The sequence below is a fragment of the Ovis canadensis genome, chromosome 3 (genome assembly GCF_042477335.2).
Source record: "Ovis canadensis isolate MfBH-ARS-UI-01 breed Bighorn chromosome 3, ARS-UI_OviCan_v2, whole genome shotgun sequence".
Classification (NCBI taxonomy): domain Eukaryota; kingdom Metazoa; phylum Chordata; class Mammalia; order Artiodactyla; family Bovidae; genus Ovis; species Ovis canadensis.
Window position 1 is genome coordinate 205,473,859 of NC_091247.1, and position 243,793 is coordinate 205,717,651.

General features: G+C 38.5%; 1 protein-coding gene across 7 annotated transcripts; it reads left to right on the forward strand.

Moving 5' to 3' along the window:
- Positions 1-30,938: 30,938 nt before the first annotated feature.
- On the forward strand, positions 30,939-242,889 carry EPS8 (EGFR pathway substrate 8, signaling adaptor). 7 transcript variants are annotated; one of them, XM_069585622.1, is made up of 23 exons: positions 115,205-115,278; positions 118,155-118,208; positions 126,868-126,928; positions 163,592-163,671; positions 167,314-167,387; positions 180,822-180,889; positions 181,926-182,087; positions 183,850-183,999; positions 186,888-186,970; positions 187,525-187,661; positions 193,289-193,362; positions 194,706-194,832; positions 196,553-196,641; positions 197,010-197,084; positions 205,496-205,644; positions 208,915-209,098; positions 214,163-214,296; positions 217,860-217,959; positions 219,491-219,634; positions 229,672-229,894; positions 237,890-238,070; positions 239,233-239,362; positions 241,634-242,889. In XM_069585622.1, the coding sequence occupies exons 4-23, from the start codon at positions 163,613-163,615 to the stop codon at positions 241,748-241,750; spliced, it is 2,460 nt and encodes an 819-aa protein (XP_069441723.1). In that variant the 5' UTR covers positions 115,205-115,278; positions 118,155-118,208; positions 126,868-126,928; positions 163,592-163,612; the 3' UTR covers positions 241,751-242,889. The 7 variants fall into 7 exon arrangements, with proteins under 7 accessions (XP_069441718.1, XP_069441724.1, XP_069441719.1 ...); XM_069585623.1 differs by lacking the exons at positions 115,205-115,278; positions 118,155-118,208; positions 126,868-126,928 and adding exons at positions 40,069-40,128; positions 44,033-44,106; XM_069585619.1 differs by lacking the exon at positions 118,155-118,208 and having other exon boundaries at positions 115,199-115,278.
- The last annotated feature ends 904 nt before the right edge of the window (positions 242,890-243,793 follow it).

Genomic DNA, 243,793 nt, shown 5'->3' on the forward strand with positions numbered 1-243,793 from the left:
ATAACCCAATAGGAAAATAAGCAATGAATAGGGAAAAAAATATTACAGAAACAATACCCAAAGGACACTAGACACAAAGATGCTCAATCACACCTGAATTCAAGAAAATAGAATTAAAATACAATGAGATATTGAAAGGAAGCAAGAAGAATTCCAATCCCAAAGCTGCTAGAATGAAACCTGCATCACAGAAAGTTAATCAAAAGGAAAATGTAGACTGTTATGTCCCAGATGAAGTGACAAGATAAAACCCCAGAAAAACAACTAAATGAAGTGGAGATGACCTTCCAGAAAAAGAATTCAGAATAATGATAGAGAAGATGATTCAGGATCTTGGAAAAAGAATGGAGAAGATGCAAGAAATGTTCACCGAAAATGTAGAAGACCTGAAGAACAAACAGACGGAGATGAACAATATGCCTGAAGGAATCACTAGTGGAATAACGGAGGCAGAAGAATGGATAAGTGATATGGAAAACAGAAGGGTGGAAGTCTGGAAAACAATATAGACAAAAGAATGAAAAATGACACAAAACTAAACTGAAGACAGCCTAAAAGTCCTCTGGGACAACATTAAACACACCAGCATTTGCTTTATAAGGGCTCAGATGGAGAAGGACCTGAGGAAATATCTGAAGGGATAATAGCTAAAAATGCAATGAGACATTATTTCACCACCATTACACTGAAGTGATTTGAAGTGATTGATAATACCAAGAGACGGCCATGGTGGGAGAAAACCGTATCCTTAAACACTTCAGCAAGGATGTAAATTGATACAAATGTTGGAAATTAGCTTACACGTTATTTAAACTGATCATAACCTCTTACCCATAAATTTTCATCTTTAAGTATATGTACCTCTAGATAAACTATGGTAAATGCATCCATAGAAACATGTTCAAGGACTTTTTCAAGGTTTTTTTTGTGTTTTTTTTTTTTTTTTTGTAGCAGTAAATGTTTGAAAACAGCTTGAATTTTCATCATTAGAACAATGGGTAAATTAATTGTGCTATTTTAACACAGTGGAGTACTATATAGAATTTGAGTGGATGATGTAGGTCTGTACATTTACTGGTCACATTTAAAAATTTTAAATACCATACTAAGTGAAAAAAGAAAACTTTCAAAGCTACTTTTTATTATACTGTTTATGTAAAATGTCAAAAACATTCCAAGTGGATTCATATTTTGTTAATGTATATACACATAAGTAGTAAAAGTATCAAAATCTGCATAGGAATGATGCTCACCAACTTTATGATAATTTCTGGGTAAGGTGGGGAAAGTGAAGACCAAGAATTTCAATTTATTTAATAGCCTTTTGCTTTTAAAAAAATTTGGTGGAAAAATAACAAAACAACATATTTAAAAACCTTGGAGATATCTTAATGGTCTCTACTACATATTCTTTATGCAGTGTGTAGTTTCTTTTATTCTGTGTATTTTCTAACATAATTTGCTGAAATGAAGTTCACATACCATATATATTCACCAATTTAAATTATGCAATTTAATGATTTTTAGTATATTCACAAAGTTGTGCAACTATTACCATAATCAATTTTTAGAATATTTCCATTACTCCCAAAAGAAACCATGAACCCGTTCACAGTTACTCCCCATTTCCTCCAAATCCTCTACAGCCCGAGGCAAGGACTAATCTTTTCTGTCTCTATAGATTTGCCTATTTTGGTCATTTCATATCAGTACATCTTTTCATGGTCAAATAATATTCCATAGTTTGGATATATCATGTTTTGTTTATCCAAACATCAGTTGATGGAAATTTGGGTTATTTCCACTTTTGGCCCATTATGAATAATGTTGCTATGAACATTTGTGTATAAGTTCTTTTGTGGACATATGTTCACATCACCTAGAAGTGGAAAAACTAGGTCATATGTGTGTGTAGTGTTTTGAGGACCTGTCAAAGTGTTTTCCAAAGCAGCTGTGTCATTTTACATTCCCATGAGGGATGTGTCAGTATTCTAATTTCTTCACATCCTCACCAACACTTGTTAGTTTTTAGGTTTTTTTTTACAGCTATGCTATTGAGTGTGATGGTTTTAATTTGCATTTTCTTGATGACTAATGATGTTAGCATGTTCTCATGTGTTCATTGTCTCTATGCCTTTTTGAGTGCATGAAGTACTTTACAACCAAAAAAGAAATTTGAAACAACCCTTGCAGATGAAATCTTGCTATGGAGGCTGATGGCATATAGAGTCAGTTCCCATTGGTTTGGGTAAATGTTGGGAAAAAAAAATAGCTTAAATATTTTTTCAGATATGTATCTGGGGCAAAATTGCCCAGAAGAAGAAGCAAGAACAATATTCAATCAGTGGGAGAGGGAAAGCTGTGAGTAGGGGAGTTAATGTAATTACAAGAAAAGTACAGAACCTTGATTTCACAATTAGAAAGAAGGGGTGTGTAAGGGTGTCAGTATCACTATGAGTCATAATCCATATTCATTTTTATGCAATGAAATACTAGCAAAATAGAACTTGAGTGCAGCTGAGCAGAGAAGCTCTCCCTTGATCATTTAAAATAGCAAGGTCATACACTCTGGGATAGAAACTGCGAGCAAAACAGTCTGTTCCATAAATATATATTAATTTTAAAAGTAAGTAAACTCAGCTTGATGCTCTGTGGTGACCTAAAGGGGTGAAATGGGAGTGAGGGTGTGAGAAAGGCTCAAGAGGGAGGGAATATATGCATACATACGGCTGATTCACACTGTTGTACAGCAGAAACTAACATGACATTGTAAAGCAATTATGTTCCAATAAAAAGAGTATTGATCTCTATTACAAATGTTGTAATTCAAATTCATTTAAAAGTTTAATGAAATTTGATTATTGTGTCAAAAGTCAGATCAATATATTCTACTACTCCATGAATAGGATAACAGTGCCAGGAAAAAATGACATGGTAGTGAAAGATCTATTCACAAAGAGCTATGGAGTCTTAGTGGGTATAAATTGGGAGAATTAATTAATCTTTGTGTCCTGATGTACTTTCATTCATTTTAAATACTGTACCTTGTTTAAAGGAAAAGTGTGTCTTTTTTTTTTTTCAGTGATAAAAGAGAATAGAAAAACGGTTCAGTGTTAGTATATTATTCAGTATACTGTTCAGTATAATATTCAGTTATAGTATCTTGTCCTTATTTAGACAGAAAATAAAGAAAAACAAATTTATATACTGACTGTGACATTTTCAAAGAAAGTAAATTCATTTTACCTTGAACTATTGTCAAAATTGGGTTTCTCAAGGTGTGTGCGTGTGGCTGAGCAGTAAAGAATTTGCCTGCCATTGTTGGAGACGAGGTTCAAGCCCTGGTCTGGGAAGATCCCCTGAAGAAGGAAATGGCAACTCATTTCAGTATTCTTGTCTGGAAAATCCCATGCGCAGAGGAGTCTGGCAGGCTACAGTCTATTGAACACAACTTAGCAACTAAACAACAACAATCTTGCTTAAAGGAAAAGGGTATCTCTTTTTTCAGTGAAAAAGGAGAATATAAAAACTGTTCATAAAAATCTACTTAGTGAACACATTAAAAAAAAAAGAAATGCTTCCTTCAGCAGCTATCTTGAAAGCAGTAAATAATATAGCTATATGTTATACATTTGGCCATATCCTAAGTATCATCAATTTAATTAATATAGTAAATACATGAAAATATCAGTAATAACTTCAATGAATATAACTAAGGAAGAAAAAAAATACTGTCAATTTTAAGTCCTTTTCTGCCCTCCTTATTAATTTCAATTTCTACTGGATTTATTTGCAAATTAAAGGAAGTGCCAGCTTTCAGTCTACAGGACTTTCACACAAGAAAGGGTACATGCAAATCTCCTAGTGACTATGGATGAATAAGAGGATTACCGGCCATTCACTCCCTCAACAAATATCACCGTGTCCTGCCCTAGGCCAGGCACCTCCGAAGCACGTGGTATAAAAAGGAAGTAGATAGGTAAACATATCATAACAATGCAGTGTGATAAAGTCTAAAGCTCGAGTCTCCACAGAATTTTAAGGGAGAGTAGAGCATACTAAGCTCAATTCTAGTCCTGAAAGTTTTCTTAGAAAAGATGACTCTTGAATTGGACCCAAAGGAATCAATTTCAGAGACAGAATGAGGGAAGAGTTTGGTGATTGAATTACACACAGAAACAGTATCATGTGTCCAAATGCAAAAGAGAGAATAGCACATTTGGACAAGTGCTCATAACTCAGTATGTTTGAATTTAAGGGCCTGTGTGTGGTAGCAGAAGGCTGGTAGGAGAGGAATTAGCAATCGGGCAGCCATAAAAAGTCTCGAAATTGGGTCATTTGTAGAGATGTATATGGACTTAGAGACTGTCATGTTGAGTGACGTAAGTCAGAAACAGAAAAATACATATCATGTATTAACACATATGTGTGGAATCTGGAAAAATGGTATAGATGGATTTGCAAAGTAGAAATAGAGATAGACATAGAGATCAAACATATGGACACCAAGGGGGAAAAGGTGGGATGACCTGGGAGACTGAGATTGACTTATATACACTAGTGATACCATGTATAACATAGATAACTAGTGAGAACATATAACTTCTGCACAAATTCCAATTTTTGATCCCCTTCTCTGAGGCAAACACTTTGACTATGTGCCAGCAGCAGGTCATCAATTTCCACCAAAACCATTTCGTATCTCTTTTACTGGGGGCAAAGAATCGGACATGACTGAGCGACTGAACTGAACTGCACTGAACTAAAGATCAACTGCTTTCTAGCCCAAGACATGGAAAACCTCTCTTCTCACATCTCCAGCTGTCACTGGCTGTCTGATTCTCAATTATGGTTGGGGGATTTACTTAGTGAATAGATGATTGACATGGCCAATATATATTCCCTTCAGGGAATACACCATTCCCAACTGCTGCTCTCATGACCGCAAGAGCACGATCACAAAATTTAGTCTCATCCAAGTACTATAATTAAAATGGAGTTTGATTCTTTCCAAAAATATTTATTTATTTGGCAGTATCTGGTCTTCGTGGCACTGTGTGGGGTCTTTGCTGCCTCATGCGGGATCTTTTCATTGCAGTGCATGAAATCTCTAGCTGTGGTGCATGGGCTCAGTAGCTGTGGCACACAGGCTTAGTTCTGAGGTATGTGGGATCTTAATTCCCCAACCGGGGACTGAACCTGTGTCCCCTGCACTAGAAGGTGGGTTCTTAACCACTGGACCACCAGGGAAGTCCTGGAGATTCTATGTGATTCTGACGTGATTCCTAGCTTCTCCTCACTAAGGGACAAGAGAAACATTGTCAAACATGATTAAAGCATTATTTCTGTTTTAGTGCAATAGGTAAGAGCTTGGGTTTCCAAGTCAGACTTTAAGACCTGGCTCTGTCACTTACTAGACTATGTGACTTTGGTAATTTAATTAACTTCCCTAAGATACAGGTTTTTCATCGGTAAATGGAATAAACAATAATACCTACACTGAGGATTGTTCTGAGACTAGAATGAGATAAAATAGAGTTCCAGCACAGTGCCTGGCGTGTAATAATCAATAAACAGTAGCGATTATTAGTATTATTACAGTTACTTATAATTTTGTTTCTTCCTTTTCTTATGATTATTTTGTGTGTTTCACATTATTCCACATTATGACTTTCATAATATAAAAACTTCCAAACAACAGCAAATATATTTCATTATGTTGTGCCTCCTCAATTGTTTGGAATGTTTATTATTTCCATTTGTTTTTTTCTAATCATGTTTTCTGAAAAATTTCTGGCTTTAATTATTACATAGAAAAGCATCTGATACCACTTATTTAAACCTGACGGACTGAATTTTTTTTTTTTATTGTGACTGGATTTCAAAGTGTTACTTTGTCTGAGTATTTAATTTTAAGCCTTTTCTCTTTCAGAGTAAAATGTACTTCTGTCTCTTAATGCAATTTCAGCAATTAATAAGCATTCTATATTTAGTGTGGCTTATCTTCACATTTTTTCTTTCACTTATACTGCTGCTGCTGCTAAGTCACTTCAGTCATGTCCAACTCTGTGCGACCCCATAGACAGCAGCCACTTATACTACATAACTTAATTGGTAGATTTTGTAGAAGGTTCTGCAACTATATGCTGCTGGTAAGAAGTCAGGTTCCCTGTCTCAAAGAACTCATGCTTTTCTGCAGAAGATGAAAATGAAAAAATAATAGAAATACAATCCTGTAAGTGCAATAATAGAAGTTATGTTTGGTCAAGGCAAAATTGGTAGCATGATACATTTAACAATAAACCACCTGCAGCAGAGAAGGAGGGTTGAGAGAAAGCTTCAAAGAGAGGGTTTTGTTTACTCAAGGGCTTGGTAAACAGAGACAGTATAGCTATGAAGAGAAGGAAGGAATAATTTTATTCAAAAGGGTGTATGCGTGCCTGTGTGTGAAGGTATTTTATTATTTAGTTGCTCAGTCGTGTCTGACTCTGTGACTCCATGGACGGCAGCCCAGGGTTTGCTCATGTCCATGGAGTCGGTGATGTCATCCAACCATCTCATCCTCTGTTGCCCCCTTCTCCTCCTGCCCTCAATCTTTTCCAGCATCAATCTTTTTCGATGAGTCGGTTCTTTGCATCAGGTGGCCGAAGTAATGAAGGTATGGAGGCATGAAAAAATATGATGTCTCTTTCAGGAAATGATGAATTAGTTTGGGCAATCTGGAGGAGAAAGATAATTGAAAGAAAGGGCTTATTATGTTTGAAGAGAAAGACTGGACTCCACTCTAAACAATGAGGGAAGATGTTTTAAGTGTGGTAGTCATGTGCTGTTAGTCTTTTTTAAGGACAGTCATCTGGCAGCAGTTCACAGGATGGTTTGGAGTGAAACTGGAAAATTTGACCTGTAAGGAGAACTTTGCAATGATCAAGGAAAGAAATATAGGCCTGAAAGATGTTAGTGGTAATGGGGATGAAAAGGATCCGGCAAACATGAGCATGCTTCCTTTTGATTTATTTTTATTTGGAGGATAATTGCTTTATAATGTTGTGTTCCTTTCTGCTATACAACAAAGTGAATCAGCCATAGTATACAAATATCTTCTCCCTGTTGGACCTCCCTCCTACCCACCCCTCCAGGTACAATGAGCATATTTTAAGAAGAAATGAATAGAACCTGCTGAGCTAGTGAATATGAGCGAAGGGGACCAATTGTCAATGATTTGGAAGAAGGACAAGATCTTGTAGGATGTACAGGTAGAGATACTGGCTTATAGGTGTTCTCGTTGTTTAATCCTCAGTCTTGTCCAACTCTGTTGCAATCCCATGGACTGACGCCTATCAGGCTCCTCTGTACGAGGGATTTCCCAGGCAAGAATACTGGAGTGGGTTGCCATTTCCTTATCCAGGAGACCTTCCCAACACAGGGATTGAACCTGTGTCTCTATGTCTCCTGCATTTCAGGTGGATTCTTTACCACTGAGCCACTGGAGAAGCCCTCATAGGTGTGGAACGTAGTGCAGAACTTTGGGTTAGAAGCCAAAATATTAGGTGTTGTGATCAGGAAATGTAGAATTGTAACAGAAAAGTACCAGGAGCAACACTGCAGACAGGAGAGTTGCCAGGCAGCAAGAGGGGGTAGACTGTTCTTTTTTTCCCAAACATTTTATTTTGAAGTCAGACCTGCAGAAAAAGTTTCAGAAACAATACAAAGAATTCCTGTACACCCTTCACCCATATTCCCCTCTGTTCACATTTTAACTCTTTCACTGTATCATTCACTCTTTCTCACACGTATGTAAACAAACACACATATTAGTACTTTTCTTCTGAAACATTGGAGAGTACATTGCAGACATACAACTCTTCTTTCTCCTAATAATTCACGTGTATTTCCTAAAACCAAGACATTCTCTTCTATACCCACAGGACAGTGATTGAAATCAAGAAATTAAGATTAATAGAGCACAAATGGCAATCCACTCCAGTACTCTTGCCTGGAAAATCCCATGGGCAGAGGAGCCTGGTAGGCTGTAGTCCACGGGGTCGCTAAGAGTCAGACAGGACTGAACGACTTCACTTTCACTTTTCCTTTCATGCATTGGAGAAGGAAATGGCAACTCACTCCAGTGTTCTTGCCTGGAGAATCCCAGGTACAGGGGAGCCTGGTAGGCTGCTGTCTATGGGGTTGCACAGAGTTGGACACGACTGAAGTGACTTAGCAGCAGAAGCACTGTCTAATCTACTGAGGGCTTTCCCAGTGGCTCAGATCGTAAAGATCCACCTGCAATGCAAGAAGCCTGAGTTCAATCCCTGGGGGTTGGGAAGATCCCCTGGAGGAGGAAATGGCAACCTGTTCCAATATTCTTGCCTGGAGAATTCCATGGACAGAGGAGCCTGGTGGGTTACAGTCCATGAGGTTGCAGAGTCAGACATGAACAAACAACTATCTACAGACCATATTTAAATTTTGCCAACTAAAGAGGAGATAGACTTGTTTTAGACTGTGAAGAAGCTACTAGTTAGGTAAAATAAAACCAGTGAAAAATTGCATTATCATCACAGTTTTCCAGAAAAAAGCGGTCCTCTGATTAACAGTACTAGAAACTCTCAATAGCTTATCCTTGGAAGGAAAGATACTAGCCGTGCAAATACCTCCTTATTTTTTATCCTCTCACTTTATGGCTGTGACTGCTCATTCCTAACCTTGCACATTGTTGTTGAACAATAAGTGACAAACAATATTAATGATGCCTGTAAAACTAGAGAACAGAAAATTTTCTCACATATCAAAGAAATAAAGTGGCATCTTTCTCTATAGCAGTCAAATGATAAATAGAAGAAAGCTCATAAGATTTGTCCTTTACTGTATCATGAAACCTTTCAATTTCTGTAAAGTCCAAGCACATCATCCTCATAAAAAAAAAAAAAAGCTGATTGGAAACTACCTCGGTGTGCCTGATACTGACTTAGTACTATTCTCTTAGTATATAAAAATGACTTTTATTTGTTTACTGTCAGAAGTTACCTACCAAATTCCATTTAACTCCATATGGAAAAATCCCTGTTCTAGTTCATTTTCTTATAACTAAATATCAAAGTACAATTTTAAAGTATTTAACAGGTTATAGAATTAAAATATTTCTTTTTTAAAAGGAAAAATACCTTACCTAATTAAGAATTATTTGATTAGAACATGGAAGTATAAGCAAGGGACATTTCTTACTTAGTCATTATTATCAAATTAAATAATACACCAAAATTACTTCATGATCAGCACTGGTTCTGACCAGTTCTCTGAGTAAAAAAGCATGTTTTGGCAACTAAACTTGAGTCTTGATTCTGTAGCTAGTATTTTTAGTAATCTTGGAGAAACAGTTAATTAACATACCTAGACTTTGTTGTTGTTACCTAAAAATGTGATAAAGTATATATTGTAAGGGTAAAGTGATGCCACACACACACAAAAAAGTGAAAAAAATTAGAGTTCCGTAATTACAAATTGTTGTTAATTGCAACTTCAAATTTGCAAATATTTACAAGCAACTTTTAAAAAGAAAAAAAAATCAGGTTTTGACTCTAATGCTCAAAACCCAAACAAAATAATTATCTAAAATAATATGTAGCATTAGCATAATTTATAAAATATACAATTTAATTTTAAATATCAGAGGATGTTGATGTTTCCAGTTAAAGTTTTAATCTAGACTGTTTTTAATGCCAAAAATGATGGTAGCGTCTGTACTTTACTATATTTGTATGGTGGTTTTTATTTACAAAATTTGTAATTTTCAGGGTTTGGACATACTATATCATAAAGAATAGAGAATTTCCATGAGAATGAACTTTAAAAATAGAACCAAATCCTCTTTCCAGTCTGTGAAGTTTAAAGACAGTCATATTCTTTGACACTCTTCTTATCAAAATAATGATTATTAAAAATTTTTTCTTTTGTTTTTTATTGTGGTAAAAAACACATAAAGTTTATCATCTTAATCATTTTTAAGTGAACAGTTCAGTGTTCTTTGTGTTGGTCAGTTGCTTAGTTGTGTCAACTCTTTGTGATTCCATGGACTGTAGCCTGCCAGGCTCCTCTATCCATGAGATTTCCCAGGCAAGAATATTGGAGTGGGTAGTCATTCCCTTCTCCAGGGGAACTTCCTGACCCAGGGATTGAACCCAGGTCTCCAGTATTGCAGCAGATCCTCTACTGCCTGAGCCACCAGTTCAGTACTGTTAGGTATATTTGTATTGTTGTGTAACATCTTGAGAACTTTTCATCTTGCAAAACTGAAGTTTGATATCCACTGCATTAACAGTTTCTCCATTCCCCCTCCCCTCAAACTCTGTCAGCCACCATTCTGCTTTCTATTTCTAAAAGCTTGACTTCCCTGGTTGTCCAGCGTTAAGACTCTATGCTTCCAGTGTAGGAGGCAAGGATTCCATCTCCAGTCAGGGAACTAAGATCCCACATGATGCATGGCACAGCAAAAACAAACAAACAAAAGTTTGGCTACATTAGATGACACTAATGAGTCTAATCCTGCCGTATTTGTGAAAGAAGGAATTTATATCCACTTGCTTTCAATAAGGTTTGTGTGACTCGTACAACTCAGCAGAATTGACGCTAAGACAATTTCTGACCTAAGCCTGAAGATCCTGACAGTTTCAACTTTCTGTTGGAATATTAGTTCCTGGAACCCAACTGCTGCACTACGAGGAAGTCCACGCAGTCCTGCAGAGGCCCACATGGAGAACCTCGTGCATAGAGCACCCAAGGTACCCAGCCAAGAGCCCCAGTGGAGTGTGCAGTGGAGCCAGTGCAACTTGCCAGCTGAGTAAATGAGCCATGTTGGAAGTGGATTCTGCCCCAGTTAAGCTGCCCCCAGCTGATGCTATGGTGCACAAAACATGCCATTCCAATAAAGCCCCCGGCAAACTGCAGGAAAAAAAAAAGATTATTATTGCGACCTCCATCCCACGCCCTCATCCCACCCATCTCGGTCATCAGAGAGCACCGAGCTGAGCTCTCTGCTACCTTACAGAGCTTCCCACCAGCCAACTATTTTACACATTATATGTCAGCGCTGCTCTCTCAATTTGTCCCACTCTATTCTTCCCCTCTGTGTCCATAACCCATTCTCTACTCCTGCCCTGCCAATGGATTCATCTGTACCATTTTTTGAGATTCCGCATCTAGGCATTAATATATGATGTTTGTTTTTCCCTTCTGGTCTTACTCTGCTCTGTGTGGCAAACTCTAGGTTCATCCTCATCCCTACAAATGACCCAATTTCGTTCCATTCTATGGCTGAGTAATATTTCATGGCATATAAGTACCACAACTTCTTTATCCATTCATCTGTTAATGGACATCTAGCTTCCTTTCCTGTCCTGGCTATTGTAAATAGTGCTGCAATGAACACTGGGGTACCTGGGGGGGGGTATATGTGTCTTTTTGAATTGTGGTTTTCTCAGGGTATGTTTTAAGTTATTACATTTTGGGTGGTCTGTCATGCAGTAATAGATGACTAGAATATAGTCTTAGAAATATCATGCTTTAAGTGAAGAAAAATCCATAAATAAAAATATTCATATTGCAGTTTCAAAGACACATGATGTTCAAACAAATTCCTTATTTTTAATGTTAAAATAGTTCTCTCATACTACATGTAATAAGAGTAGAGTTACTACTTTAATATTTGGACTGAATAAAGTGGAAGGGTGGAACTCTGGTTAAATATAAAAGGTGGAAGAAATTAACACACTGGATTCAAGCAATGGCACTGGCATGTACAATGATTTCAAATATGCTCGCCATATTAATCTAATTCCTGCTGGAATTAGAATTAAATCTACTGGCCACATACTTTCTCTGACATAACAGTAATAACTTCACATGGACTAGTTTTCATTCTCAAGTTTGGAGTTGAAACTCCACTTAGGAGTTTCAAAATTTTAGGGCCACAGATTGGGAAAAATGACAAAGAAATTGAATATAATTTTACCTCAGTGAATCACCATTTCCATCTAAACAATACTTAGGGCTTTTGGGTACTAAAAAAAGATAAATATACCTTTGATGGACTGGACTGTAGCCATGGTTGACAAATCAAAAATTGTTATAATAATTCTATTAAAAGGAGTAATTTAAAAATTCTACTATCAATGAAAACATATTGCTTATTTAAATTGAGGTCTTGAGAGAAGGCGAGAAGGCAGTACATGTAGTTGTTACTTTATCGTGACAATGCTATTCCTCTTCATCATCAGTTGCTCTAGGGGAGGGTATGTGAGCCAAGTCTGGCCAAAAAGACATGGGGAAATTGAGCTGGGGACATTTAGAAGACATTTCCTTCCCTATAACAGAGGCGCTTAAGGAGAATACAGCCTTTCTCTCTACTTTTGAAGTTTCTGTCTGAGCATATGATGCTAAAGAAAGTCCGTTAACCACCTTGCAATCACAAAATTGGCAGAGGGTAAAGATGGAAAGAACCCGCGCTGTTTGTGATATTATTGAAACCCTTCCTCTGCTGTTGAATTGCCTACCTCCAGACTTCTTTTTGAGTGAAATATCTAAATGTCTCACTATTGTTTAAGCAAACGGCAGCTAAAAGCAATTCTAATCGATTCAATAGTGCCATAAACAGCCCACACAGTGTCTGAAAAATAATTTTTTTTGGCCAAGCCCTGAAGCATGTGAGATTCTTGTTCCCCCACTAGGGATCAAGCCTGCACCCCTGCATTGGAACATGGTCTTAACCACTAGACCACCAGGGAAGTCCTGAAAAATGGCTTTTGTTCAAAAACTTTGATTATTATTCCTGTAAGTAAAACATATGCTAAAATATAAAGATGAATACATCAAAATCACCATTGATTCCCGTTAGCTATTTATAACCCTTCCTCACTCTGAAATCTCAAAACATTTTGTCCTTTTATTATTTTTGACAACAAATTTGAATCTTTTTTCACATGATTTACATTGATTACTGGATTTCAATAACTCTTTTGTACCACCAATTACTTTATAGCTGGAAGATATTCAACAGCTATTTGTTGAATAAATTAATGATTATGTTGATGCATTTAAATTACATAAATATGCAAAAATGCAAACATCGTAATTTCTAAGCACTGTATTCTCAATATGTACGTGTGTAACTTAACAGGATGACAGCAAATATTAATAAATTTTCTGGTAGTTTTATTTCTGTTTACATTTTGGACCCTACCATTGGCTGTAATTCTACTTTTTACTTCAGGGTGAAAGTTACATCAGAAAATGTAAAGCCATTTGAGGGTCTCACCTACGATTCTTCTTAGGAAATAGAGTAGAGGTCAGGAAGATGCCCTGGAGAAGAAAATGGCAACCCACTCCAGTATTCTTGCCTCCTTCCATGGATGGAGGAGCCTGGTGGGCTGCAGTCCATAGAGATTCAGAGTCAAACATGACTGAGCACACACACACACACACACAGAGCCAAGTCCAGTGAAGTTTGATCAAAGGTGGATAACCAGGTTCCTCTAAGGTGCTCCCCAAACTTCTATTCAGCTCAATTTAAATTTACTGCTTTTTTGTTTACAGTGATTGCAGAAATATCTTGACTACAAAATCATAACAAAATAATTCTGGACCCTTCCAGCTTTTCTGTATTAAGCAAGAAGAATTAAATTTCTTAAAAAAAAATACTACTTATTTTTAATTGGAGGGTACTTGCTTTACAGTATCGTGTTGGTTTCTGCCACACATCAACGTGGATCAGCACTAGGTATACAATGTCTCCTTTCTCCTGAACCTCCCTCCCAATCCCACCCCTCCAGGTTGTCACAGAAAAGGGTTGGAGCTCCCTGCGTGGTACAGCAAATTTCCACTGGCTACCTGTTTTACATTGGGTAATGCATACGTTTCAATGCTACTCTGTCAATTCTATTTTTAAAGTCTTCTTCAGAACCAGCCACCAGAGAGGGAAATGGGTGGGGGGGAAAGAATTTGTATGGGTCTTGTTTATCTCTCATTTTATTCAAAGAGCCTTCTTTGGAGCTAAATAATTTGCAGCTTTCTACCTGTGTAAATTTGGGTAGATTACTCCCCTCCCGCTCTGAGTTTCTGCTTCCTTTAGTGCAGTGGGGATAATAATTCTTACTTGAGTTTCTGAGAAGGTTACATGGAATACATATGGTGTGTGTGTGTTTGTAAGATTACTTAGCATGGTTCCTGGGGCATAATACCCATTCACCTCCCCCATCTAGGGAACGTTAGATATATTTAACAAATGGTAATTGAATGCTTACCAGCTGCTCTTCTTTAGGCACTGGTAATGCAAAGTTCTCAAAGAGTCAGACAGGACTGAAGTAACTGAGCATGCAGGCACGCAATGCAAGGTTGAGCAAAATGAAGCCTACGTTCTAGGGAATGAGTGGAAAGAGGTGTGATCATTAGAAATGACTGACCAACTGTAGCAACTAAAAAATACTCAAAATATAGGTTCTTGCTGTTTAAAACCGTATGTTTAACATGTAATGAAGCATAGAAAAGGTTAGCAAGTATTTATAAGGGAAATACATACTGAATTTTAATATACAATAGATTTGTTCCATCTTGTTTGAAATTTTATTTGAAAACATTTTGCATTTCTGAATTGTAGTAGACATGAGTGTGATCTCCTAGAGGATTTCATAAAGGAGGAAGAAGAAAATTGAATAGAACACACAAATGGAAGGAAAAGTCTTCCCCGTGGCATTAGTGGTAAAGAATTCACCTGCCGTTTCAGGAGATGCAGGTTCGATCCCTGGGTCAAGAAGACCCCCTGGAGAAGGAAATGGCAGCCCACTCCAGTACTCTTGCCTGGGAAATCCCATGGACAGAGGAGCCTGGCGGGCTACAGCCCATTGGGCCTCAAAGAGTCAGACACGACTGAAATGACTTAGCAAGCACGCATTTACTGAAAGCTGGGGAATTGAAAAAGGAGCCTAAATAGTCTAATAGTAGCACTAGTTAGATTCAGAAGAGTGGGGAATAATTTTCTATTCACACTCTAATCCCTTCCAAGAAGTTATGTATATACATGTCTAAATGCATATCCTAAGAAGAAAAAAATCTATAAAAGACCATTAATCTGAGGCCATACCTAAAATATTTTAGTATTAAGGATTCATTAAGAGAAATATTTTCATTTTCATTTATGTCACAGACCTACATGTTTTCTTAGTAAATCAAGTTTTGAACCAGAGCAGATCCGAAAGGCTGCAGTTGTTTAGAGTTTTTAAAACATCTGGGAAGTTATTCTGGCAAATAGAGTCAAATCCATTAGTAAAACAGATGTTTTCCACTGTGGCTGGAAAAGACAACTTTCTTATACATATTGCATATGGTCCAAAATCCATTTCAGAAATAAAATTCCACCTCTTAAAGAGTCTTGGGACCACAGTGGTCTCTTAGACTCAGCCAATGAAAGCATGGCCAAGGCCATTTAAGGGTTTGAAAGTAGTTTTTTTGAGTAATCTTTTTATTTCATGTCTTATAAAATAGAGAAAAATGTTATGTAATTCTAAGTTGCTTCTCCAAGCCCTCAGTTTAAAAAGCTGGATTAAAACCAGCAATGTTTGGCATGACCCCTGGGAGCTAAGAGCAGGGAAGGACAGGAGGTCATGAGAGAAAATGGTGGCCTGAGAGTTGTTTTGGTCTTTCCTCCCAGAGAAAGTAAAAAGGAAGCTTCTTCCCACTGACCTTTAGGGAAGAGTATCAGAAGCTCTAGAAGATGGGTTTTGTCAAACAGCCAGAAATTATTGTGTCCCAGGAATACAGGAAATCCAAAATCTCATTTAGGGAAAATTTTTCCTTTTACAGATGCATCTTACATTATCATATACAGATGAATTCTCACTGTGAGGTGGCATAAATCACATGTTCTAGATATTTTTAGCCTTTGTAAAAATAGATATAAAAGTTGAATAGACAGCAAGCATTTGCATTGGCCTTTTGCCAATTAATTGTTTTGAGCTAAGAAGGTTCATATTCTTAGCCAATGCAACGTTTTCCTGGTTTAACAACTCAGATTCAGCTTTCTTTTAATCAAGAAAAAACAGAAATAAGGAAAAAATAGACTGAAGTTATTATCTATTTTTTAATTGTTTCAAATACCATGAGAATAATTCTTATCACAAATAAGAGAAGGAACCCTTGCTGATTAAGCAGATTAAATTCATTAAGAATCATCAGGATTGTCAGTACTTGAAAATTTTGCCTATAAAGAAAGAAAGAAGTACTTGAGTTACCACAGATCATTGCTGAGTATTCTAACATATTTTATAATTTCAAAGGCACAGCCTGTAAAGATAAAAGGTGCAAATCATTATTTGGCTTCAGAGATATGGAGATTTGTGCTCTTTTTAGAGAAAGGTTGCTGGCTGTCATGAACTGTTTTAGGTATCCTTATAATGAGGTACCATCATGGTATTGGCTAGAGTACTGATAAAGATTCTTTATTTGCACTCTGTTCATCTTTGCTTGGTGCATATGCCTGCCAAAATAGAGACTATCATGAACTATGGGATTTGGATTCACATGTGTCAGGAAAATGTGAACAGAGTCAATTATTGATACTAGGCAGACACATCTTATTTTCAACACGTTATTAACATCGTAACCTGTTTCGCTTATGATATCATTGCCATCTCTGTTTACTCTTCCTCCTGTCTGAAGCTCGCTCATCAGGAATTTCAGAGAGACTGCCTTTGAACCTGAAATACTTTAATTATCACCTTGCTCCAGGGAATTGAGAGCTAGGAAGATATCATGTTTTAAAGGGGAAAATAAAGATCTCTCTGGGAAGATTATTTGCATTTGTCTAAGAGATAACACTATTCATCCATTGTCTGGAGGGATGCCCAGAATCAAAATGAGCAAAGATTAGCTGAGTGGATGGCTTCATAATTCCTTTTGAGACATGTCTTCCAAGTAGAGCTTTACTTTGTTTGAAGTGCTGTGATTTTCCAAAATCGGGTATATACCAATTTGGGTAAGTGTGAAAACACATTCCAAAGCCAGAAAAGAAATGTGTCTTGTGTTTTCCATAGCCAATCTCTTTCCCCACCTTCACAGCCCTGCTAGTAGATCATTGAAAACTGATATCATGTGGCTCGGAAAAGGAGCAACTAGAGATAGAAAAAGGCTTCCCAGGTGGCACAAGTTGGTAAAGAATCAATTGGTCAACACAGGCGATACAGGAGACATGAGTTTGATCCTTGGGTTAGGAAGATTCCCTGGAGAAGGGAATGGCAACCCACTACAATATTCTTGCCTGGAAAAATCCCATGGACAGCAGAACCTGGCAGGCTACAGTCTTGGGCTGCAAAGAGTAGGACACGACTGAGCACTTGTTAGCAGCAGAGAGAGAAAAGCTGGGCAAAGGCATGAAAAAGACAGGGATGTGTGTCACTGAAAGGGCTCTGTGTGGTGAGAATAGAGGGAAAAGAAGAAACCAAGGGAAAAGGAGAGTCTAGGATAATTTCTGGGATTATGAATTCCAGAATGTGTATGTTTATAGTATGTGCACACTCCAGTTGCTTATAGAGGAGGAGGAAAGGAAAAGTTTAGCCTAAAGGAAAGAAAATTGAGGGAAAGGAAAGGTTTCAAGCAATTGTTAGTGGAGAAAGAATTGCAGGAAACAACACTAATGATTACATAGTTTAAGACATATTGTGAAAGAAACATTATGTCTTGTCTATAACTGCTTACACTGAAATTAACTTTTTCCTGTGAAAGGAGTAGGGTACAAAAGGAAAAGGCAATAAGGAAAAAGGATATGAACCCAGATGACCCTGACCCTTTCCTAACTTATGAAAAGAAAGCAAAAATATGTCATTAGGCTTTTTTGGGACCTAAAGACAAAGATAAACTTTAGGTTCCTCATAAAGACAAGAAATGTCACTAACTAGGATGGGAAAAGATGAAAAACTCGTGATTATAAGGAAACTCAAATAAAGAGGCTAGGGTTTCTATTTAACTACCTCTTTAAAAGTATGTTAAATCATTTTTCCAGCTAATGTTATCGAGTGAAATATTCCATCTGGCTCCACTGAGAAAGAATTTCGAAGTTGTGGAATAGTAGAATCAGAGTTGGAAGTAACCCGTGTGTCTTCTCATCCAACCCCCTCATTTTTCTTTTTAGCAATTCTGGGGTGTGATGTAAACAGACTGTAGCGAGTCCACACGCTCCAGACTCGCTCATTAGAAACACAAAACGGCTTCTGCCACTCTTGTGTTCCTTTCCAGCTACGATGGGTCCCTCTTCCTTCCTTGCAGTAGCGGTCTACATTTGCTCTCTCAGCTTCTTCTCCTTCCTTTCCCCTCCCCAGGCCACAGAGCTGCCCCTCCACTGAAATCCTCTTCCCTCAAGGGCCCTCACAAAACACACGCTTCCATTTGTGCCAAGTGGGCTTTGGAGTAAGATGGCTGGACTTGAGATCTTGCTTCTGTCGTTTAGCTCCTGTGTAAACTGGGGTAAGTTCACCTCTCTGTGCTTCATTTTCTCATCTATAAAGAGGCAGTCATCATCATCATCATCCCTAATTCACAAGGGTGTTGTGAGACTAGAATGAGACAAGCCACAGAAGCTGCTTAAAATGGTCTCTGTCATGCTATAAGCCCTTAATAAAGTAAATTTGAGCTCTTCATTCTCATTATCCTTCTTGCCACCTTCGTAGTCCTACTGTTAATCAGTTCCCTCCTTCCAAGCTTCTTTCCATCTCTTCCTTTTCCCCTTCTTTCCCGTCTTCCCTTTTCCACATGTATTTGCGTGTCTCTTTACCGTCTGCCAGAGCAGAGGCTGGGGCTACAGCAGTGAGCCAGACAGCACCTGCTTGTTCTCAGGGGCTTAAACTTCCAGTTTTCCTCTAACCACCCTATTATGTGCTTCTCTATTTTTGGTGGACATTCGTCTTCTTCCCTCCACCTCTTGCTCTCTTAAATTACCCTTAGATTTTGTTTCTTATTCTATTTTCCTGAAGATAAAGGCTTCCGTGCTATTCTAAACCTGTCTTCTGTCTTCAGTTTGCACTTAGGTCCACGGTTCCAGCTACATATTAGTGGTCTCCACCTATTACAGAGAGACTTTAATCCTAAGATTTACAACACAGGGTGGCTTATCTGTGCAGCTCACCTCCTTTCACCAATCCTGGTTTTACTGTGTGGCCAACGGCACCCCTACCCATCCAGACACTTCTGTCAGAATCCTCTGCCTTCATCTACTCCCCTTACGTTCAATCACATCACAGCTCTATTTGCTTCTCAGGTGTGGTCTCTCTTCTCTGCTCCCACTTTCTTCATTCCGGTCTTCCTTATTTTCCTCTTTGTAGAAGACCAGCCTTCTCAATTATCTCCACTTCCTGTCTTCTGTTCCACCCGTCTATGCTTATGTGTTCTTTAAGACCAAAACCTGGTCATTAATTCAATCATACGCTCATTCACTCGCTTACTTACTCTCTCACTTGCTTACTTAACAGTGAATGAAAACCCACCAATCATTTTATTTCCCTCTGAATTCCTTCCAAGGTGCTTTGGTTCCTTTGCATCATCCTTGTTCTTCTGTACATTCTGCTGTCCTCCCTGGGCCTTCCCACACACACACTACCTGTTCCCTTGAAAAACCAATACAGATTCTTCATAACTCAGCTCAAATTTCTCCTCATTCATTTATTCATTTAATTCTGTCCAGCACTGGAGATACAGCAATGAATACGAGTGATAAATCCCTACTCTCACAGAATTTACATGAGGGAAACAGACAATGAATAATTGAACAAGATGATCACAGATTGTGATAAGTGCTGAGAAAAAAGAAGACAAAGTAAAACCATAGGAAGAAGGAGAAAGAATTGAGTTTATGTGTGTTTAGGGGGTGCAATTTTTCTAAATTGAAATATAGTTATTTTGCAATGTTGTATTAGTTTCAGCTACACAGCAAAGTGATTCAGCTATATATATATATATGTATTTATATATACGTCATATGTGACATATATATATCATATATATATATGCCCAACCTATATAGCATATTAAAAAGCAGAGACATTACTTTGCCAACAAAGGTTCATCTAGTCAAAGCTATGATTTTTCCAGTACTCATGTATGGATGTGAGAGTTGTACCATAAAGAAAGCTGAGTGCCAAAGAATTGATGCTTTTGAACTGTGGTATTGGAGAAGACTCTTGAGAGTCCCTTGGACAGCAAGGAGATCAAACCAGTCAATCCTAAAGGAAATCAATCCTGAATATTCATTGGAAGGACTGATGCCAAAGCTGAAACTCCAATACTTTGGCCACCTGAGGCGAAGAACTGACTCATTTGGAAAGACCCTGATGCTGGGAAAGATTGAAGGCAGGAGGAGAAGGGGACGATAGAGAATGAGATGGTTGGATGGCATCACCGACTCAATGGATATGAGTTTGAGCAAGCTCTGGGAGTTGGTGATGGACAGGGAAGCCTGGCGTGCTGCAGTCAGTCCATGGGGTCTCAAAAAGTCAGACACAACTGATAAATATATCTATATTGTTCAATAATATATCTTGTTCAATAATATATATATATTATTTTTCAGATTCTTTTCCATTATAGGTTATTACAAGATCTTGAATATAGCTCCCTGTGCTACATAGTAAACCCTTGTTGATTACCTATTTTGTATATAGGAATGTATATCTATAATCCCAAACTGCTAATTAATCCCTCCCCTTGGTGGCACTAGTGGTAAAAAACCTGCCCACTAGTGCAGGAAACATAAGAAATGCGGATTGGATCCCTTGGTTGGGAAGATCCCCTGGAGGAGGGCATGGCAACCCACTTTAGTATTCCTGCTTGGAAAATCCCATGGACAGAGGAACCTGGCGGGCTACAGTCCATGGGGTCACAAAATGTCAGACATGCCTGAAGTGACTCAACACACAGTACTTTTGGGGGGTGGGGGGCATGTACAGCTTTAAATAGAGTGATTGGTCAGAGAAGTCTTTTCTGATGAGGTAACATTTGAGCTGAAACCTGAATACAATGAGAGAGCAAGCCATGTGGATATCTGGAAGACAAGCATTCCGTGGCCAGGAACAGCAAATGCTGGAGCTGTGGTGGAAGGAGGCCAGGGTGCTCGAGGAACATCTGGGAAGTTGAAAGGCGAGTCCCAGTGATGCCAGCCTGACTTTGCACAGCTGACTTGGCATTCATTTCTCTGGGCTCAGATAGTGCTAATACTGCAAGCCCTCAAGGGTGGGGACCATTTTGTACTGCTTTTTGTATCCCCATGGCCCATCCCTGTGTTTGGCAAGTGCTTGAACCTTTGCTGAATGGATGAATCAGAGGCCCATAGATGCTTTCTTAGGCTTGAGTCATCTGAATGGGTTTCTGGGTTCCTACAATTTTCAATACTTTCCTTTCATCAAGTCACTCTCAGCACCTGGTATTGATCTTTCACCTGCTTTGGCTACTTTCCTCCTGGAACCTTGAATCATGAACATTCCTGTATTGATTTCCAGTCATGCCCCTCCACTCCACCCCAGGTTTCTTCATGTTGCAATGATCAGTATGGTTCGTGTGGGCAAGGCCATGGAAGGGTTCCACATATTGGTGCTGTGGGACACTCACAGCTGGAGCATTGATGAATGCAGATAAATATACAGGGTGCAGTCAGAACACAGAAGGACTTACCAGTAAAGAAGGAAAATACAGGCAACAGACTGTGATGATTTAGAAATGTCACCCTGAGATCATAATTCAAGGTTTTACAAATACTTTAATATTTATTGTCATCACATTTTTTGTGGCGTCCCAGGTGGCTCACTGGTAAAGAATCTGCCTTTCAATGCAGGAGACGCAGGAACATAGGTTTGATCCCTGGGTTGGGAAGATCTCCTGGAGAAGGAAATGGCAACCCATTCCAGTATTCTTGCCTGGAAAATTCCATGGACAGAGGAGCCTGGTGGGCTACAGTGCATGAGGTCACAAAAAGTCGGTCATGATGAGCATGTAGGCAACTAATGTGATTATTTTTTGGGCAAGGGTAAATAAACTGTTTAAGAAATAAACTGTGACATCACCAACTTGATGGATATGAGTTTGAGTAAGCACCAGGAGTTGGTGATGGACAGGGAAGTCTGGCGTCCTGTGGTCTATGAGGTCGCAAAGAGTCAGACACGACTCAGCGACTGAACTGAACTGAACTGAACTGAAATAAACTGTAGCCCTTAGCTTATTTTCGTATTACCGAAAGGTCATATATGCATATTTTAGAATAGCATGATTCACCAGGTGTCAGTTTCTGAAACTAGGTGACATCTATAAAAGGAGACATAATATTTCCTTTTTGTAGAGCAGGAAGTTAGAGCTATGTTCCAAAGATAACAATCTCAAAAACTGTGAATACGGGTGAGAATCATTAGTAAAGAATAAAGTCTTCAAATTGTTGAAATAGATGTTGTCAAGAATGTGAGTAAAATTCGTATCTTATCAAAAAATAACTCTAGGGCTCCTTATTAAAATCTACGTACTCTAATTTCATGTTCAATTATAATAATTTATCATTTTTCAAGTCACAGGAGATTAAAAATAATAGCTTTGACAGAAAACAACAAAATTCTGTAAAGCAATTATCGTTCAATTAAAAAATAAAGAAATTTAGAAAAATAATAAATTATTAGGGCAGGAAGGTGGTAGAGGAAGTTACAGAAAAAACAAAAAAAGGACAGAAGACTGTCCAACTACACAAAGGAGGCAGAAAGACTTAAAGAAGCAAACATTGAGCACTCAAAATGATAGCCGTTAGAGTTTCAAATGCAAGGCCAGCAACACAGTTCCTCCTGTGGCACCTTATACAGGTGCATGATGGCTTTATCTGCAATGCCAAGTCAAAAGTGTTTTTAAAAGTTGTTTGCTTGCTTTTTTGTTTTTTCCAAATTTCATTTGGTGACAAAGCCTAACCTCACTTGTGCTTGTCTGACAGCACATCTAATCTGAAGGGCTATGAGGCTACTTAATGAGCTTCATTTTAAAGTGTGTGAATTTGTTTTGTTGCAGAAGTAATGTGTTAATTACAGACCCTGCTGGGGTGCTATGAATAGGTCTCTAGTATAAGCACCATGCTACCTTCACAAGATGCAAACATCCAGTTGCAAGGGTTTGTATAAAGAATTGTGTACTTGCGTGGAACAGTCATGAATGTGCACAATGATAACTGTGGTGAGTAAGATAAACACTCTGCTTAGGAAGATAAAGTGTGGCACATTCTTTGAAAGCTTTGCATTAAAAATAAAGTGTTCATTAGAGAGAAGGAAAGTGTATTTGCAAAGTCAACAAGCACCCAGAGATTTCTGTGTGTGTGTGTGTCCAAGTTCTTTAAGACGAAATTAGACTTTGAATCTGGGGGATATTTTTGCTGTTGTCTTGCCAAAACTTGGATTAAAGCATCGTTATCAGGGCTTTTGAAATGTGGTGTTGGAGGAGATTCTTGAGAGTCCCTTGGACAGCAAGGAGATCGAACCAATCAATCCTGAAGGAAATCAATCCTGAATATTCATTGGAAGGACTGATGCTGAAGCTGAAGCTCCAATACTTTGGCCACCTGATGCGAAGAGCTGACTCGTTTGAAAAGACCCTGATGCTGGGAAGGATTGAAGGCAGGAGAAGGGGATGACAGAGGACGAGATGGGTGGATGGCATCACTGACTCGATGGACATGAGTGAACAAGCTCTAGGAGTTGGTGATGGACAGGGAAGCCTGGAGTGCTGCAGTCAGTCCATGGGGTCGCAAAGAGTCAGACACAACTGATAAATATATATATATGTGTATATATATATATATAAAAATCTGTTCTTTTTCAGATTCTTTTCTGTTATAGGTTATTACAGGGAAGCTTGGCATGCTGCAGTCCATAGGGCCTCAAAGAGTCAGACACGATTGAGTGACTGAATAACAACAGCAATCAGGGAAATTATCTTTCAAGTTGCTGGAGTTTTCTTGAGTACCAGAGCTACTGGAGTGAGAAAGCTAATAAGAGGTGTGAATTTGCTTCTTAAAATCAAATGTGTAATAGGAGGTGTTTTTGTTGTTGTTTGTTTGTTTTATTCCACCTTCTCCTCTCTCCAGGATTCTGCTGTCAATGGAGAAAAAAATTTGGGTGCCAACTTAAGGAAGCAGAGTCTGTTTGCAATGCCAATGAGGGTACCCAAGGGGAATTGTTAAATAGCCTGAGGGTTATTCTAGCTCAGAAACCTAAAGATATTTTAGGCCTCAGCATCCGAAATTTTAAAAAACCTCGCTGAATTCTAGACAGAAACACACAAAATGCACAAAATATTACTATGTTAAATTTTCTCTGCCACAAAATAATACAGGTCCATTGTTAAAATTCAAATATTATAAAAATATATTAACTAAAATAGTAAAAAAAATCATAAATAAAATTAGCAAAAAATAATTAACTAAATAGTGAAAGAAACTCTTCGCTACACTATCACTTTTCTCTCCATAAAAAATACTGTACACCCGCGGCGGATTCATGTTGATGTATGGCAAAACCAATACAATATTGTAAAGTAATTCGCCTTCAATTAAAATCGATAAATTTAAATTAAAAAAATACTGTTAAAATATGGCTTGTATTTATTTAGCTGTTATTCTTTTTTTACATAAATTCATTCACACTACATAGTGTATTACAACTCACCTTTCCTTATAAATCACTATATATCTTGATGTTCATCCAAGTTAGTGCTTAATATAACCACTTCATTCTTTTTCACTGTGAATTCCATTTTATGGCTATTCTGTAATTTAAAATTAATGATTTTTTGAAGACTTACTTTTCCCCATGGCTATTTTATTTTTCTCCTTTGATTTTCATCTGCTTTTATGATTAGACACAAGTAGAAAAATAAAAAATTTAGATTTGATTAGAAAAAAAAGCTATGAATAGTGAGATAAAAAAATCATTCTCATGATCTTGGAGTAGGGATTAATTGAGAGAATGTGTACAAATAGCCCTCAGTGTCTGGCACATAGTAGATATTCAGTAAAACTTGCCTTGCTTCCCTTTAAAAAAAATAGTGAGATAACTGTTTTCGAAAGGCAAATTTCCATTCTATGGAATGAGCAGTACAGTTATGTCAAAAAGGTAAAATGAACGGTGTTGTATCTGCATTTTAAAGAATATTCAGGTGTTAGTAGTAAAGGAATCAATAACAGTCAGATTTAGAAGAACTAAATTTCCCTTGATTGTACCGAGACATTAGAATTTCTGGAGGAAATAAACCTTGGTGTAAAAATAAACTTTCAGATTTAAAATTAGGGACAGACCATCTGTGGTTCTCCTGGAAAGGAGTGCTTTATCTACAGAGCTCAGTGGACTTTGAAAGGTCAGGGATAAAAAGCAATCTCACATTTCGATGACCTGTGCCCAGGTAAATGAGAGAACGGTAACTGGAGCACTTTCACCACAAATCTGAGTAACAATTGCCTTGTCCCTCTTCTCTCATTCTGGCTCATCTTTTCCAGCCTTCCGTAGCTGTAACCATTTCCCTGCATTAATGTCCTCCTCCCTGCTGTTTGCAATTCAACAACCTTTTCCTCCGCAGGAGCAAGAGTAGTAATTACGGTAAACACCACTGACACACAGTACATTAGTTAGTAGTAGCAGTGTTAGTCACTCAGTCATGTCCGACTCTTTGCAATCCCAAGGACAGTAGCTCACCAGGCTCTTCTGTCCATGGAATTCTCCAGGCAAGAATACTGGAGTAGGTTGCCGTTCCCTTTTCCAGGGGTTCTCCAGAGGATCTTTCCCAACCGGGGATGGAACCCAGATCTCCTGCATTGCAGGCAGATTCTTTACTGTCTGAACCACCAGGGAAGCCCCTACCCCCAGCACATTACTATCACAATTTGTCTATAAAAACCTCCTTTTTTTTCATTTCCCTTCCTAACTCCTTGGATATTACCACTATTCTGAATTTTAAGATAAACATTCCTTTATTTATACACTGGTTTTAGCAAAAATATATGTGTGACAGAGGATGAGATGGTTGGATGGTATCACCAACTCCACGGACACAAGTTTGAGCTAGCTCTGGGAGATGGTGAAGGACAGCAAAGACTGGCGTGCTTCAGTCCATGGGGTCACAAAGAGTCTGACATGACTGAGCGACTGGACAACAACAAATAATATGTCATTTAGTTATGCTTGTTCTTGAACTTTGTAAAAGGAACAACTTACTGTACATAATTTATGTGACCTTCACTTAACTTTATGTCTCTAAGAATCATTTATGCTGCGGAATGTGGTGGTGGTTGCCTCACGTTCACTGCTCGAGATATTTCATGTCCTGACTATACCAGAACTTATTTCTCTTTTTTTCAGTTCTAAGTATTTCAAAATTTTCATTCATGATTTTCTCTTTGATCCATGGTTATTTGGAAGTCTATTTTTAAATCCCACTTATTTAAGTGGATCTTTAAAAATTAAAATATACTGTTATTTAACTTTTAAGTGAAACCTTAAAAAAAATTAGTCTGCAATGTATTTCTAAATCTGTGAGCAGAGATTGCCTTGTGAGCAGAGATTACGAAGTTTAATTAGGAATCAACAAACCCAGTCAACACCTGTTTTTTTTTTTTTTTTTTTTTTTTTTTACAGCTGGTGAGCTAAGAATGGGTGGCATATTTTTATTTATTTATCTATTTATGGCCACTTGGCATGTGGGGGCCCTAGTTCCCCTAACCAGGAATCAAACTTATGCCCCATGCAGTGGAGATGTGGAGTCATTTTTTTTCCTTTTTAAAAAAATTAATTTATTTTAATTGGAAGATAATTACTTTACAATATTGTGATGGTTTTTGCCATATATCGACGTGAATCAGTCACAGGTACACATGTGTTCCCCCATCCTGAACCCGCCTCCTACCTCCCTCCCCCCGCCAATCCCTCTGGGTTGTCCCAGAGCACCAGCTTTCTTTAAGTGCCCTGCTTCATGCATCGAACTTGCACTGGTCATCTATTTTACATATGGTAATATACATATTTCAGTGCTATTTGCTGTGTTATCTCCTGTGTTGGCAGGTGGGTTCTTTACCATTAGCATCACCTGGGATCTAGCCCATTACAGAAGAAGTTTTTCAACTTCTGGTCTAAATAATCCAAATTCTTTGAAATGTGTTAAGGTACACTGGTAAATTTATGTAAGTATTTCTTCCAGGTTTGATGAGAATATGTATTCTCTTAGTGTTGTATGTTGACATTGTAATCTTTAAATGTTGTGTATCTATATATCTGTATATACATGGAATTATAAATAACTTATCAATATACAGTAAGATAATTTTGAAATAGCCCCAACATAATGTTGGATCTATCAGTTTCTCCTTACAGATTTCATTATTATGTGATGCCCTTTCTATCTCCAATAATGGTTTTTAATCTTAAAGTTCATTGTGTGTGATATTAATATAGATCCACCAGTCTTTTCATTATTATATACCTGATATATCTTATGTTTTCTATGTCCTTATGTTTTATAAATAGCATATACCAATGTTTTTGAAAAGTACTTTGACTCTTTTAGCTATAGAATTTAATCATTTATGTTGTGATTACTTACATATTTGAATATTTTTCCCTTCAGTTTTTACTTTCTATCTTTTATTTGACCCCCCTTTTCTACACTTCTTTCCAGTATTTTTTAAGTTCTTCTTTGCACAGGGTAGAAACATAGATACACTGTTATGTTTATTTGTTCATTTCTTATTTCCTTGCCCTTCCTCTGCTGGTTTGGAATTTCTACATTCTCTGTCTACTCTTTTTTGGTATACTGTAGAACATAATCATCAAAGGCATGTTTTCTGGAGCCAAGCTATCTGAGTTCAAATCTCAACTTTGTCACATAATAGATGACTTACGGCTCATGTTTTTGTGTATTTTTCCCCCTCCCGTATAAAATGGAGACTGTTAGAAGATTGTTGTAAGAATGTAAATGAGTGTGTGTGCATGTGTTGTTGCTTCAGTTGTGTCCAACTCTTTGCACCCCATGGACTGTAGCCTGCCAGGCTCACTGTCCATGGGATTTTCCAGGCAAGAATACTGAAATGGGTTTCCTTTCCCTTCTCCAGGGGATCTTCCTGACCCAGGGATCAAACCTGCGTCTCCTGTATCTCCTGCATTGCAGGTGGATTCTTTCCCATTGAGCAGCAGGGAAGCCCAAACATAAAATTATAGAAGTATAAACTATGTAAGGTGCAAGATACGGTTTAATTGTAGTCTATGTGAAATCAACTTGGATGTTTTACCTCTCTGTAATTACTTTGCCAACAAAGGTCCATCTAGTCAAGGCTATGGTTTTTCCAGTAGTCATGTATGGATGTGAGAGTTGGACTGTGAAGAAAGCTGAGTGCCGAACGATTGATGCTTTTGAACTGTGGTGTTGGAGAAGACTCTTGAGAGTCCCTTGGGCTGCAAGGAGATCCAACCAATCCATCCTAAAGGAGATCAGTCCTGAATGTTCATTGGAAGGACTGATGTTGAAGCTGAAACTCCAATACTTTGGCCACCTGATGCAAAGAGCTGACTCATTGGAAAAGATCCTGATGCTGGGAAAGATTGAAGGCTGGAGGAGAAGGGGGTGACAGAGGATGAGATGGTTGGATGGCATCATTGACTCAATGGACATGAGTTTGGGTAAACTCCGAGAGTTGTTGATGGATAGGAAGGCCTGGCGTGCTGCAGTCCATGGGGTTGCAAAGAGTTGGACACGACTGAGTGACTGAACTGAACTGAACTGATTGTCAGGGTATGCCTGGATCAAAGGGGCTGATCCCTGCAATACTTGCTTTTCAACCCACTATATTTGAATGTTGTGTTTTCTTCAGAGCACACAATTTAAGGAGAAAAGTGAAAACTCAAAGTACATTCAAGGCAGGGTGTGGAGTGTACTTATGAGGACTCACCATTCCATTTAAAGAACAGTGAGAGGTTCTAGAGATTTTGAAGAAGAAGAAAATATGAGAAGATCTGGTAGTTACTTAATAATTGGTTCAAATATTTCAAGCCTTACGATGTCAATAAGAAATGAGGTTAATTTTGTGTGGCTCTTAGGGGCAGAATAAGCACCAGTGCTTAAGTTAGGGAAAGTTGATTTGATGTTCACAAATCAAATGATACAGACTTTAGAGTTAAGCATTTTTAATTTGGATTTTAATTCTGGCATCAGCATTGGCTTTCCCAAAAGGAATGAAACTTCTGAGTTTCCTTTTCCTGCTAAATAGGTATAACAAGGCCCATCTCATTTTAAGGATTAGCAATAGCATGTAAAAATTGCATAGTGCCTGGTATAGTATTCAATAAAATTTATAATTATACATAATATAGATAAAAATAGAGGTCTCTAACAATGGAAAAGTTTAAGTGGTTGATGGTGTAGAGGGAATATTGGAGAGAGGATTTCTACTTAAGACAGTGGACCGGACTTAAGGTCTATTCCAACTTTTAGGATACTGGTTTTATTTCCCATCTTGGTGTGAAATCTTTCTTTCCCCTGACTACCCTTCTTCCTTATTGGACGAAACAAGCAGATTCAATCTATTTTAACCAAGTTTATTTTATAGTCTTTCCTTGCTTCCTGGAAGTCTTGACCTTAAAGAAGTAAAAAAGGAGCGGGCCATAGCTATGACAAACGCGGGGTTTCAAGAAATGAATGCAATGTCACACACCGAAGGACTTCTCATTCAGTGGTTCCAGAGGCAACTGGGCAGAGAAAAGGTTATGAAGGTTGGTTAGGATGACGGAAGATGAGATGGTTGGATGGCATCATCAACTCGATGGACATGAGTTTGAGCAAACTTGAGTAGCTGGTGATGGACAGGGAAGCCTGGCGTGCTGCAGTCCATGGGGTCGCAAACAGTTGCACATTACAGTTGCTGAACTGAACTGAGCAAGGTCGTGAGAGGTATTATGTGGAAGAAGCCTCCACTATTTCAAACCACATCAGGCCCTTGGCAGGAGTTACGAGAAAAAAAATAGCATCACAGGCAGGCGTGTGAAGCGGGTCTGGTCTTGCTGCTTTCAGCTAAGGATCGGCAGTTTGGAGACTCCCAAGGAGAAGGCAATGGCACCCCACTTCAGTACTCTTGCCTGGAAAATCCCATGGATGGAGGAGCCTGGTAGGCTGCAGTCCATGGGGTCGCTAAGAGTCGGACAGGACTGGGCGACTTCACTTTCACTTCTCACTTTCACGCATTGGAGAAGGAAACGGCAACCCACTCCAGTGTTTTTGCCTGGACAATCCCAGGGTCGGGGAAGCCTGGTGGGCTGCCGTCTATGGGGTCGCACAGAGTCGGACACAACTGAAGCGACTTAGCAGCAGCAGCAGCAGCAGGGATCGAAAGGAGGCCCCCTTGGGTGCTGCCAGTTGATGGCATGAGTTGGGGAGAAAAATAAAAAGAAGAGACAAAAGGAGAAAAATAGGTGGGAGGGTCCCGGGAGGAAGACAGAGGCTGGAGGGTCTTTGGGTGCGCCGGGTTTACTGTTCGCAGGTTAGTGGCCACGACGTGCGCACCAGGACCTGGGGCGCTCCCTCCGCCCGGAGCATCTACTCTTGCCCGGGGCAAACCTCTTGCTCTCCTCCCCTTCCAGCGCCTCCTGGCTGCTAGTCGGTCCTGCTAGGGCACTTCTGGAAACCCGTCGGCGGCTCGGAACTTCGGTCCGACTTTGATCGTGATCTTGATAGCTCCGCGAGGTGCCTGGCCCTCTCTCCTACCGCCCCTCTCCCGCCCACCCAGCCTCCGGGCGCGTTCGCCTCCCGCGCTGGGGTCTACCAGTTACTCGGCGCCTCGGCTGCCGCCAAGACCCGGAGAGCGGAGCCGGGCTCGGGGCCGCGCGGCGCGCGCTCGCGGGCTCGCTCCCGGCAGGGGAACTGGGCATGCGCGGCGCGCGGCCGATTCAGCGGGCGAGCTGGCGAGCGGGCGTGCAGCTCCAGACTTTCCCGGCAGCGGCGGCGGGCGAGGCGGTCTCGCCGAGCGCGAGGCCGGCGCTGAGCTCGCCCCGGGAGACCGCTTCTCCTCGGCCGGGCGCCGACGGTGGAGGACTGGGAGGGAGCGGTCCGGGTCGGGGGCTTTCTCCCGGCCGCCTCCCGCCTGGTGAGGGCTCGAGGCGCCTCCGGGGAAGCCACGGCCCCGAGGGCGGATCCGAGGTAAGAGCCCCTCAGAGAAGGGCGCCTACCGGGGTCCCGCGGCTCGGATTCTTCCGTCGATTTTCGAAACCCGCCTTTGTGTGCCGAGATGGAGCGGTGCCAGGCGCCGCGTCCGCCTTCGTTCACTCTTGACTGCTTTCAACTGGTGTCTGGAGCCAGGTGTGCTAGGGCGCTGCCTCCGGAGCGAGTCCGCGCGCGGGTCCCGGGCGCCCCGAGCCGGTGCCCGCCCTCCGCGCTCGGGGCTCCGGCAGGGTGGGCGGAGGAGACGCACACGATCCTTGTCATATTTCCCGGTAACCTGAGCTTCCGCAGGTACACCTGCGTTTCTCTGGTCCTCTGGGCGACTCCAGGACCGAATATTCTTCTCCCGGCTCGTCTGAGACTTGGGCTTTCATAGAGCTACCCTCCCCATCCCCACATTGGTGTGTGTGTGTGTGTGGTCTTTTCCAATTGACACTTTGCAACAAGATCCCACCATCGCATACCCCTCCAATTTCGAGAGAGCACGTTGTTTGTGCGTAGTTGTCACTCCTAATTCCTGGTGACTTTCCTTTCTTAGCGGCTTGACTCGGCTCACTTACCATCTTACTTTTGGGAAGACGGCCCTTCTGGGGTCTTTGTCAGTAAATGCCTTCGGAGTGGGTTTCCAAGACCCTGCCCGCTCCTCCTACGCTCTCACTTTCATCTCTCTTTTCAGGGACTCCCTGTATGCAGAATCTTGCCAGGGATCGTCCCCTCCCTTGCATTGTTTGTCAAATCCTTTCCCCATGGTACCCACAGCCTCGCTGGACTCTCTTTGGCGGTAGGATAATGTATTAGGTGTGAGGATTTGAACCCTTTAGGCGTCAAGAGCGGTAGAGCATTAGGAATTGGAATTCACCTTTATAAAATGTATTTCCATAAAATGTATTATTGCTTTTCTTTTGACGGTTTCAGTCCTTACCTCAGATAGTAAGAGGAATAGCTAATATCTGAAGAGTTCAGATAAAACTTGGTTTGAGACGCGTGTGACTGCTTGGGTTTTGGCTTTATCTTGGGGAGGGGGGGAAATAGAAGAATTGGGATTCCTAGAAGTCTTCTTTATGTACATTTAACAAAGTAGCTGTGTTGTGTATTGCTTCTAATGTATTTCCATTGAAAGGATACCATTCTTCTACAGGGAACTGGGTTGTGTGAAGTTTGAACCGGTAATTTAGATCATGTGGTCATTGAAAATTAAAGACTGTGTTGTCCTTTCTCACCTATTTTCTATTTGGAATTGGAGTTTTCTGGACATATTACTATAGTTCTTATGTAGCTGGTGTGGGAAATTTTTGGTCATGGGCTCACATTTTTACCTGGCAATTTGAAAAATAACCCACTTTGTAGACTTGCCATGTAAAGGGTAGGGTAGAATGTATCACAAATGTAATAACATTTTATAGACTGCCTTTAGTGCAGAATTCAGAAATTAAGACTTCTAAAAATTCCACAAGTCATTCTCTTCATAGAAGAAAAGGAAAGATAACTTGCTTTTAATTCCAGTGTTGTGAGATAAATCACAATATTTGATACATCCTCATTGTAATCTTTTTTCTTCCACATTTCAGTGTCACTGAATATCATTATATAGTAATTTTCATCCTTTTACTAATATTGGGGGAATATTTTAAGTTGTATTTAGCATGAAGTTTCTTCAAAATGGTTTATTCTTGTTTGTTCCCTGTTGGGAATCTAATTCCAAATTTTGAACACTTGGCTCATTTCTGATCAAATGTAAAGATTTTAATTTTATTTTTATCTCTAGATTTTCCTGCTTTCAATTTTTTGTCTATGCTAATACTTTTCAGATATCGGTTCTTTTTTTTTTTTTTTTAATGCTATGACATAGGCTTCCTGCCCTTTCCTTTCAGTGATTTTATGTGGTACATTTCAAATAGTAATCTGTTCCTTTTATTTCATTATTTACACCCGTGTTCACCCACTATTTTTTTTTTTAATTTACAATTTTTTTTTTTTTTTTGTCATGCAGCATGCAGAATCTTTGAATCTTCAGAATTCCTAAATCAGGAATTGAACTCATGCCTCTCCCTGCAGTGGGGCAGCAGAGTCTTTACCACTGGATCACCAGGGAAATCCTCACCCACTACTTTTTATTCTTCTTCTACAGACTGTTCTGTTTCTTCATTTATCTACTTTAATTCTGCAGCAGCTCACTTGAACCACGACGTGCATAAGGAAATACATTGAGAGTATCCAGAATAAAAGATGATGGTTTTTCTTAAGGTCTTGGTTTAGATGCTTGAAGTTTTGTCAGATGGATATTTTAGCACTGATTTGATTTATATAAAGTTTGTCAGCTTTTCGGAGTTGTATTAAGCATACAACTATGTTTGGGTCATCAGAAGGCAACACAAGTTAATGATAATTACAAACTTTCAGACATCTGCAATGGTATGTAAGAGGAAAAAGAATTTTAATTTTAGCTAAGTACTTCGCTTAGGGTACATCCCTGCAGGGAATTCCTGTGTGAAATTGTTTGCAGCTGTTAGTGATTGAAAATGTTTTCTTCAGAAAAATCCTGTAATGGAATAGTTGTAAACATTTGAGGTTTAGTGTATCCATGGAAGGTGTGAGGTTCTTCCATGCCTTACTACACCCTCTTCAGTGTTTTCTAGATACATTCTTAAATGGTATTTTTAAAAACATATTTTGTTTTTTAGATCAAATTTATAGAAAAAGTGTGAAGATGGTAAAGTGACATCTCATATACCTCCATATTGTTTCCTCTCATTACTATCCTACATTAGTATTTGTTGCATCAGTGAGACAGTCTTGGCACATTGTTGTGTAGTCATTAAGTCCTGTCCGCCTCTTTTGCAGCCCCATGGACTATAGTCCCGCCAAGCTCCTCTGTTCTTGGGATTTCCCAGGCAAGAATACTGGAGTGGGTAGCCATTTTCTTCTCCAGGGGATCTTCCTGCCAGAGGGATCAAACCTGCATCTCCTGTATTGCCAGGCGAATTCTTTACCACTGAGCTACCAGGGAAGCTCGTTGGTACATTATTATTAACTAAAGTTTATACTTTAGATTTCCTTAGTTATAGCTAACGTGCCTTTTCTTTTCCAGGACCTGTTATCTTGGGTGCCACATTACACTTAGTTGTCACATGTCTTTAGGCTTCTCTTGGCTGTGACAGTTTGTTAGACTTTCCTTGTTTTGGATGCTCTTTGCAGTTTTGAGGAGTACTGGTCAGGTATTTGGAGAATGCCCTCTATGGGAATTAGTCGAATATTCTCCTCATCAGATTGAGGTTTTGGGTTTTTGAGAGGAAGGTCACTAAGGTACAGTGCTACTTTTATCACATAATGTGAAGGGTGCTTACTACCTCAGTTGGTAAAGAATCTGCCTGCAATGTAGGAGACCCTGGTTCGATTCCTGGGTCGAGAAGTTACGCTGGAGAAGGGATAGGCTACCACTCCAGTATTCTTGGGCTTTCCTCGTGGCTCAGCTGGTTAAGAATTGGCCTGCAATGCGGGAGACCTGGGTTTGATCTCTGGTAAAGAATCACCCACAATGCGAGAGACCTGGGTTCGATCCCTGGGTTGGGAAGATCCCATGGAGAAGGGAAAGGCTACCCATTGCAGTATTCTGGCCTGGAGAATTCCGTGGACTGTATAGTCCATGGGGTCGCAGAGTCGGACACAACAGAGCGACTTTCACTTCGCTTTCACTATCAGACATGATTTATCACTGTTGATATTGATCTTGCTCACCTGGCTGCAGTAGAAGTAGTTTACTGCACTGAAAAGATTGCTCTTTTTTCTTTCTTTTAATGCTCTTTCTATTATGCTTCTCTTTCTTGCCTGTATTTATATACACTTTTTGAAATTTTTTGCGTGGGAGATTTGTCTCTTTCCTCCATTTGTTAAGGGCTTCCCTCATAGTTCAGTTGGTAAAGAATCTGCCTGCAATGCAGGAGACCCCGGTTTGATTCCTGAGTCAGGAAGATTCCCTAGAGAAGGGATAGGCTACCCACTCCAGTATTCTTGAGCTTCCTATATGGCTCAGCTGGTAAAGAATATCCCTGCAATGCGGGAGACCTGGGTTTGATCCCTGGGTTGGGAAGATCCCCTGGAGAAGGGAAAGTCTAACCACTCCAGTGTTCTGGCCTGGAGAAAACCATGGACCGTATGTATAGTCTATGGAGTCACAAAGAGTTGGACACTATTGAGCAACTTTCACTCACACACTCCATTTATTAATTTACTCAATCATTTGTTTATATTGGTCTGGACTCCTGGGTATTTTTGTACTTTGGGTTGGAATCCAATACTGCTTTATTTTGTTCCCCAAATTGTTTCAGTTTTGGACACTGAGCTCTGTCAGTTGGTTCCTGTCTTCCTTTGACATCTCTCTATTTTTTAACATTTAAATTTATTTATTTTAATTGGAGGCGAATTACTTTACAATATTGTATTGGTTTTGTCATACATCAACATGAATCCACCACGAGTGTACACGTGTTCCCCATCCTGAACCCCCCTCCCACCTTCCTCCCCGAATCATCCTTTTGGGTCATCCCAGTGCACCAGCCCCAAGCATTCTATATCCTGCATCGAACCTGTACTGACAATTCATCACACATGTATAGAACAGTCTTTTGGACTCTGTGGGAGAGGGAGAGGGTGGGATGATTTGGGAGAATGGCATTGAAACATGTATAATATCATATAAGAAATGACATCTCTCTATTAATGTAAGGTTTTTTAAAAAAATCTTTCCTTACTTTCTAACATGAAAAGATGCTCCAAGATTATCTTCTGTATTTCTGTTTCCTGCCCCAGCCCTAGGGTTAGCCAGAAAGAATCTGCTTCATCTTCTTGGGAAATGATGTTAGAAGCCAAGATCTGGGTTCTAGGTATTCTTTTTTTAAAAATTATTATTATTTTTAATTGGAGTATAATTGCTTTACAATGTTGTGTTCATTTCTGGTGTACAACAGTGTGGATCAGCTATATGTATACATATATGCCCCTCCCTCCCACCCCTCTAGGTCATCACAGACTGTAGATAATCTTGCTGCTACTGAGGTGTCATTACTTCTAGAACCTCTCATGGGACAGCAGGGAATGCATATGTGTGTATATACAAATGCCTGTATATGTACTTAGCTAAGCATGTTTCTCTATGTAACCATGTGTATCTGTGCATGTGCTCAGTCCAGTCCAACTCTTTGTAGGCCCATGGACTGGAGTCCATCAGGGTTCTCTGCCCATAGAACTCTCCAGGCAAGAATAGTGGACTAGAATGCCATCTCCTCCACATGCATATCTATTTTAAGCTAAATATGAGTTCACATCGTTGTCTCTTACTCTGCCTAATCCATTGCCACCTGTATCATTCTGGATTTCTTTCCTCTCTGATCTGTAAATTCACTCTAACAGGGAGAAGAAACCTGGCTTTCACCATCTGCCATCCATTCACTTAATTGTTCAAACCCATTATGTGTGTACAACAATATCAAAATTGTTAACCTGTGCTTTCTTTAGAAAGAGGAGGAAACAGCTTTATCAGCTAGAGTACAGTGCTTATGTGCTATTCCTTTTACAGATTCCACTCAGCCTTAGAGATGCCACTCCTTTCCCTCCCATCCTTTTAAGGGAGGTTGTTGCACACATGTATGATACAGGTAGATACTTCTGTCACACCCTAACTTCCATCTTGGGATCCCCACACCTTCTAAGTGTTTTTTAAAAAGTTTACATATATTGTTTTACTCTTTGTTTTGTGAAGTTCTGTGGGTTTTGACAAACGTGTAATTTCATTTATTTGTCTACAGAAGTATCATACTGAATAATTCCAACACTTAAACATCTTCTGTGTTTCACATATCACTCCCTTAACCCCTCCCCCTGGCAGCCACTGATTTTTTTTTTTTTTTTACTGTCTCTATAGTTTTACCCTTTCTGGATATCATATCACTAAAATCATACAGCCTTGTCCTATTGGCTTCTTTCACTTAGGAATGTGCATTGAAGGTTCATTCATGTCTTGTGGTTTGATAGTTCATTTCTTTTTATCGTGTAATAATATTGCATTGTATGGATGTATCCACAGTTTGTATCTATTCATCTGTTAAAGGGTATCTTGCTTGCTTCTGATTTTTGGCAGCTATGAATAAAGCTGCTATGATTATTCATGGGTAAATTTTTGTGTGGACCAAAGTTTTCAGATCAGTTGGATAAATACCTAGGAACACAATTGTTGGATCATATGGTAAGATTCTGGTTAGCTTTGTCACATATTACCAATCTGTTTTCCAGAGAAACTGTACATCTTGCATTTCTACCAGCAGTGAATGCAAGCTCCCATTGCTGCTCATCCGTCTTAACATTTGATACTATCAGTTTTTTGGATTTTATCCATACTAATAAGCACACAGTAATATCTCATTGCTTTAATTGGCCCTTTCCCTAATGGCATTTAACGTTAAGCATGTTTTCACATGCTATTTTCCATCTGTATATTTCTTTCATGAGATGTCTGTTAGGAACTTTTGCCCATTTAAAAATAGATCTCTGTTTTCTTTTTGGCTGTGCTCTGTCTACCTTGCTACGCAGAGGCTTTCTCTAGTTGTGACAACTGGGGGCTACTCTTTAGTTGCAGTGCTTGGGCTTCTCATTGGGGGCTTCTCTCGTTGTGGAGCATAGGCTTTATGGTGTGAGGGCTCAGTAGTTGTCACAGTGGGGCCTAATTGCCCCACGGTATGTGAGACTTTAGTTCCTGGACCAGGGATCAAACCTGTGTCCCTTGCATTGCAAGGCGGATTCTTAACCACTGGACCACCAGGGAAGACCCGTTTTCTATTGTTGATTTTAAGAATTCTTTATATATATATTTGGTACAAATGCTCTATCAGATACTTACTCTGCAAGTGTATTTTTCTAGAGTGGCTTGTCTTTTTGTTCTCTTAGCAGCGTCTTTACAGAGCAGATATTTTTAATTTTAATGAAGGCCAACTTATCAGTTTTATGCATAGGCTTTTGGTGTTGTATTTAAAAACTCATTGCCAAACTCAAGATCACCTAGATTTAATCCTGTTTTCCTACCCCTTAAAAGTTTTATAGTTTTGTATTTTGCTTTTAGATATATGACTCATATTGAGTTAATTTTTGTACAAAGGGTAAAGTCTGTGTCAGTTAATTTTGTACAAAGGGTAAAGTCTGTGTCAGATTCATTTTTTTTCCCTTGGATTTCAAGTACCAGTAGCTAGTAAATGTGATATTTTAAGTAAAGTAGATTATAAATTAGGTTTATGGTGGAAAGCAAAGTGTTTTGATTTGATTGTTTTTACATGTTTTGCAAAATCAGTTAAAAGAAACAGTTGAGAAATGACTTGGAAAACCAAAATGTAACACTGCATGGACTTTATATACCAAGACTGATTCCTGGACATCGTATATAATTCATTTTCTTCTTTCTCACCAACTCAGAGAATCTTCTTTGTGGAAATTAGAATTGTTAATTGAGTAACACGTGTCAGTTAGTTTAGATCTAATCATAGAAATAATTAATAAAGCTCTGTTTTTCACAGAAAAAGTCCCAAATAAGGGATTTGCAGGATGTATGCTGAGAAGGGACAGATGATATCCACACCATCTAGAAACCTGAGACTCTCTTGTCTTTTTTCAAGTGACTTTTTTTTTTCCCCAAGTACCTTTCATTTGGTCAACGCTTTTTGTTGTCGACATCAGGGCCAGCAGTATTGTTATATTACAGTTAGAACCAGAACCCTTCAAGAAGCATCTAGATTAGATCAGACATTATAAAACTAGCACCTTTGGTGTGGCAAGCATTACATACATTATTTCTTTTAACTCTCACAAGACCTCTTGAAGGCAGATCTCCTTATTTCTAGATTACAGGTAAGAAATAGGCTCAGAAAGAGAAAATGACTTGCCTGTGGTCTGCATGGGGAGAGAGAGACAGAGTTAGGATAGATATCTTGATCTTTCTGACTCTAAAACCCATGTTTTTAGCTTTCTTGTGTTATCTCTGGCTTCCCTGATAGCTCAGTTGGTAAAGAATCTGTCTGCAATGCGGGGGACCCCGGTTCGATTCATGGGTCTGGAAGATCCCCTGGAGAAGGGATAGGCTGCCCCCTCCAGTATTCTTGGACTTCCCTGGTGGCTCAGCTGGTAAAGAATCTCTAATAACTGATGTTACTGATGTTACAGCTCTAGTAAGCTGGTGTTATCTCTAGTAACTGAAAAAGTGCTAGGGTAGTATTAATGTGTCTTTGACTTTATTCTTTTCTTTAACATAGTACTTAAATGACTACTGATTTAACTGCGAATGCCTCAAAAGATTGTGTTTTTGAGATCTGTGGAGATTCTTTTTTTTTTTTCTTTTTTTTAATGTTGGTGGATCTACATCCCACTGACCCAGAGCTGTGAGGTATTGCAACATCTATAAAGAATGAGATTCCTTTAAAGAGGGGAAGTTGTGGGGGATAAGGAAAAGTAGAACATACGTTGTTGTCATTAGCTATTTGTTTATCCCTATGCCTTGCTGAATTAAGTTTCTTGAGGGCAAGAAAGTGTCTCATTGATATTTAAGCACATCACATGTGCTACCCACTCACAGAACATTTGCTAGATGAAATCAGCACACTATCATAACTTTTTACAGAAGTATCTTTAAAATGTTTAGCAGGGGACGAACTTTTCTTCACCAAGGACTTTGAAGGTAATTACGTTTCATTTGTTCATTCAATTCATCATTTATTGAGCATTTGTTGAGTATCTGTTCTGTGCCAGACACTGTACACACAGAGAAGAATAAGACAGGATCTCTCCTTCTGTCATCAGGGAACCCAGAGAATGGAGGCAACCAGACAACCATCTCAATACAGTGTGGAGCTAAATGGAGTATGTATTAAACAAACAAGCAACCGATGGACTTTGAAATCAGAGAGACCTTATCTGCCTTAGTTTTCTTATGTTAGAAGTGGAAACAATAGTAGTACCTGCTGATGCAGTTGTTGGGAGGAGGTTAAGTGAACAAGAGAAAAAAAATGTACACATTTATATTTATATCTCAGTACATAGAAGAAGGGAGAGGCTCACTGTTGTTGATGAAGTCAGAAAAGTCTTTACTGGGTATGTGACACTTGGCTTTATTATAGGATAAATTTTTAAGGTCAAGAATGAGAGGACTCCAGGGCATTCCAGGCAGAAAGATAAATACATGTGACATGTGCAGGGTTGGCATGACAGGAGCGATGCGGAATTCTGCACGTTCTCGCAGATGGAGCCCCCAGGATTATTAGAAAGAACTGAATAACCAGTTACTTTGCATTTTTATGAGTAACAATACAAAAGAGTAGTCATTACAGTGGAGTAGGAGAAACTCAAGGTACCAAACCTGCCAGAAGAATTGCATGAATGCCTTCTGCTAATCATGTGATTTCTGAATGCAGTCCTTTATGTAGCAGATAAATTCTTGTGTTCCTTTTCAGCCCTGTGACACTCAAGTGATTTTACTAAGAAAGAGCACTTGTGTGTTTGGGTGAAATCAGAAGTCCTGTCTCAAACCATTCTATTTTTTTTTAAAACTTTTTATTTTATATTGGAGTATAGCCGATTAACAATGTAATAGTTTCAGATCATTCTTTTCTTTTTTAATTGACGTATAGTTGATTTACAATATAAGTTTATAGTGTACAAAAGAGTGATTCAGTTATATATGTGTATATATATAGAGAGACACACACACACAGATGAATTAATATATATGTATATACACACATACATATTTTTCCATTATGCTTTATTAGCAAAGCGTTCTTATATTTAGTAGCATGAAAGTGTTAGTGCTCAGTCATGCCTGACTTTTTACCACCCCAGGGACGATAGCCTGCCAGGTTCCTCTGTCCATAGAATTCTCCAGGCAAGAATACTGAAGTGGGCTGCCATACCCTTCTCCAGGGAATCTTCCTAACCCAGGGGTCGAACCCAGGTCTCATGCATTGCAGGCAGATTCTTTATCATCAGGGAAGTCCTATATTTAGTAGCATAGCAACATAAGAATCTAATATCCTAATGAAGTGGGATCTAGTCCTATTTGAGCCTTCCAAAATTCTAAGAACCATGAACAGTTTTTCACCAGAACCTGAAACACAATACTTAGGAATGTGCTAAAAGTAATTTGTTCAGTGAATCAATTATGAATTGATAAAGAGGTAAGAGTTCTGTAGTTGAAAAATTGTGATTTTAATATAAGGAGAAAGAAAAGAACATGAAGCTCAATAGAAGGAAGAGAAGTTTATATTTAAATAGAGGGAAAAAGATATTTTTCAAATATCCTCTGTTAAAGGCTGCTGCTGCTAAGTTGCGTCAGTTGTGTCCGACTCTGTGTGACCCCGTAGATGGCAGCCCACCAGGCTCCCCCATCCCTGGGATTCTCCAGGCAAGAACACTGGAGTGGGTTGCCATTTCCTTCTCCAATGCATGGAAGTGAAAAGTGAAAGTGAAGTTGCTCAGTGTTGTCCGACTCTTAGCGACCCCATGGACTGCAGCCCACCAGGCTCCTCCATCCATGGGATTCTCCAGGCAAGAGTGCTGGAGTTGGGTACCATTGCCTTCTCCATGTTAAAGGCTAGTGATATGAATTTCATTTTATTTAGAAAGTTTTTTATTAGCACAATTAGAGTATTACTTCTCTACCACCATTAGAATATTATCCCTTTTCCTAGAAGTATATGCATATTATTGATATAGTAAATCAATAGTGACATATTGGCTTAATGCAACAATAGAATGTTTCCAGTGTCTTAAATATAACATTTGTTATCACTGAATACTCTGATTTTTATGCAAATTCTAATATTTGTAATGTTTTATAATCTTGTAACTGTTTCTAGTTTTTTTCATTAGAAAATAAATGTTTAAAAAATATAAGCAGCGGAACAAATTCATAAAGAAATATGTGGATGAAATACATTACTTTTGAGAAGACATTGAACATGATTTAATTTTCTACAATAATTTTAATGGTAATGTTAGGCATGAACATATAATAAGATGATTGTGAGTATATTGACTTTTAAATGTGAGAAAGATATAACTATGATGAAAGAGAGAGCAGATACATTTAACTTCATGTGGAAGAAGATGAGACATTATTATAGCTGTATAGACTTTTCCCCGCAAATAAGCATGTTAATCTTGTCTGTGTGTTTATGTATATATATGTAATTTCCAGTTTCTCTTTCCAGTATATTTGAAAACTATGTTTTATGAACAACTGTATATTGGGATTTAAAAATATTGCTGGAGAGGGTGTGGAGAAAAGGGAACCCTCCTACACTGTTGGTGGGAATGCAAACTAGTACAGCCACTATGGAGAACAGTGTGGAGATTCCTTAAAAAATTGCAAATAGAACTACCTTATGACCCAGCAATCCCACTTCTGGGCATACACACCGAGGAAACCAGAATTGAAAGAGACACATGTACCCCAATGTTCATTGCAGCACTGTTTATAATAGCCAGGACATGGAAACAACCTAGATGTCCATCAGCAGATGAATGGATAAGAAAGCTGTGGTACATATACACAATGGAGTATTACTCAGCCGTTAAAAAGAATTCATTTGAATCAGTTCTGATGAGATGGATGAAACTGGAGCCGATTATACAGAGTGAAGTAAGCCAGAAAGAAAAACACCAATACAGTATACTAACACATATATATGGAATTTAGGAAGATGGCAATGACGACCCTGTATGCAAGACAGGGAAAGAGACACAGATGTGTATAACGGACTTTTGGACTCAGAGGGAGAGGGAGAGGGTGGGATGATTTGGGAGAATGACATTCTAACATGTATACTATCATGTGAATTGAATCGCCAGTCTATGTCTGACGCAGGATGCAGCATGCTTGGGGCTGGTGCATGGGGATGACCCAGAAAGATGTTATGGGGAGGGAGGTGGGAGGGGGGTTCATGTTTGGGAATGCATGTAAGAATTAAAGATTTTAAAATTTAAAAAATAAAAAACTAAAAATTAAAAAAAAAAAAAATATTGCTCTTTAATTCAGAAATATTGATTTAGAACCCTATCTTTAGGGTTTCTTGATTTGTCTTTATTATTTTAGTATGTTTATCTGAATTATCAGAACTTCTGATGTAAAATCTTTTTAGTTTGTGGACTAAAAGCTAGGTTAGATATTTCTTATATCTCAAGGTCCTTTTAGACAAGAGAAAACATCGGTTTTTGTTGGTAGTTTTTTTATTTAGCTCTTTTGTGGGGCCTTGTTAGACTCTGAATAATTTAAAAGCAATGGAATTCTTTCTGTGATAAAAATCTAGTCATCAGGCCAAATCTTGTAGCATTATTCACATGATACTCATGGATGTAAAGGTGTAGAATTAATATGTATGCCTGAAGTGTGTATATTAAAGAGGGTGTTTTTAATTATTAAAATAGCCCTCTAAAGATTTTAACATGTGTGGATTCACAGATTTGCTTAAAGTCTTAGCTCTTCTGTTTTTAAGTGAATGATCTATGATAGCCAAGCCTGAAGAATAATGTATAAAGAATAATAACAAAAAATTTATAACTTCTTTAAATTTAGGAGTAATTATTTTTCTGCTTTTCTGCATTAGCGTATTTGCTATGCAGCATTATAAGATAAACTGAGTTTAAAGTACCATCTTTTTCTATTGTTTTACTTTTTCATATATTTCTTATCCAAATGACCAAAACAAAAATTTCAGCACCATTTATTACAGTGTCCATGCACTTGGTTGTATTTTATGTTTTTCAGTTTAATCTGAAGACTTGCCATAGTCTCACGAAGGAAACAGTTGTATAAAAATCCTGAAGCAGATAAATGACCATGTGAGTGTCCCCTCAATACCCTTCTCTATCCTGCTTCGCTCTTTCCTGCCTTACTCTGTCTTCCAGCCCCAGGGCCTGACCACTTTTTTTCAGGGCCCAAATGGCGTTAGTTGAAAATGTATCTTTCATAACTTTGCTATCTTTCCAGTTACCATTCGGACTTTCTCACTGCTTGGTGAGATCTCAGCTGTGGCGAGTGAAATCTGAATAAAAGAGGCATTCATGGTGGTTATGACAGTGAAGGTTAAGTTTAGGCTGCCGGAGAGTTTGAAACAAAGGAGGGATTGAAGCCCTCATCACCTTCATCTTAGTTGGGTAGTAAGTAAATTATTTTGGAAGTAGTAAGGTCTCATTAGGAAGATAGTGAAATCTTGTCCAGACTAAGTACATTCACAGTGACTGACTTCAGCTGGAATTCATCTGGACACCCCTAAGTTTTTATACTAATTAGAAAAGATCCACCATGGTTTTGTTTGTATTTTAGAGTATATGCTAGTGACTTTTTAAAAAACATTTTGTTTTGTAGGAGCCCCTTAATACTACAGGGAATTTTAGAATTTGAATTCAAATAGTCGTCAAGTAAATTTGTATAATGTAGAAAAGGTTTTTTTTGGTATGGAAAAGTCCATGATGTTCTAAAGGATCTTCAAATAGGAGTAAAGTTTCCCTCATCTTGCCCTCAAAGCCGTGCCTCTCACACCTTCCCTGTAACTGTTGTTGTTTAGTCACTCAGTCGTGTCTGACTCTTTGGGAGCCCATGGACTATAGCCAGCCAGGCTCCTCTGTCCATGGGATTTCCTAGGCAAGCATACTGGAGTGGGTTGCCATTTTCATCTCCAGGGGATCTTCCTGACCCAGGGATTGAACCTGTGTCTCCTGCTTGGCAGGTGGATTCTTTACCTCTAAGCCACCAGGGAAGCCTACCTGTATCTGTTACCTAGAATCATTTCCATTTTCTGTCTCTGCCAGGCAGTTGGAATATTTGAAGTATGATTTTGTGAGTTGTCACAAAACAAATGTACTATGAAGTAGAAGGCCTAAGAATAAGGGATAATTTAACTCATTGACTGCCAATTAGATTTTCACGTTATGTTTATGGTTTTCAAAGGCATTTATATGATTTACCTAAAAGATTCCAAACTAATGGATTGAGTGATGAAATCATTGGGAGAACTAGTGGTGGTAGGCTCTGATATATGATAGAAATAGTTCAGCAGTAACAAAAGTAGAAACACACAGATTTCCCGAGAACCTGTAAGCTGTTTTTACTACTGTGCTGTTCATGAACTACATATGGGGCACTTTGATTAAATATACTGTAAAGAATAATGTATTATTTGTTAGAAATTTATTTGATAAATAAACATAAAATAAACGTGTCCCAAACTATACCTGTTCTTGCAAGATTTAATGGCTGGATCTTTCTGGCTAATGCTGATTTTATTAGACTATTGTGGACATTGATTGGATTTTAGAAATTAGATGTAACAAATGCTTGCTGTCCATAGAGGCAGATGGGTTTGATTCCGTGATCCTGAGAGAGCAGATATAAATTTGGGGGGAAGCTTTTAAGCTGATCTAAACCTGCTGAGTTTTTCTCTCTTCCAGAGGAGGACAGAGGTATGTAGAATTTTGCAAGGAGCTGATTAGAGAACTTGGCTTAATTTTAAAGACAAAAGATACTAATTAATTTTTTCAAAAGATACTAATTAAATTTTTCTGGAGGAACTTTTAAAGATTTTTATAATTTTATTCATTTTTGACTGCTGGATCTTCATTGCTGCAGGAGCGCTTTCTCTGGTTGCGGTGAGCAGGAGATACTCTCTAGGTGCAGTCCTTGGGATTCTCACTGTGGTGGCTTCTTTTGCTGGGCAGCACAGGCTTTAAGGAGCCAGGGCTTCAGTAGCTGATGCATGTGGGCTCAGTAGTTTCGGCTCCCAGACTCTAGAGCATAGGCTCAATAGTTCTGGTGCGTGGACTTAGTTGCCCTGCAGCATGTGGGATCTTCCTGGACCAGGGATTGAACCCATGTCTCTGGCATTGGCAGGCAGATTATTTACCGCTGAGCCACCAGGGAAGCTTCTGATGCTCTTTTAGAAACTTCTTGCTGTGATCACCTTAGCTTCCTATTTCCCCTTTAGTCTTACTAAGTTTCTGTTACTGCTGTCAGTCATACCAGTCACTGGGAAGGATAATGTGATGGTGGTGGTTTAGTCACTAAGTCATGTCTGACTCTTGTGACCTCATGGACTGTAGCCTACCAGCTCCTTTGTCAATGGGAAGGATGATACTGTGGTAACATTTCCTTTAAAAGGAAAATTACAGAAGAGGAATATGTATACAAATGCATAGTGAATATAACAAAATACATCCTGGAAATTCTTTCGTATGTAAGGGTGAGTTTTGTTAGTCGTTGTGGCGATAGATCTTGTTTGAGTCATTTCAGCTTTCTCCAGTGATCCGTTTGTGATATGCATATATGAGATAGTTATGTGAGATTAAGGATTTGGTTAAACCATTAGCAAGCACATTGGCTTAATTCAGCCCCATCTAATTCCTTGATCTAACAATTCTGGACATATACAGCTTTATTTAATAGAAGATAATCTTGTTTCATTTAGTGAAACTTACTTTTCAATAAAGAAATATTAAATAAATTTTATTACTGTATTACTGCTGCTAAGTCACTTCAGTCGTGTCCGACTCTGTGTGACCTCATAGACGGCAGCCCACCAGGCTCCCCTGCCCCTGGGATCCTCCAGGCAAAAACACTGGAGTGGGTTGCCATTTCCTTCTCCAGTGCATGAAAGTGAAAAGTGAAAGTGAAGTCACTCAGTCGTGTCCGACTCTTAGCGACCCCATGAAGTGCAGCCTACCAGACTCCTCCATCCATGGGATTTTCCAGGCAAGAGTGCTGGAGTGGGGTGCCATTGCCTTCTCCAGCCTGTATTACTAAGTAGCAATAATTACTGTAATTAACAAAACAGACAAGGTTGCTAACCTTAGAATACACAGTGTCAGAAATCTAGGTTAGAAGAAGCATAAAAAACAGAAGCACTAGATTCTATGTAAATAGTCAAAAATGTGGAAAGTAAAGAATAACCTTTCTGGCTTCTTCCTCCCTCCCTTCCTTCTTCGGTCTCCTTTTCTTTTTTTTTCTCATTTTCATTTCTAAGAGTGTGAAGATATTAACATTTTGTATTCTATTTTTCAACACATCCCACAATTTTATAAATATTGTGGATTTATAAAATAATAACATTTTCAAATTACATTTTATTTTACAGTCATCCTGCAGAACAACATTTGTTATTTGTGAACAGCTTTGGGAAAAATTATGGTATACCAGTACTCCCTTTGAAAGATTTTTTTCGACTAAGGTCAGCTTAAGATCAGAACAGACAAGTATGGTTTGTATTAGTTTTATAGACACTACTCAGTATTCTTTTCTTGGAAATGTCTAGGAATGAAGAAGCCATTATTCATAAAATGAAGTCATGCTGAAGACCTCAGACTGATCGTAAAGTGGTCATCTTTAGAGATGGCGAAATGTGTCTTACTGGGAATTTGAAATGTGGGTAACTTGAAGACCTTCATTTGAAGCAACACTGCCTCCGCCTCCTCTGGTGGAGCCCAGCACTTCCTAACACACTGCTCAGATTACACACCACTGACATGATCCCCACAATGTATTTGGCTCATGTGTTTCTCGTTAGCTATTGTGAATGAAAGATTCATAACTATCTATTTCAGAAAAACGTCTTTATTTGCATTACAGAGAGCTCGCTTGAAACAGGATCAAGAATTATTTTTAAATTGTAAGTCAGCATGTATGGTTTGGGTCATGATTGACCCTGGACTTTAAAAAAAATTCTGTGGACCAAGGAGGTTCTGAATAAAAGTTTCAATGACAGTGTTGACATAAATGGAAAAGAGTGCCTACATTTTCCCACATTCCTAGTGATTTGGAGCAAATATTTTTGTAGAAAGCCCTGCTATCCTTTCCCTTATCTTGCCTACCAGGTGATTTATGACAGGATCACAGAGGGGAGTAGGACATCACGCAAACTTGCCAGACAGATAATTAGAGTCCCCGTGGCAACCTTGTGACCTGATTTTCCAAGTCATCCTAACTGGAGAGTTAATAGCTGTATGCTGTCAGCTTGAAGAACTGTGGGCTTGTGTACAAGTTGAGGGGTTGGGGAAAGGAGAGGGGGTGGGTATAGAAATCCCATCTCTGCAGGTTTGCCAAATCCATATTATAGAAGCACTTCTGTTCTAAAAGAAAACTTAATTCATTATTTCCTTATTTTGGCTATTACTTCTTATATGTTAACAAATCACTACCAAACAAATTAGTACCAGAGGAACTTTTTTTAAAATTTTAATTGATGGCATACTAGGAGTTAGTTATTTTTAAAGTCTTTTTTTCATAAAGAAAAAGGTAAGATTTGAACATATTGGTTAGAGGGGGTGATATCATTTTCACCCTTTGCTTTTGTAGTAAATTAGTTTGTGCATATCTGATAGCACTTCCTGAACTATCCAAATAAGATGAGGCTTGTTTTTCTCTCACTGCTGCTGCTGCTGCTAAGTTGCTTCAGTCGTGTCCGACTCTGTGCGACCCCATCCCTGGGATTGTCCAGGCAAGAACACTGGAGTGGGTTGCCATTTCCTTCTCCAATGCATGAAAGTGAAAAGTGAAAGTGAAGTCGCTCAGTCGTGTCCAACTCTTAGCGACCCCATGAACCGCAGCCTACCAGACTCCTCCATCCATGGGATTTTCCAGGCAAGAGTACTGGAGTGGGGAGCCATTGCCTTCTCCCTTTTCTCTCACTAGGCAAATATTAATATTTATGAATACTGGAAGTTGATTATGTGATATTAAAAGTCATGTAAGATTTCCAGCCTTTGTTATGTTAATACATTCTACAAGTTGTTACTACAAAAATGAGAATTTTAGATACCAATGTGAATCAGTCCTTTTTGGTTATACACTGACTTTTTTTTTCTTTTTTGGCCACACCTTTTCTGGTTTGGCATGTGAGTTTAGATCCCCCACCAGGGATTGAACTCGTGACCCTTGAAGTAGAAGTGCTGAGTCTTACCCACTGGACCACCAGGAAAGTCCTACACTGACTTCTAATTGCTCTCCTGTCTCTATATGTTCCCACTTGATATGAATAGGAACTTTTTCCTACTGTATATACATAGTTCATGTCATATGCTATGTTGAAATATATGGAGATTATTTGCTGGAATAATAAAACTCATTCAAACTTGCATCAGCTAGACTTTTTAAAATCACAGTTTTTTTTTTTTTTTTTTCTGATGGGAACTTGTGCTTAAATACTTGCTTCTACCATATCATGTCTCTCTCCCACTCCTAACATTTTATTACTTTTCTCCAGCATGTCTTGAAGGGGCTGTAAACCCATTTCTAAAATAATATCATGCATCTCCCTTCAACAGGTAATTGGCCCCATGCCTGTCTTTCATCCCAAACTGCGTTGAGGTATCTCATTCATTTTCCTTCTTCCTCAGATGTGATTGAAGTTTTCTAACCTCGTGACTGCCTTCTAATTTTCAATGTGACTTAAGCCAAATTGTAGTCAGAGAGCCATTAATAATCAAAATCAATAGTATTAGAATGTAATTTTAATAATTTGGGCCTCTCTATCTTAGTAAATGTATTAGAGAGTCAGTTTAATCAGTTACTCTTCTGTCATATGCATGCGTCTGAGTCAGTGTTTGTATAGTAAGCTGTTGGAGTCATGGGTCTCTTGGAGCAGTATGATGCGCAGCTAGAAACTCTTCTCTTAATGATCTCTTGTGCTGCCTTTCCATCTGGTTCCCAGCCAAGATTCTTGACACGAAGCTTGTACCTGTTGCTTTCTCTGCCTCACTTTTCCTATACACTTGTCAGCCCACTTTAGTCTGCTGCCTAAGCTCATTCCCGTAGGTTATTTGTAATCTTCGTAAAGGCCAAACTTAAAGGAAAACATTTGGTTTTTCTCGTACTTGATTTTGCTGTGGCTATTAGAAAGAACATGGATTATATTTAGTTCAGTATTGAATTTTTAGCATCTAGATTTTCTAGTACTCTGTAGATTGTTAATTTTACTTACTTATTTTTGTCATTTATTTATTTGGCTGCGCCAGTCCTAGTTGCTGCACATGGAATCTGTAGTTGTAGCACCCAGGCTCTCTCTAGTGGCACATGGGCTTAGTTGCCCCACACTATGTGGGATTTTAGTTCCCCGACGAGAGATTGAACCTGTATGCTCTGCATTGCAATGTGGATTATTAACCACTGGACCACCAGGAAAGTCCCCGTAGATTGTCTGTTTGCTGAATGGATATATGTTTGCAATGATCACTGTCCCCTCCCCCCCCACCCACCCCACCCCGAAAAATGTTTTATTCCTTTGGCTCCCGTGGTGCTGTTCTTTCCTGGTTTCTTTTTTAATCTGTCTGTACTTAGATGTTAATTCAGAAGCTCTACTCCTTGGAGTTTAATAGGTATGTAAAAAATTGTTCCATGGTGGTAATCTTTTAAAGTAAGTTCTAGCATCATTTGTTGGTAGCAAGGAGAGCCAGCACTTTTTTGCAGGGAGTGGGTGGGGGATGGGAGAGTGGGGATGAGTGGGTTCTCAGTTCATGGTTTTGTCTATTATCTGAATACTCACAGGTTGAGAAGTTTCTGAATTTTCCAGGATTATTTTCTCAGCTTTCATCTAATTTCATGTTTCATTATCTTCCAAGGTGACTTCAGCCACTCACATTGTTTCACTTAGAACACTGACTCTCAATTCTTTATCTCTCGCAGATGCTGATCTCCTGAGCTCCAGGCCTTTAGTTCTGACTGTACCTGCATGTTGCACAGGCCCCTTGGCCTTCAAAGATGCCCAAATACATTGTTGTCTTTTTCCTAACCCAGCTCCCTTCTCTTCTCTTCCTGTTCCTCTGAATGGAGCCACTGTTACACAAATGGTAACTCTGTGAATCTTTCTGAACTCCTAATTCTTCCTTAACCCTTAACTTTGTCCAACCTTGAAGGGATCAGTTTGTTGATTCTTATTATAGAATGGGTGACAGCATCCCTTTTTCCCTATCTTGACTGTTAATCATATTTTTTATGTTGCTTAAAAGTCCTCATTGTTTCCCCATATGTTCATTACACAGTACAGTTCCCCCTCGTATGGCACGCAGCAGCTCCTGCTCTCCTCCCAGGCTTTTCCTCTTTGACTGCCAGTGCCCCACAAATGCTGTAACAATTGTCATTCCCTGAATACACTCAGCTTCACTCTTGCGTGACTTTGCACACTCCGTTTCCTCTGCCTGGATTTCCTCTCTGTTGTCCTCATCAGCTTATCTATATCATTTTAGATTTGGCTTAAAGATCACTTTCCCAGAAAAAAGTCCTTTCTTTGTGCCTAAGTGGTAGGCTGTGCTTACTTTAAAATAGTAATTATGCTGTGTTTTATGGTTTGTTTACTCTCTCTTCTCTCTAACCAGTCTGAGCAATTACAGGTGGAGGATGTGTTGGAATAATCTTTGTCTTTCTTGTGCCTTAGCACAATGCTGGATGCAGAGTATGTACTCAGTTTTTGTTTTAATATGTATTCGGTGAATGTATGCTTAACATGCCTTTTGGTGTTAGCTGGCTTCTCTTCTCCAGGTAAAGAGAGTATGATGGAAAAACTGAGCAGAATTCATTTATTCACTATTGGACCATTTCACCTGCTTCCTTTCACAGAGCATACTGGAGGTGAAATTTTGAGGCCGTCTGTTTACAGTATTATTCTGTTCCCCTATCTCCTGTCATTCTTCCATATGTTGCACCATAGATGCCTTAAGGTAGTCCTCCAGTTACCTAAGACATATCTCTGTGACTGTCTTCTTTACCCTTGAGAACTAGTGAAATATATTGTTCAAGTTATGTCTGGCTGGAGAGCCTATAATTTATAGATAAAATGCTGAGATTGGGGAATAAAAACATTTAAATTAAAAATTAAAATGGGGCAATTTAAATGTCAAATTTAAATAGAAACTTTTGCTTGCCACGCCCCTTCATAACCCTTCTTTCAATGAAAAGAAGAACTATAGTATTTGCCAGTGAGAGATCAGGACCCAACCAAAGTGCCTATCCAGCGGTGACTTATTTTGTATCATAATTATTTAAGAAAATAAATTATTTAAGAAAAAGTAGCTTATGAGTAATCAAAATAAGAATATTAAAATATTATATGTATATGAGAAATTTAGAGTGTGTGTATTTCAGCATTCTTATTTTACTGACAAAGAAAGTGAAACCAAAATGTGTCAAGTGATTTGCCCTAAGTCAGACAACTAGTTTATTGCAGAATTTCCTAATATCTAAGCATTCTAAGCCTTCATATAGCTGTACTCTCATGAGCCTGGTGCTCTATTGAATTTGTCAGGAAATTGAAAATTCATTTATTCAAAATATTTATCAGCTATCTTCAAAAAAAAAAACAAACCTAGATATAGTTCTAGGCACTGATGCAGATGCTAATAAGGTGGCTCTCCCTGGTTGCACCTAAATCGTGAAGTGAGGGAAGCATTAAAAATTATGAAAATGATATAAATGATATCTATCTACTCAAGTCACAGGTATAATACTTGGCCTATATTAAAAATCTCTTTATTAAAGTCTGAGAACAAACTTGCTTAGCTTTTTTTCCCAATCCCAGAGCAAACAGAAAGAAAGAAAAATGGATGATGAGGAGGTTCTAGAAAGGTTTATAAATAGTAATGTGAAGCTGATAAGCTGGGGAGAAAGAGAAAAAAATAAATTTATTTGTCACTCAGTCGTGTCTGACTCTTTGCGACCCCGTGGACTGTAGCCCACCAGGCTCCTCTGTCCATGGGATTCTCCAGGCAAGAATACTGGAGTGGGTTGCCATTGCCTTCTCCAGGGGATCTTCCCGACCCAGGGATCGAACCCAGGTCTCCCACATTGCAGGCAGACGCTTTAACCTCTGAGCCACCAGGGAAGCCCATATACTATATATACTATATGTTAATATATTATATCAGGCAGAAGAACCCAAACTCATTGCAGACTAGGAAATGACTATAGTCCTGAGCAGAGCATCAGTGGGCTGAGTGTCCTTTGGGCTGCAGAAGAGTGGTATCATCACATCGGGGAATGAGAGTTTTCTGTTGTTTTCTCCACTCAATCCTGAAGGAAATCAACCCTGAATATTCACTGGAAGAACTGTTGCTGAAGCTGAAGCTCCAATACTTTGGCCACCTGATGCAAAGAGCCAACTCATTGAAAAACACCACAATGCTGGAAAAGATTGAAGGCAAAAGAAGGGGGCAGCAGAGGATGAGGTGGTGGTCATGAATTTGAGCAAACTCTGGGAGGTGGTGAAAGACAGGGAAGCCTGGTGTGCTGCAGTTCTTGGGGAGGGTGGTCACAAAGAGTCAGACATGAGCTAGTGAGTGCACAAGAGCAACCATTGCTTTCTCCCCACAGAGAGTACCTGGTTTTGACAGTCACCCATGGACAGTAGTGCCCTTGTGGAAGACTGGTAATCCAGCAGAGAAGTTCAACATACTGTTGTGGGGCGAAAATGTCTGAGATCGCACGCACTGAAGAGGGCAACAGGAGCAGTTTTGGTTGACTTGCATCGCCCTTTCCCCAAGGTGGCACAGCTGCATGCCAGCAGAGACCTTCTTGACCAGTGCTTTCTTCCACAGAGGAAACTGAGAGTGTTTGAGCACCCAGTGCCTCATCCATTCGTAGCTCCATACTCTACCCTTTGGCCAGCTCCCTGTGTGCACCTCTGAAGCAAAGACATTTAACCTTTGCAGACATTGGTGACCACAAATGGAAAGCCAGCTGGACTTTGCAGGATTGGGAGAGACCACATGAACTTGAGCATTCAAGACTGCCCCAGGGAAAGCAAAATGGGAGGCTCTCATCATTTGACCTGGCTTTGCAGGATCCACAGAAGGTATACAGTCTTAAGAATTCACTCACAAAAAGGAACAATAAGTGTGGAACAGGTGAATCCATAGAAATGATTTGAAAAAGTCTCCAAATCCTAACAAGGCTCTGGAAGGTGTTTTTCTCCTAAAACCAGTCTGTAAAGACTGGAGTAGGTGACTGCTTCTTCAAATGCAAAGACAGCAATGCAAGACTCTAAGGAATATGAAAAATCAAGGAAAAATGATGCTGTATAGGAACACAATAATTTTGCAGTAACTAACACCCCTCCCTAAAAAAGAGAGACCTACAGTTGTTGCCAGTAAAAGAATTCAAAATAGTAATTTTAAGGAAGCTTAGGGACCTACAAGAAAACACAGGCAATTCAATGAAATAAAAAAAAATCAATGTATGAACAAAATAAAATGTTAAACAGAAAAACAGGAATTAAAAAAAGAAGAACCGAATAGAAATTCTGGAGCTGAAGAATATGATGAATGAAATGAAAAAATGCAATAGAGAGCATCAGTATCTGACTGGATCAAGCAGAAGAAAAAATCTGTGAAGCAGAAGGTAGATCATTTCAAATTATCCATTCAGAGGAATTCAAAGAAGAAAAAATGACAAACAATGAAGAAAGCCTATGTGAGCTATGAAATACTTTTAGGAGAAACAACAATATATTATTGAAGTCCCAGAGGGAGAAGGGAACAGAAAGCTTATTTAAAGAAATAATGGATGAGAATTTTCTAAACATGGGGAGAAAGTTGGGCATCTAAACTTATGAAGCTCATTATATCCCCCCAGATTTCAACCCCAAATGATTTACTACAAGACACATTATAATAATACAGTCTACAATGAAAGGCAAAGAGAATTTTAGGAGCAACATGAGAAAAACTTTCCTTAAACACAAGGAAAGCCCCATAAAGCTATCAGTGGATTTCTCAGCAGAAACCTTGAAGGCCAGGAGAGAGTGGAATGATATATTCAAAGTGATAAAAGAAAAAAAATACTGCCAACCAGGAGCATTTTATCTAGTAAAGTTGTCCTTCAGAAATGGAGATAAAGAGACTTTCCTGGTGGTCCAGTGGCTAAGACTTGGCGCTACCAATGCAGGGGGCCTGGGTTCGGTCCCTGGGCAGGGGAATAGATCCCACATGTTGCAGCTAAGATTTTGCATGCCTCAACTAAAGGTCTCATATACTGCAACTGAAACTCCTCCCAGCCAAATAAAAAAAGAAATGGAGAGAGAAAGACTTCCCCAGACAAAAGCTGAGGGAATGGGAGAGGGGTGAAAGGAGTTCTTTAAGCTGAAAATGAAAGGACCCCAATTATAATAGTAACAAAAAGACCCATGAAACTGTAAAATACAATGGTAAACATAACTATAGTCATATTCAGAATACATTAATACTGTGTTATAGTGGTGTGTTAAGCAGTTAACTCTTGTATAAAGTTTAAAGGACAAAAGTATGAGAACTGCAATAATTTGTTAATGGATACACAGTATAAAATAAGGTAAATTGTGACACCAAAAACATAAAATGTGTAACTACATTGGAAATGCTGTATAACTGAAATGAAGAGGGATCTATTATTTATGATACTGAGATGCTATTATTTGTTTATTTATATGTATGCATACATAGTTTTGAAGAATTTTAAGTTTGAAAAAGCGATTTTGTCCAGTGCCAAAGTTATGGTCTGGTTTATTGCAGAAACTCTATAAACATGTTGAGTGAATATTGAAGAAAAGTCCTATGCTTGAAATTACTTTTCCAAAACATTGTAAAAATGTTATGTTCATAGTTCGCAGCAAAGTATTTAATCCTCAATAGAGTTGAGTTATAGTGGCTGAAGTTTTGTCTTTTTATAATTGGAACAAGAGTCATAAAATCTATCTCAGAACCTGAGAAACATATCTTACCCTTCTTGCTAAAACCTTTTGAAAAAAATTCTCTCTGGTTTTTCTAATGTTCTTCAACAATCTGTTTTTTTCCCCTAGAGAGGGATTTTCATCTCTTTTTCCTTGCTGATTGAGGAGTAAAATAACTTCTTTCTTGCTGAAAGAAGATACTGTTTTCTGTATGATAAAGTGATTAGGTTGGTTTATATCATTTTAGCTCTCCTGATCTTAAATTATGTGTATGCTAAATATGTTTTGTGGTGTGAATTTTTTTTTTTTTGGTAGCATCCTGACTCCTTTCCAAAGTTTCTCTGTGCTGATCAAGTGATTGCTTTTTCAGATTCATCTAAAGTGATTTGGCTGAAATTTAACAGAATTAGAGACCGGTTGTAAAATGTTCTAAAATTAAAGTAAGAAGCTAAAAAACACAAGGGACAAAAGTTTGCTCAACTATGTTTCGTGGAATAGTTTTGTTCTTTCTTGTTGTTCATTTTCTAAGTCATCATTGACTCTTTGCAACCCCATGGACTGCAGCATGCCAGGATCCTGTCTTTCACTATCTCCTAGAGTTTACTCAGACTCATGTCCATTGAGTTGGTGATGCAGTCTAACCATCTTACCCTCTGTTGCCCCTTTCTCTTCTTGCCCTCAGTCTTTCCCAGCATCAGGGTGTTTTCTAGTGAGTCGTTTCTTCCCATCGGGTGGCCAAAGTGTTGAAGCTTCAGCTTCAGCATCAGTCCTTCCAATGAATATTCAGGATTAATTTCCTCTAGGATTGACTGGTTTGTTTAATCTTGCTGTCCAAGTGAGTCTCAAGAGTCTTCTCCAGCACCACAGTTCAAAAGCATCAGTTCTTCTGGTAACAGAGTGTTTGGGCTTGGACTTGCACTTCAGTTGATGTCCAGAAATCAAACTCCCTTATTTTGACAGAAAGTGGATCTGAAGCCACAGCTCTCCAGAGAGCAAAGCTTCTTTACCCAGACTGCTTGCACTGTGCTTATTCCAGCCGTCACTTGGCCTTTGGGTAGTTTACTTTTATGTTCAGTGCCTTGTTGCCTGGAATTAAAAAGGAAAAGTTATGATCAGATGGCCCTTAAGTTTTATTTTACATTTGTCAGTAAAAGGGCTTTTAAATGACAGGCATGTTTTCTCTAATTCAATTCCAAAAACTTAGAGGGAAAGAAAAAAGGACAAAATAGTGAAGGTACTTTGGGATCACTTCCTCGTAATATCTCATTTGAATGCATGATTAAGTTATACAAAATATGTTTCTTTCCCTCTTTCCTTTGTATTTTGAAATTAGCTGTCAATACTGTCACAAAGAATCCTTACAATGAGTTAGTTTCAGAGATAGTTCAAAGCCAGGGAGAATCTCTAGCCCATGAGAAGAGCACATCTTTGACCCCTTCTCTTTTGCCAGCCACGTCCAACTGGTTGCCAACTCCTGCGACTTTCACGTTAAAGTTAATCCTTGCCTTTGCCCTGTCTGCTTTAACATTCACAGTTTTAGGGTCACATAAATGTTTTCTTAAGCTATTGCCTCCTAAGTTGTATCTGCATCTGCTTCTATCCTACTTCAGTTTTCATTCTAATTGTTCCTTCCAGTTCAATTTTGTTAAGGCTGAGCTCAGATGATGTCAGTTGATGCCTAGTTGCTCAGTTGTGTCTGACTCTTTGTGACTCCGTGGACTGTAGCCTGCCAAGCCTTTCTGTCTATGGTGAGTCTCCAGGCAAGAATACTGGAGTGGGTAGCCTATCCCTTTTCCAGGGGATCTTTCCCACCCAGGAATTGAACTGTGGTCGCTTGCATTGCAGGTGGATTCTTTACCAGCTGAGCTACAGATGATGTCAGGCCAATCCTTAAAAAACGGCCAGCAGGAAAAGATTCAGTCTCGGCCCTCCGTAACCTGGTTACTTGCTTTCATTTTCACTTTAGCCCCACTTCTCTCCCTTCTTATAAATGCCTCTTTAGCCAAAATGAAGCACTTGGCACTTGCCCCTGAAGTCTTCCACCTCCCCAGGTTTTCCACTCTTAACGTCTCTCTTCTCTCTGTTTAATTGGAATGTCTTTTGACCTTATCTTCATATGCAAATCTGTTCTCTCTTTTGGCAAATATATTCTATGCCATCATGGAATGAAATTTACCTTCCCTGATAGCACCCCCTACTGCTCCCACAGTCCTCCGGTTTGTTTTTCAGGATCTCTTTGACACCCACTCACTTCTGTTGTGTGCTGTAAGGTAGATGTGTATGTCTCACCAGACACCAGGTATATACCCTCTACCTTCCGACTCTGGAGACTCCATATCTGATTTTTACTCCTGGCTGGGCCACAAGGCCTAGAGCAGTGATTTTGTGTGTGATAAAAGCTTTAATATATGTATTAGTTAAATGGTAAAATAAATCAATCTCTGTCCTGCATCTTCCACCATGAATTTTACATCAATAGGGCCTCAATTCCCACACCTGAAAAGAAAAATTTTAATAGCGGCCACTGTTTTTTACTGAGCCTGCATTGAAATACTCTGTGAAAGTTTAATCATGGGGACAATCAGAATGTACTCTGTCATTTAGGAAAAAACCTCTGGCAAACACACCTGTTTTTCAAGTTCTCAGTTTTTAAATGTGGGCTATGATTATTCTCATTAAACATCTCACAGATTTAATAAAGTGAGCCATTGTGTTAAAGTTTTATAAATTACTCCGTGAAGAAACTGAACTCTTGAAATAGAAGGCTAACAAAGGTGAGAGTATTTCGACTTGACACTTTCTGTTCTATCCATTCCTGTCACTACAGAACAGTTGTTAAGATTGGTGTAAAATGCCAGCCTGTGAGTAAGGCAGTGAGAGCTTTCTGGTACTTTTATTAATTAAACCCTCCTGAAAAGGGCCTCAGAAGCAGCTCTTCAGCCCATTGTTTTTAGAAAGCTCCATGATAATTGTGAATATTTTTAATATTATGAACAAAATCCCTTATTTTCTGTTTTTTTTTTTTTTTTTTGTAATTATTTCTCAGTTTTCTTTGAATTGGGTTCAAAGTGAATTGGGTTCAGTGTTGCTTATTAGAGTTTTGTTTAACACGTGATTTTCAATCCAGGTTTTTATAATGAAGTCCAACTAAGAAATGGAAATTACAAATAATTAAGATACTGGAACTATTTTGGGTATTATTCAGCTGCTGAAAGCAAAACAAGTATAAGCAGAAAAAAAATTTGAAAAATAAAGAAATATTACTCTGGTCAGAATGCTTAGGAAGTTTTTGTACTGTGTTCAATTTATTTATTTTGCTCTGTACTCAGTTTCTGGTGCATTAGACAAAGGACTGAAAATATAGTTACTATTTAGAGATGTTCATTGTTTGAGAAGAAATTCAGCTAAGTCTTGAACATTCTCATGACATATATGGAATAATTTTATAGAGACTGTTTTAAATTATAAATACATCTTCTGTGTTAATGTTTTGAGTGTTGATTTCCAGATATGATGCTTAAGATATTTCTGTGGACATGTTATATTCTAATTGTTTCACTGAATGATGTCTTACACCATACGTGTTTAAATGAAAGTTGATTGCTTGGTTTACTTAAAATCCAGAGGAATTCTCTTACGTATTTCCATGAAGGTATATTTTTCATTTATTTCTTCCCTATATGTATATACCAACTATGGCATCTATTTTAATGAGAGTGTCAATAAAATTTACAAAAGTAGAATTGCTATTTGTGTTATTAATGATGGAAAAATGACTTGTAACATGTTCCTGACTATGTCTATTATTGTGAATGCTTTTTAATAACCATCAGTTTATTTTGCTGACATTATTCTATAGAAAGAGAACTCATCTTTTTTTTAGTGGTTAGTTCATGCAGTCTTGATTAATGGAGCATAAAGTGAGATCTTTTGTGGTGACAGAGTTTAACTTGGGAGCATATGGGAAAAAATGAAGTATTTCTTCAAAAAATTTAAATATCTTAGAACTCTTTGCTACTCAATTGTGAACAATTATAGTTGTGTCTAATTTTTATTTTATATTTTAATTGCTCAGATGATTTTAATTTTTATCTATAAAGCCTTAAAAGTATAGTCTGATTAAAATAATTTGTGTCTAAGAAATGATTTTGATCCCTTTAGATTTTTCTTTTTCTATGGAATCATAAGGTGTGTAAACCTGGAACCCTCAGAGAGTGCCAGACCATCTCCTTTTGTCTTTTTGTCACTATTGTATCATATGTTTTGTGGTGTCACTGTTAATATGACCTCAAGAGGCAGCTGTCACTATTGTTCAATGATAGTCATTCACCTCTGCTGCTGCTGCTGCTAAGTCGCTTCAGTTGTGTCCGACTCTGTGCAACCCCATAGATGGCAGCCCACCAGGCTCCTCCATCCCTGGGATTCTCCAGGCAAGAACACTGGAGTGGGTTGCCATTTCAGAAAGAGTTTTTTCCTGTATGCTTATGTGCACATAGTTAAATCACGACTATGATGGAAGGAGATTATATTTGCTTAATACTGAAAATACTTTTTTCTCTAATAATTTTAAAAGTATCAAGAACTCAACCTTAGAGTGGTATTCTTCAATTAATTCTTGGTAAATAGAGCACATCCAAGTTTGTACAAGCTGCCGGGAAACTGTATTGCATCTTTACTTCTGTTCTTAAGATCCCATCTTCCCCGTTTGCCCAGGATTGTTGTTTGCTATTGTTTAGTCGCTAAGTCATGTCCGACTCTTTTGCGACCCTGTGGAGTGTAGCCCACCAGGCTCCTCTGTCCATGAGATTTTCCAGACAAGAACACTGGTATGGATTGCCATTTCTTTCTCTAGGGGTTCTTCCCCACCCAGGGATTGAACCTGTGTCTCCTGCATTGGCAGGTGTAATATTTACTCCTGAGCCACCTGGGAAGCCCCTTCCCAGGATTATTCAAAAGTTAATCGTATAATCCAGAATGGTCTTTTAAAAAAATGGACACCTCCAAGGCTCTTTCCAGCTCTAATATTTTACAAGTCTTTGATTTTAATTTAGCTCAGTTCTTGCTTCAAGAGAAGCATGGCATAATTCTAATTGTTAAGGTAATACTTTATTTATTTATATCATCTTAAATTGAGTGGAAATCTTTATTTGTATAATAACAATTTAAAAATATCCAGCTTTTTATTCTCTGGGGAAATACAATTCTGTAATACATTTTTTCCCCCTTTACACTTGCAATGCTTTTACTTTGTGAAATATAATTGGGAAAATAGATTTCCAGACAGCTTGAAACTGACAAATGAGTATTTTGACAGATATTCCTGGAAGAAGAGTTATAGCATCAACCACTTCAGTTTCCATATTATAACTGTGTTTAGCAGAGAACAAGACACAATTTGAAACAAATATTTAGTTTTGGGGGAGGTGGGTGAATCTAAAACTTTTAAAATGTATTTGAAAAATAGGATATTTATTTCAGTGTTAAAGAAGAAGAGAGAAACTAACAATGTTGGTATAAAGTACTTTTTTATGGCCTAAGACTGACCTGATACTGTGAACTTTTGCACCTTCCGTTTAAGAGGATATTCCTAAAAGAGGAACCACTTTTCTCTGCCATCTAATGGCTTTGTCCTATGTACTGTCTGTCTGTGGCTTTAGAAAAGAAAGCTTCACAATAAACCTTACAGCAGAAACAAATTTTTTGGTTTTTGTATAAAATACCACTGGCGAGCAGTATTCACTTGACCTCACTCAGACTGGCAGAACTAGTCTGTTTCCATAAAGTTGCGTTGTGGAAAAAGTAGACCTGAGCTCTTTTGATTCTATTTTTATCTCATTCCAGGTCCACTTTGTAAACGTTTCATTAGCCTGTATGTATTGTAAACTGTATTCTTTAGGTTTTCCTTGATCATATAAGCACACTGAATGGAATATAAGAAGCAACATGCAATCTCTTGTTCATCACGCAAAATGTTGGCTGCTGCCATTAGTTTTCTTCATCATCATCATCCACCCTTGCCACTGTTGGTTTATCATTCATATATGTATTTAAAAAACAGAGGCTGCTGTTTGACTGGTTTGTAGAATTTGTGAAAAGCATAAATCTGGGGCTTCCCAGGTGGCACAGTAGTTAAGAATACACCAGCAACACGGGAGACATAGGAGACGTGAGTTCAACACCTGGGTCAGCAGAATCCCCTGGAACAGGAAATAGCACCCCATTCCAGTACTCTTGCCTGCAATATTCCATGGACAGAGGAGCCTGGTGGGCTATAGTCCATGGGGCTATAAAGAGTCAGATACAACTGAGCACACACATAAATCTGAAAAGCTTAAAACGTGACCTGGTGTTTAAAATTATGAATAGTTAAAGAATGTAATTCCGTTTGGTAGTAATGATTGAATGTTTTTTCCTGGTTTAGCGAATCAAGCCTGATATATGTTTACATGACCCCAGGGAGCCTTATTTCATAAATTTAAGCCTGTATTGCAGTCAGTTTCATTTAACTTTTAACTAGGACATGGTCATCACAACATTCTGTTTTTAAAATTGAAGTGTAGTGGATTTACAATATTATATTGGTGTCAAGTGTATAGCATAGTTACTCAGTATTTTTACAGTTTATACTTCATTAAACATTACCCTAATATAATGGCTATTATTCCCTGGCATGTGCAATACATCCTAGTCTCTTACCTACTTTATACAAAGTGGTTTGTATCTCTTAGTCTTGTACCCCACACCCCCCCTCCTCTACCTCCCTCTCCTCACTGATTGTGGTTTGTTTTCTGAATCTGTGAGTCTGTTTCTGTTTTGATATATACATTTATCTGTATTATGTTTTGGATCATATATATAAGGGGGGTCATACAGTATTTGTTTTCTCTGACTGATTTCACTACGCATAATATTCTTTAGGTCCATTCACATTGTTGCCAGAATTTCATTCTTTTTAATGGCCAGGTAATATTACAGCGTGTATATATATGTGTGTGTGTGTGTGTGTGTGTGTGTATACACCGCATCATCTTTATCCATTTGTCTATTGATAGACACTTAGGTTGCTTCCAGTTTGTGGCTGTTGTTAATAGTGTTGCTATGAACATTAGGGTGTGTGAGTGAGTGAGTGAAGTCGCTCAGTCGTGTCCGACTCTTTGCGACCCATGGACTGTAGCCCACCAAGCTCCTCCATCCATGGGATTCTCCAGGCAAGAATGCTGGAGTGGGTTGCCATTTCCTTCTCCAAGGGATCTTACTGACCCAGGGATTGAACCCAGGTCTCCCACATTGCAGGCAGAGACTTTAACCTCTGCACCACCAGGGAAGTGTGTGTGGATCTTGTCAAATTAGTGTTTTTAATTTTCTTCAGCTTTCTAACCAGAAGTAGAATTGCTGTATCATATGTTACTTCTTGGGCTTTCCTGGTGGCTCAGATGGTAAAGAATCTGCCTGAAATGTGGGAGATCTGGATTTGATCCCTGGGTTGGGAAGCTCCCTGGGAGGAGGGCATGGCAACACTACAGTGATGTAGTATTCTTGCCTGGAGAATCCCCATGGACAGAAGAGCCTGGAGGGTCCATGGGGTCGCAAAGAGTTGGACATGACTTAGTGACTAAGCATAGCAGCATGTGTTAGTTCTGTTTTTAGGTTTTTTTGAGGAACTTCATATTGTTTTCCATAGTGAGTATACCAATTTACATTCCCACCAATAGAGTACAAGGGTTCCCTTTTATCCTCTTCCTTTCCAACAATTGTTATTTGTAGACTTTTTGATGATAGTCTTTTGATGATAGACTTTTTGATTCTGACAGGGGTGAGGTGATATTTCACTGTGGTTTTGATTTACATGTCTCTAATAATTAGCAATGATGAGCATCTTTTCATGTGCCTGTTAGCCATCTGTATGTCTTCTATGGAAAAATGTCTCTTTAGGTCTTCTGCCCGTTTTTTTTTTTTTTTTTTTTGAATTCAGATGATTTTTTTTTTAATTTTAGTTTTTTATTTTTTAAATTTTAAAATCTTTAATTCTTACATGCATTCCCAAACATGAACCCCCCTCCCACCTCCCTCCCCATAACAACTTTCTGGGTCATCCCCATGCACCAGCCCCAAGCATGCTGCATCCTGCGTCAGACATAGACTGGCGATTCAATTCACATGATAGTATACATGTTAGAATGTCATTCTCCCAAATCATCCCACCCTCTCCCTCTCCCTCTGAGTCCAAAAGTCCGTTATACACATCTGTGTCTCTTTCCCTGTCTTGCATACAGGGTCGTCATTGCCATCTTCCTAAATTCCATATATATGTGTTAGTATACTGTATTGGTGTTTTTCTTTCTGGCTTACTTCTCTCTGTATAATCGGCTCCAGTTTCATCCATCTCATCAGAACTGATTCAAATGAATTCTTTTTAACGGCTGAGTAATACTCCATTGTGTATATGTACCACAGCTTTCTTATCCATTCATCTGCTGATGGACATCTAGGTTGTTTCCATGTCCTGGCTATTATAAACAGTGCTGCGATGAACATTGGGGTATATGTGTCTCTTTCAATTCTGGTTTCCTCGGTGTGTATGCCCAGGAGTGGGATTGCTGGGTCATAAGGTAGTTCTATTTGCAATTTTTTAAGGAATCTCCACACCGTTCTCCATAGTGGCTGTACTAGTTTGCATTCCCACCAACAGTGTAGGAGGGTTCCCTTTTCTCCACACCCTCTCCAGCATTTATTGCTTGCAGATTTTTGGATCGCAGCCATTCTGACTGGTGTGAAGTGGTACCTCATTGTGGTTTTGATTTGCATTTCTCTAATAATGAGTCATGTTGAGCATCTTTTCATGTGTTTGTTAGCCATCCGTATGTCTTCTTTGGAGAAATGTCTATTTAGTTCTTTGGCCCATTTTTTGATTGGGTCGTTTATTTTTCTGGAATTGAGCTGCATAAGTTGCTTGTATATTTTTGAGATTAGTTGTTTGTCAGTTGATTCATTTGCTATTATTTTCTCCCATTCAGAATGTGTGGTTTTTTTTGTGTGTGTGTGTTAAGTTGTATGGGCTGTTTATATAGCTTGGATATTAACCCCTTGTGAGTCTTATCATTTGTAAATATTTTCTTCCATTCCATTGGTTGTTTTTTTGTTTAGTTAATAGTTTCTTTTGCTGTGCAAAAGCTTTTAGGTTTGATTAGATCCCCATTTGTTTATTTTTGCTTTTATTTCTTTTGCTTTAGGAGAGAGATCCAAAAGGGTATTGCTACAATTTATACCATAGAGTGTTCTGCCTATGTTCTTGTTGAGTATTCATTTCTCTATTAAACCTTTTCTTTGAGTGTAGATACATTATCTAAAATCAAAATACTCTTGCCTTATAGGAGACTCATAATTCCTTTAACTCCATATAAAAATTACTTGTTAGTAATACTAATTACCTCACTTCTTGCTTTTCTGAAGAACTTTCTTTCTCCAAGTTTTGTTGGCCTCTGTCATTTATTTATTCCTTTCCTACTCTCGATAATTTTTGTGTCTTGTACTTTTTTTTCTAATAATTAGAAAAACAAAACCAACTGTTCTTTTAAACTGAAAGCTGTTTGAAGGGTTTAGTTTTATAATCCTTTATTTTCTCTCTCTCTTTGGAAGGGGGGGAGCTTTGTTTTTTTTTCCTTTCTTTTTTTCTTTCTCTTTGTTCCCCAATAAGAGTTTTTTTTTTCCAAACTCTCGCTCTAACATCTGTCTGAGATGGTATAGAAATCAGCAGTGGGTGTGGAGACATAAGTACAAGTATGGAGTCACACCCATGTTCCTAATAAGTATTTATGCATGAGACTTCTACTTGTATTCTATAGTTTATTGTACTCTGATAACTTTAAAGTGATGCAGTACATTGCTAGGCATTAATCTTCAGGGAACAAGCTTATTTTGTTTCATCTAGGTATTCTTTCCAGTTTCTTTTGTTAAAGGAAGTCTGGTTGTTAGTTTTGATTTGTGAACTGAAAAAAGCTTTAAAATGTTAAAAACTGGATCTTCTTCTCTTTTTAAAACATTTTTGGCCGCAGCTTGCTGAGATCTTAGTTCCCTGACCAGGAATTGAGCCCAGACCCTCAACAGTAAAAGCATGGAGTCCTAACCACTGGACCACTAGGAATTTCTGGATCTGATGCTTTTTTTCTGATTTCTCCGGAATTCTAAATTGGTTGTGACCCCATAATGGAAAGAACTCCTAAGCTTAATTACAACCTGATCAATATTAAATGCAGCTTAACCTGTTTATAGAAAAAGATATTTCTGACTTTTAATATGAAATGATTTAATGGAAAGTGGTTAATGGTCTCCTCTTTTTAGAGAATGATGTTGTACATGGCATTGATGATGCTTTAGTTATAATGGTTGTAGATAGTACTTATCTTTGACTGAGTTATTTATAATATCATTCTTAGAAAGTATGAGACCTTATACCTTGAGATGAGCGATTAGATAAAGAAGAGGACGAGGTTTAGTCATATTATTCAAACTGAACTCTCTTCTGTAGAATCTAGCACCTTAGATTTGTATCATTCTTGGGTATTCATTGAAAAAAGATAAATTGTTGAAGTACAGTTTCTTCTGAAGTTCAGATGTTATTTTATCTAGCTGAAGTTTCACCAAGCCTAGAAAATGACTTGCAGTCATAGACTTACACAGAGAAAAGGTCTTCAAAAGTTTGTAGGTTTTACACCTCAGGTAAAGTCAGTCCTTGGTCCTGATAGCTACCGTCTGATATTTGGCCTCTTTCCTACTGATACTGGGATATTTTAAAGTTTGCTTTTGCCTTGAACTTTGTTGAGTTGAGCACATAATCTCTTAACCTCTCAGCTAGCTGCTTCTTAGTTTTCTTATGAAATATTTTTTACACTCTAGCTTTGTACAAGTACTGTGCGGAGTATTGTTATGAATTTAAAAAAATAAGTCATGGTTTGTTTTCGCAGCAAGAAATCTCCTTGGAAGATAAATAATTCTAATATATACTAGTAAAATATTGTGGGGGCATGAATAAGTGGAGGAGGCCTGGAATAGGTATGCCTTTCTGTGTGAAATGAGTCTGGAACTGGGGACTTTGAAGTCTAAACTGGACCACTGGCTTTATGATACAGAAGAACTGCACGAAAATTTGATTCCAGACTGAAATGGGATGGAGAAAAGAAGATGCTATGTAGTGTGTACATATATATATATATCCTGGTGAGCTTATCTTTCTTTCAGTTTTATCATCTAGTTGAGAGTTGCATCGTTCCCTTTATAGATACTGTTTGAGGTTAGCGATTTTTTACATTAAGGAACAGAGTCCCCTTGCTGTGAAGCCGGCAGAGTCCCTGTGTTGTGGGATGGTAGGTTGTTTGCGTGTCAGTTTTGCTCCTCTTTCAGAGACCATTGTTGGGGGACTAAGGCAGTGGTCAGGCTCTTTCAGCATCCTCCAGTGTCTCCAATCTGTGCAGTCTCCCCACTTAGTCTGGAACTCACCCAGATGTGTCATCCTGTAGGCTGTTAAATATAATCTCCCATCTTTCCCTGACTTGCCTTGTTTTTATCACCAACTTGGGAAGTTTACTGTCTGAACCCAGTTGGATATCACTGTTGGATGTCATTAACATACACACCCATTTCCCTATCTATCCAGGTTATGATTATGACCTGATTCTTGGAAAGAATCCTATCCCATTATTTTAAAATATAACATAAACCTATATAGCAGAAACAGCTAACCACAATTTTATAGTGAAAACACAATTGGAATTCTGTTTTTCCTCCTGAAATTTAAACAAGGCTGAGAATTTTTTTTTTTTAGTATACAAAAGTATAAGTTGTTGATGTTGGTATGTTCCTTAATTGGTAGCTGGTAATTCTATTGTATGAAACACTATAGAACTTCATTAGAATGTTTCTTTATTGCAAAACATTAGTTCTATATTAAATCAGATTGAGATTGTGAAAATATATTTAATTGCTACATTAAAAGCATGATATAACTTTATTTGGCGAGAAATAATTCTGCTTCCCAATTGAATGAACAGATGTTCCTTTTAAAACTTAATTAGTTAATCAAAATATGTTTATTGGGACACATTTCATAGATTATAGCACTCTTTTGGTTACTATGAAATCAGTGAAAATGTAGAGGATATAAAATACCAAGTTGTAAAATATGAAACCATAAGCTAATTTTAATGATATAGTTCATGTAAGAAGTATATAATAGGTGTTAAAGAAGGAGGAGAATTTAATTTCTCTACATCTTTTAAATAAAATTTTTAATACCTATGGGAAAGTTGGAGGAATAATACAATGAACATCCATTTATGCTTCATTTGAATTCACCAGTTGTGAGCATTTTACCACATTTGAATTCATTTTTTCTCCCTCTTCCTCCCTTCCCACCTATATGTTTCGTGTGTGTGTGTGTGGGGGGGGAGAAGGGGGGATGTGAATGTATATGTACATATATTTTATTTCTCTGTGTAGGTATATATACATATAATGCTTTTTTTCCTTCTATTTCACAGTGAGCTGCAGATGTCAAGATATTTCATTACTGATTAAGTATCTCCTAAGATCAAGAACATTCTCCTACATAATCACTAGGCTATTTTTATACTAAATTTTTAAACACTGATTCAATGTTATCATCAACGACATAGTCCAGTTAAAATGTTTTGTTTTTTTTTTTTTCATTTGTACTGCCTGTCCTTTTGTTTGTTTGTTTGCTTGTTTATTTGAGATTGGAACTTTGAAAGAATGACTTCATCCCTCTGTATGTTGTGAAAACAAAGTAAAACTTTTAAAACTTTCTCAGTGAAATCTCATTGCAAATCTGTGTTGTTGGGATTTCTGTGGTTTAAAAACACTTTTTGTAAACCCCGCTGGAAGGATCGATTTCTGCTATTTATTACTTTAATCATCTTAGTGTATATTTATGGGCCCACTTAGAATATTTCATCGTCTCTCTGGTGAAACAGTGTTGGTTAGACTATGTTGCTAATGTTAATCAAGTTCATGATATTTAATTCCTCTGTGGGCTGTACATTTTCACCTGTTACTTGCTCTCAGACTGAATATTTAGCAACATTTTCTTCCATGTAACTTTGGTTACAGGAAAAATTCCATGAGAGAGTGAATGAATCAATTAACAATTTAGAAAAGTAAACCGGAATACAACTCTGGCTGCTTCATAATCATATGAAAATATCAAAGTAATTCTGTCTAGCTGGGGAAAAAGCAATGAAAAAATAAATGAGTTTGGCAAAGTATAAAATTTTGAGAGGCCCGCGGTGATAGAAGGCCTGTGTGTTTAACTCTGGACGTGTGAGATAAATGTGAAGGAACATAGGACTGTTTAAGAGATGGAAAAAACTGCAGAGGGTAGAGTTGTTGGAGAGACAAGGAGGGAGTATTAGGATATTCCTGGACACTGGCAGACGGGAAAGGAGGGGAGAGGTATAAGTGTGGGCTTGTGTGGTTAGGAAAGAGACTAGTTTAAGGATTTGCTGAGTGGGAAACTCATAGACTGAGACCCAGTTGCTGCAGGTGGCTTCAAGATAGAGACTTAGGTGGGAGAAGGAGAGGGTGAGATGATTGGAGAGAATAGCACTGAAACCTGAACATTACCTTATGTAAAATAGATAACCAGTGTGCGTTCGATGCATGAAGCAGGGCCCCTAAAGCCAGTGCTCTGTGACAACCTAGAGGGATGGGCTGGGGAGGAGGGTTCAGGATGGAGGGGATGCATGTATATACCTATGGCTGATTCATGTTGATGTATGGCAGAAACCATCAAAATATTATAAAGTAATTATCTTCCAATTAAAAGAAATAAATTTAAAAAGTAATAAAAAAGAGGAGCTGGCTTTCCAAAATCTTCACACAGAATGTATTGGCTTGCAGGCAGGCCCTAAAAGGCTCTGAAAGTGCTCATGTGTGAGTAATGCCATCCACATGTACCTTTGATAGACAGCATTTGTCGAAGCTGTTCTGACATCTTTGCCTTCTAGGATCTAGCAGTCTTGACCTCAGGACAGTTTTCTGCCTGTGCCCGCATCAGACCCATGTGATATCTGGGTCGAGGGGATAGCAAAGGGAGGAACTCGGTTCCAAAGGCTTAGGCTTCCGAGGGGAAGCCAGACTCCCTCCCGTCACACCTGGGAGAGGTGAAGTAAAAAGTGACTGAGTGGCGGGTTGCCTGGCATTATCACATCACAGCATCCCATGACCAGCTGCTCAGCCAGCCTGCATCTCTGCCTCTATCACTTGGGGAAAAAAGTTAATATTGTTGCTTGTAGAGATTTCTTTTTCTTTGCGGGAAGTGGAATGGGAGATTTCTTTCCCATATTTCATTCACATTTTTTAGCTAAAAAAAATTTTTATAGACAGTTTGCTTGGAAAACTTGGGACTGGATGTTCAGGGAAAGGAGTCATCATCTTCAGTTATGGAAGAAGAGTTTGAGAATTATTTGGATGTCTTTACCGCTGCTAGCATACATTACTCTGTTTGCCCAGGACCTTGAGAGGAGTAGCTACTCACTTATTCCTCATTGATTACCAAGCCATGCCAACTGCTCTATTCCCAAACCAGCTACTAAATGAAACAGGACTGTGCTATTAACATGACTCATCCTCCCTGAGTGTTTTCCCCTGTATTTCAGATTTATAATTCTGTGATGTGCAGAGGTTCAGGATTTCCATTCCTGCTCTTCTCTTTCCGGCCAAGCTCATGATCCCTGCCAGCTCCATCCTTTCCTTCATCTGCCTGCAATTTTGGTTTGAGTTCTGGACACTCTGGGAGTTTATAGAACAGAGTCATTGAAACTCTCTTTTTCCAAATGGGACAAGTGTCTTAATTGAGGTCAGGCCAACACCTACTGTGACAGAATCTTCCCCTCATCCCCCCTGGCACAGGGAGAGAACTCACAGAGGAGAAGAATGGTGTGAAACTGTGTCTCCAAACAGCGTCCACTGGGATGAAGCTAATGCCCAGTTGGAGACACAACACAGTGACTCTCTTGCCAGGCTCTGTTGTTCTGCTTGGTCCCAAGCCAGATGGCAGCTTGGTGGGTGAACTGTTGGCTCTGGCCTTCCCCCGGACCCCCTCAGGTCTGGGATGAAATGCCCAGCTGTCCCTTCCCTTGCAGGAGTTACTTTGTGGAAACAGTAAGTATCCTCACTGTTACTTAACATTTACATCATTTTTTTTTTTTAAACTCTGTAATTGCTGTGCTACCAATGCCATTTTATTGGTAGCATGAAAGCTTTAAATTACCTGCTAAAATTCAAGAATGGAGTCCATTTAGTACCAGACTATTTAAGTATTAAAACAGTTCTGGCATGAGCATTATAGGGGAAGTGAGAGGATCTGAGTTAGATAAAATGAGTGTAGTTCATGTACTATATTTAGTTATTTTTGATCACTAGAAATACTTCTACTGAGATTTGCTTTAATTAGTTTTAGTACCTTTTACTTTTTAGCCATTTTCTGACATCTGTAAGACAGAAATGTGCATCCAAGGTCTTATTTAAGTTGAAATACATCCACTGCATCTGCTGGTACTTATGCTTTTGTGCCTGAATTGTATTATCGTATTAATTACTCCTTATCTCAATAATGGTAGTGTCATTTATAGCTGTTATGATAAGTTTTCAGTCCTCAAAGTTGGAGGTTTATGAAAAATTCAAGAAGGAATTCTGGAAAAGGAGAAAAGACCTTGGTCATTTCACAGAGCTTCATCTATATAGAGACAGTAAAGAATCTGCCTGCAAATGCAGGAGACACAGGATATGAGGGTTCAATCCCTGGGTTGGGGAGATGCCCTGAGAAGGAAATGGCAACCCACTGCAGTATTCTTTTTTTTTATTTTTATTTTTACTTTATTTTACTTTACAATACTGTATTGGTTTTGCCATACATTGACATGAATCTGCCACGGGTGTACATGAGTTCCCAATCCTGAACCCCCCTCCCACCTCCCCACTCCAGTATTCTTGCTTGGAGAATTTCATGGACAGAGGAGCCTGGCTACAGTCCGTGGGGTCACACGGAGTCAGATATAACTGAGCGACTTGCACTTGGCTTTCTATGACTAGGATGCATTATTAGTACCATTCTTACAACTGCATTTTATTTAATTTTTGCTTTTAAAAAATATTTTTGAAAAGAAACAAGAGCCCAACGACTTGATTGATAATATTTCTTTTCTTAAAGTCTTTAGTGAATTTTAGTTACAATATTGCTTGATTTATATTTTGTTTTTTTTTGGCTGTGAAGCATGTGAGGTCTTAGCTCTCCAACTAGGAATTGAACCCCTGCATTGGAAGGCAGAGTCTTAACTACTGAACCGCCATGGATATCCCTATTGATACTATTTCTGAAGCTCATCAGTGTTTCTTTGTTGTTGTTCAGTTACTTAGTCGTGTCCAACTCTTTGAGACCCGATGGACTGCAGCACACCAGGCTTCCGTGTCCTGTTTCTAGATGTTTCTAGATAAGGCCAGATTACTTTGGTAGACTGGGAAGAAAACAGTTTTTCTGCCAGCCCATGCTGGAGTCTCTTGTTCACCACTGGATTTGCAGCTCAGGGAAATATCCTGATTTCCTGAGGTTCCAGTTACAGCCTGAGTCACATTTCTTAAGACACCAATGCTATAAATAAATTACGATTATCCTACACATGCCCCTTCCACCATAATGTAACTGAAATGATGCAACTAATATTGTTGATGTCATTAGAAAAATAATGTTTTCCTGCCTTCCTCATAGGATTTTATGAAATGAAATGAGTTAGTAGATTAAAAAGTTTTTAAGACATTATAATGAATAACATAAATATATATGCCTCAATAACAAGGCATTATGATTATGGTTATTGATGTTATTACAGTTAATTTTCTGTTACTTTTATCATTCAGTTCAGTTCGGTTGCTCAGTCATGTCCAACTCTTTGCGACCCCATGAACCGCAGCATGCCAGGCCTCCCTGTCCATCACCGACTCCCAGAGTCCACCCAAACGCATGTCCATTGAGTTGGTGATGCCATCCAACCATCTCATCCTCCATTGACCCCTTCTTCCCCTGCCCTCAGTCTTTCCCAGCATCCGGGTCTTTTCAAATGAGTCAGCTCTTTGCATCAGGTGGCCAAAGTATTGGAGTTTCAGCTTCAACATCAGTCCTACCAGTGACCACCCAGGACTGATCTCCTTTAGGATGGACTGGTTGGATCTCCTTGCAGTCCAAGGGACTCTCAAGAGTCTTCTCCAACACCACAGTTCAAAAGCATCAATTCTTCGGCACTCAGCTTTCTTCACAGTCCAACTCTCACATCCATACATGACCACTGGAAAAACCATAGCCTTGACTAGATGGACCTTTGTTGACAAAGTAATGTCTCTGCTTTTTAATATGCTATCTAGGTTGGTCACAACTTCCCTTTCAAGGAGTAAGCGTCTTTTAATTTCATGGCTGCAATCACCATCTGCAGTGATTTTGGAGCCCAGAAATAAAGTCTGACACTGTTTCCATTGTTTCCCCATCTATTTGCCACGAAGTGCTCTTTTAGCATTACTGACATCAATATTATTTATATCTTTGCTGTTGGAGTATAATTTCTCAGGCCCATCTCTTTTACTTCCTAACAAACTTATCAGGAAAGGAAAGGTAATTTAAAATATATCATTGGGGATTTTTTTTCCTTTTCTTAAAAGAATCTGATATTCAGTATAATGATATTTCTGATTCCAGGGCCCTGAATTTCTTTTCCCCAAAAGCTTTTTTGAGATACAGTTGGAAAATAAAATGGTATATATTTGAAATGTACAGTGTGGTGGCTTGATACACTTAGGTGTTGTGAAATGATTGCCACAGTCAATTAATATATCTACCATCTCTCACAGTTATCTTTTTTTTTTTTTTTTGATGTGGTGAGGATACTTCTGATTTACTGTCTTAGCAAATTTCAAGTATACAGTACAATATTCTTAACTCTAATTACCGTGCTATTGGATCCCCGGAACCTATTCATCTTATAACTGAAAGTTTATACCGGTATCTTCCCCAATGGATCTGTGGTAAAGAAGCCACCTGCATTACAGGAGATGCAGGTTTGGTCCCTGGGCCAGGAAGATTCTCTGGAAGAGGAAATGGCAACCCACTCCAGTATTCTTGCCTGGAGAACCCCATGAACAGGAGCCTGGAGGACTACAGTCCATGGTGTCACAAAGAGTCAGACACAACTGAGTGACTTCACTTTCACTGTTCTCCATAGTGGCTGTACTAGTTTGCATTCCCACCAACAGTGTAGGAGGGTTCCCTTTTCTCCACACCCTCTCCAGCATTTATTGCTTGCAGATTTTTGGATTGCAGACATTCTGACTGGTGTGAAGTGGTGCCTCATTGTGGTTTTGATTTGCATTTCTCTAATAATGAGTCATGTTGAGCATCTTTTCATGTGTTTGTTAGCCATCTGTATGTCTTCTTTGGAGAAATGTCTATTTAGTTCTTTGGCCCATGTTTTGATTGGGTCGTTTATTTTTTTGGAATTGAGCTGCATAAGTTGCTTGTATATTTTTGAGATTAGTTGTTTGTCAGTTGCTTCATTTGCTATTATTTTCTCCCATTCAGAAGGCTGTCTTTTCACCTTGCTTATATTTTCCTTTGTTGTGCAGAAGCTTTTAATTTTAATTAGATCCCATTTGTTTATTTTTGCTTTTATTTCTAGAATTCTGGGAGGTGGATCATAGAGGATCCTGCTGTGATTTATGTCTGAGAGTGTTTTGCCTATGTTCTCCTCTAGGAGTTTTATAGTTTCTGATCTTACATTTAGATCTTTAATCCATTTTGAGTTTATTTTTGTGTGCGGTGTTAGAAACCAGTAAATATTTATTGAATGGGCATTTGGAGAACACACTGAATTGACTGGTTTGAATGAAAGAAACTTTAAAGTGAACTTTTAAAGACTGGGATCATCATAGCGTTGTTGACTGCCATAGTTTCATATATTGGATTAGCCAGGAAGTTCAGGTTTTTCATAATACCTAATGGAAAAACCCAAATTAACTTTTTGGCCAACCAACATTTTTGCTGAATGAATAAGTATTGGGGTTAGTGGAGTTGGAGGCTTCCCTGGTGGCTCAGATGGTTAAGAATCTGCCTGCTATGCAGGAGACCTGAGTTTGATCCCTGGGTTGGATAGATCCCCTGGAGAGGGGAATGGCTACCCACTCCAGTATTCTCGTCTGCAGAATTCCATGAACCTGGCCGGCTGTAGTCCATGAGGTCACAAAGAATCGGACGTGACTGAGCAACTAACAGTCAAGTTGAGTCTGGAATGCTGAAACTGAAAATGTAGAATCTCAAATGCTGAGACAAGGACTTGGTTTTTATTATGACAAGGAAAGAAGCAGAGTTCTGGATCTTATTGTTTACTTTTAATGTCTAAATGTGATCATTTTGTTCTCTGTGTATGCTTATTTGATCTGAGGCATTTGGGAAGAATATCCGTTTGATATCAAGGAAAAGAAGAGATATTTTTTATATAAAGTGCTCTTTCTTTGAGTTAAAGTCCAGTATCTGACTAATGGACATGTTTCTAAAACATGCTTTTGAAAGTTGCTTGAATGGATAGCCAACATGTTTTTACACCTCAATAGTAGAAGTATATTTCTATTCAATATTCTGTGAATAATTGCTACGGTTTGAAGTACTCAACAAAGTGGGGAAAGGCATCCACTGTTTTGGCTGTGTTGGGTCTGCGTTGTAGCATGTGGGCTTTTTATTGCAGTGTGCAGGCTTCTCTAGTGGTGCATGGGCTTAGCTGCCCTGTAGCACATGGGATCTTAGTTCCCCGATCAGGATCAAACCCATGCACCCTGCATGGATTGGAAGGGAGAGTTTTAACCACTGGACAACCAGGGAAGTCCCCCGCTCTTCCCCTTCTTGCTTGTTTTGGCACCCTATGGTGGTAAGTAGTTATTTATTGCTTGAAGTTCCTTGACTCTGGGTGACAGGCTGTCAGATTCACCTCTTCGTCTACCATTGTCTCTGGACTCTGACATGGACCATGTTAGGTCATAGATACTTTTAAACACTGCTACTCTGGGGAAGTAAAACCTATTCAGATGATAAACCAAATGATCTAATTGAAAGTGAAAGTTTTAGTTGCTTAGTTGTGTCCGACTCTTTGTGACCCCATGAACTGTAGCCTGCCAGGCTCCTCCATCCATGAAATTCTCCAAGCAAGTATACTGGAGTGGGTTGCCATTCCCTTCTCCAGGGGATCTTCCTGATCCAGGGATTGAACCCAGGTCTCTTGTATTGCCCTCTGAGCCACCGGGGAAGGAGAACTTATCTTGATAGTAACACTTAGAGGAGTTTCATCTTGAGTTTTGTCTTCATTGAGTACTTGGACTGCTGCTTGTCAAATCAAATTATCCCTGATTGAAATAAACAGTTTCATGTATAGGTAGAGATTTTGCCTCTGCATATGTGTGTGTGTCTGCCATGGGATAAAGTATAAAGCCAGGCTTATTAATCAAGGGCAGTTGCTTCTGCCAGTTATGAATAAAACTGGAGTTGGAATGAGGGCGGTGATGTGGCAAACACACACCGAGCACCAGAGTGGCAGGTGTGTCCTCTGCAGGGTGGGAGATCACTGTAGCGCTTGGCTCCCTGCTCTCACCTTACCTTTATCCAGGCATCCGGCACGTTTAGAAAGATAGCATCCAATTCTCTGGGCAGTCTTCCTCAGCAGGAGGAAATAGGAAAGTTATCATTAAAAGTCACTGGACATAGGAGACAAAAAGCAAAGGGCTTGGAGGCTTCTGCAGTGTCAGTTTCATATGGTTGGAGATTCATTATTCTTAGGTGAATTATTACAGTCAGTCTAGATTTTGTTTACACAGAAGAAACTAATTCTTTTTAGACTTACTGGTATATTGGAGCATCACTCAAATCTTGGAAACCAATCTTGGGAAACCTAGAGGATAAATAGGAAAGTAACCATTTATAATCTCAGCATACAGAGACAGTCGCATCTGATTTTAATGATGAACAATATATATATATATTTTTTCAACCGTGTTGGGTCTTAGTTCCAGCACACAGGATCTTTGTTGCACCATGCAGACTCTTCCACTATGGCCCGCAGGCTTAGTTGTCCAGTGGTATGTGGCATGTTAGTTGCCCGATCAGGGATCGAACCCTCACCCCCTGCATTGCAAAGCAGATTCTTAACCTCTGGACTATCAGGGAAATCCCTATAGTTTGTTCCAAGGAGGATAATTTGTCTTCCCACTATTACCACTGTCATGATTGTTGTCATCATCACCATCAAATATTTATGATTCATTTCCTTGCTGTAATCACAGCAAGTTCTGGGAAGAGTAGAGAAGATAAATAAATGGAAGATGTGGTTTCTTCTTTTAAAGAGATAATTTTCCTTTTTTTTTTTTTTTTTAGTTGCTAAGTCATGTCCGACTCTTTGCAACCTCATGGACTGTAGCCTGCCAGGCTCCTTTGTTTATGGGATTTTCCAGGCAAGAATAGTGGAGTGGATTGCCATTTACTTCTCCAGGGGATCTCCCCAACCCAGGAGGACTGAACATATTTTCTGGAAAAATAAAATTATGATATATGATTTATTCATTCAATAGATGATTATTGAACTCCCTAATGTGCCACACTGTACTCAGTATTTCAGAAATAGGTGTTCAATCAGATGTAGTTTGTGCCCTTGAATTTACAGACCAGGGGAAGTGATAGACACTCAGTAAGGATTTCAATAACTTATAATGTGTGAATTCTCAGTGAGGTGCCACACAAAGCTAGGGCTGTAGGAAGATATTGTGTTAACAGATACACTGAATAACATATTGGACAGAATGAAAGCATTCTTTAAAGTCCTTTCTTATGTTGTCCTTCAGTGAGAGCCTGAGGCATATGTAACCTTACATAGTCAAATAGTCAGTGTGTTCTGTCTGTACATTACATCCTGCTGTTCCCCCAAATCACACGGATGGAGCTGGAGAAACTGTGTTTAGTGGGCCTTAAATTCTCTCTAGTGTCATATGTCTTAATATTTGCTTTCATTAAAGGAGTTTAGCATCAACATTGACAAGTGCGTAAAGTGCTGATGTTTTGTGCTGTGGATTGCAGACAAGACTGTATGTTTTTTTTACTGCAAATTGCCAGGTGTCAAGGTTAGCATTTCAGTGTGAAATCTGGGAAGGCTGATCTTGATTTGTTTCTTGGCAATAGATGTTTCTGCCTCTGCAAGGAGGGAACTTGAATGAAGGAGAAAAAAGCTTAGGTCCATTATGCCTTGCATATTAATATTTTGTCTTCACCTGCCAAGAAACTTGTTGCAGAGTAGAATTTTATATCTAATTATTCCATTTAAACCAACATGTTATACTTTGTTTTCTTTATATCTGGTGAAAGAAATGAGAACTTGTTTGTTGTTGTTTTTTAGTCGCTAGGTCATGTCTGATTCTTTGCAACCCCATGGACTGTAGCCCACCAGGCTCCTCTGTCCATGGGATTTCCAAGGCAAGAATATTGGAGTGGGTTGCCATTTTCTTCTCCAGGGTACTTATTTGTACCTTATTTGAGTTGTTCAGTTCCCCAGTGAAAAACACCAAGAGAGCTGTGGAACTTCTCTCCCAGGAGATCTTTCAGGAAAGGTGTTCAGATACTTAACTGCCTGAAATTGTTTGTGTAGAGTTTTGTGTGTCCTACTTAGAAAAGCAAGATGTCTGAAAATTCAGACTTAGGAAATTGGTATCATTAAGGATAATTTTTCTCTTACTAATCCTACTCACTTTTGTTTTCTTACTAGGTGGTATATATTTGATAATAAAGACAACTGTGAGTATTCGATTTAAGAATATTGTTACATAATATCTTAATTTGTATCTGTGAAGCATTTTTCAAAAACACTTTTACATTGTATCATTGCAACCTCAGAGGTCTTATACAGTAGAGGAGGCTGGTGTTATGATTATTCTCATTTTCAGTTCAGTTCAGTCGCTCAGTCGTGTCCGACTCTTTGAAATCTGAGGATGAAAGGTGATAAGACTTGCCTATGGCTATGAGTTATTATTATGGGTTTGGCACAAGCCTTTTGCTAGTAAATTCTTTGCTCTTTTTAGTGTGTGTGTGTGTGTGTGTGTGTGTGTGTGCGCACGCGCGCGCGCATGCATGTTAGTCACCCAGTCATGTCTGACTCTTTGCAACCCCGTGGGCTGTAGCCCACCAGGCTGCTCTGTCTGTGAAATTCTCCAGGCAAGAATACTGGAGTAGGCAGCCATTCCCTTCTCCAGGGAATCTTCCTGACCCAACGACTGAACCCTGGTCTCCTACACTGCGGGCAGATTCTTTACCAACTGAGCCACCAGGGAAGCCCTTTAGTGTGTATATGAAGCACTAGTTCTGTTTCTATGTCAGAATCAGGGCAACACAGATCCTAGAGAACTGGATGATATCTCTGGGCCATTGGTTTCTTTTTTCTGGCAACTGAATGACCACTTGGGGATGTGAAAATATATTTGGAGCGCCTCCCAAATTATTATTTCATCAATTTCTTACCAGTGCAGCCTTGTAGATGGTAATTGGGAGTTCTCAGGTCACTTCACAAAAATAATTTCACTTGTCAAATGACTGAATTGGTATTACTGGAACTAACTTGCTTCTCATAAAATAACATGGTTTGATGTTAAAAATAGGTTGAGTTTCTAGGAAACGGTTAATGTACTGAGATTAAGAACTTTCATGTGACCACATTAGCTATATATAATATCCAGTTTGGTCCAGCAATGATAAATTAGACTGCACAGTTTGGAGAACCAAAACAAAATTAGTTCATTAACTACTGAGTCCTTATATTGGAGCCACAGCCTGTGTAGATTGAGTTTTAGAGTTAACAGGGCCAAATATGTACAGCAAATATAAAGTTCCTAGGAAGGTAAAAGAGGATTGCCATTGAGGGTTACTAGTTTCAGTACTATTTCATATGTTGAAATAATTTTATCTTATAGTTCTAGTTTAAGAAATTCATTTTTTTCCTGAATATTTACTGCATACAAAATCTGTGGTGACTGTGGAGAATTTGCTAATGTCAGAAAAGGACAAAGAGAAAAAAAAATCCCTGGTATGCCTTCTCTTTGAAAATGTCTTTAATGAGAGGAGAGGGTGACATCATTTCAGGAAAAGGAATTGTCTGTAGGGCACTGGAGGGACTGACAAAATTCAGGAGCATGAGAGAAGCTGGTGATCAGAGCGAATGCCTTGGATGACAACTGTCGATGAGGTTGATTAGCTAAGCTGTGGCATGGCGGACCATGAACTCCAGTATAAGAGGCTTGTTGTTCTCATGGTAAGGGACTGCATTACTTTTCCTTCCCAGGACTCATGTTTTCCAGGTAAGGAAACCTAGTTGAGTTACTCAGATGAGTTAGTGGAGGAATTGAGGCTGAAATCCAGGCTGCTTGATTATTAAACTAATTTTGTTTTTATTAAGTGACCTAATATGTTGCCACTGGACAGCAGAATAGAAGCAGTGCTTTTTCCTTTTAATTTTTTTTTTTTTTTGGCTGCACTGCATGGCATGTGGAACTTCCTGGACTGGGAATCGAACCTTTGCCCCCTGCAGTGGAAATGTGGCATCTTAACCATTGGACCACTGGGGAAGTCCACAGTGCTTTTTAAGAGTTAATTATTTTCTCAGTCTTATAAAAAGAATTAGATGAGGAAATTGTCTGTAGTAGGAAGACCAGTTAAGCTTATTTTGATCACGAGGTGATGTTGAGTGGAAGATTAGAGAGATGTTATGGGGAGGGAGGTGGGAGGGGGGTTCATGTTTGGGAACACACGTAAGAATTAAAGATATTAAAATTTAAAAAATAAAAAGCTAAAAAAAAATAAAGTAAATGAGGATATTTGAAGAGTAACCTTGTTTTGTGCAGAAGATCAGGTTCAGTGTTGAATAAATTAGGACATAAAGGAGAAATATTTTATTAGGTAGGCAAGATATGGGGCTGCGGGGGGAAGAGTAGGGGATGGAGATAGCAAGTTTGGGATGGACATGTGCACACTGCTGTATTTAAAATGGAGAAGGGAACAAGAACCTACCATAGAGCACAGGGAACTCTGCTCAGTGTTATGTGGCAGCCTGGATGGGAAGGGGGTTTGGGGAGAATGGATACATGTATATGTATGTCTGAGTCTCTTTGTTGTCCACCTGAAACTACTATTGATTAACACCATTGTTAATCATTTGTACTCCAATATAAAATAAAAAGTTAAAGAATATGGGGCTGATACTACTTTACAGATAATGAGGATTGACCTGTAGGACAGCTTGTATTATAGGGCTAATCTCTTCACACAGAACAGTTGAGGGCAATTTAATTCTAGAAAATCTCCCTAAGACTGTTGCATCAAGGAAAAAAAAAAATCTGTTAGATGAGCTGCTGAGTGAAAGAGCTGGTTCATTGACTGGTGTGGGTTGGCTCACCTTAAAAAGACCTTTGTGGGCCTGACTGTATGATGCTTCTTTTCTTCCAGTAAAATTATTAGTTGGATAGGTAGCCCCATGTAAAAACTACGTGTTACATTAAATGGTGAACTCTTCAGCCATTGCTAGAGTGGCTTTGCAATACTTTATGATATGATCACATGTTTTATCATGATTGTGATTCAGGTTAATAGCAGTTAACTAGTTTTATTTGGCAATGTATTTGCCCTAGTCATTGATCATTTGTTGTTTTTAAACTTCTGTGTATCTCCGAAACCAAATATGATAGCTGGTGGCATTTCTACTAAAAGGTAGTGACCTGGAGCTACTATCTATTAATAAATGGTTCATGAAAAATTTAAAGAGAGTGCCAATATCTTTGTTTACCTTCTCTTTGTGTATTTCCAAGGCTTTTCAACATATTTGTTAATTTTATATTTTACTAACCAATGTATTCATTAATTTTATTTTTTACTAACCAGTTTACTTAAATTCTTGGTTCTAGGTACTTTCCATAACCTATGTTCCAGCATTTATCACACTGTGTTGTCATTATCTGCCTAGGTTTGAATCCAAGCTTCACGCTTTGTTGTTGTTGACTCACTGAGTTGTGACTGATTCGCTCCCAACCCCATGGACTATTACCCAGCAGGCTCCTTTCTCCGTGGTATTTTCCAGCAAGAATATTGGAGCAGGTTTCCTATTTCTTGCTCCAGGGGATCTTCCCAACCCAGGAATTGAACCTGTGACTCCTACCGTGTCTCCTGCATTGCAGGGGTTCTTTTACCACTGAGCCAGCTTGGGCTTCCCTTGTGCTTAGTAGCTGCAAGATATTCAAATTCTCCATGTTTCCATATTCTCATATCTAAGATAGGACAGTATTTTCTTTACATCATGGGCTCACTGTGAGAATTAAATCATCAAATATGTCAAATACTTAAAGAGGTTGGCACATAACAAGCTCTTAGATATTAGTTCTTGCTACCATTACTGAACTGTTTCACTTTCTCTCCTGTTCATTCTTATATGCCCTGGACCTAGAACTGTCTGCTATCAAGAAAACCTTCAAGGATGAATTGAATAAGGAAGGGGGCTGGGAAGGTATTCCAGGGCACCTCATGGTGGGGATCAGGAAGAGGCCAGCTCTTTTTTCACAAGTGCTATCCTAGGTGGCTCTGTGGTAAAGAACCCACCTGCCAATGCAGGAGACGTGGGTTCGATCCCGGATCCAGGAAGATCCCTTAGAGAAGAAAATGACAACACACCCCAGTATTCTTGCCTGGAAATTGCCATGGACAGAAGAACCTGGCGGGCTACAGTCCATGGGGTTGTAAAGAGTTGGACATGACTTAGCGACTGAACAACAACATTTCCTGTTTTGCTCGGTTCCACTCTAGGTGAAGACGTCTTTGACTTCCTGTTACTGATCCCCTGTATGATGTTGTAAAGAAAACTGCTGGCTGATCTAGGTTGGGAGTGGCTAATAGCTTCCCAGTAGCTTTTATACTTGAAGAAATATGTGCTCACCAAACACCTCTCTCCTGGTGGCAGTATTTTTGTTGCCATCATGAAGAGAAGGATGGAGCAGGCTACGTAATTTGTAGGGCCCAGAGCAAAATGAAAAGAGGGGTGTCCTGCTTGGGTGGAAAAGTCAGTCCCTCTTTCTCATGGACTGCCATGCCAAACTACTGAGAGTGGGCAAGAGGATGCTGTGAGTCATACCTAATAGGCTGTGGTGCTACCAGCTAGGATGTGGATGGCCAATGTTTCTTCTCCCTGTCTCCCAGCAGTCCAGTTACTGGCTTTGGTAAGGAGATGTTAGGAGGTGGGATTCTTCATGAACCAAGGCTCTAAGCCAAGGAGCCCATTGGACTCCCATCATCCCATTGGACTTCATGTACCAAACACAGATTCAAAGGTACGATTATTAAGAATTTTAAGACAGTTACTGCAGAACAAGATCCTAGGCCTTTGTGTATGAGATCCTGTGCACCCGTTCTGGTTGCTTAACCATGAAGCCTGCCCTGGTGAAGAAAAATTTTTTCAGATATTCCTTTCTGAGTGGGATCCTCTAAGTGGGCAATTCACTTCTGCTTGGGAATCTGAGCATGAGGACAAGCTAGCCTTATTGTGCTTATTGTTGGCTGCTGTTACTGTTGAATGTTCCGGGTCTCTGTTGTTCAGTCACTAAGTCGTGTCTGACTCTTTGTGACCCCATGGACTGCAGCACACCAGGCTTCCTTGTCCTTCACTCTCTCCCAGAGTTTGCTCACACTCATGTCCATTGATTTGGTGATGCCATCCAACCATCTCATCCTCTGACACCCCTTTTCCTCCTTCCCTCAATCTTTCCGAGCACCAAGGTCTTTTCCGGTGAGTCAGCTCTTTGCATCAGGTGGCCAAAGTATTGGAGCTTCAGCTTCAGCATCAGTCCTTCCAATGAATATTCAGGGTTGATTTCCTTTAGGATTGATTGGTTTGATCTCCTTGCAGGCTCTCTGAAAGCACTATTTTTTTTTTTTTTAAAGAATATTACCTTTTTCGGATCGCAGCCATTCTGACTGGTGTGAAATGGTACCTCACTGTGGTCTTGATTTGCATTTCTCTGATAATGAGTGATGTTGAGCATCTTTTCATCTGTTTGTTAGCCATCCGTATGTCTTCTTTGGAGAAATGCCTATTTAGTTCTTTGGCCCATTTTTTGATTGGGTCGTTTATTTTTCTGGAGTTGAGCTGCATAAGTTGCTTGTATATTTTTGAGATTAGTTGTTAGTTGCTTAATTTGCTATTGTTTTCTCCCATTCAGAAGGCTGTCTTTTCACCTTACTTATAGTTTCCTTTGTTGTGCAGAAGCTGTTAATTTTAATTAGATCCCATTTGTTTATTTTTGCTTTTATTTCCAGAATTCTGGGAGGTGGATCATAGAGGATCCTGCTGTGATTTATGTCTGAGAGTGTTTTGCCTATGTTCTCCTCTAGGAGTTTTATAGTTTCTGGTCTTACGTTTAGATCTTTAATCCATTTTGAGTTTATTTTTGTGTATAGTGTTAGGAAGTGATCTAGTTTCATTCTTTTACATGTGGTTGACCAGTTTTCCCAGTACCACTTGTGATGGTGGGAATGCAAACTAGTACAGCCACTATGGAAAACAGTGTGGAGAGTCTTTAAAAAATTGCAAATAGAGCTGCCTTATGACCCAGCAATCCCACTGCTGGGCATACACACCAAGGAAACCAGAATTGAAAGAGACACATGTACCCCAATGTTCATCACAGCACTGTTTATAATAGCCAGGACATGGAAACAACCTAGATGTCCATCAGCAGATGAATGGATAAGAAAGCTGTGGTACATATACACAATGGAGTATTACTCAGCCATTAAAAAGAATACATTTGAATCAGTTCTAATGAGGTGGATGAAACTGGAGCCAATTATACAGAGTGAAGTAAGCCAGAAAGAAAAACACCAATATAGTATACTGACACATATATACGGAATTTAGAAAGATGCTAATGATGACCCTGTATGCGAGACAGCAAAAGAGACACAGATGTAAAAACGGACTTTTGGACTCTGAGGGAGAAGGAGAGGGTGGGATGATTTAGGAGAATGGCATTGAAACATGTATACTACCATGTAAGAAACGAAGTGCCAATCTATGTTCGATACAGGATACAGGATGCTTGGGGCTGGTGCATGCGGATGATCCAGAGAGATGATATGGGGTGGGAGGTGGGAGGGGGATTCAGGATTGCGAGCTTGTATAGACCCATGCTGGATTCATATCAATGTATGGCAATACCAATACAGTATTGTAAAGTAAAATAAAGTAAAAATAAAATAAAAAAAGAATATTACCTTTTTCCTATCATTGGTGGTCCACATAGATGTACTCAACTAATGGTCTTGGAAAGCATGATTCATTAACTGTTTTTCCTCATCATTTTGCTACAAGAGAGGTATTTCTTCTTTTGTTTCTATTGAAGATAATTGATTTATGATATTGTGTTAGGTTCTGGTGTACAGCAAAGTGATTCAATTGTGTGTATATAGATACATAATATTTTTCATATTTCTTTCATTATGACTAATCACAGGATATTCAGCATAGTTCCCTTTTCTATGTGGTACGACCTTGTTATTGAGCTATTTTATATATAGTAGTTTGTATCTGCTAATCTCAAACTCCTAATTTAACCAAATCCTTCTCCTTCCTTTTGGTAACCATAAGTTTGTTTTCTTTATCTGTGAGTGTTTGTTTTTGTAAGTTCATTTGTATCATATTTTAAGATTCCACATATAAGTAACATCATATGATATTTGTCTTTCTCTTTCTGACTTCCTTCACTTAGTATGATAATTCATGTTACTGCAAATGCCAATATTCCACTCTCTCAATGGCTGAGTAATATGTATATGAATCACACCTTCTTTATCCATTCATTTGCTGATGAATGCTTAGGTTGCTTCCATGTGTTGGCTGTTGTAAACAGTGCTGCTGTGAACATGGGGTGCATGTATCTTTCCAAATTAGAGCCTTCTCCAGATATATGCCGAGGAGTGGGATTGCTAGATCATATGGGCAACTCTGTTTTCAGTTTTTTTTTTTTTTTCCAAAGATCATCTACACTATTCTCCACAATGGCTGCACCAGTTTACATTCCTACCAACAGTGCAGAGGGTTCCTTTTCCTCCACACCCTCTCCAGCATATATTATTTGTAGACTGTTTGATGATAAGGATATTATTTCTATTTTACATCTCTGGAAATCGAGGCTCAGAATGGTTGATCAGTACCTTTGCCAAAGACATGCATAATTGGCAAAACTGAGATTTAAACTTGGGAAAGAGGGTCTTATTCATTAGTCTATGTAGCTTCTACTGGTTCCAATAAAAGTTTTAGTGTCAAATCTACAGGGCCTCTATGTTCTGTTGGCAGCTTTGGGCCCGAGGACCTTCTCTTTTATTGAATTAGTGCCTGTATTTGTAAGTGCTCTGTAACTTTTAAGCTCTATCCAAATTTCAGTCATTAGTAGATATCTCATCCTTTATGCAGTAAGATTCTTCATCTGTCAGTTTGATTTTTTTTCTCCCTAATCTTCTGTTCACAAGATTTCTCGACTGCTTAGATTTTTTTTCTTTGAGTATGTTTTCCATTCTCAACTCTTGTCTGCCCTCATCCGAGAGCTTCTGTTGGTTAGTATTCTCTGTATTGATGGATTCCCTGTGTGTCAGAGAACCTAAGAGGGAAAAATGAAGGACTCCCAAAGGAAGTTAACATCGCTTTTTAAAAGCTCATTAAAAAAACATCTAAAGTGATCTCAAGGGACTTTTAGAGCCTTTTTCAAAAGACTTTGTTTATTAGCAAGTTTCTGTTCAGAGGACTCAGTGTTGAGAATATGGGCTGTAATCAGGCTGAACTGGCTCAAGTTACGCCTCTGCTCTGTAACCTTGGGACTTTGAACACATTTTATAAGCTCTAAGCTTTGACATTTCTATCTGTAAAATGGGAGTAGTACTGATACTTAACTCCAAGGTTATTGTAAAGGTCAGGTGAACTGAAATGTGTGCTGTGTTTAAGTGTGGTACCTGGCATGTAGAGTGCTATGTTACCTGGTTGTATGGCTGGAAGGCGAGGCTTGGAAGAGTAACCCAGGAAGAGAGTCTGTGCTGAATTAGAGTAGATGTTACCTCCATGGACTAAGGGGGAAAGGTGAAACCACACTGAAAGTCTCCTAAATCCTAATCCCAGGTTTGGTAGACACAGCTCCATCAGAGAGTGTAACTGTGGGGAACTTAATGATTTGATCCAGAAGTCCTTGGAGTGAAGGTAAATGTACTCATAGGTGAATTCAAAAAATATTTATTAAGCACCTGCTACTGTCAGGCACTATGCAGGTGCTGGTGATACAAAAAGAAGATAAGTTTGCATCTGTTTTATTGGAATTCATATACCAACCAGGGAACAAATACGTGAACAAATGAGTGCTATAACATGATGTGCTTCAAAGTACATGCAGAATGCCCTAGGGGATCTGGCTAGTTGGGAGGCAGTCATTCTTTGTTGAAACTTTATTTTCAAGGGTAAGAATTTTCTTATAGTAGAAGCATTATCAGTAAGTCTAATGATTTATTTTGACATTTTTCATGTGAATTGATCCTTCAAATGCCAAATACATTTAAAATATAAACTTTACTTTGGCTATTTAACTGAAAACATCCTCTGTTTAAACTTTTTAACCATTTTATTTATTCAGAATCTTTACAGCTTAGATAAATAGAAGTTATAGGAAAATTTTTGTTGTCTGCTAATTACATGAAGACACTTATACATTTATACCCTTCACTGTATAAAAGGGTTTCTTAGTCCATCAGAATGGATGTATTTTCCAAGTGACTTTTTACACCCATGGGAAATATTGTTGGCATGTGGGGAGAAGTAGGTCTTTGTTAACTGGCAAAACAATCGTATCGACTTGTAGAATAATTACTAGATGTTGACAGAATATTAGCTACTGTGTATTAAACATTACAGGAATATATATATTTGTAGTATATATACAATATGTTGTATTACATATATTGTATATACAGTAATTCAAATCCACACATCACAGTATCGTATAAAAGACACTAATTTCCTTATTTTATAGATGAAGGAATTTGAACTTGCTTGAAATTATTTAAAACTACTAAGCGATAGACGCAAAATTAAATTTCAGACCCTTTGTTCTTTTTATGTTAAATGCAACTGTTTCTCACTTAGCAAAGATTCATAATATGAAATTTAAATTACAAATGCATTATCCAAACTTGAAGAATTTGAACCAAAATCCGTGCTACCATTCTCATTCATCGTGAGCTTTCTTAGTGTCAGTTGAAGTAAACGAAAAACTTTGGAAGTAAAAAAAAATCTAGTCTGGCAGTTTGCTTATATTTTTTAACCAGTTGTTACTTTTCCAGTTTCCAAGAAATTGCTGTTTCCAGTGTACTAGCAGAACTTAGTAAAGAGATGGGCCATAACTTACAAACAAAACAACATTTTCAGTAAGGAATTGAGGCAAATATCTTCTGGTTGACACATCAGTATTATTATCTAGTCAAAACAATTTTTTTAATAGGAACATGCAGTTAAATTTTAAATTGTTCTTTAAAGTACTTCTGTTATAATACTTGAGGTACCATTTTCTGATGCACTGAATTTCTCAGATTAAAAATCATTTGTACTGCGGAAAATTTCACATTTACAAAGTAGACAGAATGATGTAACAAACACTTTTATAACCATGATGTAGATTCAATAGTTATTAACTCGTGACTAATCTTGGTGCATCCATCTCCACATTTTCTTCCCTTGCTTGTAAAAACAAAGCATATTTCAGACATACTATTTCATTTGTGAATCTTTCAGTATGTTATTCTGGGCTTCCCAGGTGGCTCAGTGATAAAATATCCACCTACCAATGCAGGAGATGCAGGTTTGGTCCCTGGGTTGGGAAGATCCTTTGGAGGAGGAAATGACAACCCACTCCAGTATTCTTGCCTGGAAAATCCCATGGACAGAGGAGCCTGGCAAGCTACAGTCCATGAGGTTGCAAAGAGTAGAACACGACCTAGCAACTGAGCATACGTACATGCACAGATAGGTACACATTTTAAATGTACTTTACATCATTGTAAGTTACATAGATAAAGGTCATTTAATAACGTACTTTTAATATGGGTCTATTTAAAGTATCCTGGTTACTGTGTTTATTTGTAGGCTGTGAGCTGAATATACAAGTTTAACTACATATAAGAAATAATTAAATATGCCTATTCTACTTAATGGGCTTCCCTGGTGGCTCAGAGGTTAAAGCGTCTCCCTGCAATGTGGGAGACCTGGGTTCCAACCCTGGGTTGGGGAGATCCCCTGGAGAAGGAAATGGGAACCCACTCCAGTAGTCTTGCCTGGAGAATCCCATGGACGGAGGAGCCTGGTGGGCTATAGTCCATGGGGTCGTAAAGAGTCGGACACGACTGAGCAACTTCACTATTCTACTTAACAGTTTGTAAAATGCTAGAAACTATTACAAAGATGCAAAATAAAGTGTCTTTGAGGCATATGGGATTGGACATGGATTCAAGTCCTATTTTAAATTTAGAGTCTTAGTTTGTTCAGTGCTTCCCGGAGTGACTGCACAGATTAAATCAGATAGCATGTTAAATGTGCCTGTCACAATATGTGATTCTTCTTGGTCTCTTTCCTCTTTATCTTGTCCACCTATATAGTTTTCAATCTAAGATAAAAAGAGAACACAAAGTATAAGAGAACACAGTGTATTTACTAAGCAAAAGCAACTGTTATTTGCAAGCTGTGCTTCAAAATGAGTGGTATTTTACCTTACATGTATTCATTTACTTTTATGTGAAGGTCATGTCTAATATAGCTCTTAATGGGCTGAAGTGAGAAACATAAGAATTGGAGCATGTTTTCATTTTTGTGGTGAGTTCTTTTGAAGATAAATTAGGGCTTCCCTTGTGGCTCAGCTGGTAAAGAATACGCCTGCAGTGGGTTCGATCCCTGCATTGGGAAGATCCCCTGGAGAAGGGAAAGGCTACCCACTCCAGTATTCTAGCCTGGAGAATCCATGGACTGTATAGTCCATGGGGTTGCAAAGAGTCAGACACAAATGAGCGACTTTAACTCTCACTAGTATATTTAAAGCAGTCTTTTGTTTCTTAGGAAATTTTGTCATTTGCGTGTACTCAGAAACATACCACAATTATCCATGAAATGCTGTTAGTGTGGAGTGGTGGTGAGAGCCTCAGGCTGTATGAAGCTCTCCCACACCAGCTGGCTTTGCCGCAGCTTCCCTTGGTGTTGAATTCTTTGGGTCAGTTCGCCAGTTTTAAAATGGGAGTGATACAGCTATTGACTCTAGTACCATCCAGATTACATGTTGTGAGAATAAGTTGAGATCATGGATGTGAAGGTTTTTTAATTACAAAAATGTAAGGTAGAGGCCTTAGTATTATGAACTGTCACAATGAATTAAATGGGAATTAACAGTTTACTTGGAGAGAATCTTTTTAAGAATGAACTTTTTGAATATAGTTATAGCCTAACACCACTGAGCCAGTGGTACTTGTAGTGAGACAGGGCCAACTTATGTCTCATTTCTGAAGAAACTGGCAAGCACAAAAGGAGATGAGAAAACTAAGAGAATGTAGATGTGGTAGAGGAAAGAACACAAAATAAAACCGGTTAAATAGTCTTATGATCACAGGAGTTCTAGAACTATAAATTTCTTTACTTACTAGGAAATATTAGAAAGGATTGTTAATCTGTGAGTTGCTAAAAATGTATCTTTCATTAGAAACCTTTTGACATTACTTGCAGTATCCTTATGTTCAGAATTTTATATTCTTGCTGTGGAAAAAACTCTAGTTCTTAGTTTTCTCTCTTCTAGAATTTTAGCCATTCATCTATCTGCCTTGATGTTTGTGGTCTGAAACTTGGCAAAACTGTTTCTTCTAACTCTGGCAGTTTTTTTGTTTGGTTTTCTTTTTAACTTCCTATATTTCTCTTGTTCTTCAGCCCGCAAGCACACATCAGGGTCTGTCTTCTGTTTGGGCTGCCCAAAAGAGTTTTTCATATATCCTGTTTTTTAAACTTTTTATTTTGTATTTGAGTATAGCAGTTGACAATGTTGTTATAGTTCTAGGTGAACAGTGAAGGGATTCAGCCATTTATACATATATATATTATATATATATCTCTCTCCATTCTCTCCAAAACTCCCCTCCCATTCAGGCTGCCACATGACATTGAGCAGAGTTCCCTGAGCTATATAGTAGGTCCTTGTTGGTTATCTCTTTTAAATATAGCAGTGTGTACTTGTCCATCCCAAACTCCTCAACTATCCCTTCCACCCATCCTTCCCCACTGACAACCGTAAGTTTGTTCCCTAAGGCTGTTTTCACATATGCTCTGATTCTTGATCTCCCAAAATGTATACTAAGGTGTTTTTTTCTTAAGTGCCAGGACACTATTTAGTAAATGTGACTACTATATTTCTTTCCAGAAACTAGTTTTGAGAGTATTTTTCTATGTCTTAGAAGAGAAATACTATGAAATTACTGTCTTACTGTACTCTATTGTAGGTATTATCCCATTCTAGTATAGTGGTCGTTACTCTATAACTAGTTATTTTGGTCATCTTTTGTCTAATGTTGCAGCTGCTGACTATCTTAGTCTCAAGGAAAGTGTTAAATTTTCCTTGCACAATTTATTTATTATTCAGCTCCTTGCTAAGTGACTGAGTGGCTGCTGTGTTCAGGGCCTTTCACAATGATTAGTGACTTGTCTAATCTTCAGAGGTAGCACTACAGTTTCAATTCCTCTGTAGCCTCTTTAACCTCTAATTTATTGCTTAGCTGAGTCATCTGGCAACTACTTTTGTGTTCTCTTTATACAATGGCAAATCACATTCTTTTGTATCTTCAAAATAGATGTTGGTTTCTTACTTGTTAAACAATTGGTTTATTTAGTTTCACTTTTAAGTCATTTCTTTGCTCCCACAAAAGTAGTGGACCAGTCCAAAGAAACATCATTTTAGGAGGCTTTTACCAATTAAAAAAATTTTTTTAAATAGTGAGTGAGGGATGTAACAGAAAGGCCTAGGTTCATAGTCTTCACCATCTAATACTTGTAAAATTTTGGGCATGTATCTGCTTTGAGTCTCAACCTTCAGAGTTATACAGTGGGTGCAGTGTTACCTTTATAGAATTGTTGGATTAAATGAGATAACGTAGAGAGAGTGTCTAGAACAGCACAGAGCACAAATAGGTACTTAGTTAATTATTGTCATTGCTGATTTCTCCTCCACCTTGTGATCATATTCATAATTATAGAATGCAACCTTGATAAGTTCTCTTGTTTGAATAGATCACCTTGAGAATTGAGTATAGTTTGAAGTTCTTTGTTGGCACTATTCATCTTTGTTAGGATGAGAAAGTCTAGGCTTACAGATAGATCAACATATTTGACTTACAAAAATGGATTAATTGGTCACTAATGAGCTCTTTCTGGCAATAGTGTTAGAATTTTATGAAATGCATAGTTTAACTTCAGGCTTAACTACTCTTAGAAGTAGACAGTTATTTAAACTCTTTACCTTGGCAAAAACAACATTCAGAAAGGTAATAACAACTTAAAATCCACCTTTTCCGAATGTTTACACTGTATGGATATGATGAAAAATATTATAATCTGTGAATTTATTTAAAGTAAAAAAAATTTAAAAATCTGTGAAATCAAATTTTAAAGAACAGACTATATATAGTGACAAATCATCAGCTTTCTTTTGCCTACAAACAGGCACACTTTACTTTTTGTCTTTCAGTTCAGAATGTACAAGCTGTAGGGGTAAGATAACAGCGCACGGAGTGAACTTCTTGCTGTCAGTGTGGGGATAATTGAAACTTCTGACACGTCAGACTGAATGAAATCTTTTTTTGTGCAAGATTACTAGAAAAAAAGGTTTCTTTTCAGAAAATACTCTAGCTCTGACTCTTTAGCATGAAGTTCGCTTGAGGTGAAAAAGCCTGAGTGAGTGAAACAGTTATTTTAAAGTCTTATACGCTGAATTTAATTCTTCAGAATACTTTGAAGAGGCAGTAACTATTTCCAAGAGGACAAGGATTCTGTGTAGGGGGGTTTGATTCAATCAGTTAAAAAACTTGGGTAACAGTTGCCCAGAACATTTTGATTATTCCATCCAAAAAAGATTTATTTCCATATCATATAAAGACATGCCTATAGGATAATACTACAGGCTGTATTATTGACTCAACTTTTTTCATTTTTGACATGAGCACATGGAGTATTTTAAATGTCATATGGAAGCTTGTCATTTGTGAATCCATTTTAAAAGCATATTAATATCTAATAGATTGTTTGTGCTATTGGAGATTTTCTTATTTCCATGTAGATTAGGGAGTTCAACCAGCTCATCTCTATTATTTTATAGTTATATGTGAAGTGCAGTTATTTTCTGAGCAGGATGAAAGAAAAGAGGAGCTGGATTACAGCTTCAAAATAACACTGGCATAGATTTTTAGGGTTCCTGATTGTCAAGCTTGTAATTCTCCTTAGCAACACAGAAAGTGCACATGTACTGAAGGCTGACTTGTAGGAGGTCAGAGTATCAGTAAGGTCTCTGCCCTCAAAAAGTTAATAGTTTCATATACAAATTAGGATGATCTGTTTTAAAACCTCTTAATTTCTAAGCTCCCTACAGATATGAACAGTCTAGTTGTAGTGTATCTTACTGAATCCTTATTTTTCAGATTATCTTACTGAATCCTTATTTTTCAGATTATATTCAAGTACTACCTCAGTGCTTAGAATATGTATTGGTTAAATTAAACTGGCAGTATGATATCAAGTGCAAAAGAGAAAGACCCAGTGTTTCTTACCTGTGGACTAAGCAAGCAGAGGAGTGTAGACTTAAATACTGTAGAGAGTGGGAAAACCGAGGCCAGAATCCCCAACTGAGAATTCTGTATCCAGCAAAATTGTCCTTCAAAAATAAAGGAGAAATGAAGACTTCTTGACCTGCCTCTTGAGAAACTTGTATGCAGGTCAGGAAGCAACAGTTAGAAGTGGACATGGAACAACAGACGGGTTCCAAATAGGAAAAGGAGTACGTTAAGGCTGTATATTGTCACCCTGCTTATTTAAATTATATGCAGAGTACATCATGAGAAATGCTGGGCTGGAAGAAGCACAAGCTGGAATCAAGATTGCCGGGAGAAATATCAATAACCTCAGATATGCAGAGGACACCACCCTTACGGCAGAAAGTGAAGAGGAACTAAAAAGCCTCTTGAAAGAGGAGGCTTTCACTCTTGAAAGTGAAAGAGGAGAGTGAAAAAGTTGGCTTAAAGCTCAACATTCAGAAAACTAAGATCATGGCATCCAGTACCATCACTTCTTGGCAAATAGATGGGGAAACAGTGGAAACAGTGTCAGACTTTATTTTTCTGGGCTCCAAAATCACTGCAGATGGTGACTGCAGCCATGAAATTAAAAGATGCTTACTCCTTGGAAGGAAGGTTATGACCAACCTAGACAGCATATTGAAAAGCAGAGATGTTACTTTGCCAACAAAGGTCCATCTAGTCAAGGCTATGGTTTTTCCAATGGTCATGTATGGATGTGAGAGTTGGACTATATAGAAAGCTGAGTACCAAAGAATTAATGCCTTTGGACTGTGGTGTTGGAGAAGACTCTTGAGAGTCCCTTGGACTGCAAGGAGACCCAACCAGTCCATCCTAGAGGAGATCAGTCCTGGCTGTTCATTGGAAGGACTGATGTTGAAGCTGAAACTCCAATACTTTGGCCACCTGATTCAAAGAACTGACTCATTTGAGAAGACCCTGAAGCTGGGAAAGATTGAGGGCAGGAGGAGAAGGGGACGGCAGAGGATGAGCTGGTTAGGTGGCATCACCAACTCAATGGACATGGGGTTCAGTGGACTCCGGGAGTTGGTGATGGATAGGGAGGCCTGGTGTCCTGTGGTTCATGGGGTCACAGAGAGTCAGACACGACTGAGCGACTGAACTGAACTGAAGACTTCCTCAGACAGTACCAAAACTGCAAAACACGTGGGGATTTGTCACAAGTACTCTTACCTTGAGGGAAAAATTAAAAGAAATATGACTTCTGATAGTCCAGTCTGTGCCTTATCTTTTTATTTTCTTAGCTGTGTTTCGCACATTTTTATTGGTTTGAATATTTTGCTACTGAAGCTTGAGGTCAAAATATGTTATGCTTTGAATATTTCTGGAAGTAGTCTCTCTGAAAAGACCATATTCATTTAAACTTATTCAAAATCTTAGCTAGGTAGTGTTCTTTTGTATTGAAAGTAAGTCACAAAGCTTAAACTTTGGACTTATTTTCTTGCAAAAGAGATGTGCTGTCCTCAAGTAGATGTTAGGAGTAATGTGTGACCTTTCAAATTCAATTAATGATTTAGTACCTGGGAAAATGTTCCTGATTATTATTGTAACATCCTCTGAGGTTCTTTGTGGAAAGAAGCAGATTACCTTTCCATGCATTGTGAGTCAGTGTTACTAAAAGGGCCACTTCTGTAGTTTCTTTTAGCTTCATCTCTTGGACTGTTATTAACTTGGCACAGGATACTGTGTAAATTATATACATGCATACACTCCCAAATCACTTCCTGGTTTGAAAATGGAACCTATGAATTGGCTTCTGTGTCTGTTTTAAGAGTTATTACCATGGTGATGAATAGTCTGCTTAGTTTTATGGTTGGCATGATTCTTCCAGCTTGGGTCACCTGTGTTTTCTTACAACCAGTTGCCTGTACTTTGGGCAACAGTTAAATTTCCACCAATAAAAAGCAAGTAGTTAGAAGGCAAACCCAGTGATTTAGTAGAATTAGCTGCATCATTGCTTTTAATCTGTCGATTATTTCCTTTCAGTGCTAACTAGCAGGCGCTTACTCTTCACATTGCTTTTAAGCTTCCCTTCACAGTTGGTACTGGTGGGGAATGACTATCCTGTTCTGTAGTTGTAGATTTGTCATTTGTTGAAGAATTACAGGGGAGGGAGAAGGAAACTCACAAAAACATCTTGAGAAAGGAAACTAGACTTACCCATTCTTGATTTTAATGGGTCCATGTTTCAAGTACTTTTTGTAAGCTGTGGCAGTGAGGCAGCTATCTTAGTCTGAAACCTGTCCATATCTACGAACATTAAAATAAATATTAAGATTTTCAGTTACATTTAAAATGTAACGTAGGAAGGAGGAGGGATGATCATAAGTGATATGATGAATCTGGGGTTTTCAAATGGGTTGTTAATTTGGAAATACATACTATATGCCGAATGGTCAGACTGGATATGATGAGAGCTTGCTATAGCAATCCCAGCTGAATATATTCCTAGATGTTTAGAAATTAATTCAGCCAGGAAAACAAGCAGAACTCCAGATGCCACAGTCCTTGTGAGGAATTTAAACAGTAAAACTGTAGTTAACTTGTGTATTGCTCAGATTTAGCTAAACAACTTAATACAATTTCCTGAGTGGAATGATGATTTAAAAGAGCTAGTGAATTTCAAACACTGGGAAAATACCACTTACTGAATTACAGTCATTATAATCTATTTAATAATTTAAATCTAAGAGGTCATGTGCAACAAAGTTTCATTTAGTTCAGTTCTGGTTATACGTCTTCTCTAATTCATAACTCTCCGTAATCAAAATTGTTTTCCATTTCATTAGTTGAGATTTCCCTCTTGCTCTCTCTTCTACTTCTATGGATTAAGAGAATCCATAAAAATCATTTATGCTTCTAGGATGATTTCATTTATGCCTAGTGTGGTACATGCTTCACAATAGGCACTCAATAAATCTATTATTCATGCTTTCAGGAGGCCAAAGAGGCAGGAAAACTAATAACTAACATGTTAAATGAATGAATAATTAATAAGTAAAAAAGATAAAGCTACAGATTATCACTTTAAAACCTACCTCTTATTGTCTCTCACTATTTTGAGGAATGCCTGCTATATTGTAAATATCTCAAGCAACAAAGCATTCTGTATATAAGTATGTGTATGTATTTGTATTTATCTTCACTCTTTTCTGTCACTCCATAGATGTCTAGGTATTTGACAAAACCCGGCATTTCCCTTTTGACTATTTTTCATAAATCCACCTGGCATTTATCACTATAGAACTTAGTTGTTCTAGTTCTCTGGCATATATTTGAACTATACTGAACTGATGCTGCCTTCTCTGGCTGATTTATTTTTTTTAAAGATTTTCTTCTCTTAAATCTTAAACAACAGTCCCCCGAACAACCTCAGAGACTAAATTTTATACCCCACAGCTGAATATGAAATTCTCAGTCCCCTCCCCCAATCCCATCACTCTGTTCTCCTTGACATTATTATATGTCTTATTTTTTGCTGTTTTTCTTTCTGCTTGTATCCTTTGTTCCTTAGCTTGTCTTTCATAGGAAAGACACACTTAATCCTTCTTGCTTTATCAGGCTGTTTTGTTTCAGTTGTGAAATCGTCTTCAGTGTTAGCTCCCTGCAAAGTCTTTCTAACTTTACTATTAATAGGAAACAAGTGGCCGTTTGCTTCCTGCAATCTTTTGTCTACTCATTCAGTTTTTATGATTAACTCCTCCCTAGCTATCATATTAAAGTCTTCTGATCTTTTATTTGTACTTCAGTATGATTTTTATTAGGTTTATGCTGTGTTTAATGTTCATGCATATACCGGTGCTACTTATATGCGTTTAGTGTGTGTATCTATGTCTGTAATACAGAGTAACCTAAAGGGCAAATTCTTGACTTTATTTATGAACCAATCAGCATACTCACATGAGACAAATTTCAACAAATACTTAATTTCAACAGAAATATATACTGTTTAGTAAATATATATTAAATAGTTGTTTATTTACAGAGCTTATGAATTTTTAAAATTCACATTTTTTTCCATCATTCATATTTTTCTTCATCCATGTCTCTGTCCTTTGGTGATGAATCAGGGCTCTTATAATGAGATTTCTACAGGTCTGATGTTTAAGGTCAGTACTGAGTAGTGGATGAGTCACCATATGACTAAGAATAATTGGTGTAAATCTCATTGCATAATTTTTATAGGGTGACAAACAAGAGAATTAAGAAGAAAAAAAAGCGAAAGTGTTCTGTAAACTGTATACGCACTACATACTCAGAGTTGGAGAGTGATTTCAAGCAGTACAGAGTTGATTGTGTGAGATAAAGTGTGTGGTTGCTGTAATTACTGACAGTCCTCACAAATGAGTGGAAATTGGCTTAGAGGGCCAGCAGGTGAGTAGCAGATTTTTCTGCCTTATCCTAATTTATTGGTATGCTTATGTGGGCTAGTGGTACCCTGATGACATGCAGAACAGAGTTTGCCTTAAAGTAAACAAGGTGAATTAAAAAAAAAAAAAAGTTCCCTAACAAGATGCCTGGGAATGAGTAATCTTCTGTCGATACTGAATTTTGTTTCATTGTTAAATGAATCAAAATGATATAAAGTGAACTGAAGGCTTGTTATTTTTATAGAGCATATACAATTTTAATTTGGGGAGGAATCTTGAAGACTGGTAGCTTTTCAGAATAAAGCAGTATCCATTACTCTTAGGTCCTGAGATGCCTGTAAATAGGCTCCCTTACCAAATGGAGCAATGCCAAGAGAATGGGTATGGGAGTTATGCACATATATGTGTCTTTCTCAAAGATCCATGTAAGCATTAATTTAAAATCCCTGTAAGTGACCATGTAATATGTAATTGTAGTACCATAGCCACCCAATTTTAAAATAGAAGTATAGCTGATTTGAATTATTTTTTATATTTACAGATATTGAAAACCTTTGATAAAATTAATTCACATTCAGAAAAGCTACCTTATTCTTTCTGAATCTTAGTTTCCTCTAGAATGTCAAAGTCAGCTAAGGGAGACTTTAGGGTGGCATTTGAAACATACCTTATATGTTAAACTGTGTGTTAGTTGCTCAGTTGTGTCCGACTCTTTGTGAACCCATGGACTGTAATCTGCCAGGTTGCTCTGTCCATGGGATTCTCCAGGCAAGAATACTGGAATGGATTGCCATGCCCTTCTCCAGGGGCTCTTCCCAAACCAGAGGTCGAACCTGGGTCTCCTACATTGCAGGTGGATTCTTTACCATCTGAACCATGAGGGAAGCCAGGATAAACTGTAAAATGCACAGTTTATCCTGGCAGTCTGATATGAGGATTGGATTTTGACATCAAGCTCTGAAAGTTCATAAACTTTAGGGACTGACTGACTGACTGACTGACTAAGGTGTGATATTTTGATTTTATGTTAAGAAGCCATAAAAGTTTTCTGTTACATTAATGAATACATTAACACTCAAAGACATTAAGAAATAAGGAAAGAATGACAAGAGGCATCCTCACATAAATGCTGTTGTAGAACTGGACATGGAACAACAAACTGGTTCCAAATCAGGAAGGAGTACATCAAGGCTGTATGTTGTCACCCTGCTTATTTAAATTATATGCAGAGTACATCATGAGAAACACTGGGCTGGATGAAGTACGAGCTGGAATCAGGATTCCTGGGAGAAATATCAATAACCTCAGATATGAAAATAATACCACCCTTATGGCAGAAATTGAAGAAGAACTAAAGAGCCTCTCAATGAAAGTGAAAGAGGAGAGTGAAAAAGTTGACTTAAAACTCAGCATTCAGAAAACAATGATCACGGCATCCGGTCCCACCACTTCATGGCAAATAGATGGGGAAACAATAGAAACAGTGATAGACTTTACTCTGGGGGGCTCCAAAATCACGGTAGATGTTGACTGCATCCAGGAAATTAAAAGAAGCTTGCTCCTTGGAAGAAAATTTATGACCAACCTAGACAGCATATTAAAAAGCAGAGACATTACTTTGCCAACAAAGGTCCATCTAGTCAAAGCTATGGTTTTTCCAGTGATAATGTATAGATGTGAGAGTTGGACTATAAAAAAAACTGAGTGCCGAAGAATTGATGCTTTTGAACTATGGTGTTGGAGAACTCTTGAGAGTCCCTTGGACTGCAAGGAGATCCAACCAATCCATCCTAAAGGAAATCATCCCTGAATATTCATTGGAAGGACTGATGTTGAAGCTGAAACTCCAGTACTTTGGCCACGTGATGGGAAGAGCTGACTCATTTGAAAAGACACTGATGCTGGGAAAGATTGATGGTGGGAAGAGAAGGGGACGATAGAGGAGGGCTTGGTTGGATTGCATCACCGACTCAATGGACGTGAGCTTGGGTAAACTCTGGGAGTTGGTGGTGGACAAGGAGGCCTGATGTGCAGCAGTCCATGGGGTCTCAAAGAGTCAGACATGACTGAGTGACTGAACTGAACTTTAGTACCAGTATAATCAAGGTATTGGTTATTATAAAACTTATTGCTATTTTTACAGTAAAAATTAAGCTGTGCCTTTTGGGGATGCATGAAGTAGCATTAGGTTAATGTGTAAGTTTTTATCTTCTGAAGTAAAAATGACCTTAATTGGGAGTTTGTCAAAAACGCACTTCTTGTTTTGGGTTAAATAGAATTAGAGTAATCTAAACAAGACCGGGAGCTGACTGTGTCTCAGATCATGAACTCCTTATTGCCAAATACAGACTTAAATTGAAGAAAGAGGGAAAACCACTAGACCGTTCAGGTATGACCTAAATCATATGCCTTATGATTATACAGTGGGAGTGCAAATATATTCAAGGGATTAGATCTGAAGACAGAGTACCTGAAGAAATATGGATGGAGGTTCATGACATTGTACAGGAGGCAGTGATCAAGGCCATCCCCAAGAAAACGAAATGCAAAAAAGGCAAAATGATTGCCTGAGGAGGCTTTATAAATAGGTGAGAAAAGAAGAGTAGCTAAAGGCAAAGGAGAAAAGGAGAGATATACCTATTTGAATGCAGAGTTCCAGAGAATAGCAAGGAGAGATGAGAAAGCCTTCCTCGGTGATCAATGCAAAGAAAGAGAGGAAAACAATAGAATGGGAAGACTAGAGATCTCTTCAAGAAAATTCGAGAAAGTAGGGAACATTTCATGCAAAGGTAGACACAATAAAGGACAGAAATGGTATGGATCTAACAGAAGGTGGAAATGGAGAAGGAAATGGCAACCCACTCCAGTATTTTTCTTGGAGAATCCCATGGACAGAAGAGCCTGGTGGGCTGCAGTCTATGGGGTTGCAGAGAGTTGCACACGACTGAACAACTAAATCACCACCACCAATAGAAGCAGAAGATGTTAAGAAGAGGTGGCAAGAATACACAGGAGAAGTATACAAAAAAGATCTTCATGACCCAGGTAATCAGGATGGTGTGATCACTCACCTAAAGCCAGACATCCTGGAATGCAAAGTCAAGTGGGCCTTAGGAAGCATCACTACGAACAAATCTAGAGGAGGTGATGGAATTCCAGTAGAGCTATTTCAAATTCTAAAAGATGATGCTGTGAAAGTGCTGTACTCAGTATGTCAGCAAATTTGGAAAACTCAGCAGTGGCCACAGGACTGGAAAAGATCAATTTTCTTTCCAATCCCAAAGAAAGGCAATGGCAAAGAATGCTCAAACTACCACACAATTGCACTCATCTCACACGCTAGCAAAGTAATGCTCAAAATTCTCCAAGGCAGGCTTCGACAGTATGTGAACCGTGAACTTCCTGATGTTCAAGCTGGTTTTAGAAAAGACAGAGGAACCAGAGATCAAATTGCCAACATCTGCTGGATCATCAAAAGAGCAAGAGAGTTCCAGAAAAACATCTACTTCTGCTTTATTGACTATGCCAAAGCCTTTGACTGTGTGGACCACAACAAACTGTGGAAAATTCTTCAAGAGATGGGAATACCAGACCACCTGAATTGCCTCCTGAGAAGTCTGTCTGCAGGTCAGGAAGCAACAATTAGAACCAGACATGGAACATCAAATTGGTTCCAAATTGGGAAAGGAATACATCAAGGCTATGTATTGTCACCCTGCTTATTTAACTTATATGCAGAGTACATCATGAGAAACGCTGGGCTGGAAGAAGTACAAGGTGGAATCAAGATTGCCGGGAAAAATATCAATAACCTCAGATATGCAGATGACACCACCCTTATGGCAGAAATTGAAGAAGAACTAAGCCTCTTGATGAAAGTGAAAGAGGAGAGTGAAAAAGTTGGCTTAAAGCTCAACATTCAGAAACTAAGATCATGGCATCCAGTCCCATCATTTCATGGCAAAGAGATGGGGAAACAGTGTCAGACTTTATTTTTCTGGGCTCCAAAATCACTGCAGATGGTGACTGCAGCCATGAAATTAAAAGATGCTTACTCCTTGGAAGGAAAGTTATGACCAACCTAGACAGCGTATTGAAAAGCAGACATTACTTTGTCAACAAAGGTCCATCTAGTCAAGGCTATGGTTTTTCCTGTGGTCATGTATGGATGTGAGAGTTGGACTGTGAAGAAGGCTGAGCACCGAAGGATTGATGCTTTTGGATTGTGGGGTTGAAGAAGACTCTTGAGAGTCTGTTGGCCCGGAAGGAAATCCAACCAGTCAATCCTAAAGGAAATCAGTCCTGAATGTTCATTGGAAGGATTGATGCTGAAGATGAAACTCCAATACTCTGGCCACCTGATGCGAAGAACCGACTCATTGGAAAGGATCCTGATGCTGGGAAAGATAGAAGGCAGAAGGGTAGGGGACAGATGATTAGATGGTTGGATGGCATCACTGACTTGATGCACATGAGTTTGAGTAAGCTCCGGGAATTGGTGATGGACAGGGAGGCTTGGTGTGCTGCAGTCCATGGGGTCTCAAAGATCTGGACTGGACTGCGTGACTGAACTGAACTCACTGAGGTGCTTCCCTTATGGCTCAGTTGGTAAAGAATCTGCCTGCAGTGTAGGAGACCGGAGTTTGATCCCTGGGTCAGGAAGATCCCCTAGAGAAGGAAATGGCAACCCGCAGTAATCCTACCTGGGAAATCCCATGGACAAAGGAGCCTGATGGGCTATAGTCCACGGGGTCACAAGAGTCGGACACAACTTAGCAACTAAACCACCACAGAGTAATCTAGACACGTATAAAGAAAGGATTACCACATACATCCAATTTATAAAAAGATTAATGTTGTTTCCTATTTAGAGATAATGTCTGATACTATTATGGGCTTCCGTGATGGTTCAGAGGGTAAAGAATCAGGAGGAAACACAGCAGGAGACATAGAAGATACAGCTTCAATCCCTGGGCTGGGAAGATCACCTGGAGAAGAAAATGGCAATCTACTCTAGTATTCTTACCTGAAAAATTGACAGAGAGCCTGGTGGGCTACAGTCCAGAGGGTCTCAGAGCGTCTAATATGACTGAATGACTGAGCATGCAGGCACACAGGCACATCTGATACCATTATAAAAAGTACAAAAAGACCTAACCTACTTTTTTTAAAATAAGAGGTGTGGATATAAGGTCTACATTATATGTTCTAAGTTGGAGCTTGACGTTGAAAACATATATTTAAGCTGCATGTTTATTTTGGTCTAGAGGAAAAAATCTTATGCATGTTTATGCCTTATATATACACAATTTTAAAATACTCATGCTGACAACTGACAGATGAATCCTGTTGGTCTAAAAGAAAAAAAAAAGATGAAAAATCAGCAAGAAAATTTTGAGGAAGTTATATGGAAATTGTTTTAAAGAGAGATGAATATGACTGCTAAACTGAGATGTTTAAAAAATTTTTCCTCTGCCAAATTAAAATAAAATTTTAAAACAAATGATATGCAGTGTTTGGTGAGAGTGTGGGTGAATAGAAAAAAAAAAAAACAAAACCTTATAAACTCATGTGAAGAGTGATGTCTGGAGCATAGGGAAGAAGAATGTTTTCCTCAATTCTCTCAGGGCCCCTGGCCAGACCTGCAAATTCAGCTGACAAAGGCAGATTAACAGGAGAAAAGCACATACATTTATTTAGTATAAGTTGTTTGTGACATGAAGCCTTTGAAAGGAAATGGAGAAACAGACCTGAGTGTTTTTATGCTGGTTTTCATGAAGAGTGGATGGTTATGGAGGAATATGATAGGTTAAAGAGTAGGAGGTAAGTGTTGGGAACTGGGGGTAATTTAAGAAGGCCTGTGTGTTCAGATTGTTCTGTGTGCCTTTTGCTTCAGAGATAGAGATGTTTCTTTTCTTTAGATATAGGAAGGGCACCTCTCACATGACGATTTTAGGACCTGTTTCTGGGGAGAAAAACTTGGGGACAGTTGGGTGACTGTCTTGCTTCTGCTTTTTCCTCACACTTGTTGTTTAGTCACTAAGTCATGTCCGACTCTTTGCGACCCCATGGACTGCAGCACGCAAGGTTACTCTGTCCTCCACTATCTCCCCACTTAAAATATTCTGTGCTGAGGTGCTATATTTTGGGAGTAGTGTGTCCTGAACCCTGTCATCCATTCTGAAACTTTGCCAAGAACTTTCTTGGCCTATAAACTGAGTTAGTGTAGCTTGTCCAGTAACCCATTGAAATGGTCTCTAGGTGCTGGAGATTTCTCTGGAGACAAAAAATACAAAAAAACAGGTTAATGGTTGGAACGAACTATGAACTTAGTTTTTGAGTGCAGAGGGCAGTCAGTTGTCGAGAATATTTCTAGATGTTGGACTCAGAAAACCTTCAGATAGAGTGGGGGGGGGGTGGTGGTGCTAGCAGCAGTGTGGCAGATTTTCCTAGTTTGCAGTTTGTCTTTGTGATGTCATCAGGCCTTCTGGAGAACTTTCTGAGGGACTCTTACGGCAGCAGGAAGGAAGGTTGTCCATACATGAGTTATTGTGGTGATTTCCCTGAAGTTCACCTCAAGTTGTCCAGCTTCAGCTTGAAAGACTTTGGGAAAGAGGCAGTTTTAATTTTTAGTGATTCCAAGTCAGAAGAATGGGAAAAAAAAAATTGAACACATTAGTTCGGAGAGTTGTAGATAAATATTGAGGGAGCCTAGAAGAATTCAGGATCCAGTCCAGTTTACAGGTATTTGACCAAACCTCAAAGACAATGCACAGGACAAGAATTTAATACCCACAGGGGTGTGATGTAGTTTTGCACTGAAACATAATTTTTGTTTTTGGGGACACTCTCATTTCTGTCAAAGATATTTTAAGTAAGACTAATTTGTTTGCAAAATAAGTCTGGTCTCATTAAACTTGCCCTTGATAATTTATATCTTACCCGCAAGAATAGTTATCAACAATGTATGCTCTTTTTAAGTCTGCTTTGCTGGAGCCGCTTCTGATAAGAAGTCTCAGATTGCACTTGTAATAAGGCATCTCAGATTGTCCTCTTAAAATCTTCTGGGGTTAGGAAACCAAGCCAGTGACTCACCATCAGCTTTTGCCTGCAATACTTAGAGACAGGTGAATTCCTGTCTTCTGGAGGTTCCCCCCCACCCAATATCCCTAGGTTCCTGGGTCTTGTAAGAATAGACTTTGCTTGCTCACTTGTTAGGCAGAAACCGTATAAGCAAGGTATTTTTTTAAGTGCGCTTCATAAACATTGGCTCCCTAAATTCAGCCTTAGTTCCTTAAAGCTGCCTCATCCTACCGTGACTATGTGCACATCATTCTCAGATGTGACATTCCAGTGCAAGTTTCGCTAATATAGCCAGTGTTTACCATTCTCTCCTTTTAGGAGAACAGATGCTTATTGGACTTTATGTAGATAACTGTGTGGTTGTTCAGATAGAATATTCACTAAGAGTTTTCAGATTCTGGGGGGATCAGGTAGGGAGAAGAGATAAATGCTTTGATTCTATTTACAAAGGTATAATTTACCAGATTGCTATAAATTATAGGTAGCTTAAGAGAAAAGAGAAAAAAGATTTCTTTAAATCTGGAAAACATAACAGTAAAGAGCCAGAAATGCTTCAAAAAAAAGTTATAAAAAAATTATAGTCATCCACACTAGTTCATTCAGTCTCCTATTCTGCTTGATTTTTAGTTAGCAGTTCAATTTCCTCATTAGTTCTGGAAACTCTTATACAGCCCAGTGGCATGGTCTCTACACTTTCAAGTTAGGCCATTATGGAATGTTCTCACAGTAGCTGATTATAAAAGCTTTCAGGGAAGAAGCAGAGTAAAACAATAATTGTGAATGGTAAAAGACTTAAAAATAGTCATGGTTAAAGTTTTGATGAGAGTTCATTTGATAAGCATGCAGAAGTTTAAGATCGTACTCAGGCAAAGGTAATGAAAACTCAGAGAAGTGGTGATGTTTGTTAAACTGCCATTTATTCCTGACAGTTAATCAGGCTGTGCTCTTTACATGCATTTCATTCAGCCTCTATGAAAAAGAGTCTATTATTTTTACTTCATAAACAAGCATGAAGACTTAGTAATTTGGCCAAAGTCATACAGCTGTGAGTAACAGTACTGGTATCTGAACCTGTTTTGCGCATTAAGGTAAGTTTTTTATAACTTGATCCTGTTGCCTGTATTAATGATTTGTTTAAGGTGGTGTGTGTGTGCATGCTAAATCTCTTCGATCGTGTCTGACTCTCTGAGACCCCATGGACTGTAGCCCACCAGGCTTCGCTGTCCATAGGATTCTTGAGGCAAGGATACTGGAATGGGTTGCCCTTCACTTTCATTGTATTAGCACTTTTCTGTTGCCTGGGCAAACTTGAGTCCAGTGATAGTCAAAGAAGTTAAAACTGATACAGCCTCCAGCACTTGAATATCAGTGCATCACTGTGGCGTTCAAACACGTGTGGAAGTGTTTGCTGCAGTGGCTTTTCTTTACATGACTGCAGTTCTCTGTGCCACTGGCGAGGCTCATATGATTGAAGACCCCTCTGCCACTGCTATTTATTGGTAACATACAGGCTTCAAGGATCATTTGATGTGCAAATTTAATTACAAGTTGTATTTTCAAAGGATGATATAGGCTATGTCGTTCTCAGGATTGTTTACACAGCTTTTTCTAAACTGCTTGCTCTGAAAACAGGCATTTTATTCTGTTTATCGTAATTGCTGCCTGATTTAATTTTTCAAGGCTGCTTGCTTAGTATTAGCTTGTTCAAGTGTATATAGGATGATTCTTCATAATATTTCACAGGGTGCATTTCTCTCGAGTTTTTGGTAAGATGGTACCGAATCAGCTTTCACAGTTCATTTTCTGCATTTGCTGGCTTGCTCCTTCCTTTCTTCCTGGTGCCAGAGCATGTGATTATGCTTAGGAGAGATTGTGTGTATATCTGTGTGTGTGTGTGCACGCTCATTCGTATCTGACTCTTTCCCACCCCATGGATGGTAGCCTGTCAGGCTCTGTGTACATGGGATTTCTCAGGCAAAAATACTGGAGTGGGTTGCCATTTCATTCTCCAGGGGATCTTCCCAACCCAGGGATCAAACCTCCATCTCTTGTGTCTCCTGCATTGGCAGGTGAGTTCGTTACCACTGAGCCACCTTAAGTCATATTATCTAGCTAATGTGATAATTTCCTGAATGTAAAAATACTTTGGGAAGGGTTTGGTACTCTTATATTAACTGTCCTTTTCTTTCCAAATGGCACTTAAATATCCTGAAGCACCCATGATTTTAATAGGCTAATGTAGTCTGATCATTTTTTTAGAGTTTAACTTTTTGTGGAAAGCATAGGTTTGGGGGATGATGTTATAAGTTTGAAAATGCAGTTTTACAAGGAACTTCTTGGCAGTTCTTTTGATATGCATTCACCCATCCAGTTCTGTGAAATGCCAGCCGCATCTGAGTCAGGTGAAATGAGGAAGCTGTAAGTGAAATCTTTATAATGAGAAATATTGGTACTGTGTGCCAAAAACTTCTTTTTTCTCTGCCTCTCAGAAATTCTTTGTTCCTGTTGTGTTTTGGTGGAGTCTGTATATGCAAATAGGAATTTTTCAGCAGAAGTTGGAGGCTCTGTAAAAGTATTTCTTTATAATTCCTGAGGTGAATTTATAGCTGTCCTCATGGCAACTGACACTTTTTTTTTTCCTGATTTGTCAACCTGGGCTCCATCCCTGGGTCAGGAAGATCCCTTAGAGGAAGAAACAGCAACTCACTCCAGTATTCTTGCCTGGAGAATTCCATGGGCAGAGGAGCCTGGTGGGCTATGCAGTTCATGGGGTCACAAAGAGTTAGACACGACTAAGCAGCTAACACTTTGACACACTTTTCTCCTTGGTGATTTTATTTTTCTGGAAATTTACCATTTTCTGTTGAAAGAGTGAAACCGCCAATTGCTGGGTCTTCAGTTCACTCAGTCATGTCTGACTCTTTGCAACCCATCTTAGCCCAAATCTAATAAAGTAGATTTTCTGTTTTTAAGTTTGAATTAGGTAAATGTTCTAGAATAGACGTGAATGAGAGTTTACAAACGAGTCTCATTGATCTCCTTTTACGGGTGAGGAAATGGAGCAGAGGGAGGTTAGGTTACTCCCTGAGGTACAGAGCTATTCAGTGGCAGGGTGAGGGCATAAACAAAAGGGATCAGTTTCTTTGAGCTGAGGTCACCACACTTTCCAACTTCTCTTTGGTTGTAGGACATGAATAGAAATAAGTTTTTGCCATGTTTTTCAAAATTTTCTTGGCCTTTTAATTGAAATTGTCAAATAAAAGCATGACTCATTGGAACTCTACAGTGATTCCTAGGTTGAAAATGACATTGAAATCCGTAATCAGGTAAGTCTGTGTGATGTTTCCCAAGTATATACCTAAAACTTTGCCAATTTAAGGCAAAACTGCCATTTTGTTCACTTACATGCCATTATATTATTTTACAGTAATAATGAGTTCATTGTTCTCAAATCAGTATTTTCTAGCTTATAATAAAAGAGACTTAAGCTGTCTGTGGGCTTCCCTGGTAGCTTAGCTGGTGAAGAATCCACCTGCAATGTGGCAGACCTGGATTTGATCCCTGGGTTGGGAAGATTCCCTGGAGGAGGGCATGGCAACCCACTCCAGTATTCTTGCCTGGAGTATCCCCACGGACAGAGGAGCCTGGCGGGCTACAGTCCATGGGGTTGCAAAGAGTCAGACACGACTGAACGACTAAGCATAACACAGCACAAGCTGTCTATAAACCTGAAATTGAATTATGATCTCATTCTTCTAAATGACTTATGTGAAGAATGAATATTGTTAGTCCTGTGTATATTTATTCACAAGAAGTGCCCATTTATGTTTCTTCTGTTTTTATGATTCTACCTTTTATCCAGATTCTGTGTCTAAACAGTGACTCTAGACCCATACTGACTCATTTGATCTTTTATTATATGAACAAATTGGTTCTTCCTCTCTTTCACATGCCATGCATGTTTGCCCTTTTGTCTGCCTATAAACTGTTAATAATGTGACATGATTCTCCCCCAATATGTGTTATATTGCACTCTCATTCCTTTTCCAGATAAGTTGTTAAGGTATTTTGTTAGTCATTCTACCCGTATGTATTCAACTAGCTTAGTTTGTATATAATTGAGGTTTGACATTTAGAGTTTAGAAACCTCTTTTGGCTTCCTAGGTGGAGCTAGTGGTAAAGAAGCTGGCTGCCAGTGCAGGAGACAAGAGATGCAGGTTCAATTCCTGGGCTGGGAAGATACCCTGGAGGAGGAAATGGCAACCCATTCCAGTGTTCTTGCCTGGAGAATGCCATGGACAGAGGAGCCTGGCGGGCTACTGTCCATAGAAAGAGTCGGACATGACTGAGTGCAGAGACACAGAGAGTTTCTTTTGGATTTCCTCATATTTCTAGCACATTCATTTCTTACTCTCATTTAAAAAAAAGGGTTTTAAAGTTAGATGGAGAAGAAAGGTTGGCTTAAAGAAGACCCGGCAGATTGTGATTCTTGGGAGAGGAAGGAATGAAAGACAAACTGAAGAACTGAGAGTGAGACTCTGTTTAGGCTTGCAAGATGGGTGGATTGTGACAGTGTGGATTCATGCTGCTTGGTGGTCCTAGCAATTTGTGTAAATGCCTTCATGTCTTTTTGGATCTGGTGGGTTTAGTTTGAGAGGTTTTGCTACAGCTTATCTTGTCTGCTTCTGTATTTGTGGTTACAAAATGTGGAATGTACGGCAAGGTTACTAGTAGAGATGTGTGTGTGTGTGTGTGTGTGTGTGTGTGTGTACATGCAAAATTTCCAACTTCCTTCAGTAGTCATGGGAAAAATGTATAGTGGTCAAATCTGTCACGTTCCAAATATATCCTGTTTCTCATGACTGTTTCTGGTGTTCTGCTCTTTGTTCGAAAGGTAAGGGAATCAGCAGATACCCATGGACCTTGTGTAGATTTGTCCAGTGTCATTGGCATTCTGTGTGCATGTGAATAGTGTTTTAGTTTGTGCAGTTTTTTTTTTATTAGTATTCTGGATAATGATTAGTCATATACCAGCTTGTAGCAGGGTAAGACTGTGGGTTCAATCCCTGGGTCGGGAAGATCCCCTGGAGGAGGAAATGGCTCCCCACTCCAGTATTCTTGCCTGGAAAATTCCATGGGCACAGGAGCCGGGTGGGCTCTGCAGTTCATGGGGTCACAAAGAGTCGGACATGACTGATGACTGAGTACACATCACAACTAGGTTAAGATTAGCCTTTTATAAAACTATCATTAACATCTTTATCAATGATTCAGAACTAAAAGATATATCAGAATTCTGCTACTGGGGCATGGGGCAAATCTAAGCTAGGCTCATGGGTTTTTGACTCTCTCCCATTTCTAAGATAAGGCAGCTCACCAGAAGTAGCCATGAGAAATATGTATTTGAAATGTGATACATTTGTTTGCTGTACATTTTTCCATGACTATTAAAGGAAGCCAGAAATTGGACGCACTCACACACACACACCAGTCATATCACTACTGGCAACCTTGTCGTAGCAGAGTATTAAATGTACCTGTTAACTTGCTTTGGGAAAAGTGACTGTCTTAAAAGAATAAATGTTCCTATTTCAAAGCAGCTACAGTTTTGGCATTTTGCAGACTCCTGGGCCTAAGAGCTTTATCTTCAAAGTGACAGGGGCTAGAACTGGAATACCCTGTTAAGATTCCTTTTGACTCTCAAGTTCAGAGATATACTGATATGGTGGGTGGGAATTTTTGTGATTATATTGTTCATTTTCAAAAAGGCCTTCCCTTCTATTATCAAAGAAAGAGATTATATTGATACCTTTTGTCATTCTCCTGGCAAGTCTTTCTTACTCTTTTCACTTCCTTGATAGTATTACTCTCATGTCCTGTCTTTTTTATTCCTTTCTGATTTTCTTCTGTTGCAGTTTGAGTTCCCTAGGATGCAAACTCAGATGGAAATTAGTGCACCGGAAATTTCTCAGAAAGTGTCCTTGGGATCAATCAAGCCCTGGGGAGTGGAAGGAAAAAACCAACTCTGGGCGGGGGGTGGGAGTGGGGGTGGGGGGCGGGAAATTTGGCTGTCTTGTAGTCTTGGTGGAAGTCTGACCCCTGGAGGCTCTGAAGCTGGAATGGCGTTTTACCATTGTCTCCAGCCAGTCTTTGGATGTGGGCTGCCCTGAGAGGGGAGCATGAACTTACGTGAGGAGACTCTTCAGCTAAGGCCATTCTTAAGAGAGCTGATAGCCAAGGCCTGTACGCTGGCATTACTACAACATCTGGGGGAAAAAAATCCTTCAGTTGTGAAAGAGGATCAGCGTGGCACATCACAGTTTCCACTCTATCTTTTTTGCAAGGGTTGGAGGTTTCTAAATGGCTTGGGGGATGGGTTAGAATTTCCAGGAAATGAAGAGTTACAGAGCAGAGTGGTGAAGAAGTTGAAAAATAGTAGAGAAGAAAAGTTGGTGTCAATAGGTTCTGCTAGATAATTAAGTTCTGGTATCGATTAGCACTTTTCTTTTATTAAAATATAAATTTATTTATTTTAATTGGAGGTTAATTACTTTACACTATTGTATTGGTTTTGCCATACATCAACATGTATCCCCCACAGGTATACACGTGTTCCCCATCCTGAACCCCCCTTCCACCTCCCTCCCCGTATAAACAAGTTTTTAAAATTCTATTTATAGTGATGCTATTCCCTTTCTAAGTTACAGGATTCTGATGAAAACTATGGGTTCTCTATGCAGAGAAATGTGCATATCTATATGCATATAATGGGAAATAGATGGAAACAGTGGAAACAGTGTCAGACTCTATTTTTGGGGGCTCCAGAATCACTGCAGATGGTGATTGCAGCCGTGAAATTAAAAGACGCTTACTCCTTGGAAGGAAAATTATGACCAACCTAGATAGCATATTAAAAAGCAGAGATATTACTTTGCCAACAAAGGTCCGTCTAGTCAGGGCTATGGTTTTTCCATTGGTCATGTATGCATGTGAGAGTTGGACTGTGAAGAAAGCTGAGCACCGAAGAATTGATGCTTTTGAACTGTGGTGTTGGAGAAGACTCTTGAGAGTCCCTTGGACTGCAAGGAGATCCAACCAGTCCATTCTGAAGGAGATCAGCCCTGGGATTTCTTTGGAAGGAATGGTGCTAAAGCTGAGACTCCAGTACTTTGGCCACCTCATGCGAAGAGTTGACTCATTGGAAAAGACTCTGATGCTGGGAGGGATTGGGGGCAGGAGGAGAAGGGGATGACAGAGGATGAGATGGCTGGATGGCATCACTGACTCAATGGACATGAGTTTGGGTAAACTTTGGGAGTTGGTGATGGACAGGGAGGCCTGGCATACTGCGATTCAGTGGGTCTCAAAGAGTCAGACATGACTGAGCGACTGAACTGAACTGATATGCATATAAATTCAGTTTGATTGTTATAAAACCTGCTTGTTTTTTCACTTCCCTATTTATAGGCTCTTTTCTCCCCCCATCTCTTAATAATTCTGCTTTTCTGGCATCTTCTTGTTAAAACATTAGCTGATTGCTAAATTTTCCATTTGCTGTATTTGTTAGTACTCAAATACATCAAATCACAATAAATCATTTTCTCACTTTTGTAATTTCTAAATTATAAATTCCTTTTTAGTGAGGATTCTTTTTTGCTTTTGTTTTGTATTGGTTTAGTTTTTCTAGCTTGTGGGAATCCATTCGGCCTTGTTGATGTAGTGTTACTTTTGATGGAGTTTTATGTTTGTTTATTTCAGGTCCTCCAGGGATATCACAAGCCCAGGATCTATTTTTTTCTTCCATTTCTTGCTTTGGAGATTCTCACAGACTTCAGAACTGTGGTGACACAGGCTTGGGGTTTATTTGTCTTATTTTTAATTTAATTAATGTATGTTTTTGGCTGTGCTGGGCTTTTGTTGCTGCCTGGGGCTCTGCTCTAGTCGTGGTGAGCGAGGGCGACTCTCTAGTTGTGGTGTCCCAGCTTCACATTTTGGTGGCTTCTCTCATTGTGGAGCATGGGCTCTAGAGCCTGCAGGCTCAGTTGTTGTCACTCGTGGGCTCTAGAGCACAGGCTCAGTGTTAATGATGCACAGGCTATGTTCCTCCACAACGTGGGATCTTCCTGGATCAGGGATTAAACCCATGTCTCCTGCATTGGCAGGCAGATTCTTTACCCATGAGCTACCAGGGAACCCAGGCTTAAGATTTTAATTTCTGGCTGTGTTTCCCCTGACCTCTCACCCAGACCCTCAGAGACAAATGCCACTGAAAGTCTTACTAAGACAATGGGTGGATTTCTGCTGTCACCCTCATCATTCTATAATTGTGATCGCAGCCCTTTGTCAACAGCTCCAGTTTAATGGAAGGACCTCAGAACCAACTTTATGCCCAACTTGTGTGCCTCTTCTTCTCTCCCTATAGGAGCATTAGGGTTGCTATGGATGGTTGGGCAGTTTATATAATGTGCTGAAGAAAAGCAGGGCTGGAAATCTAGCTCAACTCTGCTCTCCTGAGAGAGAACTCTCTTCTTTTTTTAACTTTTTATTTTATATTGGAGTATAGAGGATTGACAATGTTGTGATACTTTCAGGTGGATAGCAAAGGGACCCAGCCATACACATACATGTTATCTATTCTCCTCCAAACTCCCCTCCCATCCAGGCTGCCACATAACATTGAACAGAATTCCCTGTGTTGTACAGTAGGTCCTTGTTGATTATCCATTTTAACTATGAAGCTGAAGCCAGAAGCTAGTGCACAGACATGAAATATTGTGCTCTTCCCATAGTTCATGCCTTCAATGTTATGTTGCAACAAAGACTTTGTGTGTGTTAGTCACTCAGTTGTGTCCAACTCTTTGTGACCCCATGGACTGTAGCCCGCCAGGCTTCTCTGCCCATGGAACTCTCCAGGCAAGGATACTGGAGTGGGTTACCATTTCCTTCTCCAGGGGGTTTTCCTGACCCAGGAATCGAACCCAGGTCTCCTTCATCATAGGCAGATTCTTTACGGTCTGAGTTACCAGGGACGCCCATTTTAACTATAAGCAGTGTATATGTGTCAATCCTGAACTCCCTAACTATCGCTTCCCCTCATCCTTCCCTGCTGGCAACCATAAGTTTGGAGAGAACTTTCTTCTGATCCCATTCTTTGAGGGGACATCTCTGTACCAATATCAGTTAGACATAAGCCTTAAAGATACTCCAGTGATTCTTCTGTTGGCCACAACTGACGATATTTGCTTTTGTGCTTACTAGCACTTTGGCTATCATTCCTGGCTTTGGTTTGGCCATCAGTCCTGGCTTTGGTTTGGCACTGGGGGATTTTTCTTTACTGCAAGTGGAGCTGTGTATTTCATTTTAAAAATCTGTTTCTCATTTTTTCTGTGTATCTATGGTGGAAAGTCTTCTTCATTAGGTCAGTTAACTGGATTGTGGCACCTATAATTCCCATTAAGTTACTTATTAACCTCTGTTCCTCAGAAATCACCTCTTTAGCTGGGAATAATAATAGCCCATCTGTACAGTGTTTGTTTAAATTTAGAGCACCTAGCAATCTCCCCATCAGTATTTGTACCATTTACAGCTTTACCACTGTAGGGAAGAGTTGGAAGCAAAGTAGTGACTGTGTTTACTCACTTAACAAGAAGAGGAAATCTTAGTTAACGCCCTGGAGAAACCAGAGAAACGTCGTCCAGAGTAGCACAATGCCGAAACTGAAGCTCCAAGCCCCACCCTTGCTGATGTTGATGTGCCGAAGGTCACTTGGCACCAGAGTGAACAGAGAGGAATGTCCTCTCAGTATTGCCTGGAGGATCGCTCAGAGCAGCTTTCCTGGCTTGTGTGGGTAAGTTTGAGTTTGTGAATGTTTTCTTTGCTAAGGAGGGCTCTCAAAGGTGTAATTATCATGGAGGATATTTGTAGACCTTGAAACATGTGGTAATACTTTTAGTCCCAATAAACCCTTTGACGTTGTAAATTCCGATTTGGAACTCCAGGGGAATTCTGGACTTGGTGAAGTTGGTACTCTAGGTGGTATAGGGTCCTGCCTCCAGGGTTCTTGCTTATAGAGGTGAGGATATGCAGAATTTTCTTCCCTTCTTAGGTCAGTGGTTAAGAGAGTAATCCTTCCTCCCTCCATCATTATAGCTAAGAAAAAAATCTGTTGACTATTAACAGTTGGGAAAGTGTGTGTGTGTGTGTGTCTGATTATCTCAAGTTTTCTTAAAATTACTTAAAAATTAATCTGATATGCAAAATACTGTTATTATCCTATAAATATTAATTGCTCTGGGTTGTTCTATGCCTTTAGTTGTGCTGTGAAAATGTGCTTATTACCAAGCTCAGTTTTCTTAAGTTTTTATTGGCTCTGAGCACAGACTTTGCACTGCCAAATTTCTGTGTAAACATTTTGCTTGGGACCAAGAAAGTAGTGAATATGTGTCTTTAAAGTTGTTGTTTTTTTTTAACTCATGAATGTTAATGGATCTTTTAAACGTTTAAATAGTCAATTAATGGAATTTTTCAAAGAAAAACTCTTCTCCAAAAATCCATAACTTTTCATAAAACTCTTTCATAACACTCCATAATTTTATACTTAGGGTGCTTTAAGTATGAGCTTAATGGCAGGTATATATAATTCTTAGTACATAGAGATCTATTTTTTGTAGCTCTTATCTATTTATTTGTTACATTTACTATTCAGGAGGAGCCTTTTTGTTCTCTTACTAATAATTAAGTGCAAGTATAAATTAAGATACTGTAGAGAATTGGAGGAGAGCTAGTAAAAGTGTATCACGTTGTAGTGCGTAGCAGAAGTAACTGATTACATCACTGTTAGGGTGCTGGGAAGTATCATGCCTTCTGGAGTTCAGGTGCCATGGTTATGACTGTATGGATCCTTTCGGAAATGGAGTCCTGGATAAGTTGATTTTCCCGAAGTATATCTGTTATTTATTTATTGAGACTCTCTACACCATAAGGAATATTAACAGTTCAAAGAAGTCTGAACTACTCAGACAGCCATTGCATGCAGCTTTTTGTCAGCATAAAAAGAAAATGAGATTCCTTGAGACATTTATGGCTTGCTTTACTTTTACCCCTGCTGCAAAGCTTTGGTCAGCTTTACAGGCCAGTTAAAACATACACAATTCCCAGGCACGCGTCAGTCTCCCTGTTAGTATAAATCTTATACATGCACTGGGGTAAAATATTTTGTGTTTTGACACACCTATTTTCACCTGAAGAAGGATACCCTTGTACCTACTGTACCTAGAGTATTTTCAAGGAGGTTTCTGTTTTCCACTAACTAAACTTGGACACAGTTTCTTCAGTTTAAGTAAACTGCATATGAGTGGGAATGACTTAGAAGAGGTTAAGATAAACGATTACTCATTTTCTATGTAAATAATTCTGAAATAAGTTGTATAGGGAGGTGTCCTTTTTCATTTATTCTTCAGTGAAATCGCATGTCATTAAGTCATCAAGGTAGGTATGATGTTTACTTAAGGGAACTGGTTTGGAGTTTTAAGGGACTCCAAGTCAGCTCATTATATTTTAGATTTTTAAATAATAGCTTAGTTGAGTTGCATAAAATTTTTGTGGAGCTGATATAATGAGGTAGATTACCATATGTTCTTTTGATCATTTGCCCTATAGGATAGTTCTGATTTGATTAAACCATTAAATATTCTTTAAAAATTATTTTTTATTTTAGAGTTGAAGTTTGTGTATGTTTTTAACTGTTTGACAGGTGAACATGTTAATTGGACTTTTCAGCTGTGAAAAACTATACTTCTTATTTTAGTTAAAATTTATGGGCTTTGAATACAAGTCTTCTGTATAGAATGTATTAACTAGGTTTGGGAGTTTGATTAGAAGAAGCTTGTGGTAGTTTTAATTCTCAATGTATTTTCTAAAAATTTAAAGCCCCTTGTAAAATTTTGTCTCTCTACTTGGTAATGTAAAATCTCAGTGGAAATGCATGTATGTTTCTTAATCTTGCTGTAGATCTCACATGAACGTCTGTTCAAGAATGCTTTTGCTCTTAGGAACATTGGTGTGCAGTTTTTTGAGTATTAAAAATACATTGTGTCAGATGTTTAGATGTAATTCAGGATCATATGATTTAACTCCCCTAATTATATGATCCTAACGAATGTCAGATCTAAATATCTGACAGTATTATTATTACTGTAGGTTGCTTTGTATTCTTTTGTTTCCTTCCTCGTTTCTAAAAAATACTTTTTCCTTATTTTGTAGGTAATTTTTCTTTTTTTCCCCACTTTTTCATACAATTTGGCAGACCAAATGACACAGTTAGTATCCATTAAGTAGAGCCGTGAATATCAATCTTGGACACAAAGCCGGGAATTGTAGCTGGGGGAAGCCCTCCTGCTGTGCTGGCCTGGCATCCAAAGACTCTGAATGAAGTCTCTTAACTTATTCAAAGCCCGGGATCTCTGAAAGCCCTTTGGGCTCCCCATTGCCCATTCATCACTGATGTTGGATTCCACTGGCTAAAAATTGTCCGTGGCATTTCCATTTCGCATTGTGTCAAATGCAAAGTCTGGTACATAACTTACCACTTGTCATATATCTTAATTTAAGGCCTCTACTTCTTGATCTTTATGCTTTACACCTCTATGTCCTGCTTTTTTCTTGACTCATGCCACATTAAGGAAGTCTCTCTTCTCATATCCAAAAATTTACTTCATCCTTCAGGTCTGCTAATCACCTCCATAAACTTTCTCCTGGTCCCCTCTTCCAACATTGAAGGTAATGTATTTTGTACTTCCTATTAAGGTGCTTCATGTTATGTTTGGTGTTACTGTTATTTTTACATGTGTTGTAATATTTTACACCTTCTACATAATATGGAAGCCCTTGACTTGAAATAATCTGCTGAGTTGAGTCTCTACCTCTTACTATGATGGGTTGGATGTGGCTTCATCTTTTTCTTTTTTTGAACTTTTTATTTTGTATTGGAGTATACAGTCCATGGGATTGCAGAGTCAGACACAACTGAGCAACCGAAGTGAACTGATAGCCAATTAACTATGTTGTTATAGCTTGAGGTGGACAGTGAAGGGACTCAGTCATACATATACATGTATCCATTCTCCCCCGACCTTCCCTCCCATCCAGGCTGCCACATAACATTGAGCAGAGTTCCCTGTGTGTCCGATAGAACTTGTTGGTTATCATTTTAAATATAGCAGTGTAGGATGTGGTTTCATCTTATAACTCCTATGCTTTCATGTGCTTAGTGGATTCTCACTGTAAATATTTGACAACTGAGTAAATGTCATGCCATGGCAGTAAGTCATTGACTAGCAGGCCTTTCTATCCTCTGTTGCAGTGGACACCTTTGGGGACAGGACTGTTTAGATACCTAAACACATATGGCATGGCTGTCTGAATCAGAGCTCTTCCTAGCTGGGAAAGCTGAGGAAACAAAAATGCAGTTAAATATTTTAGATTTTGTGTAGTAGCTCAATACTGACGAGGAAAGAATGACTTCTTGGTAAAGGCTTTGGGCTGGTAGGAAATTGAAGGGCAACACAGACTTCGAAAATAATGTTTATATTTCTGGGAATGTTTTTCAGGAGTTCATAGTTTGGAGATAAATACAGTCAGTTCAGCTACCATGGTTGTTTTGAAAATGAAATTTTATTCCTACAGCATTGATGTTAGGGAGCAATTTGAGTAGAATGTAGATTTCACACTTATTGTGCGTGATTTTACTTTATTTCCACCTAGTTGGTGAACACAGGGTATTTCACCTAGCTGAACTGAGAGCCACATAGAAATTGACAAAATACCCATGCACACACCTCTGCTGCCCCACAGCTCCTTGACTTCACTGCATTTTATGAGCCACGACCACCCGTGTCTTGATTCATAACCCTCCAATTTCAGATAAGCCTTCTTCCACCATTGCACAATGAACTCAAAAGCCACAGCCCTGGGACACCCAATTCCACAAGCAAACTTCAGGTCTTTTGCAAAGTAAGGTACCATGTTTATTATCATTTTTATTTATTTTTTAGCCATTTAACATTTGAAAACCTGTGCTAGGGTCTTTTCTTTTTTATATGTCACTAATGGCTATTTTCTCCCCCCAGTCCTGTGCTTTTCATGGTGTGATTTTGCATAGCATCATGATTTTTCAGGAACACATATGCCACATTATAACCAAACTGACTGTACTAATTGATACCATACAGAATGTGAACTGAGAGTTCTCTCTTTCCTTCCTTCATTTCTGTCCTCCCTCTCCCCTCTCTTTGAATGGTGAGAGACATTAAAAAAAATCCCTGTAAGAGGAGTGCAGCAGAGAAAAATGCCAGAGAACTTGTTTAACCAGTGTCATTAAAAAAGGCATAAATTTACCTGTGGAAATAAATAGATATGCTCAGAAGTATGTAGAGACTGGGAAGGGAACCTAAAAGATCAGGGAATCCCTGATTTACCCTTAGATAATAATTATGTTTAACTTTTTGTCTGCCTTTACTATATGCCCAGCACTACAATGAGTGCTGGGTATGGATTAAGCCATGCAACCCTCACAAAACCTTATAAGTAGATGTCTTTATTTTATAGATGAAGAAAGATAAGGTTTAGAGGGGTTAGTTAACTTGCCCAAGGTCATTAATTCATAAACATAAATGGCAGAGCCAGATCTTGAATCACATCTGACTTCTGAACCAGAGATCTCAGAGGTCTCTTAGAGTACTTTATAGGTTATAAACAAAAAACGTCAACTGTGTTATTTTCTCTGGCCTTAACTGCATCTGATTGGCATCACAGGCTGTCTTTTAACCCCTGTGACAGATAAAGAATCAGAGGTCCTCAGGCTAAGAAATTGCACAGATTCTCAGAGGCAGAGCAGTAACAACTCATTCTGACAAGGAATTCAGAGTTTTTTCCATTGGGATTTTGCGTGAAAAGGGACAAAAAATGGACAACTAGGAATCAGGTGAGCTGAAATAGGGAAGAGAGGAAGAAATTATTGTTTTGGAAGCTGGAGGGAGAAAGGTGGATTTATAAAAGTGTATCAGAATTGAAAGGAGAGGGCCTGAGGAGGATGGGCAGTGAGGGGACCCCTAACTCTGTGGTTGTTGTTGAGTCTCTAAGTCATGTCTGACTCTTTGCAACTCCATGGACTGTGGCCTGCCAGGCTCCTCTGTCCATAGGATTCTCTAGGCAAGAATTCTGGAGTGGGTAACCATTCCCTTCTCCAGGGACTCTTCCTTGATTTGGAGATTGAACCAATTGAATTCTAGATTGGGTTCTAGATTCAATCTCTAGATTTGGCAGGTAGATTCTTTACCACTGAGCCATCAGTGGTAAGCCTAATCACAGAAGCCCAGCTCTGTGATACAAGAAGCCTAATCAGATTCCCGTCAAGGAGCTCAAGCTAGCACCAACTTCATTTCAGGATTGTGGGAAGAGAAACCCGAGGTCATGAACGTAAATTGGTTATGCTGTAAATCTGGATTAGTAGTAGGCTCAGGGGGAAAAAAAAAAGGAAAGAGAGAAGTGACAATAGAGGAAAGCTTCAAAAGGCCTTATTTGTACTTCTTTTTAATCACATGAGATGTATCTCTTTTTCTTTAGGTAATCACTTGCCTGATAGCACTTTGCATGTAAATGTGTTAATTAGTGTTTATTAAACTGAAGAGTTGATAAATAGTAGAGAAATTTTTCAGTTAAGTATTAAAGAGCCTAATATTACACAGGTAATGAGATGAGGATTAATCAGCATCTATAAATTTAGAGCATGGGGCTAGCAAACTGTGTCCAGGGTTTTCTTTCTACTAGCCAAGAATGATTTTTACACTTTTTGTAGATTATTAAAAATAAACACAAAGAATTTGACAGACACCACATGTGACCCAGAAACCGCAAATAGTTACAACCTGGCTCTTTACAGTAAATTTTCAACCCTGCCCTGAGGTATAGACTCTAAAGCAGAAAAAGTTAGATTTGTCTTCTTTCAGGAAATCAGATTAGGTAACAGAACCTGGTATATTTCACAGACTTTTTTTTTTCCCTTCATGGAGGAAGGAATTGATATGTAGTATAATATTTTACTAGGGACTTTGAATGCTTTATATTTATTTCTCATACCCTTGAAAGATTTTACACTTACAAATGAGGACACCCAGGCTCATAGAGGCTAGGTAAACCTTAACGTTTATTAAGTTGTGGGATTCATATTTGTCTGGGTTTCTCCACATAAGAACATGGTAGAGAAAATTTGTTCATAAAAATTGAGTATCGTCTGTTCTATCTAGATATCAGATATGAACAATTTTAGTAAGTTTAGCTAATATCTAAAATATTGGAAAAAATGTAAATTGTGTACACAAAAAATAGAATTGGTTGCAGAATTGTGTAACTTTTCCCCCAAACTTTAAACTTTTTATTTTTTATCAGAATATAGCTGATTAACAATGTTGTCATAGTTCAAGGTGAACAGCAAAGAGACTCAGCTATACATATACATGTATCCATTCTCTCCCAAACTCCCCTCCCATGCAGGCTGGTGAGAATTGTGTAATTTTAATTATAAAAATTGCACCTGAAGGAAGATTTTTGGATAAAAAATTATAAACAAAATGTAAAGAACAGAGAATTCAAGCCTCATGTTAAAAACTTAGTAGTCACCTAAAAGAAAGATGAAGCTTAAAATATTCTCAATATAAAGTACAAAATAGAAAAGTATGTTCTGCTTCAATAGAGATTCTACCACATAGCAATTTATCTTTGAAAAACAGATTATCAAACAAATATTGGCCTGTGTGTCTAATGATAAAGTTTTATGAGGAAGACTTCAGGGTGTAATGAAAACATGCAGTAAAGGATCTAATACAGATTGGAGGGGTCGGAGGAAAAGTTCTCGAGAGGCTTATTTAAACTGAGACACAGGATTTAGGGGCTTCCTAGGTGGCTTCAATGGTAAAGAATCTGCCTGCCAATGCAGGAGACACAGGTTCGATCCCTGAGATAGGAAGATCCCCTGGAAGAGGCATGGTAACCCAATCCAGTATTCTTGCCTGGAGAATCCCATGGACAGAGGAGCCTGGCAGGCTACAGTCCATGGGGTCACAAAGAGTTGGATACAACTGAGTGACTGAGCCTGCACGCACAGGATTTAGGCAGTCAAAGACAAAGAGGATGGTTATTCCAGACATAGAGTTCTAGGCCTTGAAGGTGGAAGGAGCTTGGCATATTCAAGAGATGATCAAAGGAATCCACTGTCTCCTGTCGACTCAGAAGAGGAATTCTATCTGTTTGTTCATCATTGTATGTATCCAGCCTTGGACATACCTGCTAGCACAAAGGAAGCTCTTAGCAAGATTTACTGAAGGGACAAAGACTGAATAGATATTTTTCTGGGAAATTCATGGCGTGATTTTGAGTCCAGGGATTGCCTTGATGTAGCCTACTGCCCTCCACTCTGTAGCTCACCTAATTACATTCAAGTCCTTGGACTGTTGGTAATCCCAGGTTACTCTAGGCCACTGGCAGCCCAGCTTTTCCAAACCTTCTTAACTGCTGTTAAGTATCTGAATGGATCCTGACCTGGAGAAAGTCTGCATAGAAAAGGCAGGAAAAAGGAATGTAGACCACTTCAGCTGGATCAGTTCCTGAGCAGGAGAAGTGAATTGGCATTATGACAATGCCAGGACTAACTCTGAGATAAAACGAATATAGCTACTTTGCCAAAAATAACAAGCTGAGGGAGAGAGTGTTCTGTCCTAGAACACATGAGCACCGGTTCTCTGGGTGATCACCGGGTGACTAAGTAACACATGATAATCAGGCTTAAAGGTTTAATTAAGAGGTTAAATAGTGAAGCACTTCCTGTTTGTAGAACTTATTTCTTCAAAATCAAATTTGAACTTCTAAACTGAGGTAATATCACTTACAGGTTGAGTGCACTGAGGAATTTATAAAGTAGAAAGAGAAGAGGAGAGAATTGTATATTTCCCAAGGGGGTGAACTACAGTTGTAGTGGATTTGGAAGGACTTTTTTTTATAAGATATTTACTATAAAATAGAGGTGAACTAGGGGTTTACTGCAATTAAGGGAAGAAAAGGTCACTTAAGTGGGAAGGAGAATGGGACTTGAAGACAGAAGGAAAGAAAACATTTCAGTTATTCTGAAATGTTAATTTTGAGTTGAAAAGAGCCATAAGTGGTAAAAAGCAATACATATATAGCTGATTATACAAGAATTTAATAATAAACATGTCTGTGCTTTAAGCTTAAACTTTAGTGAACTTTAGTAGACGGGATTTAATGTTAAGTTTGAGGAATTTCATCAGTTCAGTTCAGTCGCTCAGTCGTGTCCGACTTTTGCGACCCCATGAATCGCAGCACGCCAGGCCTCCCTGTCCATCACCAACTCCCAGAGTTCACTCAGACTCACATCCATCAAGTCAGTGATGCCATCCAGCCATCTCATCCTCTGTCATTCCCTTCTCCTCCTGCCCTCAATCCCTCCCAGCATCAGAGTCTTTCCAATGAGTCAGCTCTTCACATGAGGTGGCCAAAGTCCTGGAGTTTCAGCTTTAGCATCATTCCTTCCAAAGAAATCCCAGGGCTGATCTCCTTCAGAATGGACTACTTGGATCTCCTTGCAGTCCAAGGGACTCTCAAGAGTCTTCTCCAACACCACAGTTCAAAAGCATCAATTCTTTGGCGCTCAGCTTTCTTCACAGTCCAGCTCTCACATCCATACATGACCACAGGAAAAACCAATAGCCTTGACTAGACGGACCTTTGTTGGCAAAGTAATGTCTCTGCTTTTCAATATGCTATGTAGGTTGGTCATAACTTTTCTTCCAAGGAATAAGCATCTTTTAATTTCATGGCTGCAGTCACCATCTGCGGTGATTTTGGAGCCCCCCAAAATAAGGTCAGCTACTGTTTCCCCATCTATTTCCCATGAAGTGATGGGACCAGATGCTGTGACCTTCGTTTTCTGAATGTTGAACTTTAAGCTGACTGTTTCACGCTCCACTTTCACTTTCATCAAGAGGCTTTTTATTTCCTCTTCACTTTCTGCCATAAGGGTGGTGTCCTCTGCATATCTGAGGTTATTGATATTTCTCCTGGTAATCTTGATTCCAGCTTGTGCTTCTTCCAGCCCAGCATTTCTCATGATGTACTCTGCATAGAAGTTAAGTAAGCAGGGTGACAATATACAGCCTAGATGTACTCCTTTTCATATTCAGAACCAGTCTGTTGTTCCATGTCCAGTTCTAACTGTTGCTTCGATGTCAAAAGTCTATTTCCTTACAAAAAGAGAAATACTGGCTGGCAGATGGGGGGTGCTTTCTCAGAGTTGTGAGTTCATTTTGGTCAGCAAGGAAAAAAAGACAACCCATGCCCTCTGAAGAATATAAACTTTTCAGATGTATCTTGGAATGACTTGTGGAAAACTTTTTTTTTTTTTTGGAAACAGATTCTTTCTTAAGTATTAAAATATTTGAGTTAGATATTGTCAGTGTCATCTGGCTTATTTCCAGGGATTAACTCCTTCAGTTAACAATTGATTTACCATAATACATCAAGTTAATGATAGCTTTGTTAAAATTACAGACTTGTTTCTTATCCTTTTAAATAGAGTCTTAATATTTATTAATGTAATTTTATAATTCCTTTTGATATTTGGTATGGAACTTAATAATGAACTGATTAATAATGAAAGCAAAGTCTAAATCTTATTGCTTTAAAAGTTTGACCTTTGAAGCCATCTTATTGAAAAAGTGTATATTATATGTATAATATGGGACTTTCTGGGTGATGCCAGTGCAGGAGATGCAAGAGATGTGGGTTTGATCCCTGGGTTGGGAAGATCCCCTGGAGTAGGAAATGGCAACTCACTGCAGTATTCTTGCCTGGAAAATTCCATGGACAGAGGAGCCTGGCCGGCTACAGTCCATGGGGCTACAAAGAGTCAGACATGACTGAGTGACTGAGCATGCTGATATATATATATATGTGTATATATATGTATATATATATGTATATATATATATGTATATATATGTATATACTATATATACATATATCTATATCTGTATATTTATATATTTACCCCCTTAAGAATACTGATGTATTTTATTTTGTTCAGTGGATGTTTGCCTCAAAGTTTGAATGCATATTAGATTATTTGAGCACTCACTTAAAAAGTAAAAAATGCAGAGGAATTTAAAAGCACTGTTTGAGCCATTTGATCATACATCAAATGACCCTTTTGTAAAGTAGCATATCTATTCCAAATGATTTTCTATGTTAAAATAATTATATATGTATATATATTATAATATATATACATTGTCTTAGTTTATCCCATGAATATACTGTGAGATTGGTATGTAGAGGGTGGGACATAGAATCCTACTTCATTTGAGTAATGAAAAAATTATGGCATTCAAGAGGGGCTTCCAGATATAGTTAGAGAGAAATTGAGAGTTGGTGAAACAGGATTAGTGCTCTTTTTTCTCCCCCAAACACAGTTTAGTTTATTGCTTTTGCAAATTAGGAATTATTTCTTGATCTTTATTAAAGTAGGATATATGATAATCTAATTTAGTTCAAATTAAAATATGTATGGATCAGAAGATCCCCTGGAGATGGAAATGGCAACCCACTCCAGTATTCTTGCCTGGAGAATCCCCGGGACAGAGGAGCCTGGCAGGCTACAGTCCATGGGGTTGCAGAGAGTTGAACATGATTTAACAACGAAAACAGCAACAACAAAATATGTATATATACCCATGTATATCAATAAATCTATATGAACACGTTCATACACACAAAGGATTGGAAGGATGGTTTTAATCTGTGTGTGTTTGCTACAGAAATCCTTGATGCCTCTGGTATGTCCTCATGACAGAGGCAGTTGTAGTAAGATACAGCATTTCAGGCAGCCACACCTGATAGGTTTGCAAACACTCAGAGGTTTATTCATCCCTCACTTACATTTTTTATTATCATGAAAAAAAAATATATATAACATACAGTGGCTTCCCGATAGCTCAGATAGTAAAGAATCTGCCTGCAGTGAAGGAGACCCAGGTTCGATTCCTGGGTTGGGAAGATTCCCTGGAGAAGGGAATGGCAACACACTCCAGTATTCTTGCCTGGAGAATCCCATGGATAGAGGAGCCTGGCAGGCTGCAGTCCATCGGGGTGCAAAGAGTTGGACATGATTGATTTGACTTAGCATGTAGTTACAAGGGTGCTTTCTTCACTTCACTATTTAAATCTTCTTTCATATAAATTCTTGGGCATTAAGTACATTCACATTGTTGTGCAACTGTCTCTAGCATCCATCTTTGCAACTTTTATATCTTCACAAATGGTTCCATACTCATTAGAGTTTAACTAGTCATCACCTTTTCGTCCCCACCAGCTCCTGGCAACCACCATTCTCCTTTCTGGGTTCATGACTTTGACGACTCTAGGTACCTCATGTGAGTAGAATCATACGGTATTTGATCTTTGGCTTATTTTACGTGGCCTAATGACTCAAGCCTCATCTGTGTTGTAGCATGCATCAGAATTTATTTGAAAGGCTGAATAATGTTCCACTGTATGTATAGACCACATCCTAATTATCTACTCATCTTTTGATGGATACCTGGCCTGCGTCCATCCTTTGGCTGTTGTGGATAATGCTGCTTTGAGTATGAGTTTACAAGTATCTAAGTTCCTGCTTTCAGTTCTGGGTCTACACCCAAAAGTGGAATTTCTGGAACATGTGGTATTTCTGAGTTTAATTTTTTTGGGGGAACTGCCCATCATTTTCCTCAATGGCCACACCATTAAAAGAATATCTTAAATTAAAAACAAAAACCAAAAAGTGATTCATGTTGATGTTTGGCAGAAACCAACACAATATTGTAAAGCAGTTATCCTTCAATTGAAAATAAATAAGTTTAATTGTTAAAGAAACCCAAAAAACAAAAAGCAATCTTTAGGTCTCTGGCTTTTTTCTTTTCAGCCATGCTGCATTGCTTGTAGGATCTCAGTTCCCTGACCAAAGTTTGAACCTGGGCCATGATAGTGAAAGCCTAGAATCCTAACCACTAGGCCACCAGAAACTCCTAGTCTCTGCATTTTTAAAGTGGGCTTTTCTTAAATAGGATGAATATAGCTCCCTTGGGTTTCTTATGTAACTAATAACTCTAGAAAATATGAGCTGTGTCCTTAAAGGTTGTTGGTAAGCACATTTTAAATTAATTAAACTATCTTTCTGCTTCTCCTTGGGGAGTTCAGAAGTTTGAAGACATTATGAGAATGACATAGGTGAGTCTTAATTAAAAAAAAAAAAGTATGTAGAGCAGAATATAGAGTCCCACAGGAATGAAAGAAACAGATAAAGTTATCTCGAAATTAGCTAACTTTGCTTCTTAATCTAATCTACCCTCCAGAATGCCCCCAGAGTTATCTCATTAAAATTAGTAATATGACTGTTACTCCCCTCACTGGTTTACTGTTTCCATCAAAACTGAGTCTAAATTTCTGTACATGGTCTACAAGGCCCCTCACAGTCTGGTGTCACACTTTTCTCTGCCACATCATCTTTTACATACCCTGTATCACAAATACATTGAATCATCTCACTATTCCCTGAAACTTGCCTTTTTCCATGTACTATGCTTTGCATATGCCTAAAATGTCATCTCCTACTGGTATTCATGCTGATAGACATGCTCCTTTTGTCTTTCACATCTGGTTCTACTGTCTCTTCCCAGATGCAAACTACTGCCAGCTATCCTAGGTTGATGGTTTCATAGTATATCGTTTATACCAAGACAGCAGCATTTACTAAGTTGTATTGTAATTATCTCTTTGCATATGTCCAAAGAGAAACCACAGTGTCTCTTTTATGCCCTGATGTGAAGCTCAACCCCTAGTGCTATGCTTAGTCACTTAGTCGTGTCTAACTCTTTGTGCTCCTTTGGACTGTGGCCCGCCAGGCTCCTCTGTCCAAGGGGATTCTCTGGGCAAGAATGCTGGAGTGGGTTGCCATGCCCTTCTCCAGGGGATCTTCCCAACCGAGGGATCAAATCCAGGTCTCCCACATTGCAGGCAGATTCGTTACCAGCTGAGCCACCAGGAAAGCCCATGAATACTAGAGTGGGTAACCTATCCCTTCTCTAGGAGATCTTTCTGACCCAGAAATCAGACTGGAGCCTCCTGCATTATAGGCAGATTCTTTACCAGCTGAGCTACCAGGGAAGCCCTAACTCCTGGTAGATGGAAACAGAAACACTGAGAGAATTTCTAGCATGATTTTGCTCACTGTATGGGATGTCTGCCTCTAATAAGTAATCATTCCATCTGTAAGCTGAAATTTTTTTCATAATTTTAGCAGTTATTAATAGCTAAATATATCTTACCATAGGCAAAAGTATCAAACAGGCAATTTTTTTTTAGCTTCTTAAATTTTTTTTATTTTATTTTGTGTTGGAGTATAGCCGATTAACAATGTTGTGATAGTTTCAGATGACCAGAGAAGGGACTCAGCCATACATGTTCGTGTATTCATTCTCCTCTAAACTTCCCTTCCATCCAGGCTGCCACATAACACTGAGCAGAGTTCCATGTGAGAAGCAGGCAAATTTTCCTTCAGTTGGTTGCTACTGCTCCATTTCTGTGCAGATTTCTTACATTTTTGGGCATACTGACCTCATCAGTAACGTTCTCACATTACCCTGGTTTCCTCCTATCTTAGGAGAAGTATCTGATAAGCTATACTTAAGTGTTGATAACGTAATACATTATTATTCCCAGAGGTGTTTGTATTTTAATCATGGTTCCTAGGAATAAAAATGCTTAATTTAAAAGAATAAATCTCCAGTGATAAGAATTTCATTTACTCTGTCCCTTGGGTGAATGGTATCATTTAAGGTAACAAGAGGACTCTATGTTAACCCTCAAATCACACTAGGCAGGCAGGCAGGCAGGCTTCTAGGACCACCCCGAATCTTCGGCACTTCCACAGTGGTATTCACACTGGCAATATACTTCCTGAGGCTGCTGCTTTAAGGGCCTCACCCTTCTGGGATAAATCCCCTCCTTCTAAATTTCCCCCTAATCATCCGAAGGTCAGGGTGGTGTGACCTGTTCCAAAGTGCGTTTTCTGCCTCCTTAGCTAACTAGGAATTTATTTTTCAAGTGTTTAGAACTAGAAATAGGGAGTCATTTAATATTTGACCTGGTTTCTATGAATCAGTTATAGGTAGGAGCGAACACTTACTAGCCAACGTGGCATATTAAAGGATTATCTTTTCCTGGAAGCAAAATACTGCAAGAGTCAGATATTTGAACCTTTTCCAGTCTAGATTACTCAAGAGGAAGAAAACAGTAAAACTCAGTTTAATTGCTTGTTATTTTGAAGAAGGAAATGTTATGTGTATTTTTCTCTCCCAAGGGCCTTGTCCAGGGCAGTATCATTGTGGTGTTTTTGCAGTCCCGTGAGATGTTTCCAACATTTCTGGACTAAAAAACAAGTGAGACTGACATCAGCGTATCAGGAGCAGTGGAATGTTTCAAAGTTTACCTAAGTAATTATTCTTCTCGATCAAAGGACTTGGTATTAGTGGTACCCAAATGCTGTTGATATGATGGTCACATAGATGGGCATGCGTAGATTTCAGCTTGGATTACATAAATATGAAATATTTATACAGATGTCCTGTGTGCTCAGTTGCTCAGTTGTGTCTGACTCTTTTGTAACCCCATGGACTGTAGCCCTCCAGGCTTCTCTGTCCATGGGATTTCCCAGGCAAGAATACTGAATTGGGTTGCCATTTCCTCCTCCAGGGGATCTTCCCAAACCAGGGATTGAACCTGTGTCTCCTGCATTGGTAGACAGAGTCTTTACCACTGCACCACCTGGAAAGCCTGCTTAATACAGATGTGTATATGTGTCATTGTATGTGTGTGTGTTTAAGTGTTTTTAAGTTTTAGCAACTTTATAATGGGCAGGGGTATCACACACACAGACTGAGCACAGAAACTGGGAATTTGGGCTCTTACATATGTCTGCCTGGGTTAGGGGCTTAATCATATACTCACTGTATGGTACTGGCCAAGGTACTATATTGTTTTGTGCCTCAGTCTCCTCCTCTGTAGAAGAGAGACAGCAACTCCTCTTGGAGGAGTTGTGATTGTCAAGTAAATTAATGCATGCCAAGAATTACAACAAGACTTGGCACATACAAGCACTTACATATTACCTATTGTTTTTGTAAATTATTATTAAATATTGGGCTTACCCAGTGGCTCAGTGGATAAAGAATTTGCCTTCAATGTATTAGACACAGGAGGCATGGATTTGATCTCTGGGTTGAGAAGATCCCCTGGAAAAGGGAATGGCTACCCACTCCAGTATTCTTGCCTGGAGAATCCATGGACAGAGGAGCCAGACAGGCTATAGTCCAGAGGGTCACAAGGAGCTGGACATGACTGAAGTGATTGAGCACATTAAATATTGGACACACAGGTGATTCAGAGAAGAGAAAAGAAAAGAAATTAGGTTGTTTTAAGTGAAATACGTTAGTTAATTTTGTGGATGAAAATCATAGTGTTTCTTCACCATTAAGAGATTTTGGTATAAAGAGGGATATGTGTAGGTAGTTAGTGGTTTATTCATTATAATATACCTTGAATTATCCATTTTTGACTGTATTTAAAGTCCTCATTTTCATGACCAGGTAATATATGTTTATGGAGTGGTCTCCACTTTGAAACCTGGTTGGCTTCGGAAAATATATGTCTTCTGTTTTGTGTTAGACTTCAATTTTGTTTAATCAGTGTTTGAGAGAAATGGCACTTGTATATCTTGCTTCCAAGAAAAACATTGGGTGTTTCAGGAAGTGGTCTTGGTTAGTCAGAGGATAATACTTTTTCCTCTGAGTCAGTTCTAAATCTCCTTGATATAAATAGGCGCACTTTTACCCAAACTTCTGCTTTTCAGATCAGATGTGAAAATCATCATTTATACATGCCCATACCAGCAGCAGTGCTTTCATTGGTGTTTCCGCTCAGTCAACACTGAGGGTCTTACCTAATTGTGACTGTAGAAATTCTGCTAAATAAATTCTTTTAAAAATTTTTTTGTCCAATTCTGTACTATCTAAATTTGTTTTTATTTTGTACCAAATTTTCATTTGTGTCGTATGGTCATCTGTGTCAATCATAGAGGACATTTCTATTGCTAATAGTATCCACTTTGGTCACTAAAATTTTATGTTACTCTTTTAGCTTGCATATATAAGCTTTCTGTAGCACACGCTTGGAGAAGGCAATGGCACCCCACTCTAGTACTCTTGCCTGGATGGAGGAGCCTGGTAGGCTGCCGTCGATGAGGTTGCTAAGAGTTGGACACGACTGAGCAACTTCAGTTTCACTTTCATGCATTGGAGAAGGAAATGGCAACCCACTCCAGTGTTCTTGCCTTGAGACTCCCAGGGATGGGGAAGCCTGGTGGGAGGCCGTCTGTGGGGTTGCACAGAGTCGGACACTACTGAAGTGACTTAGCAGCAGCAGCAGCAGCACATGCTTAGTTACTAAAATTATTTTGCTAAAGACTGTATGAGTTTGCCACACCCCAGAGCAATGTCAGATTTCCCAAGAAATAAATCAGAGAGGTTCTTCCAAGCTACACTAAAAAATGTTAAACGTGATAAGTAATTGCCAGATGACTAGCTGTTGCTAATGTTGAGTTAGTCAGGAAAACCTTAAGAAAGAAAGAAGTAGGAATTGAGCAATTACTGGATGGTTGGTATAAAGTAGTGGGTGGGGCTTTCAGGGTAGGAGCAGAAGCCTGTAGGTTAACCAGTGCAAGAAGAACCCAGAAGAGCCTGTGGTTCTAGTGAAGCTTTATAGGTGGCAGAGCCTATGAGAATGTGGAAGCCTGGAGAGATGACTGCCGGCAAACTCTTCCTGGTCTTGAAAGGTGAGCTGAGGAATTTTCTTTTTGTGCATGTGCGAATGTAGTGGGTAACATCCTTTATTTTTGTATCATATATTTCTCTTGTGTCTTATTTGATTGACTGAAACTGGATTTTGCTTCAGTGAATTTCATTTTTTAGAAACAATATTTAAAGAAAGGGTCTCCATCTCTATTTTCCTGCTAAATAACTTCTTCAGGAGAATAAAGGAGATGATAGACGTAGATACAGATATGGATATCAAGGGACCTGTGGCTTTTTATAATCCTTATGACAGTCTTATCCTCATTTGATAGATAAGTAAACAGAGGCTTAGAGAGGATAATGATTTGTCCAAGATCACAGAGAGATGGTATATCAGGATTTAAATTCAGGACTCCCTAGCCTACATGGGAGGGGAGTTTGGGGGAGAATGGATACATGTATGTGTATGGCTGAGTTGCTATGCCATTCATCTGAAACTATCATAATATTATTAATCAGCTACACCCCGATAAAAAGTCTAAAAAATAATAAAATAGGGGGTATGCAGATTAAATTAATTAACTCAGGGTTGCCTATCTTCATAATTTTGTTGTTGTTGTTGTTGTTAGTTCTCTCACAATACCATGGGCTTCCCTGATAGCTCAGTTGGTAAAGAATCTGCCTGCAATGAAGGAGATCCCGGTTCGATTCCTGGGTCAGGAAGATCCCCTGGAGAAGGGATAGGCTACACACTCCAGTATTCTGGCCTGGAGAATTCCTAGTCCATGGGGTTGCAAAGAGTTGGACTCGATTGAGTGACTTTCACTTACTTTCACAATACCACAATGAATGCATTGGACTATACTCAGTGGGCTTCCCAGGTGGTGCTAGTGGTTAAAAAAACCCCAAAACCTGCCTACCAATTCAGGAGATATAGCAGATGGGAGTTCAGTCTCTGGGTTGGGAAAATCCCCTGGAGGGTGGCATGGCAACCCACTCCAGTATTCTTGCCTGGAGAATCCCACAGATAGGAGCCTGGCAGGCTACAGTCCATGAAGTCTTGGAGTTGGACATGGCTGACGCGACTTAATACTCATGCATACTCAGTAAATTTTTATTGTTTCCAGTGGCTCTGGGGAAAAAAAAGTACCCTCAAAGCATTTTCCTTCTTGGTAGAAGCATTATTATTGTTAATTTTTAGGAATAGGAAAATGGGTTTTGGATGTTAGAAAATTGCCCCTGGGCAAGCTTGCTCACCCATCTTCTTGGAGAGCAGCAACTTTATTTTCTAAAAGGAGATTATCGTCATTTGAGCCTCTGTAAGGTTTGCAAGGGCCATGAAATATGTTTAGGGATCATGTGTGGGCAGAGGTGATCCATACTTTGGATCATTTGTCTACTTAGTTGATGGATAGTTGGTCATTTTTCTTTCTTTTCCATCTTAAGCACTTGAGCCTTGATCAGCGGAGTCTTTGATTTTCTGTCTTGGCACATACAGTCGTTACCGGAGCATGCCACTCAAGTTTCATCCTGTTTCCTTCATGGCAGGGAAGCAGCCACGTGGCTTTTGACAAAACAACCCTCCTGGAGGTGTCAACAATGGCAGTTGAGGTTAAGCATCGCTCTTGTATAAATGCCGAGTCTCATATCTCATCAAATGCAATGACTTGTTTAAAAAATTTTGCATTTCAGCATCCTGGATTGAAGCAGTTCCATTCATAAGAGAGCCAGGAAATGCATTATATTCTTCCCGGCTAACTAGTTCATATGCTACTGTGTGCTAGCCTTTCCCTTCTCCAGGGGATCTTCCCAACCCAGGGGTCGAACCCAGGTCTCCCACATTGCAGATGGATTCTTTACCAGCTGAGCTATCAGCTATCAGCTGTTTCACTTTGTATAAACTCTGAATCTCATATCTCACCAAATGCAAAGACTTGTTTAAAAAAATTCCATTTCAGCATCTTGGAATGAAACGGTTCAATTGCTAAGAAAGCAGGGAGATAGATGCATTGTATTCTTCCTGGCTAACTAGTTCGTATGCTACTATGTGCTGCTACGTGCTATCCCCAGGGTGACTTTGCAGCTAAATTATAAAGGAAAAAAAAAGGACAACATTCCTCGTGTCACATGCTTTCTTCGTAGTCAGGCTTGGGGTTTATGAGGGTAGAGTTCAGCCAGTCCTCAAAGTTACTTATGTAAGGACCACACCCTCCACCAATGAGAAAACAACATGCCCATCTCTATTCTGTCAGATGGTCTGTGTAGGTAACTTTGTATGACAAGAAGCAGGTAACTGAGCTAATGTGCTAGCTTTTGTCACTGATGTCATCAAGCTAATGCACCAGACCTTAGAGTTGCAAAGAGCTCTTGGAGATACCCTAGCTTCCAGCTTGTGTGTGTGTGTGTGCACACACTGTCCGACTTTTTGTGACCCCACGTTACAGTAGCCCACCAGGCTTCTCTGTCCATGAAATTTCCTAGGCAAAAATACTGGAGCGGGTTGCCCTTTCCTCCTCCAGGGGAATCTTCCTGACCTAGGGATCGAACCCATATCTGTGTCTCCTGCGTTGGCAGACAGATCCTTTACCACTGAGCCACGTGGGTACTAATTAAGAAACTATGAGGTTATGTGACACGTCCAAGGGCACAGAGTTAGGAATAGTGTTAGCAAAGCGAGACATGGTATGGACTTTGGTGTTATGGGTTCTTTCTAATCTCAGTGCAGCGCACTGCATGCATGCTCAGTTGTGTCCGACTCTCTGCAACCCCATGAACTGTAGCCCGCTGGGTTCCTCTGTCCATGGGATTTTTCAGACAAGAATAGTGGAGTGGTTTGCCATTTTCTTCTCCAGGGGATCTTCCCCACCCAGGGATTGAGCCTGTGTCTCCTGCATTGCAGGCAAATTCTTTAGTGCTGAGCCACCAGAGAAGCCCTTTTTAGTGCTTACATGACACAAATATATGGAGTCTAAGAATTACTTAAGAGATAACACCAATAAAATGTATGTTATCAGAAACAATCACCTTTATCCCTTGGAGTGTAATATTTTGTAACCCTTAGAAGAGGTTGCTGAGTTTAAGGTATGCTGACACTTAGCAGCTGGAGGAAAACTGTTAGCTCTTTTCTTGTTGACTTCAGTAAAAGTAAATAAAATTGTTAGAAAAAGAAGCACATGTATTTAAGCTGATTTGTGGAAGTTCCTGAGAGATGAAGGAACTTCCTCCACAGAATTTGGAGGAAAAGTGCCTACTATATGTGTTTCATACTGGAAAAATGGAATATCTCTACAGTTTCATAAGGCTTCTTGGGGGGCACTTTTTGGTATCTATCTTTCATATTAATTCTTATGTCCCCATGTTTATAAAAACATACATTGCCTCAAAGTTGGATGTAAAAGTCATTTCTGATTTTATTGATTGCAGTTATGCAGGTGGGACTATATTCTCAGAGAAAGACTCTAATAGGGTGTGTGTGTGTGTGTGTGTGTGTGTGTGTGTGTGTGTGTGTGTTAGTCTCTCAGTCATGTGCAACTCTTTGCAACCCCATGGACTATAGCCTGCCAGGCTCTTCTGTCCATGGAATTTTCCAGGCAAGGATCCTGGAGTATGTTGCCATTTCCTTCTCTAGGGGATCATTTCGACTCAGGGATCAAACCCAGGTCTCCTTCATTGCAGGAGGATGCTTTACCATCTGAGTGACTAGGGAAGCCCATAATAGGCTTAGACTTTGCTAAACAGAAATAAAGGTGATATCATGCCCTTTTAGAATTTTCTGATCCTGTTGAAGTTCTAGGGTCCATTGTTTGTATCCTGGTACTGTCTTTGCCTTTGTCTTGATATGATTTCTAATAGTCCTAACTATCTCCTGCCTCTACTTCGTAATATCCAGAATCCAGACCTTTTCTTTCTTCTTTATAAGTAAACTCGACTGTTCTTTTCTATACAAATGTACACAACTCATTTGCAATAAATTTATAGCAGAAGAAAAAAAAATCACTTTAATTCTATTTAGATGCTATGTGAATTCAGGTGAAAAACAACCTTCTGACCATTATTTTCCTTTCTGTGGCAGAGTGGCCTAATTTATTCTGTATCTACTACTTATTAACTTTAAAATTTTTTTTAAATTGAAGCATAGTTGATTTATAGTGTTTCAGATGTACAACAAAGTGTTTCAGTTATACATTTGTATATATTATATATATAATATACATATATTTCTTCTTTTTCAGATTGTTTTCTGTTATAGGTTATTACAAGATACTGAATAACGTACCCTGTGCTATATAGTAGGTCCTGTTGGATACATAGTTTATGTATAGCAGTATGTACCTGTAAATCCCAAATTCCCAGTTTATCCCTTGCTACCCTTTCCCCTTTGGGAACCATAAGTTTTTCTAGGTCTGTGAGTCTGTTTCTGTTTTATAAATAAGTTCATTTGTATACATTTTTTTAGATTCCTACTTCCTGCTTATTTTTAAGATTCCTATTTAGATAACTACTTAGTGACATTGGCATGTTATTTAACTCTGTTGAAGAAAGCTGAGTGCCGAAGAATTGATGCTTTTGAACTGTGGTGTTGGAGAAGACTCTTGAGAGTCCCTTGGACTGCAAGAAGATCCAACCAGTCCATTCTAAAGGAAATCGGTCCTGGGTGTTTTTTGGAAGGAATGATGCTAAAGCTGAAACTTCAGTACTTTGGCCACCTTATGCGAAGAGTTGACTCATTGGAAAAGACTCTGATGCTGGGAGGGATTGAGGGCAGGAGGAGAAGGGGACGACAGAGGATGAGATGGCTGGATGGCATCACCGACTTGATGGACGTGAATCTGAGTGAACTCTGGGAGTTGGTGATGGTTAGGGAGGCCTGGCGTGCTGAGATTCATGGGGTCGCAAAGAGTCGGACACGACTGAGCGACTGAACTGAACTGAACTGAACCTAGCCTAACTCATGAGTACTGCGAGCATAGTAATGGTCCCTACCTTGTAAGTTTGAAGTGACAATGTAAAGAAAGTAAATAGATATAACGCACTCAGAGTTGTGACTGGCACATCGTGCTCTCAGACTGGTAGCTGCTGCTGCCGCTTCTCTCCCTCTTTGTTCCATCACTATGTTAGCAGTCGTAGCAGCAGTTTAGTTCTCTTAGTGCGTTGACCTATAAAGTCATTTGGCTTAAACAGGGGGACGGCAGTTATGCTAGCTAAACAAAGTCAAGTTTACTTACTAAAGAGCTGGAATCAATTTGGGGGCTATTTAGAAATATAAAATAAACTTGTGCTTGTTATGAGCGCGGCCTTTTAATGACGTCCAGTCGTGCTCCTCCCCGTTTTTTCTAACTCCCTCAGCCTCTGGGCCCTTTTCCCAGTTGCTCAGAGTTGGGAACTATGGGAATGGAAAGAAAGAAATGCAGATGTGGCATTACCAGCCTTGTGATAATTCCCTCTTCAAATTTCTACTCCCTTTAGACCTCAAATAGCCTGCTTCCGCAAACAGATCTATCTTCACCTCACAAACAAAAGTCCACACAATGTGATCCAGGAACATGACAGTTTGAAGTGATTCTCCCTTCCAGGCTGACCCAAACACCTTTTTTCACTTATTAATTCACTGAAGAGTTGTGTTTGCTCTTCCAAGTGCTCAAATCCAGAATTTAATACCTGGAAAATATTTTTGTTTTTTGATTTATAAATTGACTGTGGCCCAATAGTGGACATGTTGCTATAAAAACTTCCATTTATGCCCAAGTAGTAATAATGGTTCATTTGTTTCTCTCTCATTTCCTGGGTTCTTAAATTTGAAGTACCTTCAGTTACCATTTTACTGCCTTTGTTGTTGTTCAGTTTCTAATTCGTGTCCAACTCTGTGACTCCATAAACTGTGGTATGCCAGGCTTCCCTGTCCTTCACTATGTCCCGGAAAGTGAAAGTTGCTCCGTTGTGTCCGACTCTTTGTGACCCCATGGACTATACAGTCCATGGAATTCTCCAGGCCAGAATACTGGAGTGGGTAGCCTCTCCCTTCTCCAGGGAATCTTCCCAACCCAGGGATTGAACCCAGGTCTTCCTCATTGCAGGCAGATTCTTTACCAGTTGAGCCACCAGGGAAGCCCACTGTGTCCTGGAGTTTGCTCAAATTCATGTTCACTGAGCAAGTGATGCCATCCATCTCATCCTCTGCTGCCGCCTTCTCCTTTTGCCTTCAATTTTCCCCAGCATCAGGGTTTTTTTTTTTTTTTTTCTAATGAGACAACTCTTCGCGTCAGCTGCCCGAAATATTGGAGCTTCCACTTTAGCATCAGTCCTTCCAATGAGTATTTAGGGTTGGTTTCCTTTAGGATTTACAGGTTTGGTCCCCTGCTGTACAAGGGACTCTCAAGAATTTTCTCCAGCACCACAATTCAGAAGCATCAATTCTTCAGTGCTCAGCCTTCTTTATGGTCCAACTCTCACATCTGTATACAACTACTGGGAAAACCATAGCTTTGACTATGCAGACTTTTGTTGGCAAAGTGATGTTTCTGCTTTTTAACATGCTGTCTAGGTTTGTCATAGCTTTTCTTCCAAGGAGCAAGCATCTTTTAATTTCCTACCCTTAGTTTTTTCAATTCTTCTTTCCTATTATCTTTTATTTTATTTAGTTTAAATTCAGATTGTTACCTGGAATAGGGTTAAAAAAAAACATTGTCATTCAGAGTTATTTTTGCATGTATTTGCCAACAGGGCATTGTTTCCGTTCATCACTTCTGAAACACTGAAAGCACTTTCAAAAACATGCATAAATTCTTTGTTTTAAAGTAACACTAATTATCCTAGGTTTTAAGTAATGAAATCCTGAAATAACATTTTCAGAATAAATCTCTCAGTCCCATCCTTTTCAGAATTTTGTAGCTAGGTTTGACTCAATCTGACTTATAGATTTATAAGTTGTTCAGTTGTTCAGTCATGTCTGACTCTTCACGACCCCATGGACTGTTGCACACCAGCCTCCTCTGTCCTCCACCTTTCTGTTCTTTTTCTTCTAAGCAATTAACAAATGATATATTATTATATTTGTTATTTTACTTATTTCATTCTGGCTTCCCCACTAGATTATAAGCACCACTAAATTAATTTAAATTTAGTAAAATTCAAATTTCAGTTCCTCAGTAGTACTAACTACACTTCAGTTGTTTAGTACTTGTGCCCAGCTGCTACACTGAACGGTGATGATATTGTTCTTTTTCATCAATGCTGGAAGTTTTATTTAACAGTGTTTATCTTGAGCCGCAATAACTATGGAATGGTTATTAGTAACTCCATGTGAAGGAGCAAATGCATGAATGAGTATTGTTATTGGCTTGTGCTGATGTGCCGAAAAACGTTGGATGAATCTTGTTTGAGTAATCATTTACAAAGATCATTTTGGCTTTTAATTCAGGAGTGTTGACAGCCTCAGCCAGATTCAAAATACCAGATTTGTCATTAGTGAAACGAAAGTGTACAACAGTGGTTAAAAGCATGACTGGCGGTCAGTTCTTAGCCGTGGTACACAGCTATCATGGCTGAGTTACCTTTATTTGTAACTTTTGTAGGTCCCAGATTTCCTATTAAAAGAGGGATAATAAAACTCTTATAACCTCATAAGGTGGTAAGAATTTAGTAAGATAATGTACAAATAGTGCCTGGCACAGTGGCTGACACCCTAAAATGCTTAATAAATGAGCATTAACTTTTTTTTTACCATAGTAAACAGATATATGTCTATTTCTGAAAATGTCCATTTTGTTATAATTTGGCAGACATTTTAAAAAGTAGTACTGTCTACCGTCAAAGCTTATATTTACTGTCTTTTAAGTATGAAATTTCATAGCCTTGATTTAAAAAATTTTCCCATAGAACTTAAATTTTCTTCTTTTAATTTTTATGACTATAAAAATATCTAATCTCTGAAGAAAAGAAAGCTTCACTCTATTTTTTATAGGCAACTAGAATTGTAAAATGAATGCACAGATATCTCTTGACTTTTCTTTGAGGGGAGCTCACAAAGAATTTGTTCCCAGATACATTTATTTTAAAAGGCATCTCTTTGGAAAAAACTATTTAAAAATCTGTTTAATTAAAATGAATAAATTAGTGGTTATTTACCTAAGGATAAATTTCAGGTTTCATTTAGAAACCTAATTCTGTTGTGCTATGATTTAATTTCTGAAAAAATAGTTACAGCATTTTTCGTTAACAATAATGCCTGATTTAGATAGAGATATTGCCTCACTTTTACATATTATAATGTTTCTTTCCTGCAAATTGAAAATGGCATTTGTTGCTACAAAAATAACAGGCGGTTAATTGTATACTACCAAAATATCAGCTGACTTTTTGTAAAGTGAATACCCTTCATTTTTGTGTGTGTGTGTGCTTTTACTCTGACTTTTATGGTACTTTTATTTTTAGTATAAACTTGTACTCATATTTCGTAGCTACCTTAACTTCTCAAGTTCATATTAGAGGTGACTTGAATTTTTCTCCTAAGTTTTTCATTTACAGATGTCTGTCCATTTTTAGGCCATGAAAATATATTAGATATATAATATCCTAAATAAGAAAAGAATTTGAAAAATAATAGAAAAAAATAATAATAAATTTTTAAAAGGGAAAAAAACACATTTTAGGATATGATAAGAAACCACAAGTCAAGCCATGTTCCTTTAAAAAATTTATTAAATTTCTTTTTAATTGAAGGATAATTGCTTTATAATATTGTTTTGGTTTCTGCCATACATCAACATGAATCAGCCATAGGTATACTTATCTCCCCTCCCTCTTGAACCTCCCTCCTGCCTCTTACCCCATCCCACCTCTTGAGGTTGTCACAGAGCACCTGATTTGAACTTGCCACGTTATATAGCAAATTTACATGAGCTATCTAATTTTATATACAAGCCGTGTTCTTAGGTACAACTTAATAGTAATAAAGATGACATTTTTTATTTAAAAAAATACATTAGAGAAAGAAGCAGATTCAGTTCAGTTCAGACCCTTTGGAGATCAAAACATCTTAGCCAAATAAGGGATAAGATAAATTGTGCTCGTAACCTATTTGCAGTCAATTCATTGACTGTTCAGTTCAGTTTAGTCGCTCAGTCGTGTCTGACTCTTTGCCACCCCATGAACTGCAGCACACCAGGCCTCCCTGTCCATCAACAACTCCAGAGTTCACTCAGATTCACGTCCATCGAGTCAGTGATGCCATCCAGCCATCTCATCCTCTGTCATCCCCTTCTCCTCCTGCCCCCAATCCCTCCCAGCATCAGAGTCTTTTCCAGTGAGTCAACTCTTCGCATGAGGTGGCCAAAGTACTGGAGTTTCAGCCTCAGCATCAGTCCTTCCCAATGTTCATTGCAGCACTGTTTATAATAGCCAGGACATGGAAACAACCTAGATGTCCATCAGCAGATGAATGGATAAGAAAGCTGTGGTACATATACACAATGGAGTATTACTCAGCCGTTAAAAAGAATTCATTTGAATCAGTTCTGATGAGATGGATGAAACTGGAGCCGATTATACAGAGTGAAGTAAGCCAGAAAGAAAAACACCAATACAGTATACTAACACATATATATGGAATTTAGGAAGATGGCAATGACGACCCTGTATGCAAGACAGGGAAAGAGACACAGATGTGTATAACGGACTTTTGGACTCAGAGGGAGAGGGAGAGGGTGGGATGATTTGGGAGAATGACATTCTAACATGTATACTATCATGTGAATTGAATCGCCAGTCTATGTCTGACGCAGGATGCAGCATGCTTGGGGCTGGTGCATGGGGATGACCCAGAAAGTTGTTATGGGGAGGGAGGTGGGAGGGGGGTTCATGTTTGGGAATGCATGTAAGAATTAAAGATTTTAAAATTTAAAAAATAAAAAACTAAAATTTAAAAAAAAAAAAAATAAAGAACACCCAGGGCTGATCTCCTTTAGGATGGACTGGTTGGATCTCCTTGCAGTCCAAGGGACTCTCAAGAGTCTTCTCCAACACCACATTTCAAAAGCATCAATTCTCGGTGCTCAGCTTTCTTCACAGTCCAACTCTCACATCCATACATGACTACTGGAAAAACCATAGCCTTGACAAGATGGACTTTTGTTGACAAAGTAATGTTTCTGCCTTTGAATATGCTATCTAGGTTGGTCATAACTTTCCTTCCAAGGAGTAAGTGCCTTTTAATTTCATGGCTGCAGTCACCATCTGCAGTGATTTTGGAGCCCAAAAAAATAAAGTCTGACACTGTGTCCACTGTTTCCCCCATCTATTTCCCAGAAGCAGATTAAGCACATACGTTTATTCTACTCCTTCCAGAAATGATGACAGTGAAGGGATTTTAAAAATGCAGAAACTTGGTAAGACCAAGGGACCCTGGAAAATCCAGAAATGATTGTAACTAGCCTACACATCCTGAGAAACTGAAACTCAAGCCTCTAGGGAGAGACATTAAGGTTCACATCAGAAAGGCTCAGCAGTGAGGGTGAGGTGAAAACAGGAGGAAGAGGTGGCAGTGTGTTTCAAGAGAACTTGGACCCCAGATACCTCCCCACTGTCCAGCAGGACTGGAAGTTTACTCCGTGGAGAATGTGAAGTGGAGAACTCTTGAGTGGGAGATACCAAGGCACAGATAGAGGGTAGAGGACTCAGTGAAATACTTAATAAGTAGTGAGACACCCTCAGGGTACTTCAGTTCCTCCCCCACATTTTGGAAGTCAGATATGTATTCTCTAGGTATGAAACCAGAATATACTTCTTTGAAGACTCTGAACCATTTGTGCAGAAGACTTATAGGTACTAATAGTTGGGATCTCCAAGTGGAACAGCCCAGCCAGATTACTCTGCAGTGAAGCCCACCTGTTAACAAGACCCACCCATTGACACAGACTTGCCAGTCAGCTTTTTTGTGCTCCATCTTCAAGGTGAGGAACAACCAGTGATCACCAGACATTTGAAGAAATCCGGAGACCAAAACAAACCTAGATTAAACAAGGAAATTGACAGAAACAAAGACAAGGGCGAATAAAATTTTAAAATACTGTTATTAATATTCTCAGAAATATCGAAGAATACACTGCAATAAGGAAATAAGAAGAGGTGCTTTAAGGAAAGAAACACGTAGGGCATGAAAATGTACTCCTGAAAAATTAAAAATTGATGAAGGACAATGAGAAATTAAAATGTATTTTGAAGATAAAGTTGAGGAAGCCACTCAAAAAGTAGAACAAAAATAACAGGAAATGGAAAACAAAAGAGAATAAACAAGAAAATTAGAGACTCCATCCAAGAGGTCCTATTCTGAATAATAAGCTTTTTTTTTTTAAAGAAAATTTTTAAAAATGTAGTGAAGAAACTGTGCAAGAAATAACTCAAAATTTACTAGAATTTAAGGAAAATGATTTTCAAATTTAAAAGGCTTATTGAGTTTCTAATATATTGAATTAAAAAAAAAACACTCCTACACTGATGTATTCAGGAAAACAACAGAGGAAAAAACTGAAGATCGCCAAATTCCAGAACTTGCAGAAAGGGGGAAAAAAAAAAAGGCCCTTACAGAATGACCTTTGTCATCTCAGGAAATCAGTGAAGACACAAGAACAATGCCTTCAAAATTACAGGGCAAAAATAATTTGCAGTATGAAATTTGAAACTGAGACAAACTATTGATCATCTATGAGAGCAGACTAAACACATTTACAGTTATATAAAGCTTCAGAAATTACCTTTCTCATTATACTCTTTCTCAGAAAGTTCCAGAAGTATGTGCTTTCCCAAGATTTATTTTTTAAAATATAAATTTATTTATTTTAATTGGAGGCTAATTACTTTACAATATTGTGTTGGTTCTGCCATACATCATCATGAATCCGCCATGGGTGTACACGTGTTCCCCATCCTGAACCCCTCTCCCACCTCCCTCCCCGTACCACCCCTCTGGGTCATCCCAGTGCACCAGCTCCAAGCATCCTGTATCATGCATCAAACCAGGACTGGCGAATTGTTTCACATATGATATTATGAATGTTTGAGTGCCATTCTCCCAAATCATCCCACCCTCGCCCTCTCCCACAGAGTCCAAGACTGTTCTATACATCTGTGTCTCTTTTGCTGTCTCGCATACAGGGTTATCGTTACCATCTTTCTAAATTCCATATATATGTGTTAGTATACTGTATTGGTGTTTTTCTTTCTGGCTTACTTCACTCTGTATAATAGGCTCCAGTTTCATCCACCTCATTAGAACCAATTCAAATATATTCTTTTTTATGGCTGAGTAATACTCCATTGTGTATATATACCACAGCTTTCTTATCCATTCATCTGCTGAAGGACATCTAGGTTGCTTCCATCTAGGTTACTTCCAGAAGTATGTGCTTTTCCAAGATTTAAAAAAAAAAAAAAACTTTAAGAAAATGGGAAAGTTGGGATCCAGGAAACAAGGATCTAAGACAGGAGAAAGATGAGGGTAATGAAGAGGAAGACGTTGAATTCGGGTACTACGATGAAAGCCTGCTGGAGGCTTAGAGAGCCATCAGTTCTGATCATGGGTAGGAATATATAGAGATCAGAGAGAGATGCCCACAGAAAGAGGAAAAGGATAGTCTAGAAGGTGTTTAAATGTACTGAAAGAAGACCACCACTTCTGGTGGAGAGTAAAGGAATGAAACTAATAAAAGTACATAGGAGAACTAAGAGTCAAGGGTAAGATAATTATGAATGAAGAGAAAAGATTGTACAAAAAAGGAAATTTAACCCCGGTGTGCTGTGAGTGGCAATTGCACAGACACAGTGAGCTGAACTTTGGTCTAACCAAATCTGATATACATGTAGCTTTGCCTTCTGTGATGCTCATCCTCATCGGATCTCCAGCTTCATTTCTTGTTACGCCCTCCCTCTTCAAGTTATTCTGCACCAACTCTGAACTCCTGGTGGTTTCCTAACTGTATGAAGCTGACTCTTATCCTCACTCTTTCCTTTTCTCTTGTGGTTTACCTGGTTCATACATCATGAAGACCTGAAGGAAGGCTTTTAGGAACTGAATGCCCTCCCCTTCCCAATAGGAGGTGCTCACCTAGTCTTCTGCGCTCTGCTTGCCACATTGTATCATAAATGATCCCTTTGATGTCTCTCCCGCACTGTACCATACACTGCGAAAGGTCTTTACCTTGCCTTCTGTGATTTAGTCCTTCTGTGAGGGAGGTTTTGTTCTGTAGACCCACCCCTAATCTAGCTCTCTTGAACTCTTTACTGTGCTTTACGTTACCTGTAATGTGCTCATTTCCTAAATACACCTTTTCTTTCCTTGTGTTTTTTTCCTCTAAGATTTCCTCATCTCTGTAAGATGGACACATTTTAAAGGAAGGCTTTGTTAGTGCTGGATCTTCTGTGAGTTTGATGGGGTGCAAACGGTTATTTTCTTAGCAAGAGTACCTACTGTTGAGCAGTTATTTTCGTATTCAGCCAAATGCAGGTGATCACTGGAATTGACATTTTTTTGTTTTGACTATTTTCTGTTGCATCACTTTCTAACAGCATATTAGGACTACCTCTGTTTCTGAGGATAAATGAAAAATAGTATTTTGAGAGAAGTGAATTTTTATATTTGTCAACAAAATATTAAGCTATATTGAATAATAGCAATAAGAAAAATTTCAGAATGGTTTGAGAGTTTTACCTTATCTGCCTAGTCATGAACTTTCCATGGGCTTATAAAGCTATGTACATTGAACTTGATATGCTCTGATACCTAGAGCAGTACACAAGGTCTTCTGTCAGAGGGAAATACATGCCTCTGTGTAACCATTATGCTGATATTTGGATCTGTAAAACCGTGTCTTGCTAAAACAGATCAAACAAATAGAAATAGTAAATAGTCTTTGATAAGATGTGAGACCTCTATGTCTTATCAGATTAATCAGTGTTTGAGTGATATGGCAGACAGGGATAGATGAAATTAAGATGGAAAGTAGCATCTTTTAATAACGGATCTGAAAAGCAGAGTAGGGGTGATGTGACCATGTGCATTATAATACATCAGTAAGCTGATCTGATCTTCACTTGTACAGATTGCTTTTTTTCCCTAAAGTCCTGTATCAATTCTGCTAAGTGTTCAACTTAAACATTTTTACTTCTAATAACTTCAGGGAGATGTATGTATGTTTTGGAAAAGTGGGATGAATTCAGCACAACATTTGCTTAAAGGTGGCATTTCCCATTTTGTGGGTTGTGACCATTTCTAAAATTATGTTGTCTAGTTTGTAAACCATAGGTCCTCTTAAGGAGCTGTACTGAAAATTCAGAGCGAATTGCCTGCCATGTTCTGTTTATTGTTTAACATCCTTTGCTCTAGGTAATGCCAAGGAAGGTAATCTTGGCAACAGGGTAGTTAAATATTAAAATGTTATGTCTCATCTGTGGGTCAGAGCTCTTCTCACTGCACCTGTAAGGTTTTATGATTTACTATTTTTAGTAAATACATTTAATACATCATAATGAAATTTGAATTCAAGAGTTTCGATTTCACTAAGGATAAATTTAGAACATTTTTTTTTTCTGTCTCTCCACCCAGCTGGGCTACATGAGGCCCAGATAACTGTTTGCCTTTGTTAAAAGATATGTTGACCTGCACTAATTTAGTGTAGGGCACTACCATGGAAAAAGGATGTTTAGCAATTAAGATATATCATATATCATATAAAGTCCTGATTTCCTCATGGCTTTTGTTTTGTATTAGTCAATGGCACCAAGTTTAGTTTTGGAAGCCTTCTACCAAGGTTCATACAATATCTGAGCAGTAACCCTCAAGGCTGATGTACAAGAAGAGGAAATTTGAAAAAAAAAATTATTGGGGGAGGTGGCAGGTGGGGTAGGTGAGATGGTCTTCTTGACTTCTTTTTCCAAAATGTTCTCTGAATTCTGCTCAGTTGAGGAATGAATTGACAGAAAAAAATCTATTTTTTTATTTGTACCCTGAGAGAATATGTCCCCAGTGAGTATTTTCCTGCCTCTTCTGAGAATCCGTGCCCAACAACTCTTTACTTCTGGAAAGATTGGAACGTCTTAAATAATGTTTACTTTTTAAAATTCTGATCATCTTTTGCTGGTGGTAGCCAGGGGTTTTGTTAAGGGCTATAATCTGTCTCATGCCCTGATTTTAGTTGCTTTCTTGGTTTCATTTTCTAGTTCTTTTCTTTCTCTCTCTTTTCTTTCTCTCTTTAGCAGTATTCTGTACCCAGCACAACTGAAGCTTAACTCAGATCTTCTCTGGACCACTTGAAATAGGAGTTTTATAGGGAATGAATCATCAGGGGTTTTTATTTGGTGAATATAAACTTCTTTTTTGTCATTCCATCTTACCAGTTTAATATTTAAAAAAAATAGAATAAATAAAGTAATGGTGGGAAATACACACAAATCTCTATGTAGAATAATTCATAATAATTTGTGTGGATAGTTCTTCCTCAAGGAGGTGGAGCATCACTGTCCACCCCTTAAGAATATTCTACACATACTGACCTCCTTCCCAAGAGGGCTTGTGTAATGGTGGCGAGGAAAGTCACTTTATCATGGGGAGACCTGACAAATGCTGCCAAGGTCAGCATAAACCATGTGGAGTCAGGGTAGCAGCATGTACTAGTCTTGGTATGGTGTGATGAGAATGGCACACGTCTCTGTGTCTTTCTTCCAAAATCTGTAACTCCATTCTAACCATGAGAAAAAATCAGTCAACCCCCTATAGAGAGACAGTCTACAGATTAGCAAAGTGCAGCACTCCCCAGAAAACTGCCAAGGTCATCATTGCAGGTTGAATTGTGTCCCCCAGAAGAAATGTTCATGTCCTACTGCTCTGTGACCTCATTTATTTATTTATTTTTAATTTAAAATTCTTTTAAGTTGAAGTATGGTTGATTTTATAATGTTGCATTAGTTTCAGGTATACAGCAGAGTGATTCAGTTGTATGTATTCTTTTCCCATATAGGTTATTATAAAATATTGAGTATAGTTCCCCGTGCTTGCAGTATGACTTTGTTGGTTGTCTGTTTTGGACTTCCCTGGTGGCTCAGATGGTAAAGCGTCTGTCTACAATGCAGGAGACCAGGGTTCAAGCTCTGGGTTGGGAAGATCCCCTGGAGAAGGAAATGACAATCCATTCCAGTACTATTGCCTGGAAAATCCCATGGACAGAGGAGCCTGGTAGGCTACAGTCTATGGGGTTGCAAAGAGTCGGACACAACTGAGCGACTTGACTTTCACTTTCCCTGTGTTTGCAGTATGACTTTGTTGGTTGTCTGTTTTATATACAGTAGTGTGTTTATGCTATTTGATTCCTGGGTTGGAAAGACCATCTGGAGGAGGGCATGCAACCCATTCCAGTATCTTTGCCTGAAGAATCCCACAGACAGAGAAGCCTGGTGGACTGCAGTCTATAGGGTCATAGAGAATTGGACAAGACTGAAGTGACTGAGCATGCACGCACAGTGTGTTTATATTAATCCCAAACTCCTAATTTATCCCTTTCCCCTCTCCCCTTCAGTAAACATAAATTTATTATGTCTGTGGGTCTGTTTTGTTTTATAAATTCATCTGTATCACTTTTTTTGGGTTCCACATATAAGCAATGTCATATATTTGTCTTTCTCTGTCTGGCTTCCTTCTAGTGTGATAATCTCTAGGTCCATCCATGTTGCTGCAAATGGCATTATTTAACTCTTTTTATGTCAGTAATATTCTACTATATATATATGTTTATACACCACATCATATTTATCTGTTCATCTATTGATGGACATTTAGGCTGCTTCCATGTCTTAGCTACTGTAAATAGTGCTGAAGCGAACACTGGGGTCTATGGATGTTTTCACATTATGGTTTTCTCTGGATATATTCCCAGGGTTGGGATCACTGGATCATGTCGTAGCTCTATTTTTCAGTTTTTTAAGAAATCTCTGTACTGTTCTCCATAGTGGCTGAACCAATTTAGTTTGGCTGTGAACCCCTCATTCAGATAGGGTTGATAAACCAGGTTACCATGAGGTCATACTGGATTGGGGTGAACACGAACTCCACTGACTGGTGTCCCTATGAAAAGCAGGGAATTTGGGCTCAGAGACACACCAAGCAGAGGTCATACAGAGGCAGAGCCAGACTGAAGCGACGCGTATACAAGCCAAGGAAACCCAAGGCGAGCAGCAACTGTCAGAAGCCAGAGGAGCGAGGGGCAACTCTTCCCTGCAACCTTCACAGACAGCTTCGCTCCGCTGACACCTTGATTGTGGACTTCTCACCTCCAGAACTATGAGAGAATAAACTTATGTTTTAAGTCACCTGAAGTCATCAAAAGCATGGAAACTTTGAGAAATGGTCACACTCTAGAGGAGTTCAATGAAACATGGGGACTAAATGTAATGTGGTATTGTGGATAGGATTCCAGGAAAGAAAAAAAAAAAAGGTAAAAAGATGAAGGAACTCTGAATAAAGTATTGACTTTAGATAATAATAAAATGTTGATACTGATTCATTATGACAAATATACCATATTAATATAAGATATTAACAAGGGAGTGGGGAATTCAAGAATTTTCTGTACTATCTTCATAATTTTTCTGTAAACCTAAAATGATTCAGAAATTTAAAATTTTATTTCAAAATACTGTAGTTTTAATAAAAGGCTGCAGTTTTAATAAGACTTCAAGCATATTCAGTGGACTAAATAAGTCTCTTTAAAAGGGTGGCAGGTTGTGAGGAGGCACCAGAATCTACTTTAGCTGATTAATTACATCACAGGGTACTTTTGAGTCAAAAATTTCCACTGATAAAGTATATGCCCCTTTAAAAGTCAATTTGTTGTGGCCTTTTTCACAGAACTAGAACAAATTTTTTTTTTTTTAATTTGTGTGGAAATACAGAAGACCTCAAATAGCCAAAGCAATCTTGAGAAAGATGAACTGGAAGAATCAAGGTAACTTACTTCAGAGTGTAGTACAAAGTTACAGTCATCCAAACCATATGGTACTGGCACAGAAACAGACATATGAATCAAGAGAACGATAGGTTATAAAACCCAGAAATAAACCCATGCATCTAATATGAATTCATCTACAACAAAGGAGGCAAGAATATACAATAGAGAAAAGACAGTCTCTTTAATAAGTGGTGCTGGGAAAACTGGACAGCTACATGTAAAAGAATGAAATTGAAACATTCTCTGACATCATACACAACAGTAAACTCAAAATTAGTTAACAACCTAAATGTAAAATGAGGCACTATAAAACTCCTGGAGGAAAACATAAGTAGAACACTCTTTGACATAAATATCAGCAATATCTTTTTAAACCTGTCTCCTAGAGTGATGGAAACACAAACAAAACAAAACAGGAAGTCAGTTTATTGTAGCAACCAGTATATAAGACTGTAAGTCCACTATTAGTCATGGAGATAGTATAATGTAGAAGGCGCACATTTTGATGAAAGGTTTTATCAAGGCTGTATAGGGAGGGTACATGTAAAAAGGAAAACTAATACATAAATAAATATACACAGATTTCACTTTAAATTCCTCATACCACTTGTGAAATTTCATGGAAACCTTGCTCAGAAATTGTTCAAGATCTGATCCATCCACTCTCTCTTCCCCACACTCCCAGTAGCAACCTCCATGTTCCTGTTCAGGAATTCCAGTTCCAGCTGCCTGACCTGCTCTCTTCAGAGATCTGAGTCCCAGATCCATGGATTTGATGAACTTTTTTATTTTGCTTTTTCGAAAATTTTATGGGACTATAGTTGCGTTCAGTTCAGTTCAGTTGCTCAGTCGTGTCCGACTCTTTGTGACTCTTTGCACAGCACGCCAGGCCTCCCTGTCCATCACCAACCCCCAGAGTTCACCCAAACTCATGTCCATCGAGTTGGTGATGCCATCCAGCCATCTCATCCTCAGTTGTCCCCTTCTCCTCCTGCCTTCAATCTTTCCCAGCATCAGGGTCTTTTCAAATGAGTCAGTTTATCCCATCAGGTAGCCAAAGTATTGGAGTTTCAGCTTCAACATCAGTCCTTCCGATGAATACTCAGGACTAATTTCCTTAAGAATTGACTGGTTGGATCTCCTTGCTGTCCAAGGGACTCTCAAGAGTCTTCTTCAACACCACAGTTTAAAAGTATTAATTCTTCAGTGCTCAGCTTTCTTTGTAGTCCAACTCTCACATCCATACATGACTACTGGAAAAACCATAGCTTTGACTAGATGGATCTTTGTTGGCAAAGTAATGTCTCTGCTTTTTAATATACTGTCTAGGTTGGTCATAGCTTTTCTTCCAAGGAGCGAGCATCTTTTAATTTCATGGCTGCAGTCAACATCTGCAGTGATTCTGGAGCCCCCCAAAATTAAAGTCTGTCACTGTTTCCATTGTTTCCCCATCTATTTGCCATGAAGTGATGGAACTGGATGCCGTGATCTTAGTTTTCTGAATGTTGAGTTTTAAACCAACTTTTTCACTCTCCTCTTTCACTTTCATCAAGAAGCTTTTTAGTTCTTCTTCGCTTTCTGCCATAAGGATGGTGTCATCTGCATATCTGAGGTTATTGATATTTCTCCTGACAATCTTGATTCCACCTTGTGCTTCAGCATTTCGCATGATGTACTCTGGAAGTTAAATAAGCACGGTGACAATATACAGCCTTGACGTATTCCTTTCCCGATTTGGAACCGGTCTGTTGTTCCATGTCCAATTCTGACTGTTGCTTCTTGACCTGTATACACATTTATGAGGAGGCAGGTCAGGTGGTCTGGTATTCCCATGTCTTGAATAATTTTCCAGTTTGTTGTGGTCCACACAGTCAAACGCTTTGGCATAGTCAATAAAGCAGAAATAGATGTTTTTCTGGAACTCTCTTTTTTTTCTATGTGCCAGTGGATGTTGGCCATTTGATTTCTCATTCCTCTGCCTTTTCTAAATCCAGCTTGAACATCTGAAAGTTCACAGTTCACATACTGTTGAAGCCTGGCTTAGAGAATTTTGAGCATTACTTTGCTAGCATGAGAGATGAGTGCAGTTGTGTGGTAGTTTGAACATTCTTTGTCATTGCCTTTCTTTGGGATTGGAAGGAAAACTGACCTTTTCCAGTCCTGTGGCCACTGCTGAGTTTTCCAAATTTGCTGGCATATTGAGTGCAGCACTTTCACAGCATCATCTTTTAGAGTTTGAAACAGCTCAACTGGAATTCCATCACCTCCTCTAGATTTGTTCACAGTGATGCTTCCTAAGGCCCACTTGAGTTTACATTCTGTGATGTCTGGCTCTAGGTGAGTGATCACACCATTGTGGTTATCTGGGTCATGAAGATCTTTCTTGTATAGTTCTTCTGTATATCTTGTCACTTCTTCTTAATATCTTCTACTTCTGTTAGCTCCATACCATTTCTGTCCTTTTTTGTGCCCATCTTTGCATGAAATATTCCCTTGGTATCTCTAATTTTCTTGAAGAGGTCTCTAGTCTTTCCCATTCTATTGTTTTCCTCTATTTCTTGGCATTGATCTTTGAGGAAAGCTTTCTTATCTCTCCTTGCTATTCTTTGGAACTCTGCATTCAAATGGGTATATCTTTCCTTTTCTCCTTTGCCTTTAGCTTCTCTTCTTTTCTCAGCTATTTGTAAGGCCTCCTCAGACAACCATTTTTCCTTTTTGCATTTCTTTTTCTTGGGGATGGTCTTGATCACTGCCTCCTGTACAATATCATGACCCTCTGTCCATAGTTCTTCAGGCACTGTCTATCAGATCTAATCCCCTGAATGTATTTGTCACTTCCACTGTATAATCCTAAGGGGTTTCATTTAGGTCATATCTGAATGGTCTAGTGGTCTTTCCTACTTTCTTCAATTTCAGTCTGAATTTGGCAATAAGTAGTTCATGATCTGAGCCACAGTCAACTCCCGGTCTTTTTTTTTTTTTTTTTGCTGACTGTACAGAGCTACTCCATCTTTGGCTGCAAAGAATATAATCAGTCTGATTTCAGTATTGACCATCTGGTGATGTCCATGTGTAGAGTCTTCTCTTGTGTTGTTGGAAGAGGGTGTTTGCTATGACCAGTGCCTTTTCTTGGCAAAACTCTATTAGTCTTTCCCCAGCTTCATTCCGCATTCCAAGGCCAAGTTTGCCCATTACTCCAGTTATTTCTTGACTTCCCACTTTGGCATTCCAGTCCCCAATAATGAAAAGGATGTCTTTTTTGGGTGTTAGTTCTAGAAGTTCTTGTAGGTCTTCATAGAACTGTTCAACTTCAGCTTCTTCAGCATTACTGGTCAGCTCATAGACTTGGATTACTGTGATATTGAATGATTTGCCTTGGAAATGAACAGAGATCATGCTGTCGTTTTTGAGATTGCATCCAAGTACTGCATTTTGGACTCTTTTGTTGACCATAATGGCTACTCCATTTCTTCTAAAGGATTCCTGCCTGCAGTAGTAGATATAATGGTCATCTGAGTTAAATTCACCCATTCCAGTCCATTTTAGTTTGCTGATTCCTAGAATGTCAGTGTTCACTCTTGCCATCTCCTGTTTGACCACTTCAGTTTGCCTTGATTCATGGATCTAACATTCCAGGTTCCTATGCAATATTGCTCTTTACAGCATTGGACCTTGCTTCTATCACCAGTCACATCCACAGGGGGGTATTGTTTTTGCTTTTGCTCCATCCCTTCATTCTTTCTGGAGTTATTTCTCCACTGATCTCCAGTAGCATATTGGGCACCTACCAATCTGGGTAGTTCCTCTTTCAGTATCCTCTCATTTTGCCTTTTCATATTGTTCATGGGGTTCTCAAGGCAAGAATACTGAAGTGGTTTGCCATTCCCTTCTCCAGTGGACCACATTCTGTCAGACCTCTCCACCATGACCTGCCCATCTTGGGTGGCCCCACAGGGCATGGCTTAGTTTCACTGAGTTAGACCAGGCTGTGGTCCTTGTGATTAGATTGGCTAGTTTTCTGTGATTATGATTTCAGTGTGTCTGCCCTCTGATGCCCTCTCACAACACCTACCGTCTTACTTGGGTTTCTCTTACCTTGGACATGGGGTATCTCTTCATGGCTGCTCCAGCAAAGCACACCCGCTGCTCCTTACCTTGGATGAGGGGTATCTCCTCACTGCCGCCCCTCCTGACCTTGAACGTGGAGTGGTTCCTCTCGGCCCTCCTGCACTCGCGCAGCCACTGCTCCTTGGACATGAGGTTGCTCCTCTGGAGCAGTATAGTATCAGTATAGTATTAATGTTTTGAACTGAAATGTTAGTCATTTCTCATATATCGTATCAAAGAGGTGTATATACACTGATGATATCATCATAGCAATAAGAGTTAGAGGGAAATACTCAGATAGTACTAATAAGGTATATGTGGCTCTTCTCTGTGCTAGGCCTTCCTAAGAAGTCTATTAAGTACTAAACATATAATTATGACTAGAATGTTTCTTGTTAGTTGCTTGTTAAGTTTTAGTAACAAGTATTTTTTTCATCTAGTTGTTAAGCCAGTGATATGCTGAATTGAGCATAGATTTCCTCCCAAATTATGACCTAACTTATAAACAGCCTAAGAATTTTCTGAGAATTATAAAGAAAAAGAATCAAGATAATTATTTTAAATGATTGCAATGTATTGTGCCTTTAAGGCACAGAATTATTCTTTCTACCTGGAGATTGGCCTTGAGAAAACACTGTGCTTCCATATAGCTTAGAAAATATTGTGATACTTTAACAAGTGTTAGCTACTATTGTCATCATCATCATCATTTTTTTTAAAAAATAACAGTTTAGTGTTATTTGTTTCCTAAGTTTTTTCACACACCAAATTTCTCTATTCCTAAAAGGTTGACCAATGCCATAGAGAAATAGATGATGACTTTTCTACAGGTGACAATACTGGTAAGATGTATTGAAAAGTGGTTGCTCTAGAAGACACAGAAGGAGTGAGAATATGTGATGATTGAGAAGGTTGAAATTATACTTTTTGGTCTTTTTTATACTGTAAGCACAATCACTAATAGACTGTGTCACACAGTATTGGTAGAAATTAAATTTCAATGGTGTTTTACTTAAAACCCTACATAATGATGATAATCACTGTCCTCACCCCACAGTTTGGTTATCACTTAGATCAAGAGACAAAAATTAAATGAAGTTAAAGTTGAAATACAGTTGCTTCAAGATAGGTACTCTGTCACACACAGACTAACAAAAACTTAAACAAGTAAACAAAAATCTGTGACATTTTTCTTAGGGCACACGTCATTTCAGAACAGCATACAGAGAGGCTGCTGGTTGTATAGTAGCTAGATTGTGTAGTGGGATACTAACATTGAATAATGCCTACAGACTCATTCATCACTTTGTAAATCGAAAAGAAAAGGGAATATAAATTATTATTTTATTTATATTTGGAATCTTAAGCTTTCTGATACAAGTTTATCTTGCTAGTTTAGCCTTATTATAGCCTTATTTATTTCTTCTTACAGTGACTTTCATACATGTTATTTGCTTTCCTTTGAAAATTTCTTTGTTGAACAGTTTTGGTACGCTTACCTTAGATCTTAAATTTATCCTCCTTTGTAATTGCTAAGGGATGCTATTTTCTGGAGAACATGAGGGGAAAATTATAGTCACTATGACTTACAAAAAGTGTTTCCATAAGAAAATTGATGCTATTTCAAATTTGTTGGAGGCTGTAATGAAGATTTTAGTGTACACTTTTAGTAGAATTAAGTGGTTAATGTATAGTAGAGTTAACTGAATTTTTCCGCCCTTAGGAGCAGTGAAGAAAAACTTTGTCTCAGTTTTTGAGTTGTTTTGTCTAAGAGTTAATAAAGGTAAAAGTATATAATTTCTCAGTAAGAGTTGATGATTCTTCTATATTATATATCTGTTCCTATATGTAGATATATCTCTACATATATGAATATACATATATATATATACACAGACACACATATGCATATATTGTTGTTGTTGTTCAGTCACCCAGTCATGTCTGACTCTTTGTAGCCCCATGGACTGCAGCACACCAGGCCTCCCTGTCTCGCCTCCTATCCTGGAGTTTGCCCAAGTTCAGGTTCATCGCATCAGTGATGCCGTCCAGCCATCTCATCCTCTCATGCCCTCTTCTCCTTCTGTCCTCAATCTTTCCCAGCATCAGGGAATTTTCCAATGAGTCATCTGTTCGCCTCAGATGACCAAAATACTGGAACTTCAGCTTCAGCATCAGTCCTTCCAGTGAGTGTTCAGGGTTAACCTCCCTTAAGATTGACTGGTTTGATCTTCTTGCTGCCCAAGGGACTTTCAGGAGCCTTCCCCAGCACCACAGGTTGAAGGCATCAATTCTTTGGTATTCTGCCTTGTTTATGGCCCAGCTCTCACAACTGTATGTGACCCCTGGGAAGACCATAGACTTGACTGTACGGACCTTTGTCGGCAGAGTAATGTCTCTGTTTTCTACGCACTGTCTAAGTTTGTCATTGCCTTCCTGCCAAGAAGCAGTCATCTTTTAATTTCATGGCTGCAGTCACCATCTGCAGTGATTTTGGAGCCCAAGAAGAGGAAGTTTGTCACTACTTCCACCGTTTCCCCTTCTATTTGTCATGCAGTAATGGGGCCAGATGCCACAATCTTAGGTTTTTAATATTAATCTTAAGCCAGCTCTTTCACTCTCCTTCTTCACCCTCATTAAGAGGCACTTTAGTTCCTCTTCACTTTCTGCCATTAGAGTGGTGTAATCCACATATCTGAGGCTGTTGATGTTTCTTCTGCCTGTCTTGATTCTAGCTTGTAACTCATCCAGCCTGGCGTTTCTCATGATGTGCTCAGTGCATAGGTTAAACAAACAGGGTGACAGCAGACAGCCCTGTCATACTGCTTTCTGAATCTTAAACCAGTCTGTTGTTCCATGAAGGGTTCTAACTTTTGTTCTGATCTGCATACAAGTTTCTCAGGAGGCAGTAAGATGGTCTAGTATTCCCATCTCTCTCAAGAGCTTTCCACAGTTTGTCATGATCCACATAGTCAAAGGCTTGAGTGTAGCTGATGAAACAGAGATAGATGTTTTTCTGAAATTCCTTTACTTTCTCTATAATCCAGTGAATGTTGGCAATTTGATCTCTAGTTCCTCTACCTTTTCTTGGACATGTGGAAGTTCCTGGTTTGCATAATAGTGAAGCCTGAAGCCTAGCATGAAAGATTTTAAGCATGACCTTACTAGCATGGGAGATGAGTGCATTTGTCCAATGGTTAGCATATTTTTTTGGTACTATTTTTGGGAATTGGGATGAGGATAGACCTTTTTCAGTCCTGTGGCCACTGCTGGGTCTTCCAGATTTGCTGACATAATGAATGCAAAACCTTGATGGCATCATCCTTTAGGGATTTGAATAGTTCTGCTGGAATCTTATCACATCCACTAGCTTTATTAGCAGTAGTGCTTCATAATGCCCACTTAAGTAGAGATATATATCTACATATGGTATATATGTGTGTGTGTGTGTATATATATATATATTTGTATGCATGTATGTGTATGACATGCTGCTGCTGCTGCTAAGTTGCTTCAGTCATGTCTGACTCTGTGCGACCCCAGAGACGGCAGCCCACCAGGCTCCCCCATCCCTGGGATTCTCCAGGCAAGACCACTGGAGTGGGTTGCCATTTCCTTCTCTAATTCGTGAAAGTATATATATAAGTATATGGTTTCCCCAGTGGCTCAGCGGTAAAGAATCTGCCTTCAATGCAGGAAATGCAGGTTCAGTCCCTGGGTCAGGAAGATTCCCTAGAGGAGGACATGACTTCCCATTCCAGTATTCTTGTCTGGAGAATTCCATGGGCAGAGGAGGCTGGTGGGCTATAGTCCGTGGGGTTGCAAAGAGTTGGATATAACTGAAGCAACTGAGGAGTCAGCATATATATGATCCATATAGGTATAAATAGGATATATGTTTCAAAAACCTAAAGGAAAACAAACATTTGTAATTGTTTCCTTTGCAAAGAGTGCCCTGTATTGCTTTGTTTAAATATCTAAAAGCCTCCACAATGCTACATGAGCATCTGTGACAAATGATACTCTGGTTGCTAAAGAGGAAAGTTTCTATATTTAAAATTCAGTTTAGCAAATCAACATTTTCTATTCCTTTTTCAAGTGTCTCATTCTGACAAATCACTATTTTAAAACAAAACACAAACCACGCATTTATTTGACTGTCATGAAGAATTAAACATGAAAAAGATGAGCTGTGGCTATCGCTTTTCACTAAAACCACCTGCTGTGGTTTTAAAATGCAAACTAGATAAAAATCACTACAAACCCTGGGGGTTTAATTTGAGTATTAAATAAACCAGCTTGTTTTAAAAGAGTATTTTTTTTTTTTTTACCTTTAGGAGAAACTTGTACATCTATCTCATTTGATCTTTTGTTAGCCGTGTGAGCTAGAGAGACCAAATTGCCTCTATTTTACTGATGAAAAAATAGAGGCAGAGGCTTAATTGACTTGCTTAGGCTAGTTAGTGCCAGAAATGGTGTTAAAGTTCTAGGCTTTTGTGAAAGCCTCTGTCCTAACCTTTAGCTCCCTGGTGGCTCAGCAGTAAAGAATCCACCTACAGTGAAGGAGATGCAGGAGACACAGGTTTGATCCCTGGGTCCAGAAGATCCTCTGGAGGAGGAAATGGCAATCTGCTCCAGTTTTGTTGCCTGGGAAATCCCATGGACAGAGGAGCCTGGTGGGCTACAGGCATAGGGTTACTAAGAACTGGACACTACTGAGCGACTAAACACACACACGCACACGCGCACACACACCACACACACACACACCACAGAGACACCATAATGGTATCTCAGGCCTCTGTCCTGGCCCAAATTCTAGAATGTAACAGTGGTATGCTCTCTCTTGATCCTATAGGCTTGTGAGAACCAACTGTGAAATATTCAGGATTTCGTAAGCTGCTGTTAAACCATTGCTAGCTTGGAATGAGCCATAGTGGGTTATACAATACATATTTATACAATGCAAATCAGGAAGTATTACAAATCAGGGTTCTGTTTTTCTCTAGAGAACTGGTTTACCTCTGTGCACTGATTGTATCTAAGTATAAATCAAAGGAAAATCAACAACAATAATAAAAACAGAAACAGTAATTAGTATAAATATAATCTTATGGGTGCACTATTTACGTTGGTTAAAGGTCAATATTTCTTTGTTCTTTAATTTAGAAATTTGCTTCTAAGCTGTGAATAAATATGGACAAGACTCTCAGAAAATGTTGAATTAAACTTGAGTGTTTTGAGGACCTTTATAAGTCTTATCCATTCTTTAAAAACTAGGTCAAGTTCCAACCCTTCCAAAAATTATGGCATTTGCCTTGCTTTTCCTATCTCAGAACCTTTAAATAGATTTAAAATAGAGCCTTATACCTTGGGACCTATTTACTGTGTGTTTCATATGGATTGGTTTTATCTCCGTAAGAATACAGTAAACTCTTTGAAGAGTAGGATGTAGATTTCCAGTCCATCCTTCTTCCTTTGAATTAATATCTTATGAACACCCAGCCTGTTCCTGGTACCATTCTTAATGCTTAAGAGACTAGACAGCAGTCATCAGATAAGTCCTTGCCCTCATGGAGCATAAAGTCTAATGAAGAATCAGGAATTAATTTAAACAAATGAGAAATTACAACTGTAGTAAATACTTTGAAAAATTGTGTATAGTGCTGAGTGTATCTGATGGTGGGCTTTTATCTATTCACAGAAGTCAGTAAATGCTTCCCCAAGGACATGGTGATTGAACTGAGATCTGAAGAATGGGAAGGAGTTAATTTGAAGTTACTAGGTCTTCAATATTATTATAGACTTTCTGTGCCCCCCCTGTTTAAGTTCCAATAAATCATATACTGCCCCCCCAATACCCCCCGCATTTGGGCCTGAATTTTCCCTTTGTAATAGTAACAACAACTTAAAATATTATATTTATTTACTAAGTATATGTTTTTCCTATTAGACTATTGGCCCAAAGCTAGGACTATGTCTCTTCTGATCTCCTTAGGAGTCCCAGTATTCATCATAGTACCTGACATGTAACTGACACAATAGTTGTTAATGTTTCTATTCTTGCCTTTGTCTCATAATAAAGCTGGGATACATCCCACCTACCTCTCAGTTATTGAAGCAACATAGTAATGTAATGTATACAAAAGTCAGACATGTAAGACAGGATCAAAATAGTTTAGTGCCACAGAAACCAGGAAGGGCCAAGTATTTAGGGGGTGAATAGAAATAACTCAGGTGTAGGAATACTGTCTAGGAGAAAAAGAAAAGGCTATTGATATGGCAATAAGGAAGTTTTACTTATTTGCACTCATCTTATTTGAAGGAAATTTGTTCAGTTTATGAAGCAGATTAAAAAGGGTTTCTGAAGAGAAATTCAGTTCAGTTCAGTCGCTCGGTCGTGTCCGACTTTTGCGACCCCATGAATCGCAGCACACCGGGCCTCCCTGTCCATCACCATCTCCCGGAGTTCACTCAGACTCACGTCCATTGAGTCCATGATGCCATCCAGCCATCTCATCCTCTGTCGTCCCCTTCTCCTCCTGCCCCCAATCCGTCCCAGCATCAGAGTCTTTTCCAATGAGTCAGCTCTTCTCATGAGGTGGCCAAAGTACTGGAGCTTCAGTTTTAGCATCATTCCTTCCAAAGAAATCCCAGGGCTGATCTCCTTCAGAATGGACTGGTTGGATGTCCTTGCAGTCCAAGGGACTCTCAAGAGTCTTCTCCAACACCACAGTTCAAAAGTATCAATTCTTTGGCACTCAGCTTTCTTCACAGTCCAACTCTCACATCCATACATGACCACAGGAAAAACCATAGCCTTGACTAGACGGACCTTAGTCGGCAAAGTAATATCTCTGCTTTTGAATATGCTATCTAGGTTGGTCATAACTTTTCTTCCAAGGAGTAAGTGTCTTTTAATTTCATGGCTGCAGTCACCATCTGCAGTGATTTGGGAGCCCCCCCAAAAAAGTCTGACACTGTTTCCACTGTTTCCCCATCTATTTCCCATGAAGTGATGGGACCAGATGCCATGATCTTAGTTTTCTGAATGTTGAGCTTTAAGCCAACTTTTTCACTCTCCTCTTTTACTTTCATCAAGAGACTTTTTAGTTCCTCTTCACTTTCTGCCATAATGGTGGTGTCATCTGCATATCTGAGGTTATTGAGATTTCTCCCAGCAATCTTGATTCCAGCTTGTGTTTCTTCCAGGCCAGCGTTTCTCATGATGTACTCTGCATAGAAGTTAAATAAGCAGGGTAGCAATATACAGCCTTGACTTACTCCTTTTCCTATTTGGAACCAGTCTGTTGTTCCATGTCCAGTTCTAACTGTTGCTTCCTGACCTGCATACAGATTTCTCAAGAGGCAGGTTAGGTGGTCTGTTATTCCCCTCTCTTTCAGAATTTTCCACAGTTTATTGTGATCCACACAGTCAAAGGCTTTGGCATAGTCAAGAAAGCAGAAATAGATGTTTTTCTGGCACTCCCTTACTTTTTCGATGATCCAGTGGGTGCTGGCAATTTGATCTCTGGTTCCTCTGCCTTTTCTAAAACCAGCTTGAACATCAGGGAGTTCACGGTTCATGTATTGCTGAAGCCTGGCTTGGAGAATTTTGAGCATTACTTTACTAGCATGTGAGATGAGTGCAATTGTGTGGTAGTTTGAGCATTCTTTGGCATTGCCTTTCTTTGGAATTGGAATGAAAACTGACCTTTTCCAGTCCTGTGGCCACTGCTGAGTTTTCCCAATTTGCTGGCATATTGAGTGCAGCACTTTGACAGCATAATCTTTCAGGATTTAAAACAGCTCAACTGGAATTCCATCACTTCCACTAGCTTTGTTTGTAGTGATGCTTCCTAAGGCCCACTTGACTTCACATTCCAAGATGTCTGGCTCTACATTAGTGATCACATCATCATGATTATCTGGGTCGTGAAGATCTTTTTTGTACAGTTCTTCTGTGTATTCTTGCCACCTCTTCTTAATATCTTCTGCTTCTGTTAGGTCCATACCATTTCTGTCCTTTATGGAGCCCATCTTTGCATGAAATGTTCCCTTGTTATCTCTAATTTTCTTCAAGAGATCTCTAGTCTTTCCCATTCTGTTGTTTTCCTCTATTTCTTTGCATTGATCGCTGAAGAAGGCTTTCTTATCTCTTCTTGCTATCCTTTGGAACTCTGCATTCAGATGCTTATATCTTTCTTTTTCTCCTTTGCTTTTCGCCTCTCTTCTTTTCACAGCTATTTGTAAGGCTTCCCCAGACAGCCATTTTGGTTTTTTGCATTTCTTTTCCATGGGGATGGTCTTGATCCCTGTCTCCTGTACAATGTCACGAACCTCATTCCATAGTTCATCAGGCACTCTATCTATCAGAAAAAGTTGCTTTTCTTGTGAAAAGTAAAATGAATGTATAAATGAATACCTTCTGGAAAAAAAGATATATCCAAGTGTATGGATAGGATGTAGTCAGATATGCTTTGAAAGAATGAATAAAGAAAATGGAAGGAAGGAAAGAAGGAAGGAAGAAGGAAAAGCTAGATACAGAAAAAAAGACTGGAAGAAACTGACAGGACTGGTAAACATTTATCTTTAAATGATAGGGTTGGGTGATACTTTTCCCTGCAGTCTATTTTGTATTTTGTGCTTTTCTGTATTTTTCAAGTTTTTTTTTTAAATTTAATGATTTTATATTACTTTCATAATGAAATATTAAAATAACATTTCATAAAATTGAGTAAAATATAGAATTATGTTTATCTAGTTTGAGGGTTCAGAACTATATTTACAATTTTTCTTTTACTCACCTGGGATTTGATCCCTGATCAGGGAACTAGATCCCATGTGCTGCAACCAAAGATCCCACATGGTGCAGCTAAGACCCGGGGCAGCTAAATAAGTAAATAAATATTAGGAAAACAATTTTTAAATGGCAATTTAATCTTTGTTTGTATGTCCATATGTAATTCTGGTGCCTGAGCTCTCAAAGGGTGGAGATATTTATATTTGTAGCGTCATCCTGGAAGTGACACGTATTTTAGTGAATGAATAACTTTAAAGCTGAGATGTCTTAACCTTTTTACTGCCTTCAATCCATGAACCTTTCTCTTTTCAGAACACAAGTGTTAGAATCACGATGAATGGTCATATTTCCAGTCATCCCAGTGGTTTTGGAATGAATCCATCTCAAATGAAGTAAGTTGGACATTTTATATTTAATTTTTTGCTTATTTTAATTTGTTTTGGTGGTTTTAATTGTTTTGTACTTTCAGCAAAAAGATTGGTTTCACTTATTTATGTAGTTCATTCCTCAATATATAATTTCTTTGTAACACTAAGATATGTTAATATTAAAAGTTTACTGTGTCTTATAAGAAAAAAGATGATTAAGCAATCAACCCCAATGACAATGATCTAATTGAAGACATTTTGTTCTGGTATTTTATGTATTAATGCTTTCCATAGTTGAATATGTACTCTGTTTCATAGCTTTCACTTTCTCTGGAGCATTCAAGTTTTGTTATTTGTAAAATATTTGCATTTGAGGAAAGTTAAATGTCATCTAGTCCAGTCTCTCAAGATATTTACCATTGTGTAAAATTTTTAAAAAGGCCAGTTCCTGTGGCTTTAGATATAATTTGAAATCAGTACACCAACTCAAGTGGCCATTGCCTTTTATATTGTGGTTAATATTGTTGCTATTTTATATTAGTCATTCTGATTTAGAGTTCACTGTCTTTCATAGCTCGGTTATTCACATTTTTCAGGTCTAGCCTGTTCACATTGCTTCATCTTTTCTTTTTGCAAAGATGATTGCCAATACCTTTAGTGTTGGTCAGTAAGAGACACCAGGGGAGTATGTCAAGTGTCATCTTTATCTTGTCCATGAGTTTATTCAAGTCAGAAAGTTTTACCACAGCTTCATTTTTCCCTTTTTCTTATAATAAATATCCATTTAATCATAAATTTATTATAATTTCTTCTATTAAGGAATTCTTATTTCTATCCCAAACTATTCCTTCTCTTCTAACTTTATTTGTGGGCTTTATCTTCTGCATGAATTTTTACAGCCCCTTTCCATCTGGTTTTGTTCAGTGCTAAGTCATGTCTGACTCTTGACCACCCCATGGACTGCAGCACACCAGGCCTCCCTGTCCTTCACTATCTCCCAGAGTTTGCTCAAATCCATATCCATTGAATCAGTGATGCTATCCAACCATCTCATCCTCTGCCACACTCTTCTCATTTTGCCTTCAGTCTTTCCATCTGGTTACCTTGCCATTAATTCCTGGATTATCTTTCTTAAAAAGTAGTTTGGATCATGTTACTTCCCTGTGTAAAGAGATTAGAAATTTAATTCTTAAGCTCTCCATTTGCCTTCTCTGCTTCTTGAGCCATTCATCTCTGCCAAGCACATCCCATTAGATGCTTATCCCTTCAGCAGCCATGCTTGTTCTTGAGCAAGATCTACATGCTTTTTCCTCACTTAATTGTCACCTGCTTCTGGAGCTGCCTTCCATTCTTTTAGATTCTGCTTAAATGCCAGTCAAGTCTTCTTGAGCATACTTATAGAAACTTAGTCCTTTTTTTGATGTTTTATCTATTAGTTTTACCCAGATATCACATTCTATAGTAACCATTTTTCTTGTATTAACAATACACTCCCTACCCCCCTACCCCCACCTTTGTTGTTGTTTAGTTACTAAGTCCTGTCTGACTCTTTTGTGATCCCATGGACTGCAGCCCACCAGGATCTTCTGTTCATGAGATTCTCCAGGCAAGAATGTTAGCATGAGTTACCATTTCCTTCTCCTAAGGATCTTCCCAACACAGGGATCGAACCTTTGTTTTCTGCATTGGCAGGCAGATTCTTTACCACTGAGCCACCAGGGAAGCCACCCACCTTACTCCTCATTTATCTAGATTTTCAGTTCAGTTCCGTTCAGTCGCTCAGTTGTGTCTGACTCTTTGCAACCCATGGACTGCAACATGCCAGGCCTCCCTGTCCATCACCAACTCTCGGAGTTTACTCAAACTCATGTCCATTGAGTTGGTGATGCCATCCAACCATCTCATCCTCTATCATCCCTTTCTCCTCTTGCCCTCAGTCTTTCCCAACATCAGGGTCTTTTCATATGAGTCATTTTTTTCACATGAGATGGCAAAAGTATTGGAATTTCAGCTTCAACATCAGTCCTTCCAATAAATATTCAGGACGGTTTTCCTTTAGGATTGACTGGTTGGATCTCCTTGCAGTCCAAGGGACTCTTAAGAGTCTTCTTCAACACCACAGTTCAAAAGCATCAGTTCTTCAGTGCTCAGCTTTCTTTACAGTCCAACTCTTATATCCATACATGACTACTGGAAAAACCATAGTTTTGACTAGATGGACCTTTGTTGGTAAAGTGATATCTCTGCTTTTTAATATGCTATCTAGGTTGGTCATAACTTTTCTTCCAAGGAGCAAGCGTCCTTTAATTTCATGGCTGCAGTTACCATCTGCAGTGATTTTGGAGCCTGAAAAAATAAAGTCTGTCCCTGTTTCCCCATCTATTTGCCATGAAGTAATGGGACCAGATGCCATAGTCTTAGTTTTCTGAATATTGAGTTTCTAGATTTTCAGTTCAGTTCAGTTCAGTCGCTCAGTCGTGTCCGACTCTTTGCGACCCCATGAATCGCAGCACGCCAAGCCTCCCTGTCCATCAACAACTCCCAGAGTTCACTCAGACTCATGTCCATTGAGTCAGTGATGCCATCCAGCCATCTCATCCTCTGTCGCCCCCTTCTCCTACTGCCCCCAATCCCTCCCAGCATCAGAATCTTTTCCAATGACAACTATTTGCATGAGGTGGCCAAAGTACTGGAGCTTCAGCTTTAGCATCATTCCTTCCAAAGAAATCTCAGGGTTGATCTCCTTCAGAATGGACTGGTTGGATCTCTTTGGAGTCCAAGGGACTCTCAAGAGTCTTCTCCAACACCACAGTTCAAATGCATCAATTCTTCAGCACTCAGCCTTCTTCACAGTCCAACTCTCACATCCCTACATGACCACAGGAAAAACCATAGCCTTGACTAGACGGACCTTAGTCGGCAAAGTAATGTCTCTGCTTTTGAATATGCTGTCTAGGTTGGTCATAACTTTTCTTCCAAGGGCTTAATAAATGTTTACTGAGTAAATTTTAAAAATTTAAATAATGTTTACTTCACATAACAGTAAATTGGAAGTAGGGTATAGCTTAGTCAGATTTAATGATAAAGTGTTATTTTTGTTAACTTCTCTTTAGGCATTTGTGAAAACAATAGTGTCTATTTTGCTATAGTTTGAATGACTGAGAACTTTTTATAATTGGATCACTCAAAACTCAATTTAGTATGGTAAACTTAAATTTTTCTAGGCTAGCTTCAACCTTATTGAATCTCCATGGCTGGTTTTTTTTTTTTTTCCTGAGTCTTTATTGAATTTGTTACAATACTGCTTCTGTTTTTATGTTTTGGTCTTTTTTGGTTGTTCACAAGGCATGTGGGATCTTAGCTTCTCTACCAGGGATCAAAGCTGTACCCTCTGCATTTTGAATGCAAAGTCTTAACCACTGGACCACCAGGGAAGTCCCTTGGCTGTGGTTCTGACTTGGCATTTGAGAGAATCTATATTGGATCAGTATCCAATAGCCTATTTCTGGACAGAACCAGCTGTATTAACTCTATATACTTTTCTGAAAACACATGGTGATTGTGGTACACTGGGATTTGCATTTGTAGTTTTGACTTTTTATTGCTTCGTTTGGACTTTAACTCATCACACTTACCTTTTTTAATTTTTTTATTATTTTATTACAGTGGCTACGGATCATCAGCCACCTTTTCCATGGACAGAGATCACAGTTCACGAACAAGTGCAAAGGCTCTTTATGGTATGTTCGTATATTTAATGGGGTATGAATACATTTCTGACTACTTTTGCAAATGACATATTCAAAGCCACAGTTTGAACCTATGACTTGTTTATATTATTGGGAATGAAATAGAGATAAATGCATAAGGATTATTCTAAAAATAATTTTTGTGGAATCTACCAAAGCCGTAATCTCTATGGGCTGTCATACAATTTAGAACTACAGATGAAATGTATTCAGTGTTTTCTATGGAGACTTTTCTATGGAAACCTAAGTACCTAAGTAGATTTCCCCAACTAATGATGCGTGATGTGTTTGTTGATCTTCATGACTGATTCTGTTGATCATGGGTTGACAGCGGGACTTCCTCCTTACAGCTCTTGAACTTTTTGGGTAATATTATAGTTTGACCAATAGCCTGTATGTAATTTCTTAGTGATCTTTCTCTAACTTCCATTGTCTTCATTCTGTTGTCCCAGCTATAAATAACTTTTTTTTTTAACTTCAAATATAAAACAGAATTCAATACTACAAAGAAGTTGAGGACTCCTGAGACATATCACATGTGTTTAGGAAGACATTTGCTTTTATGGGATCTGTGTGGCCTTTTATTACTAAATACCCATTAAGAATGAGACTAGTATTGGGGTGAAGAGCAAAGACTCTGGAGCCAGTCATCCTGGTTGAAATCCAGTTCTACCATTTATTAGATGAGTGATCCTGAACGAATTACTTTACCTGTGTGTCCCTCATTTTGCTTATCTGTATAATGGGAATATCTCATAGGCTTGATATAAGAATTTAATGAGCTGCTACATGTAAAATGCTTAGTACAGTGCCTGGCAAGCAGAAAACTCTGTATATATTTGCTATCGTTGTTATCAACTGTAGGAACCAATAGCATTTTCTCAAGTTGAAATTCTTTTCTTTTTATGTCATTCAGAGCTACAGAATTTTGGCTGTGGTAAAAATGACTCATTCCAAGATTTTGTGATTCTTTCTCTTTCTGTATATCCAGTGACTAGACTTTACAACTCAAATGACACATCCATAAAATGGATTTTATACCATATACATTTTCCTATGACCTTGTCAATCTGATTAGCTTTGGTTTCAGTTCTCTTGAGTACAATATTGTGACATTCTTACCATGCCCTAGTTATTATGAGTTGTAGATCTAGAGAATATATTCAACAAATATTTATTTTGTGATTAATATGTGCCCAGAACAGGGCCAGTAATATATGTGCCCCAAACAGGGCCAGTAATAAGGTCCCTTGACTTTATGAAACTTGCACTCTAGAGCATGACTTAAAGAAACTGAAAAGGGAAAAACTTTTTTTCTTTTTTGCAAAAATAATTCCTTCAGTCTTTCATTTCAAGACAGATACTTATTTGTTTCTGTGTGCCTGGCTGTGATGTTCACAGTCTCTGTTTACATGTCATTTGATTCATTTCAAAGGTGAATAAGAGATGGTCATTGGTTGGGCACTGTTTTGGTGAGGTAGACCTGTGCATGCGATGTTATAAAGTGCTGAATAAGCTTGGATGGCAACGAGGTACATATGGTGGTGCAGTGGGGTCAACTCTTCCATGTGAGTGGGGTGAGCAGGAGGAATTTCATGGAGAGGTTAAACTCTGAAATTCTTCAGGCATTTGTGGGGCTAGAGGGTGCCTTAAACAGTCGTATTAACCCTTTTAAAAGTAGACCCTAAGCTCCATGAATATGGGCCACCTTTGCCTTCTTTGCTTCAGGATTCCCTAAGTTTAGCTCAGCGGCTAATATATAACTTATGCTCAGTTAATACCTGTAGAATAAATATAGTGCATCAATGAGTTGTAAACAGTTGAATACTAACTGGAGGGTTCAAGGTGGTACATCAGGAAAGATCAGAAAAACAAACATAGACTACATTAGAAAAAAACAATGTGCTGACATCTGGACATTGTTTAAAAAATGACTGGTCAGTGAAGTGCTTTAATGGAGGTGGGGGTGAGGGGGAGAATTAAGAGGTCCTATTTGTCTTGAATCACTCTGGTAGCAGGTCAGGATGGATTCAATGTATATGGATAGGAATAGATGAATCAGAGACCTAAATAATGTAGATAAGTCAGATATATAAATAATAACCCAAAGATTTTTGTTAAGGAGAAAGAGTATTAAGCTTTTCGCAAATACTATAGATTCAAAGGTCTATTTTCAGAGAGCTAAGACAGAAGAATCACTGCAGATGGTGATTGCAGCCATGAGATTAAAAGACGCTTACTCCTTGGAAGGAAAGTTATGACCAACATAGACAGCCTATTAAAAAGCAGAGACATTACTTTGTCAACAAAGGTCCATCTAGTCAAAGTTATAGTTTTTCCAGTAGTCATGTATGGATGTGAGTTGGACTATAAAGAAAGCTGAGTGCCGAAGACTTGATGCTTTTGAACTGTGATGTTGGAGAAGACTCTTGAGAGTCCCTTGGACTGCAAGAGATCCAACCAGTCCATCCTAAAGGAGATCAGTCCTGGGTGTTCATTGGAAGGACTGATGTTGAAGCTGAAACTCCAATACTTTGGCCACTTGATGTGAAGAGCTGACTTATTTGAAAACAGCCTGATGTTGGGAAAGATTGAGGGCAGGAGGAGAAGGGGACAACAGAGGATGAGATGGTTGGATGGCATCACCGACTCAATGGACATGGTTTTAGGTAGACTCCAGGAGTTGGTGTTGGACAGGGAGGCCTGGTGTGTTGTGGTTCATGGAGTTGCAAAAAGTCAGACACGACTGAGCAACTGAACTGAACTGAAGACAGGAATAAGGAATAAAAATTAAGACTCACTTTCAAATGTTAATATTTTGTATTGGTTGCAATTTCATGAAATCATTGCTCAAGGATTGAGTCTTTAGCTTTTTTTTTTTTTTAATATTTTTTGAAGGACAATTGATTTACAGAATTTTGTTGTTTTCTGTCAAACCTCAACATGAATCAGCCATAGGTATACATATATCCGCTCCCTTTTGATCTTCCCTTCCATCTCCCTCCCCATCTCACCCCTTTAGGGTGATACAGACCCCTGTTTGAGTTTCTTGAGCCATACAGCAAATTCCCGTTGGCTGTCTATTTTATATATGGTAATGTAAGTTTTCCATGTTACTCTTTCCATACATATTCTTTCTTACCCTCTCCTCCTCTCTCCCCATGTTCATATGTCTGTTCTCTGTTTCTGTTGCTCCATTGCTGCCCTGTAAATAAGTTCTTCAGTACCATTCTTCTGACTCATTTGAAAAGACCTTTGTGAAAGATTGGGGGCAGGAGGAGAAGGGGACAACAGAGGATGAGATGGTTGATTGGCATCACTGACTCAATGGACATGGGTTTGAGTGGACTCCGGGAGTTGGTGATGGACAGGGAGGTCTGGCATGCTGTGGTTCATGGGGTTGCAAAGAGTCGGACACAACTGACCAACTGAACTGAACCATTCTTCTGGATTCTGTATATATGTGTTAGAATACGATGTTTATCTTTCACTTTCTGACTCGCTTCACTCTGCATAATAAGTTCTAGGTTTATCCACCTCATCAGAACTGTCTCAAATGCATTCCTTTTTATGGCTGAGTAATATTCCATTGTGTATATGTACCACAACTTCTTTATCCTTTCATCTTTCAGTGGACATCTAGGTTGCTTCCATGTTCTAGCTATTGTAGACAGTGCTTCAGTGAACAGTGGGATGCATGGGTCTCTCTGAATTTTGGTTTCCTCAGGGTATATGCCTAGGAGTGGAATTGCTGGGTCATATGGTGATTTTATCCCTAGTGTTTTAAGGAATCTCCATACATCTTCCATAGTGGCTGTATCAATTTATATTCCCACCAACAGTGCAAGAGTATTCCCTTTTCTGCACACCCTCTCCAGCATTTACTGTTTGTAGACTTTTTGATGATGGCCCTTCTGACCAGTGTGAGGTGGTATCTCATTGTTGTTTTGATTTGCATTTCTCTAATGAGCGATGTTGAACATCTTTTCGTGTGTTTGTTAGCCATCTGTATGCCTTCTTTGGAGAAATATCTGTTTAGATCTTCTTGCCACTTTTTGATTGGGCTGTTTTTCTGTCATTGACTTGTATGAGCTGCTTCTATATTTTGGAAATTAATCCTTTATCAGTTGTTTCATTTGCTATTCATTCTGAGGATTGTCTTGCTTATAGTTTCCTTTGCTGTGCCAAAGCTTTTAAGTTTTATCAGGTTCCACTTGTTTACTTTTGTTTTTATTTCCATTACTCTAGGAGGTGGGTCATAGAGGATCTTGCTTTGATTTATGTCATCTAGTGTTCTGCCTATGTTTTCCTCTAAGAGTTTTATAGTATCTGGTCTTACATTTAGGTCTTTAATCCAGTTTGAGTTTATCTTTGTGTTTTATGTTAGGAGGTGTTCTAATTTCATTCTTTTACATGTTGCTGTCCAGTTTTCCCAGCACCATTTATTGAAGAGGCTGTCTTTGCCCCATTGTATATTCTTGCCTCTTTTGTCAAAAATAAAGTACCCATAGGTACATGGGTTTATTTCTGGACTTTCTATTTTGTACCATTGGTCTATATTTCTGTTTTTGTACCAGTACCATACTGTCATGATGACTGTAGCTTTGCAGTATAATCTGAAGTCAGGAGGATTGATTCCTCCAGCTCTGTTCTTCTTTCTCAAGACTGCTTTGGCTATTTGGGATCTTTTGTGTTTCCATATGAATTGTGAAACATTTTGCTCTAGTTCTGTGAAAAATGCCATTGGTAATTTGATAGGGATCATATTGAATCTGTAGATTGCATTTGGTAGTATAGTCATTTTCACAATATTGAGTCTTCATACCTAGGAACTGCATCTTTAGCTTTTAAGTAGTAAATTTTCATTCCCCCTTTTTATATATAAAGCAAACTGGGGCTCCTTTCTAAGGTGAAGTAATTTGTCAAAATAACATAAATTTTAAAATCTTGACTGTAAGAAAAAGTAACAGTTAATTTGTAATAGTGTGACAAAAATGAGCAGCATATAGGTAAACAGAGGACATAAATAGAATGATGGAAACAGGCAAATGCAAGAAGCAATCATCAGTAAGAAAGAAGACTCAGCAGCGTGTTAGGCTTAGATGTCAGAGGGTTTTAAATTCCTTGAAGTTGCAGGTAACATTTCACTCCTCCTTGTAGCTAATACTCACCTTTCCCTCTCAGCACACTGTCCACAAAGACACACATGTACATTATACCTTCTCTCTGACAGGTTTCCAGTAAATGCAATGAGTGAATGGGATGAATAGTTATATGGATGAATGGCAGCATAGAAACATGTTCAGGTTTTGAACAAACCTTTTCTAGTTTATTCAACTGGAATAAAATTCCAGTGGAAGCTCTAACTTTATTTAGTTAATTTTAGGACTGTTTAGCCTCCCAAACTGCATAGTTCTAACTTTTCTTTTGTAATTAACATGTTGGTAAAGGAAACTCTAGTACTTTGGCCACCCCGTGCAAAGAGTTGACTTATTGGAAAAGACTCTGATGCTGGGAGGGATTGGGGGAAGGAGGAAAAGGGGATGACAGAGGATGAGATGGCTGGATGGGATCACTGACTCGATGGACGTGAGTCTGAGTGAACTCCGGGAGATGGTGATGGACAGGGAGGCCTGGCGTGATGTGATTCATGGGGTCGCAAAGAGTCGGACACCACTGAGCGACTGAACTGAACTGAAATGAAATGAAAAGAGAGATTTGTAATGTCATTTATTGTGTCACCGTGTATGCCTTTAAGATTTCTCCTCTCTGATGATTAAACCAGTTGAATAAATCTTTCAAGAATTCACTCACCTTCATGGGTAGCACATGGATTCCTCTGGGATGTGTGGGCATTATTTAGCATGCTGCAACATGAGTTTCATGGTAATGACCACTGTTTTTTATGTACCGAGCACAGGCTAGAGCCTGTCAGGAGTTTCATGCAGCTTGGTCTTTTTTATGAGAACACTTTTCAGTCTGACACCATAATGCACTGTTATGACTGCTTCAGTATCTCTCTCAGAGAGGCAGTGCATGGGTTTGGGGGGGCCACGTGATCCGTGGCTGAATCATAGCACTTCTACCAAAAGGGCCGCTGTTTTGAGTAAATGATTTAATCTGTTGGTCCCAGTTTCCTCAACTGCAAAATAGAAATGATGATAATATTGCTTCATATACATATAATATTGTGTATATGAAAAAATAGAGGTAGTGAACCCATCATGGTAGTGAGGAAGGGTATAGGAGGTTAACTTTTAGTCATGGGTTCTCAGATGCATCAAATTTAATATTTTACTGTTACCTCCAAATGATGTCATACATCTCATCTCAGTGATACTTTGCCAGGAACAAGAGGTAATCTTCATCATATATTTTAGAGTTTGCATCCCAGCTATCACTAGAAATATTTTTTATAAGTCCTATGAATGTGAACTGCACAATTATGATAAATTTGCTTCTTCTAGCTATATTCTTTAATTTATTCAAGGAAAATGGTTAAGTTTTGCTGCAGTTTTAATCACCCTAAACTGTCATTTATTCATTATTATACAAGAAATTTTAAAGCCAGCATGTGAGAGGCTCTGCATCAATAAACTCCCTGACAACATAAGTAGGAAATACATATTAATTTCTCTTTCCTACAGTTTCTTTCTTTTCTTGTCTCACGGTGGTAACATTTCATTTGGCTGCCATTATCAGGGAATTGAAAATTTTATGTATTTTTTTCCAGCTAGCCTGCTTGTCAAAGTCTTTTTTTAAGGGAAATGCTTGTAAAAAGCCTTAGATATTCCCTTTTGTTGGGGCGTGGCTCCTGTAATCCTTTGTCCATGACTCAGAGGGTCAGCTGGAGGCGTATACTCCAGCTTGTGTACTGTGAGATGCTCAGAGACTGCATTCCTTACCTTTGTTGCTGGTATTGTTGTTTAGCTGCTCAATCGTGTCTGACTCTTTGCGACCCCATGGACTGTAGCCTGCAAGGCTTCTCTGTCCATGGGATTCTCCAGGCAAGAATACTGGAGTGGGTTGCCATTTCCTCCTCCAGGGTATCTTCCTGATCCAGGGATGAAACTCATGTCTCCTGCATTGGCAGGTGGATTTTTTACCACTGAGCCACCAGGGAAGCCCATTCCTTAACTTTACACCAAACCATATAGGATCTTTTCCCTTAGGAGTATTTGAAGCTGTTGTATATTCCTGTGTGGCTAGGTCCCAAGCAGTTTTAATAAACTCAGGTGAACTGTCCTTTGTTGGTAACGTGCCTGCTTCTAGCTTTGCTTTTGATATATGTAGGGTAAGAAACAAATAGGAAATATTGTGAGTATTTCATATAGGTTGTAAGTAGGGAATAGAGAGTCTATGCATTAAAATGTGCAAATATTAACATTAGATATTATGACATCTCTGTCTTCCACTCAGAGGGCTTATTTTATTTAAGTGTGGGTTCTTTGCTGTGTTCTGAACAGCTGAACTTCCTTGAAAAGTGACTTTCCTTAAAATGAGCTAAATTTGGAATATGACAACTTACCATAACTAATCAGCTGTTTAATGTCATCCTGTCACCAGAAAAATATGTTTCACAGAATTACCAGTTAGTCATACTTTATTGTCATGACCTACATTTATTATATTGTTGGGCGGTGATGTAGTAAAAGATAAATATGACAGGCAGTCTCTCAAGTTTCATTTTACCTGAAGTTTGAATGCTGTTGTGATGTTAACATGTGGGAAGATATATTTGTTTTTTTTCTTGCTTTTCTTTTTTCTTCTTATGGAGATACTGGTAAAGTGAGCATCAGTAATCTGTTATCTGTATGCTTCATTTCTGTATAACTGACTGTAAACTTTGCTGTATTTTTACACAGTGCTCAACTCAATGTTCTCAAATATACCGCTTTTCTTAATAGATATTGACCCACATATTTTCCATTTTGTTCTTATCTTTCTTTTTCTTTCAGTTCTTAGTTTGGAATTATTAGTCTCTTTAATTGTCCCATTTGAAATCTAGGAGAGTTCTTATAAATTCAGGTGGCACCAAAGGGTTAAAACCCACTTCTCTTATTTCCATCCTCATCGTTGACAAGGTGTAATTTACTTGGAAAAAATACATAGTTTAAGAAAAAACATTTTTAAAAACTGTAAGTAAAAGTCTCTTGACTGTATATTACCAGGAGGTTGGGCAATGTTAGAGTCAACATCCAGCCACATCCATGTCAAGCGCATGTGGCTCAAAAAGACAATTTAGCAATTTTCCTATGTTATCTGAAAGTTTTAAAGCTTTTTCTTTTTCTCCTTGGGGGATGAGCTATTTTAACAACTTGTTGGACCAGGCAATAAAATGAATTCTTAAAAACTGTGGTTTTGTAAAAATGACCTTGTTTGTTTTTAAAAGTGATCTGTTCAAAGACTGATGTGTCAGTCTTGCTTATAGTTGCCTACATCCTGAGAGCTTGTAATTATTACTCACTGGAAATGGCACCCCACTCCAGTGTTCTTGCCTGGAGAATCCCAGGGACGGGGGAGCCTGGTGGGCTGCCGTTTATGGGGTTGCACAGAGTCAGACACGACTGAAGTGACTTAGCTTAGCTTAGCTTCTTACTGATTCCCGCTAAGTCACCTCTCCTGTACAGAAATTAAACACTAAAATAATGGTCAAGGAGTTCTCCTTTCCTATGGCTGAAAGTTTCTATAACTGTAAAGTAGTATGAACAATAACCCACTGTTTTACTTAGAGGAATACTTGGCAGCTACTTTTATGTTTGGCTTCCCTCGTAGTTCAGCGGGTAAAGAATCCACCTGCAATGCAGGAGACCTGGGTTTGATCCCTGGGTTGGGAGGATTCCCTGGAGAAGGGAAAGGCTACCCACCCCAGTATTCTGGCCTAGAGAATTCCACGGAGTGTATAGTCCGTGGGGTCGCAAAGAGTTGGACACTACTGAGTGAGTTTCACTTTCACTTTTATGTTACACTTTTTCTTTTTAATAACCAAATCCTTGCTTTCTGAGCAGCACTTTGTTTTCAGAGAAAGAGAAAATAACAATTTTCTGAATATTAGCTGTTTCAAATATTGCTGTCTTATGTGTAAAGAGCAATATAGGCAAATGAGAATTAGGTATAAATGCTGAGACCTGAGTATTGTTATAGTGGTCATTGTACTCATTCAAGAGTTAAGTGAAACCTTTTTTTTTTAAAAAAAATTAAGACATTTTGGGGGTCAGTTTTAGGTTCACAGCAAAATTGAGGAGTACCAAGATTTTCCATAAACCCCCACAGCCTAGCCTCCTCCACTGTCAGCAGCCACCTTCAGAGGAATACACCTGTTAGATTTGATGAACCTATAGTGATACAAGATAATCGTCCAAAGTTCACTGAAACCAAAGTTTAACTACCTGGTCCAGAAGTAAAATAGCAGTTTTCACAACACTGTGTCAGCTCAATAACACTACAGTAATGCATAAAGAATTTCCATCTTTGCTAACTGAATCCACCTAATTCCATCCGTTTGGGTTTGTATATCTGGTCCATGGAATAAAGCCATTAGGAAAAACAGTGAAGCACCATCAGTGGCAGTACAGTCAAGCCGAGTTTGTTCCTAACTCTAATTGTCTCAGAGAGAGAGACTATTTGACCGTGACTTACACTCTTAATTTGGAAAGAAAACAATTTCAACTTAGGAGGTGGTAGTTGAGTTGCCCTTTGTACTGATTTTGGAATAGTAGTTTCCAACCTTGGAATTAGAATGAAAAAAATTAGAATTTCCTGGAGAGCTTTTACAAAGCCCAATGCTCAGACTGCATCCTAGACCAACTACATTAGAATCCTGGGCTATGCAGTGTGGGTGGGGAAGGGCGTGCAGTGTTTTTTAACATTCATTTTCTAATGTGCAGCCAAGGTTGAGAACCATTTCTTAGAAAAAGTGATGGACCTCAGTAGAGACTTTATCTTAAGTATCATGGTGACTTTATTGAGGGTTTTAGAGCTCTGGGTGAGATAGTTCAGGCTTAGGAGCATAATTACTATTTACAGCTATACTTGAAAGTACATAAGATTTTCTTAAAAATTAAATGTTTTGATTTGCATTTCTCTAATAATGAGTGATGTTGAGCATCTTTTCATGTGTTTGTTAGCCATCCGTATGTCTTCTTTGGAGAAATGTCTATTTAGTTCTTTGGCCCATTTTCAAAACCACAATGAGGTACCACTTCACACCAGTCAGAATGGCTGCGATCCAAAAATCTGCAAGCAATAAATGCTGGAGAGGGTGTGGAGAAAAGGGAACCCTCCTACACTGTTGGTGGGAATGCAAACTAGTACAGCCACTATGGAGAACAGTGTGGAGATTCCTTAAAAAATTGCAAATAGAACTACCTTATGACCCAGCAATCCCACTGCTGGGCATACACACCGAGGAAACCAGAATTGAAAGAGACACATGTACCCCAATGTTCATCGCAGCACTGTTTATAATAGCCAGGACATGGAAACAACCTAGATGTCCATCAGCAGATGAATGGATAAGCAAGCTGTGGTACATATACACAATGGAGTATTACTCAGCCGTTAAAAAGAATTCATTTGAATCAGTTCTGATGAGATGGATGAAACTGGAGCCGATTATACAGAGTGAAGTAAGCCAGAAAAAAAAACACCAATACAGTATACTAACACATATATATGGAATTTAGGAAGATGGCAATGACGACCCTGTATGCAAGACAGGGAAAGAGACACAGATGTGTATAACGGACTTTTGGACTCAGAGGGAGAGGGAGAGGGTGGGATGATTTGGGAGAATGACATTCTAACATGTATACTACCATGTGAATTGAATCGCCAGTCTGTGTCTGACGCGGGATGCAGCATGCTTGGGGCTGGTGCATGGGGATGACCCAGAAAGATGTTATGGGGAGGGAGATGGGAGGGGGGTTCATGTTTGGGAATGCATGTAAGAATTAAAGATTTTAAAATTTAAAAAATAAAAAACTAAAATTAAAAAAAAAATAAAAAAATAAAAAGCACCAATCTTTAAATACTCCAAAAAATAAATAAATAAATAAATAAAACTCTTCTCGTTTTCTTAAAAAAAAAAAAATTAAATGTTACTCTAATTGCCTTTTAGGAGCGTTATTTCAAAATTTCCTATTAAAATGTTCATGGTAACTTTTATTCATTGACTTAAATCACTGAAACTACTAGTTTATTTGTAAATCCATTTTATGGCATTTACACATTTTTAGGTGGCATTTACACATTTTAAAAGGTGATTTCTTGTAACACATACATATTATTTATTGTATAACACTGGAGAGAAAGAGCTTAGGAATTCCTACAATGGATCCTTAATTTAGAATATTAGGAATGGTACCTTATCTTTCAGTTAGCATCAGACTGTTTATGAATGCTATCAAACAGTGTTTTCTACTTTTGTAAAGTATTTTTCTGTAGATTGAGAAACTATGTGTTAGGAAATTTGGGGGAACAAAGTTTTATTGTTTTGTAATGAGAATATTTAATTACAAAACATCTAATAGTTTTTATCTTCAATTGTGTTTGCCATTCACTTAACTGAAAAACTCAGTCAAGCATTTGAACATCCCAGGGTTGCCATATCAGTATTGGAGACCATGGCAACCGCTGGCATTTCTTTTATGGTCCTGAGGACAAAAGGAAACAGAACTGCCCTCATGTTCTGAGTTGGGCATGGAGAATTGTGTTAGAATATGATGAACCAGTGATTCTGAAATACTGATTCTTTTTAAAAGTGTTTTTCTCAGATGTGTCCCTGAATTAAATATTGACTTTTTAAGAATTATCATGGGTTAAGATACTTTCCTTAACCCATCAAGTATCCATTTGTTCATATTTCACATTGATTAATCCTTGGCTAATAATCAGAAAAATTATGGTTGTTTGCTCTTAAAAAGGTGTAAATTAAGGTTTATGTTTTGTCATATTGGAATAGAAAATTTAAGGTGAAATCAGATGTTTCTTTTCGGTGACATTGTTTTGGTAGGACCAGATGGATCATACTTCTTCAGATCATCGTCCAAACAAAAAAAGAAAGGTAGCAGTTGGTGAATGTTATAGTGTGCCCATTTTTAGTAAATAACTTTCATGCTGCAAAAAGCAAAATCAGAATGTATTGGAATAATATCAGAGTGATGTAATAAAAGGCATATTTATATTCTCACTTAAGCTTTAAGAAAAATGTAAATGAAAAGTTGTAACTTTCATAGGTATTGTGAAACCGAAAGTTATCGTCTTAAAAAATCCTATGTATCACCTTTCTGAGTTAGTATTTTTGTACTTACTTTGCTTTTATGTTCAGCAGAACTTTTCAACTTCTGTTGTAGCAAAATCAGAAAATTTCTATATTACCTGAAACAAACTGGTTTATATTTGGATAAAAATATGGTTATTAGGAAAGCTAAGGTATGTTTATGTGAGAGAGGTAGAGACAGAGGCAGAGAGAGAATAAATTTTAGTGCTGTAGGAATCTTGAAATTTGAGCTTACTTAACCCTTGCATTTACAATAAGGGTGCTGAAATGCAGAGTTTTGCCAAAATCAGTCTCCTACTTAGTGACAAGAGACAAAAGCGATAATCCAAACTTTTCTGCTTCCCACTTAGTTTTTTCCACCGCAGGAAAAAAAATCGGTCAACCCCAAATTTACAAATGATCAAGTTGCTTGATCAGAAAGCAACAAGTACAAAATATTACCGTCACATATTTTATTTTGGTTTTGCAGCATTTTGCAAAAGAAAAACAGGTTGCTTTTTGCTTTTTATTTAGTTGGTGCAGTAACTTTCTACCTAATTTTCTTATTTTTTCTAACAGCTTATACCTACAGTTCTGAGTATCACATTTGTGTTCTGTAGATGTGTGAATATTATTAGAGTTAAATGGCATTAAGTGTGATTGAATCATATTTTAAATCTCCTCTAACCCGCTCCCTAGTGTGGATATGTTGAAACATGTGCCTTGCAGTGTCTATTTTAATAATGTAGTCTAACTCATATAATACAGTATCCATGACAGTATTTGCAGTTCCATTTTGTTCTCAGTGTATTAAAAGATGAAATTTACGAGCCAGATTGTTCTCTTTTCTGGTCAAGAGGACATCCCTGATTAATAACATCTTTAGATGAAATAACTTTTTTCCTTACACATGAATAATCTTGTTAACTTTTGGGATTATAATCATTTATGTTGGTCATATCGTTTTTACATTTCATGTAAGCTTTTCCATGACTTTTTCATTGAATATGAATAATGAGTATTTTCAGATAACCACACAATGGTGACTTGTCAACTACTGTACTTATATATGAGATAGACTAGTTTTAGAGATGGCCATGAGACACTGCTATATGAAGTTCAGCCTATTCATAGGTAAATAACAGCTTTTTAAACTTCTTTTCCAGAACAAAGGAAGAATTATGCACGGGACAGTGTCAGCAGCGTGTCAGATATATCCCAATACCGTGTTGAAGTAAGATACTTTGATGTTTGCTACAATGTAGAATGAAGCTTGAGGGACATAAAAATTGATAGTAAAATCAGAGCGATGTTTTATTTCATGTCTATGATGTTGTAAATTGGGTTGAAATTTTTCTTTTAGATTTTTAAAAAACATGTTAAGTATAAAAGTATCTAGTTAATCTGTTTTCATGGAGAATAAGTTAAAATAACTACTCATTTATCATTATCAGCCTTTTTTTGGATAAAAACAGAACAAAGACGTCTATTTTGTATTATGGAATCTTCTTGAAATAAGCCTTGATGGTTTTGTCTAAAGTTATTGCAAGTTTTGTTTAAACAATGGTCTCTTTTTTAAAAATTTCCCCTCTATTGCTGTCTTTTAAGATACTTGCTCTTAATTGGAATCTATTTGGGTGAACTTTGCTTATTATAATAGAAAATATTGAATTAGGGAATACTTTTTAAATTGCTCCTGTTTTTAGGTTTCTATTTCCTCAAGCATGCTTAATGAAATTTAAAGTTTTGTTTCAGTGGAGTGAAAAGTTTGACACTTGTTGCGAACTAGAATTGCTGTTGCTGCTCTCAACTGCCAGTATCTCTAGTTTTCAGGCTGGTTTGTTGACCACCTTCTGTTGTTAAACATCTAAATAACAAAGATGGAATATAAAGAGCATGTTATTTAAGCTGTTTAAAGTTTGTTTTTCTCATGTTTGTCTAGTTCAACAAGGCTCAGTATTAAACAGATTTAGGTATTTTATGATTCAAGGCATCATTTCCTCTATTCATTAAAAACCAGTTTTGACTTTATTATCCCAGTAAGGGATAATCCCATGAAGTTCTAAAGTACTTTGTATAGGGTTGGTGAAAAAGTTCGTTCGGGTTTTCACATAAGAGGTGTGAAAATCCTGAATGAACTTTTTGACCAACCCAATCTTTGTCTTTCCCCTCTACTAGCTGACTTCAGTTAGGTTAACTTTACAATTTTGGGGGGAAAATGTTTATTAAGAGGCTATGTGTGTTATGTTTTTTCTTTTCTCAATCGTAAGCACTTGACCACCTTTGTTTTGGATCGGAAAGATGCTATGATAACTGTTGATGATGGAATAAGGAAGCTGAAATTGCTCGATGCTAAGGGCAAAGTGTGGACTCAAGATATGATTCTTCAGGTGGATGAGAAAGCTGTGAGCCTGATCGATTTAGAATCAAAGGCAAGTTTGAAAAACATATACCATTTTATTTTCAAAAAGTCTAAAAATATTTATGTTCACATTAGGTCAGATTGTTTGAACATGGGTAAATATTAAATATTTGCCACCATAAAATACTCTTGCCAGTGAATTTGAAGGAAAAAAGTCCTTCTCCATATTCTTTATGCATGCACAATTATGTTTTTAAACCAGAAATAGAGGGATACAATGTTTCTTTAACCATATATGATGAGATGGAAGAAGTGGGAAAAACATACCTAGCGCTAAACTAAAGCCCCTATAGGGCACTGTTCTTTAAGACATATGTTAATTATATGCTAGGCCAAGCCATATCCAAGTGTTGTGGTTTGAACCGCAGTGAGTGAATTGGGATGAAGGAGTTTGTGTGTATGTGCCTGAACTTCCACCAGGTCAACACTGGGTACCTTTCTTTCACACAGGTAGTCAGGTAAGATGCTGGAGCTCTTAAAAGAGGCCTTTTCTGAGCCCCATCACCTAGAAGGCATTTGAGTTGCTAAGATAAAGAAAATAACTTTTGTAATCATGTTAAAGTATTCTGATAGGAGTATGGTGTAAAATTTGCCCTTTCTTTCATCTCATCCATTGCATTCTGTGAGAGAATAATACCCGGGAGCTTCTCTAATCCTCCTAGTTTCAAGTAGTTATAGAGAAGGAATATTAATTTATTTTGAAAGAAAATTGTTATCTCCCTGGTGTGACCTAGAAATTACATTCTGTTTTAATGGAATCTGCATTTTTTGTTTCACCTTTCTGGGTCCCAAGGAATGAAGGCTTAGAATCAATTTATGGTGTGATGTCTGTGTATATGTGCTGTCTGTAATAAAAGTTATTGTTGTTTTTTTTATGTTCCACTTATCAGGGATGTTGGATTTTGTTTACTTATAAAAAGCCACCATTTCTCCCATCAGTCACATCATGACACTGCTTGCCATTTGTGTAAGGCCATTCATGTTAGGATAACCACCTTAAATGTATCTCATTAACAAAGAATTCATTATTATTATGAACAGAAAATTAATTTGTTTCAGAAGTAATTATTTGATCTATCAGGGTCTTATTGGCATGCCTTTTTATTGGTTAGAGACTGTTCAATTTCATATGACCAAATAGCTTAATCATTTCAAAGAATGTATTTTTTAGCAAGATTCTTCTAACCCTAATATTTTTGGCTGGAGAAACTTACATAGTGAATTTTTCCATCTAAGAGATTCACTGAAATAAAAAGTGTACAAATGATGTATTATTCTTAGCTTAACATTTGTGATTACTAAAGATAAAAACTAAGAGTTTGACTGTAATATTCAAGTAAAAACAAAACATAGCAAAACCTTGATATTATAGAGCCACAAGGAAAAGAATACCAGGTAAGATGGATAATAACTTTGGAAAGAGGCCTCAGTTTACCTAATTTTTCTCTTAAAGGCATCCTGTCTATCCCATAATCTTAGGAAATCAGTACTGCTAATTTCAGGTTTTCTTCTGTTTATAAGAACAGAACCACATTCCTTTATTAAATATTTCCATCTTTTTTGCTTTCTCTCACTGCTCCTCTAGCCCAGGATGGTGTATTTTCTGTCTCCTTGTACCTACTTGTCCTCCATATTTTCTGTGTTTACTAGTGTTCATTGTCAGTGTGGTTTGCATACTTTTAAAAATTATTGGTATGATGCCTAGAGCTCTTTGTGGAGCAGATTTTACATATCCAATGAAAAGTAAGGCAAGTTGTATTTTTGCTTTTTAGAATGAATTGGAGAATTTTCCTTTGAACACCATTCAGCATTGCCAAGCTGTGATGCACTCCTGTAGCTATGATTCGATTCTTGCCCTGGTGTGCAAAGAGCCAACCCAGAGCAAGCCAGACCTTCATCTTTTCCAGTGTGATGAGATTAAGGTAAAAGGCTGGTGAATTTTCTCTCGCTTTAAGCAGATGTTCTAGCTTTTGATTACCTTCTTCAATCATATGGCTACTCGGTACTAGATTTTTAGTGTCTTACAGTTTTGTAAGGAAAAGCACCTCAGTATCTTCCCCAGAATGTTTAGGCTAAATAAATAAAGAGAAGATTGAGTGTTATTTAAAAAAATCAGATGCATTCTGTTTATTTTAAAAATGTGCAGATAATTAAATTCTTCACTGAGGGACTTGGACTTATAATTAAAGACTGATTCTTCAAAAATCATGCTTCACAGACAATAACCATGTCATCTGTTTCATTCTGTTTTGTGCTGGCACCAATCACATAGCATGGGTTATCGCAGTGGAACATTTGGATGCTTTCCATGGTACTGATTTAAGGGTTACTGTTTGATTATGTGACTTGAAAAATTGCTCAAGTTATGTAATCCCCAAGTCATAATGTGACAAGAGTTGAGCATAGTTACTGGTAATAATACGCCATATCCTGAAGATTTATATTTCAAAGTACACTGTAAATTTCAAGTGACTGTAATTTGTGATGCTTTATTGGATGTTAGAATTTATCTGCAACCTTGAATCTTTATTTCATGAGTTGATTTCTCTAAAAAGGAAAATGTTTTTAATTGAGTTGATTTTTGCTTTGCCAAGAACAGTGATTTACCACTTGATTGTATGTAATATATACAGGCATTCTTTTTCTTATAAAGAAATGTTGGGAGATTAGCATAAAGTGTCATTTGATTTTTTCTGTAATTCTTTGGCATTAAAATATGATAGGTAAATTAAGATTGACTATAAATAGTATATTTTATAATTTTCTCTTTATTTCAATTTATGTCATAAATGACTTTCTAAAAACTATTTAAGTAAATGACTTTCTTACTTGGAAACAATTGTGGCAATAGATAATTTGTATAAGTTCATTCGACTTTTCATATGTTGCCTTTGTAAAGTCATAAAACACGTTAAGAATTTTTTTTTGCAAGGTTAGATTTGTTACATCAGTAAGGAATAAGATGGATATTTTACTCTGAAAACAGTGAAATTTAATTCAAACATTTTATGCACAGAGAGCTATGCTTAAAGACATTTTAAATCTGCTATATGTCTCAGTGCTCGAAAATCTCTCCCTGGAAGCTGTTATTGGACCGAGTGAAGTTTCTGGATTCCAGTTTTGAGGATAAAGGGCTTGCTTTATTTGTTGGGGCATGATGATATTGATGGGTCCCAAACAGATTTACTGAATGCTGTTTTGTCCTGCTTAAAAGCTTGAGTACCACCACACAGCTCTATGCATGTACTCACTGGTGCCATATTCCACATTTTGGATGGATTTTTTCCCTTGCCCTGTTAGAAATATAAATGCAGTGATATATGTAGTTTCTTTTATATGGGTCATCTTGCAGCTTCCCTTTTGAGTTTTAACCTTTCTTTATTATGGGACTTTATACAGTGCTCCTGCCCACCTCAGTATAAATTTTTTCTTGGAAATATGATAGCCAACTCCACACCCTGCCCATAGGAAATTCAGGACTCCTAGACATTCTTCCTGAAACTAGGGTGTTCTTACCCAAGTGATGCTGGACTAGGACACGTTAGCATTCTCGTTTAATAGGTGTGTGACGTAGGCCAAATCATCATATGAGTATTCTTCAGTTTTACTAATTATAAAACAAGAAAAGATTATATGATCTTTAAGTGTCTCCTCACTTTTAAAATTTTATGACTACCTGTGCCTATGGTAAAGAGTATAATATATAACTATGTATGTATGTATGTGTGTATGTGGGAGCATTCCTGGTGGCCCCATGGTAAAAGAATCCTTCTGCCAGTATAGGAGATGCAGGTTTGATCCCTGGGTCAGGAAGATGCCCTGGAGAAGGAAATGACAAGCCACTTCGGTATACTTGAAATGCCCTGGGAAATGCCATGGACAGAGGAGCCTGGCAGCCTGCAGTCTGTGAGGTTGCAAAGAGTCAGACACGACTTAGCAACTAAATAACAATATGTGTGTGAGTGTGTGTGTGTGTGTGTGTGTGTGTGTGTGTGTATTTGAGGAAAACATACATAATTACAGAGAACAAGCTGACATAAAATAGGAGATGAATATATCCCAGCAAGAATGTGATATACAGTAATAATCACTGGCTATAAATAAACTTCAGAACCAAACAAACTTCTTAGCTGCTAATCTCACATTGATTCCCAAGAAAACCACATCAGACATTCAAATGCTCTTGTTGGAAAAGTATCAGAAACATCATTCCTTTGGAGAAAGCTAAATTTTATTAACCTGAAATGACAGAATAAAAGGGTTATCACAAGGGTTACAGCCAAGTGTTGGGGTCCACCTAGTGATGACTTGGGGCTGTCTTAAACTGAGGGAGTGGCTCTGCTGGAACTGAGTTATGTATGTCCACGGTTAATGGGTGCCCAGTGGATGGTGAGGATGGGGGAGGGGAGGGATATTGCTGCATATGCTGGTACTTCCGATTCCTCCACCTCTTCCCAGGCAGAGGTATTAACCCAGTTACATTTTCAGCGTGTGATTACACTTTCAACATATGCAAATCCCTTTTCTCTTTGCTTTTATACAAGTATAGCTTTTTTTTTTTTTAATTAAAGGAGTCTGGATGAAATAATCTTTAAAAATTCCTTCCATTTTCGGATCCTTTCATTTCAAAGTTCACTGAAAAAAACTACAAGTGTCATGTTTCAAAAGCAGATTTTTTAAAAAGTCACTTTTCTTTTGCATCAAGACATTTATTGATTTGGACAGCGAACATAATCCCTCTTTCTGTTTTAACCTACATACCAAGATAAAGAAATCCATAACCTCCCAGGTAATTTGTCTTTCGTTGCAGGCAAACCTAATTAGTGAAGATATTGAGAGTGCAATCAGTGACAGTAAAGGAGGGAAGCAGAAGAGGCGGCTTGATGTCTTGAGGTAAAAACATTAAAAGAAGTTAAGGGCTAGAATTGGTAGTCATGTTTTTCTTTAAAAATTAAAATATTTTTAGCAAAGGTATATTATCATGTTTTACAGATTACAGTCTGTAATCTCAGCTCATTTGCTTTCCCAAGGTTGTTGGTGTGTATGTGTGTGTGCATGACTTTTCTCTCTATAATTCTGGTATTTCTCTGGTATGGCTTTTCCCACTTCTGTTGTCCTAGAGACTCATGAACAAAAGAGTGGCATTTTAAGGGAAGATAGCCTAAGGGAATATAAATAGATATTAGGACTCTAGTGTTAATACCCTTTGCTAATCATAGGAGACCCAGAAAAATACATTAAATCTGGTTTTCAGCTGAACTGAAAATGTTCTATACTTTTCATATACATTTATAAATATACATAATATGGAATGGTTAAGAAATCCTTGTTTTTCTACCCCAAGGCATACTTCTTGAGGTTAAAGAACTAATACATAAAACTGAGAGAACTGATGTGTTATAGAAATAGAGATGGTAAATATTCAGTTTGTTTTCATCTGTTTTCAGGATGATTTCCAAAGCAGACCCTGGTATACCACCTCCACCCAAAGCTCCTGCCCCCGTACCCCCTGGCACTGTGACCCAGGTGGATGTTAGGAGTCGAGTGGCAGCCTGGTCTGCATTGGCAGCTGACCAAGGAGACTGTGAGTACTTCCAGGGATTGGTACTTATTGAACATTTACTTTGAGTGGTGACCCAGTTCTTGCTTTCAGGCTCTGATGCTGATTTCTAAGCTGAAACTTGAGGTTGGTTTTGTAAAAATAGATCTTATGTAAAGGAAAGTTAAGGGCTTTGTAAGATTATTGTTTCTAAGAGTTAAGACCAGTCTTTTAATAAATCTAGTGTTAGAGTCTTTTCTTTTTAAAGCACTCAAAGAGGGAGTTTGACTCAACTAACAATTAAAAGAGTGATAATATAATATTTTAATATACTCAGTATTATAAAATATATTTAAATATAGTGTATTACACTTAATATAATATTTTAATATATAAATTAAATATTTTAATATTTAATATAATTTAGATCAATATTTTAAAATGATAATTCTTCGAAGTTCTTTCCATTACTGTTATCTTACACTGTCCTCTCTTGGACAAACTGTTCATGTTTATAAGGGCAGGCTGTCAGGACAGGGGATAGGGAGGTGGAAAAGGGATAAACTGCATTCATCACCATGTAAATTTACCTAATGGGTCCTATGTCTGTACTGTCATTTTGCTTTGATATTCTTAAAAGAAAGAACCATATCAAAGAACATAGTGTAATATATGTCAGAATGTTTCACTACGTCTGAAATTTTTATAACTAGAAAATGCCTTAACATATGTTTGGTCTAATCTCTTGATTATAAAGGTAAATAAATTGTGATCTGGTGAGTCTGAATTTGATGGAGACCATAGTGTCAGTTCTTTTACCTCCTAGTTCAGTGTGACTGCTTAAATCACTTACTCTTTAACTAGTAAAGCATCATTCATGAGAATATCTAGCAGTGTAGTTAAACCAAAAAACTTAATTGACAAAATGAGTGATACTGGACTGTCCTTTGAGTCTGTGAACCAAATTTAGGCTCTGGGGCAAGCCCGGGATATACCTGTGTGACCTTAAAAGTTATGCCTCACTTGCAGAATGGAAATGAGTTAAACTCATATGTTTCTGAGAATCTGAAAGGGAATAATATATATGATAGTACCTGGAACAGCATAGTAGGTAGTCATTTTTGCCAAATTGAGTTCATTTTATCAATCACTTTCCATTTTATTTAGATTCTTGTGTCCTTAAAGCTATTTTCAGTTTACATATAAGCCCAGCTACCAAACAGATGAAAGAAAGAAATCTTTGAAGCATCCATTTTTCAAAAATAAAGTAGCATAATTATTAGTTACTGTAACTTTTTAACACTTTATATACATTTCCACTTTGCATTTACAGTGCTAAGTGGAATTTTATAGTGTTTTCTACTTGTGTACTTAGAGTATTTTAGCTATTATTACTCTTTTGGTAGAGGAGATGTGGGCTTTATTTTGAGAGAGGTTAAAATGGTCTTCCTTGAAGTTGAGGAAGGGTAAGACACCTTAAGTTTTTTAGAAATTCTGAATAAACCTATAAAAACATCCATCAAACCTATAATTTACAACAACAAAATCTATTCCCAGGAATTTCTGAGCCCTTATTGTGTGTGTTAGTTACTCAGTCATGTCCAACTCTGTGACCCCATGGACTATAGCCCACCAGGCTCCTCTGTCTATGGGATTTTCCAGGCAAAAGTACTGGAGTGGGTTCAGTTCAGTTCAGTTCAGTCTCTCAGCCATTTCTGACTCTTTGCGACCCCATGAATCGCAGCACGCCAGGCCTCCCTGTCCATCAACTCCCGGAGTTCACTCAGATTCACGTCCATCGAGTCAGTGATGCCATCCAGCCATCTCATCCTCGGTTGTCCCCTTCTCCTCCTGCCCCCAATCCCTCCCAGCATCAAAGTCTTTTCCAATGATTCAACTATTCCCATGAGGTGGCCAAAGTACTGGAGTTTCAGCTTTAGCATCATTCCTTCCAAAGAAATCCCAGGGCTGATCTCCTTCAGATTGTACTGGTTGGATCTCCTTGCAGTCCAAGGGACTCTCAGTCTTCTCCAAAACCACAGTTCAAAAGCATCAATTCTTTGGTGCTCAGCCTTCTTCACAGTCCAAGTCTCACATCCATACATGACCACAGGAAAAACCATAGTCTTGACTAGACGGACCTTAGTTGGCAAAGTAATGTCTCAGCTTTTGAATATGCTGTCTAGGTTGGTCATAACTTTTCTTCCAAGGAGTAAGCGTCTTTTAATTTCATGGCTGCAGTCACCATCTGCAGTGATTTGGGAGCCCCCCAAAATAAAGTTTGACACTGTTTCCACTGTTTCCCCATCTATTTCCCATGAAGTGATGGGACTGGATGCCATGATCTTAGTTTTCTGAATGTTGAGCTTTAAGCCAACTTTTTCACTCTCCTCTTTCACTTTCATCAAGAGGCTTTTTAGTTCCTCTTCACTTTCTGCCATAAGGGTGGTGTCATCTGCATATCTGAGGTTATTGATATTTCTCCTGGCAATCTTGATTCCAGCTTGTGTTTCTTCCAGTCCAGCGTTTCTCATGATGTACTCTGCATAGAAGTTAAATAAGCAGGGTGACAATATACAGCCTTGACGTTCTCCTTTTCCTATTTGGAACCAGTCTGTTGTTCCATGTCCAGTTCTAACTGTTGCTTCCTGACCTGCATACAGATTTCTCAAGAGGCAGGTCAGGTGGTCTGGTATTCCCATCTCTTGAAGAATTTTCCACAGTTTATTGTGATCCACACAGTCAAAGGCTTTGGCATAGTCAAGAAAGCAGAAATAGATGTTTTTCTGGAACTCTCTTGGTTTTTCGATGATCCAGCAGATGTTGGCTATTTGATCTCTGGTTCCTCTGCCTTTTCTAAAACCAGCTTGAACATCAGGGAGTTCACAGTTCACATATTGCTGAAGCCTGGCTTGGAGAATTTTGAGCATTACTTTACTAGCATGTGAGATGAGTGCAATTGTGCGGTAGTTTAAGCATTCTTTGGCATTGCCTTTCTTTGGGATTGGGATGAAAACTGACCTTTTCCAGTCCTGTGGCCACTGATGAGTTTTTCCAAATTTGCTGGCATACTGAGCACAGCACTTTCACAGCATCATCTTTCAGGATTTGAAATAGCTCAATAGGAATTCCATCTCCACTAACTTTGTTCATAGTGATGCTTTCTAAGGCCCACTTGACTTCACGTTCCAGGATGTCTGGCTCTAGACTAGTGATCACACCGTCGTCATTTTCTGGGTCGTGAAGATCTTTTTTGTACCATTCTTCTGTGCATTCTTGCCACCTCTTCTTAATATCTTCTGCTTCTGTTAGGTCCATACCATTTCTGTCCTTTATGGAGCCCATCTTTGCATGAAATGTTCCCTTGGTATCTCTAATTTTCTTGAAGAGATCTCTAGTCTTTCCCATTCTGTTCTTTTCCTCTATTTCTTTGCCTGATCACTGAGAAAGGCTTTCTTATCTCTTCTTGCTATTCTTTGGAACTCTGCGTTCAGATGCTTATATCTTTCCTTTTCTCCTTTGCTTTTCGCTTCTCTTCTTTTCACAGCTATTTGTAAGGCCTCCCCAGACAGCCATTTTGGTTTTTTGCATTTCTTTTCCATGGGGATGGTCTTGATCCCTGTCTTCTTTACAGTGTCACGAACCTCATTCCATAGTTCATCAGGCACTCTATCTATCAGATCTAGGCCCTTAAATCTATTTCTCACTTCCACTGTATAATCATAAGGGATTTGATTTAGATCATAGCTGAATGGTCTAGCAGTTTTTCCCTACTTTCTTCAATTTAAGTCTGAATTTGGTAGTAAGGAGTTCATGATCTGAGCCACTGGAGTGGGTCGCCATTCCCTTCTCCAGGGGAATCTTCCTGACCCAGGGATCGAATCCCAGTCTCCTGCATTGCAGGCAGACTCTTTACAGTCTGAGTCATCAGTGAAGTCCCTCATTAGATGTTGTCTAAAGTACTCTGTACAGTCTCATCTATCAAGTTGCAGTTAGATAAGCTTTTCAGAACTTCTAGTTTACTACTAGGTCAAACAGAACACACTGCTTACCATGTGAGGTTCTGCCTGGATCCAGGACACTTTGTAGTTGAAAGCCCTCTAAGGGGAGTATCTCTCTGTTCGCCTGAAGGCTCCAGCTGACTTAGGTTCGATGTCTCCTTCTTCCTAACCTTGACATAGCTCTTGGGCCTTCCCAGGCGGCACAGTGGTAAAGAATCTGCCTGCCAGTGCAGGAGATCTGGGTTTGATTCCTGGGTCTGAAAGATCCCCTGGAGGAGCAAACGGCACCCCACACCAGTATTCTTGCCTGGAGAATCCCATGGATAGAGGAGCCTGGCAGGTTACAGTCCACAGGCCCCAAAGAGTCAGACACAACTTAGCATGCAGGCACACATGCAGCCATAGCCCTACCCTGACTCCAGAAGAGATCTCTGTAGAATAGTGGCAATTGCAGTGCGTTCCTAGTAGTGCTTCAGACTATGAAAAACTCTGAGAAATACTGCATATCTCTCACTGTGTCCTCCAAATGATATTTTGGGACCTAGTAGAGTTCCTAATACCTATATTTCAGCTTCAGCTTAACTGCTGCCCGGTATACCTATAGCCAAGATAGCAGCCAACCACATGTAAAAACAGCAGCTAACTGGCTAGATTGCATATATGGAAATTGTACTGATTAAGTTTCGTAAGACTCAGTGATTTGTTTTTTTCTTTTTTGGTGAATATTCCATTTAAGGGTAAAGTTAGGCATAGAGGAGGCATAGCAGTTTGCAGTATTTTTTGCACTTCTCTTAATTGAACATGATGAGCCATGAGGATCCATCATGAGTTGTGTTTCCATTTAGTAATGATGCAGTTCTCCTGTTCCATCCATCCCTCTTTCTTTCATTTCCTCTACTGAGAAATCTTGGAATGAGTATCTGTGTTAATTGAAAGTGTTAACAGTCTTGTAGCTGGAACGAGTTCAGATAATGAAACTGATTATCACGCCCTAGCCAGCTGAGCTGACATAGTATCTCGAGACTTTTGTTCTTCAATTTGCAAATTCTTGTAGGTATTTCTGCTTTTAAAGCATATAGCTTCAAATGAGAATTAGCCCAACATTATGGGCTTTAAGCTTAATTACAACTGGAATATTAGAAGCCCTTTACTATCAGAAGACCCAAAGCTTTACTATTATCACGATGTTAGAAAGTATGAGAATGACGAGCTTTAAAACTTAGAACTTAGTTAACTTAATAAACTTAGAACTTCTTAAAAGCACCTTTTAAGAAATAGGTGCTTAAAAAACATGTATATTTTTTCTTCTGTAGTAGTTAAAGGGTACTAAGTTAGGATAGGTTCCACAGGCATCTGACTTTAGAAAAGAGAGAATAGAGGGGAAATTACAGGGTAAATCAATACCATGAAGACGGAAGGCTGGTACTTCAGCTCTGTCAAGTGTGGTGGTGGGAATGAGTGTCAGAGATGAGGGTGGTGAGGATACGTGTCAGAGATGCTAGTGGCGAGGGTACAGGCCAGAGGTGATGAGCACAGCTTTGATTTTTGTATCCAGTGCAAGTGTTTACTTTTGCCAGTGGCTCTCTTTTCTAGACAGTTTGCATGTCTGGTTATCTATATTGGTATCACTTACACAACAGGTTGAGAGATGTATGATTTTCTTTTCTTTAGTTGAGAAACAGAGACATTATTACCAGCAGGAAGAAACACCTGAGATGATGGCAGCCCGAATTGACAGGGATGTGGTAAGTGAAACAGTCATCATTAGACCATTGGCTCTTTCTTTTTTTAGAGAAAAAATGTTAACAGGAAAAGTTAAGTTTATTTAAATATATTTTGTGGAAACTATATTTTCTCTTTTCAGTGGTGGCTATGACCTTTGAATTATTTTTTTTTTTCTTAACAATTTTTGCCTTTACCTTTAGCTAGTAGACTATGGCTGTGATAGAACTAGGATATTAACTGGTTTACAAAGGAGTTTAAGCTGAATGGTCAAGATTTGAGGGATTTTTCTTTTTTTGTGGTTTGTAATCTATAATTAAAATATCTTATTAATTTGTCTTCCTGGAATTTATTCTAAAGTGTTTTATAATGCCTAAAAGATAAAAGTTATGTGGCATTTCTTAAGGGTAGATAAGTATATTTTAATACTTAAAAGATAAGGCTATATTGATTTTGATTTCTCTATAATAATTTCCTAGCAAAATGATACTGTCCTGTAACATAATTATAAAATATGATGTCAGTATAATTGCTTTTTATACTCTACTTATGTTCTGAGCTTATTTGCAAACAAATACTTAAAGGACTTTAGAGTTTGAAATTAATTTTTATATTACAGTGTTACTTATTAATACTTAAAGGTTTATTTAATACTCAAAAGCTTATTTAATCTCAGTTTTTAGTCTTTAGAAGAATGTCAAGTTTCACACATAAAAGGAAGTCAAGAAAGACTATAGTATGTATAATATACAGTATATATTAATATAATATATGATATAATATATAATATAATTGAAGTTGATCCCATGATCTGTGAAAGCATAGTGCATCATTAATTCTTCTTTACCCTGTAGAAACTCTTATTAATGCCTATTGTTACAGATTATCAATGTGTGTGTTAGGTTATCACAACATTCTATATACCCTTAGTCCTGAAAAATAATATTGTCATTGCTTTATTGGGAAATTTATTAGAAAAACTGAAATGCTAGTGCTATTCTAACAAACTGTTTTCTTGGAATCCCCCCACAACTTTATATGGGAAGAACACAATGAGAAGATTAGAGTAATTGAAAATAGTTAGTCTGAATATATATTGTGAATGTTTTCTTTATAATATTGAAAATAGAATAAAATAAAACTAAATAAAAATGTAAATGTTAGACTTTAGCCACAGGTATACTTAGTTGAATACTTTTTCTTAGAATCAGTGATAAATTTGAAATTTATATGTGGGAAGTTTTCCTTTTTCTTTTCTTTCTTTCCTTCTTTCTTTTAAACTTTCTGATTTTCCTTCACAGTGTAAAGCTAAGGCAAAAATAGTTTTTTTCTGCTTTATATTTTATTCTGTAATTTCTAATTTCAGCAAATCTTAAACCACATTTTGGATGACATTGAATTCTTTATCACAAAACTCCAAAAAGCAGCTGAAGCATTTTCTGAGCTTTCTAAAAGGAAGAAAGCTAAGAAAGGTAAAAAGAAAGGGCCAGGAGGTAAGCTGGATTTTCTTAACCTTCTAAAGAACCATTCAGAATGCCAGTGCTAGGCAGAGCTGGCACTTCAGAGTTGTTAAACAGGACTCCATTGCCCAGAGACCAGGGTCCCTTTTCTGGTTTTGAGAGAACTAGTGATGTAGGCAGAGAGTACGATAAACCTGAGGAATAGCCCATTTGGTCCCGATTTGGCTACAGTAAAGAAAGACTCTAAGACATTCTGCCTAAATTAATTAGAGACTCATTAAATAGTGGCCATCTGTCTATAGTTTTTGTTAGTCATTGTAAAGATAATGTCTGTTAAAGAAGGCCATAGTGCCATTCTTCTCATATTTAAATTTATTTTACTATAAATATAGAATCTCATTATTTTGTTAAATTAAAGGATTGACTCTGCTCATTAAAATAGTTAAACATGTCAGTGGATTTTAATTTTTTATCACAAAACTCCAAACAGTATGTTCAGGTCACCTTCAAGCAGTTTTTACATATGCTGTAGTTCAGTTATGTAAAGTGACCTCAAGATATATAAAATTATAATTTTGTAACAAAATGGTATAGATGGAAATATATGAGAAGAATAAATATTCTCTCCATTACACATGACTTCCACATCTTTCTCTAGCTCTATCTACATCGTAAGCATATGACAGTAGACCTGTCTTCTAGAAGTGTGTATGTGGATATACTTTACTTCATATATTCTGAAATTCAGTATTATTGCTTTCTCATGTACTTGCTGCTCTTGTACTCTTTACAAAGGGTATGCCATCTTCTTGGTCATCCAAATTCAGAATCATAGATTTTTTTGTGAGTCTATACTTTAGTTTATAACCAACATTGATTTTATTTTTTCAGCCTCTCTTGTATAAAGTTTTTTTCCCTTTTCAGTTTCATATCCAGCAGCTGCTTCAAGGTACCTCATTTTTTTACCCAGCTTTCTAAGCAACCTTCAAGCTAGTCTTCCGCTTTGTGAAGACATTCTTCTTAAAGCTGTAAGGCAGTTACTTTACTTTTTCTGCTGAAAAGCTTGTTAATCCCATGTTCTATTGCTTTATGTAACTCAAACTCCTCACCCTGGCGGTCAAGGTCATTCACAGTCTCACCTTGATCTACTTTTCCATTCTCATGTGTCTTTGCTTTTCTGTTTGTTGTTTCAGGTAGAGACTGTTTCCTTTCTCCATGTTTTTGCTAATGCTGCTTTTATTCAACCATGATGTTTTTCTTACCAAACTGCCCTGGAAAAGACTTTCCAAATCCCATCTAAAAACTGCTTTTCCCAGGACATAGCCTTAAGTATACATTTCCTCATCGGTAGTCTCTTTGTAGCCTCAGTTGACACATCTCTATTACTTATCTGATTCATATCGTCTATGGATTTTTAGGGCCTTAGGAGTAGGATGTATAACTTACACAGCTTACACATTTTTATAGTCTTCACAGTGATAAACACAATGATTAGCATGTAGAAGGGCTGCAGTATAAATTTATGGAACCTGATAAGTAATCTGATAGTGCCTAAGGGTACGGTAATCCATTTCAAAGGTTGAGTCATCTTAATTTGTTACAGTCAGTCTATGAGAAGTGGGAAGGTAACTAGGTAGCATGATATCTGATGTGATCATCAAACTTTACAAACATAAATGTGTTTTCTTTTCATTGAATAAGTTTTCTTGGAACTTTGCCCTCATCTACCCCCTTCTCCTATTTAATTCTTTAGAGGGCGTTTTAACACTGCGGGCAAAACCTCCACCTCCTGATGCATTTGTGGACTGTTTCCAAAAGTTTAAACATGGATTTAACCTTCTGGTAAGTGAAATTTATTTGTGTACTATTTGAAGCAACAAATGGAAGAGATCAGAGTCTAGCCAGGATGTACCTGATCAAATTAAGAGATTAAACTGTTATTGTAGATTTTTTTGTGTGTTTTTATTTGCCTTTAATTAGCATAGCAGATTGTAAAACTTATACATCTAAGACACTTGATCAAAAAAGGATGACTCTAATTTTTAAAATGAAGTTCTCCTAATCTAATTCAGTGCTTGCTAATTGAGATTCCAAAGGTGAAACTAGTAGCAAAACCTCCTCTTTTGAGTCTGTGTTGAACCTTTTCGAATGTCTGTCTTTGGCCTGATTACATTGTAGTAATGTGTTTGCCTGCTTTTTTAATCTTACAGGCCAAATTGAAATCTCACATCCAGAATCCTAGTGCTGCAGATTTGGTTCATTTTTTATTTACTCCATTAAATATGGTAAGATTTTGTTAATTTCAGAAAGTAATTGTTCTTAGCATTTTATCAAGCCCACATATCTGTCTAGATTATCTTGATAGTTTTTCTTCATTGCCTTGCTTGGGTACTATTTCTTTTGGCGTCTCTTGTGGACATTGATGATGTAAAATTTGAAAGCTTAAAAGAAGAGCTAAAGAGCCTCTTGATGAAAGTGAAAGAGGAGAGTGAAAAAGTTGGCTTAAAGCTCAACATTCAGAAAACGAAGATCATGGCATCCGGTCCTACCACTTTATGGCAAATAGATGGGGAAACAGTGGAATCAGCGGTTGACTTTACTTTTGGGGGCTCTAAAATCACTGCAGATGGTGATTGCAGTCATGAAATTAAAAGACGGTTACTCCTTGGAAGGAAAGTTTTGACCAACCTAGACAGCATATTAAAAAACAGAGACATTACTTTGTCAACAAAGATCCGTCTAGTCAAGGCTATGGTTTTTCCAGTAGTCATGTATGGATGTGAGAGATGGACTGTAAAGAAGGCTGAGCTCCAAAGAATTGATGCTTTTGAACTGTGATGTTGGAGAAGACTCTTGAGAGTCCTTTGGACTGCAAGGAGATCCAACCAGTCCATCCTAAAGGAAATAAGTCCTGAATATTCATTGAAAGGACTGATGTTGAAGCTGAAACTCCAATACTTTGGCCACCTCATGTGAAGAGTTGACTCATTTGAAAAGACCCTGATGCTGGGAAAGATCGAGGGCAGGAGAAGTGTAAGACAGAGGATGAGATGGTTGGAAGGCATCACTGACTCAGTGGGCATGAGTTTGGGTAAACTCCGGGAGTTGGTGATGGACAGGGAGGTCTGGCGTGCTGCGGTTCATGGGTTCACAAAGAGTCAGGCAGGACTGAGCAACTGAACTGAACTGAAAAGAAACTTAGAAATTGCCTAGTTCAAACGCTTAATTTATTAGCTGAGGAAACTGATGTCTTTGACAACACTAAGAAAATGAGAAAAAAGAAAATTTTTTGAATGCCAGTGTTTTAGTATATACTAGTATACAACGTAAATGGCTTGAACAATGTAGAAAGTTTTATTTCTCTCAAAACAGGCTAGGCATGAGGAGTCCAATGCTGACAAATAGCTTTGCTCTATGAAGTTACCCAGAGTTCCAGATTTCTTTCACTGAGATCTTCCTCCATCTCCTGAGCTGCATCTGATTCAATCACTTGTTCATTCATTTATTTATTCAGCAAATATTAATTGGGAGCCTGCTACATGCTATGGGCTTCCCTGGTGGCTCAGACGTTAAAGCGTCTGCCTGCAATGTGGGAGACCCAAGTTCAGTCCTTGGGTCGGGAAGATCCCCTGGAGAAGGAAATGGCAACCCACTCCAGTATTCTTGCCTTGGAAATCCCATGGACGGAAGAGGCTGGTGGCCTACAGTCCATGGGGTCGCAAAGAATCAGACACAACTTCACTTTCACTTTATATGCTTGGCATTATTGGTAGCTCAGCAGAAACAAAACACATAAATTCTTTTTTTAACCTTTTAATTTTAGTTTCAAGTGGACAACAAAGGGGCTCAGTCATACCCACATGTGTATCCCTTCTCCCCCAACTCCCCTCCCATCCAGCCTGCCACATAACCTTGAGCAGGGTTCCCTGTGCTATACAGTAGGTCCTTGTTGTTATTCATTTTAAATATAGCAATGTGTACATGTCCCTCCCAAACTCCCTAACTATCCCTTCCTCCTTCTCTTCTCTCCTAGCAACCATAGGTTCATTCTCTAAGTCTGTGAATCTGTTTCTATTTTAAAGAAGTTCATTTGTATCATTTCCTTTTAGATTCCAGGTTTAAGGGATGTAATACAATATTTCTTCTTTGACTTCACTCAGAATGATAGTCTGTAGGTCCACCCATGTTGTTGCACATGGCGTTATTCCATTCTTACTAAATTCCATGGTATATATGTTACACATCTTTTTCATCCAGTCCTCTGTCAGTGGGTGTTCAGGTTGCTTCCATGTCTTGGCTGTTACAAACAGTGCTGCGATGAGGGTGCATGTATCCGTTTGGACCATAAAACACATAAATTCTTATTGGAACTTATGTTGTATTATGTAGTGGCAGCCAATAATCTGAAAAATGTATAAATAATTCACTCAAATCCTGTGTGGAAAAAATACAGAGGAGGAGACAGGGAGTGCCATGTATGTGTGTGTGTGTTATGAAGTATTACACTTTTTTGAATAGGGTTGTTTAAGGGAATGACTCACTGAAAAAGTATCATTTGAGGAAATGAAGTAAGAAATGAGTCATGTGGATTTCTGAAGGAAGAGACTTCCCAGGCAGAAAACAGCTAATGTTGATGCTCCGAGATGGTAACATGTAACTCCTGTTCTTGGAAGAAATAGTTATTGTCACTTGAATGGAATAAAAGGGAGCTCAACTAGAGGGAGATAAGGTCAGCAAACAGGAGGACATATCCTATTGGTCTTCACTGATGATTGTGAAACCTTTGACGCTTTTGGAGGGTTTACAGCAGAAAAGGATTGCTTTGGCTACAGTGTTTAGAAATTTGAGGGAGGAAGGGACTGAGGTGGCCCTGGAAAAATTCTTGATGGGAGATTATGTAGTTGCGACCAAGTAACTAACATTGGAGGTGGTGAGAAGTGTAATTCTTGTTATTAAACAGAAGCAACAGGAGTTGCTGGCAGATTGTAACTGTTGTGTAAGACTCCAAGATTTCTCCACAGTTCTGGCTTGAGACTGGAAGGATGTACTAATTATTAACTGAGATGGAGAAGACTGTGAGTAAAATGGGTTTTTGGCAGGAGGTAAGTGGAGGTGATGGCATTCCAGTTGAGCTATTTCAAATCCTGAAAGATGATGCTGTGAAAGTGCTGCACTCAACATGCCAGCAAATTTGGAAACCTCAGCAGTGGCCACAGGACTGGAAAAGGTCAGTTTTCATTCCAATCCCAAAGAAAGGCAATGCCAAAGAATGCTCAAACTACCGCACAATTGCACTCATCTCACATGCTTGTAAAGTAATGCTCAAAATTCTCCAAGCTAGGCTTCAGCAATATGTGAACCGTGAACTTCCTGATGTTCAAGCTGGTTTTAGAAAAGGCAGAAGAACCAGAAATCAAATTGTCAACATCCGCTGGATCATCAAAAAAGCAAAGAGTTCCAGAAAAACATCTATTTCTGCTTTCTTGACTATGCCAAAGCCTTTGACTGTGTGGATCACAATAAACTGTGGAAAATTCTTCAAGAGATGGGAATACCAGACCACCTGACCTGCCTCTTGAGAAATCTGTATGCAGGTCAGGAAGCAACAGTTAGAACTGGACATGGAACAACAGACTGGTTCCAAATAGGAAAAGGAGAACGTCAAGGCTGTATATTGTCACCCTGCTTATTTAACTTCTATGCAGAGTATATCATGAGAAACGCTGGACTGGAAGAAACACAAGCTGGAATCAAGATTGCCAGGAGAAATATCAATAACCTCAGATATGCAGATGACACCACCCTTATGGCAGAAAGTGAAGAGGAACTAAAAAGCCTCTTGATGAAAGAGGAGAGCGAAAAAGTTGGCTTAAAGCTCAACATTCAGAAAATGAAGATCATGGCATCTGGTCCCATCACTTCATGGCAAATAGATGGGGACACAGTGGAAACAGTGTCAGACTTTATTTTTTTGGGCTCTAAAATCACTTCTCGATGGACGTGAGTCTGAGTGAACTCCAGGAGATGGTGATGGACAGGGAGGTCTGGAGTGCTGCGATTCACGGGGTTGCAAAGAGTCGGACATGACTGAGTGACTGAACTGAACTGAAAATCACTGCAGATGGTGACTGCAGCCATGAATTTAAAAGACGCTTACTCCTTGGAAGAAATGTTATGACCAACCTAGATAGTATATTCAAAAGCAGAGACATTACTTTGCTGACTAAGGTCCATCTAATCAAGGCTCTGGTTTTTCCAGTAGTCATATATGGATGTGAGAGTTGGACCCTGAAGAAGGCTGAGCGCCAAAGAATTGATGCTTTTGAACTGTACTGTTGGAAAAGACTCTTGAGAGTCCCTTGGACTGCAAGGAGATCCAACCAGTCCATTCTGAAGGAGATCAGCCCTGGGATTACTTTGGAAGTAATGATGCTAAAGCTGAAACTCCAGTACTTTGGCCCCCTCATGCAAAGAGTTGACTCATTGGAAAAGACTCTGATGCTGGGAGGGATTGGGGGCAGGAGGAGAAGGGGACAACCGAGGATGAGATGGCTAGATGGCATCACTGACTCGATGGATGTGAATCTGAGTAAACTCCGGGAGTTGGTGCTGGACAGGGAGGCCTGGCGTGCTGCGATTCATGGGGTTGCAAAGAGTTGGACATGACTGAGCGACTGAACTGAACTGAAGGAATATTCTTTAGATAATGTCAAAAGTGAGTTATGTCCAGATGGAGAAATTTGAATTGGTAGTTGAATGTATGAATCTGGGATTCCATGGAGAAATCAGGCTAGAGTTATAACTGTGAATATCCTCTGCATACAAGGCCATGAATTTGGATGGTGCCACCAAGAATATGATGATAAATAAAAAGAAGGGGTGATGGAGCCTTAGGTAGTTTCAGTGATAAAAGAGTAAGAAGAATCAGCAAAAAAAGTGAGAATAAACAGGAAATCAGGAGAAGAAAAACAGGAGTATCATAGTAGGTATTCTAGAAGCCAAATGAAGAAAATGTTTGCAAGAAGAAGAATTGAGATACTCATGCTAGGCATTTCTATTGTGGAAGCTAACTTATCTCTGTGTCCTAATAACAGCCATACAATGACAAAGAAAAATAACTTTAAGAAGGTGACTGAGCTTAAACAGTTACTGGCATTATCCAAATGGTGTGGACTTAGTCATATGGCCATGCCTAACACCAGAAGCATGGCATCTCCATCGGAGCAGCTATGAGTCCATCTAAAATGCAGGGGCTTCTCTTTTTAGAAGGAAGGAGAGAATGGATACTAGGGGATAGTTAGCAGTCTTTGAAGGCCCATACATGCCAGGTATAGTAATGTGTTCATAACACAGGTTTCCTGCAGAAAACCCCCCTTCCTGTATTTTTGTAAAAAGCATATTTTTATATAAGGTGTAATTTTTGAAGCTAATAAAATGGTACATTGGGAACAGTCACTTTATGAAGAAGCCGGATATTTCCATGACTTTATCCAGCAAAAGGGTATACCATTTGTGTCGTAGGCCGGGATCCAAGATACACATTTTCATCTTCTAGATTTTGCATATCCAGGTATAGTCTTTTCTTATACGTTTAATGAAATAGGTACAGTAATATACTTTCCTTCCCATTTTCTCTTTCTTATATTTACAAACTGTGTAATAGCAGGTTTTCCAAGCTAACGTGTACCGCTGTCTTGTCTTCGTGGACAGCTAAGAAATTTAGCTGAAATAATTGAGGGCACAAACAAAAGCACTGGGTTTAAGAAAAGCATGGCGACAGAAAGCAGGTGGAACAGTTGTTAGCTTTTCGTACAGATCCCAAAAGAGACTGGGCTACAAATCACTCTTTTCTAAGATACAGTATAAGACCACACATTTGGTGTCATTCCTCTTTTTGTGGGGAGGGCAAGTGAGGGAGTGAGAAGACAGAATCTCTTTCTTTTAAATACCTCTAGAAGGATGGTTTTCTGTTTGATGGAGTGGTTTTGAATGGTTCATCCTATAAAAAGAGCAAATGATTGCTTTTTAGAATGACAATAGCAATAATGATAATTGTTAGTGGTATGTGACTGCTCTGTGTGTTATTTCTGTGATCTTTTTTTTAAAGGGTAAGAATGGTAACTATGAAGCAGATAAATTTCACTAATTTGATTTAGAGCATATGAAGACCATGGCCACTGAGTTCTTCATTCTTTATAAAAAATGGAGCAAATTCAAACATTTCTCATAGGTTTTGCTTGAATATCAGAAAAAATAAGAAAAAGAATCCAGGTAACAAAAAGGAATACACCTCATTTTTCTTTCCCCAAGGGTAGCCAGACAAGACCTGAAGTAGAATCTGAAATGAATACTGTTTTACAAACATAGGAAATTAAGTAACCTCATCAACATGAATTTCAGAACTACCTTGCGATAAGCAAGATGGAAGATGAAAGTTCAAGGCTACATCAATAATTTATGAATGTGTCCCTATGTTGTTGCTATAAATAGAGCATCTGATTTCTACTTGCCTAGTTATTGTTGAATAATTCTTGCTTTTTAAGCACTTTAAAAAATTGGATCAAGGCTCCATATGCAAAGAAACTGATTCTAGCTCATTAACAAAATTTGTATTCTTTTTTCTTCAACACATTTAAAACTCTCTTAGTTCGAGTGTTAGGAAGTATTGTTTAGAAAGCAATTTTGCCACCTCCTTTCATTCTGTTCACAGTCTTTCACAGATCATAAGTAGGTATCTAGACATTACATAGAATAGAACTATAAAATAATGGGACTGGTTTCCCTAACATACGAAAATTAGTTCTTTGTAATCAGGCTATGCATCTGAAAACACTGATTTATTTTATATTTTCATTTCTCAAAAATGACTCCTTATTAATGGTCTCCCAAACGTAACACTTCAGTTGCTTCATTCAGGGTACTGCCTACTGAGTCACATATTTAGTCACATTTTATTTAGACAAGAGAAGTGGATAGGTACATTTATTCAGTGCCTGCTACCAGCCAGACAAAATTCTGTGGTTTTAAACCTTGTGAGTTACCATGTGTACAATAGATAGCTAGTAGGGAACTTGCTGTATGGCGCAAGGAGCTCAGCCCAGTGCTCTCTGGTGACCTAGAGGGGTGGGATGGGGTTTGGGTGGGAGTGAGGCTAGAAGGGAGGGGATATATATATACATGTTCACTTTGTTGTATAGCAGAAGATATCATAACACTGTAAAGCAGTTATCTCCGATTTAAACAAAGACATTTGATTAAACCATAAGACTTCATGGGTACCTCCCTGTGTCCTCAGCATTTCCATACAAGCAAACCCACAGCACAAACATGTGCCCACATGCCTACTTACATTCTCAAGAGGGGACTTTGGCCCATGCCTTTATTTACTTTCTTTTGGTCCCTTTCCTATTCCCACTGCTAAACCAAAGATTTTAGTGTTTCTTTACTTACTTACTTTCCCTCTTAGTCATTGCTGTCTATTTATTAGAGGTTCTAGGGCTTGGAAGTTTAAAAATCCCTGTGCCAGGCTGTCACGGTAGGTTTTGTTCTCAAATAAGAGTCTGCCTACCTTCCTTATCCTTCATCTTTTCTTTCATGTATTCTCATTCATTCCCCTAACCTTGTGTCTTCTGTAGTTCAAAGTCAGATAAACTTTGGTCCATGTTCTCAAGGGAGGAGAAGTGAAAAAAAAAAAGTCCATGTTACAGTGAAATGTGTGACTGATATGCATGCTTGCAGGCCCCAGGGTGCATCAGAGTTACACTGTAGGGTTAGGAAGGGCTTCTCAGAGGAGGTGGGACCCAAGCAGAGTTCTAAAATGATGAGGAAGTGCCTTCTGGAGGTGCTGGGAACCAGTATGTGTAGAGACACAGACATAAAACAGCGTGGCAGGCTCAGCACACCAGGATGACTGGAGAGAAACTGACTTTTGGTCTGGCGCCATTAGAAAAAAGATCCCTTTATTCTTGTGCCATATCTCCAGGAAGGTGAGATTTTTATAAAAGGGCTCTGGTTTCTGCTCTAGGAGATTACCATTCTTTAGCCAGGAAACAGCCCCTTAGAAGTAACACTGGAGCAGATTTCAGACATCTACTTATCATCATTTTGCTTATCAGAGAGCTGCACCTGTTTATTCGCATTTGCTAATCATGAAGTTATCTATTTTATATCAGGGCATTTCCTTGAATTAAATTCTGGGAAGCAATACCATAGATTCAGAGGACCATTTCTCCTCCTTCTCTCACCTTTCCCTCTGGATGCCTTTATTTTTCTATGTCTTTATAGGCACAGTCATAGACTGTTAACTCAAGCCTTGTTTCTCCCTAGTGTATTCATTTCGAGAACTATATTTCTCAAGTTTGGCATAATAGATTTTCCAGTAAAGATATATATATATAAAGGCAGCAATAGTTAAACCATCTGACTAAGAATTCTCAGGGTAACTATGAATATTTTCCAGGGAATGTACAGTCATGTAAAGCCAATAGACAGATACTGTGAAAATTGTTAAACTATTAACTTTTCATTTTAAATTATTAGTCACCATTGGGCTGGGCAGATTGATCTGGATCAAGATTTAATTGGAATGTATAAAGACCACTTGTTTTTTTCATGTTTTTTTTTTAAATCTACACATTTTGAAAATGTACATATAATCATCATCTTCTTGCTAAAAAGTGATTTGTTGCCACTTTAGGTGGTGCAGGCAACAGGAGGTCCTGAGCTGGCTGGTTCAGTGCTCAGCCCCCTACTGACGAAGGACACCATCGATTTCTTAAATTACACAGTCAGTGCCGATGAGAGGCAGCTGTGGATGTCACTGGGAGATTCTTGGATGAAAACCAGGTAAACATACATGCGTGTTTAGCATCGAATACCTATAATACCTTTTTTTAAAGCACAGCACATTTACTAGGGCTTCCCTGGTGGCTCAGATGGTAAAGAATCCGCCTGCCATGTGGGAGACCTGGGTTCGATCCCTGGGTTGGGAAGATGCCCTGGAGAAGTGAATGGCTACGCACTCCAGTGTTCTGGCCTGGAGAATTCCATGGACAGAGGAGCTCGGTGGGCTACAGTCCATGGGATCACAAAGAGTCAAACAGGACTGAGTGACTGAGGACAGCACACCTATAATAACTTTTAAGTGTTGTTTGTTTAGTACACAAATCTAGTGAGCTATTTCATTAAAACCTTCTATGTTTGAAGGAGTAGATGTTGTAGATGAGAAGGCCTAAATTCTTAAAAAGCTGGAGAAGATAGACGTGTAAGGCATGATGTGTCCCAGGAGAAACTCATTAAAACTGTCACTTGGCAAGATGGAGCTGTCAGGAAGACGGTTTGGAGAGGAAAGCAATTAACTTTCAAAGAAGCCATGTGTTGGTCATGTTCAGTCACGTCTGACTCTTCATGACCCCGTGGACTCTGTAGCCTACCAGGCTCCTCTGTCCATGCCATTCTCCAGGAAAGAATGCTACAGTGGATGGTCATTCCTTTCTCCAGGGGAACTTCCAAAGAAGGGCTGGCATTTAAAATCATCAGATGATAACCCCAGTAGGTGCATGTGTATAATCATATGTATACATATAGTGTTTGTTAGGCACCCTACCATGCACTGTACATAGGTCCCTGTATTATGCCTGTTTTACAGGTGAGGAAACTAAGGCAAAGAGAGATTAAGGAATTTTTCCAAAGCCATACAACTCATAAATGACAGAGCTAGGCTGCAAACCTAGGCAGTCTGGCCCTGGAGTAGATGTTCATAGTTATTTTGCTTAGGTGCCTTTCAACAGGCTTAGTAGGGTTTCCACAAACATGTAGCAGGGAAAGGGCCTGTCCAGTTGAGAGAGTGGCATGAATGAAGGCATGAAGCAAGCAGTCAAGAGAATGGAATATGAATGTGGAATTAGCTGGAGTATAGACTTTGAGTTGTAGAGGATTGTGGAGAACAGGGAGTGGGAGAATGGTGGCGAACGAGGTGTACAGAGATAAGCAAGGCTGCGCTCTGAAGGCTCCCAGTGCAGTGCTGAGGAGAACCAGTAGCTTTGTGAGTAGGAGTGTGACACACACACACAGTCACACCTTTAAAACGGCAGTCTGGTCATTAACGCTAGTAATGACGTGGACAAAATTCACCCAAGGCATGAGGACCCTTGGGACAATGACGCAATTGTAGAGGCTCCTTATTAGTCAGCACTCCCTGAGATAAGAACTGTGGTGGTGGACACGGAAAAGAAGAGGGAATGATTTTACAATTATGTTTTGTCAGTAAGGTGACTGTGGAAAAGTAATCATTAACAATAGCAGGATTCGAGTTTGCTGGGCCAAGCAAGTTTTATAAATAATTCTCATTTCATTATATGGGATTAAATACTGTCTTCTCTCCTCATTTATTCCAATCTTTGTATTAATCTCACTGCGTGGAGTAAATCATTCATACGATCACTTGGCAGTTTGTCTTCCTAAGGCTTTTAAGCTAGCCTAAAAGTAATTGACCAATTCATATCTTTTTCTCCTTTTTTCTATTGAAATATATATAAACCATTCCCATTTATATTTTGGACTTTGGCAACTGCCTGTGTTGGAATGTACTTTACACGTGGAGTGGTTTACCAAGCAGAAGATTCTTAAAGAGCATTGCTCTTGCTGCTTTTATATTGAAAATATTATCTAAATTTATTTATGCATATTAATTTATTAATACAGAATGTATTGTATATCTCATACTATGTAAAAACTGGTTAAATAAGTTTCTTAAATCTATTAGGTTTATGTAGATTATGATTTTATGGTAAGCATAGGTAGAGATCTTTTTGCTTTTTTCCATAAACTTTATTCAATTTATCAGATCTCATAGTATTAAAATAGTCTAGGCTTTTTAGTTTCTTTGTCTTGGGTCCTACCTCAAAATGAGAAAATTAATGACTACTAGCAATGGCATCCCACTCCAGTACTCTTGCCTGGAAAATCCCATAGACGGAGGAACCTGGTAGGCTGCAGTCCATGGGGTCGCTAAGAGTTGGACACGACTGAGCGACTTCACTTTCACTTTCACTCATTGGAGAAGGAAATGGCAACCCACTCCAGCGTCCTTGCCTGGAGAATCCCAGGGACAGGGGAGCCTGGTGGGCTGCCGTCTCTGGGGTCGCACAGAGTCGGACACGACTGAAGTGACTTAGCAGCAGTAGCAGCAGCAGGAAAACGACATCAAAAGGAACTCATATTGTTAGCTTTTGACATGAGAAAATGGTCATTTCCTATCCTGATTATTTAGAGTATTAGGAAATTAATATGCTGACTTTAAAACTCATAAAGATAAAAAAGAATCATAAAGGTACATAACAATCTGAATGATAGCTCACTTCATCATAGTAGAAATATAACCTGAAGAATTAAATCGTGTGAAACATAAACAACATATTTTAGCCGAATTTAATAATGTCTCTCCCATTTAGTTGTTTTTGTGGTTCTTACGTGATTAGGAGCTTGCAGGAATAAGTCTCAGAGTTATTAAGTAATGAATGGGTCATGATTTTATTACAGATAGGCCTCACTTGATTTTACTGATGAAAATCTAGCTGATCCATTTAATATATAAAATCGGTAACCTGCTTCATTTTAGGAGACTTCATAACTTAAAAAGTCATGAGCCTTAAGAATGTTGTCTGCTGTTTCTCTTTTGAAAAATATATATCAGGAAGTATCATGGTGATGGGAGGGGAATGAAGAAGAAGATGAAGATCAGAAACTGCTTTAGATGCTTGGAGAACCTTATGCACTAAGTACTCATCACACTTCTAGCTTTGCATTCTTTCCTCAAATTGTCAAAGACCTATATCCGTGTTAAAAGTTGAGTTGATGGAGCATTAAGGCAATGTAGTGGCAGCAGATCATGAAGTAGAACTCGGCCTTCCTTTCACGTATCACCTTTAAATATAAGCGTAAATGTGTAAGGTTCTCTGTTTAGATGGAAAGAGGGCAGGCTAGGTGTGAATTGTTTTTGTTGTTGTTTTCGTTTTGTGTGTGTGTGTGTGGCCAGCCTTACTGAAGGTCATTTTGAGCATAGAAGCATTTCTTAAGTTCTTAAGATTGTTCGCTTGTCTTAATGTCCTCCCGCAGAGCAGAGTGGCCAAAAGAACAGTTTATTCCACCGTACGTCCCTCGGTTCCGCAGTGGTTGGGAGCCGCCGATGCTGAACTTCATGGGATCGTCAGTGGAGCCAGATCTCTATCAACTGAATGAGTCTGTGGCAAACGCAGCAGAACATCATCGCAAGCAAGAAACAAAGAGATTATCCACAGAGGTAGTCTTTCAGCATCATCTATTAAAAAAAAAATGTTTATTTTTGGCTGCACTGGGTCTTTAATGCTTTATGCAGACTTTCTCTAGTGGTGGTGAGCGGGGGCTGCCCTTCAGTGCATTATAGGGGCTTCTCATCGCGGTGGCTTCTCTTGTTGTGGGGCACCGGCTTCAGCAGTTGAGGCGGGAGGGTTCAATAGTTGTGGCACAGGGGCTTAGTTGCCCTGCTGCATGTGGGATCTTCCCAGACCAAGCATCAAAGTGGTGTCCCCTGCACTGGCAAGCAGGCGGATTCTTGTCCACTGAGCCACCAGGGACGTCCTTGGCATCATCCTTTGAGGGAGGTGCAGTGATCTGTGCATTCTCATGTAATTCTGATTGTGAATTCTCACTTTATTGACCTGAAGATTGTTCTCGACTTAGTGACTAGATGTCCTGACGCTCTCAGTTACCTCTCACCTCGTTGTCATGGTGACAGTTGCTCTGTTTCCCTGTGAAGCCTGAACCCAGCCAGTATCACACCTCACAGCCTGCTGGCTCTCCTCCCTGCCCTTCATGCCAGAGCTCTTGAGCCCTGATGATCCCATCTTTTGGACTCTGTACTTTCTCTGCTTATCAGGAAATTGCCTCGCTGCTGCTGGGCTCATTTTTCCTATGTTCCTCTTCCATCATCAGACCCTCAAGACAGTCCCCTTGGACCCAGGACCTCTAAGCCTGTTCCAAGCTGCTCTTTCCTGAATGCCTCATTTCTTTCTTTCTTTTACTTTTTTTGCTTCATACTAAGCTTTCCCAAGTCCTATCAGCCTGGCTAGAAGGCCAGAGCTTCTCCTGGACTCGAGTCCTAGGTCCAAATGATGACTTACACCACTATTACACCCTGAGGAGATCGTAAAATTTATTGCTTCTTTTATGATCTTTGGTAGGCTTTAGACTAATTTATGGGGAGAGCAGATCGAGGGATTCAAATTGGGTATGTTATCTCTTCACATTCCTTAAAAATGAGTTTTTCTGTGACAGCAAATTAAACACCATTTAAAGTGGAACCAAATCAAATAGCATGATTGGAACCCGAGGAGTTAGACAAATGAGGTCTAGTTGGAAGGAGAAACACAAAATTCATGAGTAGATCCTCCTCAAAGTCCTGTTCATTTCCTTTATTGAATTTCTTAATTTTCTCAGATCCCTGTGGGTATTTACAGTGTGGCAACTTTGATATCAAGGAATGAAATAGCAAATCAAAGTAAATCCTCATTTTTAGGGGAGAAGCATTTATATAAATTAAATTTCTTAAAATCAGTTCTTTGGACAATAGCCATAGTGTTATAAAAGAATGGTTAAATTCTGAAATTTTGCAAATAAAGCAAATATACTACTCTGAAAATAATCTTTTTCTACTCTGTTTTTTCTCTGGCTGCAGATAATGGTCGGGGTGAATTCTGTAATTGCCTTTCCCTCTAATTGCGTAATTAAAAAGATGACCTCACAGTTCTTGGCCCTGGTTAGCAGACATATGTCCCTAGCTGTATTTTATAGTTCAGACCTCATCACAGTGAATTTTCCCTCCTCATAAAGGGTGACTTTTCTAGAGGAAAAAAAATGTAATCAATCATGAAATTATGATACACTTGCTGTTGCTATAGTTACAGCTGAGTATTTTCAAATCATGAAATTTCTTGCTTACAGTCCTCAGACCTTAAAGAAGGAAATTTATCCATTTAATAATGAATGCCTCAGAAATTCACTTTTGTGAGTTGTCTTTCAATTTGTGCATTTAAAGAGAGAGTAATATGTCCTGGCTTCCAGTATAAAAGTTTGTCTACTCTCAGTGAATAAGTATCTTTACAAGAATTATTGAGAATTCTTCCTTGTAATGAGTTATCATTTTCCCACGGTAAACTATTTTCCATTTTATGGCTTGAGCACTTATTCAGACATTTGAAAAAAAAAAGGAACTGAAAAGCACCTGCTAGCAGTTCTTGGGGATTTTATGCCTTAAAATTTTGTTGGAAAAGAGGCTAAAGTAATGGTGATTTAACAATGCAGAAAATGCAATCATCCCCAGAAGAGAGATTTTATTATACTTTAGTGCAACTATAGTAGATGCATTCAGGACAAGACTTGGGTGATTCAGGATCTGGTGATTTTGTTTTGAATTGAAAGGCATAGGTGATGAGGAGTCGCAAATATGGGTGACGATACTCTCTTTCCTCAAAACCAGCAGCCGCCTAAACTACGTTGTATAGTCATCACAGTTAGTCAGTTGTCATCATTTCTTTCCTCCCTGCTAATATTCCCAGTTATTCTCAAAACCAGTGATTTCATACCATCTGACCACACTGTCATGTTCAGAGCCAGGCAGAAGGTGTGGGTGGTTCTTGTTTCTTCAACTCTTCCCTTCACAATAGCGTTTAATAAAGATGGCCTGATCATCTAGTGCCTGTGCTCGCTCCTACGGATGTGATACACAATTAAATTAAGCCATTTGTTCTTTATTTTTTACTTAGGGTTTCATAGAAGTGTAATCAACAAATAAAAATATAAGCTTTTTAAAGTCTACTTCATTGTGATTCGATGTAGGTATACATTGTGAAAGGATTCCCTGCCCTCCATCTAGTTAGTTAACACACCCATCGCCTCACATATTTATCTGTTGTTGAGAACATTTATGTTCTACTCTTTTAGCAAGTTTTAATTATATAATGTTATGCACTGTAGTCCCCGCATTTTACATTAGATCCTCAGACCTTATTTATTTATGGCTGAAAGTCTATACCCTTTTACCAACCTCTCCCTATTTCTCCCACCCCCGCAAGCCTGGCAACCACTTTTTTACTCTCTGTTTCTATGAACTTGATTTTTTTCTTTTTTACACACCACATATATCAAGTGGTGTTTGTCTTTCTCTGCCTGGCTTATTTCATTTAGCATAATGCCTTCAAGGTTTATCCATGTTGTCACGATGGCAGGATTCTCTTCCTTTACATGACCAAATAATAGCCCATTGTATATTCACGCATACTGCATCGTCCTTATCCACTCATCTGTAGTGGACTCATAGGTTCTTTCCATATCTTGGTTATCATGAATAATGCTGCAGTGAATTTTGAGGTTCAGAATTCTCTTTGAATTCCTATTTTCATCTTCTTCAAGATTATACTCAGTAGTGGGACTGCTGAATCATATGAAAGTTCTATTTTAGTTTTTTGGGAAACTTTCATAACTGTTTTCCATACTGGCTGAACCAATTTTCATTCCCACTAACAGTGCAAAAGGGTTCCCTTTTCTCCACATCCTTACCAATGCTTGTTATCCTTTATCTTTTTGACAATAGCTGTTATCAGGTGTGACATGATATCTCAGTGTGGTTTTGATATCCTTTTTCAGGATGATCAGTGATGTTGAACACCTTTACATAATATGTCTATTGACCATTTGTATGTCTTTGGAGAAATGTTTATCCAATTCCTCTGCCCATTTCCTAATTGGATTGTTTGCTTTTTGCTATTGAGTTGTTATTTATATATTTTGGATACATGATCAGATACATGATTTGCCCCATCTCACAGACTGCCTTTTCACTCTGTTGATGGTTTAAGCTAAGGTATTCAAATGGTAAAAATTATTTATCTGTATTTGTATGTTAAGTGCAGCATCCTGATAAATATTCCACAGGAGTTACATGAAATGGGCATTTTGACATCAGCAGCAGTCCATTGGAGACATCTTCACCTCCTCTGTCTGTGGATGAACTTAGCCCTATGCCTGCCAACTTAGTCTCTAGAATTAACTATAGTAAACATGCATTCAAAACTTTTCTGAAACATTCCCAGTTTCAAATATTTTGTCCCAGTGAATCCATAAGCAGTTGAAATAGCCAAGGAATTCTAATGCTTTAGGGTCTGTTGTACAGTTACCACATGCGTGCATGTGTGCTAAGTCACTTCAGTCGCGTCTGTCTCTTTGTGACCCTACGGACCGTTGTAGCCCGCAAGGTGGGCAGGCAGGTTCTTTACCACTGATGCCACTTGGAACTAGCTATCACAATTCATTGTATATAAGGAAACAATACAAGAATCCTTAGATGAGCTTTTTTGTTTGCCTTTTTTTTTTTTTTTTGGCCATATCTTTAAAGCTATGCTGCTTAATGGGACCCGTAGATAATGGTTCTCCCTTTTAGTAGCCCAGTAGGCTCACGTCTGTTAACTGTGTTAATTGTGTTAACTGCAAAAAGAAATGCCTTCAGCATTTTCTTATCCTGTACTATTGGCTGTCAAGATCAATGTTTTTCTGTGTTTCTGTTAATAGTAAATCTGATAATAGTGCTGCCATTTTTAAGAAAAACATAGTGTCCATGTACATTTAAAATTAAGAATAAAGAGAGAGTAGTATAATTTTAATATGTAGAGTTCAGATGATTTTCTTGCAGTAGTATTTCCTTTGGTAGGGTATTAAAGGTTTGTTTCTTAAACATACAAAGCAAAGATTAAGAGTTTTATTATTGTTGTTTTTCAACCAGTTTTTTTTTATACAAGCTCTTAAAGTCTGCCTAATACCAAAATCACCTATTATTGAAATTTCAGAGAAAAGAAGGCTTCCCAGGTGGCTCAGTGGTAAAGTATCCACCTGCCAATGCAAGCGATACAAGAGATGTGGGTTTGATCCCTGGGTGGGGAAGATCCCCTGGAATAGGAAATGGCAACCGACTCCAGTATTCTTACCTGGAAAATTCCATGGGCAGAGGAGCCTGAGAGGCTACAGTCCATGAGGTCACAAAGAGTCAGACACGACTGAGCCACTCACACAGAGGAAAGAATTTCTTGTTTTTATACCTGGTTATTTCTGGAATTAAGATTTAGTCTTTGCATTGATTACCTTTTTTTATCATAAGTAGGCCTTTGCCAAAAATGTATCACCCTTCCATTTCATATACATTAACACGTAATAAGAGTCAATCACTTGAAAATGAAGTTGATCACGGTGTAGTAGATGGTTGGTTCTTGCTAACGGATGCCAGTGCTCATGCAAGCAGTTGTGGTGATTTTTTAACCTTCCCTGCTTTGTCTTTCAGCACTCCAGTGCATCAGAGTATCCTTCAGCTGATGGGTATACGGCATTCAATAACATTTATGGAAGAGGGCCCCATTCGGACCAAGGGGAGGCTGCTGTTGCTTTTAAGCCAACTCCTCTTCGCCATGTAGATAGGTAAGTTTTCATTGGCCTGATTTGGAGAGCTGTAGATGATTATCTCTGGCTTAACACAGATAGAGGTGCCAGTGTCTGCATTGTTCACTACTTCTTTAAACTTCCCATCTAGTAATTATTTGTTAAAGTTTCAGCTGCTCCTTTGTAGCACTGGCTTTGGTGAGCAAGGTCTCCAATCTATAATTCTAACAACACAAATGCCATTGGATGACTTTCCATGTTTTAAAAGATGCTTCTGACAGAATCTGTGAATTAAGAATTGTTTTGAAACTCTAGTGTGTACCAGATGGTCTCTAAGGATCTTTCCAGCTCTGTAACTTTTAAAGGAAATAATTTCTATCTTTGTCTCTCCCAGCAAAAACAAACAAACCCTCCTTTAGATAGGTTTAAAGTACTTAAACTAAATATAAACTGAATATTTAAATAGAATCAATGCCTTATTTACCATTTTACCATTTCATTCTGTATTTCATTTTTACTTTTCAGTTTCATACTTCATTTATTTTCCCATGTTTACTCTCTCAAAAAATTCAGTGTAGGCAAAAATGGAGAATTAAGATGAGAAAGAAACAAATTGCATTGAAATAGGTTCACTTTTTCCATCTTATTTCCAATGTAAACTGTATGTGAGGCTTATATGGAGATAACCCATGTACATAAGAGAAAGGAAAAGGTGAAACAGTGATAACAAAGGTGTAGGAGAATGATCATTCAGATGAAGTGGGGTAGAGAGCTGGCCCCAGTACTTTCCTATCTCAAAGCATCTCTTACTATGAGTGTTAGACACCCTTAATTTCAGTATATATTTTTCCTTACTAGAATCTAGACAAGGTGGGGTTAAAATTTTATTTTTGCCGGGAGTGATAACAGAGGTAATACTTGAGTAAAATGATATGGAAATTATACAGTTATTATTCTAAGGGCACTAGTATCATATTAAATTGAGTACAAAGAAAAGTCAGCAATGAGTAATACATTTTGAAAATGTCAACTTATGAAAGAAGTTTTAATTATAGATTCAATTTTTAGTAGATACAGGTGAAAATCAGTTTTGAAGTTTAAAAATTATATCATTGAAATTCTTCTTGAGTAACTTGTTCCTCATCCTAATATTATCCTTTTCCTTTTTTTTTTCTGTCTTAGCTGTGATGATTCTAGAAATTATTTCAGATTAGTGAAGGAAATTCCATTAGTGAAGGGATATTCAAGCATAGAGACCTTAAAACTGTCAATATTTAGCCAGAGAAAGAATTTTTTAAAGGAGTAAATTGAATATCTCAGTTATCTTCAGGGGTCCAGTCTCTCTCAGCTGGGTTTATTATTAACAGAAGCTGAATAGTTAATAGACACCTGGATCATTGATGTTGCTAAGAAAATTTGTCATCATTCTTACAAAAACTGAAAGTTTTCTGGTCTGAAATATAATACAGAGATTTGGAGTTTGTTTTTTTATAATTATTATTAAACTCTTACTATATGCCAGAAATGCAGTAAATACCATATGAAGTATATTCACTCTTCATTGAAATTATAGTGCCATTTAGGGAAAGCACTTTTTGAATTCAGAGCCCACACCTTTGAGGGATTATAGTTTGCTGCTATTCAAAAGCAATTTGTGGCTTTTTTTAGAAGTCTCATATCATTACCTTCTCTGTGTCTGCTCTATATCAGGGGTGTATCTCTATGCATACTCTCTATCAGGTGTGTATCTCTATGTGCAGACTCTGTATCAGGGGTGTATGTCTATGTGCAGACTGTGTATCAGGGGTGTATGTCTATGTGCAGACTCTGTATCAGGGGTGTACCTCTATGTGCAGACTCTGTATCAGATGTGTATGTCTATATACAGACTCTGTATCAGGTGCGTATGTCTATGTGCAGATTCTGTATCAAGGGTGTATGTCTATGTGCAGACTCTGTATCAGGTGTGTATCTCTATGTGCAGACCCTGTATCAGGTGTGTATCTATTACTGCAAATCAGAAACAGAGACCATACATTTTGATACATGCTAGATCTCTTATAAGAATTAAAGATTTTAAAATTTAAAAAATAAAAAACTAAAATTAAAAAAAAAAAAGACTCACAAAAAAAAAAAAAAAAGAAGCATTGGTACATCTAAAAAATTGCAAAGTGTGATTCTCAGATTGATGACTATGGTCAGTGTCTTACCCATGTTTAATCTATAGAGGGCAAGAAACTATAAACCGTGAAGATGTGTAAATTCTAAAGCACTTTGTAAATGCATGCTGGCAGTTACTTCTAAGACGTACAAAATAGCAAAGACTGTCCTGCAGCCCCCACTGTGACTCGATATTACAGACGATCTAGGTGGGCAACAAGCTGAATGGCCACTTCACAGGGGAAGAAAGACCAAGCATCTTTAGTTCCTACCGGCTTTTTCTCTGACAGAAATATATGAGGAAACGTGGGAATGTAAATAGAGGAGAAGATTAGGGAGTAAAATTAATTTTAAAATAAAGTTATTATTTCATTATTGCAATGAAAATATTGGTATACTGTTGATATGTCTGGTTTTATTATATTATATAAAAGCATTTTAAAATTACGTTGTTAAATTTGTTAATTGTCATTTAATGATTAAAGGAAGTGTTTGGTTTTTAAAGAAAGTTTCCTTTTAAAAAATATACATGTTCTTGATAGTTGGGGAATTTGGGATGGACATGTACACACTGCTATATTTAAAACAGATAACCAACAATAACCTACTGTATAGCACATGGAACTCGGCTCAATGCTATGTGGCAGCCTGGATAGGAGGGGAGTTTGAGGGAAAATGGATACATGTATATTTATGTCTTGAGTACCTTTGCTGGGCACCTAAAACTATATATAATGCTGTTTTTGTTTTTTACATAACATTGTTAATCAGCTGTACCCCAATACAAAATAAAGCTTTTTAAAAATATACATATTCTTACTCTTAAAATAAGTTTATAGTAAATTAACTAACAAATTAAGAGGTGTTATTTGTCTTGTACTTAATCCATACCTTCCTTTGCAATATAGATAACAAGACAAAGATTTCCTAAAAATTAACACTTAGTCATAATGTTTTCATAGATATTTGGTTTTTGAATTGAAGTCATTGCTTGAATCAGTGAAATCAACATATAATTTAAATTACCACAATTGGAAATTATCACCAGTCTCTCTTAATTTTATGACACATGGTAACATTGATCATTATCCTGGCCCTTCCATGGTACAAATGTTGGTTTACAAAACAATATCCAATACTTTGGATATTGGATTTAATGGACAAAGAATTCAAAGATTTGCATTCTAGATTTGGCTTTGCACTAACTAGCTTTGTGATTTTGCATTATTTATTTTTACCCTGACCATAGTTTGTTCATTTTAATGGTAAAATCGCCAAAGTTTATTTTAGTTCTCGTATTCTATAAGATATAATCAAATAACTACTATCTAAATAACTTGTCCAAATGGTTTCTGGTAGAAATTGGCTTGCCTTAGCATTTTACTTTTGTTTTTCTTAGGAAAAGCTAGCAGGGTGATCATGTTTTTTCTTTCTTTTTGTAGAAATTATGATCTACAACCCAAGAAATACGCCAAATCCAAGTATGACTTTGTGGCAAGAAACAACAGTGAGCTCTCAGTTCAAAAGGATGATATTTTAGAGGTAATAGAATTTTACCTTTTTATACTCTTAGTAAAGTAAACTTATTGTTTTCCTTTTCCAGCGTATATCTAAACCTTCCTCAAAGAAATGCTGAGCTCAAGAAATTATTCTTTGGTATATTTTACCTTTCCAAGGATACAGCATATTATAGATATCTGTGTCTGTTTAGGAAGGGATATCTGATTTGTCTCTTTTGTGTTTGTTTCGTGGGGAATGTGGTTGGATTTCTTGGCTTACTTTGGCCTCTTCTTTCTTCTGGCCTTTCTTTTCTCTGGAATCAAGGCTGATTATCACTTCAGATGTAGATGGACCATAATTTTTGTTTTTGTTTTAATTGCAATATAATTGCTTTACAATGTTGTGTTTCTGCTGTACAACAAAGTGAATCAGCTGTGTGTGTGTGTGTGTGTGTGTGTGTGTGTGTGTGTGTATTTATCTCCTCCCTCTTGAGCCTACCTCCTACTGCCCCATCCCACCCCTCTAGGTCCTCATAGAGCACTAAGCTGAACTCCCAGTATATGGAGTTACTGGGATAACTGGATAACAGATAACCACTGGTTGTCTGTGTTACACATGCTAGTGTGTATGTGTCAATGCTTCTCTCTCAATTTGTCCTACCCTCCCCTTCCACACTGTGTCCACGTGCCCATTCTCTACATCTGCATCTCCATTCCTGCCCTGCAAATAAGTTCATTAGTGTCATCTTTTAGATTCCTTATATATGCATTAATAAATGATATTTTTTCTCTTTCTGACTTATTTCACTGTTTGACAGACTCTTAAGTTCATCTGCATCATTATAAATGACCCAATTTCGTTCCTTCTTATGGCCAAGTAATATTCCGTTGTATATAAGTACTGCATATTCTTTATCCATTCATCTCTCAGTGGACATTTAGCTTGCTTCTGTATCCTGGCTATTGTTAATGGTGCTGCAGTGAACGCTGGGGTGCATGCATCTTTTTGAATTATGGTTTTCTCAGGGTATGTGCCTAGTAGTGGGACACCATCTTATTTTAAAAAGAGAGAACATTTCCTCCTTCCTGTTTTAGTACCCTTGCACAAATGTACCCAGCAGTGAGTGTGTTAATGGTTTTGGGAATAATCCACCATGACCAAAATCTCTTTCTTTAGTTATAACTGAGACGTCATCTTTTTTAATATATAATGTGGCCAAGTCATAATAGTTATTATAAAAAAAAAGTTTTAAAATATATTTCCTGTCTGTTCTAACAGTGGAAACAATAGACGTTTTCCAAGTGACTCATCTTAAACACTTCTGATGCCACAAATAGTTAAACATTTTTGGGAAGTAATATGGACCTGGGGTGGAATGGTACCATACCTGTTCTGTATTACTCATTGTAATTCTTAGTGTAATTCCTAAGAATCATTTAACCCACAGTATGTTGGGGTTGAGTCAGTGTATTAGAAGTGAAACCATTTGCCTGGTCTAAGAATAAAGATTGAACTTCCTTCATAGATTAGTTTGGTACAGAAATGACATCCTTATTTTCTTGCATGATGACAGATCCTTGATGACAGGAAGCAATGGTGGAAAGTTCGAAATGCAAGTGGAGACTCTGGATTTGTGCCAAATAACATTTTGGATATCGTGAGACCTCCAGAATCTGGATTAGGACGAGCTGATCCACCTTACACACATACCATACAGGTAATTATGATTTTTGAGCAAAAATTTAACTTTTTCAAATTTTTAGATTCATTGCCCCTCAACAGCACTTAAACACTTTTTATGTACTAGTCATTTTGAGACTTCACTGATTGTATAATTTATACCTTTGTTTCCCTAGGTTGCTGGGACAGTGGCTAGGGACGTAAGGAAGAATTGTACATATATTTTCTGATTTACCTCTTCAGGGAATTGCTTAAGATCTTTATCTCAGTGACCGTTTCTCTGAATACTGTGTTTTTCTACCATATAATATTTTTGACATTTGGAGAAATATTGGGTTACCCAAAAGGTTCATTCAGGTTTTTCCTTAAGATGTTACAGAAAAACTTGAGCAAACTTTTTGGCCAACCCAGTAGTGTTTCTGCCTCTTCACCCTTACCCAGAGCCCTCCTGCCCAAGGGTCCTGATAGACGATGGCACTGAGACAGTGGTTGGAGTGTCTGCCAGTTCATCTTCCCCAGACTTTGCTCTCATCCTCTGAATAGACTGATTATAGTCTGTTTGCTTTCAACTTTCCGACTGTTGCATCCTAATCCCTTTTTAAAAACTACCTTCACATGGCAGACCCTCCACCCAATTTTTAGCACCATTATCTTTCTTCACATTTGGTGATCACGTGAGACTTGGGCCAGTACCATGTGCTTTTGAATCCGTGACCTGCTCTCTAGAGTCAGACCTGTCAGCAGAGATGGAATGGATGGACTGTCCCATGCTTAGTCTTTGAACCCGTGGTGACTACCTTCCCATGGCCCCGGGAAAATTCTTTTCATTTTCAGAATTTTGAGCAAAAGGTCCCATCTGACTGCATAATAATTTCACAGATTTGAGTGGAAGCTGAAACTATGTAGAATATGCAGTGAAATCGTGAAATTCCATGGGCTTAGTAAAACACAGGTTGTCCACGCCTAGAACTGTGGTCATGTGCTGTTACCATCATCCTGTAAGGACTTCGGGCTTCACACAGCATTCAAGCCCAGTGCACGTCCCACAGTTATCCGGAGAGACATCTGACCTTACTGGAATTCCAGAATCAAGCAAACATTTAAAATAAAGAATCGACGTACAATTTATATATCTTGATAACGTAAAGTGATGGCAGTGGGAATCCTGTTTGCTGTGCTTATGTTTGGGCCAGCCTTCTTATGTATCATGTACTTATTTTATGTTCATCATTTGTCATTAGCTCTTGATGCCAAAGAAGGAGTTTGAGTTATTCAAGGTACGGTCTACTCTCTTTCTCATGGATTTTTGAAGTGAATTTTCTAATCGAGTCTTAATACTTTTTTCTTTCCTAAGTTCTTACTTTTCTGATTTTGTGATGTGATTACCTGACCAAATATAAGCTTCTGTCTGGTTGTAAATATCAGTTATTTGTGTTCTTTGCTATAGAGGTTTTGACTGAATGCCTTAAACAGTGTTGGAGTGTATGCCTAAACCAGTGATAGAGTGTATACCCTTTGAGCTATCACAACTGTTTTTTTTTTTTTTTAACTTTTTTGTTTGTCTTGGGGTAGAGCTGATTAACAATGTTGTGATAGTTTCAGGTGGACAACGAAGGGACCCAGCCATATGTGTACATGTGTCCATTCTCTCCCAAGCTCCTCTCCCATCCAGGCTGCCACATAACATTGAACAGAGTTCCCTGTGCTATACAGGAGGCCCTTGTTGGTTATCCATTTTGAATATAGCAGTGTGTATATGTTGTAAGCACTGTTTTTAATATTTAACTCATGGTAAACAATAAGAAGCACTATTCACAATTCACAAAGGATATCCTGAGTTGCTATATGTGAACAGAAGCCCAGATTTTATATATAAAGTGTTAGAAACACTTAGCCAACTGTGTTTTTATTTGTGTGCTTGGTTGCTAGGAATGGCAAACTCCCATAAAATAAGATACCTAAAACTTGCAAATACAAACGTGAATTCTAAGTATTTTTGCCCACTTGAGATTTCCTGGGGAGTTTAACCTCTCTTACCCTTTCCTGTTTACTGTTCAGTCTTCTTTTTCTTCAGTTCAGATTCCTGGCTTGGGCCATAAGTTGACTTTCTGTTTAAAGGTTCCTTCTGTCTAAACCTGAATCAAAACTATGAATACATATCATAGGTAGAGTACTTTCTGAGAACATAAAATCTATTTCTCCTTCCTTGAACAGAGCCTCAAGCTGATATTTTTTGTCAACTTTGGCAAAACCAAGAAATTTTTTAAGTGCTCATGGGTTTCAGGAGTTTGCTTGGCTACTTTATGTAAATAGAAACTTGTAGGGATTGCTTGTTTGGGCTGTTTTCCTTTTAAACTTTTCAACACTATCTGACTGTCTGTTGAAATTTTCTGGATATAGCTCTGAATGTGGCGAAGTACATAGAAATGTGGATAGAAGCCGTGTGTGTATGCGTGCATGCTTAGCTTGGAAACACCACTTTTAAAAGGTATTAAAAGCAATCTATTTTTTTTAACACCTCCTGAAAACTTTGGTCTGATCCCAGCAAAACCACCAAAATCTTGTAAAATTTTAATAAGCAAGCTTGAAAATCTGCTATCTGGCATAAATATGACTCTGAAAGAATTCCTATTCTCAAAGTATTTGTAACACACTCAGAGAAAGGTGACTAGATCGAGTGAAAAAGAAAAGAAAAATAGCCTGAGAAATATTTGCCAGTTATTTTATCTCTACAAGTGTTACCAGATACTTTAAAGTATCTAAATAAAAATTATGCAGCTGTTTTCAGAATGACAATAAATAAAGATGCCACCGTATTACTGGTTTCAGTAATCCTAACACCCTAATCTGATAGAACTCCACTGGATTACAAACATATTAAAAGTGGATTCTGTGTCTTATTCATCTTTCATCCATTCACCTTGCAAATATTTATTGAATGCTAGCATCTTGCACTTGATGAAGACTAGCACTGAGCAGATCCTCTATAAAAGCATGCTGCCCAGAATCAAATCTCCGGGCCATCTCCCCTGGCTTTGCCCTTACTTTGTGTTCGTGTATCAACAGCAATGACCCTCTCTCTGCTCAGAAGTGACTGACCCTTTTCTCGTTATCTCATCCATCCAATGATACCAAAATTTTACAGAAATTTAAAGAAACTTCTTAATGAAAACATTCTAAATCTCTGTACTGTACCACAGAAAGATGCTCAGGCTCTCTGCCATGTCCGTTAAGGACCTCACAAATACTAGGATATTTAATTCCTACCTCAAACTTGTGAAGTCAGTACATTTTATGTATCAGGAAATTTAAGTACGGAGAAGGAGCTTGCCCACAATGACACAACTGCGTGAAGCCAGGATGGGGCCCTGGGACTCTAGAATCATAACCCACGCTCTGGTATACTTGACTGACATGGGAAATAGTGCTTAGAAAAGATTGATACCCTGTTTTGCATAGGCATAGAGTGTTCACTGTGAAAGGTGAAAGTGTTCATCACTCAGTCACGTCTGATTCTTTGCAACCTCATGGACAGTAGCCCACCAAGCTCCTCTGTCCATGGAATTCTCCAGGCAAGAATACTGGAGTGGGTAGCCTTTCCATTCTCCAGGGTGTCTTCCCAACTCAGGGATCAAATCTGAGTCTCCTGCATTGGCAAGTGGAGTCTTTACCCCTGAGCCACCTGGGAAGTACTTGCAGCATCTGCAAGGCACTGAATTTTTAAAAGGCACAGTGTTAGGACTGTTATTTTCGTATGCTTACATTTCTTGTAAATAAGTATATATAGTGGGCTGGCCCAAACATTTGTCCAGGTTTTCTATGCCATGCTCCTGAAAAGCCCAGACAAATTTGGGGGGCAATCAATAACTAGTGGCAGTTGCTAGAAGAGGGGCATGAGAACAGCCGTTGCCTGTGGCTCACGCACTTTTGGGTAGAGATTGTCTGCTGTTGGCAGGGATGCTCGTACCTGGCACCAGTCTGAAATAGTTGTTGAGTTGCCACCTGATGTCCCCGCGAGTCCAGCCTGCTTAAGATCCTCACACTTGGAGTGAATTTTAACAGCTCTCTGTAAAGACAGCCGTTCCCACCGAAAGTGTTTTCCCCCATGGCTTCAGCAAAGTTTTAAAATTAAAGGGAAGGGAGGTAATAAAGAATTTATGAAAGATGCAGGACATTAAAAAAAAAAAAAGGTTGGATGAAACCACTGGGAAAAAGAAGTAAATGTTCCTGAGAGATGATGGAGAAATGAACATAAATGACCTACCTTTTGATGAAAATACTGTCATCGAGCATTCCAGGCTTTTGGCTTACTTTCACTGGACAACACATGGACCTCCAGGATGCTTCCTGCCCTCCTGGCATCTACTTGCCGCATCAAGTTTCCTGTAGGTCTTCTGACTTGACTTCCTGGTGTCTTGCACTTGGACTATTTGTCTATCAAAATCACCCTTTTGCCGACATAGGTTTTTTAAAATCATGCTATATGGTATATCTCTATTTTTTTCTTTCTGGCTTACTTCACTCTGTATAATCGGCTCCAGTTTCATCCATCTCATCAGAACTGATTCAAATGAATTCTTTTTAACGGCTGAGTAATACTCCATTGTGTATATGTACCACAGCTTTCTTATCCATTCATCTGCTGATGGACATCTAGGTTGTTTCCATGTCCTGGCTATTATAAACAGTGCTGCAATGAACATTGGGGTACATGTGTCTATTTTTTTAATTTATTTTTAAATTGAAGGATAATTGCTTTACAGAATTTTGTTGTTTTCTGTCAAACCTCAACATGAATCAGCCATAGGTATACATATGTCCCCTCCTTCTTGAACCTCCCTCCCATTTCCCTCCCCATCCTACCCCTCTAGGTTGATACAGAGCCCCTGTTTGAATTCCATGAGACATATAGCAAATTCCCATTGGCTATCTATTTTACATATGGTAATGTAAATTTCCATGTTACTCTCTCCATACATGTCACCTTCTCTTCCCCCTCCCCATGTCCATAAGTCTGATCTCCATGACATCGATTTTCATGTTGAATGCCAAGTCTGAAACCAAACCCTGCTCTTCTATTATTTCCAGTATCCTCAGAGGCTTGACTGAAGAACTCTTTTCTTTATTATTATTGTTAAGTCTCTGCTTATTATTATTATAGATATGCTTCCCTACCAAGATGCATATAATTTTGAGTGTCTGGTCATTATGGTCCAGTAAGATCAACAGAAAGTTTTCCTGTCTGCTCCATTGCAGAGCGAGAGATGTTGTATTATGGAGACAGCTCCAGTCTAGGTCCTGGTAGATGAGGATTTTAATCCTGGCTCTGCCACTGAGTAGCTGTATGACCTTGAAGAAGGCATCTCCTCAGGGTATATGCCAAGTAGTGGGATTGTTGGGTCATACGATAGTTGTATTTCTAGTTTTTAAAAGAATCACCATATTATTCTCCACAGTGGCTGTATCAATTTACATTCCCACCAAAAAAGCACGAGGGTTCCCCTTTCTCCACGTCCTCTCCACCATTTACTGTTTATCCATTTTTTTGTTGATGGCCATTCTAATCAGTGTGAGGTGATATCTCGTGGTAGTTTTGATTGGCATTTCTCTAATAATAAGCGATGTATCTTTGCATGTATTTATTTGCCTGTATATCTTCTTTGGAGACATGTCTGTTTATGTCTTCTGCCCATTTTTTAAATTGGGTTTTTTTTGTTTTTCTGATATTGAGCTCCATGAGCTACTCGTATATTATTTTTCTGTGCTCCAGTTTGCTGAGTTGTGAAATGGAAGGGACCAAGTTTCATGATCTCGAGAATCTGGTCTAGATATAAAATTCCTTTATATTCCATATGCATGTGTAAGTAGCCGTAAATTAGAAGTGGAGATGTTTTCTCCAGGTGGATACTACACCACTAGCACTACTGATTTCAGCTCCTGTTATGAATGCGCTGTTTTTCAGGTTCAATATTCAGATATTGCTGGGCAGAGGGGAAAAGTTTACTGAAGATGTCTTTATATTCATTCCAGCAGACCAACATCCTAATAATATTCAGTTCTTAAATTTTTTTTTGAAGTTAATCTTAGGACACTCTATTCATCTATTAAGTAGGGGCATGATCTTTAGACTGGGATGGTGGATGGTCTTAGATACTTTTATTCTGCTTCATGCATGGAAATTTTTCCAAATGTTTCTTGCAATAATTTGAATAATACCTACTCTTTTTCTCTCTTTCCATGTATATAGAAATTCCTGCCCAACATGCATGTGTACACAATTATAAAATTTTAAGTGCTTACAAGTTCAACTTGCTAAAAAAATCATGATATATAGATGTATTTCCTTTTGTAAAGCAACTTATAAGAAGAATTAGTCTTACATGTAATGAACTGTAGTTATATTCTTTATGAACTATAAGATGAACCCTTACTTTAGTGTTTTAAAAACAATACTTGGATACACAAATCATCACTGAAAAACTCCACACTGTTTATACTATAGTGTGAGTCTATATAATTTGTTTTATATGACTGGATAGTGGTGGAAATTAATTGTATATTTACAGGCTCTTTCTCTGGTTGATTTGTGGGCAGGTAATTTTACTGCCAAAACCTAATTATCTCACACTCTGTGATATTTGATGTGAAGTATAATTGATATTGTTGTAGTTCCATCTCCTATGTTAAATTTTCTCATTTGACGTGATTTGCTCCATTTTCCTAATAGCAATTACTTGGCGAGCTGTCAGAGGTAACCCACATTTATTCCCTCAAGGCACTTCTTTTTTGATGTAATTTTTTGGATTCAATCTCTGGACTTAACACCCTCCAAATGTTCCAGCTGTGCCTAGTTTTCACTGCAGTATGCCAAAGAGACTAAATTTAGAGGGGAAAAAAAAATGTGTAGATCCATTTTTAAGAACAGTTCAATTTTAATGGCTTTGTTGGCCTTGCTTGCATAATTTCCCCTCTGAAGCAGTATCTTGCATGAATCAAGAGCTTATTGACAAATCTCTTTCTTTAATCCTTGAGAATTTCTACTTAGCTTTAGTGGCTACAGAAAAGTGACTCACTGGATTTAATTATCAACAGAAAGTACATGTTCCATGTGTGCTCACTCGCTCAGTCACATGTTCAACTCTTTGTGGCCCCATGGACTCTAGTCTGCCAGTCTCCTCATGGAATTTTCTAGGCAAGCATACTGGAGTGGGTTGCCATTTCCTGCTCCAGGGGATCTTCCCGACCCAGGGATCAAACTCAAGTCTCTTGCCTCTCCTGTGTTGGCAGGCAGGTTCTTTACCACTACCTCCATCTGGGAAGCCAACATGTTCCATGGAATCTAGCAATTCTGACTTTCAGAGAAAGAGAAAAAAACCCAAGAGAGATTTTGTTTTAAGCGGAACTTGAAATATATTTGTGGGAGATAAAAGACAGGAGTTAGGAAGTACCAATGATGGTAGAGAAGTAGGGCCACACCGAGATGACCCATCATCCCTGTCTGCTCACTACTGAGGGCTCCAAAGGGATGTGGGGCTTTCAGTGCTAACACTGGGAGGGTCCCAGGGAAAATGGGAATAGTTGGCCAAGATTTCTTTTTGGGTTTGGAGACTCAGCACCCTTGGTTCAGGAGAAGAAAGTTCGGGGTGGAATTCTACTCTCTAAGACTTTCCATTAAGTTGATGGGCTCTCTACTTCCAACCAGAAGTAACCGAGAAACAGTTAGGGGAAGAAGGGGAAGAGCAGTGACTGGGTGGTAAGTAGACGACAGTGGAGAAGATGGGGGCACAGAGAGAGAAAAGTGATTTCACGAGTCAGGCCTGATTCTCTTTCCTTCCCATGGAGGATGACTTAGCCATTTCCATGGAAAAGCCACCTTCGTTTCGGAACAGGTTGTGGTGATTTAAGGAAGGCACTCCCTGCCCCATCCCTTTTTTACTTCAGGGGTTGGAAGCATGAGGCAGGTAGGAGGCCCACAAAAAGGGGGAAATATGCAAGTAAATAAAATTTACAACCTAATTCATGAAACATTTTCCTTTGGTTTCTCTGCATATTATATATATATATATATATATATATATATATATATATATATATATATATATATCTTAAGCCTGTGATAGGTTATACTGACAAACTTATATTATGTAGCAATGACAGATGATTGAAACGAGGCACAGAAGATTTGGTGAGCCTGTGTGCAGGCTTGATTGTGACAATAACACAGGTATTCAGCTGTTCACAGTATTATTTGATGGCTAGCAAAACACGAGCTGTTCTTGTTTTTTTGAAAGCAGAAAAATATGAATCATATCATGGAATGCAGAAGCTGATAGCAATTTTTGGTTTGTTTAAGTGTTAAAAGCAATCATTTAAATGCTGACACTTTTGAAATCCTAACTTGAGAATTCGCTAACCTTTGATGAAATCATGTGCCAAGGACATTTTTGTCAAGGGAACACTGTGTGTATGTCAATCAGATGACATTGGTGTGTGCTAAGTGTTACAGGTCTGTGATGTTTGCTGTATTTTTGATTGCTCGAAATATTTTATTGGCCCAAATATAGGAACGTTGTTTTGTAGATGATAATAACAATGTACTCGATTATCGAATATTAGGAATGTTTCCAGGCCTTGGATGTGGAGGGGCCGGCAAAGTCTGTCTCTCTCCCATCTGACTCCACGGCTTGCTCTGTGAATTTAACTGCTCCTCGCTCCCATCCCCCTCCAAGAAACAGCAGCAGGACAAATTCTTCTCTCAGTTCTTCTCCCATCCTTGGCTCATAATTCTCCTGCCTCCCCTGCCCACGGGAGGGTGAATGGCAGCTTTTAAAGGGACAGCAGTGAGCCGGTGCTGCGTCCCCGTCCGGTTTCCACAGGTGTTACTCATTTGCTGTGATGGTGCCTCTGAGGATGGTGTGTTGTTCCTTAAGTAAGAAACAGTGATGAATGTGTGTGGTGTGTGTTTTGATATTTTTGATCTCTGTGGAAATTGGGAAGGCCTCTCTTAAAATCAACACTGCCTTATATTTGGGCCAATTTAGAAATTAAAAAACTCTTCTAGACAAAGAACCAGATTACCAAAAGGCTTGATTTTTGTATTCTATTGTCTAATCCTGAATTTCAGAATAATTACAATTGTGCCAGTACTGTATCTAAACTTTACCTAAATTATAAGTCATTGCTCTGTAGCTTTGATCTGATCCAAAAAATTGCCTTTTGAGAATTTGGAACTTATTCTAATACAGTTATCTGTTATTTTGTTTAAAGCTTTAACTATTGTTTTTAGTTTAATAGGGAATATATATATATAAAGATTATTTTATAATAGCCTAAATCATTTAAAAATTACTGAAAGTTATATATTCTGTCACATCTGCCTTTTAAAATGCAAATCCCCACATGACCTTTTTTCTAATAATATGCTTTTGAGATGTAGTCATAAACATTTAATGAAAGATTATCTCATGACCCTCACCACAGTCCTATTTTTAACAAGAAATTTAACAAATTAGCTTTAACATGATGCCCCAAAAGGTTATGGTTTGAAAAAATTAACAGTATTCTAAAATTGTTTATTTTAAAGCATAATCCTTTTATCTATTGAAATATTATCCCTCTTTTTAGAAAATTACTTGGAAACAACAGAATTAAACACTTTTGAATAAAACATGCATTTAAAATAAGGAGTAACTAATGCCTTAGATTGTTGATATCAGAACTCTTTTGCCTACCCTGCTGTTGTATGATTTCTGGCTCGAATTTAGTTTTCTTGTCATTTATTACTGTCATCAGTACTCCTGTTTGCTATCGGTATGTACTTTTGACTGCTGAATTTACGTTTTGATTCTGAACAAATGTGTAGGATATTTAAAAGTAATTTTTAATAATTGTTGCATCATGTAGGATTGGAGGGTTATATGTGTGCATGTGTGTGCATTAACACACCCACAAATCTGCTGTGGATCTGCAAGTCAGTTTACAAATAAATAGCCAACAACATCCAAAGTGTAATTTATTTTCCTAGCCTAGGTTTATATCCTCACAATTCTGAATGAACTATTTGTTTCTTCGTAGAAACAAAGGATGGAGTATGGCCCAAGAGCAACCGACGTTCCTTCTGCCCCATCACCTCCTCCAACACCAGCTCCTGTCCCTGTCCCCCTCCCGCCTTCCACTCCAGCACCTATTCCTGTGTCAAAGCTCCCGGCAAACATCACCCGTCAAAACAGCAGCTCCAGCGACAGTGGTGGCAGTATTGTACGAGATGGCCAGCGACAAAAACAAGTTCCTGTGGACCGTAAGTTTCCCAGGGAGGCAAAAATACTCAGTTTCTCCTGTGAATGAAAAGCACTACTAGGTAAAAATTTTTGAGTGTTGTTTCTGCTGGTGTATGCTAAGTCACTTCAGTCATGTCCGACTCTGCGACACTATGGACTGTAGCCCGCCAGGCTCCTCTGTCCATGGAATTCTCCAGGCAAGGATACTGGAGTGAGCTGCCATGCCCTCCCCCAGGGAATCTTCCTGACCCAGAGATTGAACGTGCATCTCCCGCAGCTCCTACATTGCAGGGATTCCTTACCACTGAGCCACTAGGGAAGCCCCTCTGCTGGTAATAAATATTATTAAATATATTTAGTAGTCCTTTGTACTTGCATGGTGCTTCATTGATTGCAAAGTCCCTTATATCTCATTTCTTATCCTCCAAGTAATTCTAAGAAACAGGAAGTCCTCTTTACTCTCTAATGTGTGTATTTCTACACATATTCCAATATATTGTGGTGGCTGAATGCAGACTCTGAAGCCAGACAGGCTTGTCTGTATAGTGGAACATCACTTGCTGGCCATGAGACCTTCAACAATGTAATTATTTTCTCTATACTTTAATATCTGACTCGTCGTAAACCCATGGACTCTAGCCCACCAGAGTACTCTGTCCATGGGATTTCCCAGGCAAGAATACTTGATTGGGTCGCCAGTTCCTTCTCCAGGGGATCTTCCTGACCCAGGGATCAAACCCAGGTCTCCCAGATTGCAGACAGATTCTTTACCATCTGAGCCACCAGGGAAGCCTAAATATATATCTGAAACTGTTGGGTGTTCGTTCAGGGCTCTGAAGAGCTCTAGTACCGTAGTCCTTTATGTCTCAGTGCAGAAAAAGAATTCAGCGAGAGGCACAGAGACAGATAAAAAGTGATTTATTACAGTAGGACACTTGTGAGGCTTATGAACTGGTCGACAAGGGATGCCCTGCCCCAAGAACTTACTGGGCTACAGTTTTATAATCAAAGGGAACATCAAGAGGGGAAAAAGAACTTCTTTGTCTTTGTTGAATGGACATCATGCTTCCATCATCAGCTCCTCCTCCAGGTCAGGCAGGGGAGTTTTCTTGTCCCTGCCTCGTGAAACTAGGTCCACAAATTATTGTTTATGTGTGCACAGAGCATGTCCCAGGGATCACTGACTTATTGAGCTCGCTGCGCAGGATGTGGGTCTCACCCCACCGTTGTCCTATTGTTTTGGGACGTCTCGTGCTTCTGCTGCGTGGTTTTGTGGCTAAGCATGTCTGCTTGGTTTTGTGGTTAAGCAAAGCTACTTTGCTGAGTAATCATTAACTTGCAGGGGTCTCCCATATTTTTTACTTACAATCGTCTAGTGGGATTAACTATTTAACCACCTACTTGGCTTCCCTGGTGGCTCAGATGGTAAAGCCTGCAATGTGGGAAAGCCAGGTTTGACAGCTGGGTAGGGAAGATACCCTAGAGAAGGAACTGGCTGCCCACTTCAGTATTCTTACCTGGAGCATTCCTTGGACTTAAGAACCTGATGGGCCACAGTCCGTGGAGTAACAAAGAGTTGGACATGACTGAGTGACTAACACTTTCACTTTCTTTCGTCCCTTTACTCTGTCCCTGTCATATATATGGTGTGCACACACACACACACACACACACACACAATATCACGCTAGCTTAATATAATTAGTTCTGGATTCTGTTCTTTTCTCATATAAACATACTTTTACTGTAGATGATCACTCTATTTTCTTTACTTTCATTATTATTTATACTGTTGGAGTAACTCGAAAATTCATCTTCATGTGAAATCTCGTCTCTGGCATCCAGATACATGTCTTGAACTATTAACTTTATAGCTGGATGGGATACTTGAGATTCAAGTTTTTATCTCGGTAAATCATAGCCCCATCTATTCAGTTGCGGTCCTTCTTGATAAATTAAAAGTTTTTTTTTTTTAAAAGAAGACACTGAAACTATTACTGTTTAATTGTTCTAGAAATTCTGGTTAAGTACAATAAACATAAACCTACTTTTATACATTATTTTCTCAACTGAAGTATATTAAATTTTTTTTTTTTGCTTATCCATTTTTATTTTTATTTTTTTTTAATTTTAGTTTTTTATTTTTTAAATTTTAAAATCTTTAATTCTTACATGCATTAAATTTTAAATTACCTTCTTATCCATATCTTGATCTTACCAAAGAAACTAATGGAAAAATGAAGTTTTGGAAAAATGATGAACTTTTTTTGTGCAGCAAAAACAACTATGCCTGCACGCATGTGTGGTTGAGAGTGTGTGTATAATTGGCTACTAAATTTTAAAATGGCTATATTTCCGTTTATTTTTTAAAAGGTTGCTTTTCTTTCTTTTCAGACAATAAAGACACAGTTTTGAGATGAGAAAGTTCTATAAATGTTTTTGTTGATTTCCCCAAGGAAAATATTGCTGTCAGAGAGTTTCTTCATTCTTACCACCAGTTTATAATATCTCCCTTCTCTGATACGTCAGTGCAGTAATCTTTGACATGGTGGCACTTTTTTTCCAGGCCTGGAATCAGGGTTCATAGGCATCCAGGCCCAATTTTGGAACAGTCTGTGGGCTGGGACAATTTGTTCTTTGTCCTAGTCTTAGAAACTAAGAATAACCTAATGGGAAAGAGGCATGTTTAGAATTTTATAAAGATAGAGAACTCTCCTGATAATTGTGACTCATCATTTTTAAGTCTGTTTTTCATAAGTAAAAGGGTGACATTGGTATGTAAAACATAAACATCTCTCCTCAGATGAACACTTGTACTTGTTTCCTTACACTAGTAACATTCTACATTTACTTATATAATGTTCCTTTTAGAGATAGCTCAAAAAACAGTTTGTCACTAAATAAAGATAATCCTTTTGGTAAAACAAATATTCTCATGATAATTTTTTATCTTTGTGAGCACTTTTTGGAGAACATTTCTTCTGAATGGATGTTGGGGCTTCTCAACAGTCTTTTTGAAGCAAACAGACACATTTTTTTATTGGTAGCCTGGTTTCTTTCAAAATATACATTTTGTGCTACCTATGTTCTCCACATATGGTCTCTGATAAGTCTGATAAGACTTCAGATAATAAAATTGAAGGATCTGTAATTTGAATACTCACCCATAAAAATGTTACCAGATAGCTATGGACAAGGAAAAAAAGTCAACAGGTCCATTGATTCAAACCAACTGCTGGAGCCTGTGTCATATGAGCTCAGTTCAGTTCAGTCCCTCAGTCGTGTCCAACTCTTTGTGACCCCATGGACTGCAGCACACCAGGCTTTGCTGTCCATCACCAACTCCTGGAGCTTGCACAATCTCATGTCCCATTGAGTTGGTGATGCCAGCCAACCGTCTTATCTTCTGTCATCCCCTTCTCCTCCTGCCTTCAATCTTTCCCAGCATCAGGGTCTTTTCTAATGAGTCACTTCTTCGCATCAGATGGCCAAAGTATTGGAGCTTCAGCTTCCGGGTCAATCCTTCCAATGAATATCCAAGAAAATCCAATGATTTTCTTTAGGATTGACTGGTTTGTTTTCCTTGCCATCCAAAGGACTCACAAGAGACTTATCCAACATCACAGTTCAAAAGCATCTATTCTTTGGCAGTCAGCTTTCTTTATGGTCCATCTCTCACATCCATACATGACTACTAGAAAATTCATAGCTTTGACTATACAGGCCTTTGTTGGCAAAGTAATGTCTCTGCTTTTTAATATGCTATCTACGTTGGTCATAGCTTTTCTTCCAAGGAGCAAGCGTCTTTTAATTTCATTGGCTACCCTCACCATCTGCAGTGATTTGGGAGCCCAAGAAAACAAGGTCTGTCACTGTTTCCATTGTTTTCCTATCTATTTACCATAAAGTAATGGGACCGATTGCCATGATCTTAGTTTTTTGAATGTTGAGTTTTAAGCCAACTTTTCTACTCTCCTCTTTCACTTTCATCAAGAGGCTTTAGTTCCTTTTTGCTTTCTGCCATTAGGATGTTGTCATCTGCATATCTGAGGTTATTGATATTTCTCCCGGGAATCCTGATTCCAGCTTGTTCTTCATCCAGCCCAGCATTTTGTGTGATGTACTCTGCATATAAATTAAATAAACAGGGTGACAGTATACAGCGTTGATGTACTCCTTTTCTGATTTGGAACCAATCTGTTATTCCATGTCCACTTCTAACTGTTGACTTGCATACAGATTTCTCAGGAGGCAGGTAAAGTGGTCTGATATTCCCATCTCTTTAAAATTTTTCACAGTTTGTTGTGATCCACACAGTCAAAGGCTTTAGTGTAGTCAATGAAGCAGAAGTAGACGTTTTTCTGGAATTCTCTTGCTTTTCCTATGATCCAGTGGATGCTGGCAATTTGTCTCTGATTCCTCTTTCTTTTCTAAATCCAGCTTGAACATCTAGAATTTCTCTATTCATTTACTGTTGAAGCCTAGCTTGGAGAATTTTGAGCATTACTTTGCTAGCATGTGAGATGAGTGCAATTGTGTGGTAGTTGGAACATTCTTTGGCATTGCCTTTCTTTGGGACTAGAATGAGAACTTCTCCAGTCCTGTGGCCATTGTTGAGTTTTTCCAAATTTGCTGGCATATTGAGTGCAGCACTTTAACAGCATCATCTTTTAGAATTTGAAATAGCTCAGCTGGAATTCCATCACCTCCACTAGCTTTGTTCTTAGTGATGCTTCCTAAAGCCCACTTGACTTCTCACTGCAGCATGTCTGGCTCTAGGTGAGTGATCACACCATTGTGGTTATCTGGGACATGAAGATCTTTTTTGTATAGTTCTTCTGTGTATTCTTGCCACCTCTTCTTAATATCTTCTGCTTCTGTTAGGTCCATACCACTTCTGTCCTTAAGTGTGCCCATCTTTGCATGAAATGTTCCCTTGATATCTCTAATTTTCTTGAAGAGATCTCTAGTCTTTCCCATTCTATTGTTTTCTATTGTCATATAAGCTATTCAGTTCTATTCATCATAGTTTTCAAAAAGGCTCTCCTCTTCCCACTTTTGAAGAGATCAGTGCTTCAGTTGTTTTGCATGTCTTCTGCTTCCTTTGAAATGTTACTCCTTTTATTTGAGTTTAATCTTTAGTACTATAAGAAGTGTTGTTTTAGAGAAAGGTGTAAAGTTAGTCTAGTGTGTTGTTATGTGCTAGAACATTGTAAGTGGAAACCAAAGCCAGGAACACATCACAAGAGGTTTCTATATTCCCTGGAAAGAGGTTGTACTTTAGACTGGAGATTGCCCTGTAGTGGCTAAGTCAACAGATAAGGAAATAAATCTTTTACTGTGGTGATACTTTTTGTATTATTTCTCTGAGATGTTCTCTCTGTTGTATGGCAGTGTGACTAAATCATGGTGATTTAAAAGAGTTAACTAATAAAATGCATGCCGTGTATTAGTTAAATGTAACCATTGGTAATATCCCCTCTCTCTCTAGCCTCTCATCCTCCCTCGTTCCCTCTCTTCCTTTCACTTATTTCTCTTTCTTTTGACTTCTTTTTTCTTCAAAATCTTTCCTGGGTACTTGAGGAATTAAAAAAAAATAGGCTAAAATAACACTATCTTATTATTTCACACTTTCACTTATTTCCCAGGGACATCAAATACTTTCTGAAATACTCTCCCTGAAAAAAGAATCAGAAGAGTGGTCACAAAAGCTCCCTTAGTGACCAAGTCACTGTCACTTGCCAAGTTAGTTAAATTGGATTACTGTATCAGTTCTTTGTATTTAACCCTTGAAGGTGATATACTACAAATATGTATGTGTATGTCTCTGACTCAGATTTTAAAAGGATCAATTTAGCTGTTGTATTGAGAAAAGAATGAAGAACAAAGGGTGGGATCATGTAGAGAAGCGGCAAAGAGATCTATGAACAGGCTGCTGGATCAGACCACGCTGGCAGCAGAAAGAAGACGGAGTGAAGTGTTGGATGTGTGGTGTATTCTAATGGTGGGACCAACAAGTTTTGCCAGTGGATTGGATGTAATTGAGGGCAAAGGGGAATCAGGCATACCTCAGTGGTATTTTGCTGGAGGCACTGGAAAAATAGAATTCCCAACTAAGTTGGGAAGTCTAGCATAAAAGCAAGCTTCAGGAGAAGATGAGTTATTCCAATGTAGACATGTTACATTTGAAATATCTAGTAGACATCCAAATGAATATATCAAGTAGAGAGTTGGTGTAATATGAGTCTAGAGTTCTGAGGACCAGCCTGGACTGCAGGAATATTTTGGGTAGTCACCAGCTTTTAAATGGCGTTTAAAGCCATGAGACCACCCACAGTGATCATTGATGCAGAGAGTGCCTCAAGAAAAGATGTCTAAGGACTGAGTCCTGGAGGGTTAGGGAGATGAGACAGTTCCAAGAATAGGATACTGAGGTCTGTGAGACAGGTGGAAAAATCAGAGCGTGTGTGTGTCCTGAAGGCCATAAGAAGGTGTTTCAAGGAGGAGTTGCCTCCTTCAAATGTTGCTGATGGATGACATAAGTAAATGATTGGGAATCAACCATTGGAGTTTAGCAAAATGATGCAGAGAGATGCACCAATAGCCTAATTGCAGTGAATTTAAGGGGAAACTGAAGAACAGGAGTTTCAGCAGGCTAGTCTGGACAGATTTTTTAGTTTTGTTAAAAGAGGAGCAGAGAAATGGGCAGTAGCTGAGAGGGTACATGGGGTTAAGAAAGGGCTTATTTAGGGATTTCCCTGGCAGTCCAGTGGTTAAGACCTCACCTTCCAATGCAGGGGGTGCAGGTTGATCCTCACTCAGGAAGCTAACTAAAATCCCATATGCCTCACGGCCACAAAACCAAAACATAAAAGCAGAAGCAATGTTTGCAGCAAGTTCAGTAATGACTTTAAAAATGGTCCACTTAAAAACCTTAAAAAAAAGGGACTTATTTAAATGTGAGAGAAGTAACAAAATAATAGCATGTTTGTAATTGGTTGAAATGATTCAGTCAGAGGAAAATTGATAACATGGAAGAAGCAGGGGGAAATTACTGTCAGAGGATTTAAATAGACAGAAGACGTGGAGTCTAGTGCACTTGTGGAGGGGTTGCCTAAGGACTGTGGAGTCACTTGTCTATAGTGTAATAAAGGACAGCTGGCGGAGTGTACAGGGAAAGTGTTGGTAGTGCTGGTGGTGCTGGTGGTGAGGAGAGCTACTAGAGAATCTTAGAGGGGGAGCTGCTAAGGAAACTTAGGGATCTAAGTTTAACTTCTTTATTTTACTCAGAAATGATGAAAGTGAGATCATCAGCTCAGGGTGAGGATTGGAGACTGGGTGTTGGGAGGTTCACAGAAGGAAGAACATAGGAAATGTTTGTCTAACAGCAGACAATTGTATGGTCCAAGGTGGGATTTCTCACCTTGAGCCCTGTGGACGTTTGAGGCTATGTAATTCTCTACTATAGGAAACTGACCTGTGTGCATTGCAGCCTGTCTTGTTATATCAGACCTCTACTCACTGCATGATGGTAACTCCCTTCTTTCTTGACCCCCATTTGTGACATCTTCCAAGTGTCTCTGGCTGTTGCCAGATGTCCCCTGGAGTCAAAATCCCCCACCCAGTTGAAAACCACTGGCCACAGGAAATGTAGTGTGATTATCAGGGAGCATTAACTGCCCAGTGGAGATTCATAATCATGAAATTAACATGAGCCCACTCAGCACTGTTGTGTTCTATTTGGTGTGCAGGTGTAGCACAGAATAAGAAAGTTAAGATTTAACAAGGGTGGGGGTCTTGCCAAATGAATACAATGAAGACAGAGAAGAAACAGGGAGTGATTTTAATAATTGATTATGAAGTTTATGCTTGGTGAGAATGGAAGGGAAGATAGGAGGAATACTAGATTGTCAGCCCTGCTGGGGTCCAAAGATTGTTGGCATTGGAGTACTAGAGAGAGTGAGTCGTTGGAGCTTTAAAAAAAAAAAAATAACCTCCTCTGTGTTGGTATCTAGGGAGGAAATCTCAGATGGAGGAAGTGCAGGATGAACTTATCCACAGACTGACCATTGGTCGGAGCGCCGCCCAGAAGAAGTTTCACGTGCCACGGCAGAACGTGCCAGTTGTCAATATCACTTATGACTCCACCCCAGAGGAAGTGAAGACGTGGTTGCAGTCAAAGGGCTTCAACCCTGTGTAAGTCTCTCTGGGGATCCATTACAGTTCAGTGCGTGAAACATGCAGTGTTTTCAGTTTGATCGCTAAGATGCACAAGTGATTCCTAGAAAATGTGAGAACCCAAGCTGCATCCGTCACACTTAGGAAATGACTCTAGCCATTTATAGCTAAAAAACGAATTGCAAGAAGCCCGGAAATAACTGTCTTTCGTTGGCTCCCCATTTTCTAGATGGTGGTGTCTGTTCATCATTGGCTTCTGAAGCAATCTGTTGGCAGCTGTCTTTATCTTTCAGAAGGTCACATATGTAGACTGTGGTCTTAACCTAGACTCCCCAGGCCACAGAGGACACAAAGCAGAAACTTTCCTCCTGTTGTAGCATGTGGACCCCAAGCAAATAAAAAAATAGATGACGTTACTTATCATGGGTTATAACCTAATAGAGCCTTTCCTTTTGGAAATCCATAGTGAAGTTTCCATTTTTTCTATTAAAAAATTATAAATATTTTGTGTATATTTGGTACACATATTTGAACATGTGTATTTGAACTCTGAACAATACGTATTTAAGAGAACCTGACACATGGGACTCATCTATGACTGAAAAGAATGGTTAGTCAGTTGCCTGACTGCTAGAAAGTTATCTATTCCTTCTACAAAACACCACATTTCAAGGAATTGCTACTACATAATAAGAATAATAAACCCAGATGGCTCTTTTTTGATAGCTTATGGTTAGTGATCTTATTGCCCTAAGCACTCTAGTACCATTTATGATTTGCAGTGTATAGAACACCTAGAGAAGAGAGATTGTAGAGGACCAGAAACTTGCCTTTTGCTTTTTTCCAGACAGTTTGTATGTATGTATGTATTTGTAATTTATATTTATATAAATATGGTTGATTTACAGTGTTGTATTAATTTCTGCTATAAACAGAGTGGCTTAACTATGCATCTATATGCATTCTTTTTTTTTATTCTTTTCCACTATGGTTTACCCCAGGATGTTGAATATAGTTCCCTGTGCTGTACAGTAGGACTTTGTTGCTTATCCAGCCTATCTGTATTAGTTTGCATCTACCAATGCCAGACTCTCAGTTCATCCTTGCCCCTTGGCCACCACGAGTTCAGACAGTATTTTTAATGTTCTGTTTTTTTCTTTTCTTTCTTTTGTTTTCTCAGGACTGTTAATAGTCTTGGAGTATTAAATGGTGCACAGCTTTTCTCTCTCAATAAAGATGAACTGAGAACCGTCTGTCCAGAAGGGGCCAGAGTCTTTAGCCAAATCACTGTTCAGAAAGCTGCATTAGAGGTATGACTATCAACCTAAGAGGGTGTTTTTCTGTATTAGTCATGAGGGTGGACTGCAGTTTGAAAGCTCTGGAAATAATGTTTGTGTCCGTATTGGTCACTCTCTTTGCCTTTCATACAGAGCTGAATTCAACTTGAATCAGGTTTAATAATCTATTACTGGAGTCATCAGTGACCACTTTTAGGGAGATTAATTTATTGTTAAGTGTGCCTGCAAAATGAAGCTTCATGTATTTTTGGATGTCTAATAAAAAGCCTAATGCTTTCATTTTATATGTGCTAACTACTTCTGTGGAAATTTTATTTACTCATTTACTTCAAGTGAATAAATGACCTAAGAGGCCAGAACATTTTTGCCTGTCCTTAACGTTTAGTTTGTAGATTCTAGCAAGTTTGAGATTGCTGTTGTTTAGTTGCTAAAGCATCTCTGACTCTTCTGTGACCCCATGGACTGCAGCCCACCAGGCTGTTCTATCCATGGGATTTCCCGAGCAAAATATTGGAGTGGATTGCCTTTTCCTTCTTCAGGGGATCTTCCCAACCCAGGGATCAAACCTGCATCTCCTGTATTGGCAGGCAGGTTCTTTACCACTGAGCCACCAGGGAAACCCAGGTTAGAGGTTATAAAGTGTTAAAACCGTGGCTGTGTGCCTTAGGCCTGCTTAGTGAACTGAAAGTTGCTCACTCATGTCTGACTCTTTACAGTCCCATGGACTATACTTTTCATGGAATTCTCCAGGCCAGAATACTGGAGTGGGTAGCCTTTCCCTTCTCCAGGGGATCTTCCCAACCCAGAGATCGAACCCAGGTCTCCCACATTGCAGGCAGATTCTTTACCAGTTGAGCCACAAGGGAAACCTAGGAATACTGGAGTGGGTTGCCTATCTTTTCTCCAGCAAATCTTCCCAACCCAGGTATCAAACCCAGGTCTCCTGCTTTGCAGGCAGATTCTTTACCAACTGAGCTATCAGATAAGCCTAGACCTGCTTATACATCTAAATAATCAGAGGGAAAATATTAGGTAGGGACCACTGGAAACAGAGAGCCCTGAAGAGTAATTCCTTAGGTATAGTTGTTTCTGTGAAAGCAAGAGAGTAAATTTTTTCCAGATTGGATATACTTAAGCTTCCAATATCCTTCTCTACTTAACATGGGCTGTGTAAAGGTAGTAGTTTCTAACTGTTACATCTCACAGCTCTTAATAGCTTTCGTGAAAATTAAACTCAGACTCAAATGAAATGATATAGGCTTTGGTGTGAAATCAATACACAGTTATCTCTAGCAGGTATATTGTGTAAATTCAACAGTTAAATAATGTACTAAATAGCCTCGTGCATGCAACCCTGTAACCATTCTCAGTCAGAAGAAATATTTCCCTTGGAAATTTTTCCCACCACATTGATCTTGCTTGGTCCTATATTAGGCTTTCTGTCTGTTGAATATGAATCAGGATTATATCTTTCCTCAGGCTGTTTAGTTACCATTATACATTCTGCTTTTATTGAGAATGTGTAAATTACTCCCTACGGGTTAAGTAAGTTCCATAACCCTAACATTTCTGAGTTCCTTCCGTCCCGACTCCCTATTGCTGTCATTTTCCCTGACTGTCCGTGTCCTCCTGGCCTCTTGTTCCTCTTCCTGTGGATGTGAATTGTTACCTGAGGTTCTGCATCTTCCCCAGGCACCTTCCCATCATGCCCTTCTCTTGTATCTAGTTCATTGTTTACTCACCTGTGTGTCGCCAGAGACTTCTGTTGATGAGAGAGGATTATAGTGGGTGCACGGGGGTTGTAGGTCAGACTTCAAAAGGACAGAAACCAACAAGATGTCAGATGGTCACAACCCTTTGGTGTGGGGAAACTTGGAGTTTTCTGAGCCCAGTCTTTGGGCCTGATTCAGAATCCCCTACAGCAGATAGATGAATATCTTGCTTGACCTAAAGAGCATTCTTTGATAAGTTACCATCTTTTTGTGCTTACTGTACAATCTCTTCTTTCTCCCAGGGAATCTAAAGCATTCCACATGCATTACTGATTTACCTTTAACATGTTCAGGTGAAAGCATGGTGAATGAATGATCTTTAGACACTATCAGTGAAAAAGTGAGGTCAGTGAAGTCCAAATCATCACTCACCTGAAGGGCAGCCTTCAGTTCCCCGCCAAGAGACGTGAGAAGAAAAACACAAAGAACTTTTAGCCTGAGCCATTTCATTAGGTGATCTGCAGCCTCACAAACCACTAACCATCTTGTCTGAACCGTGTTTGTTTTTCAGGATAACAGTGGCAGCTCTGAGTTGCAAGAAATCATGCGAAGACGACAGGAAAAAATCAGTGCTGCTGCAAGCGACTCAGGAGTGGAGTCTTTTGATGAGGGAAGCATCACTAATTAGTTTCAGAATTCTATCATTCTTGGCACGTTTCCACCATGCTTTGTTTTAAGAAGCCATGACAAGAATGTCAGAGTTGTCTTCTTGGTGTACAGAATCTATCACCATAAAGAAACAATGCAGACCTAAGTAAGCAGAGGACTTGCTTCTGGGCCCATTATTTTTATTAAAATTAAAAATTTTAAGCAGAATTTTTGACCTTGGGAAATATTTTGCATATTTGACCAAGGTGAGGTTTCCTTTAATGGATTAATTATTTCATCTCAGTCTCAATGCATAAGCAGATTTTTTTGATAGTGGTGAATTTATTAATTGCAGCAAAACAAAAAGATAGATATGCCCATGATTCAAAATCTAAATATTTTTAGTTTTGCCTGTGACTGTGTTGTGTATCATCCAGGGTGTAGCTTACTTTAGGCTAGTCTCTGCTTACTTAGGTCTCTTCTTGGACATATAGACTATTTAGATTTATTTAAAGTTCTTAATGCCAACAGTTTAAAAAAACTGAAACATTTAATGAATTGTAAAGTACAACAAGGCCTTGGACATACAAATAGAAACCTTTGGAACATTCCTGAGACATTTTATTTGTCATGGCTCTGTTGTTCACAATTCCTTGTATAGCTTGTATTTTGATTTAGTTTATATTCTGCTTATTACCTATACTGTGTTCTTATATATTAAGAAAGCACAAGTATAAAAGAGGTCACATACATTCAAAATCTGTCACAGGAAATAGCCTGCATTGGTGTGTGTTACAGTATTTTGCTTAATGAAGGCCTCAGTCCTGAATATTGATATAAGTAGTTAAAAGCAAATTGGGGCCATCTTATGTGTTTATCCATGTCAAGTTTTTCTGGTAATAAGAAATAATCTACACATATTTTGATCCTGTGAAAGATTCTAGGTAGAGAAAAGAAAGAGACCTAACCTTCAACAAAGTTATTTTTGGAAACATGATTTTTGTCATTAAATGTTATATTATTTCACATATATAAAACAGATGTTATGTAAGAATGTTGTATATTTTAACATAAACCCATTTAGAGAGATTATCTAGTTTCATTAATTTTCATAGTGCCTTTTTCACATGAGTCAGCTGGAGAGTCTGCAATAAACAGTATTTGCTGTATGTTAATAAATGGCTTCTGTCTCATTGGCAAAAGGGACCTTTGGCATGAAGAACGGGGATCACGGTTGAGTGGAATGGGAAAAACAGAGGCCCATTTTTTTTTTTCCTTTTTAAACTGATTTCCAGTGAAGTTCTGGGTGGGTAAAAACTGCTCTAGATTACTTTCCTCAGTTTCTCTTCCTTCCACCTCTCTTATTTCATCACATTTTCTTCTACCAGCAAGTCCAGTTGATCCCAGTAGTAGAAACAAACTTACACCCCGCATTTGTGATTATGAAGTGCTGCCATATAAACGCCTTGATAGAGAGCTACAATAACCTGTGAGCTGTATATTATATGTGGGGAGGATTAGCTTCCTAGAGGTTAATTTTCCCCAAATCATGGGGAATATGAGAGCCTCTTATTTTCCATTTCTCAGTTCCTCCAAAGTACTGTCCCTCAGACAAAGTGAGACAAACATTAGAATAATAATTATCGTCTATCTTTTCCATTTCATAAGCATGGATGCACATGTGTTTATTTTTAAATGTTTTTAATTTTTTAATTAAAAAATATTTTGGCCATACCACATGGAACGCAGGACCTTAATCCCCTGACTGAGGATTGAACCCATCTTCACCCCACAGTGGAAGCAGAGAGTCCTAACCACTGGACCACCAGGAAGGTTCCTGATGCACATTTATAGCTTAGCCCTTATGGAAAATCTCTGAAAATGTAGAGATAAGGCAAAAGGAATTAGGATAGGAAAGTTAAAATAACCTGTGTGCAGTATAGCATAATCTGATTCGAAAAGAATTGGTGTCATTTATGTCTTTATGCTATAAAATTCCAGAGGAAAATATCACAGAGGTAGTAATTGCAGGAAGTAGTTACATCCTTTAGGGTGATGACGACAAAGAGAAGAGTTGGAATTC

Excerpts from the sequence above, each read along its gene's own strand:
- EPS8 (XM_069585617.1), top strand. The coding sequence starts at position 30,946 with ATGCGCGGCGCGCGGCCGATTCAGCGGGCGAGCTGGCGAGCGGGCGTG. Across the intron at positions 187,662-193,288 it reads GGCAGCTGACCAAGGAGACT|TTGAGAAACAGAGACATTAT; the intron begins GTGAGTACTTCC and ends TCTTTTCTTTAG. Across the intron at positions 197,085-205,495 it reads TATTTACTCCATTAAATATG|GTGGTGCAGGCAACAGGAGG; the intron begins GTAAGATTTTGT and ends TTGCCACTTTAG.